The 288358-nt window shown below is 39.5% G+C and overlaps 2 protein-coding genes, 2 non-coding genes and 2 pseudogenes across 7 annotated transcripts; 4 read left to right on the top strand and 2 right to left on the bottom strand.

Annotated features, from left to right (window-relative positions):
- The first annotated feature begins 41422 nt into the window (after nucleotides 1-41422).
- LOC121156965 lies at nucleotides 41423-41529 on the top strand. Its single transcript, XR_005883946.1, has one exon. It is a non-coding gene; the product is annotated as a U6 spliceosomal RNA (small nuclear RNA).
- A 30768-nt stretch (nucleotides 41530-72297) lies between these two features.
- On the bottom strand, nucleotides 72298-125507 carry IMPG2 (interphotoreceptor matrix proteoglycan 2). Its single transcript, XM_040980562.1, has 19 exons — nucleotides 123754-125507; nucleotides 123009-123257; nucleotides 119023-119189; nucleotides 116810-116841; nucleotides 111818-111867; nucleotides 110442-110524; nucleotides 105951-106112; nucleotides 102034-102092; nucleotides 98960-98980; nucleotides 92774-93018; nucleotides 91799-91881; nucleotides 88130-88452; nucleotides 85391-86624; nucleotides 84619-84838; nucleotides 79348-79558; nucleotides 77942-78129; nucleotides 76809-77020; nucleotides 75624-75703; nucleotides 72298-73901 (listed from the first exon to the last, which is right to left on the bottom strand). The coding sequence occupies exons 1-19, from the start codon at nucleotides 123836-123838 to the stop codon at nucleotides 73889-73891; spliced, it is 3717 nt and encodes a 1238-aa protein (XP_040836496.1). The 5' UTR covers nucleotides 123839-125507; the 3' UTR covers nucleotides 72298-73888.
- Nucleotides 106862-106969, top strand: LOC121156980. The gene has a single exon (XR_005883960.1). It is a non-coding gene; the product is annotated as a U6 spliceosomal RNA (small nuclear RNA).
- A 5347-nt stretch (nucleotides 125508-130854) lies between the features above and the next one.
- SENP7 (SUMO specific peptidase 7) lies at nucleotides 130855-283893 on the bottom strand. 4 transcript variants are annotated; one of them, XM_040980558.1, is made up of 23 exons: nucleotides 283775-283893; nucleotides 273510-273562; nucleotides 252581-252678; nucleotides 240984-241181; nucleotides 213234-213428; nucleotides 201464-201582; nucleotides 189277-189461; nucleotides 187803-188142; nucleotides 186555-186706; nucleotides 182962-183096; nucleotides 171637-171670; nucleotides 158963-159142; nucleotides 157339-157601; nucleotides 154906-155039; nucleotides 148642-148758; nucleotides 147714-147836; nucleotides 142119-142211; nucleotides 141136-141260; nucleotides 139830-139882; nucleotides 136361-136404; nucleotides 136189-136257; nucleotides 134427-134577; nucleotides 130855-131768 (listed from the first exon to the last, which is right to left on the bottom strand). In XM_040980558.1, the coding sequence occupies exons 1-23, from the start codon at nucleotides 283812-283814 to the stop codon at nucleotides 131631-131633; spliced, it is 3039 nt and encodes a 1012-aa protein (XP_040836492.1). In that variant the 5' UTR covers nucleotides 283815-283893; the 3' UTR covers nucleotides 130855-131630. The 4 variants fall into 4 exon arrangements, with proteins under 4 accessions (XP_040836492.1, XP_040836491.1, XP_040836494.1 ...); XM_040980557.1 differs by having other exon boundaries at nucleotides 186549-186706; nucleotides 283775-283892; XM_040980560.1 differs by lacking the exon at nucleotides 240984-241181 and having other exon boundaries at nucleotides 186549-186706; nucleotides 283775-283892.
- Nucleotides 146222-146674, top strand: LOC121156721 (annotated as a pseudogene).
- Nucleotides 268411-269929, top strand: LOC121156720 (annotated as a pseudogene).
- Nucleotides 283894-288358: the final 4465 nt, after the last annotated feature.

Here is a 288358-nt window from a genome sequence, read left to right as displayed (position 1 = left end):
TCCACACCACATTTTTCTTCCCCAGCAAAGCTCCAATCCATGTTTTGTTTTGTTTTGTTTTGTTTTGCCAATACCAAACAACTAGCTAATGTTACAGCATTCTATACACTGACACATGTGTTGTCTGTTCTACTTCTCTGATTGTTGAAAGTTCCTCCTGGCAAAGATCATGTTTCTGCTTTTGTATTCTCTCAGTGGGTATTCAACAAATAATTTAACTTTGTATGAGACATCATATCTTGAGAATTTTATATGCGTGAGCTCAACTTCACAATGCCCCACAATCCAAAGTCAATCACTGTAGAGAAATGTAGATACAAAATTTTAAAACATCCTAGAAAAGAGATAATTTTTAAAGATATAACTGATACCTGTATCTATTTCTCCAATATTTTCTCTCATATGTCTTGAAATTAAGTGCCATGAAACTAAAAAAATAAATAAATAAAATGAAAACCAATGATACAGATATAGAAAGCACATCCTTGCAGGTAAGAGACTTAACTATTACAAAAAGTTAGTAGGCTGTGTAGTAAGTGGTGTTACCCTCCTGTAAACTAGACATAGAATACACATTAATGAGTGATTGTCTGATTAACGTTCAGCAGTGTTACTTCTTTCCAAAAGCCACCACAACGAAGCAATAGCAACAAATACTAGAAGATTCTCTTTGACCTTTCTGTGAATCTTACTCTGCTTCCCTTCCATCTACAGAATCCAGCAAAGGTGTGTTCTAGGCAGTCCAAGGAACCAGGTTAACAAGCATCTAAATTTTTGCTTCTCTCCCTGCAGTTTCCAATCTTACTCCACTTTGCTCACATAGTAGAACATGCTGATATTGTCAGAGTGGGAATGGAAGCCATGGCTCCCTGCATAGGTATAACAGCTCATATTAGCCATTCCTCGGTCCCAGAAGGCCTCTGGCCCTAACCTTATTTTCAGTTCGGATATTCTCACTGTGTGTGAGATGGGATGGGGGAAGGGGAAGGAGGAACACTGGGGTCATGTATTTTTTTCTCTCTGTTACAACTAACATGCTTTAAGCTAGTTTTTCCAGTAGTCCATTTTGTGGGACAAGAACAATTTGTTAAATTGGTCACAGCTCCCAAGTTGTCTTGTACCTAGGTAAGTGTTACTGTTGGAAATAAAGCAGTCACTACCCAGCAAGCATTCTGGACCTGGCTTATACCAAAATTATGTTAACTATATTAGTATACCAGTATAGTTGCCTGTTTTATATAAACAATCAGCAAAGTAAAAAAAAAAAAAAAAAAAAGCAACCAAAAGAGTGGGAGAAGATCTTTGCACACTACACAGGAGACAAAGAGCTAATTTCCAGAATATGCAAAGAACTTCAGAACAAAAATAACATCAAAACAAACCAGTCAAGAAATGGGCACAGGAAATGGGTAGACACTTCACAAAGGAACAAAACTCAAATGGCCGGACCCAGCAGCGTGGCCTAGTGGCTAAAGCCTTCGCCTTGAACATGCCTCAGGATCCCACATGGGCGCCGGTTCTAATCCCAGCAGCCCCACTTCCTATCCAGCTCCCTGCTTGTGGCCTGGGAAAGCAGTCGAGGACAGCCCATAGCCTTGGGATCCTGTACCCATGTGGGATACCCGGAAGAAGTTCCTGGCTCCTGGCTTCGGATCGGCATAGCATTGGCCATTGCGCTCACTTGGGCAGTAAATCATCGGACGGAAGATCTTCCTCTCTGTCTCTCCTCATCTCTGTATATCTGATTTTCCAATAAATAGATAAATCTTAAAAAAAAAACTCAAATGGCCAACAGACACAAGAAAAAATGTTCAAGCTTTCTGGCAATAAGGGAAACTCAAATAAAAACAGCACTGAGGTTCAATTTATCACCAGAAAGAATTGCCCATATACAGAAAGCTACCAGCAACACCTGCTGACAAGGTTGCAGAGAAAAAGGAACCATACTTCACTGTTGGTGGGATTGCAGGCTAGTGCAACCATTATGGAAGTCAGTTAGGAGAACACTTAGGCAATTAAAAATCCATCTACCATATGACCCAGCAATATCACTCCTAGGAATATACCCAAAAGATTTGTTATACAAGAAAGCAACATGTACCCCAATGTTCACTGTAGCACAATCAACAATCATAAGTACATGGAAACAACCTAAATGCCCATTAACAGAGGACTGGATAAAAAAACTTTTGCTCATCTATATTATGAAATACTACTCAGCTATTTTTTAAAAAATGAAATAAATACTTTGTGGCCAAATGGGCCAAACTAGAGGCCATTATGCTAAGGGAAATGAGTCAATCCCAAAAGATCAGATATCATAGGTTTGCTCTAATGTAAGATAATATGAGGTCAAACCTAGGGATATTATATGTGAATCTTAATCTATGTCATGTCCTACTTACTTGTACCTTCTGTAACAAAATCTTGAGATGTAATTCATTAATCAACCATCCATACGAGGCTGATAGTTTACAATCACTTGAGATGGTCAATGTCCCTTTCATCACTGTTACTGGTGCTGCCCATAAAATAAGGAAGATCTAATCCTCATTGTACCTTCATAAGGACAGCCCTAGGATACAAGAATGAACTCACAACAAAATTACAGTCTCCTACATTGTTGGGACACTCCAGTGCCGGCATGATGGACTTGGGAAAATTCACAAAAGACACACATTGTGAAACTGGAGGGGAAAACAGAGAAAAAGAAGGAAATTTGGGAGAGGGGGAAGGGAGAGCCCAGCACCAACTACATCGCATCAGAAAACGATTTAAAAAAAAAAAGACATGTGGCAAAGACAGGGAATGCTTGACTGGGACACGTCACCTCAGCACCCAGGTGGGGGGATTTACAGATTGCCCAGGGAAAGGGGTCTAGAGATGTATTAGAAGGGAATGGTTGAAGGTATGAGGGCAAATTTGACAGGAAAGGAATGACTTCTGGGCTGAGTTGGGTTGGCCTAAGCCAGAGCATACACTGGTATGCATAACAGTGAGATGGAATGCAGGACAGAGATAGGTTACAGCACACGCCAACACACACAAAAACTTTGGCAGCAGGTGAGAGACAAGCCTGGTAGAAGTTTTTGAGGGTTTTCCTGCATAGGCCATGGCATTCACTGGTTTGCATGAAGACCTGGCCTATGGCAAGGCTAGATGGCTAGGCCATAGCACTTTTCAATTCACATGAGATATGGGCTTGGGGCAGAACTGATTAGGCAATGGCAGTCACCAGTATGTGTGTTAGCTGGTGAAGGTAATGCACCAAACCTGATCCTGTACTGGCTGATTAACAAGAGTCAAATCTGAGGTCACTCCAGTTGAGATTTCTTGCCCCCATCCCCAACTAGATTGCTGGGCTCAAATCCTGGCCATAGGGAAAATCACAGCATATTTGATCTAACCTTAGAGTGCATGTATCCAACTGGACTTCCTCAGTTGCTGATCTGTGTAGTGAAGAGCATACCCATTTTTACATGAGGGACATGACAGCTAGCTCATCTAGGCCAGCAGAGGAGGTCAATTTTCCATGCTTCATCAGAGCATGGAAAACAGAACAGATTGGACAACTCTCCTGGCCAAGCTTTGCAGCATGTCCCTAGGTCTGTGGATATGCTAGGGTGGACTTGATCAGCCAAGAGGCATGGCTGACAACATCTCAAAACTATCAAAACCACTCTAATAACAACTTCAGAACATTCTTCCTCACTCTTCCCCACACTGGAGTCTCTAAGATGTCATCAAATGACTCTCTCCCATCCCCAGGTGCTGATGTAGTTTGACAGAAAGGACTAGCTCTCTCCCCTCCCCTGCTTATGTACTCAAGAGAAAAACAGATTGAAATATTTGTGCCACCCATCTTCCTCCATACCTTGATTCCTCCCACCCTAATCAGAGGCCCACAAGGATATTTATCCCTCTCAACTATATAAGCAATATTAAAGTAAAAATAATTGTTGCAAGATCTCACACACACACACACACACACACACCAGGACAAAAAAAAATTCCAGAGATTTAATAGGACAAATTACCTTGTGGAAGGTACAGGTATTGAACTTTATTGCACCTGCTTAATCTCCCTGGAATCTTGAAAATGCTCCCTAAGTGTACTGGGTCACTTTTTAAGTGTTATGACAGATATGGACTAAAAGTGCAGGTCTACAAATGAGACTCAAAACAAAGGATGAGATTCCAAACAAAGGATGATCTCATATCTATTCTTGTTATCATTCAGCAAATATTTATCAAACTTCTGCCCTGTTTAGGCATTGAGCTAAGAGCTAGGGACACATCAGAGAACCAACCAGGCATGATAAGTTGTTCATGCAGTAAAAGTTTTATCCAAGAACCCTAAAAATACTCCGCCCCTTCCACTACAGCTCTGAAGACTTTATTTCTATTCCCAAATGTTAAAACAATCAACAGATTTCATAAAATAGTATTACAAGAAGTCATTTGATTTCTAGAAGAAAAAATTCTTGGCTTTCACAGTTGTATTTGTAAGAATGCTTCAGAATAAATTTTATTAGCCTGAAAAAGACAGTAAATGAGCATCCCAGCTGTTTTTCCATGAAACAAAGCAATGTGAAGCATTTTGAGTTTTGTTTCTGCTTCATTATATATAGTATCTATCAAGTAACAACTAATACTTCCCAAGTTTTAACTCTTAAATGACACTAAATTTAAATAGTTGAACTTGCCGGAGTGGTGACAGTGTTCCTAAAAGCACAAGGTGTATTCATGTTTTATTGACTGCCTTTGTACATTTACCTTCCTGAACTATTGTTTTCCATTTCTGGAGTTCATATCAAAAACATATGTATCTTCTTGAGAAAGCTATTTTTGAAAATACAATCAAGACTGGGTCAGCATGGTGACATAGCAAGCTAATCCTTCATCTAAAGCACCAGCATCCCATGGGGGCACTGGTTCATGTCCCAGCTGCTTCACTTGTCATCCAGCTCCCTATTTATGGCCTGGGAAAGCAGAGGAAGATGGGGAAAAGCCTTGGGATCATACACGCATGTAGGAGACCCAGAAGTTTCTGGCTCCTGCTTTGGATTGGCTCAACTCCTGCATTGCAGTCATTTTAGGATTGAACCAGCAGATGAAATATCTCTCTTAGTGTCTCTCCTTCTTTCTGTAAATCTGCCTTTCAAATAAAAAACAAAACAAACATTTAAAAAACTAAAATCAAGACATGACTATTGATTCTCTGGATGTCTTGGACTCGTGTCTTAACTTGAGTGCCTTTACAGTGAAAGGAATCATAAAGTAAACCTGTTGGACACCGAACAATAGTTTACTGTGGTGGTAATTTCCAGGTGGAGGGGCTTAAGATAGGCATTTATCAGAGAAATAAGACTTAACATGTTGACAGCTGTGATGTATTATCAAACTTTTATAAACTATCAGAGATATGAACTATCAAGGAAGTTATGCCCAATAATCTCATGATCACAGTGAGTGCTAAGTGTTAAACAATCCTTATAATTGTAATATGTGATAAACCCTGAGGAATATGTAGGGGGACACAAATTGTTCCTCTTTTGGGAAAGGCAGTCTTTTGACCCCACTGGGCTGCAGAAGATTGGGCATTGGATTAGGCTGCTTCCTAGGCAAAGAGCTTCACGGCCTGGATGGGTTTATTGCCTTGTATGCAACCATCTAACCTTGGTTTGCACTCAGTAATTTCTCCTTTGTTCTGCTTCACTGTTTGCAGCACCTGGTCCACCTCACTGCCATCCCTTTCCCTTGCAGAGGAGAGGTGAGTTCCTTCATTCCACATCACAGGATTGGTGCATTCAAGCTAGTGGGCCTGTGTTGTCTGCCCACCCAGAGGGACCCACACTCACTGCTGAAGCAGATCTTGCTCTGCCTCTGTGAATAAACTGTCATTTCATTCAGTGCTTTCCTACGTCATGCTTTCTTTGGCAACTCCAATACGAGAGTATAGTACACAACAGTGTTGGACTTGTCAAATGTCACCAGCTTGGCATGCTCAATAGTTAGGACTTCCTCACATGCCAATACATGGTTCTCAGTGTCTTAGAAGGAGCCAAGTTCAAGTCTTTGAACACGAAAAACAATAAGTAATTAAAACAGTGAGAACTGAAAGCTCTTTGTTTCCTCAACATCAAATGCCTAAAAATACGAAGTTGAGCAATTTATTTATACTTGCCTGGGCATTTTAATTTTTCCAGACAGAAAATATTAGGAAAGACTGAAAGAGCTAGTGAAAGTGTTATCCTTTACTAAGGGATGTTTATGAATCATCCCTTTATAGACTCACAAATTTTATAGAATTTCTTCTCCCAAAAAAAATGAAAAAAAAAAAAAGAATTTCTTCTCCATTACACAAAACAATGAGGCTGCTTCATCTCTACTTCCAGATCAAAGATGGACTTGCAATGAAACTGTTGACTATATCTTGACAATAGGATGCTGAACTCTCTGCCATTGTCCATGCCCTCAATGATGGACATATGACTGTTTATGAAGAACTATACTATAGAAATAATATGGAAGAACTCAGTGGACAGGGGAGACTTTGGTAGGGGGTAAGGGAAATCCCAGGACCTATGGAACTGTATCATAAAATGATAATGATAATAATAATGATAATAGTAAGGAAGTAAACTAAAATAACATTTTTAAAAAGGAGATAATAAGAAGGCACCATCGATGATAAGAAAACAGATCTTCACCAGACACTGAATATTTTAGTGGCTTAATCTTGGACTTCTCAGCCCTCAGAGCTTTAACAAATAAACTTTGTTGTGAGCTAAATAAAACATAAAGAAATTATGTAGAAACTTAATACCTGTGAGTATTTTTTTTTAACAGACAAGTGGCTCCACACAACTGAAATGGTAGCCAAATAGTTCTGCCCTTTTGGACACTGAATATTTTAGAAAATTCTGGACTCAGAATATTCAACACAAATGACCTCATATCCTCTCTTCTCTTTCTACAAATGGAACATATGTGTGTGAACATGCTAGACCCACAACATAGTGCTAGCAACACATAAACAGTCTGAGATTTCTTAATTCTGCTAACATGTGATGCACAAGAAATCAGTTTTAACATTTTTCTTCTTATGAAATAGCAAAGCCACTCATAATTTTAAAATTTATATTTCATTATTAGTTAATAAACTTCTGAAATGTGGAAATTGTACTCTAGAATCTAGCACAAAATTTTCCAAAGCAAAGTAATAAATGTATTTCACTAACTTATCATCTTTACTCACTTCTGGTAGGGAAAAATCAAACCTCAGTATTTCTGGATTTCACTCTTGGGCTTAAACAGTTGCTCTAATTTACAGTGAAAGCTGTAGAATGAAAATGAAGCATATTTAATGTTACATATGCAATAAATCATGTACATGCAACTACTAGCAACAATTCAAAATTATGAAGTAGAAACCAAATTTGTTTGATAGTCTTAATGTGTAATCATTTAATGCAGCAATTTCCTATAAAACATGGAAATTAACAGTAAGAAATTAATGATAAATAAAATATGTATTTGTATGTATCTATATAGGCTTATTTATTTGAAAGAATTACAGAGGAAGAGACACACAGATATCTTTCATCCAAGCTCACTCTCCAGACGGTTCAATGTCTAGGGCTGGTTCAGGCTAAAACCAGGAGCCAGGAGCTATATCCCAGTCTCCCATGTGGGCAGCAGGTTTCCGAATACTTGGACACTCAACCACTGCTTTTCCCAGATTACGGGCTGGATCACAAATGGAGCAGTCAGGGTATGCACTTTCACCCATATAGAATGCTGGCATCATAAGCTGCAGCTTTGCCTTTTATACCACAATGCCAACCACTAACATATTTTTTTGTAATATTTTTCAGTGGGGGGGGGGGTTGAAAAAGAGAGAGAAAAGCAGAAACAGGAAAAATTCTCCCATCTGCTAGTTTGTTCCACAAATGCCTACTGCAACAAAGGCTGAAACTGGATAAAGCTGGAGCCAGGCACTCAAACTGGGTATCCTGCATTGATAACAAGAATTCAACTACGGTGCTCATTTGCAGGAAGCTGGTATCAGGAATAAACTCAGGATTTGAACCTAAGCATTCTGATATGGGATTTGGGCACAATAAGAAGCCATCTTAACTGTTATCCAAAATACATATTTGGGTATCCTCAGTGAATTCATTAAGGTTTTATGATTTCTTCAAATTGTATTGAACTTTAAAGCCATTAAGAATGGGTATCATACTCTGGCAGAAAACATTTTTTTTTCCTTTTTAAAATGAGTATTTTTTTAACTAATTTTTATTATTTTATGATATAGTTCTACAGGCTCTGGGATTTCCCACCCCCTCTCCAGCTGTTATTGAAGTGTTTTCTGACATTGCAGGCATGGACAATGTCAGAGAGAACATCATTCCACTGTCCGGATATTTTCAATTGTTTCACTGTGAGCCCATCTTTTGTCTGGATGCACAGAGACAAACTGCACTTTGTCTCAACATCTGAACATGTCAATAACGCTTCTATTATACATCCCCTTAAATATAGAGCCAGTGAACACGGTCCACAACAGGGAAAAAAAAGCAGTAAATTTTCATCAATATGAAGTTAAAGAACATGCTACAAAAATACTACTGCGTCCCTACCACTGACCATGCCAACAATGTCATGACCCACAGTAAGAGCAAAATGTTGGATCCATTTTTCTTTCATCTGGCTGAGGGATTGTTTTGCTCTTTCTTGTTTCTATTCACAGGGTTTTGGTATCAAATCTATTTTTCCTGTGGATTTTATCTTTTTGCACTTGCTAGTCATTTGTGTCTTTTTTCAAAAAAAACTCTTGTGATTCATTAATTGATTATTCATAAGACACTTTTTGATTGCTTATAGACACCTGAGATTGCAAATGTCCCTTTCAACACTGGTTTGCCACATCTCATAGGAAATGACGTTCTAGTTTTTATTGTAATTTCTTCAGGGCCACATGGGTCATGTAGTAGGATCAATTTCTACACGAAAATAAGTATTTATGAATAAATAAATGAGTGAATAAAATATTTCTAAAACTTTGAGTATTACACATAAAGTAACAGCAATCTTCTATTTGTGGATATGTGTCTTAACTTTCCTCAGTCTCCTTCCAGAAGCTCGGGGAGAGCTGAAATCAAGAAGCACAGGTACAAATAAGATGTGGGAAAGAGCTGGGTCCAGAAGCCAGAGTGAAAAACTAGGCCATTAACAGATATCTGTGTTCAAATCAATTCTAATTTCATATAGTCTAGAAATGCCACACATTTCAGTAATGAACAGTCCACTCGTATTTCATATGGAGGATTTTGGTCAGCAACATTGCCACCTTTGAAAGGACAAGAGTGACTTAAGAAATGTTTGTAGTAATCTACAAGCATTACTTGAACAATGCAAACCAAAAGAGACCTTAGAAACCTAGCACTTGTCAATTGACATGTAAATACAATAACACCTAGGGAGACAAATAAAAAAAATTAAAAGTAGACCCTGTCTATGGATTCCATTCTCTATTCTTTTCCATAATGAGTGTTACTTGTGCCTATAAATGTAACAAGAAATGAGAAATGGTAACCCAAACTGAGCAATTTTATACTTGTCTCAGTCTATCCACAACTTGTTCGGGTGTTCTGATGCATGTTCTTTCTCAGGTCCATAAAGTGTGTGGAGTCAAAATCTTCATGAGACCAAAGGTATTAGAATCCTTATTTCTTCTCATATCATCTACCCCACACAGCTTCATTTCCCCATAAAGGGAAGCTCAACAACACAGTGAACTGATTAGGGAGTGTTACATATAATAGCAAATATCACCCGATAAACGAAATGAACAACTGATTTTTTTAAAAAATAAAATTATACAACACTTGACCAAGTAACCATAAAAGAGGGAAAATCCAAATTAATGAAGCCAAGAGATGAAAAAGGAGAAGATACCGTAAAAATAAAGAATGAACACTAATTACTACTAACTTTATGCCAACAAATTGGAGAATCTAGAATAAATTAGTAGATTTATGGACACATACAATCTGCTAAAATTGAGTCATGACACATAGAAAATTTAACTAGGCCAATAATGAAGACAGAGTGAATCAATAGCAAAGCCTTCCCCCCTCAAAAAAATGCTCAGGCCCAGGTGACCTCACTGCTGAATTCTGTTAAGTTATAAAGAAGAACAAATTCCAATTCTTCTCCAACTATTCAAATCAATTGAGAGGGAACTCTTCCAAACTGCTTTTATGAGATCAGCATCACTTTAATTCCCAAGCCAGAAAAAGACGCAATGAAGAAAAATAACTATAGATCATTCATACATGAAAAAATCCTCAACAAAATACTAGTTAATTGAATCCAGCAACATATCAGAAAGCCTATTCAATGAACTAAGTGGTATTTCATCTTGGTATGCATGTTCAATACACAAAAATCAGCAAATGTGATGCATTATACTAACAAATTAAAGAATAAAAACCATATGATTATCTCAAGAGAAACAGAGAAAGCATTTGATAAAATACAGCACCCATCACGAATAAAAATAAAGTAGGGGAGAGGGAACCGGTGCTATGGCTCAATTAGCTAATCCACCGTCTGTAAGCACCAGTATCCCATATGGGTACTGATTCATGTCTCGCTGAGCTTCCCACCTAGCTCTCTGCTTATGGCCTGGGAAACTAGTAGAGGACAGCCCAAAGCCTTGGGACCCTATACTTGCTTGGGAATCCTGGAAGAAGCTGCTGGCTCATGGTTCAAACTGGCTCAGCTCCAGTTATTGCAGCCATTTGGAGAGTGAACCAGAGGATGGAAGATCTTTTCCTCTGTCTCTCCTCTCTGAAAATCTGCCTCTCCAATATAAATGAATAGATATTTTCTTTAAAAAGTATACAAAAGGAGCATATCACAGCATAATTGAGGTGATATATGAGAAAAACATAGCTGGCAACATAATGAATGGAGGAACCTAGACTGGCACTCATAAAATAGTATGGCTAAGTTCCAGGATATAAAACTTACATAAGAATCAATAGTAAGGTTGGCGTAGGTAATAATTTTGTGGATGAAATCACAATAGTAAGAGAACACAAGTAAAGTAAATAGATGGGATTAAATCAAGCTTCGAAGTTTCTGTCCAAGAAAGAAGATAATCAAAAGAACATAGAACAGAATGTGTGGAAATATTTGCAATCTGTTTATCTGACAAATGGTTAATAGTCAGCATATATTATGAACGCAAATAAAAAACACAGAAAAGCAAACCAATACACTTAAGGCACAGGCAAGTAATTACGACAGATGTTTCTCAGAGGAAATAAAAATGGCAAACCAGTATATGAAAAAAATTGATATACCATTAATCATCAAGGATACACAAATCAAAACAGTAATGAGTTGTCACCTCATTCCTGTTAGAGTGGCTATCAGAAAACAAACAGAAAGCAGGAAGTTGGAACTGGGACACGAACACAGGTACTGTGATATGGGCTGTGAGTATTTTAACCAACACTTTAGCCACTAGGTTAAACACACACTCCAGACATTATGTATTAAATGGAAAATAGCAACTGTTGGTGAGGAAGCAGGGTAATTAGAATGTTTGTGTATGTATGGAAAATGGTGATTCTTCAAAAGGTTAGGAAGGAAATGGGTAAAGATGATTGATTATTGAGTATGTTACAGTAAGATAGAAGTGATAATTTTTCAAGTTCTATGACAAAGATAATATAGTTACCAATAATGCATCACATGTCTCAAAACACAAGAAAGGATTTAGAAAGCAGTAATCATGAACAAATGATAAAGGTTGAGGTGAAATGCTAGCCAGATCATTTGATTCTAACTCAATGTGTACATGAACGAAAACACCACAGTAAGTGGTGCCGCTAATAAAGCCATTGCCTGAAATGCAAGCATCCCCTGTGGGCTCCAGTTCAAGGCCCAGCACCTGCACTTCCAGCCCAGCTCCCTGCTAATGTACCTAGTAAAGCAGGAAAAGATGGTTCAAGTGCATAGGCCTCTGCTACCTACAGAGGAGACCCAAACGGAGTGCCCAGCTCCTGTCAGCATGTCAGCTTGCCCCATCCCTGGTTGTGGCAGCCACTGGGACTTTATAAGGAATGAACAAAAGACTCTTTCTCTCTCTCCCTCTCTCTTGTATGTATGTGTGTGTGTCCACCTATCTTTCAAGCAAATAATTTTAAAAGCTTACATTTATGCAAATATTGTATCTCAATCAAAAAGTTAAATTACTTAAAAACATAATGAGATATTACTTTACCATAGTTAGAATAGCTATCAAAACTAAAAAAATAACAAATGATGACATGGAAATGGGAAAAAGATACTTTTACATACTGTTGGAAGAAATGTAAAACATTCACTATGGAAATATTATCATTATGGAAGACAGTATGGAGGCTCCTCTGAAACTTGAAAACTAATCTACCATATGATCTTGCCACCTCATTCCTGATAATACAACCGCAGAAATGAAATCAGAATGTGAAAGATACCTGTACCCCCATATTTATATTATCTAATTCATAATAGCTAAGATAGAATTCATTCAGATGTGCATAAACTAGACATGACTGCATAACGAAACTGTAACACACACACACACAATGTAATATCACTCAGCCATGAAAAATGAAATCCTGGTTTCTACAATAAATTGATACAACTGGAGACTATCACGTTTAATGAAGCAAGCCAGTCCCCAAAAGACAAATATTAGAGAGTACAAACAAAAATGAATGTATGTGACTAAAATTGATATCATATGATTTGATTACTGTACAGCCCTATTTTATAGCCAATATTCCTGTGAAACAATGGTCTATCTACTTTTCACTTGCTGCACTTCTTATTTAATGGAACATTAAGCTTCTGATTACAAATTAAATTGAAAGTGTGTTATACAAAGTAGAAGGGAAAAAAAGTATCATATTTTTAGAAATTTATGAAATGTGGGCCTGGCATGATAGTCTGGTGGCTAAAGTCCTCACCTTGAACACACCAGGAGCCCACATGGGAGCCAGTTCTAATCCTGGCAGCACTGCTTCCCATCCAGCTCCCTGCTTGTGGCCTAAGAAAGCGTTCAAGGATGACCCAAAGTTTTGGGACCCGGCACCCTTGTGGGAGACTCAGAAGAAGTTCCTGGCTTCAGATTGGCTCAGCTCCAGCCGTTGCGGCCACTTGTGGAGTGAATCATCAGGCAGAAGATCTTTCTCTCTCTGTATATCTGCCTTTCCAATGAAAACAAATAAATCTTTAAAAAATAAAAAAACCCAAATTTATGAAATACATGAAATCTGTTGTCTTTATGTTTACAAAAAAAGTATTACTAAGTAAATACCATAACTAAATTTTTATTTCAAAATTTTTAATTAAAAGACAATCACTGATTATGTCCCTGCTCATGTCCTGGAAAAGCATCACAGGATGATCCAAGGCCTTGGGTCCTTGCACCCATGTGAGAGATACAGATGGAGCTCCTAGATCCCAGCTTCAGACTAGCCATTGCAGCCATTTAGGGAGTGAATCAGCAAATGGAAGAGTTTCTCTCTCTCTCTCTCAATCTCTCTCTCTCCTTAAGTGATCGACCTCGAGTGTGTGGTATTCTGTTACAGGATCCAAGTTAGGGCAAACTTCATCGACTCAATTCTAATTGTCTAAGTAGACCAGTATGTATGTATTTATCTTTGAAAAGAATCATTTGTTGAATAAAACTCATATGATATTCCAAGAACGTTTTTGACTCAAGACTGATGTCTTGACCTCTGTACCTGGAATACTCTACAGGCAAGTGCATCAAAACCACCTTTGGAGAAGTTGAGGCAAGAACAGAAAAGCTCCTTTTAAACCACTTTCTAATCCCCATGGAGCTCAATGAGGACTCAGATTCAACCATTCACAGGCAAGGAACCATAAACAATGAAACCCTAAAATAAAAACATAATCGCTTTCTCAGCAATCTTATTTCAAACCAAATGGAAATTGAGGGGGTCGATGCACCATTGTCTCAGAAGGGCTCTTCAGGAGCCACCTGCCTTACACAAAACTTTTATGTCCTCCATTGTTAACCTTTTATTCACATCAAAGTTCTCATTATCTAACCCCTCCCACCATGGACTACAGGATCCAGACCTTTCTTTGCACCCCATGTCAGCCTTTCATTTTACTAGATCTCACATTTCTCTTTGCCCTAAATCCTTTGTATGTTTCATCAGCTCCATCTCAGTCCCAGTTAATAAGACCTGAGGGTGGGTTAAGGTGTCAGACTCCTCACAAACCTAGGAGGAAATTCTGGGTCAAATCTCCAAAGTCTTAGGACTAATGGCAGCAGTGAAGCCACCCCACCAACCCCCCATGCAGAGAACTGGGCAATTTCATCCTACTCATCCATGGTAGAGGGACCTTTTGCCTCCCACCACAGTCACTCCTTTGCTAACAGGGGCTAAGGACAACATACATCTAGGCTCTAGGGTCTTCAAAAGCTTCTCAAGGTTTTCTGATGATAGTGGTGAATAGACTCCACCATCACTGTCCAAAATTCTGAAATTAACAGTGGCAGCAGGAAACCATGAGAATGGAATCAAAATCAATGTCTCAGTTATGAGTATAGAGTGTCCCTAATTAATCCACCTTACTTCTTATGATTATCTAAGCAGAAGTACCCTTGGCATTATTTAAATCACACAACTACCTCTGGCTTCTGCTGGTCGCTATAACGTCCTTTCTTCAAAGCATGCAGCGCTGCAAGAACAGAGTATAAGTCTCTAAGAGACATGTGCCCTGGACATGAAAAGTTCCTGAGTGGAATACAATCAGAAACAAAATCAATAAACACTTAAGAAATTACTGTAAATAGTGCCAAATAGAATTTTTGAAAACTTTGGAAACTGTGATAGTTTGATCATGAATGGCATTTCACAGGTTCCCACGCATCTCCAACAACTTTCCTGTTTGACAAGAAAATAGGAAATGTCTCCATTGCTCTGACAAAAGAAAAACAGTTTAAGTCACAAGCCTGGTTGTACAGGCTTTACAGAGATTAGCAATGCTAATTAACTCATTCACAGGCAGCCAATGATTTATTAAAACCATAGGCTATTTTGAAGAGCTTCCACATGATGATAATGCTCATTATAATCTACATGTTTCAGACCCTGAAGAAACCAAACCAGTGTTTTTGCTTCATGTATATGCATCAGAAAAATGTAGAGAATCATTTCCATGAAATTAACAGCATCCAACAATCCACTTCATTACAGCAGCTTATTTGATTTGAATTCTGGACACAAGACAAACTTGAAAAGTTGGAAATGAGAACTGATGTTTTTGCCAAAAGTTGCCACTGACTGGTGACTGTGTCTCACCTAACCCTGAGTGGTTGTCTGTTAGTGATGGTTTCCAATGTGTGTGTGCCCCACCAGAATTCTGGGTGGTCTGGAATTTATGGCTGACTGTTCTCAGAAACATTTATACCAATATTTCAAATGCTGTTACTGGCTCCTTGATTGTAGGGTGATACCTGAATCCAAAATCAAATCAAACACAAAATATGCCATAAGGTTCTAGTTACTATTAGCACAATGCTTTCCTGAGTATAGGAACCAATTGCCAACACATACCACACATCCATCCGAGTCAGGAAAAAAATGAACCTTCCTTTGCTATTTCAAAAAATAGAAAAGGAGAACCACAGATTGTATTCAGAGAGGCCAGAGACACCCTCTCTCTACTGAGAGTCTCTTTTGTTCATAGTTTTCGTACATGTAGAGTCGCTTTGCTCTACATTTTCCTAAATTTTAAGTGGCAAAAAGAATTTCAAAGCAGACAGTCCTGCCAATGAAAAATAAATCTTTCTCTGCTGTGAAAATGATTATTTAAATTTGATGCTGGGCCTAGCACAATGGCTCAGTGACTAAACCCTCATCTTGCAAGTGCCACGATCCCTTTTTGGTACTGGTTCATGTCTCAGCTGTTCCACTTCCCATCCAGCTTCTTGCTTGTGGCCTAAGAAAGCATTAGAGAATGGCCCGAGGCCTTGGAACGCTGCACCCATATAGCAGACCCAGAAGAAGCTTCTGGCTCCTGGCTCCATATCAGATCACCTATGGCCATTGTGGCCACTTGGGAAATGAACCAGCAGATGGAAGATCTTTCTCTCTGCCTCTCTTTCTCTCTGTAAGTCTGCCTTTCCAATAATTAATAAGTAATTTTTTAAAAAAATTCTGATGCTAAAGCATGACTCCTTCAATTTGGGAAACAATGTATTGGAGGAATAATACCACACAGTATTTGACAGATTTTAATTATGAAGAAGAGAGAACTAAAAATACTAACTCTCCAATAAAAAATAGGAGAACAAGTAAGACAAATAATAGGCTTAACACCCAGTTCAACAGCAATTTTATATGCACCTTTGTTAAGTAAACAGTATGTATACTCCCAACCTGTTAGGTTTTATCTGGGTCCAAGCATTCCAAGCATTTTTAATGTTATCTTTGAGGCAGTGATTTTGTTATTCATCCAATATTTGCTGAGGATGTACATTTGTGCCAGGCACTGTTTTAGATGCTGGGGATATAGCAGCAAATGGGCAAAACCCATGTCTTTAAGGAGCTTTTAGTGTACTAGAATTTTAATATAACTAAAATAAAAATGCTAGATTCATTGGTATTAAGAATTTATAATGCAGTCACCTCGTAGATTCCTGAGGCCAATGCTGATCACACTGCACTGGTCTTTATTTTGGTCAGCAACTCTCCTTTCTTAGGTATGGAATCAAGATGACTCTGTTAGTCCCAACATCAAACTTTTGAGCCAACTCCTATATCTACTTGGGCCTCTTTTATCTATCCCCACTCTGTCATCTTGCCAACTCTCATCCCCCTGCCTGAGAGAGTGTGACAGGCACTGGAAGGATCCCACTAGCCATCTCTGACCTGCTCAGTGTCCTCCAAGCCTTCCTCTGCCACCCATACAATCACACAACTTCTTATCAGCCTTAGAAATACAGAACCTGCTTCTGAAGTTCACAATCTATTTTAACTGCTCAGTGAAAAACAACTCTGACCAAGTTTGTGAGTGGCACTATTAATTCTTCAGGCCATCTCTGTTTTTCAGATAAAAATTAGTTTTTGCCTCATTGGAACTTATTATAGAGTTCGAATATCTTTCTATAAACCCATCACCTAAAAAGCTTTCTAAAAGTACAAAGTTCTCCCTCTGGTGACACTGACTCAGCAACTCTCAGGTGATGCCTGGATGCTTTTTTAAAAACCTTGCTTGTTCAGATGTGTGTACATGTTTGAGATGATTGCTATAGGAGCCAAATAATTGGGAAATACACTTAGCACGGTATCTCCTGCAGTTTAACCTTCACATACTCCTAACCACTCACATCTCCAATATTCCTCCAGTTGCCACTTCTACCCATGTATTCAATTGAAACACTATATTGATGACCACACAGTTTTATCAAACAGTAGCTATATACCACCATATCTTTTATAAGTATACTCCTAAGTTAACAGCTTAGCACCACTTCTGTTTGTTCTTTTTATACTTTATTTCTAACTCATCTTATTAGATTCTTGCTGACATTAAGAGTAAAACCCTTGTATAGAAAGACATGACTTTTAAGTCTCTCAAAAAAACAATGAAGCAAATATTGATCTATGAACGAAAATATTACTTTATCTTCCCTAAAACTTCCATTTAAAATAATTTACATGGGTTGGCATGGTAGTATAGTAGGTTAATTCTGTACCAGTAGTGCCAGCGTCCCATATGAACATGTTTCAGCTGCTCCACTTCCAATCCTGCTCCCTGCTTATGTCATGGGAAAGCAGTAGAGGATGTTTCAAGTCCTTGTGAGCCTGCCCTCATAGTAGATACCTAGAGGAAGCTCTTGGCTTTGAGGTCATTTGTAAAATGAATCAGCAGTGGAAGAAACATGGATAGATAGACAGACAGATAGATAGATACACAGACAGACAAAGATCTTTCACTCTCTATAAAATATACCTCTCAAATAAAATGAAATTTTAAAAGACAAAAAAATAATTGCACAGAATGCTGCAGATATAGGACTTGCCTAGACCTATATTTATACTATAGCTGCATGGAGCATAGACATCAATACAGGCCATCTTAGCTTTCAGGAATAATAATATGAGAGGAAAACACCATATGAGAAGCAACTCATTCATGCAGGGTTAGATAGTCCATATCTCCGCCATTGATTCCATACCATACATGTACAAACAAGACAGCAATAGTGGCAGGAGAAGGGAAGAAGGGTGGTAACACAGTTTGGCTTATGTGCTGGATTTTGGCACTGGGAATACAAACCTGGAACATGCTGCAAATACAGAATCATAGTTTATTATTCCACAATGTGTTGCTATTGAGAAACTAACAAAAGTAGATAGTTAAGCTCAAAAGAAGATGCAAAAAAATACTGTTATTTTATTCTTCTTAATTGGGGATGAAATAATAGAAAAACCCAAACCACCACAGTTACTTGATGACTGTTGATCATAAGGTTTATAGAACAAATTATCTTTAAATGCATAAAGTAAAACCTTTTTCTTTAAGAAAATCAACAAAATAGATGCCCCACTAGCCCAACTAATCAAAAAGGGAGGGAGAAGACATGAATCTATAGAATTGCAGTTGGAAAAGGAAATGTAACTTATAACTTGGACGAGCATAAAATACTCAGGAATGATTTCAAGCAGCTATACACCAATGTACCAGAAGATCTAGAATTGGATAGATTTTTGGACACATACAATCTATCAAAATCTCATCTTGAGGTAATTAAAAATTTTAAATATAACCAGGATGAAAGGAGATTTAATCAATAATTAAGTCCCTCCCAACTAAGAAAAGCCTTGGACCAGATGGCTTCACTGCTGAAATCTACCAAATGTTAAGGAACTTACCCAATCCTCCATAAGCAAGTCCAAACAACAGAAAGGAGTACAATCATTCCAATTTTTTCTACAAAGCCAACATCACCTTAACACCAAAGGCAGATAGACACAACAGAGAAAGAGAACTACAGATGAACACAGATGCAAATTCTCAACAAAATCAATTAACTCATAGAGAGCCCCAATCAGACTCAAAGCTGACCACTAAATAGAAACTCTACATGCCAAAAGAAAATGGAGTGATATATTCCAGATTCTGAGAATCAAAACTGGTCAGCCCAGAGTAATATACATACCAAGGTTTTCATTTATCTTTAAAACTGAAAGAATTTTTTTCCACAGTAAAGAAAAGCTCAAAATATTTGCCTTTTCCAGTGACAAGACCAAATTACTACCTATCAACATTAACCCTGAATGTAAATGGCTTAAATTCATCAATCAAACATCATGGATTAGCAAACAGGCTATTTAGCCTTTTAAAAAAATATGTATTTATTTTTATTTGGAAAACAGAGCGAAAGAAAGAGAAGTAGAGAAATACAGGATCTTCTACCACTGGTTTACCTGTTAATGCCTCAGAACAATCAGGGCTAGACCAAATCAAGGCCGGGAACTCCATCTGGGCTTCCCTCCTTGGTGGCAATAAACTAAATACTTAAAGTACTTGAGCCATCCCTTGCTGCCTCTCAGAAGCATTAGCAGGAAACTGAGTCAAAAGTAGGAATGGTATAGCCAGGACTCAAATAAAGCATCCCAGTATGAATGTGGTTGTCGCAACGGCAGCTTACTGAGCTGAACCACAGCTCTTGCCCCTCTCTGCTTCTTAGTGGTAAGAACGGAAGGAAGAAGTGTCATTATGCTCTTAAACCTACTGTATGAAATACTTGAAACTTGTTCTCCTTACAGAAATTTGAAAATTCCTCAAAAGATTAAATACCAAACTATTCTAATTTATTGGCAAATATTTTTAAATAACTCTGAAATAATAATTGGAGTTATTCCATGATGCAATTATATATTTATTTATGAAAAAATATGTACATATATTTTTGTGGGATTTCTATTAAAACATTCATTCTCAACAATTTATTATGTCAGTGAGTGTTCTACCCCTAAGAATAGTGACATGGGTGAGGTCTTCAAGGGAAAATCCCTTGCAAGGAAGGTTTTAGACCTATAGAAGGATCAGTTGTCAGGAGTGTCATAGTACAAGATACACAACAGGTGCTTCTCTCGTTAATGGAAAAAGAATTGCAATTGATGTGACCAAGTATGTGGGATTGTGAGGGCACTAAAGAAGAGAAGTTGTTAAGATTTTGGAAGGCTTCATGTAAGTTTCCATTTCTGAGTCAGTCCTAGACTAGGACATTGCCTATCTTATGAGGTGCGTTACACTTTGTGTAGTCAAGAAAATATTCTCCAAGCTGGGACATCATTGCATCCTCCAAATTATCCCAGGATTCCAAGAATGATGGACACTGAGTCTAGTGAGAGTACCAACCAACAAATTTACCTACTTCCAAGACTAGCAAAGCAAAGGATTTCACACCAAGCCTCTACAGTTCATTAACTCACTCTTGCTGGCCTCCCTGCCACCTGCCATAGCCAAGGACACTAGAGAACTGCCACAGTGATCTCACCTGAGTCTCCAGGCATGGTGATTCTGCAAAAGATGCATTTCCTTCTCTGTTTCACAATTGATCGGTGCCTATGGAACTGTATCATAAAATAAATTAAAATCTAAATCTAAAAGTCCTAAATAAGTAAATAAAATTCTTTAACTGTCGGGATGAGTTCCTAGGGAAATTGGGTCTCAAGAGACTCTCACTTCCCACATATCTCTCTCTTACTCTCCCCCCGTCTTCTCTTGCACACGCGAGCATGTCCTTAGAGAGCCAGGTTTGGCTTATTGTTTATTTTCACAATTCAGTAGGTTATCAAGTATAAAAAAATAAAGTTTTCCTAAAAGTCTGAGAAAAAACCTCAAGCTTTTTTTTTATTGTTGCTTACATTGTATTATTTTTTATTTTTTTTTAAAGATTTATTTTTATTATTTTTTCATTGGAAAGGTGGATATACAGAGAGGAGAGACAGAGAGGAAGATCTTCCGTCCAATGATTCACTCCCCAAGTGAGCGCAACGGGCCGATACTATGCCGATCCTAAGCCAGGAGCCTCTTCCGGGTCTCCCATGCGGGTGCAGGTTCCCAAAGCTTTGGGCCGTCCTCGACTACTTTCCCAGGCCACAGGCAGGGAGCTGGAAGGGAAGCGGGGCTGCCGGGATTAGAACCGGCGCCCATATGGGATCCCGGGCGTGCAAGGCGAGGACTTTAACCACTTGCGCCACCGCGCCGGGCCCTTCTTACATTGTATTATGTAGTACAGTTTTATAGGCGCTGGGGATTCCCCCCACCCCTCCCATACCCCTCCCCCCATGGTGGATTCCTCCACCTTGTTGCATAACCATAGTTCAAGTTCAGTTGAGATTCATTGCTTGCAAACACATGCCTAGCATAAAGTTCAGCGTCTTATGGTGCTCAAGTTCTACTCCAATGAAGACAAAGAAGGAATCCTCCAGCTTTTTTGTGTGCAGATCATGGTGGTATGCTGGGACTGAGAGTAAGGACAGCACATACACATACATAAAAGAAGTCATTGAAAGCTGAGGGACAGCAATGCCTCAATTGCCAACTGATTGGATCTTCCAGCCATTTGGTGACTCATTTCTTTTGGGCCTATAGTCTTTTTTCTGAGATCTGGTTTCTTTTAACAATGTTAAATGTCTGCAAGTTGCCTAGCATATGCCACAACAGTTCTCAACCTTGGGTTGACATTAGACTCATCTGGAGAAGTTTGCATAAAAATCTAATACCTAAAACCTCCACCCACGATACCCTCACAGGTTCTGGTTTCACTAGGAATCAATATCTGGAATCAGTGGAGAGAAAGTTCCCTAGGTGGCTTGAAAGTCTAGCCTAGATCAAGAGTGCCTGAGGTTCAGAAAGCGAGTAACAGCTCAGCTTCTTTTTTCAAATAAAACAGCCTTTTATAAATTAATATTTGCAAACAAATTTTGGAGGAAAGTTAGATGTTAATTTCTATTACCTTAGGAATCTGAATCCCGCTTCTGCTCATCTTACAACTCTTTCCCTTTCAATTACAATCCAAAACAAATGTCAATGCATTTGCTGTAAGCAACAAATCTTACCCTTTCATTTAGTGCCTCTATAAAAAGGTGGAAAGTTGGCACTGATTTCATAGCAAGGATAAATGATACTCCATGCTAAGGAACATCAGAATATGTTCATCACATAACCTCTTTCATGCAATCTAAAACAGGAAGAAGAGTCATAACTTCCCTATGATGTGAAATTGAATATTGTTGCACTCAGAAATATGGGTAATCATCTGAATAGCCTTATTTTGTTAAAGGAATGAAGCAAACCATTCTTCCCAACCATTCTTCCTAATACTAGTAACTATTGCCCTTACTTGACTTTTCATCATAACCTGCTCCAAGTGAGGACAAGTTCAGTTTGTCAGATTTTCCTCTGCTTCATGAAAGTCCCTACTCCTTCAAAGTCTACAATATAATCACGTAGACAAACCATAAACTCCTCTGTAGAGTGCAGGAGGGAGAATTAGCCATCATCTTTATTTGCAAGTACTCTAAACAAACAAGCTGGCAAATGTGAATACACTCAAAGTCTCCCAGGCTACCCCAACCACAGGATGAAGACGGGGTCACCACACATTATATGCAGCATTTGCTGGTTTTGTTTTCCATTTCCTCAGCCAAAAATCTAGCTTCCTCTTAGATAACTCAGAATTCTGGGCGCCTCCAAGGTCAAGGCTTGTGTTTATCCTGAACATCCGCCCTTTTCATATGTGCTGCTCAAGCTCCTGGAGGCCACAGTTCCCATGTGGGAGGAATGTACAGTCAACAGCTACAACATCACTTCATGCAGAAGGTGAATCCAAGTCCTCCACTCTGAGAGTGCCATGGGCACTCCCCAGAAGCATAGCTTTAGCTTTGGAGCAGCTACTACTACAGAACTGGTAACAAATTATGCAGCAAACAGCCATGAAAGTTCTAGCAGAATGACTGGTTCTCATTAGACTCCTTCTTGAGGTCCCGCTGCGTGAGACTTCCACGTGACTTCAGAAAGCCTGGGCCTGAGAACAAAATGGTTGAAAGACATTCACTTTTACTTAAAATCATCTGTCTTCAAGCAAGTATGTCCTTTTCTGAAGTTATTTATTGAAGACTTTCCAGTCTCACATACTAATCAGTCCCACCCCTGTCCTCTGGATGAAGTCATTTCATTCATTCACTCCTCCATAGACTGTGCTCAGTAGGAGAGATACAACAATGACCTGAGGAAACATGGTTCTCTCTTCATAGACCAACAGTAGCTTCCCTGGGGGAAGTGCAGGCTAGTGTAAGTAAGCAGAAGATAGACACATCTTCCCCATATTTGTGTGATCAAATGTGATGAAAGAAAGGTTCTTGGAGGAAAGCAATGGACTTCAAACCAAAACAGGCAACAAACAAGAGTTACATGGGCAAAACAGAGAGACTGTGTGCGTGTAAGAGCAAGGGAGAGAAGATTAGAGTGGTGTGAAACAGGTGGAATTTCAAACAAAAAGAGCATCATGCACAAAGCTCCCAAGGTTAAGGGGAGCCTTTCAAATCCCACAGATGAACCTGCGAGGTTCTCTTCCTACTGATTTCTTTCTTTCTTTCTTCCCTTCTTTCAATTTCCATGGTACAGTTTTGATGTATAGAGATCCCCTCCTTCATCCCCTTCCTCCCTCCCCATTCTCCCCAAACTACTGTTTTCCTCCATATTATTATAAAAGTATAATCCTTCAGCAACAATCACAACTCCAGCATTCTGTTATTTAAGTGGCATTGTTGGTATAGGCAATGATAGAAATCTAGTATTCCATTTTCAAAGTATATTTAACAATTTTATTGGGCATTCACCTTTAATTTGGGAGTAGATATGCTTACTGCAATGCTCTTCACTTCCCAGTATGCCAGTATCCATTATGAAGTTCATCTATGAGAATATATGTGGTGTGCATGTGTGTGTATTTGTATATATAGAGAGAGAGATGTAAACATATACTTATATTTGCATATATACCTGTTTTGTGTTTTACATGAATGTTTCCTTATATCAGAGAAAATATGATACTAGTCCCTTTGGAATTCACTTATTTCACTGAGCTGATGGTCTTCATTTGGGATTACTTTGTTACAAATGGTAGAATTCCATTCTTTTTGATGGCTGAACAGTGTTCCATGGAGTAGATGTTCCACAGTTTCCTTTTTTAATCTTTTATTTATTTTAATTATTATTATTATAATTTAATGACACAGTTCAATAACCCCCTGGGATTTCCCTTACCCCCTCTCCAGTTTCTTCCCCATCTTGAACAAAATGATGCTACTATATGATCTATGATTCATTGAAGAATTTAATCAGAAAGAAGTGTTTTGAAGAGATGAAACTAAGAAAAAAAAATCTATGAGATACAGTTTCTGCTGATTTTTGTTGGTGAAATGTGTCTCTTTTAGACAATAAACAGATGGGTTTTGTTTTTTAATCCAGTCTACTAATCTGTGATATTTAACTGAACTTAAGCCATTTACAGAGTTTAATATGTATGCGTGGTAATTTGGTCCTGTCATTTTAGCATTGGGTTGTTCATTATTTAGTCTTCTGTTGTCATTCTACTGGGATGGTCTTCAGGTTTTCCTTTGGATTTGGTGGGTGTTATTTCTCTCCTCTGTCAAGTATCAATTGTAGGGCAGGTTTGAAAGAGGCATATTCTTTTAAATTTTTATTACCGTGGAAGAATATTATTTCATTTTGAAAGACAAAAGAAATCTTTGCTGGATATGTTATTCTGGGCCAAAAATTTTTTTCTTTTAGAATCTGAAATATGTCGTTCCATTCTCTTCTGGCCTGCAGAGTTTCCGGTGAGTAGTCAGCTGTGAATTTATGTCAATTGATTTTTTTTCATGTGCACATTTAAAGATCTTTTCCTTATGTTTTATTAAAGAGAATTTGATTGTCATATGTCATGGTGATGACTGCTTTTGATCAGCCCTGTTGGGAGTTTTGTGACCCTCCTGGATGTTGTTTCCCAATTCTTTCTCCAGATTAGGGGAATTTTCCCTTATTATTTCATTAAACACATTTGTAAACCCAGCTTCTCTTTCTGCATCTTCTGGAACTACCATGACTCTTATATTTGGTGTTTTAATAGTGCCTTTCAATTTTTGAATATTTTTTAAGCTTGAACAAACTCTGCTTCCAATTTTTTGTTTGTTTCCCCTGGTGACAGGAAATACTTTCCAATTCTGAGATTATTTCTTCTTCTTGCTTCATTTTACTTTGGAGACTCTCCACTGTACTTACAATTTGCTCCACTGTATTCTTCATTTCTGATATATTAGCTTTCGTTTCATTCATTTCCTATGTGTGACATCTTCCTTAAATTCCTTGAATACCTCCTTACCACGCTTCTCATTATTGATAACAAGCTTTTAAACAAGTGTTTTGAATTCTCTATCCCTCATTTTCTCAATGTCTTCCTCAGTGAACTCTGAGGTTGGCATAGGGTTTTGCTCTTTTGCAGGGGAGTCTTCAGGAATATTCATTGTGCCTCTGTCTCTTCTTTTGCTCTTGGTCATTGTGCTTCTGGTTAGCAGATTCTTCTCCTTGGGACAGGTTTCTAAGCTGTGTCATCCACAGGTCCACAGTCTGACTTTACTTAATGTGCTGGCACATGGCTATTTGCAGTTACTTGTGCCACTCTCTTCAGCGAGTTCCCAGTTTGTGTTCTTATGTTCGATTTCCACCACAGTCTCTGTGTCTCCAGCTCCTGGCTCACCAGTCTCCACTTGCTGTGATACCATGCTGAAGCTGTACCATTGTTTATACAACCTTTCATCCATTTCAGTTCGAGCAGATTCCAGGATTAGGGAGACACCAAGTGTCCTATATAGCTAGGTTGTTGTTGGTGGTAATCTTGCAGGAACCTGTTGGCCTTTAGGTATGACGACGCACGGACCTATTTTTGACCCTTAAAATACCATAGTCGGTATTATTTTCCTGTGGGACCAATGGAATGCACTGAGCTCAGTGAATTCTTGCAAGCTCAGCACATGCATAGCCTACCATTGTCCCTGCAGTCCTAAAACTTTTGCCACACTGTACAAAATGACACCTCACGTGTCCCTACTAGAGTTCTTGATCTGCTGTCAGACCTGAGGGCTACCTGCATCTGTCTTGGGTTGAGCCTGTAGAATGCTGCATTGCTGCAGCTCACTGAGTGTGAATTGAGTTCACTCCCAGCCTAGGCTATGCTCAATCCTTTCACTTGCCTTTGCCTACTTCAACAAAATGGGGCCTGATACCATTCCAGGGGGCACACTGTGCTCTGAGATCCACCATGTTCCCACACTGCTTCTCTTGGACCTCCTGCTTTCTCTCTCTGCTCCTGGTCAAATCAAACAAACCGGCAGGAAGGACAGTTCTTCATCTTGCTTTGCCTCCGAATCTTCCAGTAAATGTTTCTACCCACCTGGATGCTGGTGCAGTTCCAGCTGCTGGTGGAGTTCAGATCACCATTTGCTGAATGCCTTTGGGGTATCAGTCACTGCAACATCACACCGTTGTTTTCACTGCTTTCCTGTGTCTGTCAGTTTCCAGGTACCTCTCTGCCTTTGTTCTGTCCTCTCCTATTTCCTGGAATGTGCCCTCTCTGCTTCATCCTGATTAATGATTCCCTGTCTGTTTAAACATGTTCTTACCCTAGTTCACCATCTTAATTCTCAATGTTCCTCAGTTTCTTTATCCATCACTCTTTTTGATGGACAATTGGGTTGTTTCCATGTCTACACTATTGTGGATTGTGCTGCTATAAATATAAGGTTGCAGGTCACTTTATCATATGCAGATTTCACCATCTGAATATATTTCAAGGAGTGGGATAGTTGAGTTATATGGTAGTTAAATTTTTAATTGTCCTAGCACTCTCCATACTGACTTCTATAGTGGCTGCATTAGCCTACACTCCCATCAAAAGTGGAGTAGGGTACCTTTTCAACCACATCCATGCCAGCAGGTGTAGTTATTAGATTTTCCAATATAACACAATTTCACTAGAGTTAGATGGTATCCTAATGTGTTTTTAACTTGCATTTCCCTAATACCTAGGGGAAACACATGTCTGCCTGGACTCATCTCCTCAGTTTTTGTTTAAAAGGGTGTCAATTCATTAGGGAAAAGCCCTGAAGGAAAAGAGTCAAATGATCTAGGGTCACAAAATAAGATACTGAACAACCAGTTAAAGTTGAAGTTCAGATAGTATAAAGATGCCTCAAAGACTGCATAAAACACACTTACCAAAAAAATTTTATTTTCTGTTGTCTGGAATTCTAATTGAACTGAGTGCACTGCACTGTATTTTTATTTGCTGTATTTGGCAACTCCAAATCATGAATATGAACACAAACTTGGGTCCCTCTCACTGGAAAATCAATTGGAAAAAGACGAGATAAGATTACAAAAGCAGACATCAATGGTAAAGTCATAAAAGAGCAACTTACAGAACAAATGACATGACAACAGGCCAAGCTCAGTTTCTTTTCTGAACTCTGAATAACTAAAGCCTGTGGAAAATGCTCTACAATCGCAGAAGAGGGTTCACTGCCAGAAGAAATCATATGAGCAGGGTTGCTGAAGACAGTATGCTAAGACTGCATGCCAAAGCCATAGACCTGGGCAATAACTTAAAACAACAGAAGATAGCCTTGTAGTAGGCCAGCCATTACTGAACTCTTGGACATACAGTCTTGGAGGTGGGGGTGACTGCATCATGGTTCTAGAGAATTCTGTAGACAGCATATCTAAATGCATGCACATTTATCTTGCAGCATCTCAGTGTAATATAGCCCTATTCTCATGTTTTTTCAGGCCAGTCTCAATATATGTAGCCTTACCTCTGTCTAAGAATAAAATGGGTTAGAGTCAACACATGCACTAGTGTTAAAAAGATTACACATAAGGCTGCTGGAAACAACTATGTCAGGAATAGGAAGAGCAGAAATTGATTTCCTTCCTTACTTATGATCTGAAGAGCAGTGGTATTTGATGAAGAAATTGATAAGACAGTCATAAATAAAAATTTCATAGGTCATGTTGTAGACAATCTTAACCTGTAAGGTCTCCATAACAATGGCTTTAGATACATGTATACATACACATGGCCAGAGTAGCTTATAGTTAACATGTTGGACACAAGACTACAAAAGGAATATATTTCATTCTGTTGCAAAATTCATCAAATTTTTTAACCTTAAGTTGAACTGCACTAAATTTGAAGACAGAATAGAATGAAACCAATAAATTTCACGAGACAGTAGTGAACAGCATATGCTAAAAGGAAGTCTTACCAAACCAGATGTCTCCTTTCATCTCTAAGAGACAAAAGATACAAAAAAAAATACACACAATATACACAGAAAATACATGAAACATTAGAGATGACAAAGTGAAAATGAATTGTGCCAAGTTTCAAAAGAGGAGCACTCTCTGAAGCCATCCTTCCTTCATTCCTCACACCCATGTCTTCCATCCCAGATCCCTGCGCTTTCACAAAGATCCACTGACTCAGGTTTAATGTGTAATTCTAATCTGGAATTATGTCTTGATATCCATCTTCTGACCATTCTAAACTGAATTGTCAGGACTGACATTATGATATAAAAGGGTAAGCCACTGCCTCAAATGCCAACATCCCATCTGGGCAACAGTTCATATTCCAGCTGGTCCATTTCCAAAATAGCTCCTCTTGATGGCCTAAAAAAGCAGAAGATGGCTCAAGTACTTGGGCCCATGCATTCACAAGAGTGTCTCTAGATGAAACTATTGGCTTCAGACTGGCCCAGAACTGACCATTGTGGCCATTTCAGGAGTGAACCAAGTGGATGGGAGATCTCTCACTTGCTTTTTCCTCCATCTCTCTCTTTCTCTGAAACTCTGACTTTCAAATAAATAAGCAAATCTTTTTTTAAAATGCTAAAATGCTCAAAAAACACCAACTTCATTCCTTTGATCTACTACACTGGTTACTGATACACAATAAGTTCATTACTTACATTACTAGGGCTTACAATGTCTAAGTGTAAGGCACCACCAGATTTGGTGTCTGGTAAGGGCTTGTTCCTCAGAGACAGTGACTTCTACATGCACAAATGCTGTTTTGCAATATTTTGTAATAATTTATACACCTGTGATTCTATTGACAGAACTTAATAGAGCTATATGCAAAACAGTGCTTGCCTTTAGGTTACAAAAGGAAATAAAAGTAAAAATGTATATCATGGAGCCCGGCTCCACAGGTCAGTTGCTAAAATCATTGTCTTGTGTGCTGTGGGATCCCATGTTATGCCGGTTCATGTCCCTGCTGCTTCATTTCTTAAGCAGCTCTTGCTCGTGGCCTGAGAAAGCAGCAGAGGACAGCCCAAAGCCTTGGGACCTTGTATCCACATGGGAGACCCAGAAGAAGCTCCTGGCTCCTGACTTTTGACTGGCCCAGTTCTGGCCATTGGGGTGACATGGAGAGTGAACCAGTGAACAGAAAATCTTTCTTTCTCCTCTCTGTAAATCTACTTTCCCAATAAAAATAGGTAAATCTGTTTTAAAAATTACACTATTAATAAACATGCTAAAATTTGGCCAACTCTTTGTTCTGTGCTTATACCATCTTATAAAATGAGATTATGTGTGTTTGTTTAGTGATTTTGTCAATAACAATAAATATAAGGCAACATTTTTATATCATCAAATATTTCTTAATATGCATAGCTATTTTTAAAATACTGTAAAGTATTTCAATGTTGACTTTAACAGGAAATGTGCCAAGTCTAAGCATAGATGAAAATAATAACTGGTTTCTCTTTTATGAATGTATCTTAATTTCTTTTGCTTAAACTACCACTATTTTATCCTTAAATTTTTTGTGTATCTAAGTATTTCCTTGAGATTAAGCTCTAGAAGTACAATTTTTATGTCACAGAATTCGCTCTGCCTTTTGAGACAAATGTATCTTTTTTTTCTGATAACATTTTCTGGAATTAAGTGAGAACCCCACACAGTCCTGTACAATGATGTATCTGATTTACATGCATGGCTCTTAGTCTACAATACTCATTTCCTTCTACCAAGTAGCAGGGACCAAGCACATGTGCATTTAGTTACATTTTAAACCCAAGTCATTGCAACCCTCTTATGCTGATAGCTCCAGTCATCTCTAATTCACGGGCGTTATGTCACAAAATTAAATCATTTCATTTAAACAATTTATGTAATAAAACCAAGAGTAAGCTAATTTTTACCCAAAGCAATATGAAGAACTATATTATGCTTAAATTTAAAATCAAAGAACTGAAGTTACACACAAGCTGGATAGCTCTCACAGGCTTTCTGCTAAGGAAAAAAGAAAAAGCTAGATCTTAACGAATATTACTATGATCGCATGCACATAAAAATCAAGAATGAGAAGAACTAACAGAGTGTTAGAAATCAAAACAATGGCTACCTCTTGGAGTCTGAGAATATGTTGATAGGAAACCAGTCCAAGGAGGTCTCCCAGAGTTCCAAAGATACTTATGCATATGTAAAAATAGGACAAAGCTATTGAAGTGTATATATATATATAGAGAGAGAGAGAGATTTGAACAATATATTTGTGCTTCAGAGGATCTCACTTTTCATGTGTTATAACACCACATTTTATTAAAATCAAACAACACTTAATAGCTTGTCTGTGCATTTTCCAAGACTGCTACGATAAAATGCCACAAATTGCATGGCTTAAAACAACAAAACCTAGAAGTGCAAAATCAATGTGTCATAGAGACCAAGTTCCCACTGAATTTGTAGAGGTGTTATTCATTGTGTATTTGGGGTTTGGCTGATTTTCCAACAATATTTCTCATTCCTTGGTTTATAAATGCATCACTTCAATCCTTCATCTTAATATGATCATATTCGTTTTTAAAGATTTATTTATTTTTGTATTGCAAAGTCAGATATACAGAGAGGAGGAGACACAGAGAGGAAGATCTTCCATCCCCAAATGACTACAATGGCCAGTACTGCGTCGATCCGAAGCCAGATCCAGGAACTTCCTCCAGGTCTCCCACACGGGTGCAGGCTCCCAAAGCTTTGGGCCGTCCTCGACTGCTTTCCCAAGCCACAAGCTGGGAGCTGGATGGGAAGTGGAGCTGTCGGGATTAGAACTGGCACCCATATGGGTTCCCAGCATGTTCAAGGCGAGTACTTTTGCTGCTAGTCCATTGTACCAGGCCCTGATCATACTCTTTTAAGAACACCTGCCAATTTGGAATAGGGAACCAGTCCATTCCTATGCAATCTCATCTAATTATATCCACAATACTTCTATTTCCAAATAAATCACATTCTGAAGTACCAGGAACTAAGACTCCAATATAAATATTGAGGGAGCATAAGAGTTTGCAGTCTTGTTTTATAATGTTATCTCAAAATGCTCTGAGGAAAGGACCAAAAACAAGATGTCTTAAAGAGTTGATACATGTCAGGCCCGGCGTGGTGGTGCAGTGGTTAAGATCCTCGCCTTGCACGCCCTGGATCCCATATGGGCGCCGGTTCTAATCCCGGCAGCCCCGCTTCCCTTCTAGCTCCCTACCTGTGGCCTGGGAGAGCAGTTGAGGACGGCCCAAAGCTTTTGGACCCTGCACCCGCATGGGAGACCCGGAAGAGGCTCCTGGTTTTGGATCGGCATAGCATCGACCATTGCGCCTACTTGGGGAGTGAATCATCGGACAGAAGATCTTCCTCTCTGTCTCTCTTCTCTGTATATCTGCCTTTCCAATAAAAAAATAATAATAAAAATAAGTCTTAAAAAAAAAAAAGAGTTGATACATGTCATAGTAGTAAATTGACCATGGGCAAAGAGTTTCATCAGGGCAGCAAATTTGCTCTCAGTTTCCAGTGCATGTACCCGGAAGAAAGAAAGATATTTGTGGGGGAAAAATCACACAAGAGAAAATTTAAGATGTCAACCGATAAAGTGGGAGAATCAACATGGCAGGATAGGGTAAGAACATGTTTAAACAGATGGAGAAACATTAGCCAAGATGAAGCAGAAAGGGCAGTTTCCAGGAAGTACAAGAAGACAGAACAGCAGCAGAGGGAACCTGGAGATTGATGGACATGGACAGCAGCACGGACAATGGTATGGTTGCAGGAATTTGATTCAGGAAAATGGATCATTCTGCTAAGGGTCCAGCTCAGCACCATGTGCCAACGAAGAGCTAGCTGTCATCCAGTGACGATAATGAGAAGAGAATGAGTCCACAGACTGAGGCAAAGCATTTCCTGGGAACTAGTTTTGTCTAACCATGCTCACACTGTCCCTGATCCACTCTCATTAGTTTACTATGTGCCCCTTTCTGTCCTAAATAGCCCCATGGATGTCTGAGGTTTCTTTCCAGCAGACCTAACCATGAGACAACTCTTTCTGCATGTTTCATGACTCTGTTAGTTACATTTTATGCCTTGCATCTTGAATTAATTCATCAGGAGACTAACATTTTGGCCAGAAAAACATAATGAATATTTCCATTTCTAAATAGTGAGAAATCATTACAGAAAATAAATGTTTTTTCCATTCATTGATGACTCTTCACTATGTATGTATGCATTTAATTTTAAAATAAAAAATAAGCTTATTTCTTGGTTGAGAATAAAACCATTAGTCTATTACTTCAGGACTGGGGATAAGTAAAGAAATATATAGTTGAAAATTACCATTTCAGTGTCATACAGGCATTCTGATGCTAGTGTCCTTTATCAGGCTGCCTGAGTTTAAGTACCAACTCCATTTATGATTCCAGCTTCCTGTTAGTGCGCACTCAGTGAGGAAGCATGTGATCCTTCAAATGTTTGAGTCCCTTAGCATCTACTTGGAAGATCCAGATTGAATGCTTGGTCCCTAGATCTGTCCAGCTTTTACAAGTAGTTGGGGAGTGAACCAACAGACAAGAAGAAGGCAAGTGAGATGCAAAAAAACATGTGAGGTTCAAGGAGTCACTGCCCTCACCTTGACTCTCCCTCTGTGCCCTACTTCTCCCTGGCAGGCTGCACCCTCTAGCTTAATGATTATATTTGAATTAAAGGAAAACATCATAAGGTGACATATACTTCAACATACAGCACTAGATTACTAGATCCCGATAACAACCATTTTAAAAGTGTATCATTTCATTTCAAAAACGAGTAAAATAAGGTTATCTGCTAACTTGTCCAAAATCACATGGTCAGGAAGTAAAAGAGCTGCCTGAAAATTTACACTTGCATATGCAGCACCATGCCGCTTCCCTGAGGGTCCTGAAGTGCTAGCTGAGCTTTCCCTACCTGAGACTTCCTGCCACCAAGTACCTTGTCTTCCACTAGGTGGTCAGTGATGCTCATTTGGTACCCATCTTGCACTGAAGGCAGAATACAGAAACTCAAAGGTCACAATTGTCCTCCTGGTCACTCGGGCTATTCTCAGACCTCAGAGCACTCCTCATTTATGCCACGCTGCTTCTCTACTGTTAACTGTTCATCTGCCTTCTGAACACAGTTAACAATGGGTTGTAACAAAATATTTCCAAAATTGCAAAATCATGTGCTCAATACAACAGTTAAGATGTCACTTAGTACTCCCCTTTCCTTATTGAAGTGCCTGGCTTTGAGTGCTGCCAGCTTGGTACCCATCTCCAGTTTTCTGCTAATGTGTACCCTGGGAGGCAGTGCTGACGGTCCAAGGACTTAAAACTCTTCCACCCACCCATATGAAAGACCTAAATGGAGTTCCAGACTACTGCTTTTGGGCCTGGCCCAGCCATGGGTAATGTTAGCATTTGGGCAGTAAATCGTTGAATAAGACCTTCTCAGTCTCTCTCTCTCTTTCTCTCTCTCTCTCTCTCTCTCTCTCTCTCTCTCTCTCTCTCTCTCTCTCTCTCCCTTCCTTTCTTTCTCTCTCTAGCTCTCCTTTCAGATGAAAATAAATAAACAAAAATGTCTTACAAATGCTTCTTTAGTTATGCTCCACTCCATTTTCCCCCAAGGAGCAACATAATTCAAGCTATGCTATAACTTAATTGTATGCTCCTTACCCCCAAAAAATTCGTATGTGAAAGCCAAGACTCCCAACATGACTGTAATTGCGCTGGGTTTTAGGAAGATAATGAAAGCTAAATGAGGAAATGAGGTTTTAAGGAAAGGGTCCAATCTGAAGAGCCTAGATTCATAAAAGAATGCCCTTTAGGTAGCAAGCCTAGACTCATGAATTGGGAGCCATCTCTCGCAATGCCTTATGCAACTCAGCCCGCCTACTTGTCAATCAAATGATCCCTTCCCTAGGTTGTACCCTTCACCTGGGACTGAAGGGTAGTTCCATGTAACCACTCCATTTCCCAGGCTCAGGAGAAGCCAGACAATGGAAAGGTGCACCCTCTCTCTTTCCACAGACACAAGATGAATTTAGAGACATCTCTCTCCCACCTTTTCCCTCTTTGCCCTCTTTATCTCTTAAACTCATCAATCAAACATCATAGATTAGTAGACCGGATTAAAAAACAAAATCCATCTATTTGTTGACAACAGGAGACTTATCTCACCAACAAAGATCAGTGCAAGCTATATTTCATGGATTTTGATGCTGTTTTAGTTTCTCTTCAAAACTCTTTCCCATTAATGACACATTAGTCATTCAGCAACATGTATTTTAATCTCATGGTGTTTTTAATTTATTTTTTCCTTCCTGTTGATTTTGTTGATTTTGTTTTCTGGATTTTCATTTAATAGGATGTATAGTAACTGTGTAATGGAGACTATTGTATCTAGCAGCATGCTATTTAACTTCATGGCATTGCAAATTTCTATTTTTCTTCCTGTTTTTGATTTTGTTTTGTGGCTTTTCATTTAAGGGGATGCATAGTAACTGTGTCATGGACACTATCAAATCCAGATGTGAGGATACAATGCAGTATGTGTCTCTACTTCCAGATCAAAGACCGACTCCCAATGAAAATGCTAACTATATCTTGACACTAGGATGCTGGACTCTGCCATTGTCCATGCCCACAATGATGAAAATAAGACTGCTTATGAAGAACTATACTATAGTATTGAAATAGGAGTACTCAGTGTAGGGTGGGACAAGGGGACTTGGGGAGGGAGGTAGGGAAACCCCAGATCCTATGGAACTGTATCATAAAATGATAATAATAATAAAAAAAAGAAGGAAAAAATATTGTGAGTCATGAATGTCTTCTCAATCAAGCAAGTAAGTCTTCAAAACTACAATTTTGCTTCAGTAAGGTCTTTAATTTTCTTTTTCATTTCTTCAGTGACACATTGACCATTCAGTATCAAGTTAATCAATTTCATGTTGTTAAAAATTTTCTATTTTTTTCTGTGGTTGATTTTGCTTCATGTCTTTTCATTTAAGAGGATGTATAGTAATTCTACAGTAAAGACTATAATGTACAGATGTGAAATACAGTGCAGTGTACATCTCAACTTCCAAATCAAAGTTAGACTACCAATGAAACTGGAATTTATCTTGACAATAGGATGCTGAACTCTCCATCACTACCTATGCCTACGATGTCAGGACACATTTAAATGGCATAATGATGGACTAATAATTAATAACTAATTCTGAAGGACTATACTATTGTAATGACATGGGGGAAATTAGTGAGGGGAGGCTAGGGAAGGGGAAAAATCCTCGAGTCTGTGAAACTGTATCATGGAATAATAAAATAAATACATTTTAAAAATCAACAAGTAGAAATTTAAAAAACAGACTATATCTGCACCAAACTTCATGCATCAGCTAAAGATAATAATATTATCACAAAGTAATGGCTTCATTCCTAGGGTTTTTTTGTTCTGTATTAGCTGCCACATATCAAAGGAAAATATATTTGTGTATTTGAGACTGGCTTATTTTGTTAAACATAATGGTTTCTAGTTAGAACCATTTTTTTGCAAAAGACAAAATTCATTCTTTTTGATTTCTGGGTAGCGTTTCATATTTTCTTCATTCAGTTATCCACTGACGGACATCTGTGTTCATTCCATAGTTTAGCTATTCTGAATTGAGCTGTAATAAGCATGGTGCTACAAAGAACTCATATGGTGATTTAAAATTATTTGGAAGAATTCCCAGGAATAAGATGACTGGATCATTTGGTAGGTCTATTCTCATATTTCTGAGAAATCTCCATACTGTATTCCATAATGTAATAGTAGTTTACATTACCACCAGCAGTCATTATGGCATCTTTTCCCCTTATCTTCACCAACATTTGTTATTTTGTTACTTTCAGGTGATACCCATTGAAACTGGCAAATGTGAAACCTGATTGTGGCTTTAATTCACATTTGCCTTATGGCTGATAATCATGGGCATTTTTTATGCATCCATTCAAAGCCACTTCTGCCACTAACTATCCTTACTAGCAGGCTCCACAATTTCTGGAATTTTTCAAGAGTGACTCGGAAACTTTTCAAGTGATACTCATTTAGTGGTGTCTACCTAGCACACCATATTAAGGGGGATTCTGAATCCTCACATGGGCTGTTGAAAAGTGTTATTAAAAACAAGTATAAGGGCATATTATACATTTTATTCGATAATAAATCATGATTTGGAGATATCAAAATAATACTACTTCCCACTCGATACTCACACAAAAAATCATATACTGAAATTAAATTCAGTGTTTCTCCTGAGATTCAGGTACAGAGGGCACCACCAGGGCATTGAATTATGCTCTGTGTATACATGATGATGAAATCTGCAAATTCAAAGACTTGTTATCCCTACATGTGAGACTGTAAACAATGGGGAGAATATTTAAAAGATAAAGGACTAGAATACCATAACTAAAAAGAAAACTAAATATTTTGATTTGAATAATAAGTACAAAGGTTGACAGTATTTAAAAATCACCCCACTACTTCCAGAGAGAAAAGAGAAGAAATAATTAATTATATGGAAAGCTTTAAGTGTGGTTTTATGTTGTTATGGCTTAAGTGTTTGTTTCCCCCCAAAATTTCACAATCTTAGTCCTCAATCCAATGTCATGTGAGGACAAAATGCCCCTGCCAGAGGATGTGGCAAGAGGATGCCTTTTTAGAAGCAAAGAGCAGCCACACCAGACACTAAACCTGCTGATCTTAAACTGCCCAACAGCATGGGGAAAAAATCAGTTTTCATTATGCATAAGTTACCTAGTCTTAGGGATTTTGCCATAGCAGGACAGAATGACACAAAAGTCATGAACGTAAACATATTTTTTTAAGCTCAAAGTTCCACTTCTTCATCAGTTCAAGATCTCAGATCTTTGTTCACCAGCTTTCCTGACATTAATGACACAAGTTTCACAACTAAGTACCTAGAGGTAAAAGTTCTATCTTATCTCCAATCCCCATGGGTGAAAACTTGTCAGCTTAATAGCAGCAATGCATCATGTAGTGGGTTACATAGCAGCACAAGCATGAAGTAATACATAGCACATGTCAGCAATATATTCTATCCTGAGTCTAAGGTCCAGAAAATCCAAATTTCTTGGGATAGCATTGTAATACATCTGCCACATGATACAACATTGCATATTTCCAGTTATGTGTCATCTTCTGAGGTATTGTGATACAAATTTTAATTTCATGGGTAATTTTCTGAGATGTATATGATGAATTATCAACATGTGTAAGAAATGTGCCAACTATAAACCAAGAAATAAAGTGGAAGGTAGCTAAAAGAGGGAAAAACTGCACTAACTTCAGAAAGATACTGGAAAAACAAAGGAAGGACCATACTCCAAGGGAACTGATTGGGAGACATTTTCAGTAGAAAACTGATTAAACAGCACAGATTCAGGGGCATCAAAGAGAGAGGACAGACATGCTGCTGCTGCAGGCCATGCTGCCAGTCACCCTTTCTACTCCTGGTGGGAAATGTCATCTTGTCAATACAAGGTCAGAAAGAAGTACCTTGTTTCCCCTAAACAGGCAATTTAATCTGTAGGAAATTTCCACAATCCCCTCTTCAACAAAAAAGGAAAAATGTTCTGTTTAAGTTACAGTAAGGAATGTAAGAGCTGATATCATCCTTCTCCATGCTCTCTTAGGTGACATTAAGACAAATTTCAAAATGTGCAAGTCCAACACCAAATTTCCCTGAGGGATCTATAGTACAAGCTCGCCAAGCTGTTAAATACACGGCATTAAGACTGGATTCTCTAGAAGACAGAAAAGAGAAAGTGAGCAAGTAAGATGAGTACTTTTTACCTTCAGGAGATGTGTAGGCAGCCAGAAGACTTATTTCAAGTATTGAGTTGCCAGTTACCTTGGAAGCCAGAAAATAATTTAAAATAAAGGTGCTATGTAAAGATGAGACATTCTAAGTGGAATCAAAACAGAAAAGGAGCCAGGGAAAGCAGGCCAAATTAGGGACTGAGACCAATCTATCAGGAATCCACTGAGAGAGCTGTCCAGGAAAGAACTACTGAAGGCTGAGGGCCACAAAACACAGACCAAAACAGTGTGACCAAAATGTCACAGACTCTTGGATCTGGAGAGAATTGGAGAAACACCATGACTCTCTGCTCCATGTATTTTTTCACACTTTAAATTTAAAATACCAAGGTGGTATACAGCAGCAGCTAGTAAAGTTTTTCTATAAAACACAATTTAATAACAAACAGCTTGACTTTGCAGACTACAGCTTCATACAGTCACAACTGCTTCTGTCATTGTAATGTGAAAGTTGCTACCAACAAGACATGAGCAAAATGAATGCAGCGATGTACCAATAAAACTTTATTTATAAAACCAGGCAGCAGTCCAGGTCTGGCACAATAGCCTAGTGGCTAAATCTTTGCCTTGCATGCACCCAGGATCCTGTATGGGTGGGAGTACATGTCCCAGTGGCTCCACTTCCCTTCTAGCTCCCTGTTTGTGGCCTGGGAAAGCAGCAGAAATTGGTCCAAGGCCTGCACCCACATGGGAGACCCATAAGAAGCTTCTGACTCCTGGCTTCAGATCAGCTTAGCTCTAGCCATTGCAGCCACTTGAGCAGTGTACCCGTGGATGGATGACCTTGCTCCCTGTATATCTGCCTTTCCAATAAAAATAAATAAATAAATAAAAACAAGCAGCATTCTGGATTTGGTCTGTGCTCAGTAGTTTTATAACCCTGGATCTAGAGATATAACACAGTGTTCTCAAACTTCTGACTCATCATCTTCAGGCTATAGTATGGGAAAGTGCAGAAAAACTGAGTTGGTTTTGACCCATATCCCGAGAGCTTCTGGAAAAATCAGAAAACCCTTCACACTTGATTCCATACATCATTGGAACTATGCACTTATACACATAAACCCCAGAGAGAAAAAGTTGAAATGGTAAGATAGGCTAATAGGGCCCAGTGCTATAGCATAGCAGTTTAAAGTCCTCACCTTGAATATGCCAGGCTCCCATATGGGCACCGGTTCTAATCTTGGCAGCACCACTTCCCATCCAGCTCCCTGCCCAAAGCTTTGGGACCCTACACCTGTGTGGGAGACCTGGAGGAAGCTCCTGGTTCCTGGCTCCTAACTTCAGATCAGCACAGCTCCAATCATTGCGGTCACTTGGGAAGTGAACCATCAGATGAAAGATCTTCCTCTCTGTCTCTCCTCCTTTGGAATAAAAATAAATAAATCTTTAAAAAAAAAAAAAGATAGGCTAATGGGTGAACATTGTCATTATGGAACTACAGCCTTTTTTTTTTTTTTTATTAACTACCTGCACATCTTTGCTGTGCTCTGGTAGTTACCTAACACTGTTCAAAAGTACTCCAACTGAGCTGCATCCTGCAGAACTTAGGAACTGAATCCACAAAATGCCTTTGTACACGAGGAGCAAAACAAAAAATGGAATGTAGTATTTTCTCACTTACTAGGCAGAGTTTTGATCACATCTGTCACACACTTATATAAACGGGCTCCTTTCATCTCAGTCTTTTGTTGCTTCTCTATCGGGCCCAAGCAATAGTCCTTATGACACCCGAAGATTCTATGCCTTTCCTTTGTCTAAAACAGGAACATCTCCTATTATATACCATGGCTCAATAGAAGCTTTAATTCTTCTGGAACTTTTGGAGAGGTCGAGAAACAGAGCAGCAGAAAGTCAAAGGAGATGAAGTGTGCACCTAGCTGCTGGCTGACAGCCAAGGAATGTCATGGTTAGCACAAATACCTGAACACCAGCAGGTTTTACTTCTCTCTGATGCTTTTTATTTTAGATTTGTTTATTTACTTATTTGAAAGGCAGATTACTGAATAGGCAAAGACTTCCTATCTGCTGGTTCACTCCTTCAGATTGTAACAACAGCCAGGTTTATGCTAGGAACCAGGAACTCCATGTGAGCCGTCCATGTGTACAGGAGGGGCCCAAGTACCGGACCATACTCATTGTCTTGTCAGTCATAAGTAGGAAGCTGGGTCAGAAAGAGGGCCAAGGACTTACACTGACCTCTAATATGAGATGCCAGTGCCAGAAATCCACTAAGATAATATTATCCTCTTCGTAATGTTAAAAAGAAAAGAACCCAAATGTATAAAGCCTTTAGTACTTCAGAGAAGCTCAGCTTCCATTTTCTCCTCACTGGAAACAGGCCTGTGGGTTTAGATGGAGACTTCATATCACTGGAAACATCTACTAAACAAAGGGAGAAAGATTCCAGAAACCAGGAAAATGAAAGAGTAGGAATAAATGAGATAGTTCAAATACATATGAATCCGGGAGCCAGGTAGATCTTGCGCACTTTGGGTAATCTGTTCTAGTTCATGGAACAAAAACTAATATACTACCATGACTCAATATGCATTTACTGAATGAGATAGTAATTACATAAATTGGTCATTAACATCATTGTAGCGATCACACAGTCTCTGTTCAAATGCTTCAAGAAATAAGAAAATCCAACACACACACAGTTTTTAGTGGGGAAGTTGAAGTAGGTAAGGTTAGAAAAGTGATATTCTAGACATTACTATTTAACCTATGACTGTAGAGCAACTGAAATGTGGCTAGTCCAAACTGAAGTATATTGTTTCTGAATACATAATCTGAAAAAAGCAACATGTAAAAATCTCTCATTATTAATTTTTACAATTATTAAAATGCAAAATTATATCTTCTATCAGGTGAAATGAAAACCATCATTAACATCAATTGTACCTATGAGTTTCCTTGGCTGTAAAATGTAAATATTATTATCTTTTTCTCTGTTTCTCCACTATCAGATTCATTACAAGAGTCTTACAAATCAGTGCTTGCTTCGGTAGCACAGATACTAAAACTGGAACTATACAGAGAAGATGAGCATGGCCCCTGCGCAAGGATGACACGCAAATTCATGAAGCATTCCATATTTTGGGGGGTTATGGGAAGTCACCCCAACTAGGCTACAGCTCCCACTGGTTTGTGTGAGGACCGAGTATGACGTGGGTAGGATTGAGCTGAACTACAACACCCATTGGTTCAAGTGGAATACAGCGCCAGAAACAGAACTGACCCAGCAATTGCAACCACCAGCAAGTGCATAAGCTGATTGGGGCGACGGACGGTGCCAGACCCTGTACTGGCAAACTCACACAAGAACCAGGATTGGGATCATCTCAGATGAAATTTCTTTGGAGATCCATCCAACTGAACTGCTGATCTCAGAACCCCAACCATGAAGAGACTATGTCAGCCAGTGGATTCTGAATAAGTTTCATCGTGATTGGAACAGCGAGACTGGCAGCAATTCAGAACTGCTGAACTATCAAAACCGCTTCAGCAGGACCCTCAGAGCTTTCCTCACATCAGGGACCAGGGATGGATGGGAGGCTGGGTGGGGCTTTTCCCTTTGTTTCTCTTCTGACCCCAGATATAGGGGGAAAAATAGTATTAGTGTGGAAACAATGGTATAACCCACTTTCCTGTAGCCCTTGGCCCTTTGTACCCTAATCAACTAAGTAAGATTATTTAAAATAAATAAATGAATAAATAAATAAATAAATAAATAAATATTTTTTTAAAAAACAAGATTCTTATAAATCAAATTCCTGTTTTATTGGAAACAGTGAAGAAGAAAAGCCACTGCAGCTCAGTGGGAAAAAGAATGAGAATGGTCTGCTTGCCTGGACACTACCTCAGATGCAAGGAAACTCTACATTTTATGACCTTTATGTTGTCACCTCATAGAAATAATTGATCTCGGAATCTCCCTGATAGCAAATTGAAATAAATTTTATCAGACCTAGCCTAGTAAAATGTATTATATTTTTCAGACTATCAGAGCTTGCATATGGCAGTTGCAAGTAATAATTCATAAGGTGAAAGCACCTGCAATATTAAAACAAGTATATTCCTTAACCAATTCAGTGTTACTTGGATTCTTAAAAAAAAATCATTTTGGCATCATTTGACATCATTATGAAGATTTTAAAGGTTGAAGTTGGAGCCCCTATAACTGATTTATGAGCAGTCTTAAGACAGTGACTAAAACACAAAATCATTTCCCTTCACTCATCCCATACCATATCATGAATGAATACATAAAAATAATACATAACAATAAATGTTTCCTTCTAGCTTTAGGAAGAAGATGCTGCTCCCTTATGAAAAGAAAAAGAGACACAGAGGGGAGGGGGGAACAGGAAAAAATAGAAAGAGAGAAGAAGGGAGGGAGGGAGAAAGTGGAAAGCTAAAGGGTCATTCTAGGATCTCCTCTTCCTCAGCATTTAGACTAAGGAGATTTGGGCTGGTAGGGGGAAAAAAGCCAATATTGATTTTGCAGGGCCATACCATATCTTCTCCTTTTTTGGAAGACCTGGAGGGTTGTCTGTACCCAAGTTGTGGATTAGCTGAGAGCATTTAGAGATACTACCCTTTCTAAATTGCCATCATCACTATTCTTGTGCTTTCAGGCCATTGTTCAGTGAAATAATGATTGCTTGAACATAAACATAGCAATATCATAGCCATCAATCTGTGGCTGCTAAGAGTAGGTAATGTATGCCTTGTGCACGTGTTGGACAAAGTGATAACTCATGTCTTGTGCAGAATAGAGCTGTAAAGAACTAGATCTCATCATGAAATGCAGAATGGTACATAGTTTAAGATTGAACTGTTTCAAAAGTTGTTTGGAAGTTTTCAAAGGGAATAATTCCATCTGAATTCTGAAAGAACTTCTGCTCATGTTCATCTCTGCACTTCTTTGTTAGAATGGATAGTATCTATAGTGGTAGATGCTATCACCAAGTATGATTCCTGTGCCAGCAACCTTGGCAACAGCATCACCCACATCCAAGCCAGCAGGCGAGACTCAGATCTCACCCCAACCTGCTGAACTGGAGATCAGGGATCTGGAGCCAAACACTGCTTTCATGTCTCCTCCACATAATATTAATGCTTCCCAAATTTGAGGACCACTGAGCTACACTGTTTTGCATTTTACGGATCTAATCAATATGACATGGCCAAATTCTGAAGGAATGGAATGAGAAGTCTTGACTTCTACAGTGATTCAGAGTGATCAGAGAACTTGGTCACTAAGGGGCACAAGAACAACCTCAATGCTATGCTCCTCCACTTGCAGAGAAGGAACTTTTTCTTCAGGGAATCAAACTAGATTTTTTTAGACTGCCAAGGACTGCTACTAAAAGAACTCGATAGTTCAACAGAAATTTCTACTCTAAAACTGAAATATTCCTTGGACAATGTCCCCAGAAGCTGAGAAAGTTCTCATTATTTAGAGGACTGCTTGAAATAGCAAGCAGTGGGTGGGTGCTCCTCTAGCTTAGTCGCCCTTGTAATATTCCAGATCCAACTCAGTCCAGGAAGATCTAGAATTCTTGTGTATAATTATTCTGTAAATATATCTTAGAGACATTAAGTTTCTTGCTGAACAAAGTATGCTAACTGCATAATGTTAACTACATTGTGAATTTATGAAATTCAGACACATTCATGGTGTCTGTTGCCTGAAGTTGCCCCCTAACCATGGACTGTGGTTCCTTCGGCAACACACACACTCTCCTTAGTCCTGCTCTCTGGCTAACAAAGAGCCCAAGTTCACAACCATGGAGCCTTAGGCTTGTCTCTTCTGCACCAGATGTTTCTAATAGTGGCAAGAGATATAATAGAGCAATGCAGCCATAGTATTCAAAATAAACAAGGTACCTGCTCATCTACTAAAAAAAGTTTGCCTAAATACTGATTTTTCCAGTAAAAAAAAAAAAAGTTCATCTCTGGACAAAACTGAGGCACCGTTAAGATCCCCAGACTTATTAATCATTAATATGTTTGTCCAAGTACTTAGCAAAATATGAGTGTTCCTTTGGCCACCCAATAAATACTTGATGAGTAAATGTTAATGGCATAATGGCAATAAGACAGCCAAATTTATTTATATTATAATTGCAGAGTAGCTTAGACATTTAAAGAAAGTAGTTCAACTATCACCCAATAAAAGGAAAAAAACTAAATGCTCTTTACTATTAATTAATCCAATTCTTGAAAACCCATAACTTTCAAAACCACCTAAAAACTCCTAATAGGGTCTGAGTAAAGTTAGCATAGGAACTTACAGCCCTGGTATTGGCATATGATTCTAAACAAACTGACAGTTGATGTGTTCCAACACCAAGCCTCCCTTTCTGTTCGGGAACACAGTGAAGGGAAAATCTGAAAGGAAAGGCAGTCTTGGCAAAAGTTTTTTGGTTCTTTCACATGTTCCAAAGATGTGAGTCTCAGGGAGTGCTCCAGTTCTCAGTCCTGGGCATGACTCAGTCTGTTACAGACTTCAGAACAACAGTTTCCTTTCTGCTTCAAACAGTGTTTGCAGCTCTGAAAACACAGAACCTACTACTCAAGCTGCAAAAACAGAAAGGTACATGTTTTTCATCAGGGCTAAATTCCTCAGCAATATAATGTGCTATTTCTTTATGATATTCTTATATCCCATTCTGTTAACTGTGTGATAAGTCTCTTTGGTAGAGAGAATTTAAAAAGCTTTTCAAAACACAGTGTTCACACATGAAAATTGCTAAGGCCATCATTTGTTCTAATCTTTTATGTGATCTATGTGCTAAGCAGGACACTATGTAATATTGAGTATCAGTGTGTTAGCTTTGACCAGTGATGATTAAAAGAACTTTTATAAAATCACTTCTGTGAAAATAGTCAAAAGAATGAGTGAGGAAATCTTAGGTTACGGTAATACTTGTTGACTTTCTTTTTTTCTATTTATTACTTACTACTATGATGACTGCAGTAAATTGTTCTAGGTCTAACAATTCTGTGCCCGTAATCATAGGAGAGTTTACTGCTTGGTTGGCTCAGAGCCTTTTTTTTCTGAAAGTAAAGGATTTTCTTGAACAGTATTGTTAAGGGATTATTTTCTATTCAGTGTTCATCAGGCAGGACTATTGATTTGGCATTTGTGGTGACCCAAGAAAAACCAAGAAAACTTCAACCCTCACAGAAAAAACAAAACAAAACAAAAAAAAAACCAGAAAGACCTAACCTAAATGCCAGTCAAAAAAAAAAAAAAGTGCTTCCATCAGCCAGGTAAGCACAACACAGTAACTGTGGCACATCTGGAGATCCATTAAGGAAAATTAACCTACATGCTCTGGTTTTATATGTAAGCAAGTTGGGAAAATTAAGATGCTGGAATAGGGTAAGGACATGTTTAAACAGATGGAGAAACATTGGGCAGTGTGAAGCAGAGAGGGCACATTCCAGGAAATGGGAGAAGACAGAACAATAGCAGAGGGGGCACCTAGAGACTAACTGACAGACACAGGAAAACAGCAAAAACAACGGTGTGTTGTTGCAGTGACTGATACCCCAGAGGCATTCAGCAAGCCGTGATCTGAATACCACCAGCAACCAGGTGGGAAGGAGCATTCACCAGGAGCTTAGGAAGTAAACCCGAAGAACTAACTGTCCATTCTGCTGGTATGTTTGATTTAACCAGCACCAGAAACAGAGTGACAGATCCCAAACAGGCACTATGGGAACAGGGTGGATTTCACAGGCCAGTCCACACCCTTATAGCCGAATCGGGCACCATTTTGTGTAGAGAGACAAACTATGGGACAGGACTACACATCCACTGAGTTGAGAGTGAACTCGTTTGTGGCTCAGTGTACTGAAACAATGTGGCATCCTACAGGTTCCAATCAAGATAGTTCCGGGTAGTCCTCAGCTTGAAGGCCAGCAGATCAAGAACTCTAGTAGTGTGTCACTTCAGGCACCAATTTGTACAGTGTGGAAAACAAAAGCTCTAAGACTGCAGGGACAAGAATGAGCTGTGTGTGCATGCTCTAAGCTGGGAGTGAACTCATTGAGCTCAGTGCATTCCATTGGTCCCACAGGAAAATAATACCGACTATGGCATTTACAGGTCAAAAATAGGTCCGTGTGGTCCTCATACCTAAAGGCCAACAGGTTCCTGCAAGATTACCACCAACAACAACCTAGCTATATAGGACACTTGGTGTCTCCCTAATCCTGGAATCTGCTCGAACTGGGAGTGGATGAAAGGTTGTATAAACAATGGTACAGCTTCAGCATGGTATCACAGCAAGTGGAGACTGGTGAGCCAGGAGCTGGAGACACAGAGACTGTGGTGGAAATCGAACATAAGAACACAAACTGGGAACTCGCTGAAGAGAGTGGCACAAGTAACTGCAAATAGCCATGTACCAGCACATTAAGTAAAATCAAACTGTAGACCTGTGGTGACACAGCTTAGAAACCTGTCCCAAGGAGAAGAATCTGCTAACCAGAAGCACAACGACCAAGAGCAAAAGAAGAGACAGAGGCACAATGAATATTCCTGAGGACTCCCCTGCAAAAGAGCAAAACCCTATGCCAAACTCAGAGTTTACTGAGGAAGACATTGAGAAAATGGGGGATAGAGAATTCAAAACACTTGTTTAAAAGCTTCTTATCAATAATGAGAAGCATGGCAAGGAGGTATTCAAGGAATTTAAGGAAGATGTCACACATAGGAAATGAATGAAACGAAAGCTAATATATCAGAAATGAAGAATACAGTGGAGCAAATTGTAAGTACAGTGGAGAGTCTCCAAAGTAGAATGAAGCAAGAAGAAGAAATAATCTCAGAATTGGAAGGTATTTCCTGTCACCAGGGGAAACAAACAAAAAATTGGAAGCAGAGCTGGAACAAGCTAAAAAAAAAAATATTCAAGAACTAAAAGAAACTATTAAAACACCAAATATAAGAGTCATGGTAGTTCCAGAAGATGCAGAAAGAGAAGCTGGGTTTACAAATGTGTTTAATGAAATAATAAGGGAAAATTCCCCTAATCTGGAGAAAGAATTGGGAAACAACATCCAGGAGGGTCACAAAACTCTCAACAGGGTTGACCATAAGTGTTCTTCACCACAACACACGACAATCAAACTCTCTTAATTCAAATATAACGAAAAAATCCATAAATGTGCATGTGAAAAAAATCAATTGACATATGGAGAAATGCCAGTCAAACTCACAGCTGACCACTCACAGGAAACTCTACAGGCCAGAAGGCAACATATTCCAGATTCCAAAAGCAAAATATGTCAGCACAGGATAACGTACCCAGCAAAACTTCCTTGTCTTTGAAAATAATATTCTTCCACGGTAAAGAAAATTTAAAAGACTGTGCCTCTTCCAAACCTGCCCTACAAATGAAACTTATAGATATTCTCTTGAAAGAGAAGAGGAAAAGCCCCCACCATAACCAAGGTAGATGTGAAGACCATCCCAGTAAAATAACAGAAGACAAAATCAATGAACAACCCATTCCTAAGATGACAGGACCAAATTACCACCTATTCATATTAACTCTGAATGTAAATGCCTTATTCTCATCAATCAAACATCATAGATTAATAGATTGGATTTAAAAAACAAAACCCATCTATTTGTTGCCTACATGAGACTTATCTTACCAACAAAAAACAGCGGAAACTATATCTCATGAATTTTGTTCTTTCTTTTTTTACTTTCATTTTTTCAAAACACTTTTTCCTCATTAAATTCATCAATGACTCATAGTAGCATCATTTTCTTCAAGAACGTTCTTGATTTTCTCTTTTATTTCTTTACCAACACATTAGTCATTCAGCAACATGTTATTTAACTTAATGGTATTGTTATTTTTTTTCTTCCTGTTGATTTTGTTTTCTGACTTTTCATTTAATAGGATGTATAGTAACTGTGTAATGGAGACTATTGTATCTAGCAGCATGCTATTTAACTTCATAGCATTGCAAATTTCTATTTTTCTTCCTGTTTTGATTTTGTTTTGTGGCTTTTCATTTAAGGGGATGCATAGTAACTGTGTCATGGACACTATCATATCCAGATGTGAGGATACAATGCAGTATTCATCTCTACTTGCAGATCAAAGATGGACTCCCAATGAAATTGTTTACTATATCTTGACACTAGGATGCTGGACTCTGCCATTGTCCATGCCCACAATAATGGACATATGACTGTGTATGAAGAACTATGCTTTAGTAATAATATAGGGGAACTCGGTCAGGGGTGGGATTTGGGGAGGGAATAAGGGAAATCCCAGATCCTATGGAACTGTCATAAAATGATAATAATAAGTAAAATTTTTAAAGTATGTATATATGTATATATATGCAAGCAAGTTAAAAACAAGAAGAATCACCTACAGAGAAGCAAGTTATTTACACGTGTCAAAATAATACTGAGAATTCTCCTAACCATTGATTACCCTAGCAGTACATGTGATTAAGGGCAATCCAGTAAATTTGCCTACAATAAGCTAAATTGGTAATAATACTCACAAATGTTATGTCATGCCTGTAGTCACAAAACCACTCTCAAAGATGGCACTCACAAAGACCATGTCTTACAAGATTCTGTAGAAAACAGATAATATAGATTACGAGCAATTCTCTAAGATTACAAAGCTCTTGCCACACACATGGCAAAAATAAAAAACAGAGTGTCCTTAGATGCCTCAGCTTCTCCGGGTGGACCAGGCAGGTTCCTTTAAAAGGGATGCTTACTTCTAAAGTTCCTTAAAGAGAATTTCCTAGAAGTAACCAGAGCTACCATGTAGAAACTGTTAAGGTAGTCCAGCTACATAAATGAAAATTCCCCTGGGTATTCTAAAATCAAATGTAAGAGAGAAATATCGTTGGTGCATTGAAATTAATCTATATACATTCAATTCAATCAATTTTCTTTAAAAATGAAAATTTTCTTAGGTGTGACTTCTGTTGCCATAGTTGGTCTTTAGAAACGATCAAAATGAAAAAGTTACCACTGCTGTCTTGTGTGTTAGTTCATGATATGAATATGGGGTAGGCATTGTGGTCCTGCTTCAAGCTGCTGCTTGAGATAACTACATAGTGGATTGGAGTATCTAGGTTCAAGCTCTGGCTACTCCTCACCCAGTTTCCTGCTGATGCAGCTCCTTGGAAGTGGCAGAAATGGCCAAGGTGTCTGAGTCCCTTCCACACAATGTGGATAACACATACGGTTTGAACACCTGCCTTTGGCTTGATTCATCCTGGACTGTTGCAGTTATTTTGGAAGAGAACCAGCAGATGAAAGTTCTTTATTACTCCCTCAGCCTTTCAAATCAATTCTCAAAAACTTAAAATATCCTTAGAGTTAACATGTCTTAGAGAAGCATAGGGATTGGTCATAATTCCTCAGTTTTGTTTTTGTGCCAGAGAACAGGAGTGTGTCTGGAAGTGGAAGAAGTAGCTTGCAGATTATTAATAAAACATGTGTTCTGACTATGTTACTATTCCTTTTGGATTTCAATGGAAACTTGTACTTATTTACATGTTAGAACTGCCAGATTCAAAGATAAGATCTGCGATACACAAGTGTTCATACTAACTTTCAAAACATTCAGCCTTTGAGTCAGTTAGTAGGATTTTTTTTTTTAAGATTTATTTGTTTACTTGAAAGGCCGACTTAGAGGGGAACTGAGGGTGTAAGAGATTTTGCATCTGCTGGTTCACTCCCTAAATGGCCAAAAATGGCTAGGACTGGGCCATGGCAAGGTTAGGAGCTTCGTTCAGATTTTCCACGTGGGTATAGGGATCCCGGAGCTTGGACCATCTGCTGTTGCTTACTCTGGTATATCAGCAGGAAGCTGGATCAGAAATAGAGCAGCTGGGACTCCAACCATAACACATATGGGATACAAGCATCACAGGTGGTGGTTTCACTGCTCTACCAAACTCAGGTCCCAGTTAGTAAAATTTTGGCCATGTGCTTCACTTTTACTTAGGAAGGAAGGCGCCCAGTTTGTTATTTTCTAGGCAGATATTAGAGTCAGCTGACTTACTGGACTTCTATTGAAACTAAAATTGTAAATAAAATTCAAGCTGCTTCCTTTAAAACAAGGAACCAAAAAAATGTTAAGCCAAGTCTGAACATCAATGATGGATGTCACACAAGTCATACCATGAACAAGAACAAGGGAAGTAAGCAGGGTCAGGGAATGCAATTTGTTCTAAGAATGAGGCCCTTATGTAGCACAGGCTCCCAAGGCACCAGACTTACATGGTTGTTCTTGTGATTTTTGCAAAATCTGACCATTCCCAGTAGCCTGATTATGCCAAGAGTTCAACAGTGAACACATCAATACTTCTCATTCTGTACAAAGCATTCGTTCCCAGCAAGGAATACTTCCTTTAGAAATTCTGACCTCAGCCAGGAACCCTGAGCGGGCCTCAGAAACAGAACAGTAAACTTCCTTCGGGACTAGGGAGAGGAGCTTTCTCTGGTCCTTACTTAGTTCCAACTTTGGATCCTCACCCTCTCTTGCAATGACCATCAGGGTCGCTCCAGAGCACCCCCCCCCAAACACACACACACACACAATTAGAATAGATAGACGGAAAACAACAAGGAAAGCTTAGAACAGACAGGAAATGGTCAGCATGGACTCACACATACCTTACTAGGTAGGACATAGAGATTAATTACTCCTCACTAAGGTATTGAAGATTTCTCTGCACACCCCTCCTAAAACTGTTCTGCACCTCAACTGTTGACAAATGCCTTGTTAAAGTGATAAGCCAGTTTAGACTGTCCTAAAATCTGCCAAGTTCAGCAAAATTATGCTTCAACACTATAAACTGCTAAATACTAAAATGAAAATAGACATGAAACAGCTGAGTAGTACCCTATAGCCATTTTAAGGTGTATAGAAGCCAGTTCTGTGTATAAACTAAAATTGAAATGTCAATGAAGTAGTCACAGGATGTGATTAAGAACTTGCATTTGTTTTTACATATTGGTTACTCAATACCACGTAAATTAATTCCATAATGTTGTAAATTGTTGTTGATGTTATGTTGTGGTTTTAAATTGATCAGGATGATATTCTGCCAGTTCCGCCTTCAGACTAAAGATGGTCTCCCCAAGAAACTGTTGAATTTACTTGGACAATAATATGATGGACTCTATGCTTGGCATATGTTTGCAAAGAAAGAATCTTGACTAAATTTGAAATGTAATACAGCAATAAGGTGGAGGAATCCACCATGCGGGGAGGGTATGGAGATGGGTTGGGGGATTCCCAGAGTCTATGAAACTGTGTCACATAATACAATGTAATTTATATATATACATATATAAATTCTGACTACATATATACATATATATGTATATATGTATATATTCTGACCTGTGGAGCCAACATGGTTGCATCATCATCTGCCTGTCAGGTCCAGCACCCCAGATTGGCTCCAGTTTGTGTCCTGGATCCTCCATTTCTAAACTAGCTCCTTACTTATGGTCTGGGAAAGCAGTGAAGGATGCCTCAAGTTCTTAGTCCCTGCACTTCCATAGGAGACTCAGAAGAAACTTTCCATCTTTAGACTAATTTACCTCTGGTCATGCAGCCATTTGTTGATAGTTTATTTTTCTATAAACAAATATTTCTGTCCTTTTGTTATTATCTGAACTTCACTGGAGAGTTTTACTTGGTGCCCATAACTTTCTGTTTATATATAATCCCAGGAAAAATTACTTGCTGATTCCACTAACGTTGTTGTAGTAAATGAAATCTGTATTGAGAGATTTTATGTAAGAGAAATGATGTAACAGCTTTGCAAGCAGGTCAAATCTTCAATGACTGTCTAATAGCTTAATCATGGGTAGATTTCAGTGGAAACACTGGAGGGAGAAATTTGAATTTTCACAAATAGTAAGCATGAGTCACTTGTACATAAGGATACATCTTATGAAAAACAACATTGTTATTTTTAAATTGTTCACATGTATTACCTTCAAAATAAATGTAGAGTCCTGCCATTGATTTTTAAATGAAATATGTATAAATCACTTTAAAACATGCCAAGCAAGATTCTTAGTATAGTCCATATGCATACATTTTCATGTAAGTTGACCAAGCAAGTATGGTCAAGAATGTAAAAATACTAAATCATGGTGAGGCAGATGATTTTGACTGAGGACTCCTCAAAACAGCTGAAATAATCTTAGCTCCATTTTAGACAACTACAAAATGAACCACAGGGATTTAACATAAAAGACATCACATCATTTATTGATTGTGTCATGTTCGGTACATGGGATGGAAGTAGAATATTCCTGTTTTCTATATGAGTTCCAAATTCTGTTTTGCTTTTTTACTATAACTTTAAATATATTTAAATGTAGGAACATGACATAATAGACCTCTATGTATGAATGTGAGTCATACCAATTGTTTTGTCAATCTTTAGCTTCCATACTGTTCACCCAAGGAATTCAAAATTCTAAGAAACCAATTAACCAAGCTTACTTAGTTATCTTGTGGCTGATCTAGGACTTCATGTCTGAAAGCTGAGTCCTAACAGCTCAGATTTTCCCAGATAGTACTTTTTCTCACTCTACTTCACAGTATTGCCTTTGTAACACAATGTCACATTGTTTACTTTGTAATGGGGTCTCTAGCTTGTCACCACGTACTCCCCATTTTCCATATTGGGATCTGTGGTCAAACAGTTTTCTGGACTGTCATTTTTCACCATTAAGTAAAGAGTTATATGACTGAATGGTGCAGAGGGCTCAAAGTCTACTGGTCATGATTGTGCAAGCACTCTACTGAATAATTCTGACACCTTATAGATCAGCTTGTTAGAAGTTTTTATCCAGCTTCTTCAAGATCTGGATGAGAATGTTTAACACAAACCAGAATATATTGTCCTACTTGGGTTTCAGTTTAACTACATGTACTCTGCTAAGTTTTAACATATGAAATCTGGAATTGTAGGATCAAATCAAGCCATATGACTATAATTACGTTTCTGAATCTTGCACTGTCCACCCTATTCTTAAAGAGAAACCAATTACCTTTGCAATTGCTAGTTAACAGTTCATAAAAGTAAATCATAGGCAAATCTGTAAACCCAGAATCTGTTTGCTTAGTTCTCAATCTTATACTTCTTATTCAGCAGCTCAGTTTGGCCCAATATACAAACCCTCTCTTATATTTGTATTCACTCATTCTGTTTTAAGCAATTTGATGTCTTTGTTGGTGGTAAAAGTGGCAGCTCCTTCTGAGTGTAGTGTCCCTATTTATCTTTTCGGTTGTCATTCATGTGGATCCCAAGCCCTCAAAAAGCAGGATTTAGGAATGTTTCATAAGAAGTCAAAGCTGCAGAGAGGACCCTGTGTGGCAATGCTATGTTTATAAGCTGTGAAGTTATTATTTCCTCCCAAAGAAACTTGGCTGCTATTGCCATTTAATGACACAGCAACAAACAGCTCATTTTTCCACAAAAGTTAAGCTATCATTATTTTCTGTCTTCTACATCTCTTGAATTTAGGAGAGACAATTGAGCTTCCCCTTACACACTCATTTGATAGTTAATGAATAGCCTTAAAAATAGAATCCAAATGCAAAATAGAAGAAATGCACTTGTTAGTTAATTTCACTGCCAAGAAATTCAATATTAGTAGTTTTGCATCTTTTAAGTGTATGTAATAATATGTTACCATTTTATTGAATAAAATTATCCCAAGTTGTGTTTAAGGCAAAAGAAGATTGTATATGTCTGCCCTGTCTTTTAGTAGCTAATTCACCATTTGAAAATTAAGATCCACTAATTTATTCATTCTTAGTTATTTCTTATTTCTTTTTTATAAGATTTTTTTATTATAAAGGCAGATCAACAGAGAGAAAGAGATGCAAAAGGAAAGATCTTCCATCTGCTGGCTCACTCCTCAATGGCCACAATAGTCAGATTTGAGCTGATCCGAACCCAGGAGCCAGGAGTTTTTATCGGGTCTCCCATGCAGGTGCAGGGTCCTAAGGCCCTGGACCATCCTCCATTGTCCTCCAACCCAGCCCCTCGCCCAGGCCAGAAGCAGAGAGCTGGAAAGGAAGTGGGGCAGGCTGGGAAATGAACCAGCACCCATATGGTATACTGGAGCATGCAAGACTAGGATTTTAACCACTGTTTCATTGTTATTGCAGATGATGTCTTTCAATTCTGAGATACTTTTCTTCTGCTTCAGTCATTCTATTATTGAAGTCTTTCATTGAATTTTTAATTTGCTGTATTGTGTCCTTCATTTTTAATAACTTTTGGCTTGATTTTATCTCAATGTTGCTATATCCTATGTAACATATTCCTTAAATTCCTTAAACTTCTGTATGTGCTCCTCGTTGTTTTTAATGAACATTATAACAATTTTTAAACTATATTTTATCCCCCGGTTTCTTGATCTTTTCCTCAGCTAACTCTGATGCTTACAAAGGCTTTTGCTCTTTTGCTGGGGAGGAATCAGTAACCTCATGTTGCCTCTGTCTCTTCTTTTTCTCTTGGTCATTGCAACTCTGATTAGCAGATTCTTCCCTTTGTTGTAGTTTTTTCGATTTATTGTCCACAGATCTACAGGTCAAATTTACTGATACAGTTCAGAACCTTGTTTTCTTTGCTGCCACTCACGCCACTACCTCCAGTTTCAGTCTAGGACTCCTGTGCCATGCTTCTACTATGGTCTCCACAGCCCTGACTCAACACTATCTACCCCCGTGATACCATGCAGTGGCCACACCATTGCCTGCTCAGCCTTTCTCCTGCTCCAGGTTCCAATAGTATCTGGGAGGAGAGAATCACCATTATCACTTTAACCTCAATCACAGGGTTGCCAGTGGTGCCTGTTGAATGAATTTCTTTTTCTTTTCTCTTTTCTCTTCTTTCCAGAAACTGCTAGAAATTGGGTTTGGGAGCAACCTGAACTCATTTTGCATAGAACCCATGGGATGCCAAGTCAGTACTGTTTTTCCAGTGAGACCAATGCAACGTATTGAGCCAGAGGTGAGTTCTCTCCTGGCTTACTGTATGATAGTTCAGCTCATTGTTGGCCATCTCCCAAAAGCCTTTGCCTCTGGCCCTGGCATGGTAGTTTAGTGGCTAACGTCTTCACCTTGCATGCACCAAGATCTCATATGGGTGGATGGTTCTAATCCCAGCCACATCACTTTTCATCCAAATCCATGCTTTTGACCTGGGAAAGCAGTCGAGGACAGCCCAAAGCCTTGGGACCCTACACCCACATGGGAGACCCAGAAGAGGCTCAAGGCTCCTGGCCTCAGATTGGGGCAGCTCCAGCTGTTGCAGTAGCTTGGGGAGTGAATCAATGGAAGGAAGATCTTCCTCTCTGTCTCTCCTCCTCTCTGGATATCTGACTTTCCATTAAAAATAAATAAATCTTAAAAAAAAAAAAACCTTGCCTCAGTGTACAAAATGACAGCAAACGTGGCACTGGTGGAGAGCTGGACCATTAAATCGACCCTGTTCCCACACCTGATGGTTTGGGCTCCACCACTCAGCTTCTGCTTGTGGTTGGATTAAACAAATTATCAGGACCAGCAATTTTAAGGCCACGTTTACCTCCTGAGTTCCCTGGTGAACTCCTTTTGCCACCTGGTTGCCATTGGAGCTCTTCTTGTAAAAATAGCTGGCCTTTAGGTCTGGGGACAACCTAGACCTACTTTGGATGGAACCTATGGGATACCAAGTCAGTATTATTTTCCTTGTTGAACCAATGAGATGCATTGAGCTAAAAGTGAGTTCTATCCTGGGTTAGTGCATACACAGCTCCAGAACTTTTGCCACAGCAGTGTGACACTGGTTGTTGTCTGGGCCATGAAATCCATTCTGTTCGTACACCCAACAACTGCTAGGGCTCTACCACTCTGCTTCTGCTTCTGAATAGATTTTTTAAAAGTCAGCAGGACCTGCAGTTCACCTCCTGAATTCCAATAATCCATTTTTCCAACTTGGCCACTGCTAGAGCTCTGACCACTGCTCGGGTGTCTGTTCACTGCAGATCTGCTCCACTGTCTCTATTGCTGCCCTGTGTGCATGGGTCTCCATGTGTCTCTCTGCTGTCAACCTGTCCTCTTTTCCAGATCAGGCCCTCTCTTCTCCTCAACTGATCCTTCTCCATTCATTTTAACCTGTCCTCACCCTCTTCTGCCATCTTACTCTCCTTACTCAGTCAGTTTCACCTTTGTGGATAAATGATTGCTTAACTCCCCACAGTTTTGAATTACTGTAAAACTGAATGATGTAACATCATTAAAAGATTGTGAATGTTCCTGAAGTCATTTAGGAAAACAATGCAATGACGTGGGCATTTAGTCTGGGGGTTAAGACACCTGTATCCTATCCTGAAGTACTTGGGTTTGATTCCTGGTTCTAATCCATAGCTCCAGCTTCCCACTACTACAGACTCCTTGTGGCAGAGTGAAGTAACTGAATTACTACCATGCTCATAGGAGACTGATTTTTGAGTTCTCTGCTCTCCAGACTGGCTCAGGTCCAGTCATTGTGAGTCACTGTGAGGCTCTTTCTCTCTCCCCCAAGCCCATCTTCCTCAATATTCTCATTCTCTCTCTGTCTCTCTCTCTCCCCATTCCCTATCCTCATAAGTAAAATCTTTTTTAAATACAAAGAAATACTTTATAAAATACCCTTAGTCCATTCAACACTATAAGCTTTAAAATATTCAGGGAGTGTAGTTGGCCTCATTCTCAAATGAGAATTACAAATAAGGAATCAATTACCTTTTTGAGACCAATGATAGGTATGCAAGAGCAGAGCCAGGAATAATCTTGTAAAATGGATAACTGCCAACAGAAATAGAATGCCTATAAACATAAAATAAATCAATTTTGAAGAGAGGAGTAAGAAGAGGAAATGGCATCTTTCTTTTTATGTCATCAATTAGACATTGATTTATATTCACATTTCAATTCTATGCCCAGAGGTTATTACTTTAAGGGAGAATTATGTGCTTTGCAGAAGTTTTCCATTGCATTCCAATTGCTATAGTTGGTTTGGTTTTATTTAAATGAACTTACACAAAGAAGAACCCTTAAATTTAGTCTCTGTGTGTGTGTATATATATATATATAGATATCTATATAGAGATATATAGATATCTAGATATATAGATATATATGATTTTTATATATAATTATATACATAATTATATATATAATTTTTTCCACAATTGAGAAGTTAGCTGTGGCTACCCTTGTAGGGTTACCCTTGGGGACTAGACATCTCTGGGTTGCTTTCATGCTACCATTTCTAGTCCTCACTACCCAGACTCAGTGACGTGCTGCTCCAATGACCTGCTCCTGCAGAGTCTGGGCAGCACAGGGCAGGGTTCTTGTCTCTCTGGAGACACTGAAACCTGAAGCAGGAAAGTGTCTCATGTTGAAGCCCCTCCGGTTCACTATGCTTGTCCCTTTTCCTGGCATGGACTCTTCTTTCCAAGATACTAATTTGGATTTTGGTTTTTCTGTGTTGGAATCTCCACTATAGTAGCTTCTGGCTCTCATTGTCTGAACTTCAGAAAGACAACCTTAGCTTTCATTCTGACATGACAAATGCACTTCTAAACTATTCTATACCCCAGTTACTAGATTTTCTGAGTTCTCAGCTTTTCAATGCATAAACATATACACAAGTGTCTCAGCTTCTAACCAGCATGGTTGACTGGGAAAGCATGTCCATAAACTCTCCAGGTTTTTATTGTCCCTTGCTCTCCTATATAACCATATCCAGGAATTATTGAGATGAAATCCTAAGCAAACAGGTTTATTTCATAAAACAAATAACTTACATTTTTTTTTTCATTTTATTTGAAAGAAAGAAAAGAAAACCCATCCACTGGCTTACTTTCCAAGGGCCCCACTACTTCCAGGGCTGGGCCAGGCAAAAGGAAGAAGCTGGAAATCAACTCAAGCCTTCCACATGGGTAACAGAACCACTTGAACCATCACCTGATGCCTCCAAGGACTCAACCACTGGAGGACCATTTACATGCTGAACAATAACAGGAACCTGCAGCTGGAAGTAACGCTGGGACTCAAACACTGGCAGCCTGATACGTAATGTGGCATCCCAAGCCATAGCTCAACTGCTGTGCCAAATTCCCACCTGCACTTTTATGTTTTGATTAGCCAAATTATGTAAATTATTCTAATTTCCTCAAAATCAGGTAGAATAACAATAAAGTAAATCCACTTACCTATCAACAAGATATGGATAGGAGAGAATTTCCTATTGTCATATTTCCCAATAATTTCATATGCATATAGGATAGCCATATATGCAACAGACCAAATGTAGAAAAAAAATAGTTTCCTTATTAAAAAAAAAAAAGACTTGTGCCTTGGGGCATGTAAATTCAGTGTTAATAATCACATACCTACCAATCAAGTTTATTTAGTATTCATTTTAATGAGAATTTCTAGCATCTGGGCAAGGAGAAAAGATATAGTGTTTTTCATCTGCCACATTTCTACTGGCTGTAACAACAGATTCTATTTTTCAGCTTCTGTTTACACTCACTTGTCCCAGCGTGCTCTCCTGTCCTCTTGGCACCAGGTTGTACAACCTCAGACACAAGTGGAGGTAATGACTTTGAAACTCAGACACTGAGCTCACATAGTAACCATGAGTACACATGGGTCACTATGGACAGAAGAGAAGTGAATGCCAGAGGTAGAAGCCATCAGCAAATCCAAACAGGCAGACAAACAAGAGGTTACACTAAGGAGAAGGACAAAATGGATTAACCTGGGAAACCAGCCATCCCTGGGTTGCCTTCACACTACCCTTGCTAGAGATGTTACACAAAAATACCTCTGTCCCCTGGAAGTAGCTAAAACAGGAGTTAGTTGGTGGGCTTTTGAGTTCTATATTATCCTGGTTTAGGTTCTGGAATGCAGATTAATACTAGAGAACACAGTCTTACATGACCATTGCTGTTAGGTACAATTATTGTGTGTTCTGGTCTTCCAGATAATAAATTGATTGTAGTAGGAACATTCTCAAGATATTTGACTTCTTGTTTCTACTGTTATGGCAGTTTCATCAGCTGGGAGTATATATTATTATCTCTGCCTTAAATCAGTAAACAGATTGAGAGGTTAAAAAAAACTTTATGATCAAGTTTGCCCAAATTAGCAATAAAAGATGAGCTCAACAATTTAACAAAACTGGGAATAAAATTTTCTAAGCCAAATATGCAGAAACACTAGAGCAAGTAACTTGCAAGTAAGCAGTGTGTGTCTCTTCAGAAAGCCACATAACCATTTCATCTTTTCCCAGAGAGAGTTCTGAAACAGAACAAGAGTGTCACTTGCATAGTTAAGACATCCCAGTGAGGGTTAAAATGGGATCCTGATACCAACCTATCCATGCAAACTATTATGGCATAGCACAGGACAGAAGTAAGAATAAGGGATTGTCATCATTCAGGTTTGTTCCCAACTAGATACCAAAAAAGAAAAAATACTGCTCACCTCAAATTCCTACTCCTCCCTAGAGTTGAGCAAAAACTAGGGAGACTCACATGATTTTATAGAGATTTTGAAGCTATCAATTTTGTATTTTTAAACCTAAATTAATTTGACTACTCAAAATAGAAAAATGTCTAAACCTGGTTATTAATGGAAAGTCCATTTAAGCTTGTAGTTTTGCCCATTCTGAGTTAAATTCTGACTTTGAAACATCACTGGCAAATCTGAAAGTAAAATAAGAAAAAGTGAAGCAATGGAAATTCTTCCCTGGCTACAGTATTGTACAGAAGTACTTCCAATCCTCAACATGTGTTTTAAAGCTTTCTTTATGAGAATTAAAGACAATTCCACTACTGTGTCACGGACATCACTTCATATGGAAAATAAATTTCTTCAAAATTAATTTACCTTTACATTTACATTTTAAAAGAAGAAACCAGTATCTTAAAGGGGCAATTCCAACCTGACAATTTTCTTATTCACATAATTGGAAGAACTCATTAAACTCGCTTTGCTGGTAGAAACTTCAGTATGGATTATGGACCTGTTATTTACTTAAAATAAAACTGTCACAGCATGGTAGAATGAAATCTTGATGTCCACTTTATTCATAGTCTTTCAAACTCAAATAACATAAAAAAATAGATAAAAAATAGATTTAAAAATTTGTGCATAAAAAATAGATTAAAAAATTTGTGCATCAAATTCTCTCCTTTGCATTAAATAAGGTACTAAGATATCAGAAAATAAACTTTGGACAGAAAAACATTTCTCATAAGCTTGCTACACAATACCTTAAAAAGTGGAATAGTGAAGTTCATACTAAAATACTTCTCAATCAATTGTCCCTTGAAAGCCAGTAGATATTAAACTAATATCTTCTCTCAAATAACTACAATTTAATTTTTCTCTGAACTATGAAAAACTTCTGATCTATTTTATTTTTCTGGACCTTACACATGGAAACAATTTATTATTATTATTATTATTATTATTATTATTATTATTAGAGAGACAGAGAGCTGCCAGTCATTCACTGGTTTGTTCTCCAAAGGATCTAAATGGTTGGTACCAGGCAAGTCTGAAAACCAGGAGCCAGAAGCATTCCAAGTTTCTAATACAGGTGGCAGGAACCCAATTTTTTGAGCCATCTACTGCTTCCCTGGGTCTGCAATAACAGGAGGTTGGGATGGGAGCCAGAGCTGGCCGACTGCACTCAGACAATTCAGTGTGGGGTGCCAGCATCTTAACTACTAGAATCAACACCAACTCTACCAATACCAGTTTAAAATAGGAATTGAAAACCAACTTTTTTCTTCATTATGGACAACGGTTGTTTTGTCATAAACAGTGTCATCCTCATTGGGCATTTTGCCCACTATCTAACATGTTGTCTAGGAGCAAAAGACCAGCTCACCGACATCACATGAGGGCCAGGAAGCCTTCTTTTCAAGGCCTCTCCACGCAAGCAACAGAATAGCAGTCACTACATGAGGATTTTCACACAAAGCAGAAAGTCAAACAATGTACAGCTAATGGTAAATCTTGGAAAACTGATGTAACTGGAAACCATTATTCTAAATGAAACAAGTACAGTAGAAAACAGCAGCACAATCTACAATAGCAAAGACATGGAAACAACCCAGATGCCTGTCAAAAGAAAAGTAGATAAAGAAACTATGGTACATCTACTCCATAGAATACTAGTCAATCATCAAAAAGTATGAAATTCTACCATTTGCAACCAAATGGTCCCAACTAGAGACCATTATGCTTAGTGAAATAAGTCAATCCCAAAAGGACAAATATCATATGTTCTATCTGATATAAATCAACCTCCATGCAAAATACAAGATCAATAGTGCTTCAATATTGTTTTGCTACAACTTGTGGGTTTTGATATTTTTGTTTTTATTTTCATTTCTTCAAAATAATTGCTTTTCTATATTAAATTCTTCACTGACTCACAGGGTCGTTTAGTAGCATTGTTTTCTCCAAAAATGTTTTTAATTTTTTTTGCATTTCTTCAACGGCACATGGTTCATTCCGTAGCATGTTATTTAACTTCATGCGGTTATAATTTTTTAATGTTGTTTCTGTTGTTGATTTTATTTTGTAGCTTTTCATTTAGGGGAGTGTATGGTGACTGTGTAATAGACTATCATATGCAAATGTAAAGATACAAATGTAGTATGCATCTCTACTTCTAGATCAAATATGGACTCCCAATGAAACTGCTAAATATACCTTGACAATAGAATGCTGGACTATGTGCTATTGTCCATACCCACAATGTCAGGATAAACATAAACAGCAGCATGGACTTATGACTGCTTATGAAGGACTATACAAGTATAATAATATAGAGGAAATCAGTGAGGGGAGAGGGAATTTGGGGAGGGGATAAAGAAAATCTCATAGCCTATGAAATTGTATTATAAAATTTAAAAAATAAAATGAAATAGTAACAAAAAAGAAAAATAGAAAACAGAAAAATATATATATTCTCTGATCTGTGGTAATACAGAGAATAGAAAAAATTGTAATCTAGATGAGCAAGACAATTTGAGAACTAAATATTATTTAAACAGCTTTGTCTATAATCTTGAGGAAAATTGGGGGTTTAGTTCTAATTGTTAGATTCTTTATCTAAAAGAGTGTTAAGCCAGTAATTGGGAAGTGAAATGAAAATTTACCATTGCAAAAACTTTGGAGGAGAAAAAGGAGGGTAGGAGGAAAACAGGCAAGAGCAAGTCTATGGCAGGAAGCAACACTGTGCTCCTAAAACTGTACTGTGAAACATGGAATATGTGAAATTTGCACACTTTAAATGAATAAAATAATTTTAAGGAAAAAATTAATTCTACCATTTGCAGGAAAATGAATGCAACTGTAGGACAATGTGTTGAGTGAAACAAACCAGACCCAGAAAGACAAATACCACATGATGTCCCTTATTTGTGGGAGCAAAATTTAAAACACACACAAAAAAAGAAATGTCAGTGTGTATCAGCATTGCTAGAAACACAGTGTTGTAAAATTTGTCTCATACCTTTGTCAAACAAGTAATTAAGAATCGTGCACTATGATCATTTTAATAACGTGATTACTCTAAAACTTGCTGTAAATACATGAAATGATCATCTTTTCTTCCAATCACTGTTTATGGCTATTGCCCATATACCCACTAACCTAGTTTTCATTCGTGTTGTATTTGCTAAACTTACTCAACAAAGTGTGTTAAGCTGTTTTATTATAACGTAAATTCAAAATATGTTACTTAATATCGAAAATAGGACACCAAAGAAGAAGGAAAGAAGGATGGTGAAAGGGAGGGAGAGAAGAGGAAGATATTAGCATAATATATGTGCTGTTAGGTTTTTATAAAATTGTTCTAGTTGGTGGTCCATGTGGTCCATGAATTATTGAGAGTAAGACAGATGTGAACTTATGGATACGACCTTTTGAAAGTTATATTTGGGGGTCTCAGGACGGGCCGTCTCATGCCTGGATCCCAGACGGCCACCATGGGCACATGGTGAGCCGTGTCCGGGCGGCCAGTGCGCCATTGGTGCCAGGCTCCGCCTGCTGGCCGCCCGGCTGGGGAGCTCTGGGGATTTGGTTCTTTCAGTCGCTGCTTAAGTAGCTCCAGGTTGAACCCATTGTGATTCTCAGACATGAAACAGGCAGTAACTCTTTCTTTGTAAAAGTTGTAATCACTAATAATGCTGGGCACCAAATACCAGTCCATGCAGAAGCCTGGGCTTGGGGCTTGTCCTGCACAAGTAGCTCCAATGGCTGGCTAATGTGTCAACTGGTAGGGAACAGAGTAGATCTGGTACGACTGAGCAAACCTTAGCCCACAAGTAAAACTAGAAACCAGGAGGGAGCAAAGGTCATGCTGAGCTAGGCTCTTGTACCTACTGGTCTGCAGGAGCCAGGGACACGAAGCCACAGTGTCTAAGGCAGAGGTCGGGACAGGTGAGGAGCTGTGCCAAGCTGAGTCAGAGCAACCACTGGCATGCGAGTGATCTATGGCTGGGAACAGACCCGGTTGGGGAGCAAAGGGGACAACCCTAGCTGGGCTGAGGTTCCCACCAAGAGGCGCGTGGCCTGGAAGGGGGGCTGCGTTCTGATCTGGAAACAGTTGTAGTCTCCCTTGGCACAAGTGTGGACTGGGATTGGATGCACCGAACCGGGCTGGACCCCGACTCCCCCTGGTGTTCTGGAGGACCAGGGCAGATGTGTGATAGACTAGGCAAGGTCTCAACCCCTACTGAGCCATGTGTGAGCCATACGTAGGTATGGACAAACCATGGCTGGGCTGGAACATCCAACAGCAACAACCAGATTGGGTGGACGGCCAGTCAGGAAAAGCCACAGTTCCTGCTATGACAGGAGGTGGACTGAGTAGGGTTGGCTCATGGACCCACTGGTAAGCGTGAAACCTGGCATTGGGAGAGGTTCTGATGGAGGAGCCTGGGCAACTCCTCTGGCAGGACACAGACCCGGCAGGTCAACGCAAGAAACATGATAGGAAACAGCCCAGAAAAAGCCATGGAAAGCTACCCACTGGCATACACTTGGCAGACGTGGGGGCAAGACCAGGCTGAATCTGTCCACGTCATCCACTGGCAAATCCAGGCACCAGTGTGGGTCGACCCAGGTTCGGTCGCAACAAAGACTAGTGCACAATATGGAATGCCGAGGTGAGATTGCCTGTACCGGAGGGGACCGCAGCGTCCAACCAGCCTGAGAACAAGATAGGAAGTAGGCAGAGCCAGCAGGGGAATAAGGGAGGGTTCCTTTGCAGGATAGCTACTTCCGCAGGAGAGCATAGGCTGGGATGGGGGCAGACCAGACTAGGCAGAGCTACCACACCTGTGCGCCTCATGTGGACTAGATCAGGGAAAAGCCAGGCTCGGCGGATTATTCCTACTGGTGCAAACAAAATTAAAGTGGGCGAGGTTTGTTTGGGCAGCATCAACTGGAATCTGGGAGTGGGAGAGGCCTGGGAGGGAAATAGTGGGCTCATCCCTCTTGGGTTACCACTTCCACGGGAGGACATAAAACTAAACAGTGGCTGGGGTGGAATGGGGTGTGGGACAGACTGGATTACTGCTACACTTACTGGCAAACAAGGGTAGGGGCGGGCCTGGTGGGGGTTATGGTGGGTCGCTCCAACTAGGCTGCAGCTCCCACTGGTTTAGGTGAGGGCCAAATATGTGCGGGGCAGAACCAGGCTGGACCGCAACACCCATTGGTTCCAGTGGAAGTCGGGAGTGAAAACAGAACCAACCCAGCATTTACAACCACCAGCTGATTGGAGCGATGGACGGTGCCTGGCCCTGTACTTGTTAGCACATACAAGAAGTTTCTTTGGAGATCTTCCCAATCTAAATGCTGGACTCAGAACCCTAACGAAGAAAAGAGAGAAGACAGAAAAGGTCAACCAACCATCTCAGCTATGATCGACTATGTCAATCAGTGGATTTTTCAAAGACCTCATAGTGCTTGGAGTGGCAAGATTGACAGCGATTCATAACTGTGGCAATATCAAAACCACTCGAGCAAGAACCTCAGAGCATGCCCTACACCCGGGACTTGGGGAGGGTGGGAAATTGGGTGGGCCTTCTCCCTTAATACCCCCCTTTTAAACATGAAGGTAACAATATGGAAAACATACTAGTATTATCCACTTTCCTATAGCCCTTGAACCTTTTTACTCTAACTAAGTATGTAAAGAATATCAAAATAAATTTTATTAATAAAAAAAAAAAGAAAGTTATATTTGGGACCGGCATGATAGCCTAGTGGCTAAAGTCCTCACCTTGCACACATTAGTGTCCCATATGGGCACCGGTTCTAATCCCGGCGGTCCTGCTTCCCATCCAGCTCCCCGCTTATGTCCTGGGAAAGCAGTTGAGGACACGCAAGCCCTTGGGACCCTGCACCACATGGGAAACCTGAAAGATGTTTCTGGCTTCAGATCGGTTCAGCTCCAGCCCTTGCAGCTACTTGGGAAGTGAATCATTGGATGGAAGATCTTCCTCTCTATCTCTCCTCCTCTCTGTATTTCTATCTTTCCAATAAATAAATCTATTTAAAAACCAGTTACAATTAAATCACTATAAACCATTTCTCGTAGGGCTGGCATTGTGGCACAGCAGGTTAAGACATCTGGCGTCCTACATAGGCATCCGTTCCAATCTAGGTTCTTGTTAACAAGCCTAGGAAAGCAGTGGAAGATGATTCAAGTGCTTTGACCCCAGATGCATCCAGGGTATTGGCTTCTGTCTGACTCAGGCCACTGATCTGATGAATGAACCAGTAGATGGAAGATCTCTTTCTCTCTCTCTCTTTCCCTCCCTCCCACTCTCATGTCTGTGTGTAATTCTGCCTTTCAAATGAGTAATTTGTACAATTTTAAGTTGAACAGATTTTATCATTCCATCTGTACAGTTTAAGAAGATAATCACATTTCTCTCTCTCTGCTGTTCCCCACAATACTCCTCCCTCCCTGCCCTATCTTCAACAGTATTTGCACAATCATCATTTAAAGCCACTCTATATTCACAAGTTTAAGCTGTCGCTAATTATATTCAACAAGTAAAAAGTAAAAGATCACAATACCACACTTCCACTGGAATTTAAGGATAGGCTAAAAATGACAATTTAATCCCCAGGTGACCATTTAAAACCAGATTTTATATTTTTATTGGAAAAGAAGATTTACAGAGAGAAGGAGAGACAGAAAGAAGGATCTTTCATCCGCTGTTCACCATCCAATGGCTATAACAGCTGAAGCTGAATTGTTCCAAAACCAGGAGGCAGTGGCTTCCTCTGGTCTCCCACATGGGTGCAGAGTTCCAACCAAGGCTTTGAGTCATCCTCTACTGCTTTCCCAGGTCATAACCAGACAACTGGATGGAACCATAAGATATGCTGGTGCTTGCAGACAGATTAGGAAATTGAGCCACTTTACCAGCACCCCAAAGTGACCACTGCAATTCTACACTTTTTTGTTGTTTTAATTCCCCATAAACAGATGACTGGATCAACAAAATATGACATTTACATAGTATGAAACACTATTTGGCCATAAAAGGAATGAAATCCAGTCTTTGCAACATATGGATACAAATGGAGACCATTATGCTCAGTGAAATAAGCCAGGCTCAAAAAAGATACATGTTCTCTGATATATAGTAGATAATGTAAATATCTGAATTTTGAAGTAGTGAGTAAGCCACTCATAGTTTCACCTAACTAGTTCCTAGAATCCTCAGTAGTGATTGTTTCTTGGTCTTTAGCCTAAGATCAAGTGCAAAACTCAATAGTGAGAAGTCAATTATTTGAATAATCGCAATACAGTCTTAATAAAGAATGATAGCAGGTATTTGGCATAGAAAAAGAAATAAGTATTTTTGAGGTTTTGAGGAGTTTCTGAGGTTTAGTGAAAAGTCTATTCACTAAAAGCTTGCATATTTCCCCCCAAAAAACTGTCATAGTACAAAGCAATATGAACAAATTATTTTATTTTGGATAATGAACTATTTCCAAAAAGCCTATGTACAGTTTGGTATTACTGGGAAAAGACTGATGCCTTAACATTATTATATTGACATGGATTAATGCATTCTATTACTCAAGATATATATCTTCAGGTGTGATGAAAATTTGAGGGCTAGTAATGGAGTACAGCCTATCAACTTCAGCTCAAATGGGAACATATATTAAGCAGGATGAGAAAGTAGATGGGCATTGCGAGGGCATGCACTAAGAGTGATTAAAGCTTGCCCCAAATCAGACTTCTTAAGGACAGGGTGACAGACAGAGGCTGAAATGTAACAAGCCAAGCCTCAGCCTGAGCCTGCTGCATTGGACAACAACATCCCTTTTAGGCACTGGTTCCTGCCCATGTGCTCCACGTCTGATCCAGCCACCTGCTTCTGGTCTGGGAAGGCAACAGAGACCAAAACCTTGAGCCCTTGTACCCACGAAGGAGACAAAGAGGAAGCTCCTGGCTACTGGCTTCAGACAGGCTTAACTCCAGCCATTACAATCTTTGGGAGTGAACCATTGGATAGAAGAACTTTCTGTCTTTCCTTCTCTCCGTAAATCTACCTTTCAGACAAAATAAATAATAAAAAAACAGGGTTATTACTAATGGTTTCTCCTAAAATTAGATCACTAATTAGTCAATCAACAGATTTTTATTAGGTATATTTTTCCTACTTTGTGGTTTTATAAATCAAAACAACCCCCCCTCCATTTTTCTAAGATGGGCATATTTCTTCACATCCTCTTGCCAGGAATACATAGAGGAAATGCAGAAAGGAAAAAGCTATTGGGAATTGGCCTGCTTACGTAACTGGCAGCTCTCCTTCCTACTGTCTCCTATGTAAGATTGCCTTGGTTTCTTTACCATGTTTATGTCTTCTCTGTTCTCTTTTCACAGCATTAATTTCTCCTCTCCTTACAAAATAGCTCGTGCTAGGTCTGGTGCAATGGCTCAGTGGATAAATCCTTGCCTTGCAAGAGCTGGAAACCCCATATGGGCACTGGTTCATGTCCCAGCTGCTCCACTTCCCATCCAGCTCCCCGCCTAAGAAAGCAGCAGAGGACTGCCCAAAGCCTTCAGACCCTGCACGCATGTGGGAGACATAGAAGAAGCTCCTTGCTGCTGGCTTTGGATTTGGTTCAGCTTGGCCATTGTAGCCACCTTGGGAGTGAACCAGCAGATGGAAGATTTTTCTATCTCTCCTTCTCTCTGTAAATCTGCCTTTCCAATAAAACTTTCAAAATTAGGGTTGTGGGAGGGGCGGGAGAAATCCCAGTGCCTATCAAACTGTATCACATAATACAATGTTATTAACAATAAAAAAAAATTTTTTTTAAAAAGATGGCTGGTGCTATCTCATCTAATCTTAAATTTCAGTTTTCTTTCCATACCTGTTTTATGCAGTTGAAGAAAACAATCGAATCTTCTAAAAGTAAAAGAAAGGACACATAATGACTCAGCATCATCAAGTAGCAATAAAATTTGAGGCAACAATTGGGCTCAAAAATCCTTCCCCAGTTTTGTTTATCTTCACTACTCAACAATGAAACAAAGAACAATCACTTTCACATCACACTCATACAGCACATTTTTCAAATGGTAATTATAATTTAACTATTACAAATATTCACAGTATTTCTTCAAACTGACAAAAACAATGTAGACAGTTCCTTGAAAGAGATGTTTATTGCTAATGAAAACTTTCACAATTATATACAGAAGAAATGTGGCTCAATATGCATGAAGACTTTAAAAGTTTTATTTCTAATTAGCTAGTATTAGACCAGAAATTTTGCAGAAAATATACAGTAACATGAATTTATTTGATCCATACCTTGGAAATTTTTATTACAAACAACATTACAAACACAAATTTTTCATTATACATGCTCCATATTGAACAAATATTAAAGTGTGTATATTGTTCAAGAATCATCACATAAATCTGATATACAATTATGTCTGCTTTCTTTGTGACAACCATTTACCTTCTACATATTTCTATAAACACTAAAAATAGCAATTCAACACTTGAGAATTTTTTTAAAGATTTATTTTTATTGCAAAGTCAGATATACAGAGAGGAAGAGAGACAGAGAGGAAGACCTTGCAACCAATGATTCACTCCCTAAGTGATCGCAATAGCTGGTGCTGTGCCGATTCAAAGCCAGGAGCCAGGAACTTCCTCCAGGTCTCCCACATGGGTGCAGGGTCCCAAGGCTTTCGGCCATCCTCAACTGCTTTCCTAGGCCACAAGCTGGGAGCTGGATGGGAAGTGGAGCTGCCAGGATTAGTACCGGCGCCCATATGGGTTCCCAGCATGTTCAAGGCAAGGACTTTAGCTGCCAGGCCACCATGCTGGGCCCAAGAATTTTTTTAAAAAAGAATGAGCAATCCTTTAATCTGGAGTGTAGCAATAGCCATGCAATTCAGGGTTTAAGTAATGTAGAGTTCACAAAATAGATGAGTCAAGGAAGTTTCCTAAGCAAATTTTTTACTTCATGAATTACATTATTATATTTTCCCATCTTCTTATCTCTAGTCAGGCCCCTGGTGGAAATTAATGCAAACAAGGACTTCAGTACTATGACCATCCCATCACCTTTCCTGCATTTATTGCCCACATGGGAGAAGAATGAACCAGAATCCTGACTCATTGCAGCTGAACTGTAAATGAGGAAGGACAGCCCCACCCTTGCCTATTGGGAATTGTCAGAAGCATTTGGGGAAATAGAGTGGCCTATATTTTTGTTGGCTAAAACATCTCAATTTTGTAAAGATAAGTTGTTCTCCTAAATCAGCTGTTTCCTTATTAAATAAATATGTTGTTTTATCTTCCCATTGCAAAATGAAGATTCAAATCAAGAACACACAAACGTTAAAGTACCCATTGTTGAAAATATCAGCATGACCCAAAAATACACTGCCAAAAAATCATGAAATGGGAGGCAAACTTACAAAATAAACATGAAAATCTTTAACTAGTTCATGTATTATATTTGAGTCAATATATTTTTAGAGTCTACAAAGAATATCTGTGCATTTTCCATCAATTTGTCAAGAGTAATACTGTATGACAAAGAAAACAGAGGCAGCTTGGATAAAGAGCCAATCAAGATGACCAGTTACTAAAGAATTTAAAATAGAGGTGAGAAAAAAACTATAATCAGATAAAAATCTTCACTTGGTGTATTATTTTAGTAAATGGCCCCCTAGATCACATAAATGTAAAAAGAAAAAAAAATCCTTAAACACTGCAACGATGGGAATGGAATCCTATTTAGCAGCTAACTTTGCCTTTATCCAAAGCCCATTAAAATTAATCATATATGCATCTCAACTACAAAGGTTACATCTACAAAGCTTCACAGTACCTTATTACTATAAAAGGTATCTACCACACACTTTTAGTACTAACTTTATCTTATGGCTTTCAAACGAAGTGATAGTCTTATTGAATATTATATTGCAAGGTTCAGGGGAATGTTCTAACATTCAGAACATTACATTTCTCAATCAGCCTTAATTTAAAACTGTTCAATGAATACACATCACCAAATTACCTTGGTGAGAGTTCTTCTTAAAGGATCTCTAGTGGCTGCTTTCCTGTCAGCCTGACAGCTTTGTTGGTTCTTTATTTGTACACAAGTGGATCTTCACTACTTCAGTTCTTCAATCTTTACCATTATAGTTCAGCTACCCCTGATTTTTTTCTGGGTTTTTTTTTTTTTCAGTTATTTTCCTGATGCTTTAGGAATTTCCTCACTCTTCGTTTTGAGTAGTATGAGGCATGTAAAGGTAAAGGTAAGCAATTTGTTTTTGCAAGAAAAGGTCATGTCAGGCCCGGCAGTGTGGAAAGTCCTTGCCTTGAACATCCAAGATCCCATATGGGCGCCGGTTCTAATCCCGGCAGCTCCACTTCCCATCCAGCTCCCTGCTTGTAGCCTGGGAAAGCAGTTGAGGACGGCTCAAAGCCTAGGGACCCTGTACCCATGTGGGAGACCCGGAGGAGGTTCCTGGTTCCCAGCTTTGGATCGGCATCAGCACCAGCCATTGCACTCACTTGGGGAGTGAATCAATGGAAGGAAGATCTTCCTCTCTGTCTCTCCTCCTCTCTGTATATCTGACTTTGTAATAAAAATAAATAAATCTAAAAAAAAAAAAAAGGTCATGTAAAAAGAAATCAGACATGGTGACATGTGTCAGAATTCCAAAATTGCCCATTTCATCGTTTGGCTCCAGGAAAACAACAATTCTCCTTTGCCACAGCTGTGTTTCTAAGTGTACCATATGATTATCTGCTATAGAAAATGTTTATATCCAACCAGAATTCTTTCAGAAAGCCTCCATTCAGAAGATTGCATTCTAGGGTTAATTTAAGACAAAAGATAGTTTGGCCAACACAAAAAAGTTTAGGAAAGCAGTTTAAAAATCATAAGCAGAAATTTGGGCCTGTCTTGATAGAGTAGTGGTTAGGGTCCTTGCCTTGAACACACCAGGATCCCATATGGGTGCCGGTTCTGGTCCCAATGACTCCACTTCCCATCCAGCTCCCTGCTTGTGGCCCGGGAACGCAGTTGAGGATGGCCCAAAGCCTTGAGACCCTGCACCCATGTGGGAGACCTGAAAGAGTTCCTGGCTCCTGGCTTCAGATTGGCTCAGCTCCGGCCATTGCAGTCACTTGAGGAGTGAACCATCAGATGGAAGATCTTCCTCTCTGTCTCTCCTCCTCTCTGTATATCTGACTTTGTAATAAAAAAAATCATAAGCAGAATCTTTGGAATATCTACAAATAAAGTGTTTAGTAGTGGCAAACATTATTAACATTTGGCGGTCTAAAGAAAATTGTCAATTATTTTTCAAACGGGTCAATATAAAAGGTCTCCAAAAGTGGCTTGACTATGTTGAACCTATAAACGACTCACTATGTGAGTTGCGAATAAAAGGAATACTGAGATAAGGAGTTACCTACCTACACACATGTGCACACATGCACACACACATTTGCTCAGGTGGTTTGCTGAATGATGATTAGATGTCTTCAACACTTTCACTGTCTTTCATGTGGCCTGTACCCAGCAAATGGAAGAGCTTTCTGTCTCTCCTTTCTTTATAAATCTTTCAAATAAAAATTTTAAAAATCTTTAAAAAAAAAACACTAGGTAAAATTTTCACTTTCAGTCAAAATGAATGCAAGGTGTAAATGGTTCCTATTTACGTCATTCTTGAAGATTTTAACTGCAACAAATGTCTTTATTTTGTGTAAGAATTGATTAGATAGGTGGTCTAACAAAAAGAATAAGCCACACAAATGATCTAAATTATTTGAGTTAATTTATACTATTTGATATTTCCCACATTAGTACTCCAGGTGTTAGAAAAATTCAGGATTTGCCAAAAAAAAATAAGTTAGTGCTCACTCAGCACCCTGTCAATCAGCAAAGTAAGAATTCTCAGCACTGTGGCATTGAACCACTCCTCCCAGCCCAGGTGACTACAGTTGTAATCTAAGTAAATCTCCCAAACTACACAAATGAGCGTATTTCCAAAAGTTCACGCAAATGCATGTTATCAAAAAAAAAACTATGCCTAGCCTTCAAAAATTTTTGCACTAAAACATCTTTTAATTCCACTTTATATAACCTTTTAAAAAGTCTTTATATGTATTACTATTGAGAGCTTGAAAAAACAATACCAACCTACTTAACAATAATGTAGTCTTCACCATTGTGCTCAGGAAATTCAAAATCTTAATAGTAAAAAATGTAGCCTAATTCCATAATACAGCAATCAAAAACTTCCTGGGTGTTAGATTTTAAAAACAAAACTTAAACATCTATACAGCTAAAAATCTGGCTACGTAAACTACATTAAGACTGCTTCAAAGGCTTCCCCCATCCCAGCTGACAATAAGTAATAATACAGTGAAATGTTGGCTTACTACTAATTCTCCTTCATCAGCTCACCTTATTTTCCTGCTGGACAAGCGGAGGCACAGTTCTGAGACACCCGTAGAGACTCAGACGCCAACAACGAATGCAACCAGAGTGCCAGGATCTGCTTTCTCTTTGCGAAATAGTTCCCAGAACTCAACATAGTTTTGAATTTCTTTAAGCATAGCTTTTGTCTTCATACAAGTAAAAACTGCCACTCCTCTTACTACATTCTGAAATTTGTACTGGAAAAAAGGTATACTTTCATATTTAACTTCTATTAACTAAGGTAAAAGTCTTCTTTCAACACAGGGTTTAAAATCCATGTTAATTATATGAAATAGGTAACAAGTGATCCCCATCTTCTCCAGGCTTCTAATCGCGGGATATGGTTAAAGCTCTTCTCTGCCATGAAAAAGAGAGCAATTTATTGAAGCCATAAGCACATGGTGAAATTCATTTTTGTTGCAAGACATTTGATAGTGAAGCTATAATCCTAAAATAATTAAGAATTACTAACTTATTTTTTATAGAAGAAAGCTGTCGTTTTTGCTTTGCTAACTTAAAAAAAAATTCTGTAAACACTGCATACAGAATTGCCTTTATAAAATCCTAAGTCAAGTTTTTAGCATTTTCTTTGACTACTACCTGGAAGGTTTGCAAACTCTACAACTAAATGAAGCTGAAAATGCTGTACAAATTATGTACCTAACAGCAGTATCTAAGACTGTCTCTTCTAAGGTCATATTCTATGTTGACTTTCTTTTGGTTTGTGGTATCTTCTTGTCTAAATCTTCTTGGATTCAAGTTTTGGGGTTTTTGGGCATGTTTCAATGCCAGATGTTCCCTGTAAGGAACTGAAGCGTGTAGTTAATCTATGTATTCCTAATCAGGGCCTCCTGAGACCTTTTTTCAAATGTCTTAACCAGGTGAGACACATTTTTAATTCAGGAGAAACAGACAAGTGGTTCTTGGAGGCTTCTGCAGGGTCTTGACAAAGACAGAAACATCACTGGGCCATAGGCCATTCGCTAGCCAGAGATGCTGAGTGAGCAATCCTGGCAGCAAGGTAAGTAGTACCTGCTGAAAGCCAACTCATATGTTCAGAGATTGTTAGAGACATCTCCGCTACACAGAGGAATTAGGATAGCATCCTGCACTGTAGAAACTAACCTTCCTTCTCAGGGGTGCCATGAGTGAAGGGGTTGTTAATCATACAGAAAGGATTTGGATTAAAGGGACAGGCTGTACTCAGATCCAGGAATGTGACATCCTGACCCTTCATCAATTTCTCTTCCAGATTGTATGAAATTTTTAAAATTTTTCTTGCTGAAATGCCAGGTAAAGACAGACACCTGGCTGGCACTTGTACACAGGCAAGTATCTATATAAGGCAGTAACAGGAACAAATACCAACCACTGAATTATAATCTCATTCATTATTGTCAACTAATGCCCACAATAATCTCTTTGCAAGAATGTTTATTTTGTGTCTTATATTTGGTTATAGATCCTGCGGAACAAAGGAGAACGTTACACTTGCCCAAAATACAAGAATAAAAAAGCAAATGCAAATACAGAATGAAATTGTAGCACACTTGGTAGAGACAAGTGATGCACACATCAATGAGATGTGGTTCAAATCATGCTGAAAGTGTCTGCAAGACTAGGAAGTAAAACTCTATGTTCAAATATGTGAGAATTTTTGGTTACCCAAATGTTTTTCACAGAAATCATTGACAAAAAGTATCTTACAGCATTTGGTCACTGGTAAGATCTATGATAAAAAGAAAATATGAAATACCTCAGAACCTCTAGGCCAAAACTAGATATTGCTGTAGTTATAAGTCTCCTCTGATACTTTCTATCAAGATCACCTTACATAAGTCTCTGTGTCTCTCTAAAGCTTACTCTCCTCAGATAACACCCATCTTAAATGGCCATTACGAGGAATAAATGAACAAAGCGATTTGGACATAAGTAAACTTTCAAGATCTCAACAGATGTTGGTTACTGCCAAGATGCATGTCATATAAACAGGAATTACATGCTAACACTGGTGGAACTACCCTGAGGCAAACTGTAAAGACCTATGGCTGGGGAGGGTGGGCTGTTTCTAATACTTACATTTGATGCTCTCTCACAAAAGCTGCAAACTCAGGATCATTGGCATACAGTTCCAACACTCTCATTCTCTCTTGAATTTCCTTTAAAAAGAGGGCGCATAATTTTTTAAAATAAGTTTCGGGTTAGGTGTTTGGCATAGCAGTTGATACCCTTTGGGATGCCTACATATCATATTACAGTGCCTAGTTTATATTGCTGTCTACATTTACTATGATTTATTTACTAATCTGAAAGTCAGTTATGGACAGATAGGGAAAAACAAAGGGAGAGAAAGATAGAGAGTCTTCTATCCAGGTGGCCACAATAACCAGTGCTGGGCCAAACCAAAGTAAAGGACTGGAGCTTGATCCAGGTCTCCCACAGGGTTTCAAGGCTGAAACACTTCGATCATCTTTCACTGTTTTTCCTAGCCCATTAGCAGAAGTTGGATCAGAATGGAGCAGCTAGGATAGGAGCTAAAGCCCATAAAGGACAGAGGTATCGATGCTGCAGTGAGTAGCGTTTCTTGCTATGCCACAATGCTGGCACCCCTGCCTCCATTTATGATCCAACTTCCTGCTAATGTGCACCCTAGGAAGTAGTACAAAATGATTCAAGTACAAGATGAAAAACCTGGATAGAGTTTCTAGCTACTGGTTTCAGTGTGGCCCAGCCTTGGCTGTTACAGGCAAATGAGGAGTGAACTAACTGATAGAAAGTCAGTCTCTTTCTCTCTCTTACTCTGTCTCTCCTTCACACACACATGAACATGTAAAGTAAAAATAAATATTTTTTAAAAATTTACATTTTCAAATATCCTAAAGAATTGTGCCTTTCCTATCCAAGGAAACAGAAGCTTCTCTGTATCCTACTTTGGATATGCTAGTTACTGCTGTAACTAATGCAGTACATTTCTAAAGAAAGGAGGGAGAAAGGAAGGAGTATTTGCTAATAATGGAAAAAGGAGTCACCGGGTTTGAATAAGAAAAAGCTCCAAATTGAATAGCTCCTGCATTTCACACTGACTAGGAGGTAGTATGAGATTAAACCAATCATGAAACTAATTTCATCTCTCTTGAAGCCTAGTACATGCATAATTACACACACACACACACACACACACACACACACACACACACACACACACACATCCCAACAGCAGCAGCAGCAATAGCTGCCGGTTAGACCAGGACCATAGTTTCCTACCTCTTGGGAAAGCCCACTGCTCTCATACATCTGCCTGATTTCCTCTCTGCTCAGGCCACCAAGCACCTCTTCGCTAGCAGAGCTGCAGAAGGCATGCTGTAGACCGGCTGCCTCATAGAGCTCACATCCGGCCACGTGGCCTTCAAACACAGGATTGTGCTTCACAGCATTCTCAACGAATGAGAGGCTGTCGGGCTGCCTGGCAGAACCACAGAAAGAAAGATAATGATTTCATTGATTTTGGTTCTTCTTTGGAAGCTCATTTAGTAGGGAAAGTATTTACTTACCTGGGACAAGATTTCTAATGGGAAAAAAAGAGGTAAACGACGTAAGTGGGGGAGCCAATTGTGAAAAATCTATCTCAAAAGTATATATTAAAAGTTATTTCTGTGTCATCAACTACTTAGGTATCCTATTTAACTGTTTACCTATATATATTCATCTTATTTTCCCACAGTCCCTGATATTAATAAATGCTGGTTGGAAATATCCCAGTTATCAGTATTTCATTAAACAAATGCAGTTTCAGTTATCCAAGAGTTATACTCCTTAGAAATCTGTGTGCAAATACACAAAGAAACTGATAACAATACAAACAGGGAAGTGAGAAAGCTAGCCTCTATCAAATTCAATTCACACCTACAAATATTTATTGATCACTGCCAATGAGTTTAGGGCTGTTCTAGATACCATCAATGCAAGAATCTCCACCTTATATGGATATTCACATTGAAGGATACCTTCCTTCACTGTGCACTCAAGCTCAGGCATAATGGCCTCATTTTTCCCATGTTTGCTCAGCCAGCTGGAAAGCATTCCACCCCCTTCCAGAAACCATCTACTCTCCTCTCCGGCTGAGTATTACAACCACATTCAAATTTCTAAACTCCCTCCCCCACAGAAAACTAGTTTACCTCCCAGCTAGGTTCCTTAGTATCTTATTCATGATGCTGCTTATGTTTCTCTCCCATCTGACACCTCCATGAGAACAGGGATCATGATGTTATCCAAGTTTACAGCTCTCTCCTCTTCACTCAGATTCTTTTCTAGTGTCTGGCACATAATGCTATGTACTAAATGAATGAGTCAACAGAACATTTTATTCCATCAGAGAATGCTTTTTCTTATTTACCTAAAAGGCCTTTCTCTTTCTCCCCTGATCGAGTGAACATGAAGAGTCTTAACAAGGAAGAAGATAGCAGCAGAAGAGACCAGGAGAAGTCCAACCATGGAAGCAATGGTGATGCCTATGACCAAGGGCTCAGAGACAAACTCCTCACAGTGCTCACCACGATACCACCAGTTCTCACCGACCCGGCATCTGCAACAGACAACAGAGCAAAGATCCAAGCCACTCCTATCACAGTACAACTTTATAGAGGAGCCTTCAGTGGGACTGGGAAAGGTAGAGAAATAAGTACTGACCCATGAGAAGCTTTCTCCCAGAGTGGAATACATGAGGTAAATGATCATATAGGACTGTGTATAATGCCTAGCACAGACCTAGTTGGCCCCCAATAATGGTAAACAACTGAAGAAAAGATTGAATGAGGCTTAAGGAATGATTATATCTAATCTCCTTGTTCATGGATAGTGACAAAGAGGCTCAGGAAAAAGAATGACTGGCATTATGTCACCCGATCAGTCAACTAGAACTCAGGGCTCCACACTTCTCAATCCCTGCCACATTAGAGAGCCTTTGAACACGAAGTTAACAGAGCAGCAAGAAAACAATTTTGGCTTAGTATTTTTTCAGATGCTGAGAGACTGCCTTTCTTCATAATTGCCTAGTTAAATCTTACACTTTTTCATTAAAAAAAAAAAAAAACAGAAGCTGGATCATTTCTATTCATCTATGCCAGCTCTTGCCCACTGGAAATTCTTAAACTATCTTTCTGTTTAAGCTTCTGTTTTTTGGGTCTTTTTCATAACCATGAAGTTTCTGTGGATAGAAGCTTGATTTGTTTGGTTTTGTTTTTAAAGGGGAGTGAAGAGGGAAGGGTGGTCAGACTAGCTGAGTATGCTTATCTGCAGCTTTCTCATTGGTTCTGCTTTGAACATTTGTTCAGATGCACAGGCAAGTATATTGACTATCACTTCAGCTACTTGCTTGTCTTTATTTTTGAATATTCAGTGGGATTAAAAAGAGCTTGAATCCATTAAAGATATAATCCAAGTGGAATGACAAAATTCCTTTGTTTTCACTTTCAGATATAGGGAAAAATGTTGATCATATGCCTAATCTTATCATCACAACCAAAAATGATAATGCAGAAATCTCTATCTCCTCAAAGGACCTATAGTAAGATGCACTTAGGCAATTTTATCTTATAGCCCTCCAGCAGCATAAAATAACAACTGAAATGAATGTAGAATCCAATCCTATTAATTTACCTGGTTTACACATGAGAACTAGATGGTACCTATCTGTTACCTATAAATTATTTCTATAATAAATATTATAATGCTAAAATATGCATGTAGATTCCTTTTGATCAGAGGAAGTGTTCTGAAACCAAACTCCCTCACTAGAGCATACCTACAAATGGCCCCGTGCCCAGGCATAATGTCACACTTCCCGTCGTTCAAGCAGAAGTCAGGCTTTAGGTCACAGAGACTCTGACACGGCAGGTCATCCACACTCAGGTATCCAGGGTAGCACCTGCATTGTGCTTCTCCACTCCAGGGACTGACCAAACACTCAGAAAATTCATTGCAGGCCTGAAACTTGCAAGGGTTGGCATCATCACCTAAACATCAAACAAAATCAGAGAATGATGTAAGGAAAAGCAAAATACAGGAACTGGGGCATATGAAGAACCTCATCACAGGTACCCCCCACCAAAGTCCCATAAAGCAACTCACTTATTGTACCATTACAATGCCTCACCACTACTAAACCACAACGTTATTCTGGTTCACCTAAGATTAATGAGCTTTCCTTAAAATTCTCTGGTCAAGCAAGCCTCTTCCTATTTTATGTAGGAAGCATATAGAAGCTTGAAAATCTATATCATATAAAAAATTGCATATCTAATTGAAATACAACTTTCACATGCCATTCAGTTCCACCAACAGTATCCTGCCACAGTCCATCTCTACTCTGTACACACTATGGAGTGCCCTACTGGACACTGAGCCCACAGATGTGAGAGTCCAGACAGCAGGTTGCAGCCTCGAAGATGGGTACAGCCCATTGAAAGAAGTCAAGAATTGAGGTCAGCAGAAAAAAAAATCATCTCTGTATATCCTCAGGCCATTCCCAAATATTTTGGCTTCAGTAACCTTACTTTTTATTGATGGTGCAAAAAAAAAGATAATTAAATAAGACAATAAATACATATATATGACATTGACCACAACAGGTCTTCCATCTTCCATGATCCCACCATATGTTCTTCTCTGACGAATGGCAAATGGGCAAATCAATGGTGCCATACATACCGCAAACAAGAAATAGGTAGAAAGATCCATAGATTCATCTATGTGAAAAAGTGTAAAATTTAGCTACAAAATTTTAAGGTGGGTAAGAAAATTAATTTGTCTTGATTTACAGGGAAATTGACACTGTCTTATAAAGTAATGATTTTCTTCCTGCCCAAGAAATTAAAGATAGTTTTGCTAATGGAGTTTATTGAGTGAACCAGTAGATGAAATATATTCTTTCTTCTTCTCTTACACACACACACACACACACACACACACACACACTACCTTTCAAATAAGTAAGTTTTTAAAACATTATTAAGCAGTCATCATACTAGATGAGGACAGGCCCAAATCCAATGACTGGTAGCAACAATAGGGGGGGTGGAATTTGGTATAATGAATTTAGATAACACTTATGATGCCCACATCCCATATCAGAGCTCCTGGGTATGAGTCGTGATCCTGCTTCCAATTCCAACTTCTTGCTAATGCACTTCCTGAGTGGGAGTAGTGGCCGCTTAAGTGATTGGGCCTCTGTCATGCTCCTGGGAAACCTACATTAAATTTCTGGCTGTCTTCAGCTTATTGTAGCTCCCTCCAACTGCTGTAGGCATTTGAGAAGGAAACCAAGGGACTGATTTCCATTTATATCTATCTCTCTATCTTTGTCTTTCAAGTAAATGAAATATTTTTAAACCGAAGGAAGTTTGGACTCAGAGGGAAGAGGACAATACAAATCTATAGGCAGAGATTGGAGAGCAAGCCAAGGAATAAAAAGGATTGCCAGGCACCCTTAGAAGCTAGGAAAAAGCCAGGAAGGGTTCTAGGCCAGCACACAGATTTTGGACTTCCAGCTTCAAGAACTGTGATGGACCTGTCAGCTGTTCTAAGCCACCTGGTTCCTGGCATTTGTCACAGCAGTTCTATGAAACTAACAGAGGAGCCGCTGGCAAGACATTCACATGCTGACAGACCCAAATGACTTTCAGCAGAACCTACTTATATTTCTCAAGTCCTTACACCTTTATCCTAGTACTCATCTATGACTCTAATCCAAAACTAACTGAATTTGACGTAGCATTGAGACATAGGAATGTGTACAGCAGATGGCAGGAATGATACTGCACAGTTTCCATTAGCTGATAAAAGACTCAAAATGTCTGAGGCAATGCGCATCAAAACAAGGCAGGCAAGATATTTTCTCAAGCCAATCTTGAAATACTATAATTTAATCTGAGTGTCTTTAGCTAAAAGAACACATGTCGTAAGAAAATTCCTTTACAAAGTTTTCTAGTTCCTTTTACTTTCAAACCAAGGGCAGAGAGCAGTACAGATGAGCAGACTGTGAATTTAAAGTTTCTTTCCAGTCCTTTCTGCTGCCTCATGTGGCTGTCCAGAATAGCTAACCTTTTATTAAGAAAAGCACCTTAAGTTTATAGACAAACAAAAGTGGATTTGGAGGTTAGTTTGCTACTGGAGACAGAGATCCAAGGTATAGAATGAGTTACATTCTGGCTTTCCAAAATCAGCCCAAGGGAAGTACTGATGAGTTCAGAGAAAAATGAAAACACAAAAAATGTGAAATCTGGAAAGACAGCTTCATGGCTGGAGCTCCCTGCAGCTGTGTCTCAGGAGAAAAAAGAACCAGTAAGAGAAGTCCCAGAGAGTGGCTGAGGAATTCTTGTATGGTTACACCTCTCCGTGATGATTGTAAGCCATCTGCCATACATCACTAAACATGTATTATTCTCCTACTCTCAGCAAATATATGATAGAATCAACTGTCTTGTGTCAGAGATGCTTTAAAAAAAAATCAAAAGCACAACTGAAGTCTGACAGATTAGCATAAAGACAACTACAAAATTTAGGATGTGAGATTGAAAATTCAGCTGAAGAAACTCAGAGTTGGAGGTAACTAAAAGATATTTTAATCTCTAACAAAGCCTTGAGACAGAAATATTGGAGAGAGGGTATAAAACCTAGATACAAGTTTTATACTGTAAATAGACATGATATTGTCAAATCACTTTAAGAGTTACACCCAGGGAAATATCACTACACTCCTAAATCCATTTTGTGAAATACATAAGACATGCCCATTTCATATAAATAAAATGAGAAACAGTTATACACAATATTGAAGTAAATCATTTAGTATAATTTTCAATAAGAAGTCATTAATTTTTGCAAAAATAATATAAATCATAATTGTAAAGCTAGTCAAATGTTCATATATTTAGTGTTGCTTCATTCTTAGATTATCCTGGTTAAAATACACAGGCCATGGAATGTTACCCCCATTTAATATATGAGACACTAAAGCTAAGAATGAAACAGCTCATCTATGGTCAAACAAATGATAAATGGTAGAGCAGAGAAAAGAGAGCAGGCCAAATTATAATTAATTGTTTCTTCCACTACCACATATGACAAAGTGCATTTGCCTTAAATAACTCGAGTGGCAAGAGGTCTGGATATGCGCAGATTAACTAAATCATTTTCCTCACATTCAGTGAATGATAGTCCTTCAAGGATTTTAAGGGAAAGAATGTTCGCTCCTTCCTAGTTGAAAAATAAGGCTGTCCTTCAAACAAATATGAAAGTAAAAGGCACTGGATAAATAGGAACCCAGACATCCCACCTGACTCCTACTCAAACCTCTGTTCCCTGGTGTGAGGAAAGAATCAAATTCCATACTCAGAATTCTCTGTGTTTAAGTCTCCCAAATGAAAGCAATTTCATTTCATCAGTTCTGAGTGTCTTTCAGAATCTACCATGTCAAGGCTCTGTGCTGATTTCTGGCTAGGAGGAGTTTAACAATAAGACAAAACTAACAACTAAGAAACTACAACTACAAAAATTAACGTTATTACAATGGTAAAAAGAAAAAAAAAAAAAACCTCCACATAAAAAAGGAACATGGTTTGCTTTTGAAAAAGACTAATAGCAAAGACCAATCTGGATTATAAGTCAGTAACAGTACTAAGGAAGTGACTTAAATGAGTCAGAACAGGTAAGCAGGAGTCAGCCAAGAGGGAAGTCTCAGACCTAGGGGACAGTACATGCAAAGGCTTTAAGGAGAGAACAAGTTTCCATTGAAGTCTATCCCTAATGTAATAAATCATCCTTTTGTCCTTATCTTACAGTCTACGTCATAAATTCCACTTTATGTTATATACTTACTCTGCTTTTAAAAAAGCAGTGTGTGTATATATATATATTTATATTTGTTTAAATGTGTATATAATTTTTACATCTGAAGCAAAGATGCAAAAATGTTAGAAGCTGTCAAATCTATTTGTGATTACTAAATTCTACTTTTCTGAATACATAGTTTGAAATAAAAACTTAAAATGGGTTATTTTTATTTGAAAAACTAAAACAAACTTATTTTCTTTGGCAAATGTGAGAAGATAATGGAGACCAGGCCTTATGGTTATTAAGCTGGGTAGTCAATTAATTGTTTCAAGCTACAAAGAGAAATAGTCTGGTTGATGATTTAAAAAGAACATAGTGGCTACTAACTCAAAAAAGACTAGAAGGAATAAAAAGAATGTGGGAAAACTCAAATGATGATTTGGACAGAGTGGTAGCAGTAGAGATACAGAGAACAGAGTTTTGGCGCCAAGGCCTAGCAGGTAAAGTCCTCACCTGGAACGCACCGGGATCCCATATGGGCACCGGTTCTAATCCCGGCAGCTCCACTTCCCATCCAGCTCCCTGCTTGTGGCCTGGGAAAGCAGTCGAGGATGGCCCAATGCTTTGGCACCCTGCACCCACATGGGAGACCTGGAAGAGGCTCCTGGCTCCTGGCTTTGGATCGGCACAGCACCAGCCATTGCGCTCACTTGGGGAGTGAATCATCGGATGGAAGATCTTCCTCTCTGTCTCTCCTCCTCTCTGTATATCTGACTTTGAAATGAAAATAAAATAAATTTTAAAAAATAGTTGAAGCAACTTTTAGAGTTCATAAGGTGGTATGTTTGGTAGCAAGCTAAAAAAAGGAATAGATTCAGTACTTAGGAAAATAATACAGAAGAGAGTCTACATCTGCTGGACTTGGTAGTACAAAGACATAGTAATAAGACATTCAGTAGGTGAGTGAAAGAATCAGAGTGAATAGAAAAGGGAACAGGAAGTAAGCCAGGAAAGCATGACAGACCATCCTTTAGAAAAGATGCTATAATAACAATGCATCTAGAATAAATATTGTATTAATTATCAAGATATGAAAAATGTATCTGGAATAGCACTTCTTCCACCACCACCACCCCAAGGCCCTACCCCTGCCACACACACGTACTAGATTGCCCTTGCATCAATGAGGGAAAAAATTCACAAGAATAATCACTGCACTCCACCAAGCAGGCAACATTATTACCTGATTCCACATCAAGGGAGTATTTATCAATAGCCAAGTTCATGGTTTGGTAAGCAGTAGTACAAAAGTCTTCTAGAATCAAGTACACAGCATTGTTGACATTAGGAGGGACTGACTCGGCGAACTTCATTCGGCTGTTCACCACAATGCTGCCATTTCTGAAGTTGAGGATTTCCAAGTTCTGGAACCCTGTGAGGTTTGACTGGAGATAGGGAACCAGCTACAATAAACAGAAAGCAGAAAATTTATTGATAGGATTCTGCATTTTGTTCAATACATGCCAAAAAAAGAATGAGTTTCTCTTCAACTTTTCCCATACTGTAGACTGTACACATTTAGATTGCTAATTAACCAAATTTTATATCAGGAATGATCTAAAAGTACAAATACCATGAGATATTCATAGTGGTATCCAAAAAGCCGCGTGAAACTCACAGTTTAACACACCTACCTCACATGCATAAAGACATCATAGGTACTCAAAAACGCCCTAGGTCTCACCATAAAATATGAAAAGTAGCCTCAATTTGCTAAGAATTCATGGAATACTCCTTTCCAATCATAATCTGTCACATTATTTTCTTGCCTCTGTTGTATTTTTCCCTTCCTGTGTCATTGTTTTCCTGCCATTCTTAGGTTATTATACCTTTGGTAGGTGATAGGCAATAAATGTTTATAGCAGCTCACACCTTCCTTGACTCACATCATCTGTGTTGGAGGAGGGATGGCTCATACCTGATTACTCACCAGTACCAACTCTTTTTGTACTTACCAACTCTAAGAATCTTTGCTCCAAGGCTTTATACTCCAAAGAGTTTTTATTAAACAGGTCTTCTGAAAACATCATGTTAGTCACTCGGAGGCTAAAGAAAACCACCAAAGCTCCTCCTGTCTGGGTATAGCTTGAATCACCCCCATTAGTGGATGGAGCTACAACAGCCATCTCTGTAGCGTCTACATTTGTAGAAATTTCCATGTAACTACCAACCTTGCCACTTTTCTCTTGAATTAGCTCAGGCTGATAGTAATCTGTGCCTACCCGGTCCAACTCTAATGATATGTCCTGTACACCCACGATTACTTCATCCTCCAGTGGGATGGAGGTCATGGTTGGAGGCAATTTGGGAGACTGTGTCATGGAAGCTTTAGACCAGAGTCTGTCGATACTCTGTGGTGTCCTTGCCAATGTGACTCTGGACAATTTCCGTGGCGAAGATGTTGCTTCCCAAACTGCCTCTGATTCTGGCAAGGCAGTCCACAACACTGAATCTTTGCTGTCAAGTCCTTCATGTTCAGATGACTTTGTACTTTGTTCTATTTCCTCCTTTAGGAAATCATCTCGATCTGGCTGGTCAACAGATGATATTGCTACAGACGCCAGTAGAAGGGGAGCTTTCGTAGCTGAGTAATAATCAGTGTCAGGTGCCTCTGATGAGTATTCAGAGATGATCAGAGATGCAGGCTGCGTTGCAGTCTCTGCATTGAATGGCACTGTAGGTCCACCATAAAGCTTTTCTCCAAAGTCTGTGGATCTACCATCCTGTTCATAATCTGGATGCTCAATAATTTGATATGCAGAAGTCACTTCACTACCTATGACTAATTCCTCACCTACACCCTCACTTGGCAAAAGTGAATCCTTCTCTTCAAGCCATGATTTGGACAATGGTTCTGTGCTCTTCTCTAATAAAATCTTACTCCATGGCCAAGTAATCAGATCCACCATTTGCCCAGATCCAGAACTAAAGCCACTTTCAATTAAGGACTCTTCTACCATGACTGTTTCTGGCAGCAAAGTGTTCACTTTTAGTTGGTCTTTGACTTGGGAGTCCAGGGAATCCAAGACAAAAGGTACAGTTATTTCTTCAGTAATAATATCTAATGTGGCAGGAGAAAGCAAATGCGGTGAGGTTGTTAAGATTATACCAGAGTCTTCCACAGACAGCACTGCTTCTCTTGGCACAGGCTCAGTCAATGAGCTTGAAGGCAATGGATCCACAGAATAGCCAACAGCTAATCCTGAAAATAAAGTTTTCCATTAAATATGACACAAAACATATCCCTAGTTTTTCCAATAAAACTAGTAATCTGATTTTTCCATCAAATTAGCAGCAACTATTGTTGGCTATTACTTTACAATATATAACAAAAAACAAAATGACTTACTAATGTGTTCATGATGTGGGATGATCATTTGTGACTATAGTCCCCTTCACGAGAATAATATCACCATGTTGAATAATTCATCTTCAAACCTTTAATTTTTTTATACCATGGATTGATTAAATAAATAAATAAAGCAATCCAGCAGGAATTAGGAAAGAAACTTCTTTAGATACTGTAGTTGGTTTTGAATTCCCATTCCCCTATTATTTTTATTGCTCACCATCCTTCATATTCAGTCTATGCTCAAAATCCCAGGCTTTTTCTATCTTTGTTCATCTTTCCCTTTAATATGTAAACTCCATCCTTGGTCACATCAATTTTTCCTTTTCTCTACAACGTTTAGAAGATCACCAGTCGGGCTCAGCATAGTAGCCTAGTGGCTAAAGTCCTTGCTTTACATGCCCAGGATCCCATATAGGCACCGGTTCACATTCTAGCTGTTCCACTTCCCTTCCAGCTCCCTGCTTGTGACCTGGGAAAGGGGCTGGCCCAAATACTTGGGACCCTGCACCTGCATGGGAGACCCAGAAGAAGCTCCTGGTTCCTGGCTTTGGATTGGCAGAGCTCCAGCCATTGCAACTACTTGGTGAGTGAAACAGCAGATGGAAGATCTTTCTATCTCTCCTTCTGACTATAAATCTGGCTCTCCAATAAAAATCAACAAATCTTTAAAAATAAGATCATCAATCATTAGATTTGGACTCCTCCACAATTAATCAGACTAAAAGCTGCTATATATCTAGAGGAATTGCACAATGGAAAATAGCATACCAAGAAGTGAAGATACATTACAATATGCACCTCTACTCCAAAATAAAAGATGGACTCCTAATCAAACTTAAATATATCTTGACAATAGAATGCTGGACTTTCTACCATCATCTATACTTGCAATGTCAGGATACACTTAAATAGCAGAATGATGGACTATGACTGTTGTTGAAGAACTATACTATTATAACAATACAGGGAAGTCAGTGGGGATTGAAGAGGAAGAATAAGGAAAATGGAAGGGAAATTCCTGAACCTATGAAACTGTATCATAAAAAAAATTTTTTTAATTCAAAAGCTGCTGTGATAATCTTTTTTGATACTCTTTGCTTACCACTCCAGTACTAAAGTAGTTGCTAAATAATAGTAGTAATAACTTAATTGTATATTCTTCATTTCTAATTATTTTCCTGTTTGGGGTCTCCATCCCAGGTGACTAAATCTGAGTGTTTTGCTTTCTCACCCAAGTTTCTCAAGGTATTTTCCCCTAATGAAAGTTATCATGCTTTCTGTCTGAGCCGTAACCTCTTCCTCGCTTCAAAACCCTTGGCATCTGATTTAATAAAGTATAGAAAATGATTCAAGTTCCTCACCATCTCCTATTAAGTGAGATCCAGAAGTCCCCTCCTCAGGAGCCACAGGCACATCAGTGGGAAGCACTGCTGGGGTGACAGAATGGAGAGTCAAGCCACTAACCTCTAAAGCCTCTTGGGAAGGACCCAGGCCCACCTTGGAGGGAAAGGCTAAATCGAGTGTAAACACTAAATCACCCAAAGGACTTTCTGGCGAGAGTTCCCTGTCAGTGCTTGAGGGAGGACCAGAGCTGAAATCAAGTGGTGAAATACTGCTGGCTGTGGATCCATCTGCTGAGGGCCATTCAGCTTGAAAGGTATTATCCTATGGGGAAAAAAAGGCTAAATCATATCATACATAAAATGAACACACAATAATTACTTTAAATATCACCTTTCTATCTATACACCTATCTGTCTATACTGGAACAAGAGGTAATGTACCACTGAGAGAAGAGGGCAGAGCGGGTGTTAGAGCCAGTCAACATGGGCTCTAGAATCAGCTTTACCTCAAATTGTAACTCCCAATTAGAAAACCCAAAGGAAAACTATAGCAAGCTCTCAAAACTCACCTGCAAAAGTGGGGTGGGGAGAAGCACACAAACTAAAAGTTAGTAATTAGAGTTCAAACTTTGGCCATGAAATAAAATCTGTGAAGGAGTCAACCTAACGTGTGGTCTAATAAATCTTTTACCCTTTGTCTACACAATGTCCCTTGCCTTTGATAACTTGTGTGAGGAAGCTCTGAACTGCACACGCCAAATCATCAGGAAGGAACTGAGAAGCAAGAAATCACCAGAAATGCACTAATTTGTCTCTTCCTATAGGTACAAATACAGAAGAGAGATAGTAACAGATCATTGGCTATAATGAAAGATATTTTCAGCTTAACTTACTTCCTTTAAATTGACAACTAAACCTTTCATTTGTGGAGCTGAGTGACATTATAATTTTTTGTCTTGTCCATGCGCTTTAATTAATTTCTGCTTCAAATGAGCTTCCAGGTTGGTTATTCTATATTTGCCACCACGAACCAGATCCTTCTCTCTGTTATCTGCCCTGGAATGTGGGTTCCTCTGAATCATATCACTCCGTTTTGAGTTTGGACAATCGGTGGCACAAGCAGATCAAGTCAGGAGGAGTGAGAGGCTGGGGTTTTCTTGCTGCTTCCTCCTACTCTCAACTCTGTGTCTCAAGCAGTAGCTGTGTCCTTCCACAGTGCAGCTCTGGCTTCCACTGGACTCTGATAATAGCATTTCCTCCCTTTGTCCTTGAATCCAGTAGTTGATAACGGTCCCTTTATGCTGTCTGCCTAGCTCAACACCACTTTTTGTTCCCTTAACTCTACCCATACCTCCATTAGTAGGTTCATATGGGTAAGTGTTAACTATTTAGACAAAGGAGGAGCCATGGTATAAAAATGTACTATCATGTATAGTACCAATGATGCTTACTAAAGATAAGGAAATGAGGCTCATAGAAGTAAAATTTCTGAGGTCACAAAAAAAATAGAGAAAAAAATCAGGATGAAAGTTTATTCTCCAGATTTCTTGGTGCCAGTGCTTTTCCCACAATAACATGGTTATTTATTCAAAGATCTCTACCAGTGTATTGTCACCAATGCAGAAAAGATTCCCAGTGAAAAAGCCACAGCCAACTGACTTGTCAGTCCTTTTTCTGTTGGGTTAACACATTTCACAAGGCCCAAATGAACACAGATGGGAGGGAGAGATAGAGCCCATTGTCCAATATTCAAATGCCTGTTTGTATAGGAAGAAAATTCCTTTTTTTTTTATTTTTCTAGTATCTAAAACACATTTATACTTAGGGGAAGGCAAGAAGACAATTTGTTCAAAATATACCTCTGTTTTTAAAGATGTAGTTATGATATTAATGATGATATCAAATCAGAAAATTTATTTTTTTCCTAATGAACCAAAATCATAATTAAAGTTAACTAAGCTTTCAGCTGAGTCAGGCATGTTTATATTCTAGCAAATTCCAAAGATGCTTTTCATTTTTTAAACTCTAAGCAGATGACAATTCATTTAGGTTGTGCTTAGTGAATTTAGCTTTGAGGTCTTTTGCTTTTTGCTTGCTAAAACTTTTCATTCAATGAAGTATTAAGCCTTTCACTGTATTATAAATTTACAATATGTTAAAACTAAAAAAAAGAAAGAATGGGAGAGAAAGGTAAAAAGGGAAAAAATATTCTGTTCTTAGAACTCTACCTGCAAATCACACTGATTCTGTTATAAATTAACTTAAAATTAAAATTTTTAAAATTTTAGAGCTAAAAAAACAAATTTAGCTTCATCAGAGATGACATATATATCAAACTGACATACATTTTAAAAGATGCTAAGTTTCTGATGAAATTACAATTTGCAAAAAGCAATATTTATTATTTCATTATATTTATGTAACTAAATGCTGTTTTCATTTTGTAAAAGAACAATAAATATTTTTATAAAATCAACTCAAAATGAATATAAAATGTGAAAGTAAGCAATTTCACTTTTCAAGTAAAGAATGAAGACCATCTGCTAAAAAAAATTGGCATTCCCCCCAAAAATTCATGGAGATGAAGCTTTCTTATACCTATTGAAAGGTGAAGAATGCATTAATGCTAAGAATAGCACTTCATTTATTTTTATATCAATAAATGTTACCATAGTAGCAAATGCAACTCATGAATTCTTCTTTTAGTTCAACATAGTGTATTGACAAGTTTAAAATTATTCTGGCAAGCTTTACTTTTGCTAATGCCAGTTGAAAAACTTGCTAATGCTATAGAAACAACTGATTTTCCAAGCTGGAATTCCAGAAAGGCATCAAATTCAATATCCCAACACTCCCACCTCTAATACAATTTTTAAAAATCAAAGCTTATTTAACAAAAAGTCATTTCTATAAGAGAGCAAATTTTGTTAATAGTTGAAAGAAAGAGAGAACAGAACAAAAAACAAGTAAGAATTAGACACTCCTAATTAATCACTCATTTTTATGTCTCATCATCACCCATTGCCATCCCAACGTCTCCTTAAATTGTTAGCTGGTATATTTGAATTATCATTAGTGACAAGGTAAGGAGTTAACTTAAATGCAAATGGAATCACTGCAGCATAAATGAACAAGAAACCTGGTTTGTCAGTGCTATGTCTCATCAAAGGGTCAGCCAGGGCCAAGCTCTGGTCACTTTCTGACACAATGAAACAGAACTTCACATTAGAAGATCTTACTGATATTCAGAAGATGAAAAGTTCTGTATGCTGTAGTGCCCACATGTCTCTTCAGTTTAACCCTTGAAATAAATTTCTGTACCACAATTTGCCATTTGGTTTGTAAAAATATACCTGAGTAACTTTTGGAGAACGATTCATACTTAGTAGCTACCAAACAAGTATGTACTAGAAACAAGTTTTCTTGCATGTGTGGAGTTTGGAAATACAGCCCTGATTTAACCATTGCAGAAGGCTTAAATGGTTTGAGCCAACACATGGTACTCATGAGCTGACAGCCATGAGTAATGTTCCAGGGATGATGCAAGAGAATACCTGAAATGGAAATAGTTTGGGAAATTCATGATGCCAAAATAAGCAGATGAAGGTGTAAAAGAGAGAAACTTGACGGCCTGGTTCTAGGCATTGCCATAAAACATAGAAACATACCAAAGTCGGAGATGGTGCCTGCAGACTTGGACTTTGTGTATTCAAAATAGGGTCTTCAGGTTGGGGAAGCAAAACTTCTCTCACTGAAGAAATAACATTAAGAACATTTTTAGCCAAGATATTGTTGGATTTTATGTACCAGGACAGCTAAAAACCAAGCTCTTTGCGTGTCATTTGCCAATTTCTGCCTATAAATATTACTCAGCCCCATGGTAGTTCTGGATTCAAAACAGAAATTGATTGGCTTCTAGGGGCTTCCCAACTCATTAACTGTCCTTTGTTCTATTAAACTCTGCATAATTTAATTTATAGAAAGTTTTCTTTTAATAACAGATTAAGTTTCCTTTTGCTCACAGAGATATTGCTAAAATCTCTCACCTTTCCCATGTGTATTTTCTTTTTTAGCAGCTGGCACCAGTCCCACTCTGCCATTTTAGTAAAATAGAACAAACTGAATACTTTGAAAGCTTAACCACCAATGACCTAACAATTCAGACATAAAAACATGTAATAGCAAGTAACTGGACAGGACACTGTGTCCCTGATGAGTTAAACTCTTGCACACCAAACTATTAGTAAATTTTAGTCCCAGATTGGCTGTAACACACAACAGCCTCCAGATCCAGAGCAGTTTTCCTCTCCCTGATGATCCCAGATCCACATATTCATGTTGGTTCATAACTATAACTCCCTAACTAACTATATTCTGCCATCATTTCTTTGATGAAAACATACCATTACTTTCCTAAACTGTTCCCACTCTTATGCTCTCTGATTTTCAAGTTATTACCAGTAGACCAACCTCTGGACAATTTATGTCATCATTACCTAAGCAGGATTATGGCCTGCTTCTGCTTAAACTTCCTGATAAAACAGTACTTTCCTTTTTCTTCTACTGCATATATTTAGGGAAATTGGTTTTTAGCCAGAGAACATTGGAAAGGAAACTGAAACTATGAAGGATATCAAACTCACCACTAATAAGCTGAAGGGAATCAGGATCTGGATCCAAGGAGGAATTTCCCAGCAAAAAATTCTGGTGCAGTGTTTCAGCAATATAATCTCTGAAGTTGCTAATTGTATAAACAGCAGTGGGCTTATCATCCAACTCCACAAGGCCATGGTTTTCTACCTTATTGGAGTGAAGGCTAATGAGCTCCCAGGTGGTATTGCTGATGGCCTCACCATTGAAGGTAACTGCATAGTGAACATCCATGCCACTACAAAAAAAAAGAACAGATTAAGTCCAGCTGAGGAAGCATAAACAAAGGAGCACTAGAATTACAGAGAACAAACATTAGACCTAGAGGAAGAGTCTCACCGTCACTCTCACAGGCTCTGGGCTGTGTTTTTGCCATCCTGTCTTACTTTCCAGAGAATTGGACATCCAGGAGCAGAGACTATACTGCGGACGTACCTGAGTCTCTTCTTCCCCCAGATCTCAATCATTATTCTTCCTTCAAAGTCAACCATCAGCATGCTTCTTTTTTTCCCTATTAGTTTTTTTTTTCATTTAATTATTAAAAACCTTTCCTAACTCCTCCAACAACAGGAAATCTCATAACCACTAAGCATTGTTGTTGGATGAATTATGTACTAAAACACGGCTATCTAATTGTGGAAAGAAACCCATGAAAAACATGGAAATGCAACAGATCACAGTTTGTGAATTTTTTTTTAAAGATTTATTTTTATTATTTTTTCATTGGAAAGGCGGATATACAGAGAGGAGAGACAGAGAGGAAGATCTTCCATCCGATGATTCACTCCCCAAGTGAGCGCAACGGGCCGATACTATGCCGATCCAAAGCCAGGAGCCTCTTCCGGGTCTCCCACGCGGGTGCAGGTTCCCAAAGCTTTGGGCTGTCCTCGACTGCCTTCCCAGGCCACAGGCAGGGAGCTGGAAGGGAAGCGGGGCTGCCGGGATTAGAACCGGCGCCCATATGGGATCCAGGGCGTGCAAGGCGAGGACCTTTAACCACTTGCGCCACCGTGCCGGGCCCCAGTTTGTGAATTTTTTTTAATCAAGTCCTAACATCTTTTCTTTTGAGTTACACACACAAACAGAAAGAGAGAGATCTTCCATTTGCTGATTCACTTCCCAGAAAGCTGCAATGGCTAGGGCTGTTCCAGGCCAAAGCCCAGAGCCAGGAGCTATTGGGGGTCCTCCCGTCCCACGGAAGAAATCACCCGACACTTGAGAGAGTCTCCAAGGCGCTTTATTCCGATCTTCTGTTGTGAACCGTTATGACCGTTATGACCGTTACGCTCCAGCCCCTCCCCCGCGAAGCCCCCGCTTAACTGTCAAACCTGTCCAATCAGCTTAAAGATACCCAAGGCACACCAATCAGGGCAAAGGGCCAATCACAGGGCAGGAAATTGTCAGTGCCCCCAACAAGCAGCTTCATCTGGGTCTTCATCGGTGCCACGGATCAAGTACTTGCACCATCATCCATTGCTTTCCCAGGCTGTTAACAGGGAGATGGAGTAGAAGTGAACCAATCAATGCCCAAATGGGATATTGGCATTGCAGGCTGGGGCTATACTCACTCTGTCACAAGGTTCACCCCTCTAGTTCTCTGTAGAGATTAACTCACTAAATTTCAAAATGACACAATGGAAAACTTGGAAATGAAACCCAGAGTGAAGATTTGAATTGCCCCAATAGTTAACACATCAATGCTGGCCTCTACTTCAGGAGCTCTACAGAAACTCACAGGCCCATACCAAACAAAATAATGCCCAACATACCACTTAACTCAATGGGCTACAGCCCACCTTTGCCATTCCAAAAGAAACATCCTATCTCCTAACACTGAGTAAATGAACACATGAGCTTATCACACCCTGTTCACCCCCAGCTTTGATTTATAAGACGCATGCCTTGAATCCTTGTGGAATACAGGATTTAATCATTAGTTGTCTGGTTCTTTGCTCTGACCCTTGCAAAAAAAAAGAAACTGTTTTTCTCTATCACTCCAAAATCAGTGACTGGCCTGCTGGCCTTCAAATGAATGGACAGTTTGGAGTTCTACGGCAACTCCTCCAACTGGTTTTGAGCGTTCTATGACACAATGTGACACTCTTAGTGGCATTAACTAAGCTATTATCATGAAGACAGCTTTACCCTAGTCAACACTTTGGCTTCCAATCAGACCCTGTACAATCACAAATAGTCAGCAAGACTCCTCTGGAGGAAAGAACACTACCTTAACAGAGGTAAATCACTCAAGACTGTCTGGAACAATGAGATTGCTCTATAATCCATGTTACTGCTTCAGGAATGGCTTCTGCTCAGTACACTGGGGTTTTCTTGTATGAGAAATCTCTGCAAAGAGAATGCAGATGGCTACAAGCATGGCTTGCTTTACTGGCCTAATATTAGGATTGCCCAACTTTCCTACTTCTAATTTCAAGCCCTGAAAAATAAAATTTTAATTGTAATTCCATACAGATTTTCCTAGAGCAACAGAATGCATAAATCAGTCAAGGCAATCGTTGATCAGCTGACGGCTATATTTCTCATTTTAAATAGATTAATGGGCATCATGGAGAATCGGTTGTCTTTTTTGTTTTGGTGAGCACGAATGCTATTAAGAGATTTTTCCCTCCTGGAAGAACTGGCTGTTCTGGACCTGTCCTGGTTTGCATGGTACAGATCACACCCTGGATGTCAAAGGCCACGAAGGTCAAACTTTCATGTGACACAAAAGTAGCCGGGCCTTTTTGATGTTTTTGTATCACCCTGAATGTTGGGTTTTTTTTTTTAAGATTTATTTTTATTATTTTTTTTATTGGAAAGGTGGATATACAGAAAGGAGAGACAGAGAGGAAGATCTTCCATTCGATGATTCACTCCCCAAGTGAGCGCAACGCCGATGCTATGCCGATCCAAAGCCAGGAGCCTCCTCTGGGTCTCCCACGCGGGTGCAGGGTCCCAAAGCTTTGGGCCATCCTTGACTGCCTTCCCGGGCCACAGGCAGGGAGCTGGAAGGGAAGCGGGGCTGCCAGGATAGAACCGGCGCCCATATGGGATCCCAGGCATGCAAGGCGAGGACCTTAACCACTGTGCCACCACGCCGGGCCGCCTGAATATTGTTTCTAAGATTTGTTAAGTTAACCCTTATGCTACACTGGTATGGGACTCTTAAAAGCAATGGTTAATCACTTAGACATCCTGATATTCTAATCTAAGTGTTAAAAACATCTGCTTTTCATCTAGAATTTCCCTCAATCCCTTAAGCAATTCAAAAATTTTAGTTTGTACTTCCAAATATGTTGATTCATAGGTAAATACTTGATTTTTAACTAAAGAAGCAATTCAGTAAAATATACTAAAATATCAAAATAACCAAGTGATGGCTCTAGAGTGGAACCAAACAGTAAGAGCGACACCTACTGGTCAAAACTCAGCACAGGCTGCTCCCCTTGCTCTTGGGAGTTTTCAGGCATTCTGACCAACCAGCAGACTATAGGCAGGCACATTTACACTATTGTCTATGAAATTGTGCGCATGCATTTCCTTCTCTCTGCATGCCTGCTGTTTCCCCCCACCCTATGCACACATCCTCTTCACCTGGCTACTTCTGCTTTGCCTAAGTTAAGACATCACCTCTAGTTGAGCCTCTTGCTAGCATAAGATATATAGACACAACTGGTGCTGTTACTCCGTCTCCCTCACCACTAACTACTCTTCAGCTCTGTATCCCAGTCATCTACCACAACACCTGGTTCCAAGTAATTCAATAAATACTTTCAAAAATAATGAGAGAAATGACCAGTTTGGTTCACACGTGTAACGAGATAAGACAATTGAAATTGTGCCACTTAGATGACACTATGTAACACTTCTGATTTATCTGAATCATCTTAAATCTCTAAATATAAAGAGATAATTTCCAACCCTAAAGACCAAGGAAACTATCCTCTCATATCTGTAATGATCTGTGTAATCATTTTTTTAACATTTATTTTATTTTTATATGACAGGTAGAGCCACAGAGAGAAGTAGAAACCAAGAGAAAGCTCCTTTATGTGCTTGTTCACTCTCCAAATGGCAACAACAGCCAGACCTGAGCCAATCCAAAGACAGGAGCCAGGAGCTTCTCCATAGGTGCAGGAGCTGCTCTCGTCGCCCAACCCAGGCCACCAGCAGGTAGCTGGATTACAAGTGAAGCCTCTGGGATTCAAACCAGTGCCCATATGGGATGCCAGTACCACAGACAGTGAGCCAATCTGCTACACCATGGCGTTGGCCTCATCTGCATAATCATTTTACAAACATGGTTTCCTAGGCACAGCCTAATTCTGTGAGGATCCTGTTGTTCCCACGTTTACTGGGACAGATCATACTCTCATCTTCAGAAAGGTGGATTTCTTACTGGAATCTTGGCACATCCTGTTAGAACTTCTAGTGTTTGTCTCTAAGACACAAAACAGTGATAAGGAAAAAAAATAAGGAAGAGCTGTGCTAATTGGCACTGGAGTTGATTCCTGGATTATATAGAAAATCAGACACGGAGAATAAAGCATTTATTGGGAGTCTACTGTGACCCTTGTGCGACTTTTAATTAAAATGGGGAAAGGCTCAGAAAAAAATGTTCCTGGATGATGACATCTATGCAAATAAAGTGGTCTGGATTAGATCTCTGACCCTATTCTTTACTAACAAAGCATGAAGCCTTCCAGTATTTCCATTGAATACCTAAAAATAAAATTGCTGCAATAATCTATCATGCCTTGTAACAATTTAAATTCATTAAAGAAGATAAATTGCCTAAGAGATGCTGCAATTTACTACCATATTTTTTTGTACAGAAACAAAACTCAGAATAGGGGTAGGAGCATATTAAAAGAAAACCAAGAAGCTAAGGAAGTACATAAGCAGAATACACACTGGGACAGGAAACATTATCTAATTGAAGAAAGAGTTCTACTGGCTTTGTGTACTTGGCAACTTGTCAACCATCCACCACAGTATCATCTTTCACATAGTCAACTGGACTGAAACAGCTGTTGTGCAGAGGAGAGCTTCTTGGGTTGACAGCTCTTCCCAGAGACATAAGTTATACAGAGGTCAAGTTCACCCTTTTTTACTTTCACTTTAAGGGCACTAACATTCAGCTGGTTTTGGCATGTTGTAGATTTTACAAAAATAAATAAATAAATAAGAGCAGCACCACATGCCATTAAGACCTGCAAGAATATTTCAGACATAAGAAACTCAAGACGCTGCTTCTGTCATAACACTTCTTCCATGAAGAAACTACACATCCAAAGCCTTAGTTGAATTTCTGAAGTATGTATACCAGATGTATATATTGTTGATTCACTTCAAATGGGTCCTACTAAATGTAATGAATAAATCTTGAAAGAACAAATAGAAAAGGTCATGTACATATAAATGCTTATGGAGAAAGGGAGATAGTATGGATCCTACAAGTAGACTATTTCTGTGCTACATAGTCATTCATACATATTTCACAATATAAGCACATCAAAAGTAACTAATAAATTCTATCAACTACCTGACAAGGCCAAAAATGTCAAAACTGTACCTGGGTTAACAATTCTACCATAAAATGTAATGAATTGTTGGCTATTTCCCTACAGGACTGTAATAGTTAGAAAACGGATACTACTCTTTGGATCATAGAATTGACACTAATGCTTGAGCTGTCTGAACACTCTAATAACCTAAAGAACATCTCAAACAATCAGGTGTTTGGGGCTGGCATTGAGACACAGCATGCTAAGCCATTGCTTGCCACACTAACATGAGCGCATTAAGTTCTAGTCCTGGCTGCTCCACTCCTTAATAATGATTATAATTATTAAGGAGCTGGATCCTTAATAATGCACCTAGGAAAGCTTGGAAGACAGTTCGAGTACTTATACCTAAACAGGAGACCTGGGTGGAGTTCCATGTTCACTCCTAGTTTTGAGCTAACTCCACTGTAGGTGTTTAGGGAGTAAGCCAGTAAGAAAGTGAATAGAAGATCTCTCTCTCTCTTTCTCTCTGTCTCTCTCTCTGTCTCTTTCTCTCTCCCCCTCCTCTTTCTCTGTCACTCTGCCTTTCAAATAAAACATAAATCTTACATCAAGCTCCCACATTTTCTAAGCTAATTCCAAATTCAGCGGGTAACACAGAAAATATTGTACCTGTCATTTTCCTTTGGGGACCTGAAAACAAAAATACAAAGAATCAAGAAGAATTCCAGACAACTGTAATTGTCACATTATTTGCCAAAGTACAAGTTTATATGTTTTTCCTGATCTTATTTGAAGTGCATCCTTTAAATGAAAACATCTGCATAGTGCCAGATACTGAAAAATATCCTTAGCTATTCCACTCCTAAGTATTCTGTTTAAGAGCATGTTGTTTGTTGTCTTTCAAACTTTGTGTAAAAATAGTTTTTAAATAATTTATATATTTATCTCATAAACCAACATTTTTCATTTTATCTGCAGATGATTCTACTTGTTGATATTAAAACTTAAAGATCTGCTTTGAGAAACATTATTCTATGTAGTAGTAAAATAAACAAAATAAAAATCAGGTGTAATGACTTACATTAAAATACAAGACTGAGAAATTGCAGAACTGTACTGAAGACTCAAATGAGGGAGGAAAAATCTTATAAATCAAAATGAGCTTTTTCAAATAAAACAACAATGAAAGTGGAACAATAACTTCAAGGCTCTAAATGAAAACTATTAACCATCAAGAATTCCATGCCTAACCCCATCGTCCATCTGCTCGGATGGTCAAATAAGATTATTTTCAAACATAAACAAAGACAAATCACCTCCCATATACTTTTGCATACTACACAAATGAGGAAGATCAAAAACGTTTTTGTAGGTCACGGTAGAGAACAAGGGAATGCCATGTTGTTTCTTCAGCCCACCACATGAAGGAGCATTAATTAAGATACATGATAAGAGATTAATAAATACAGTGGATTAAACAAGGCAAAATAATTTATGGAACTCTCATGTAACACATTCAAATCAGACACTCCAAATTGTTGGGACATTTATGTTTCCCCAACCCATTCAAAGACCCAAGTTCTATTGTTGATTCAGATCACTGTACTTTTCTTCAAATACAAAGTGTCAAGACATATTTCTGTTCCAGTTTCTGGGGAAATCATGAGCAAAAACTCAAACTAAGTGATTAAGGTAGAAATTTATACACACCAACCCCATTTTTATACAAAAGAAAAGTTATAAAAAATACAAGTCCTATCTGTGCTGGGCTCTGTGCTTGCTAGTACATACAGAATCTGGTCTGGGAACACCTCAAAGTTTCTTTGGGGATCCCCCAAATCGAGCTTCCAGACTCAGAACCCTAACCATCAAAAGTCAGAGGACAGAACAAGTCAATCAACCACCTCAGTTATATGTTGGCAATGAAAATACCGGGCAAATGGAGACGCTATGATGGACTATGTCGATCAATGGAATCTCCAACAAACACATCGTGCTTGCAGTGGTGAGAGTGGCAGTGATTCAGAACTGTTGAACTATCAAAACCACTTGGGCAGGACCCTCAGAGCATGCCCCACATCTGGGACCTGGGGTGAGTGGGAGACTGGGTGGGGCTTCTCCCTTAAAATCTCTTTTACATCAGATATATTAAGGAAACAATACGGAACTGATTGTCTTGCCCATCTTCCTGTAGTGCTTGAACCTGTTCACCTTAATTATGTCAAGATTGTAAAAAATAAATAAATAAATAAATAAATATTAGAAAAAAATACAAGTCCTGGTGTCATGTGTCTTAAATTCTTTTATTATAAAAAAAGGAAAAGTAAACTTTGTAATATAGTTTCTACTACATAGAACAATCAGTCCAGATAAAGCAAATTCAGGAATCTGATGTTCCCATTATTAAGAATGTACATAATAAATGTTTATATGTATTATGTTGCAAGTATTAAGGGAGGAAATGTCTTTTTTGAAAGTTTTATTTTCTAATTCAGGTCCCTTCTAATATTCCTTTTAAGTCTAAGATTCCTGTTCCTACACCTTGGTCCTTACTCCAGGATAGAAAGCCTTGGGGAATAGACTACTTTTCAAGACCACAGGATTACTATTAAAGTATGTGAACTTTGTGGGTTCAGAAAAAATATACCTTAAAGTTTGGCAACTGGGCATGTTGAGGACTTTGAACCAAGGGTCATCAGAAGGCCTGATAGGCTTCCAGCCTCAGACACAGAGCTCCCTGAAGGCAGAATGCCTTTCTGTCTCTCACTATTTTTTCCTCCCCTAATGCAAGTCATACAAATGGGTAATCTCCCAAGACTGATGATAAAACTAGAGCCTCTTTTACCATACATTTTAAAAAGTTATTCTAAACTTCCTCTACCTTTACCTAAGAAAGCTGTGCTTAGAGAAATTCTCTGACCTTCCTTGTCTTACTAGAGATTATAAAACCCTCACTCCAGAAAATGTCTTGGCCCATACCAAGAAAGAAGGAGCACTCCACAGAGAGGCCAGAAAAAGTCTGACCAGACAGGCCAAACTGGATGCCCCACTACTGAATATCACCTTTAGATCACACCCAGTTGTCCAACTTCTTTTCAACACAGCTTATCCTTGCTTCAAAGAACTAAACATAACTTAAACATAAAGGAAACAGTTGTTCCTGAATATTGGGTCTCCAAGAAGTTTCCCATGTTATACGAAGCCCTAATTAAATAAATTTATTATTGTTAAAAAAAAAGTTCTCTTTGACTTACTCTGAACTATGACACTTGAAACTAAGATTAAAGTATCCCTTACAGGCTAGCCTTACACCAAAATATGGAAACACCTCAACTGGCAAGCTCATATCACATCAAATGAGAGCTATATAACTTGTCGGCAGCAAGCTTAAGCTATTAATTCCTACTCCAGCCTAACTTTTGACCTATGTCTCCAGAATATGTTATTTTGCCATTTCTAACTCAATTTCCTCATATGAAAAACTAGAATTGGTAGCACTAATTCATCAGAAAGGGTACTTAATTATATAATTGAAATTATTTGTTACTAGTGCATACACTTCAATAAGTGCATGAGACCTGAGTATTATGAAAAATTATGAGCAAAACTTAAAAATTTTATGAACCCAACTAAAATTACCTTTTAATAATTTTTTCATTTGCTTTCCAAGTAACCACCTATACAATAAACATCGAGGAACAAAGCATACCACTAACCACATGTGTTTTATAAAGTCTATTTACCTAAACTGAAGTACACGGATATCCTTATAGCCTGGTAAGCCAAAAAATGCATTTTCAACCTGTAAAAATAAAAGTAGAAATCATAAATATGCAATACTGTAAAAAATATTATTTTAAAATAATATGCAATATTATTAAGAATACAATATGCAATACTGTAAAAAATATTTATTCAATTAATAAAATGGAGTTCACTATTTTCAACAAACAAGAGGCTGTCCACACACATATTTAGAAAGTTAAAATTACAACAGAATTTAAAATATTTTTACAATAATACTGACACATTTTTCTTTTTTAATTTTGTCCTTTAAGGTTTCAATGTGCTTTGAAATCAATTTCTCCAAACTGTAAAAACACCCTTAATGGCAAAATACTGTTTTTTTCCTTATGTGAAGAAATATAAAAAGTAGTATTCATTTCAGCATTTTTAAATATTATTGTTTGGAACAGAAATCTGGTTGCAGCACACGCTGACAGTCAAGTTCATGTTTTCTGTGTCAAAGTGTCTGGTGGCATCTGTTTCCTGCTTCTAGCATAGGACAATTACATGGTTACTACCACATGGAATCAGAATTTGAGAGAGGTCTACAATTCTGACTTAGCCACAGAATAGAGGCCTTTGTAGACTGGCTGTCTTGAGGGAGGGGATGAAGCTGTATCCATATCAACCAACTGGTCAAAGGGTCAGGCTACAGGAGCCAAATTTTTTATTGATTACTAAAACTTTAAATTCAAACATGGAACTTTCTATGAGCTTAACGATAGGAGGAGGCAAAACAATGGTATATCAAGCTACACACACACACACACACACACACACACACACACAAAAACATATTTTAATGAAATTGAACATTTACACCATCACACTTCAGTTGACTCACTGAATAGGTCACCACAACACCAGAACAAGAGAAATAAATTAATGGACTTTGAGGCCATTTCTGGGCATCTGCTTTTAACCAAGTTCTCAAAATCCCAGGAGACTGGGATTTTAAAGGAATCTTGGTTCACCAAAGATCTTCATGCCTTACAAATAAAAAATTCAAATCCATCAAACATCTTGGCAATACAAGTACTTTGCCTTGTTCTACTTTGAGAGAAATCATAGAGGTACGATAATTCCTGTGGGATGGAGGTAGGGGTGGAAGTTTCAGAACTAGGAATCAGAAGACTGAAGGTTAGTCCCAGAGCCCTGTTTTTGTTGGCAGAGCAACCATGCACAAATCTTCCTTTATAGAACAAATACTGCTGTATCCATCTGCCATTCGTTTTCATAAAATTAAAATAAATGTGCCTAAAAGTACATGTGTTATCCACATGTATGTTTTTATTACTAAGCCCATTTAGACCTGGACTTTGTCATCTAGTGCTTGAGTCTAAACATATTTAAGTATTCTAAATCTTTGTGTCCAGCTAGCTATTGAAAAGGGGCCCAGTTGCAAGTCATTCCATTTTATTAACACCAATACTAATAATAGGCACAATTTATCTTATGTCTGACACCTTATAATACTGCTTCCAATCCTTGAAACACTATATATATGGAGAGAGAGAGAAAATTATCCCAATTTTATCAATGACAAAAAGTGAGACACTAAGATGTCAACTAACTTGGACAGAATCAAACACTTGGTGAGTGAGGGGATCAGAATTTGATATCAACTCTCCCCAATTCTGAAACCTACATTGTTCTTCCTCCTTCTAACTCATAACAAATGCATTTTAGAATCAGGACCAGGCCCACGAAAATTGTGACGCTACCCTGAACTTTTCACCTTAAATAAAATGAAGGCGAATCTGCACAGCACCAAGACAAGAGCACTTAAAAAGTAGCAAGAGAACCAACTTGCCTCTTCATTTCCTAGAGAAACTGGAAGATCCATGAACAACTTATTTGATGACTTGAATGTCTCTGTAAATTGGAGGTGTTTATTCACATGGCTGCCGTGAGCACATAGCAATTAGTGTATAGAGCACGAAGCACGAGGCAAGGACATCACATTCTTAGTGTGACTGACTGCAGGGCTGACATTATCCAGGTCTCCCACTCGATTCCCTCCCAAGTTTTCATATCCTCTCCTCCTCTCACCTAACTTCTCATTGAAAAACAAACAAAAAAGGGGGCCTGGTGCGATGGCGCAGTGGTTAAGGTCCTCGCCTTGCACACCCGGGATCCCATATGGGCGCTGGTCCTAATCCCGGCAGCCCCACTTCCCTTCCAGCTCCCTGACTGTGGCCCGGGTAGGCAGTCGAGGACGGTCCAAAGCTTTGGGACCCTGCACCCACGTGGGAGACCCAGAAGAGGCTCCTGGCTTTGGATTGGCTCAGCTTCAGCCATTGCAGCCCCCTGGGGAATGAATCATCAGAGGCAAGATCTTCCTCTCTGTATATCCACCTTTCCAATAAAAATAAAATAAATTTTTTAAAAAAGGTGTTATAGTACCTGAACTTAATCCTCTCCCAGCAACTTGCTTTGTGTTGCCCCAAGTTTACCTGGGAGGAAATACTGATGGCACAACTTAAGTGACTGACAAGAGGGGAGAGCACTAGAGGGCCGGATTCAGTTTGCAGTAAATATGACAACAGGATCCTTCAGAGACAACACCTCCACCTCTGTGCCTCACTGACAGAAGTGGCTGTTGGCACTTCCCCCCAGTAAGAAGGAGAACAAGGGTTCAAACAGGCCAGAAAAGGAGGTGTGGACCCTGACACTTCATCACTTTCAAATCACCTAAGCCAATAGCTAGCTACCTACCTACCTCAAAAAGTCCTCATTGGAGATGTTTTACAGAGTTCTTATTACATTTCCCCTAAATATGCAGTCATTCCTTGCAATTGTTTACCCAAACATGAAGGCTTACTAAAGGTCCCTTAATCCAATGGCAGAGAGAACCAGACGGCCAATTCAAAACACTGTCTGATGCCAGACGGCCACTGGCCTGGCTAACATTTCTTCCACATACCATACAGACTTGCAACTTGGCCACACAGCTAGGAAAATGAATTGTCTGGCCTGTGCTCCCCATGTCTGATGGCTGCAATGATGTTGTTTGGCTGAGAAATGCACATTTTTATTTCCCATCTGGACACAGTGTCTGGGGAAGGAAATTAATCCAAGGTAATGGAATTGACAAACTTGGCAAAGGAGAACCCTACCAAGAGGGAATGGAAAAGAAATAAACAGGAAGAAATGATGCATCCTGTCATCAGAGAGGGGTAAATGGGCATTCAGTGCCTTTCTGCCCATGAGCAATGATACACCAGAAGGTGGCCAACTATCAAGAATTTTTGACTGAAAGAATCTTGTGTTCAAGTCTCATAAAGAATTCTTCCAGTAAGTAAAATGATGGGATGTACTAATTCATCTTTGTTTTAAAAAATTCCTTTTTGAAAATATTTCCAACTAAGAAATAGAAATAGAAAGAAACTATATTTTTTACTACAAACTCATTTATACCTCTAAATTTTGTCTGCTGTATTACCTATGTACCAACTACTCAGAATTGTTTAGTTTAAAAAAAAATACTAAAGATTAAATTTTTTAAAAGTAAATTTGTTTCCTAAAGAAAAACAATACACTAATCCATATATAATTCCTTAAACACACTGATTTCTTCAAGCATTATCCAGTCAGAATCATACCACAGAACACATTCTCCCTGGCAGTGCTGCTAGTCAGAAACAGCATTTATTTGTTAGAAGATGAAAGAATTTTGTTTCTGGAAAGAACTTATCTGTCCTGTGAACTTTTCACAGAGCCCTCTGGAAAAATGGCTATGTCACCACCCCAGGAACCAAGTAGATAAACAATTAAAGTTTTAAACCTCCATTTAAACACTATTGTAAATACAGAAAATTCTGCATCTATCTGTAGAAAACATTCTTCTACACAACACAGATAAGTCACATACCTCCGAAATAAACTCTTCTGCAAGGTGCTGATAATGAAAGCTGGAGGGATCCTGGAGCTCTTCCTGGTACTCTTTCCCCAAAAGGTGGATACTGAATTCTGCAATCTGTTCAGCTGCTGGTTTCGGGGGTTCATCTGTCACATCCTCAATTTCATTGCTGATCTGGATTTTCAGAGAAAAAAAAAAAAACAAGAAAAGTCATTTTTTTTTCATTCATTCAGCAAGAATTTCTTGATTCTTGATTGTACTGGACACAGCTAGAGCAACCTATAATGATGACATTTTCTATAGCATTTAACTTCAGAACAAATCAAGTAGACTTCAGTGCACAAGGCTAATGTTAAAATTGCCATACATTTGAATATTCTTTTAAATACACACTGGCCAGGAAAAGGTAGAATAGTTCCCAAAGGAAATCATCAAATGAATTGATTGTACTATAATTAGTCTTTAAAAATAGTCTAGAAGGGGCTGGTGCGATGGTCCAATTGGCTAATTCTCCATCTGCAAGTGCCAGCATCCCACATGGGTGCTGGTCCTTGTCCCAGCTGCTCCACTTCCCATCTGACTCCCTGTTTATGACCTGAAAAGGCAGTGGAGGAAGGCACAAGTCTTTGGAAAACCTGAAAGAACCTTCTGGCTTTTGACTTTCAATAAACTTAGCACTGGCCACTGCAGGCATTCGGGAAGTAAACCAGCAGACAAGAGACAATTCTCTCTCTCTGTGAAATATGCTTTTCCAATAAAAATAAAGAAATCTCTTAAAAAGCTAGTTGCTCTATGGAAACAGAAACCACATTCAAGAAACTTTTTGTAACATTAAAATCCCGGTCTTCCGGTGTCTAAAGCTGAAATGATTTGAGGAACAAAACTAACATTGGCCTGGTTAACATTCAGAGAAAGAGCAATTTGTGCTTGCTTCAGTAGCACATATGCTAAAATTGGAATAATACAAGAAGATTAGCATGGCCTCTGCACAAGAATGACAGACATTGGTAGCAGTGAGAATGTAAATTAGTGCACTCATTAAAGAGAATAGTGTAGAAGTTCTCAAAAATCTAAAACCAGTAGCCAGTACTGTTGCACTAGCATCCCATATGGGCACCAATTCTGGTCCCAAGTTCAGTTAAAATCCAGCCCCCTGCTAATGTACCCGGGAAAGCAACTGAAAATGGTCCAAGTTCTTGTACCCCTGTCACCATACAGGAGACCCAAAGAAGCTTCTCACTCCTGGCTGTAGCCTGGCTTAGTTCCAGCCACTACAGCCATTCAGGAAGTGAACCTGCAGATAAAAAACCTCTCTCTGAAATAAATAAATGCTCTTCTTGAATAAATAAATCATCTTTTTTCAAAAATCTGGAAAGGGTAATCTAACAATTCCGCTACTATGTCTATAGTCAAAGTAAATTCAATCAAGGTATTAATGTGCTGCATGTATATCTATTATTATTGTTATATTATTGAAGATATATAATAAACCATAGTGTCCTTAGATTATTGAAGAACTTTTTTAATGTGGTATATATATAATGTAATATTATTCAGCCACAAAAAGAAAGAAATTCTGGCTTGGTTGGGGCCAGAGTATATTATATTAAGTGAAATAAGCCAGGCACAGAAAAAGAACAAAAAGCATATATTCTCATTCATTTATGAAATCTAAATGTTTATTTCATAAAGAGTAGAAAGGTAAGCACTGGAAGCAGAGTAAGAGCATGGACAACACATAACAAAATGTAGTTACACAGAAAATATTGGCTCAATTCTGTTATAATCAAAGCAGCGATAGGCTATTTCTTTCCAAAGAAATAGCCAAATTCACAACACAAAGAAATTACAAATATTTAAGATGAAAACATTAATTAACTTGATTTGCTCTTACATATTGCAAATACATATCAAAATATAATACTGTGCTCCATATTGAGGATGTACAAATATTATGTTATTAAAATTTTAAAAACAAGAAAATGTAAAAGAGCAAAGCAAAGCCTAATGATGTGTAAGCTGCAATAAGTTGATCAGCAGATCCAGCTATGGTAACTGATGAAAATAACTACACTAACCAATAAATTTTCCATGTAGATGCATCTGCCTTATTTTGGAAGATGTCGTCTAATTCCTCCAAAGCTGAAAAAGTCAAGTCAATGCCTGTTTTCACAGCTTCCCATGACAGGCTTGTTGTCTTGCTCACAGCTAAGGCAGCTGATAACATTAAGGTGTCATCTATTCCAAAACACATAGTCTTCAAGAGCTGCAGTAAATATACTCGGCCTGGGCTCTATAAATGAAGCAACAAAGCCTGAATATCACACATGTGTTTACAATTTGGTTTTCATAAAAAAAATTGAAGCCAACTATTGAGAACTCGTGTTCAATATTAATGTTCTGGGACCTGCGTGATGGCTTAATTGGCTTGTCCTCCACCTGCAAGCACCAGCATTCCCTATGGGCGCCAGTTCATGTCCTGGCTGCTCCGCTTTCCATCCAGCGTTCTATTTATGACCTGAGAAAGTAGTTGAGGATGGTCCAAGGTCTTGGGATCCTGCATGCATGTGGGCGACCTGGAAGAGGATCCTGGCTCCTGGATTCAGAATGGCTCAGCTCTGGCTATAGCAGCCGTTTGGGGAGTGAACCAGCTGAAGGATGATCTTTGCCTCTCCTATTCTCTAAGAATCTGCCTTTCAAGTAAATAAGTAAATATGTAATTATTAATGTTGGAAATAATTACATAAAATCCCTTCAGTTCCATTATAGTAGCTGCCATCTCATTTTATGTTTCCAGACCTAAATCATAGTTTTTCTGCTTCTAGTTCAGAACCACTATCTTTTTTATTCATTCATTGGTGCCAGTATTTCTAGCCATATCAACTTTACTACAACTGCATTTCGGTTAAAAGTATTGATTCAGGCCTATACTGCAGGATTCCAAGTTACCACCACGTGCGTTCAGTGACAGGAAGGAGGAGAGGCATACTGGAATGACTTCACCTAATTGTGAATAAATTATAATGTCCAAGTTGGAAAGAGAAAGTGCAAAGTAAGTAAACTACTGTCCTAGTACATATAACATTAGAATTAGATTTATAGCCTAGGATTCTTTAACACCTCACATTTTTTTTAAAAGATTTATTATAATCTTATCTGAAAGATGGAGTTGCACAGACAAGGAGAGACAGTGAGAGGTCTTCCATCTGCTGGTTCACTCCCCAGATAGCCACAATAGCCAAAGATGAGCTGATCCGAAGCCAGCAGCCAGGAAATTCTTTCACGTCTCCAATGTGAGTGTAGGGGCCCACAGACTTGAGCCATCCTGTGCTGCCTTGCAAGGCCCTAAGCAAGGAGCTGGATCAGAAATGGAACAGCACCACAGGGAGAGGCTTAGCATGCTACGCCATTGTGCCAGCCACAAACACCCCAAATTTTAAAACAGAAAATCTAACAGAATGTTTCTATCTTCTCAGTGTTTATTTTTTTCTTCTTGTCAATCTGTATTATTTATGGTAGAGACTCAGTTATAAAATTTGCTGTTGCGTGGTGGCCAGGTTCCTGTTAGTAATGGTACATTTAAAAAGCAGGACAAGGGTTTGTATTTTGGCATGACAGTTATGATGCTAATTTTACTTTTTCTTTTTTATATTTTTTGTTACTATTATTGTTTCTTGATACAGTTTAGCTGGTGCTGGGCTCTCCCTTCCCCTCCCTTCTGCTCTCCCCTCCAGTTTCACAAGGTATGTCTTTCGTGAATTTTCCCAAGTCCATCATGCTGCTGCTGTTGTGTCTCCCAACCTTGTAGGGGACTGTAATTTCTTGTGAGTTCATTCTTGTGTCCTAGGGCCCTAATGCACGTACAATGAGGATTAAAAGATGCTAGTTATAAGGTCTGTACTACACATTGGAGTGCATAAGTGGTTCCATTTCTGATTCCAGTTTCCTGCTGAGGCACATCCTGGCAGGCAGCAGGTGAGGCTCTGGCACTTCAGTCTCGGCCACCCACCTGGGAGACCTAGAGTGAGTTTCCAGCTTCCAGCTTCAGCTGGGCCCACCTTCCAGTTCTAGGCATTTGGAGAAAGAACTAGCAAATGGGAGATCTCTGATTATCTCTGTCTCTCAGGCTCTTTGCCTTTCAAATGAATGAACAAAATTTTTAAAACAATCTTTAAAGATCAAGAAAGTTTTTTTTTTTAATTTTTTAAATTGCATACCTATACCCGTCTCCAGCAGAGAAGGATAAGGCCTGATACAGCAAAGACTAGACATGAAAAGTCCCCAGGGTAAATGATACCATGAGGCACACAAGAGGCAATGGGCTTACGCCAGTGACAGTTCCCCTGCCTTCAAGTAGTTGAGGAATCTTAGATTCATTTTAATGTGGTAGTTCCAGAATCCATGAAATTTCAGGAAGCCCTGTGTAGTTCAACAATGGGATGTAAACTCTGCCACCCTCTGTTTTCCATGCTAGAAACTAAGGAACATAAAAGTGTCACTCACACTCTCCTTTTCTCTTTCCACGCTGCTCTCTGAGGCAACTTCATGAGAAGCCACTGCTGGATCTGGAACCCTGAGAGCAGCACCTGAGTGGAACAAAAAAACCACATCCTTGACCACGTCTGATTTCAGAATCCACTGGGGGAGTGGGGAGAGTGGCAGAGAAGCATGGTTAGCTTCCTAAAATTGCATTTACTGTCACCACCGTGTGGCGACACTAAAATGACGACGAATCTCGAGGGCCTGAACCGCCACCACAACCACCACACACACACACTGAACGAACAACGAACACACACACAAACGTGCAGGCAAACAAGAAAGGAGAGAGGAATGAAAAGGGGCAGGTGCACGAAAAGGTTTATTGCCAAAAGTGGGCTGCTTATATACAGTTCTCCCCCAATCACTTCTCCCCATGGGTCCACTGGGTGCTACCTGATAGGCCAGGAGCAAAGACATAATCGCTAGCCTATCCCTGTGACTTCCTGTTTACTTGCTGGCGGGACAAATCCCGCCTCCTGGCCCTGGGCCAGCCGCCATCTTGTGACCGCCTGTCATACACGTGCGGTCGGCCGCTCCCCACAATTTATGAAAAACAAAAATCTGTTCTCTTCATATTAATAAAAAATGTTAAGCCCATTTCTAAAGTCACTTGTTCTTTCCTTCTGAAAATACAATGCACTCTAATCTGAAGATACATTCACATAGTTTTCTAAAACACAAAATAATTATGAGTCATTCCACAAATGATTATTGAACATTTACTATGTGCCACACTCTGTGCAAGACACTAAAATACAAAGGCAAAAGTATTATTTTTATGGACCTACCTAGTGAAGGGGACTGATTTAGTTAAACCAGATGGGAGACACAGAGAAAGATTGGAAATGGGCTATGAATCAGTATCTTTGGAAAATAAACCTCATCGTGCCGCACCAATTATTTTTGTATATCTTTGAAATTTCTTACAAAGAAGTGCTTTTGTTTTCTTAATTTTTTAAAAAAAAATAGCTATCAATTTATAAGAAATATAGAATCCAGAGGATGTATAAAACTATACATTCAGAAATATCCTAAGTCTGCAAATCACAGAAGAAAAAAAGACAATGATAAATAGTAGTCACAGTATATTAGCCTTAAAAGCATTCATATAGTTTTAAAGTAGTGTCCTAATTTATATTGTACCTAGCAATGAAAATTTTTAAGTACCCACAACAGGATATTATAATAAATGAAAATTCTTTTTCCTGAAATTTTGAGCAACATATGAAGAAACATCTAATGTTCTTTAAGCATAGGTTGAAAAAAATGTACCTGCTTACAATATTGTCTTAAGCCATAATTAACTTGAGAAAAATGAAAAAAGATACAAAGCATACCTCCCACTGTTGAAGTATGGTCTGAAGGAACTGGAGATGAAAATTCAGAGCTAGAAAAGAATGTTTGCAGTTAATAAAATAATAACATAAGCATTTATTTTGAGATTTGGAGTTTATTTTCCAAAAAGGAAAATACTAGATCACCAAATAAGTATTCCCAAGCCACAGAACTAAATACCAAAGCTAAAACTTTACAACTTTATAATTCATTTGTTTTACACTTAATGTTGTCTACTCAATAAGAATCACCTAACTGAAAGTACAAGAGTAATTAAAAATGTTTCTGCAAAAATCTAACTTAAAATGAAGTATATTTTGATACAAAAACGTGAAATTCATGCATATTTATCTCATAAAAAGTTTATGGGAAGTGTGTGCTACAAAAATTTACATATAGAAAAATAAAAAAAGCAAAAACTGAAATAAATATATAAAAATTACACATAGATTCTAGTTCTTTTGCATCAAAATAAACTTACATTTTACTTCAATTTTCTATAAGCTCTTTGAAGTGCGTGGTGCTTTACTAACTACGATTTCATCATCCTTTCTTTCTATTCAATTAACACTGTGAATTTTTTTTTAGTTTTTTTTGTTGTTTTATTTTTTTATTATAGTTTTGATCATTGTTACATAATTAAAAAGGTTCAAGGGCTACAGAAAAGTGGGTAAGACTATTATTTCTACATTGTTTCCTTCATGTATCTGATGTAAAAGGGGATTTTAAGGGAGAAGCCCCACCCAGTCTCCCACCCACCCCAGGTCCCGGATGTGGGGCATGCTCTGAGGTTCCTGCTCAAGTGACCTTGATAGTTCAACAGTCATGGATTGCTGCCAATCTCGCCACTCCAAGCATGATAAGGTCACTGAAGAATTCACTGATTGACATAGTCCATCTTAGAGTCTCTTTGCCCATTTTTTCACTGCCAACACATGGCTGAGGTGGTTGATTGACCTTTTCTATCCTCTGGCTTTTCATGGTTAGGGTTCTGAGTCCAGAAGTTCAATTGGGGAGATCCCAAAAGAAACTTTGTCTGAGGTGTTCCTAGACCAGATTCTTGTATGTACTAGCAAGTACAGGGCCCGGCAGAGTCCATCACCCCAATCAGCTGGTGGTTGCAATTGCTGGGTTGGTTCTGTTTCCAGCCCTGACTTCCTCTGGAACCAATAGGTGTTGCAGTCCAGCCTGGTTCTGCCCAGCACACACTCCACCCTCACATAAACCAGTGGGAGTTGCAGCCTATTCAGAGCAACCCACAATAACCCCAACCAGGCCCGCCCCCTACCCTGGTTTGCCAGTTTGTGCAACAGACTAGTCCAGTCTGTCCCATATCCCATCTGGCTCTTACACATGTCAATGGGTATCAAAGCTAAGTTCCATCTGACCACCTCCAAAATGCAGCCCACACAGATGCTGTTGGGTGTCTGTCTAGCCACTCCAGCCCCTGTCCTAGTTTTTGTGTCCTCCCATGGGAGTGGTAACCCAAGAGGGAGGAGCCCACTGTTTCCAGTCCAGGCCACTCCCACTCCTGGATTATGCACTCTCCAGGTGGTTCTGTGGTTTAACTTGACAGAATTAGCCCCCAGTGCCAGCTTCTGCCAGCTGATGCTGTGGCTAAGCCCAAACAACCCTCACCCACTCTAATGTTTTTTGTTTGGGTTTTTTTTGGCACCAGTAGGAACAATCAGCCCAGCCTGGCTTTTCCCTGATCTAGTCCACATGAGGCCAACAGGCACTGTAGCCCTGCTTAGTCTGGTCTGTCTCCTTTCCAGCTCACACTCTCCAGTGGGAGTAGCTGTCTAGCAGGGGAGCACCACTGTATTCCCCCTGCCGGCTCCACCCCCTTCCTTCCTTGTTCTCATGTGTGCTGGTTGGGCGCTGTGGTCACATCCATTACAGGTAACCTCACCTTGGCATTCCGTAATGTGCACTGGTTTTTGTCACGACCAAACCTGGCACAACCCACACTCTGTTCTGGTGCTCTGACTCGAATTAACACTCTGTGAAATTATGTTGCTTATTTACCTACTTTATCTCTGTCTTAAACCCCTTAATCATCTAGAACAATTTTGAGTAATATGACAGCACCTGGACATATGAAATCAATTTACATTGTTTAAAATTTTTTAGGTAGAAACTTCAGTTTCTCATCCACAACCATCACACCTCAGGTGCTCAGCAGTCACTTGTGGCTAACAGCTACCACACTGGACAAGACAATGACACATGTTTGTATTATCGCAGAAAGTTCCACTGAACAAGACTGCATTAAACTTCTAGACTCCCTGAGATTAAGAACCTTTTCTGTCATAGTTCACTTGATCCCAGAAACTTCACTCTAACCCACCTTAATTCATTGTTTCATGACCTCCCTCTTAAGTGACCCACACCATTTAGAAGAATTTTACATGTTTTCAATGACAATGACCTATACAAACTAAATGACTAAAAACTCAGAGTGTGTAGCACCCTGGCAAGAGCAAGGAAAAACTAGTCAAACCTGGAACCTATGGAAAGCAACCCGGGATGAGCACAGGAGACCAAAGATGAACACACAATACAGAAACTAAAACAGGATGTTGAGACAGGATGGCAGGGAAAGAAGATCCCACTGCAAGTGGGCCAAACTGTTCCCCACAGCAAACTCAAATGTAAACTAACCCAGTGTCAAAACAGAGACATTAGCCTACTTCAATGGAACTCAGTTTTACCTAAGTTCAAAATAACACTATCATTCCAACACTTAATCCTCACCCTCACATTCCTAATTCAAAAGACACTTAAAAACACTTAACAAGAATCCTTTCACATGTTCTCATTAGCTACACCTTCTGCAAGAATCTCAAAATGTCACAACAGCTCTAGAACACACAGTGTATTGAACTGAGAAACATTTCTGTAAAAGCCACAAATGGGAAGTTTCCAACTAAGACCTTTAACTTAATAAAAACAACAAAGAACACCATTCTGTCTTGTTTTCTCAGCTCACCCAGCACATTATTCATTTCTTACCAATAACATCTAATTAAGTTAGTGGAATTCAGGTGACATTGTGAAAAAAGAAGGTACTACATAGCTACATGGAAGTTAAATTTGAAAACATTATGAAAGAAATCAAGAATAATTTCAAATTTAGATGACTTCTCCTAATGATTTTTGAGTGTTCTTTATAAAACATTGATTGATTTCAAAAGCAGACTTACACAGAGATAGAAATCGAGAGAAAGAAACTGAAACATTCCACCTGCTGGTTTACAACCCAAATAGCCACAGTGGCCAGGCTGAAACCAGGAACCAGAAGCTTCATCTGGGTCTCCCATGTAAGTGTAGGGGGGGGTCCAAGTACTTGAGCCATCTTTCATTGCTATCCCAGGCAAATTAACAGAGATGATCAGATATCCACATGCAAAAGAATAAAGGCACATAAAACTTTTTAAAATATACCATTTTAATGGAATATATTTAAATGATGGTAATTTGGTATGTGTATTCAATTATGATGACAAATGGGAACTGATTTAGCTTTGCCAGCCATGACAGGTATCAGCTACTAATTTCGGTTAAGCAATGCACAAAACCCAAACCAAAAAAGGACGTAGTTGAGAGGGTCTCCAATTAAGGTGGGGAAGGTCAAGCTATGGAGGAAGATGGGTGGGACAAATGTTTCAATTTTTTTTTCCTGTCTACAGTGGTGGATGGTGAAGGGGTCACTCCTTTCTGTCAAACAATATCAGCATCCAGAGATGGGGGAATGGTCCTTTTATGACTCATGAGAGACTCCAATGTGGTGAAGAGTGTTCTGAGGGTGGTACTTAAGTGGTTTTGCTAGTTTTGAGATGTCATCAGCTTCATTGCACCAGGTTCAGGAAATCTTTCCAAGGTCTATAGGCTGCCTTATTGCATCAACAGACACAGAATTATATTGCAAAGTTTGGCCAGGAGAGTTGTCTAACCTGTTCTGCATTTCATCCTCTGACAATCTAGATAAACTGATTGTCATGTCTGCCATGTGCATCTGAGTATGCTGTCAGACCTCATATCTTGTGATTTTTCTTGTGATCAGGGTTTGAGTCCAACCACACAGCTGCGAAGTCCCCCAAGAAACCTTGTCTGAGATGACCTCAGACTTGGCTCTTATGTAAGCCAGACAGTACAAGGTCAGATTTGGTACATCACCAACACACATATCAGTGAATGCAACTGCTTGGTCAGTTCCACCCTCAACCCCAAATCTCAGGTGAACTGATGGGTGCTGTGGCCTAGTCCAGCCCAGCCCATAATAGGCCCAGTCTTCATTCACACCAGTGCTTCCACAGCCCAGTTGGGGAAATCCACAGTAACTGCCCCCATGCCTAACTGCACCCATACTCTTTGAGTGTGCTGTGCCCTAGCCCAACTCTTGCACATCTCATCTGGATCTCATACACACCATGGGTGCTGTAACTTAGCTTCAACCTGACCCATGTCCAGACCCAGCTCACACTTATGTTAATGGGTGCTGCTGCTTGTCTAGCCTAATTTGCTACCAACCCTCACTAATAAAATCAAAATTATAACATTAAAGAATTTAATATTATGTACTCCCTATGCTTTATGACTAAAATCATAAATAATTAAGAAAGTAACCTATCTTACTACCCATCAATCAATATCCTGACTATGGTGTGTCATTTTATAACAGTTTCATCATTAGACTTAAAACTTCAACAAGGGACTCTTCCATATAAAGCATAAGTCTGTTTTCTCACTCAATGAAGAACAAGGTGGCCCCCTGGTAGGGTTAGATGGTAAGCAAGTATAGTAACTGTGGCATGGTTGGAAAGGAAGTAGACTCAAGATGAGGAAGAGCATTGTGACTGACTTACAGCCCTGGTGGTTGCAGGAACTGGCAAGCAAACAAAAAAGGTGTCATGAAATTTGGGGTGAGTCTTGGAGTAGGCATAACACATCTAACTTGCCAAACATGAGTTTAGGAAAAAGGAAAGACTCACCTGCTTACAGTTTCCTTTGCGGAAATCAGTTTCTAAGGAAAACAAAGTCATAAAAAGGAGTGAGTTAATAACACTTATTAAGTACCAAAGCAAAATTATTCCTTAGAGAATACTGATGCTCTAACATCGTAGGATGTAAATCACTCTTCTCTAATTCTTCATGGTTAGAAAAATGAGGAGCACAAGAAGGTACCAAGGAGGTAAATATCCTTTTAAATGTTAGACTGTCCTGACACTCTCTCTTAGTGAGAACAGACGGACTTCACTTGTTAATCATTCCAAACAGGTCTACAAGTTAAAGATTAATAGAATATTACACTAGTCTGTTGTGGATTTAGAATCAAAGAATTTTGTGATCTAAAGTGTCTAGAGTAACTCTCATGCTAGAATAATATTAAACTTTGTACTAAATACTGGTAAGTTTGTTTCTCCAAACTCAAGATAAAACTAAAAAATCATGTTAAATTAAGAATGTGAATTATTCTTTATGCAAATTATACTCATGTGCTCTAATTTAGTGGAAGATCCAATGTTAAGTTTCAATTCTCCTTCCCTAGCTATATATACAAATTCCAGAATCTTTCTGGCAACAAGTCTTAATTAACTCACCTATAAAATAGAAATCTTATTTCCCTACTAATGATACATAGAATTTCCCTCTAATGACACATAGAAATGACAAACTGCTCTTCTTCTCTACGAAGAAAAGCCACTGTCATGATTTCTATTTCAGTCTCATGGCTGTTATTCCTACAGCTCTATCTATAATTGGATCATCCCCCTTGATTTCCATTTAAATATCAAACTCACCTCATACAATCAGCTCAAATGAACACATTCAAACTGAATTCACTCTCTCTGTCATATTTACAAAGCTGCTTCTCTACCTGAATTATTGGCCTTGATCATCCAAACTAGAAACTAGCAGGTTTTCCCAGGCCATTCCTCCACTTAATCCCATTCCCATCTAGTTCCATCAGAGCCCTACTATTAGTGTGACTTTCCTACATTTTCCACCATTCCTTTTTTTGTCTCACGGTGTAATTAGGACCTGTATTCTCCATCAATCCATTTGGCCAAATGCTAAAAGAACATAATGGCAAGGCTCTACTAGAAATAAAAATTTAAAATTAGAATGGGATATTATGTTTTATTACTGTAAGGTATATTGATCTGATTATACCTAAATAAAACCATCTGAAGTTAATTACAAAAAAATAATTTCCTTAGCTCCCCTTTAAGTATCCAATACTTATAGCTAGCATTCAAACCTTCTAATAAAGTTTATGCATTTCAGCAATAGGAAACACATTGTCGTTATTGCTTCTATATTTTTATTTCAACAAATACCTGATGCATATATACTACATCAAGGGATATAAAATGAACAGAGACTAACATAGTCCTCTATCTTTTGACTCACAGTCTAGCAGAATAATTATGCACTTATACAATTAATAATTATAAAACACAAGAAGCATATGCTAAAGAATAAATAAAGAATTATGGAAATATATGGCATAAGAGCTATATCTAGAACTAGATTGGTTCTTTACAAAGGAGTGAACCTGTTAGCTGAAGATATACATATATGTGGGAAAAACTCAACCCATTAAGAACCGATCACTCTTCTTTGTAAGAGAAAACACACAAGCCTTTCCTGACACACAGGCCTTCCGTAGGCTGCAATCACAATACAGGAAACAGAAGCAAGCACAGATAAGTTGCTCCATACATCTGAAGAGTTTCATTTTATTATCATAAATATATGCATGCTATATGAAAAGGTAATGTGTCTACAAAAATTCTTATTTACAGTTTTGCTAAGAGTAAACTATGTCAGAAACAAGGAAAATGAGCAAAGAAATCATTAATTAGAATCTTATGTTTCTCTAAAAATACTTAATGAACTATGCCCTCCATCTTAGAGGTACTAGCATCCACTTTGAATTGATATACAAAACTTTGCCCAAAATACTTCTTATCAGAATATTCTTACTTATATTCTTAGCCTCAACCTTTATGAAAAATTATGTTTTAAAAGTTACATTTTATAATGAGTTTAAGCTGTTATCTGAATTGAACATATTTATTATGAAGTTCAGAACTAGGGATAAAAGCCTACACCACATACTAAGGTAGCTGACTTTAAAAAGAATTTTCCTGCGTTCCTACAGTAGTCCAACAATACCTTCCCTCATTTCAACACTTACCTTCATGATTAAGCTTCTATGTTCCAAGGACTGACTAAAATGTGTGCCCATTTCAAAAATACTTGTGATTCCATTCTCACACAAATCCATCCAGTGACGATATTCCTCATGCCCAGGAAGTCGATCCCAAAAAGTCCTGAAGGCTTCCCAGACAGCTTCCTGACACACTGGAAAATGAATAGAGATGGGTTGAGTGAATAGCTAACACACTCAAGTGCTCACATGATCATGAACCAATTCCCCTGACACTCTCTTGCCTATGGAGTCCTACCTGTAGGTCCTTCTGTATGCCCATATTCTACGTTTTAGTTATAGAGAAAATGTGTACTTGCCAATGGTGATGGCATTTGAGTTGGAAGATTGATGTGACTTGCAAGTATACTGGACCTTTGTTAAGCACCCCTCTTTTTTATTTCCTCCTATGAGCACCAAGGTCCTGATATTTCCCTCCTTTTCTATGTGGCAGCTTTGTGGGGAATGGGCATGCATTGGAATGCCCCCCTTTTCCTTATTAAGAGAGGTAATTATTCCTATGGAAATTATTAGTTCAATCACTCCTCTGGATTTGAGGACTCACTTACATGGGTGAACCTTAGCTCCTTGAATTTTAAACCCATGTCCGCCTGTGTTATCCCCCCATTTTTCTCTCACATACAGGAAATGCCTCTGAAGTGAATTACACCGAGGTCAATTGCACCCTAACAGCATGTTGGAATGACAATGGTGATACTGCTGCTGTAATGCGGCTACCCAGAATCCTGCCTGTGCCTGTCAGGGCTAATGGAGAAGCCTCTGTTGGCCTGATAAGGCATAAGAGACTTTGGCATAACATCGACCACCTTAGCATTGCTGTGGCATCGGCAGCCACTGCCGCAGCAGTGGTGACCCTAGGATACCTTAGAGCTATTGCAGAGACGGTGAACAAGCTCGCAGAACAGACAGCCTGAGTTACAGAACAACAAAACTTTATTGATGAACCGTGCAGGTGGACATATTCACGTTGTAACAGCAGGTGGATTTGTTGACAGAGGAACAGCAAATGCTGTGGGATATGGTCAGGGCCTCTTGTTCCCCATCATATGTCTTTATGTGTGTAACACCTGTGCAAGTGCAAAATGTTTCCCAAGCCCGGGAACTGCTGACTGCTTATTGCTACTGCGTTAAAGATACATCTAGCCATGGAACAGGGCCACCAGCCTCCCCAAGTATGGTTTACACAGCCACAGCAGGCAACGTGTTGAATGGCAGCCAGTGACAGGTAAGATGGACCAGGCACTAACCAACCTAAGACAGGGATTCCGTCATGCTACGGAGTTTCCCAGTGACAGGTAAGGTTAATGATCTGAGAGTCCACAACCTAAGAAGGGCGCATTCAAGTCTCCTTTAAAACAAAAAAGGGGGGCCTGTTGTGGGATAAGGAGTTAATTAGCATTCCATTAAACTGAGCAGGAACAGGAACGGGGTTTGTGGCTAAAAACACCTAGACTAATTGGACTCAGCTGTATCCAATTGCTTGGCTAAAGGACTTGGGGAAGAGTATATAAGGAGAGGTGAAAGAGTAGTAAAAGAGACTTCTACCATCACTGGTCTGCTGTCGGTGTTTCCTCCCCAGACCCTCTCCCTGTCCACATTACTGGCTCCACTGGCCGGAGCAATAGTGAAGGAAAGTAAATGAGTCCAGTCCCAGCCATTATGGCCATCTGGGGAGCAAATCAGCAGATGAAAGATCTATCTCCCTCTCTTTTTAGCACTGTCTCTCCCTCTTTCTCCATAACTCTATGCTTCAAATAGATGAATAAAATTATTTCAAAATGAAAATAAAGCAAATAAGCAGCTCCCCATCAGTACTAGCCAAAGGCCAAAGAAGAGATGGTAAATGGGAAAATAATACCAAGGGTCACAAAGAGTGGTTACAGAGTCATAGAAAAAAATCTTCATTTTAATCATAATAGGGGTTTCAAGCGTAAATACATTTCAAAAAGTAATAAATTGTATACTTTAAATATGTGCAACCTATGAAGGAATTTTCAGGGCATACATAAATAAAATTGTATTTTAAAAGATCCAATTTAAAAAGGTCCAACTAAAATATGATCTCTAACCAAAGAAAGACACTTTAATTATATTCTGCTCCAAATGCTCTGCTTAATTTTGCAAGTCAGTAAGTTACACACAGTTGTTTCTTGCTTAAATGGAGACACTTTTCACATTTTATATCAACTAGAAATTAATGTCAAATACTCTATAAAGGCAAAATTGGGCAGACTACTAAAAATGAGTTAACTTGGTAGAGTTAGGATCCTTGGCTGGAGACAGAACAGACTTCTCCATCCAAATACAAAATTGCATATTTTAAAGTCATAATCAATGATTAGGTGTTTGGCCTACTGATTAAGATACTGATGAGGACGCTGGGCTTGGTTCTCTGCTCTCACTCTTGATCTTGATTTCACTTTCCTATTAACATAACCCCTGGAAAGTAGTGATAATGCCCAAGTAGTCGGGGTCCTGCTGCCCATGTGGAGGATCTAGACTACACATCCAGCTCAGGGCTCCAACTCTCAAGCTGTTGCAGGTATCTGGGAACATATATGCTTGCTGACTCTCTCTCTCTCTCTCCTCAAAAAAAAAAAAAAAAAAAAAAACTCTCAAAAGTGAAAAAACAAGATTATCACTTAGAGATGTTCTAACAGCCACCAAACTATATAAAAACATTTAAAAAGTAGCAAATACATAGCACCATTTTTTAAAAGACTGATTTAAAGGGAGAATGAGAGAGAGAGATTTATGGAGGGAAGGAAACAGAGAAAGAGAGACAGAGAGAAATGTTTAATTGGTTCATTCCCCAAATGGCCACAACAGCCAGATCTGAGCCAGGCTAAAGCCAAGATTCAAGAAATTCATTCAACTCTCCCACATGGGTGGCAGGGACAAGTACTTCAGGCAACATCTGTTGCTTCCCAGGCACATTAGCACAGAGCTAACTTTGAGGTAGAGTAGCAAGAACTCAAACAAGATACTACCATATGGGATGTGAGCATTCCAAGCCATAGTTTATCACACTGCACCACAAAGCCTGACCCCACTATATCATTATAACACAGAAATATATGTTTATATACACACATCATCTGATACTAAATTTCTTTATTTTAAAACTAGTAAGGCAGAAGAAAAAGAAAAAAAACAGTACAAACGGAAGATTTTTATATCCTACTGCCTAGAAAGTAGTATGTACTCAGTAGATATTTGTTGGATAAACAAATGCCTGATTTCACAATGACCCTGTCATCTATTTCCACTTTAGCTTACTAATGTCACATCCATATGCTTTTTATTGACTGTTGAGCAGCAAAAAGTGAAAATTTTAAATCTTCCAAATGTCTATGAAATTCTTTAATGGTGAATTAAGCAATGTTAATAAATATGATAAACAGAATAAATTCATATCATAGTGTTTTAGCAAAATAAAATCCAAGTTGTTATTTAGTGCTGTTAAAAATGCACCATCATGTTATACATGCAATATTTACTAACTAGAGAAATCCTGCATGAATCTGTGGAATGTTTAGACTACAAAATAAATTGATTCATCTTAATGTAAATAACATAATTAAACATGCAGGTAAGCATATATTGGTAAATACATTTGATGGATCTAGTTATGCAAATTAATGTCAGTATGAACATTAATTTATCCAGAAAGAAAAAGCATTATTTTTAAATGCTTAAAAAGATGTGTATTATTTCTTCCACAATAATGCAAACTTTTCCTGAAATTATCTAACACTATATTTTTAGTGTTAGATATACCTACACTATATCTTTTAGTGTTATGCTTTTCTCATAGCTAAAAAAAAAAAAGGATAGTTGGCTCAGTTCTGTCTAAATTATCACAAAGTTTTATTTCTAATAAGAAACAATAAAGGGAAGAGAGTTATGTTAGAATGTCATTGTAGAGCCGAAAGAGTTGGACGTTTAGTTACCTCGGACTTTAAAATACTTCACATGGTTTGCCACTGCCTCTGCAACACTTTCATCTGGGCACATTTTCACTCCATTGGGAAAAAGAATGGCTCGCTGCCTTCTGAGTAATGATCGTCTCTCAGCTTGTCTGTGGTCCAGAGGCTGTTTCTTTTCCATTGGTAGAGAAGGTTCTGTAGAATCTTCAGACAAGAGAAAAGAAATTGCAGTCTTGGGGTCCTGGATCTCAGCTGAAGTTACAAAGGTTGATGCTACACAGTGACAACATACCAGTGCAAAATGCAACAAAGAAAATTAGAAACTTGCGCCACATCAGATTTTGAAGGCAATGCTGAGATTATAAACTGGCACACATAATAAAGAAAAGGGAAGCACATAATGTTCTTCCCATGTAATTCCTATTTCTGTAAGTCAAGATTTTTATCATCTTGATAATATATCCAATTTCGTCGGCCATGGCGCCGGAGTCTCCTCAGTTGCCGCTTCACAAAAGAGGTACCAGGTCTGCACCGAAGGCGCACACAAGCAGCACCAGGAGAGGCCAAAAATATATCCAATTTCATAGAGAAATACTAGGCACTAACACTCAAACCAGAAATTAGTATTGACAAGAGAAAGCTAAAACTATTAGACATATAAAAGATTAATTATTTATTCACCTTATAGAGCAGTCAAATAAAATAATGCTATTTTGAAGGGAACATACTACAGATAGACAGAATAATTTAAAAAGAGATTTTTAAATACCTGTAAATGATGGAAGGTCTCCTTCTATCAGAGTAAATATCAAAATACCCAGAGAAATCTTTCCAAAAAGAGGAAACATAATCATTTGGGCTAAAAACTGAAGGCAACTTGAGAGGGCAGAATCTTCAATTCAGAGTCCAAAGCCTTAAAGTTTCCAATAACAAATTGTTACACCAAAGTGCTAACATTTAAATTTTTATGTTTGACAATGAACAAGCACTCCAAAATCATTTTAAGTCACTGTCAATTAAAAAAAAAAATTCCTTTCAAAGTAGCTGTCACCTCTTTTCTGAAATAACCAGCAGGAAGACATATGAACAGGAGACATAAGCTAATTAGAACAGATGGGGCAAGACAATTTCTCTAATCTAGCTAGCTAAGCTCTTTACGAACACTCTCCTTGTCTTCGACGAGTTCATTTAAGAATAATATGTCCCATATCCATTCCCTGCCTGTTTCCAACTTTTCTGAATCTGTCTGTTGAACTTGATTCAGTCCCTTGTGCTTTGGATTCACTTAGGATCTAAACATAAATTAAGTAATCAGAAAATATCCAGATTGATTATACCTACTGCAATAATACAGAGCTCCATACAAAACAAAATTAGGTTTCCTGTAGTAAACCTACTGTTTTATAAGTATTCATCTTTTGTAAAAAATTTTAAAACTTTCCAGTCTTAAACTTCCTTTCCTATGTATAAGATGGGAATAGTAAAAACAAATTCATAGCAGAGATGTTATGAGGATTAAATTAACTAATTTAATCCCTTCCACAGTATTAAAATAGCACATGGCACATGCTAAGCGCCTAATGCAAAAGATAGCTATATTATCGATGCTGCTTAATTTTCTAGCAAATTGTAGGCCTTCATGTATTTATCTGCATGAGGAAGGCTTAACAAAAAGAGATTTACTTCAAAAAATGACATCAGATAAAAATCTGATCAGTACAATTGATTTTATCAACTAATAGAAAGCAATTAAATTAGTCAAAATCATAGTGGAAGCTAGGATATTCTATGAAGTAACAATGATTTTACATTTTGCTTTATGCATCTCTGGAGATATTTAGGTGGAAAAGTTTTTTAGATCAAAAATACATTTCTCCTGAGAGCCTAACCAATTATGTGGATATATAATACTTTAGGTAAGTTCAAGTCATATTTGAATGAATTTGAATAGATCCTTAAATAAACCACAAAAAGCTGACACATCTAAATTACCATGAGACACATGTGTGTAGTTGCATTTGCAATACATTAGTAAGTCTATAAGAAATTTATCTGTCAAATTTCACTGCATGAATGGGGAAAAACTCAAAAGTTGTTATTGGCCAAGCTGAGTTAGTCTTCTTTTCCATTTTTCTTGATATTTTTTACTAGTATTAAGAGAACAGATTTTATGCATTCCACAGATACAGTTCCTAGACAACTACCAAAATTCTGTCACTCCCTCTTCTTCCTCTGATTCCCCACCATCACTGCCCTCTCTTCATCTGCTTTTGCAGATATAATTTTAACAAGTCTATATTCACAGTCTTAATTCACTACTAATCATAATCCCCAAAAAGAAAAAGGAGTGAAATCACACAGTTTCACAGCAGTATAAACAAGGACTAAAAGTGAGTCATAACCCACCATGATTATCTCATTAATATATAATTTTTTATTCTATATTAACTGCCACACATCAGAAGACATCTCTGGGTTTTTTTTTAATATTTACTTATTTATTAATGGAAAGTCAGATACATAGAGAGGAGGAGAGACAGAGAGGAAGATCTTCCGTCCGATGAGTCACTCCCCAAGTGTCCACAATGGCCAGAGCTGAGCTGATCTGAAGCCAGGAGCCAGGAGCTTTTCTGAGTCTCCTACACAGGTGCAGGGTCCCAAGACTTTGGGCCGTCCTTGGCTGCTTTCCAAGGCCACAAGCAGGGAATTGAATGGGATGAACCAGCGCCCATATGGGATCCTTGTGTGAATCGTTAGGACTTTAGCTGCTAGGCTACCGCACTGGGCCCAGAGAAAGTCTTTTTGATACCAGCTTATTTATGCATAATAATTTCCAGTTGCATCCATTTTGTTGCAAAACACATGATTGAATTATTCTCTATGATTGAGTAGTATTCCATAGTGTATACATAACGTATTTTTTTCCAGGTATCAGTTGACAGACATATGGGCTGATTCCATATCTCAGGTATACTGAATTGAGCTGCAACCAACATGGGAGTACACATAACTCTTCTACATGTTTATTTCATTTCACTTCAATTCCCAGGGTTGGCCTATCTAGGTCATATGGTAAATCTATCCTCAGATCTCTGAGAAATCTGCATATTACCTTCCATTGTAGTTACACTAGTTTATATTGCAAAAAAAGCGTCATGATCACAAATCAAAACAGGGAAAGATTTTAATTAATGAGCATTGATTGGAAATTATTCCTTTCAAACTATGAAAAGGTGAAAAACCTTCCAAAGATAACAGCAATCTGGAAACACTTTTGTGCTTGAGAAAAATGAAGATTTGATTCTTGATTTTACCCCTGAGTTTTTTATTTCCAAAACCACCTAAGCTATTTGAGCTGGTGTATTCACTCAATACATTAACTGTAATCACTCTATCTACATAATGATATTATCAATAAAGATTAAGAACAATAAACATTCTTCGTAAAGTAATGTATCATGTGCTCGTCATTGGAGTTACAAAGCTTACGTTTTCTGTAGCTTTGGGATTCTCATTTGTCCAAACTCCAGAATTCAAAAAACAAATAAGTCCCTATAACATAGAGAATGTATCTGATATAAAATATGGTTCATAAGATTTCAGAAACATGAACTTGAAAGAACATGAATAACTTGGCCTGGGGGCAGAGATCAAGATCTGAGTGTGCAAGATCTGGCCTGTGCTCAGCATCCAGGTCACGTGTGACTCCAACTTACTGCCACACATGGTCGCAGAAACAGCAGACAACGGCTCAAGAATCAGGTCCCTGGAAGCCCAGCACAGTAGCTCAACTAGTAAGTCCTCCACCTCCAAGCACCAGGGTCCCATTTGGGCACCAGTTCATATCCAAGCTGCTCCACTTCTCATCCAGCTCCCTGTTTGTGGCCTGGGAATTCAGTAGAGAATGTCCCAAAGCCTGGGGACCCTGCACTCACATGGGACACCTGAAAGAGGCCCCTGGTTCCTGGCTTCTGGCTTTGGATCATCTTAGCCCCAGTCATTGCAGCCATTTGCAGAGTAAACCAGTGGATGGAAGATCTTTCTTTCTCTCCTTATCTCTGTAAGTCTGCCTTTCTGATAACTATAAATTTTATTTTTAATAATTAAATTATTATATAATTTTTTAAAAAGTATTTTAGGTCTCTGCCATCCACATGAAAACCCAGATTGAGTTTAGGCTAGATCTGACCAAGGCTAGTTGTTGCAGGCATTTGGGGAGTGAACCAACAGATGGAATTATCTTTATCTCTGCCCCCATCCTCACTCTGTCAACTAAATAAGAAGTAAGTGCAAATTAAGGTATACAACTCTATTGTTTAAGAAATCCCTGAGCCTTAGTAACTGTGTCATTAAAAATAAAGAATTTATTTAAAAAGAAAAAAAACCAGTTCATCTGGGTTTTTTTAGATAAGCTCATGATTTTATAAATATTTTAACTTGGTAGTTTCTATATTTGTAACTTTAACTATAGCATTTTTAAAACATCAAACCAATGACACAACGCAGTAGGCAATGATGGCAATGTTTGTGTCAAATACAAACCAAAAAACAAAATTAACTCCACCTAGAAAAAAATATATAGTAGGACTTGCTGGAAAAGAAAACATTACAGATGGTCAAGAATGGCCCAAATGCCACTTCAGTAGACAAAGATAGGAGGTGGTTAGTGGGAAGAATTAAGAGTTAGACAAGAAATTCCTGCTATAAATAATATGGACAAGCATATTGTTTTTTACAAATACTTCCTAAACCAGGAATGGTATAAAGATTAAACAGATTAGAAATGAAGGCTAAAGATGCAATTGGACTAGATTATAGAGTATTTTGAAAATCCTGGATTTTGAGCTATAAATCAAACTGTTTAATGACTCAGAAAAAAATATCCCTTGAAATTTATATAAGGAGATTTCTTCTGGGAAATATTTTATGAACTTTGTTATAATTCAAGAGATGTCCCCAGATCATAAGGCTATAAGAAAACAAACAAAACTGTGTCCTTTACAGGTAACAAGTACCAGATTGATTCCTTAACCCATTTCTAAATCCAAATAGCTAAGGTTCATTTTATTCAGAAAATCTGAGAGTTTTCTATGTGTAACTAACACACTAAATATAGTTTTTGAAGATCTTACAATCTAAATAAAACAGTATAAAACAATGTCATAACAATTAGATAGCTACATATAAATTGTTTTATGGGACTAGGAAAGAGAAAAAATTACTCTGAGCAGGTGTGAAAGAGTCTACATTTGAGTAGGAGTTCACAGGAAGTAGTGAATGAGCATTGTTGGAAGAGAGAATGGTATGATAAGCTTTGCGGGAGTGGCAATGCAACATTCACACTCACAGGACAATCTGAAACATGGCTTCAGGATTATTTTATAGAACATAGCAGGAAAAAAAAAAACAGTGTTGGCACAATAGTTTCAGGTATATCTTTATTTGAAAGCATGTAAAGGAGTCCTGAAGGATTTCTTTCGCACTCAGAAGAGACACACGCAATTCAAACAGAAGTCAGTGGAGCAGAAGAAAGTCCTATACACAGAACTTCGTCTTTCAACACTCTGTGAGCAAAACTTCTACAGGACCAAGCTCAGTTACAGGACACACAAGTAGCAATCTTCACAGCATAAATGCATAATGTTACATGACTAAAGAGTAGAAGACAATGGAAAGATGAGGCTCAAACCACAAGCCTAGATCTCTTTCCTCCTCACATAAAAAAGGATAAACTGATCTAAAGAGGTAATAATCTTCTTCTGAAACCTAGTAAAGAGACTGGATATGAACTTTAGTTTTAAAAAAGTTTCTTTTTTCTATCCCAAGAGTTGTGTTAAAAGGAGTAAAAGGAGTATCTTCTTTACAAATGTTTTCACTGTTCTCGAACAACCCTTTCCTCACCTCCCAACTTGGTCATTTCACACACACACACACACACACACACACACACACACACACACACACACAGCTCCCCTTGTGTTCCCAAGGAAGCCCTGAGTGTTGTAATCAAAGATTTAAAAGAACTCATATGCTCATAAAGAAAATTCAGGAATAAAGGAGAAATGGTTCTATTTGCTGGCCCTAGCAAAATGGTTACTGGTGGTAAATGCTAACAAGATTTCCCTGAGGGCAGCCATTGCGGTGCAGTCGGTCAGGCCTCCTCTTAGGATATCCATCTCTCATACTGAAGTGCCTGAGAACAAGTCTTGCTTCTACTTCTAATTTCTTCCTGCTAATATACCAAGGAGAGAACAGACAACAGCTCAAGTGTTTGGGTTTCTGCAGCATGTGTGGAAGACTCGGAGTTGTTGGCTGCTGGCTTTGCCCTGTCCCAGTGCAGACATTATGAGCACCTGGGAAGTAAAAAAGCAGTTGAAAGATTCTCTTGCTGTTCTGTCACTCTGCCTTATAGATAGATAGATAGATAGATAGATAGATAGATAGATAGATAGATAGATAGATAGATAGATAGATCTTTTCAATCCCTGTATTGAATTAATAATCAAATAAATCACATGCTGTTTAAAACAAAAAATAATTAAAACATCACTTTTGTGATATCAAAGGGCATCATACAATGAGGGATTCATTCCTAACAATGACTAATAGTTCTTAAGAAAAAAATTGCACTTCAATTTTAATGAATTGGAAGTACATTTAATATAAATGCTGATATCCCCAAAGCATTCTTTCCATATGAATTTAGGAAAAATTATTTTAAACAATCTTCAAAACATAATACAGGACAAAGGGATCTTTGAAAAACATACAAACAAAAAGGTTAAGAAATTACAAGATGTCATACACACTTGCTTTCCAAAACAGATATACAAAATAATAGTCACCTAAAAAAGCCTTCCCCGAAACCATACATATTGGGAATAAAATATATAATTATAACCACCTGATATGAAATTTCTGAGATTTAAATATATTTGCAACAATAGAAAGATGGTGACAAGATTAACAAAAGCTAAGGACTGTGCCTTAATTAACAACCTTAATTCACATAATTTTGAAATAAGATGTTCAAACTTTAGCTTTATCTTAAATTGTTGCTGCTTACTGCCTTATTAGCCTCCACAAAGTAAATTTAAGAATGTTTAAAACAGAAGATTAAAATAATATCCCTATAAATTTTCTCCTACTTCAAAAAATACAATATAATATCTCCTTCAAAATATTTCTTATAACATTAGAGGGTTCTGAAGTGCTTAATCAAATGCCACTATCACATGAATTCAGTAGAACTGTTACTTAAATATTTAATAAAAAAAATCAAGCTCCATAGATTTATGATACTTATGTGACCACAGATCTCTAAAACCTACAATGTAAAAATATAAAATAAGAGCAATCTGTCTTTGCAAATTAAAACTGGGTAAACTGAGCTATAAAACTAAACATTTTATTCTAACAAGTAATAAATAGGACCTTGAAAGCATATATTTTTTAATTATGGGAACTCCAATTTCAACCTATAGTTTTAAGCCATATACATATATTCTGTGATAATGTAGAAATGAATATTTAGATAACTATATTTCAAACTACAGTGAACTACATATATAATTTTTTAAAATCTTTTTGACAGGGCCCGGCATGATAGCCTAGTGGCTAAACTCCTCGCCTTGTATCCGTTGGGATTCCATGTGGGTGCCAGATCATATTCAAGCTGCTCCACTTTCCATCCAGCTACCTGCTTGTGGCATGAGAAAGCAGTAGAGAATGACCCAAAGCATTGGGACCCTACACTTGAGTGGTTGAAACAGAAGAAGCCCCCGGCTTCTGGCTTCAAATTGGGCTGAGTTCCAGCCATTGTGGCCACTTGGGGAGTGAACCAGGAGACAGAAGATCTTGTTCTCTGTCTCTCCTTCTCTGTGGATATGCTTTTCCAATAAAAATAAATAAGTCTTAAAAAAATCTGACAGTTTAATTTTTTGTTCTAATTTTCACTCTGAAAAACTGAACTAAACTCAGATTCCTACACATAACATCAAGAGAAATGGATAGGAAAAATTAGAATAGAGTAATTGCATCTAACAATTGAGACTAATAAGCTGCGCTTTGAAAGAGTGACTTTTTATCATCTTCTTAACATTATGAATGTACTTTTTACACTATACAAAAGGGATGCCGTAAATGGCATTTTCTGAAATCTTGATACTAAAATTTCTTTAAAAAAAAAAATACACAGTATTCATACTGCATGCTTGAGCTGCAAAGAATAGAATTACAGTATGATGTGACTTGTCAACAAATCTGACAAGCACTGGGGCTGGCACCAGGAAAGAGCTATCTCCCTTCAATATCCAGTCATGTGGAAGTACAGATCACATAGTTTCATTAGCTACAAAAAATTCCCACATTACATATGCCATATACTATTGCATAATCCAAGCATGTATACTCAAAAAATATCAAACATCTATGAAATTTTAATTTCTATCTAATGCGCTTATCTATATCAACCCCCATTCACACTCTGAATTCCCAACAATTCTAATAACATATATTTTAAATAATGTGCAATGACTTATAAAACTACTGCAAGTTATTTACTTCTCTGTGAGCTGGCTAACACAAATGCTGGTAAGCAGCTTTCCGGTAATCTTAGAGAACATGTGTCATGTTTTCACAGATTAACTAGCTACTGCTGCCCTTCTGTTGCTGTAAATGAAGTTTCAAAATGAGTTCTCGAATATCTTCTCGTTTGGTCTTTATAACATGACGAGGAAACCATTTCTCCAAATGAATTGGAATTTCAAAGTTAACAATAGGATCCTAATGAGAAAAAAGAAAGAATACAATCACTTAATTCAGTATAAGTTTGTCTTCATTACATTTTTACAGAAAATAAGAAACTTTCACCTTTTCCAAAATGCTTTATTAACATATATTTGACATGCCATAGCATTCACCTAAAGCATACAACTCTGTAACTCTTAGTAGAACCACAGTTATGTAACGATCACAAAAATCACTGTTAGGGCATTTTCATTAAATTGTACACTACAGTTCTGATCAAATTATTTAGTCTCTGTCACAGAACACATAAGTTCATTAACTCAAATAGAATTGGCAGTTAGAGAAGAACTCAGAAATTAGTTAGTTGAACACTATTTTTTCCATATGTTACTTCTCTTAAGTTACTAAAGCAAAAAGAAAGCCCTAACAGTAAATAAGGCATCTTAAATATTCAAAATGGGAAATCACGCAAAAGTATAAGAAAAATCTGTTAATGGTTTCGAGAACTGCCACATTTTCCATTATGCTAAGTTTAACCAGGAAATAAAAAATTCCAACTGTATAAACATTCCTCCTCCCCATATTAAAAAAATGCTGAAGAATGACATCTGTACATCATGCTTATAAATGCCATGAAGTATTTATACCTTGAAGAAGGAATTAAGAGCTCCTGAGTGTAAGCCTAAAAGAATGACCGGACTATGATTCTAGGAGCAAATCCCAATAGGATTTACCATCTTCTATCTTTATTAGAATTAATATTTGTTTCTATTAGGGTTTAGTTATAAAGCACCATAGATTTCTGTGTGGTCTGTACCATGACTATTTTTTTTTTTTACAAATTATTTTATTTATTTGAAAGAGCTAGCAGTCAGAGATGAGGGACAGAAAGAAAAAGGTCTTCCATTCCCCAAATGGTCCCAAAAGTCAGGGCTGGGCCAGGCTGAAACCAGAAGGTAAGAACTCCATCAAGGACTCACATGGACGGCAGGGGCCCAGGGACTTGAGCCAGCTCTGCTATCGTCCTAGATACATTAGCAAAGAGCTGTGCAGCAGCCAGAATTCAATCAGTACTCCAAAATGGAAGGACAGTGCTGCAAGCTGTGGCTTAACTCACTGCATCACAGCACCAACACCCACAAGATAATTATTTTCTGGGTCCAGCATGGTGCAAAGTGGCTAAAGTCCTCGCCTTGAACAGACCGGCATCCCATATGGGCACTGGTTCTAATCCCGGCAGCCTTGCGTCTCATCCTGCTCCCTGCTTGTGGCCTAGGAAAGCAGTTGAGGATGGCCAAAACCTTGGGACCTTGCACCCATGTGGGAGACCTGGAGGAAGTTCCTGGCTCCTGGCTTCGGATTGGCACAGCACTGGCAATCGCAAACACTTGGGGAGTGAATGATAGGCAGGAAGATCTTCCTCTCTGTCTCTCTTCCTCTCTGTATATCTGACTTCGCAATAAAAACAGAATAAATGTTTAAAAAAAAAAAAGATAATTCTTTTCCTCTAAACTGTATTAGTATGCAAATTTTCAAAACTCAAGGTTTAGGCTTTTAAAGTTTTGTTCTTCCAGGAATCTTCCAGGAGTGTTTAATTCTATATTAGAATTATACCTACTGTCAAAGACTGTATCAAGTAGAATTATGTAACAGATTCAAAACATATAATATATTCTGTCAAATATTCTAAGCACAAAATTAAATATATTTGGAAAGCAATATTACATTAAAGTATATTTAGAAAAGAGTATTAGAGAACCAGGATTGTCACATTAAGTTTTGTCATGCATAGTCCCAGTGTGGAACAAAAAAAAATGTGGGGACTGGGGGGACAGGGGAATTAACATAACAATTATCTAATGGCTTCTTCTATGTTTATAAAGTTTTACTATACAGACACATCCTTCACTTAAAAAAAAACACACACCAAAAACACTGTAACCTCATATTATAACTCGCAGCCTAGACAATACTTTCAAGCATTCTCCAAACAGATAACTGCTCAAAACCATCTTCCTCCAATAGATCATTAACAATACTGGTAATGATTGAATTAGTGGGTTGTTTGTGTAAAAATAAACAGTGATTCTTGCCATTTTAAAGTTTCTTCTTTAACACTGCTACAGTTTCCATAGGATCTTGTGAGCTAGACAACAACTGCAAAGCTTGTCACTGTCCATTAAACAGGTCTTTAAGTTTTTGAAAACCGTCTAGAATCACTGTGCCTCTCCTATTCTTTTTCTCTCCAGCGCTACTGGAATTCTCATGACATATGAATTAGACCTTTTCACTGGTTTTCCACTTATTGCTTCACTCTGCTCCCTTTACACTCTTTTTTTCTCTTTAAGTTATAGTTGGATATTCACTATTGTGATTTCTTTAAATCTACTAATTTTGTCTTCTGTTTAATCCAGTCTGTTATGAAACCAATCCAGTACATTCTTTTCTTCAGATATATCATTATATATTTTCAGTTCTAAAATGCCCAATGAATCTTTGTATTCCCTCAGTTAACCCATTTCAATCACCTTTGGTTCTATTAATGATTCTGCTTTGCTTTTGTTCTGTTTTGTTCTGTTTTGTTTTGCTTTTCCTGCTTGGAATATTCATAACAATTTTCTGCTTCTTGGTCCAGTAACCTCTGCTTGTATGATAGCAATTATGATCACAAAACTTATTTATATTGTCACATACCTTAAAAAAGCTTTCCACATATTGCAGCAAATACACTCCACAGTCACTACTATTATCCTGTTTAGGAACTTTAGGGCATAGGTCCATCATACTTGTTTTACTGAATTCACGATGAGTTTTTCGCTTAACTTCCCACTCTACTTCTAAATACCTGAAATTACCAATAAATACGCATACAATTCCTTATCAGAATGCAGCACTTTCACAAAAGCAGAAAAATGTTTGCTGTCAGATATGTTATTCTCAAGCCAACTTTCCAAAGACTGACCTGTAATAGGTCAAACTATATTTTGACAGACTTCATCAGTGTCACTTGAAAGAAAACAATATGATCTCCAAACTAAACATCAGATTTTAACATCTCAAATACATAAAATAATTTATACTACAAAGTAAATTAACTGTGAGGAGTGACTCGAACATCAGCCCTGAAGACCTGCACAATTTTGGGCTCGGTACCCCTAGCTCTCAGCTTCCTTAAGATTGAGGTACCCTTTAGATTCAAATGTATCCACTAATATACTATAACTTCATGGCACCATACCTGACAGCCCTCTCTACCAACCCCCTACCCAGCTGATAGCCTCCCAGTCATCACCCAACACGACACCTACCAAACCCCTGTGGCCCCAACAGTCCGATCCATCAATCCTTCCTGGCCCTGTGACACCCACCCTGGTCACAAAAATTCATACTCCCGTGCATGCTGCCCTTCCTCTCCTCCTCCTTTGTCTTGCTCCACCCTCTCCCCTTCCCTTGGAGTCCTGTCAATAATGCAGGCACACTCCCTTTCTTTCCTAAATAAATGATACTTTGCAAGCAGTTTGTCCGCTTGAAAATCCTTCTTTTATGTGAGACAAGAAACTAGGTTGTTGCCATGATTCACACTGTTTAGCACCTAAATATCCTACAGTATGAGGTTTCTGCTTGTGGCGTCAAAATGAAAAGAGCTTATACCAAAAAAAGCTAAGTTGAAAACACCTAACCCTAACAAATTATTTTAAGACTTTCATTGCTGGTTTTGTTGATGCTCTATAGTAAAACACTAATGTTAGCCCAGAGGGCTCAGGGGCAGGCAGGAAGCCCAGAGGTGGCACCAAAAGTTCCCACCAAGAACATCCATCCAGGACTCCTTTAAGTGGAGCCAACCAATCGGACAACACATACCTTCATCACCACTATCTAAGGAATTTGTGGCTCAGCACAGGTGCGACTTCAGCAGTCCATTACTTTCACTACATTGCAGACCAATAAATCTTGCCTGGCAGCAGTTCTTAATAAACCTACTTTTACCATAATTCTGGTATCAGTAGTCCTGTTGTTTCAGTGCTGTTTTTATCTAACAACTAACAAATTATTTAAAAGTTTTACTGTTGGCTTTGTTGATGCATTAAATTACAAAATTGCATGCACACATGTATTTGTACATGCATGCACATTTAATAACATGAATACAAAAAACGGTCTTTTTCTGAAGTTATACTTCTGATAGTGACAAAATCTACAAAAAAATCCTTTGTGACGTTCTGCTTTTCACTCAATTATAAACATAAACTCTGAATCTAGCCTTGATGTAAGTCACTGGAAACATTAATCCTTACACAGTAACACATAATTAATTATTTTATAACTACACTGATAGGCTTCATTTAAATAAAAAGTAAATTACAACTCATATAGCTTTTAAAGTTATCCTTAAAGTAACTTAAATATTAGTGAAATTTTATGTAACAGACCAAAGGGTAAAAGTATTATTACTTACTCCCGTAAATTCTGAACTGTGTTTTGTATAGAAGCAGCTTTCAAGGAGTCTAGTATGAGAATACATGGCCTATGTAAATGAAAAACAAAAATCAAGATGTAGATACTTGTATACAATGTATACCTAAATATATCAACAACACTATCTTGTTATTATGATAGCATGTACCTACCTTTTACACCTTTTCTTAGGTACTAACATATTCATCTTGGTGGTCTGGAAAAACAAATATTTATAACTGCAATTAAAATTAGTTTGGGTAAATTCACATTCAGTTATTTCTTAAGATGCTTCAACTTTGAAATTAAATTTCAATTTCAAATAAAAGTTCTTTCCATCCTCTGAAGTGACTTACAGTTTTTCACAAACACATTGATTTATTTTCGTTTTCAAGCAAAAAAAGTAGTTAATAAGTTTATATATAGGTTACCTCCAATAATTATGGAACTTCAAATTGACCTAAAAAACAATCTAAACTTCCATTCACAGTTGTCATCTTAAACAGATAAACACATTAACTAAACCAGTTTTTGCATACATCGTCTGACTTTATGATAAGAGCAGATAATAATCTATATGAAGAGGAAAGAGTTTGGAGATTTGATTATTTCTATTAATATTTGTTTATGTTTACAAATTTGAGAAACCACAAATCAAACTTAACCAGATTTCATTAATGCAACCTTTCTCATCATTTCTTCTATTCCATTATACACAGTAAGCACTATGACTAGTACACAGAGTCTGCCCAAATGAACTGACCATTCTAGAATCCTTTTAACATAAATTGCATGCAGTATTCAAAGGAACCCAATTTAGGAGAATCAAGATGGCAGAATAGGGTAAGGACATGTTTAAACAGACAGAGAAACATTTAATCAGGCTGAAGCAGAGAGGACATATTCCAGGAAATAGGAGAGGACAGAATAAAAGCAGAGGGGTACCTAGAGACCGACAGACACAGGGGAGCAGCAGACACAAAGTTGTGGTGTTGCAGTGACTCATACCGCAGCAAGATTCAACTATCAGCGATCTCCACCAGCAGCCGGAACTCTACCAGCAACCAGGTGGGAAAGGACTTTCACTGGGTGCTTGGGAAGTGAACCCAGTCAAAGAACTGTCTGTCCTGCTGGCACATTTCATTTGACCAGCACCAGAGACAGAGCAGCAGATCCCCTGCAAAGGAGCAAAACCCTATGCCAACCTCAGAGTTAACTGAGGAAGACATCAAGAATATGGGAGACACAGAATTCAGAAAACTAATTTTAAAGCTTCTGATCAACAATGAGAAGCTCATGCAGAAGTTCAAAGAATTTAAGGAATATTTTACACAGGTAATAGGAGCAATAAAGCAAATCAAGGCTGATATATCAGAAATTAAGAACACGGCAGTAGAGCAAATTAAAAGCACAGTGGAGAGTCTCCAAAAGAGAATGCAGCAAGCAGAAGAAAGAATCTCAGAATTGGCAGGTATCTCCTGTCACCAGGGGGAGCAAACAAAAAGCTGGAAGCAGAGCTGGATCAGGCCAAAATTGAAAGACACTATTAAGAGGCCCAATATAAGAGTTATGGGAGTCCTGGAAGGTGCAGAAAGAGAAACTGGTTTTACAGATATATTTAATGAAATAATAAGGGAAAATTTCCCTAATCTGGAGAAAGAATTGGGAAACAAGATCCAGGAGGGGCAAAAAACTCCCAACAGGCTTGATCAAAAGCGATCTTACCAAGACACATGATCATCAGACTCTCTTCAATAGAACATAAGGAAAAGATCCTGAAATGTGCACGTGAAAAAAATCAATTGACATATAAAGGAATGCCAATTAAGCTCACAGGAGATCTCTCACAGGAAACTCTACAGGCAAGAAGAATGAAGCTACATATTCCAGATCCTAATAGAAAAAAATTGTCAGCCTAGATAACATATCCAGCAAAGCTTTCTTTTGTCTTTGAAAATGAAATAAAATTCTTCCAGAGTAAAGAAAAGCTAAAAGAATTTGCCTCTTCCAAACCTGCTCTACAAATGATACTTCAGGATGTTCTCTTGACAGAGAAGAGCAATAGCACCTACCAAAGCCAAAGGCAAACGAGAAGAACATCCCAGTACAATGACAACAGAAGACTAAACCAATTAACAACCCTTTCCCAAAATGACAGGACAAAATTACCACCCATTCATATTAACCCTGAATGTAAATGGCTTAAACTCAATCAAACGTCATAGATTAGTAGACTGGATTGAAAAACAAAACCCATCTGTTTATTGTCTGGAGGAGACACACTTCAACAAAGATCAACAGAAATTATATCACTATGGGGTTTTTTTTGTTTGTTTTCTGTTAGTTTCATCTTTCCAAAACACTTTCTTCTGATTAAATCATTCAGTGACTCATAGATCATGCAGTAGCTTCATTTTCTGCAAGTAGGTTCTTGATTTTCGTTTCTTCAGCTACACGTCAGTCATTTAGTAGTATGTTATTTAACGTCATGGTGTTGTTAATTTCTTTTTTCTCCCTGATGTTGATTTTGTTTTGTGGCTCTTCATTTAAGGGAATGTATAGTAGCTGTGTAATGGAAACTGTCATATCTAGTAACACATCATTTAACATCATGGCATTGTAAATTTCTATTTTTCTTTCTATTGTTGATTTTGTATTATGACTTTTCATTTGAGGGGATGTACAGTAGCTGTGAAATGGAGACTAACATCCAGATGTGAGGATGCAGTGTAGTATACATTTCTACTTCCTGACAAAGATGGATTTACAATGAAACTGTTTACTATATCTTAACAATAGGATGCTGGACTCTCAGCCATTGTCCATGCCCGCAATGATGGACATATGACTGTGTATGAAAAACTATACTTTAGTAATGATATAGAGGAACTAGGTGCAGGGGCGGGGGGGTTAGGGCAAGAATAAAGGAAATCCCAGGGTTTATGGAACTGTATTATCATAAAATGATAATAATAATAATTAAAATATGTAAATAAGAAAAAAAGGAACCCAATTTGACAAATGGCCTTTGTAGTAAGGAGGCAACTCCTATTCTACCACAGTGACAGAAAAAGAAACCTCCTCCCCGCCCACTCTAGAGATGGAATAATAAAGACTAGTGCCAGGGTATCTGCTGCTTTCTCCACACCCCAGAAGTCACTAGCTACTTCCCTTGATCAGCATCAGTATCTGGACTACACATACCAGTGGTGCTTCACATAAAGAAAAGTTAACAGTAGTTATTTTAGTCTCAAGAGTCACATGGATTGACCCTGAGTCTATTTGAATGATCTTTACTGATAATTTAAAACAAAATGAGGTGAAATATGTTTGTTATTATTATTAATTGTACTAGGTTCAAGTTCAAAAGTTTCTGAAATAAGAACAAAAGCAAACCTTACAGGAGACATAGAAAAGTATCTAATCAATATGACAATCAATAAACTACAAAATAACAAATTTTGGAAGTTAAAACCAGTTAAAAAGACACAAGAATAACTTATTTTCCTTCCCAGCCTCAGAAAATTGTCAAAGAATCATGAGTCAGTACAGTTGCTAGGCCACGGACTGCCATCACTTTCCACCTACCTATGCTATCTAGGGCAGTTATAACACTGTTCATAGCTGCAAAAAAACACTTACATGAGAATCCTCTGTGCTCGGCGGTAGTGCCAATGTTGAATGCTGATCATTATCTAATAAGAAATGAAGATGGGATTGTGAGTTTCTAACATATATTTACTAGAGCTAATTAGATAAATATAAATTAAAAATTGTATGCATAGTGGTAAGTTAAGAAATTTAAAAATACTTGGAATATATTTAATTTTTAAGAGTAATATTATGAATAAAATTTAATCCATGGATGAAAATGATACTGTTTAGTTATTATCCTATAACAAATAAACACCCATAGCCAAGACCTGTAATAGCAGCTAGCTGTGCCAGTTTTCTATAAAAAGATCCAACTAAAACTTGTTAGTCAAAACACATGACTAGTTATAGTTCTTCTAACTATGACCAGAGAGTTTTACATAAGTTCTTCTGTGAATCTGTGAGAGAATTTTAAAAAACTGAAAATTATTAGTTGCTTTCTCAATTTTTCTTTCTTCCTCCCAAGGTTCTTTGCCAATAATAGCTGTAATGGCTACTCTTAATTCTGTTTGCTGCTTAGGCTTACAGAGCTGTAACACACTTAATGTTGCTACATTTTTCTTAAAGTAGGCTTCTTTGTCTACTTAATTAAGATTTTGGATTGTAATAAAAAATTATGGGAAAATTATGAACTACTAGAGTCTATAAGAACTATGTTCAATTACATTTAAATATAAGGGAACAGATGCTTGGTACAGTATCTAGTGTCTCATGAGCCCCCCCTCCACGTTCGCATCAGAATGCCTGGAACCTAGTTTCAGCCCCACTTCCAATTCCAGATTCCTACTAAGGTACACCCTGTGAGGCGGGAGGTGCTGGCTCCAGGTTTTGGGTCCCTCCCACCCACCTGGAGATCTTAATTAGATTCTATCTCCTGGTTTTAGCCTGACCTAAACTCATCTTTCGTGGGCATTTAGAGATGAAGCAGCAAATGGGAGATCATCATTGGTTTTTCTGCATTTCTGTCTTACAAAGATAGTCAATAAAAATTTTTTTAAAAAGGGTATTTCAAGCCATGCCAAAAAATCTATCACATAAATTCTTAGTCATATTAGCAAAACTGTATCATAAAGAACTACAATAAACCCTAAATAGCAGTATAACATAAGAATATTATTTTGTCCATACATGAGACTCGTTGTCTGCTCTTAAAGTTTTAGATTTATACTCCGTTCTAGGAAGTTGAATGATAATAACTATACGACCTTGAACTTCATACTAATCTCTGTCATGATTTTACTATTGCCTTCATTATTTAAAAAGATGATAATAACATCAACACTAAAAGCATTACCTACTGCTTTGTTGTCACATTGGGATTGCTGAGCCTGGGCCTGCTGGGAATCAGTTTGTGGATAATCTTCATACACAGCTTCTTCTAACCATGGAAAACAAATGACTGCAAGATACCAGTGAGACCTGTTGGGAAAGAAGTGCAATTTTAATAATACGCAAAATTTGCACAATATAGGAAAATGTCCTATAGCTACACCAGGAAAAGTGGTTATAATGCCTTTTACATTGATTTTAACATCTACTGTAATATTTAATATATAGCATACATTCCAAAACTGACTAATTATCCATAGTCACCAAGGAATAAGAAACACGACTAAAGGTACAAAGTGATTAACTGTTATTTTCAAATGAGAATCTGTTTTAATAAAAGACAGACTCATCACATTACCTTTTTTGTGTAGAGTTTAAAGGGTTTGTTCTCTTAAATACATGAACAATACCCTTAAATTGTGTCTGTGTATATGTGAGTAAATGCATGCATGCGCCTGTTATTTAGGCAATATTTTCTAGAATAAAAAAAAAAAAACATTTAACTCAATGCAGTCTTGTATTATTTGGCATTTAATTTTTGCACTCAATTTACAACATAATGGTTGTTAAATCCAAACCCAGATTTTTTAACTAAGCACTCTGACAGCGGCTTTTACAGGAAAAACTGTGATATCTTGGACATAGGTAGGTTTTTACTGATTATTAATCTAAAAAACCGCAAAATATTTTTGTGGGCCCACTATAATTTATTTTTAATGTCACACTAAATTGTATATATTCAACGTAGTAGAAATGTAGTAATGTATATAATACGTAACAACCAGATTAGAGTAGCCTGCATATCCATCCCTTCAAGCATTTATTTCTTTAGTGTTAGTAATGTCCAAACTCCTAATTTTCAATGTTCTTTAGCATAGAAGGGTAATTACAGTTAACTACAATTAACTGCATATTCCAATCCATTTTTAAGTAATATAGATTACTCACGATTCATTTACAGGTACAAAGATATAATCTTTATTAAAAATATTTATATGACGGGTCCATGTTCTTACTCTTTTGTGTCTTCTCTGTGCCATTCTGGAAATATGAAAGATATCCAGATAATGTCTTTAATAATTAGTTCCATACACTGAAAAATGCTGCTTTAATTTATTTAAACATCTATTTCAATATATAACATTTAAAACAGAAATATGGTCACTTTCAGAAAATTCCTTTTTCTTTAAAATTTCATTATCTACAAACTATAAAGAAATAGAATAAGCATTGTAACTTATTAAATATTTTGTAGATTCTAAAAATAGCTCAGCAACTGAGTATAAACACATCTTAAATATTTTACTTAGTTCTATCTGGGCATGATATAAAAGATTATTAAACACACAGATGTTTAATGTTACATTTATAAAGAGAGAAAGGTTAAAACTCATTAGAAGAGGAGACATAAAACATTCATTGTTAAAATTCATCTCCTTAATCTCCTTTTTTTATAAGTAGGAAACTAAAAATAATCAAGTTAAAGCATATCCACTCTTCATCATCTTTTACTTCTTCAACAAATATATATATTATGTTCCTACAGATAGATAATGAACACCAACTATCTTACATTGTCCTAAAAGAATTTATATTTTTACGAAGGCATAAAAACTACAGCATATACACATAGGTATCATAGGGGATACAAAGCAGCCATGGTAAAATATTTAGGATAGTCACATAGAAGATGATTGGCATACAAATATACACACAAAAACAGAGAGAAACACAAGTCCCCTGTCTCCCTGCTTTACGTAGATAAGGGAGTTAAGGAAGGAAGATGGCAAACTAAGTTTGATTGCCAAAGGCTTTAGAAAGAAAACAGAATTCAACAAGAACATAAGGGAAGTGGTATGTGACTTCTGGCTACCACTATGGGGGTTCGGGGGCAACAATGAAAACCAATTACATACTGAGTAATGTGGGAAATGGACATTTATGCCTGATTCCAGTTCATCTAAATAATATCTAATTAAAACTCTAGCAGAAAAATATTAGGTAGGTTAGGATTCAATAAGATCTATAAGTATAGAGCTTAAAAATGTAGTAAGAATTAGGTACTGTGTGAAAGATTAACTACACAAAATAATAATTTTTGGCATATCTATTGAATTTTCCCATTTCAGAACAACCTGACAAATAATTATTTTCAACTAGTTTGCACTCTGTTAATTTGCTTTGTCATTGGAAACTTTTAAGGAGAGAATCTAGATTTCTCTGAAGTCTTAATGTTATTTCTTAGCATACAGCCCCCAATCATTCTAACCTTATTTGATTCAGAATATATTAGATGAAGTTGGAGTGAAAAGGAAATCCTGAATCCTCAACAAAGTGTCTGACAGTTCTCTTGGTATATGTTAATATGCATTATTATCACCATCTTTTGTTTGAGTTCCTACCATATCTCAAACACTGGAAAAAGTAACAGGGATAGGGTGGAAAATAACACATATGTGAATTCATTAATCTTAAGATAAAAAATAGAAAATACGCATATAAATAAAATGATTAGAGATCCTCTCAAAAATGAAAAAGTACTATTGAAGAAATCTCTGACACGATAAAGGGAAGAACTAAGAAATGGAAGAAAATTAAAAGAGGTAAATTGAAACACAATGAATGAAGGGAAAAAATACTGCCAGGTGAATTCAGCGCCACAGAGATCAGATTCTGCAGGGTCCCACAGACCATGATTGTAAGGTTTAATCACTCAACCCATTCTCAACACTACTAGTTTATTAAAAAATATTATATGTAGTCACTTATCTCTTGCTCCTTTGCATCTGAATTATCTTTTACTGATTTCTAAGAATTCTTTGTGATAATACTAATGCTTGGATTGATATGTCAGCCTGTGTGAATACCAATGCTTGATCTGATGTGTGTAGGAAAATGTGTATAACACTGTGCCTATTTTCCATAGCATAGACACGCAAGTATTTTTACCACATATATATTTTTATTTTTATTATTTATATATATTTGGCTATTTAATTTAAAAACTAGTCGTATGAAAAAACCTTAGTTTATGGATAGGTTTGTATCTTAAGTTCACAGTACTTACACTGAATAATCTTAGAACAAAATGTGAAATTATGTTAATGATATCAACTGCCAACCTGCATACATACAAAATAGAATAGCAGGGCATTATAACTGCTAGTTATCAAGTTAACTGATAATCAGCTTTCATATACCCTTCTATAATAACTGATTATCAGGGATATTTTTAAATTGTAATTTTATTTATTTTTTTAAAAATTTATTTATTTTGATTGCAAAGTCAGACACATAGACAGAAGAAGAAACAGAGAGGAAGATCTTCCTTCTAACAGTTCACTCCTCAAGTGATGCAACAGGCCGGAGCTGAGCCAATCCAAAGCCAGGAGCCAGGAGCCTCCTCCAGGTCTCCCACGCGGGAGCAAGGTCCCAAGGCTTTGCCCCATCCTCAACTGCTTTCCCAGGTCATAAGCAGAGAGCTGAATGGGAAGCAGGGCTCCCAGGATCAGAACTGGTGCCCACATGGATGCCGGTGCATTTATGGCAAGGACTTAAGCCACTAGGCCACCTTGTCGGGCCTGTAATTTTCTTTTTAATTTATTGTGGTAAGCCTTAGCCATCAGCACAAATTCCAAATCAATAAAAGAAAAAAATTGGAATATTTACATAAATCCAACCTACAAATTGTAAATTAGTAAATAAATGTTTATACTTTTTCATGAGTCTACTCAGAGTATGGTACAAATGGTTAGACATAAGGACAGGGTGTAAAATTCCAAGCTGCAACAATTATGTAAGTTGCTTTGGTCTAACAGTAATTCTATTTTCCTTTATCCTTTCCCTATTTACTATGAACCAAAAAGTACTTGGCCAGAAATTCACCCAATCCTTCTGTCTCTCCTTCCCTCTATAAATCTTTTTTTCCAGTAAAAAATAAATAAAGGCTTAAAACGGATCAGTGTGATGGCTCAATTAGCTAATGCTCCACCTGTAAACACCAGCATCCCATTTGAACACCAGTTCATGCTCCACTTCCCACCTAGTTCCCTGATTTAGGCCTGGGAAAGCAGTGAAGAACAGCTCAAAACCTTAGGACTCTGTACCCATGTGGGAGACCCAGAGGAAGCTCCTGGTTCCTGGCTTTGGATTGGCTCACCTTCAACCACTGCAGTCATTTGTAGAGTCAACAAGTGCATGGAAGATCTTTCTCCCTCTGTCTTTCCTCTTTGTAAATCTGCCTTTCCAACAAAAATAAATATTTTAAAAGAAATTCAGCCAAATTATACAAATATTCCATTTTGTATAATTTATTATATTAATTAAATATTTTTATTTAATTAATACTAAATATTAGTATGCTGATGAGGTTACAGACAGAAAAAAACTTCCATATATCTATAAAACATGGAAAGTAATGCAAGGAGGGCCTGGCAGGATGGCCTACTGGCTAAAGTCCTCTCCTTGAATGCGCCAAGATCCCATATGGGCACCGGTTCTAATCCCGGCAGCTCCACTTCCCATCCAGCTCCCTGCTTGTAGCCTGGGAAAGCAGTCGAGGACGGCCCAAAGCCTTGGGACTTTGCACCCGTGTGGGAGACCTGGAAGAAGTTGCTGGATCCTGGCTCCGGATACTTGTAGCACCGGCTGTTGCGCTCACTTAGGGAGTGAATCATCGGAGGGAGGATCTTCCTCCCTGCCTCTCCTCTTCTCTATATATCTGACTTTCCAGTAAAGATAAAAGAAATCCTGAAAGAAAGAAATCCTGAAAGAAAGATATCCAGAAAGAAAGGAAGGAAGGAAGGAAGGAAGGAAGGAAGGAAGGAAGGAAGGAAGGAAGGAAGGAAGGAAGGAAGGAAGGAAGGAAGGAAGGAAGGAAGGAAGGAAGGAAGGAAGGAAGGAAGGAAGAAAGAAAGAAAGAAAGAAAGAAAGAAAGAAAGAAAGAAAGAAAGAAAGAAAGAAAGAAAGAAAGACTTGCAAAGAAATGCAAGGAAATGGCCACTGAGGTGACAGGAAAGATTAACAAAAAATCAGTCCAAGTGGGGCGAGCGAGTTAAGTGGTTGCGTGGACGCGGCTCTGGGACTGGTAGCGCTTGCATGAATGTCCAACTGACTGAAAAGCAGATTGCAGAATTCAAAGCAGCTTTTTCACTATTTGACAAGGATGATGATGCAACCATAAAAACAAAGGAGTTGGGAGCTGTGATGAGGTCTCTTGGGCAGAATCCCACAAAAGCAGAGCTGCAGGACATGATTAATGCAGTAGATCCCGATGATAATGGAACAACTGACTTCCCTGAATTTCTGACAATGATGGCAAGAAAAATAAAAGACAGACAGTGAAGAAGAAATTAGAGAAGCATTCCATGTGTTTGATAAGGATGGCAAACTTGGGAGAGAAGCTGACAGATGAAGAGGCTAATAAAATGATCAGGGAAGCAGATATCGATGGTGATGGTTAAGTAAATTATGAAGAGTTCGTACAAATGATGACAGCAAAGTGAAGAGGTTGCACAGAATGTGTTAAATTCCTTGTGCAAAATTATTTGCCTTTTCTTTGTTTGTAACTTATATGTAAAAGGTTTCCCCTACTGTCAAAAAAAAAAAAAGGTATGCATGTATAGTAATTAGGACTTCATTCCTCTATGTTTTCTTCTCTTATCTTATTGTCATTGTCCTGAAACCTTATTTCAGAAACTGATCAAGTAACATGTTGCATGTGGCTTATGCCCTTCTGCACATCTAAACTTAGATGGAGTTGGTCAAATGAGGAAACATCTGGGTTATGCCTCTTTTTTAAGTAGTTTTCTTTAGGAACTGTCAGCATGCTGCTGTTGAAGTATGGAGTTGTAACTCTGCATGGATTATGGACAGTCAACAATATGTACTTAAAAGTTGTACTATTGCAAAACGGGTGTATTATCCAGGTATTTGTACACTATTTTTCTGTACTGCTGATCCTATACCAGAAATATTTTCTTTTAATGCTACTTACTTTTTAACCTTTGTTTAGCCACTTAAAGAAAATCTGCTTATGGCACAATTTGCGTCAAACCATTCCAAGTTGTATATTTGAATGCCAATTAAAAAATTACAATCTTCCCTCCACCCAAAAAACAGAAAAGGAGACAGTGAGGCAACCAGAGATTAGCCCATCAGAAACTGCTATCCCTCTAAATGGAAGGAAGAAGTATCTCCAGACAGATGAAAGCTGGAGCTCTAGCATATCAGACAAGGACCAACAGGGCTACTGCCAGAATCACTGCCCAATACCAAGACAGAAGAGAGAAATAACCTGACTTCCTTCTTCCTTGCCCTCTAATTCCCAGTGTTCTCCTCAGTTCACATAACTGAAAACGCAGGTGACAGGCTCCCTGTCACAGGAAGCAGAACCATGAGACAGGGAAACGGTTCTCATGGTAAACAGGCCCGTGACCCACACAACTGATAAAACCGTCCAGAGCAGAAAACACTGTTTTAAAAAAGCCATCAAAAATAGTACGTTTTCTCTTAAAACTTCAGTATGTTAGAGAATTGACTTACGAAAGATTTGGATTATCTTCTGTTAAACTATTTTCCTTTCTTGTCAAGCATTTATAGAAAAAGCTACTAAAGATATGACTTCGTTCAACAAGTTCATCTGATGCTTTCTCCATTATAAGATACCTGTAAAGAAGCAATCCCACAGTTAATTAATTTTAGATTTTACCTGGTCTTTCCTCAATTATCTTACACATTCTGGAAATTTTCATTTTCATAACCAATTACATTCAACAAAATCTTACAGCTTCTTCTGATTCAAACCTTTCCATTTGCTCTTTAGCTACCTCACTTTCTATCAATACTATTTTAAACAGAAAATGCTCTCTTGCTCATTTGGTAGGTTAATAAATATTTACCAAATACCTAACACAAACCAAACATTGATCTTGACAAAGCTTATAAACCAGAGGAGTGAGAATGGAAGGAAATATTTATCAAATAACCTCATGATTAAATGCAAAAGCAGGGGCCAGTATTGTGTGGTGCAGCAGGCTTGAGCTGCTGCCTGTGATGCTGAAATCCCACAAGGGTGCATGTTTCAGATTCAACTGCTAATTTGCTTAGGAAAAGAGTGGAGACAGTCCAACGTCTTGAGCTCCTTTATTCAAACAGCAAATCTGAAAGAAGCTCTGGGCTCCTGACTTTAGCCTGGCACCACCATTTGGAAAGAAAACAAATACTTGAAAGATTGGGCGGGGGGGGAGGAGCACGTGTGTGTGTGTGAGTGTGTGTGCACGCACAACTCTCATATCAAATAAATAAGCTTCTTTAAAAAGCAAATGTAGTGCCCGCACAGTAGCCTAGTGGCTAAAGTTCTTCCCTTGCATGTGCCTGGATCCTATATGGTTGCCAGTCAGTATTCCAACTTCTCCACTTTTAGGAAGTAAAACTACCAACTAATGTCAGGATCAATTAGCATTATACTTACTTAAGGTAAAAGTCAATGATTACATCATTAAGAAACTCTCCTTCTTCCAAACACTCCAGATCTTCACTAGTTACTCCTAATCCCCCCTTGGTAGGTGGTGGAGGATACACAATCAACCTTAAAAAGAAAAAGTAAACTTATAAGACTGGTTCTGACAATTCAATATCTAAGAGATAGCTCTTTTTTTTTACCTTTTATTATTATTGCTATCATTTTATGCTACATTTCCATATTCCCTTATCCCCTCCCCAATTTCTCCCCTCCCCCCACCTAGTTCCTTTATATCATTACTAACATATAGTTCTTCGTACTCAGTCATATGTCCATCATTGCATTCATGGACAATGGCAGAGAGTCCAGAATCCTATTGTCAAAATATACTAAATAGTTTCATTGTAAGTCCATCTTTGTGTGGAAACAGAAATGAATAACACAATGCATCCTCACATCTGGATATTAGACTCTATTTCTGCTACTGTATATCCCCTCAAATGAAAAGTCATGATACAAAATTAGCAATAGAAAGAAAAATAGAAATTTACAATGCCATGAAGTTAAATAACATGTTTCTAGATATGACAGTTTCCATTTCACAACTGCTATACATTCCCTTAAATGAAAAGGCACGCTACAAAATCAACAATAGAAAGAAAAAAAGAAATTTACAATGTCATGAAGTAAAATACCATGTTACTAGAATGACAGTCTCCATTTCACAGCTACTATACATTCCCTTAAATGAAGAGCCACAAAACAAAATCAACATCAGGGAGAAAAAAGAAATTAACAACACCATGACGTTAAATAACATACTACTAAATGACTGACGTGTAGCTGAAGAAACGAAAATCAAGAACCTACTTGCAGAAAATGAAGCTACTGCATGATCTATGAGTCACTGAATGATTTAATCAGAAGAAAGTGTTTTGGAGAGATGAAACTAACAGAAAACAAAAAGAAAAACATGTGATATAGTTTCTGTTGATCTTTGTTGAAGTATGTCTCCTCCAGACAACAGATGGGTTTTGTTTTTCAATCCAGTCTACTAATCTATGACGTTTGATTGAGTTTAAGCCATTTACATTCAGGGTTAATATGAATGGGTGGTAATTTTGTCCTGTCATTTTGGGTTGTTAATTGGTTTAGTCTTCTGTTGTCATTGTACTGGGATGTTCTTCTCGTTTGCCTTTGGCTTTGGTAGGTGCTATTGCTCTTCTCTGTCAAGAGAACATCCTGAAGTATCATTTGTAGAGCAGGTTTGGAAGAGGCAAATTCTTTTAGCTTTTCTTTACTCTGGAAGAATTTTATTTCATTTTCAAAGACAAAAGAAAGCTTTGCTGGATATGTTATCTAGGCTGACAATTTTTTTCTATTAGGATCTGGAATATGTAGCTTCATTCTTCTTGCCTGTAGAGTTTCCTGTGAGAGATCTCCTGTGAGCTTAATTGGCATTCCTTTATATGTCAATTGATTTTTTTCACGTGCACATTTCAGGATCTTTTCCTTATTTTCTATTGAAGAGAGTCTGATGATCATGTGTCTTGGTAAGATCGCTTTTGATCAAGCCTGTTGGGAGTTTTTTGCCCCTCCTAGATCTTGTTTCCCAATTCTTTCTCCAGATTAGGGAAATTTTCCCTTATTATTTCATTAAATATATCTGTAAAACCAGTTTCTCTTTCTGCACCTTCCAGGACTCCCATAACTCTTATATTGGGCCTCTTAATAGTGTCTTTCAATTTTGGCCTGATCCAGCTCTGCTTCCAGCTTTTTGTTTGCTCCCCCTGGTGACAGGAAATATCTTCCAATTCTGAGATTCTTTCTTCTGCTTGCTTCATTCTCTTTTGGAGACTCTCCACTGTGCTTTTAATTTGCTCTACTGCTGTGTTCTTAATTTCTGATGTATCCGCCTTGAGCTGATTTACTGCTTCCTTAAATTCTTTGAACTTCTGCATGAGCTTCTCATTGTTGATAGGAATCTTTTTTTTGTAAAGATTTATTTTTTTTTTATTTGGAAAGGTGGATATATAGAGAGAGGAGAGACAGAGAGGAAGATCTTTCATCTGATAATTCACTCCCCAAGTGAGCGCAATGGCCGATGCTATGCCGGTCAGAAGCCAGGAGCCTCTTTCGGGTCTTCTGCGCAGATGTAGGGTCCCAAAGGTTTGGGCCATCCTTGACTGCTTTCCCAGGCCACAGGCAGGGAGCTGGTAGGGAAGCAGGGCCACCGGAATTAGAACCGGCGTAATATGGGATCCCGGGCATGCAAGGCAAGGCTGCGCCACCGCGCCGGGCCCCGATCAGAATCTTTAAAATGAGTCTTAAGGATTCTCTATCTCCCATTTTCTTGATGTCTTCCTCAGTTAACTCTGAGGTTGGCATAGGGTTTTGCTCCTTTGCAGGGGAGTTTTTAGTAATATTCTTTGTGTTTGTCTCTTCTTTTGCTCTTGATCATTGTGCTTGTTGTTAGCAGAGTCTTCTCCTTGGGGTAGGTTTCTAAGCTCTGTCACCCACAGCTCTACAATGCGATTTTACTAGGGCAGTTGGTACACAACTCTTTGCTTGCAGCCACTTGCGCCACTACCTCCAGCGAGTTCCAGGCCTGGGTTCTAATGTCAGATTTCCACTGTGCTCTCCACAACCCCTGCTCCTGGATCTCCACTCTCCACCTCCAGTGATACCATGCTGAGGCTGCACTGTTGTATCTGCAACCTTTCCTCCCACTTCCAGTTGGAGCAGGTCCCAGGATTAGAGAGACACTGGGTGTCCTATCTAGTTAGGTTGTTGGTGGTACTGGTCATATCGGAACCTGATGGACATTAGGTCTGGGTGCCAAATGGACCTATTTTGACCTATACGATGCCATAGTCAGTATTATTTTCCTGCAAGACCAGTGCAATCCACATAACTCAGTGAGTTCTTACGAGCTCAGCAAGGGGAAGTTCACTGATGTCCTCTGCAGACCTAAAGCTTTTGCCACAGTGTACAAAATGACACCTGATTACCACTACTAGAGTTCTCGATCTGCTGGCCATCAGGTCTGAGGACTACCCAGACCTGTTTTGGGTGGAACCTTTAGAATGCCACATTGATGCAATTCACTGAGTGAGAAATGAGTTCACTCCCAGCTCAGCGTATGCTCAGTTCTTTCCCTTGCCTTTGCCTCCTTACGCAAAATGGTGCCCAATTCAGCTCTAGGGGGCTGACTGGGCTATGAAATTCACCCTGTTCTTGCTCTGCTCATCTGGGATCTGCTGCTCTGTCTCTGCTGCTGGTCAAATCAAATGGGCCAGCAGGACAGACAGTTATTTGTCTGGGTTCACTTCCCAAGCACCCAGTGAAAGTCCTTTCCCACTTGGTTGCTGGTAGAGTTCCGGCTGCTGGTGGAGTTCAGATCGCTGATAGTTGAATCTTGCTGTGGTATGAGTCACTGCAACACCACAACTTTGTGTCTGCTGCCTCCTGTGTTTGTCAGTCTCCAGGTACCCTCTGCTGTTATTCTGTCCTTTCCTATTTCCTGAAATATATCCTCTCTGTCTCATACTGATTAAATGTTTCTCTGTCTGTTTATTTTATTTTTTTTAAGGATTTATTTTTATTATTTTTTCATTGGAAAGGCGGATATACAGAGAGGAGAGACAGAGAGGAAGATCTTCCGTCCGATGATTCACTCCCCAAGTGAGCGCAATGGCTGGTGCTATGCCGATCTGAAGCCAGGAGCCTCTTCTGGGTCTCCCACAGGGTGCAGGTTCCCAAAGCTTTGGGCCGTCCTCGACTGCTTTCCCAGGCCACAGGCAGGGAGCTGGAAGGGAAGCAGGGCTGCCGGGATTAGAACCGGCGCCCATATGGGATCCCGGGCGTGCTAGGCGAGGACCTTTAACAACTTGCGCCACCACGCCGGACCCTCTCTGTCTGTTTAAACGTGTTCTTACCCTATTCTGTCACCTTGATTCCCTCTTAAGAGATATCTTAAATGAAGCAGTAACTACACTGTAGTATTGTATAACTAATATCTGCAGAATAAAAACCACCTGACACAACACAAACAATTATGCTTTCTAATAATTTTCACAAGCTAGTACTGACACTCTCGTTGAATGTTATCTTTTCCTTTCTAATCCTTCCCTTGTGGACTAACCTCAACAGAATAACATCTCAATACCTATCTGTATTATTTATCTACTCAGTAGATTTAATCACACAATCAGTTTACCTAAGGATATCTCACTTCTGCATAATTTTTACCTTTTAACAGTTTGTTTAAACAAACTGATGCAAAATCCAGGTTTTTCTATGTTGTACTTTCCAAATCTATTTTGAACCCTCAAGAGAAAATGCTTTACATTCAAAAAGGCTAGCACAAGGTGAGTATTTGGCATATCTATTAAGACATTGGTTGGGGCTCTGCACCACGGCCTAGTGGCTAAAGTCCTCACCTTGAATGCCCCGGGATCCCATATAGGCGCCAGTTCTGGTCCTGGCAGCCCTGCTTCCCATCCAGCTCCCTGCTTGTGGCCTGGGAAGGCAGTCGAGGACGGCCCAAGACCCTGGGACTCTGCTCCTGCATGGGAGACCTGGAAGGACTTCCTGGTTCCCGGCTTCGGATTGGCACAGCTCTGGCCGTTGCAGCTCACTTAGGGAGTGAATCATCAGATGAGAGATCTTCCTCTCTGTCTCTCCTCCTCTCTGTATGTCTGATTTTGTAATAACAATAAATAAATTTTAGAAAAAAAAAAAAACATTGGTTGATATTCCAACATGATGCTTAATTGGCTAAATCCTCCCCTTGCAAGCGCCAGGATTCCATTTGTACACCGGTTCGTGTATCAGCTGCTCCAATTTCTATCCAGCTCCCTGCTTGTGATCTTGGAAAGCAGTGGAATACCTTGCACTCATGGGTCAGACCGGGAAGAGGCTCCTGGTTTCAGATTGGCTCAGCTTTGGCCATTATAGCCACTTGGAGAGTGAACCAGAGTACAGAAGATACTCCTCTCTCTCTCCTCTTCTCTGTATATTGACTTTCTAATAAAAATAAATAAAATTTTTTTAAGATTTCTAAAATTAAAAAATCAACAGACAAAAAAAGATGCTTTCTTCTTGGTGACTAGTTATACTATACCTGTTATATACTAGTTATATATGGTCACTGGGGAGGCAAATTTCCCATAAGAAAGTATTTACAGTGTTAAACTTATAAGAACAAAATGGAATTCGAAAATTAAATCACAACCAGAAAATAGTACAGTATAGATGACAGTTAATTTTTTATGTAACTTTCTTCTTTCATTTTCTCTGAGAATTTAGAAATAAGACCAGCTATGAATTCCTGGCTATATACTTGAAATAGACAAAGTGGTGCTTGATAACAAATGTAGTCAATAACAATGTTATAACAGATACTACTCCTAGCAGAAAGTTTGGGGACCTCAAGAGTCTTCCAGAAAAAGAGAATGCTCTCTCATCTGTTGGTTCAATCCACAAATGTCTACCACAGCTGGGAGCAGGAGGTAGAGGAGAAGAAAACTGAAGGCAAGCTTAAGGAATTAATTCCCCCTCCCAAAGTGGATGGCAGGAACCCCATTACTTGAGCCATCATTCCTGTCTCTCACAATCCACATCAGCAGATCAGCAGGAAACTGACTGAAGATCCAAGCTAGGAGTCGAACCCTGGCCTTTTGATTGGGGATGTGGGTGCTCCAACAACCTTGAAAATCAAGAAACTTAAAGGCAAAAATATAGTACATTCTATCACATTGGCTTTTATTTTCTTGTACTAAATTTCTACTACTTTTTAGAGACAATCACAGGTAGGTACAGAAATAAGCTCCAATATATAGACTCTGCTTTGCTTTCATGAAAAACATAGAATATGAAAAGAAGCAACTTCTAAAAAGGACCTTGTGAAAAACTGAAAACACCTTAAATTAGGTATACTTTAGTAAATAGTTTCATTTTTCCTATCAGATATCAGATATGGAATATGATCCTAAAACCAGACATTGCCAAATACTTTCACAAATGTTTTGTTCACACTAAACATGGTATTTTAGCTTCCATCTCTGACTTTGTGACATAAAATTACATGAAATGGCACCTACTGCTTTGTAAGTAAACTCCTTTGCTTATCAATTAAAAACATGATTTCTGTTACAAACCATTACCATGAAGCTAAATCCACAACCAAGAAGGTAACCACAAAGCAGCAATTGAAGTTAAAAAAAAAAACTATGTCCACCTAATGAAAATAGGATATGACACGGTACCCACTTCTGAACGGGTCCAGTTGGTCTGACTTCTCGCCATTCTTCATCTGGATTAGATGTGATAGAAAGTGAGTAGCAACCACTACTTTGCTTGTGCAGGACGGTATAGGTAGGTTTGGCAGCATCCATATTTGTGGACTAAGAAACAGCAAAGGAAAAGATCTCCTTGTAAATATATGAATACAAACATATCAAACTTCAAAAGGACAAAATTAAAACACAGACGTGTGGGAGAGGTTTGTATTAGCAATATGTAAATGGATACATGTATGTACACAAACACATTTTCAGAATTCCTATAAAGAGATTACCAAATAAAACACAGTACTTTTCCCTGTTCTGCAGCGGACACATTACAAGATCCCAATGGATGCCTGAAACCACAGAGAGCATCAAATCATATAACTGAATACCCTTCCCATACTAATTTAGCATTTCATATGGACTGTGGAAGAGGCTCTTTAATTTGACATGTGACAGCAAAAATTGGTGCAAATTTCTTCTTCCTTATTCATATTTTCAGATACAAGATTCTTCCTGTAGGTCTCAGAAACACTAAAACATTATTTACATTTCCTTAATAACTCAAAAACTTCCACCTTGTCACCCAAGGAAGCATGTTATAGCTTTCTTCCAGCATATCCAAATTAACAAGGCTACTTGAAAACAAGCACTGCAATATAGCAAGAGACCACTGGACAACCAAAACTATTAAGTGGCTAACGCATGGGCAATACATATAGGGTGGACACACTGGACAAAAGATAATTCACATTCCAGGTAGGACAGGGCTGGACAACACATGATTTCATCAAGCTATTCAGAAAAACACAAAATTTAAAACACAAATTATTTATTTTTAGAATTTTCAGTTTACTATTTTTAGATCATGGTTGACCATGATTAACTGGAACTGCAAAAGGATGGGTAAGGAGGGAATACTATAGTATCATGATTAAAGGATACTGTGTATAAATGGTCAAAATTTAACTTGTAATGCTATTTACAAATATGAGCTCTAGAGTGAAGAATTCTACAGCTTAAAATAATCAAAACAGGTGAAAATAGTTGAAAAAATGAAATTTAAAATTGAGACAGTTTATAATATAAATTTACTCACTAGAATGAAAAATATCAATTTGTTTATACAATGTGTCTACTGTATAAATTTTTATCACATGCTCAGCCATAGTGAAATTTTAAGCTTCATTTTATGCTAACACAGTTTCTAATGGCTTCAGAACAACTTCGTGTATATATCTGTACATTTGTGCATGTATGTACAAGCCATAACTATTCAATAAACAGTTTTCTTTCTAACAGTATCTGGCAGAAACATACAAGCTACACATAAATAACTCAAAGGAAAGCATAATATATATATAACTATTGTTTCAAAATACTCTTAGACTTGTAGAAGAGCTACTGGAAAACTTAGGTTCTTTTAATCTTAATATTATACACAACTACATTACAATGATGGAAACTAAGAAATTAATATATAATACCACTAACAGAGAAAAGTCTCATTTAATTTGCTTTTTCATCAATACCCTCTTCTGATTCAGCACCTTCCAATTCCTATTTAGTCTTTCATGACCTGAATAAGCTGAATATCAGTCAATTATTTTGTAACTGAGTTTGTTTCACTTTTCTCACAACCAGTTGAAGTCATACATTATTGGTAAGAATACCAGAGAAATTATGTGCCCTAATCAATGCACAATACAAAGGGACACACTATGTTGATAAGTCTTACTAGCAAACGTCGTAATGTTGATAATTCACTTAAGATAATGTTTGCCAGGTTTCTCCACTGAAGGGTTGCTACTTTCCTCTTTGTAAATAATAAATATTTTGAGCAAGAGACTTTGAGAGTATACAGATATCCTTGTTTCTCCTTAAATTTTGATGTTAAACTAAGTGTCCATCAGTGGACCTTGCTTGAAACAACCATAAATACAGAGTAAGTGTCCTTTATTCAAAATGTGTGGAACAAGAAGTATTTCAGCATTTGGAGAGCTATGGATTTTTAAGTATTTTAATAGGCTTTAACCCCCTAGCATCCCTCATCCAAATATCCAAACTTTGAAATGCTAGTTACTTGCACTATATTTGTGTTTATTGTGTTCTAGTACTGGTTTTATATTTTCTTTCTGTTTTCCATATTAGCCAAATTCTTTTCAAAAGAATAATTGTCCTTTAACCATGATTTATTCATTCTCACTATAACTCAATAATCTATAATAGCTTAGAATCTTGAATATTTTATTTATGAGTCATGATAACGTGCTTTTAGTTTTGATTTTGTTCAGCTTTGTCAATGGACTTCTTGGGTTTCTGTGCCCTTTTGACAAAACACAACATTATGAAATCAGCCTAGTATCAATGAGATTTACTTTCCCACCTCTTACTAACATATTAACCATATACTCACCTGGGGTACTGACTTCATCTTCATTGCTTCAGCAGCAGCAACTGATACAGAACAGGTTGAAGTACAATAATAATGAATAAAAGAACTTTCTTTTGAAGAGAGATTCTGAAACAAAGGAAGTGCCTGAACCCAAGACAATGGATAAGAAAGCTCTACTAATCCATTCGTTGTACTAATTTCTGTCATAATCTCTTTCAATTTTGATTCTTCTTTTTGTGAAATAGGATTGTGTATCTCAAGGAAAATGAATTCACTGGATTTTGCTATGAAACAAAAAGAAACACATTTTCTCAATAAAAATGTTAAGGGGTTTTAATTAAATTAATTTAATGATCAATAACAATTAGGCCAGTAGATAACCTATCAAAGTGTTTTGTATGTTAGGCAATATTTCAGACAAATTAATAGCCCCAAATATTCTACTCACAACCTTAAGCCTACACTCACAATGTTTAAACGCCTGTTATACTACACTGCAGAGACTTCACAGTGGTATTCTTTGTGGTTTCTCCAGTGTACAGCAGTTAGTAAGAGCTAGGAAATGCTGTCAATGAATATGTGGCTAAATGATAATTTAGCAACTATTTCTCTAGACTTCTCCATAGACCAAATGCATCAAAGCTATTTCAATTAAAATGCCTCCTTTATTTCCTTTCATCAATCATCATGGCCATAGTCTCAAAAAACACTCTACACTTATAATATATATATATCCTCAAATATAAATGACTTTATGTTTTCCCCTATGTAATATGCATCAATTCATCTTTGCCACGTAATCATGAATTTTCCCACTGGATGAAATTACAACAAAACAAATCATTTTGAAAGTCTAAAATTTAGTTTGCCATGTAACATTTCTAATATGCAAGAGAATGGAAGAAGAAGGTTAAAAAAAACTAATGAGGTAAAAAGCAATCTTACTAAACTGATTTACCTAATTCAAAAACAGACTTATTTAACAAGCTGGAAACTTAACAAAATTGGAAAATAATCAAAACACAAATATGTAGATATATGTTATAGGTACATGCAGAAAAGTATTGAAAATATTCCTGGTTTCACAAGGGATGACACACAAGGAAGTTGAATTTTCTTTTGCAAAAACTAAAGCAAAATTTCTAGATTTTACTTAATTTGGCCACCAATTAACTCTGTCACAGATAATTAAAAAATAAGGGCAAGTAACTCATAAGAAAGATTGCTTAGAATGAGGACAACTGACAAGGCATTTCTTTTTTATTTTGCTTTAGCAATACAGGAACTTTTTCAAGATGAACAACATTTAACATTTTTAAGGTTTTTTATTATAGAAGATAATTTTACTCTGTTGAATAAAATAATTAGGAGAAAATGTTCTGCACTACTAATTTACTTATAAATGAGTGTTTCAAAAAGTTCATCAAAATGGAATTAAAAGGTAAGTATCCTGGAAGACACAAGCATAGTTTTCTCACCTGCACTTCCATAAACTTTCTGAAGATCCACCATACAATATTAAGAGATAAAGTTATTTTTAATTTAATGAACTAATTGCATACTGTGAGATTATTTTAGACAAAATCTACTTTACTTGATGGCCTTTTCCAGTACCTCTGAAATTTAGAAATCATTTTATACTTACATTGCTGGCTTAATACAGAATTTTCTAATTGGATCTGAATCTCTTGAAGGTAATCTGAAGAAACCCAAAGGAAAAGGATAGCATAGCTCCTTTTACTGTGATCATCCTCTTTACTTTTCCACAACCCAAACCTCTTTAAATGTGCAGTATCCAGTAGCAATGAAACCTCATTGAGGGACACTGAAACAAAAGATAACAATTTAAAAATCAATTTATTACATGTATTTAAAAATACATCTCATATACGTTATATGATACATCTTGATATTCTATACTGTTCTAAAATAATTACATGCAAAATTTTAAAAGCTATAGTTTCAGTGCACTTCACTAACTTAGCGGAAATACCCCCAGTATTATTAAAAATTAAAAAAAAAAAATTAGGGCTCAGCATGATAGCATAGTGGTCAAAGTCCTTGCCTTGCACATGCCAGGATCCCATATGGGCACTGGTTCTAATCCCGGTGGCCCTACTTCACATCCAGCTCCCTGCTTGTGACCTAGGAAAGCAGTTGAGGATAGGGCAAAGCCGTGGGACAATGCACCCGCATGGGAGACCCGGAAGAGCTCCTGGCTCCTTGCTTCAAATTGGCGCAGTGCCGGCCTTTGCAGTCACTTGCGGAGTGAACCCTCAGACATAAGATCTTCCTCTCTGTCTCTCCTCCTCTCTGTATATCTGCCTTTCCAATAAAAATAAATAAATCCTTAAAAATCACATCAAAAATTAGAAAGACTTAAACAATTATTTTGCAAATTTTGTCTTTCATACTATATGATTCCAGTACTACACAGAAAAGGAATACTTAGAATTAAATTTTCATAACATAAAAACCTTGTCCATAGAGATTTCTCAGGTAGAATTCTGACTGCAAAAGGGGTTGAGGGTTAGTGTGAAGAAAATGACTATCAATGCAAAAAAAAACTAAGCAGAAAATCATATTCTTATATATCTGTATTTCAATGTTGCTCAATAATATAAATAATATACACCAAGACTCAAATACTGGCAAAGGCAATTTCTTCCCATAGTTCTGTCAAAACATCTGTTCCAGTATAGAGATAATCCACTATCAAAAAATTCTCAAAAATAATATAAGGTTCTGAACAAAGATATTTCTTCTAAATTTTTTCATTTCCAAGTCTCAAAACTTGTAGGCAATCACTTTAAACTACCAGTCTTCCCAGGAGCCTATGGAACTCTACCATAACATGATAATAATAATAAATAAATAAAAGATTTTTAAAAGACCAAATAAAAGAAAATCTGGGAGACTCAAAAAAATGAATATATATTTTAAAAAATAATAAAATAAACTACCAGTCTTTATCTCTTAGTGAGCTAAACGAATCTCCTCAGAGAAGTTTTTGTTGGTTTTGTTTTTTGTTTTTCTGTTTTTAATTCAAAGAAACACAGAAAACACATTTAATCCCAAGTGTTCAGCTTATAGTTAAGACTCAGGTTGAGATACTACACCCCAAACCAGATTATGGCCTGCTCTGGCTTCCTGATTCTAACTCCTTGTTAAGGAAGACCCTGAGAGGCAGTGTTGATGGCTTAAGTGATTGGGTTACTGTCACACAAGTACAAGACCTGGGCTGAATTTCTGGATCTTGTCTTCAGGCTTACCTAGCCCTAACCAAATCTGAGGAATATATCAACAAATGAGAGCTATATATGTGTGCCTCTAAAATAAATTTCTAGAAAATTTTAGAAGATTAAAAGAAAAGAAAGAAATGTAATTCAGTAATATTCCTCCCTGTATTAATTCCTGGAATCTTGACACTCAAAGTATAGACCTCAGGCTATGCCATTAGTATTAACTCAAATGCTGTCACTGATGCTAAGTATCAGATGTCACTCTCTGTCTACTAAATACTAGCTCCCATATGTGAGTAATTTATATAAATATTAAAGTTTGAGAACATTTAACATGCACCAAATACCATATTAATCATTAACCTAAATGTTTCCACAACAGCTATTCTATTTTCCATTTTAAAAGCTATCAATAAAACAAGCATCAAAACAGACTAAATTAGTTAGAGGTGAACACCCTAGAAAAACTGCTCAATATTTCTTCCGCAAGAATCCACTTCTCAACTCTACAGGTATACTTGAAACTCTGTGACAACCTGATTCGGATTGCACTGAGTCTGTGAACTGCTTTTGGTAAAATGGACAATCCAAGAACATGAAAAATTTTTCCAATTTTTGATGTCTTCTTCATTTCTTTCCTTAATATTTTACACTTTCATCAAAGAAATTTCTCACCTCTTTGGTTAAAAATATCCAAAAGTATTTAGACTTTAGCAGTTATTGCTATTGGTACTGACACTATAAGTTCTTTTTTTTTTACCAAAAAAAATCTTATTTCATGAGGAAATATTCATGCTACAAAGTGAAAGTAGAAGATAATACATTATAATGCAGATTTTCCAAAAAATCAGAGCTAAAAATATTCCCCAATATTTTTCTTGAAGATACATTACCAATATTTACTTAATATTTTTCTATATTTTCTATAGTGCATTCATGTAATTTGTATGCATATATACACAAAGAAAAATAAAGATTTTTTATTATTATTTCGTTTTATGACAGTTTCATGGGCTCTGGTATTCCACCAACCCCTCCCCAAACTCTGGCCCCATGTTGAATTCCTCCATGATGTTACAGTAGTAGAGTTAATAACCAGTCATGATTCCTTCATTGCAGGCATGGACCATGTGGAGCATTTTACTGTCCAGGTAAATTCAACAGTTTCATTGGGAGATCATCCTTAGCCTGAAAGTAGAGCTGGCAGAATATCATCCCCTCCAATGAAAAGCCACTACACAACTTCAACAACAGGAAGAAACATGGAAATTTACGATATCATGAAGCTAACTGACATGGTATTGAGTGACCAATATGTTAGAAAATGCAAGTTCTTAACCAAATCCTATAACTACTTCACTGACATCTCAATTTTAGTTTATACACAACCGGCTGCTATAAACCTTAAAATGGTTATATGGTACTATTGTGTCCATTTTCACTTTTATATTTAACAGCTTATAGTACTCAAACATGATTTTTACTGAACTTGGCAAATCTTAGCATAGTCCAAATAGGTTTATAACTCCAAAAAGCCATATGTTAATGATTGAGGAGCAGAACAGTTTTAGGAGGGGTGAGCAGAGAAATCTTCAATACCTTAGTGAGAAGTAACTGATCTTTGTGTCCTACCTTGTAAAGGTTATGTGAGTCCACGTTGACCATTTCCTGTCTGGTTCTAAACTTTCCTTATTGGTCTCTGTCTGTCTATCTTATCTAATTTTGGGGGCTCCGAAGTGACCCTGATGGTCATTGCAAGAGAGGGTAGGGATCCAAAGTTGGACCTGTAAGGACCAGAGAAAGCTCCTCTCGCACATCCCAAAAGAAGCTTACTGTTCTTTTTCTGAGGACTGCTCAGGGCTCCTGGCTGTTGTTCCAATGACATTAGATCCTGTGAGGAAGGATCTGGGCTTCTTCCATCCCATGTGGAAGATCTAATAGGGAATGGTTGACCTCAGTGTTCTCGGCCTACAGGGGCACTAAAATTTCCCCGATCCCCTTGGCAGTTGGGATATAGTCCTTGGTGCCCATATTGACAGTCCTTGCTGCCCATACTGATAGTCCTTGGTGAGGTACCAGAAGTCTCTGGAGTTAGGATACAAGCCTCCTCCTGTCCTCCTGTTCCATTCTGAGGTCCCCTCCTGCTCTGTGCTTATGACCTTCCTTTTAAAAGGCTGTCAGAATCACTCTCGGATACCACTGTATGTCTTAATAGTTTTTGCTAATGTCTAATGCTGATTGGAGTCGGCTGTCTAAAAGTTACCTGTCATAATCCTGACAGATTATACTTAACATCCTCCTCATACACTCTAAGAAGGTGGAAGATTTTTCTCATCTCCCAACCCATTATGGAATAACATAGGGTCTCAATTGTATTTCAGGCTTTTCAGTTATTTGATGCAGATCATAAGCACTCTCTCTCTCACTGATTATTGGTTCATTGGTTACATCACATAATCTTATTGCATGAGATACAGGCTGTTTGAGGGTGTAATAATATTACAATTGACATCATTTCATCTTACATTAAGGCCAACATGGTATCTAACCTTTTGGGATTGGCTCATTTCCCTTAGTATAATGGTTTCCAAGTGGGCCCACTTGGCCACAAAGAAATGCATTTCAGGGTTTTTTCTTTAATAGTTGAGTAGTATTGCATGGAATAGATGAACCATGGCTTGTTTGTTTGTTTATTTATTATACTGAATTATGTGACACAGTTTCATAGGCTTTGGGATTCCCCCAACCCCTTCCTGTGCCCTCCCCCCATGGTGGATTCCTCCACCTTGTTGCAGTAGTACAGTTCAAATTCAGTCAAGATTCTTTCATTGCAAGCATATACCAAGCATAGAGTCCAGCATCTTATTGTCCAGATCAATTCAACGGTTTCTTGGGGAGACAATCACTGGTCTGAAGGTAGAGCTGGCAGAATATCATCCTGATCAACTGGAAGCCCCAGCACAACATCAACAACAATTTACAACATTATGGAATTAATTGACATGGTATTGAGTAACTAATACATTATAAAGTGCAAGTTCTGAACCACATCCTGTGACTACTTCATTGACATTTCAATTATTAGTTTATATACAGCTGGCTTCTATACACCTTAAAATGGCTAAAGGGTACTATTCAGCTGTCTCGTGTCTATTTTCATTTTAGTATTTAGCAGCTTATAGTGTTGAAGCATAATTTTGCTGAACTTGGCAGATTTTAGGACAGTCTAAATTGGCTTATAACTCTAACAAGGCATATGTCAACAGTTGAGGTGAAGAACAGTTTTAGGAAGGGTGTGCGGAGAAATCTTCAATACCTTAGTGAGGAGTAACTAATCTTTGTGTCCTATCTAGCAAGGTATAAGTGAGTCCACGCTGACCATCCTGTCTGGTTCTAAGCTTTCCTTGTTGTTCTCTGTCTATCTATTCTAATTTTTTTGTTGTTTTTAGGGGGGAGGAGTCTCTGGAGCGACCCTGATGGTCACTGCAAGAGAGGGTGGGGATCCAAAGTTGGAATTAAGTAAGGACCAGAGAAAGTTCCTTTCCCAAGTCCCAAAGGAAGTTTACTGTTCTGCTGTTTCTGCAGACTGCTCAGGGCTCCTGGCTGTTGTTCCGATCACCTTGGATCACCATAGTGCTTTTATTCAGTCTTTTGTTGATGGGCATTTAGGTGGTTTCCAAGTTTTTGCAATTATTGATTGTGCTGCAATGAACATAGGGGTGCATGTTGGTTTTTCGTGTAACAAGTGTTTTGGATATATTCCTAGGAGTGCTATTGCTGGATCATATGGTATGCTGATTTTCAGTTGAGTGTTCTCCCTACCAATTTCCATAAAGGCTGTTCCAATCTGCATTCCCTCCAACAGTGGAGTTGGGTTCCCTTTTGCCTGCATCGTCACCAGCAAGTGTTGTTGGTGGTTTTTCATATGTGATCCATTCTTATTGTCGTTATGTGGTACCTCATTGATGTCTTAATTTGGATTTCCCTTATTGCCAGAGAGCTTGAGCATTTTTTCATATGTTTGTCTGCCCTTTGGATTTGTTCCTTTGTAAAGTGTCTGCCCATTTCCCATCCCCTTTTCTTGAGTGGTTTGTATGTTTTGGTGTTTTGGTTGTTCTGGAGATCTTTCTATATTCTGGAGATTAGCCACTTATCTCCTATGTAAAAAAATAAAGATATGCTCCCATTCTGTGGGTTGCTTTTATACTTTGTTGATTGTTTCCTTCGCTGTACAGAAGCAGCAGTTTGATGCAGTCCCTTTTTTTTTTTTTATCTTGATTGCTATTGCTTTTGGAGATTTTTTTTTTAGGAAGTCAGGGCCTACACCTAAATCTTGAAGGGTATTTCCAACATTTTCTTCCATAAGTTTGAAGGTTTCTGATTGTAGGTTTAGGTCTTTTATCCATTTAGATTTTATCTTAGTGTATGGTGAAAGATGTGGGTCTAACCTCTTGTTTCTGCAGGCTATCAACCAGTTGTCCCAATAGCATTTATTGAAGAAACATTCCCATTTCCCTGGATTGTTACCTGTTTTGTTTTTTTTTTCAAAGATGATTTGGCTGTATCTGCATGGGTTCCCTTCTGTTTTTTCTGTTCTACTTTATTAATCCTCCTCTCTTTGTGCCAATACTAGGGTGTTTTAATAACCACCACCCTATACTGTGTTCAGAGGTCTGGAATTGTGATTCCCCCTGTTAACTTCCTATTATTCAGGATGATTCCAGCTATTCGTGGTTGTTTATGCTTCCAGATGAACCCTTGCATCATTTTTTCCAGTTCCATGAAGAATGTTTGAGGTAATTTGCTTGGGATTGCGCTGAATGTATATATTGCTTTTGGTAGTATAAACATTTTGATGATAATGATTTTACCTATCCAGGAACATGGTATGTTTCTCCATTTTTTGAAGTCTTCTTCAATTTCTTTTTAAAGTTTTTTATAGTTTTCTTCAAAGATGTCTTCTACGTTTTTAGTTAGGTTTATTCCTAGATACTTCATTTTCTTCTCTGTTATTTTGAATGGTACCATGCTGGTTAGATCTTTTTCTATCTTGAGGCTGTTTTCATACACTATGGCTGTTGATTTTTGTTCACTTATTTTATACCCATCCACTCTACCAAACTCTTGTATAAGTTCTAGCAGTCTCTGTATTGAATCTCTTGGTTCTTCTATGTATAGGATCATGTAATCTACAAATAGTGATAGCTTGACTTCTTCGTTTCCCATTTGAATACCTTTGAGTTCTTTTTCTTGTCTTATGGCCTCTGCAAGTACTTCTAGTACTATGTTGAATAGCAGTGGTGATAGTGGACATCCTTGTCTAGTTCCAGATCTCAGTGGGAAGGATTCCAGTTTTTCTCTGTTCAGCATGATGCTGGCACTGGGTTTTTCATATATTGCTTTGATTATGTTGTGGATTGTTCCTTCTATGCCTACCTTGGTTAGGGTTTTTAGGATTTTGTCGAGAGCTTTTTCTGTGTTTATTGAGATTATTATATGTTTTTGTTCTTCAGTTTTTAGATGTGCTATATTACATTCATGGATTTGCAAATGTTGAATCATCCCTGTATGCCCAGAATGAATCCTACTTGATCCGGATGAATGATCTGTCTGATGCTTTTTTTTTTTAATTCTATTGGCTAGGATTTTGTTGAGCATCTTAGCATCAATGTTCATCAGGGAGATCGGTCTGTAGTTTTCCTTGTTAATTCTCTATCCGGTTTTGGGATTGAGGTGATGTTGGCTTCATAGAATGAGTTTGGAAGGGCTGCTTCCTTTTCTATTGTTTTGAAGAGTTTGTAGAGGGTTAGGGTTAGCTCTGCTTGGAATGTTTTGTAGAATTCTATAGTGAAACTGTCTGGGCCTGGGCTTTTCTTTGTTGAGACATCTTTAATCACTGAATTGATCTCTGCCTCAGTTATAGATTTGTTCAGGTATTCTGTTGCCTCTTGGCTAAGTTTTGGTAGGTGATTGGAGTTGAAGAATCTTTCCATTTCCTGGTGGTCTTCTGTTTTGTTGGAGTACAGTTCTTTGTAGTAATTTCTAATTACTTTCTTAATGGTTGCAGTGTCTGTCGTTATGTTGCCTTTTTCATCTTTAATGCTATTAATTCTTGTTTTCTCTTTTTTTTCTCTTTGCCAGTCAGGCCAGTGGGGTATCTATTTTGTTTATCTTTTCAAAAAGCCAACTTTTTGATTCATTGATTTTGTGTATCTTTCTTTATTTCTATTTGGTTTATCTCTTCACTTTTTTGATGATTTCTTGTTTCTTATTGCTTGTAGGGTCATCTTACTGCTGTTTTTCTCCAATTTCTGGAGGTGTATGTTTAATTCCTTTACTTGGTGTCTTTCCTGGGCCTTGACATAAGTACAAATTGCAATGAACTTACCACATAGCACTGCTTTGGCGATGTCCCACAAGTTTAGGAATGTTGTATTTGAGTTTTCATTGGTTTCCATAAATTTTTTTATCTCATCCTTAATTTCTTAATTTCTTCTCTGAGTACCTGTAGCAAACCTGTCTCTCTTTCCACTCCTTCGGGAAGGCCTATAATTCTGATATTTGACTTTTTGATGTTGTCATTCATTTCCTGTATGGTCTTCTTGGTTTTGTTTACGTTTTTCTCCACCTGTTTGATGAACTACATGTTTTCATTCTAGTTGTCTTCCATTTCTGAGATTCTGTCTTCTGCTGTATTCATTCTGTTAATCAAGCTCTCAACTTTGAGACATTGTAAGTTCTTTAACAACCATGGACTTGTTTGCATATACAAAGGTTATTTGATTTTTACGTGCTGATTTTATATCCTGCAATTTTACCAAACTCTCTTATGATTTCTAATACTGTCTTTATTTTTTTGCTTGTTTTGTAACCTTTTATTTTTTATACTGATTTTATAATGGAACAATTTTCAAATATTTCACAGCATATTAGGGTATCCTTTTCCTCACATCCTTGCCAGCGTCATATAACCTTTTAAATAAATGTATTTAATTACATTATACAAAATTGAGACTGATGTATCATTAATGTTTTCCATGTTATGTTTCCAAATTAAGTTGAAGAAGTGCAACAACTTTATCTGCCCATTTACTCAAGAAAAGAGATTTTATATTTTTGTAGTTTGCCAGTAAAGACAGAGTTGCCATCAAATTTTATTCCACAATTCATGTTAACCTAAATTTGTGTGGATAAAATTCCACAAATACCTATATGTGGAGTTGCTCATCATACAGAACATATATGCTAAAAGTTATTCAAAACTCTCAATGCATATCCAACTGAAAATACTATGATTGTAAGACTGTTTTAGTTATTTTCCAATCTTGGCAGTTACTTGTATTGCAGTTCTAATATTTGAATTTCATTTTCCACTCTCATTGGTAAGCAGTAGCATCCTTCTTGTAATGAAACTGCATTTTTCCAAAGGATGATAAAGATCAATGTGTTTTTTAGTGCTTATTTCCTATTCTTAGACATCTTGGGTAAAATATTTGTTTAAATATTTCAATATTTTTTATTGAGTGGCTTTTTAAATTTTTTAGATTTTTTTACTTCTAGTAGAGACTTTTAGTTCCTTTCTATAAAAATTCATGTCACCTGATAACAGGTATAGTTTGACTTTCTCCTTTGCACTTTGTATCCCTTTAATTGCTTTTTCTTGCCTAATAGCTCTGACTAAAATCTAAAGGAGCTTATTGATAGCAGTGGTGAGAATGGGCCTTCTTGTCTGTTTCCAGATCTTAGTAGAAATGTCTCCAACTTTTCTCCATTAAATATGTGCTAGCTAAGAGTTTTCACATATTGCCCAGGTACTTTTTATTATTTTTGATTTTCGATTTTTTAATATAGTTGAGAAGGATGCGTGCCCATGGAGACCTCCAGTTAGAGTGGGGAAGATCCAAGTATCAAGGAAGGAGAGTAGGAAAAATGTTACAATTTTTTTTTCCTTTGTCCCCAGAGAGGGGAGTGAGACGGCTGCTGCTTGCTGTCAGACTACATCAGCACCTGGGGTTGGAGGTTGGCCATTTGATGACACCTTAGAAACCCCAATGTAGGGAAGAGTACTCTAAGGATGTTACTTGAATGGTTTTGATGGCTCTGATACACTGTCAGCTTCATTGAACCAGGCACCCGGGTTGAGAAAATTTTCCTAGGTCTACTGGATGACCAAGCCTACCTCAGTGCTTCAACAGAATCTGCAGTAAACCTTGGCCAGGGGAGTTGTCCGAACTTTTCTACTTCCATTCTCTATACACAGATTTTACTTGCCTATTAGAATAATATTCTTTATATGAGGAAGAAACAAACAAAAATTCCTTGACAGTACAATGAGAAAACCAAAATCTCCATTAAAATAGACATGAAAATATTCTGTAAGTTAATTTGAAATTCTTTTTCACACAAAACATATTACTGAAGTTGTTACCAATTTCAGATACACATACATATATAATAATGTCATTTATTTGGCTTCCCATAATATGCATATATGTATGATGTAGGTGATACACAAATACTGACATAGTGTAAATATATTAAGCTACCCTGGCAATTGTTTCATGAATTTCTCATTTTGACAGAAGTTAGCATGTATCATGACATTAAAAAATTTGCCTACTACACAACAGATAGAGGGGCTAATATCCAGGAAATACAAAGAACTTCAGATATATAGTAACAACAAAACAAACAAACCAGTTAAGTAATGGGTAAGGGAAATGAGCAGAAATTTCTCAAAGGAACAAATCCAAATGGCTAACAGACTTATGAAAAAATGCTCATACTCCCTAGCAATAAGGGAAGTTCAAATAAAACAACACTGAAGTTTGACTTAATCCCAGTGAGAATGGCTTACATACAGAAAACTACCAACACCTGCTGGCGAGGATGTAGGGAAAAAGGTACATTACTCCACCACCGATGGGACTATATACTGGTGCAGCCAATATGGAAGTCAGTATAGAGAATACTCAAGCAACTGAAAATTCATCTACCATAAAACCCAGCAATCCCGCTCCTGGGGAATGAACTGATACATACACATGAGAAAGCAGCAAAATCAACTATTGCAAAAACATAGAAACAACCTAGATACCCGTTGAAGAAGGACTGAACAAAGAAATTGTGGAACATCTATTTTATGCAGTACTGTTCAGCTAGTAAAAAGAATGAAATTTTTCTGTTTGGAACCAAATGGTCCCAACTGGGGACCATTATGCTCAGTAAAATGACAATCCCAGAAAGACAAATATCATATGTTTGCACTAATGTAAGACAACCACCACTGAAAATACAACAAAAAGCAATATTTGGAACAAAGTACAAATATCCAGGAAAATATTATTTTTGATGTTTGAACCAAAAGAATTTGAGGAGGTTGCTTTCTCCCTGTCATCCAGACATCTAAAGACAGACTATAACACTATCTTTTCTGAAATTATTGTTTCTTTTTAAAGTCACATGTCTTTATTTTCTTATTCTAAAAAACTAAGTTTATACTATTCCCTTATAATTCAAGGGGATGGTGTAGATGGAAGATCTCTCTCTCTCTCTATCCCTCTCTGTAACTCTGACTTTGAATAAAACAATCAAAAAATGAAGAATTTGTTGAAATATTCTAAAAAAGAATAGCAACAAGTTTATCCCATGGCATATACACTATGCCGTGTATATTAGATGGTAATATATATGGTATTACTAGTGGTAATCTAATTATTAGATTCATTATCACAACATAGTTTTTGATTCTGCACATGAGGATCTGTGGGATGCAATCAAAGTTACTTTGATCACATCTTCAATCTTGCAACAGAAGCTTCCTCTTCTCTAGCCCATATATAAATTGCTATTTTATGCTTAATTGGTCCTTATTATATAATTCTCTACAGTGATTACTCAAAATTGCTTAGGATTTGTTTTCTCAGAGTCATTATTTATTCTGAAAAGTTTTAGTTGAAGAAAGAATTTAAAAATTCCCGAGTATCAACAAGTAACAGGTGTGTTTTCTTGTCCATTTTACCTTACTCAATAAAAAGCGGCATAATTGGAAAATACAATGGAGACTAGCATACTGGGAAGTGAAAATATACTGCAGTATGTATCTCTACTCCTAAATAAAAGGAGAACTCCCAATAAAACTGTTAAGATTATTTATCATTGTCTATACATACAATGCCATGATACACTTAAATGACAGAAAGTTGGACTTGTTGAGGGACTATAATATTGTAATAACATGGAGAAAGCAGTGTGGGGTTGGGGGAATGAGGACAGTAAAGGGGAATACCCCTGAGCCTATGGGACCATATCATAAAAAGTAGTAATTTTTTTAAAAAATGAAAATATTGTATACAAGAAAGTTTTATGTTTCTGGGCAATGTTCTGCCCTTATATGTTTTTCTTTATACTTGCTGTTTCAATCCACTTTAATAAATGAAAAAAATGTTCTTCTTACATCAAAACTCTACTTTCATTAAATCCAAGAAATCACCATGAGTCCTTCAATATTATTTAACTTATAGCCACTAAACCCGAATATATTTCAGTATTACAAACTATTTTAACTCCCTAAGGAGTTACTAAAATGTTAAGTGAAAGAAAAACACATACTAAACTGTTTATTTCAAAGCTATAGTGAAAAAGATCATGCAAATGTGGATACAAAGCAATTGCAGAGGCTTGGCATGATGGCTCAATTAGCCAAATCTCCTCTTGTAAGCATCAGCATCATATATGGGCACCAACTCATGTCCAGGCTACTCCACCTCCCATTCAGCTCCCTGCTTATGGCTTAAAAAGTAATGGAGGATGGCCCAAGATTTTGGGACCCTGCACTCATGTGGGTGATCCAAAAGTTCATTGGCTCCTTGCTTCAGATAAGCTCAGCTCTGGCCACTGGGGCCAACTGGAGAGTGAACCAGCAGATAGAAGATCTTTCTGTCCCTCCTTCCCTCTGTAAATCTGCCTTTCCAACAAAAACTAAATAAAACTTTAAAAATTTTTTCAAAATCTTTACATTCATTTGATAGTCAAAATTACAACGAGGAATGAAGATTATAAAAGAATAAAAGCTTACCTTGAAATGGGATCTTAACATACTTTCTTGTAAACTAAAAAACAAAAGATAAAGGTAAAAATAAATTGGTTGTATAAATTTTTAAATTTTATTTTCTTTTTCAAATGACAAGTAAATATTCAGTCAACACTAAAAGTACACAAGTTTTATTTCAAAAAAGAAAATTATGAAAATTGAAGTGCCCTGTGCAGGGTCCGTGTCTGATCTGAGGGTTAAGAGATGAGTTACGATGCCTGTGTCCCACCTCAGAGCATGAGGTTCCATTCCTGGCTCCAGCTTCTCAAAACCAATTCCTGATAATGCAAACCCTAGAAGGCTGTAGTGATGGCCCAAGTTTTTGGTTCGTGTTACTCATGTGTGATACTTGGGTTCTATTCCTGGCCCTTGGCTGAAGCAATAGCCCACTGCAGCAATGGCCACTGCGGGCATTTGGGGAGTAGACAAATGGTGGGAGCCCTCTCTTGCTCTAACTCTATCTGCCTGGTTTTTTCTCATTCAAAAATCACTAAAAAACAAAACCTGGTACAACTAATCTAACTTTGAATATGCTTATTTATTTTAAAAAGCTAAAATAATATTGTTTTTTTAAAACCCTTGTTAAAAATTAAAGACAAAACAAAAGTCCAAGAGAGACTTCCAAGAGGCATAACAAAGTAGCACTGATTTTGGTAAGCATACCATAAAACAGAATTTGGTTCTTCAGTTTGCAGATGTAGAAGCCAGTGATCATTGTCTTGGGGATGAATGCACACCAGGCAAAACACTATTGAATACACCAAAACGTCAAGGCACTAAATTATTACAACATATAAACACTGTAAAAAGTCTTGATTTGCGTTTCAGCCAGTGTCAATACACTCTTTCTGTAGAACTTCAACTGCAGTCCAAAAGTTGCTTTTACCTCATCAAAACATAACTTGGAAAAATCCACTGTGTATTGTGAAAGGGCTGCAAAGGTCTAATTAACCCAACTTCACAACAGTAATGAAGGCAAAACAACATAAAAAAGACTCTATGCCAAACATTTTTCACCAGGATGACTTTTAGAAGGAAACCATCAACTGTTTCAGCCCTAATACTCACCTTTATTAAATATTAGACATTTCCTAGCGTCCAAATTTCCAGCTCATTATGCTCATGCTGTCCAAGGTATTTTATTTTCTCTAAACAACTCTTGGATGTTACTGATCACCCTAAGAATTGCTTCTAAATAAATACTCAAGAGTTGTTGAATACCTGGCTAAAGTTTACAACTATTATCTCATACATGCTTACTCCGTGAAGTCTGCTTTTTCACTAATGGGAAGTGAATTTATCCCAACATACTTATTCTTTGGTTAGGTTTATTTTTCAAATAACACAATTATTAAACTGTTGACTACAGTAGGGTACAGTCTGCTAGCACAAGAATATCAAAATGGTCTCAGTATTTGAATTTCACATAATAGCAAAAAAAAATTCAGTGAAACCACAAACTTTTTGCTTCTCTTTAGTTTTTCAATTTAAGAATTGATTTCAGACACAGAGCATGGGATTTGGGCCTCCCTAGAGTTCATTAAAAGCCTCAGTCCAATACCTGGCCTCAAACCAATTAGAAACTGCAGTTGAATGAAAGCAAATGTAAGAGGAAATTCAAAAGACAGGTTTTAAATTCTTCACATGTCAAATCCATCACTTCTTTCCCTTAGTTTCTTAGTAAATCAAGATGGTGGATTACGATAAGGACGGAGAAACATTAGCCAGTGCGAAGCAGAGAGGGCACATTCCAGGAAGTAGGAGAGGGCAGTACAGCAGAGAGGCACCTGGAGGCTAATGGACACAGGAAAGCAGCAGACACAACGGTGTGGTGTTGCAGTGACCAATACCCCAGCAAGATTCAGCGAGGGGCAATCTGAACTCCACTTGCAGGCCGAACTCCACCAGCAACAATGTGTGAAGGAACATTCACGGGGAACTCAGGAGGTGAACCCAAACAAAAAACTGCTCGTCCTGCTGGTCTGTTTGATTTGACCAGGAGCACAGTCGAAGCAGCAGGTCCCAGATGGGTGGTGTGGGAAGAGGATGGATTTCACAACCCAGTGTGCCTCCTAGAGCTGAATCAGGTGCCATTTTGTGCAGGGAGCCAAAGGCTATGGAACAGGACTGCACATGCAATGAGCTAGAAGTGAATTCATTTCTGGTGTAGTGAATTGCAACAATGTGGCATCCTTCAGGTTCCAACCAAGACAGGTCCAGGTAGCCCTCAGACTTGACCTCCAGCAGATCAAGAACTCTAGTAGTGGCACACCAGGCACCAATTTGGTTTTGGTTTTGGTTTGTTTTTTTTTTGTTTTGTTTTTTGGTTTTTTGTTTTTTTTTAAAGATTTAATTTACTAGAAAGATATACAGAGAGAGGAGAGTCAGAGAGGAAGATCTTCCGTCTGATGATTCACTCCCCAAGTGAGCGCAACGGCCGATGCTATGCCGATCCGAAGCCAGGATCCAGGAACTTCTTCTGGATATCCCACGCAGGTGCAGGATCCCAAAGCTTTGGGCCATCCTCAACTGCTTTCACAGGCCACAAGCAGGGAGTTGGATGGGAAGCGGAGCTGCCGGGATTAAAACCGGCGCTGATATGGGATCCTGGCGCATTCAAGGCGAGGACTTTAGCCACTAGGCCACACCGCCAGGCTCCAGGCACCAATTTGTACAGTGTGGAAAACAAAAGTTTTAGGACTACAGAGACAACAGTGAGCTGTGCATGTGCTAAGCTCACAAGAACTCACTGAGCTCAGTGCACTGCACTGGTCCCACAGGGAATATAATACCAACTATGGTAGCAAACAGGTCAAAACAGATCCATGTGGCCCTCAGACCTAACAGCCAACAGGTTCCAGCAAGATCAGCAACACCAACAACCTACCTTAATGGGACTCCTGGTATTTCCCTATTCCTGGGACCTGCTCCAACCAGAAGTGGGAGAAAGCTTGTACAGACAATGGTGAAGCCTCAGCACTATTTCACAGGAGGTAGAGAAAGATGAGTAAGGAGCTGGTACTATAGAGACCATGGTGGAAATCTAACATAAGAACCCAGACCTGGAACTCACTACAGGGAGTGGCAAAGGTGACTGCCGACAAAGGGAGCGTACCAAGCCTAATAAGTAAAATCGAACTGTAGACCTGTGGTGACACAGCTTAGAAACTTGCCCCAAGGAGAAGAATCTGCTAACCAGAAGCACAATGACCAAGAGCAAAAGAAGAGACAAAGGCACAATGTATATTACTGAATACTCCCCTGCAAAGGAACAACAGCCTTTGCCAATCTCAGAGTTAATTCAGGAACACATCGAGAAAATGGGGGATAAAGAATTCAAAACACTTGTTGTAAAGCTTCTTATCAACAATGAGAAGCATGTAAAGAGGAGTTCAAGGAATTTAAGGAAGATGTCACACATAGGAAATGAATCAAGTGAAACCTGATGTATCAGAAATTAAGAATACAGAGGAGCTATTGTGTCTTTTCATTTGAGGGGATATATGATTACTGTGTGGTGGAGACTATCATGTCCAGTGGCATGTTGTGTGAGTTCATGGCATTGTAAATTTCTGTTTTTCTTCCTCTTTTTGGTTTTATACTGTGGCTTCTCATTTGCAGAGATGTATGGTGACTGTGCAGTGGAGTCTATCATGCCCAGATGTGGAGATGCAGTACAGTACACATCTCTGCTTTCAGATCAAAGATGGACTTCAAATAAAAATGTTAACTATTTCTTGTCAGTGGGATGCTGCACTCTCTGCCATTGTCCATGCCCACAATGATGGACATATGACTATTTATGAAGAGCTATATTGTAGTAGTGATACAGGGGAACTCTGTTGGGGGAGGGGAGAAAGAAGGGACTTAGAAAGGGGATGAGAGAGGTCCCAGGGCCTGTGGAACTGTATCATAAAATGATAATAATAAAATAATAAGTTAAAAACAAAAAACAAAAAAGAATGGATATAGGCAAAAGACTACTTAATGGATATCATCAAAACTGTGAATTATGACCTTTCTCTTCTGCACAGTTCATTTTGCCACACATTTCTAGGCTGATTTCTGACAAAATTTCCTTTCACCATAAATATTGTCAGATTCAATAAGTATGACATTTCAAAACTACAAAATTCTATTCTTTTACTAGAAAATAACTGTCAATGAATAATTTCACTATGGGTATTTCTGTTTGTCATATTGACAAAATTTTCATAGATGCATATCTAACTGATCAACTATGTATTAGGAAATAGTTCACTTTTAATTTCCTTGCAAAAAAAAGCAAACTTATGAGAAAGCCCTGGTGACAGGAATAGGTATGTGGAGTAAACACTGCTGGGTCTAGTGGTTAGTACAATCATTTAGCAGATTTCCATTCTTGATAAACATCATGGAGTCTGCCTAAAACCATTTTTCAACCAGGAAAATGTAGTAATAATACGGTTTTAGGATTAATACATAAAAAATAACATAAGAAAACACTGGAGCAAATTAGCAGGACAGTCAGTGGAGATTCACCAAAATAGAATCAAGTGAGCAGAAGAAAGAATCTCAGAATTTGAAAAATATTTCCTATCACCAGGGGCAAACAAACAAAAATTTGGAAGTAGAGCTTGGTGAAGCTTAAAAAATATTCAAGAATTGAAAGACACTATTAAGAGGCCAAATATAAGAGTTATAGGAGTCCCAGAAGGTGCAGAAAGAAGCTGGGCTTAAAAATGTATTTAATGAAATAATAAAAAAATTTCCCTAATCTAGAGAAAGAATTGGGAAACAACATCCAGGAGGGGCACAGAACTCCCAACAGGATTGACCAAAAGCAATCTTCACCACAACACATGACAATTAAGTTCTCTACAATCCAACATGAGGAAACGATACTTAAATGAGCACAAGAAAAAAAAACTGATATATAAAATAATGGCAATCAGACGCAAAGCAGATCTCTCACAGGAAACTCTACAGCTGAGGAGAATGGAACATATTCCAGATTCTAAAAGAAAAAAATTCAGCCCAGGATAATGCAACCACTAAAGATTTCCTTTGTCTTTGAAAATGAAATAAAATTCTTCCACAGTAAGGAAAAGTTAAAAGAATATGCCTCTTCCAAACCCACCCTAAAAGGATACTTAAAGATATTCTCTTGACACAAAAGAGGAATAAAACCCATAAAACCAAAGACAAATGTGAAGAACATCCTAGTAAAATAACAACAAAAGGCCAAGTCAATGAACAACCCAATGCTAAAATGACAGGACCAAATGACCATTCCTGTTAACCCTGAAGGTAAATGGCTTAAACTCATCAATCAAATGTCACAGATCGATAGACTGGATTTTAAAAATCTATTTGTTTCCTGCAGGAGGCATATCTCACTAACAATGATCAGTGGTAACTATATCTCATGAATTTTGATTTTTTTTTGTTCGTTTCATCTCTTCAAAACACTTTCTTCTGATCAAATTCTTCACTAAGACATAAATCATACAGTAGCGTTATTTTCTTCAAGAAGGTTTTTTATTTTCTTTTTCATTTCTTCAGTGACACATTAGTCATTCAGTAGCATGTTTAACTTTATGGCATTTTTTAATTTCGTTCTGCGTGTTGTTGGTTTTGTTTTGTGGCTTTTCATTCAAAGGGATGTATACTAAGTATGTAGTGGAGACTACCATCTCCAAATGTGAGGATACATTGCAGCATGCATCTTTACTTTAAGATCAAAAATGAACTCCCAATGAAACTGTTAGCTGTATCTTGATAACAGGATGCTATACTCTGCCATTGTCCTTGCTCACAATGACCGACATATGAATGTTTATGAAGAAATAAACTATTATAATAATATATGAGAACTTAGTGGGGTTTGGGGGGGTAGAGGACTTGGGCAGGGGGTAAGGGAGATTCCAACGCCTATAGAACCATATCATGATAATGATAATAATAATAATAATAAAAGAAGTAAAATTTAAAAAATTTTTAAAGAAGAATTAATTTGAGTTACACCTTCACAGAAACAAAATTATTATTACAAAGAGAAAGTCAGCCACTAAAGCAAAGAATGAGGACCCAGTAGATAAAATCTGCTTCTGGAGTTCAAATTTTGCCTTTATTATTGCTATCATTAATATAAATAACAAATTTATAAACTCACAGCTTTAGTAAGATCCTAAAAAAAGGACAGATATTATCATCAGATGATCAGAAACGTTATCTGGTTTAAGTACATACTTTTATTTTCACATCACTGTCATATATATCTTCTACATATTGTCTTCTTCCAAATTTTGGCAATTTCACTATTCAACCTCATCAAATATATCTTAGTAAATAGAGATAAGCAGTTCTATAAAATGAACATGAGGAATATTTGCTTTCCATAATTCATACAGTCACTATTACTAAATTATAATTACTATTAGAAGTATTTTATCTATGTTCCCAGCCTCTTCTTTCCATACTAACATTTCTCTTTTCCTCTGTCAAGTACATTTATCCCATCAAATTTTTCTAACTGGCAAGGATGTGATACTCATTTACACCTTTGAATGATGAGTAGGGTATTCTTTTCTTCATGAAAACCCTATTCTCAAGAAAAAATAAGCCATAAGCTAAGAAAGTAAGAAAACTGTTTTCATGGCATTAAGGTAAACAAAGTTCCGAAAACACATATTATCCTAATAACCTTAAGAATAAACCTGGGGGGTGGAGGCACGATAGTCTAACTGCTAAAGTCTTTGCCTTGAACACATGGGGATCCTATACAGACGCCAGTTCTAATCCCAGCTCCTCTGTGTTCCATCTAGCTCCTTATCTAGCTCCCATCTAGCCAGCATGCTAACCTAGGCTCTTCCCTCTTTCTTCCAAAACTGCCTGATGTCAGGCACATGGTAAATCCCCATTCTTGCTCCCTGGACATGAGTCCCCTGTTCCTTGTATGTTCCCAAAGGTGCCATCACCCAGACCCTGTGCAAGTCTGGTAAGCACAAAGGCACCCAGGGAGTATGCTGCTGCGAAATGCAAAGGCCATTTCATAGTCCCTATATACATACTCACACACAAAACCAAGAAGATCTAACTATTTCGTAAATTGGTTGAGTTATATTAAATTACTTATTCTTTGTTGGTCGTCCAACAATTACCAGTTGTTGGTCATTTCAGCTTTACCACTGCTTTGCCATTGGGGATATTTGCTATATTGGGGATTATAGATATTTGATAAATATCATAAAATAGATCTTTAAAAATTTGCCAAATCTTTGTTGCAACATTTCTTCTAATTAAATTTTTAAAAACCCTTAAATGTGTAATTATGAGAAAATTCTTTAGATAATTAAAGTAGATTCCAGCACAATGGTGTAGTGGCTAAATCCTTCCTGTATAACCACTGGGATGCCATATGGATGCTGGTTCATTTCCATCCAGCTCCACTTCCCATCCAGCTCCCTGCTCATGGCATGGGAAAGCAGTAGGGAATGGCCCAAAGCTTGGGACCGTGCACCCTCACGGGAGACTCAGGACAAGCTCCTGGCTCCTGGCTTCGGATCAGCCCAGCTCCAGCCATTGTGGCCACCTGGAGAATGAACCACCAGCAAAAACTGATGTGTGGTGGTCCATGCCAGACTGGGCTACAGCACCCATGAACACAGATGATACCCAGGCATTGGGGAAGTGGTGAGAGCCTGCTAAGTAGTCTGCAAGGGGGGCTCTCTTGCTTGTCCCTGTTCCCACTGGTCAGACAGGACTGGAACCAGGTCAGACCATGCAGGGCAAGACTACAAATCCTGTTGGCCTGTACGTGCACTGAGTTGGGAGAGAGCCAAGCTAGGCTAATTGACTAGATTCACGGATGCATTATGACCCAGGGTAAGTATAGGTTGGTTAGGATTAACCAGAGCATCAGCTGTAATGTGCTAGGAATGCTGGCAAATCCTGTCAAGCCCAACTGTATAAACACCTGAAGAGTGCAAAATCCAGGAATCAAGAGTGGGCTGATGGGCTGCAACTCCCACTGCAGAGCATGAGAACCAGTGCTAGAAGAGGGCCCAGCTAGATAAGCTGTGTGCCGGCATGAGTCTGCGCTGGATAGTGGGGTCAGTTGAGTTGAACTAGGCTCCAACATCCACTGATGTGCATGAGAGCTTAATGGGATATGGACAGACTGGATCAGTCTGCTGTACAGACTGGCAAGCACAGGAGCCAGGGCTGGGGCAAGTCCTGGTGGAACTTATCAGAGTTGCTCTGACTAGGCTGCAGTTCCCACTGGTGTATGTGAGAGCTGAGTGTGTGTTTGGCTGGGTTGGGCTGAGCCACAGCATCCATTGGCTGATGTAAGAGACGGGGCTGGAGACAGAACTGACCCAGCAAATGAAACTTCCAGTGTATGCGTAGGCTGATGTGGGTGATGGACAGAGCCAGACCTCGTCCTGCCAAACACACACAAGACTCAACCTCAGATGAAGTTTCTTTGGGGATTCCCCCAACTGAACCACTGGACTCAGAGCTCCAACCATGGGGAGAATTGCAGGATCTGTGGTCTGACCGTGGAGTGCATGTGTCAGAACCTGGCCTCTCCCAATGGCTAAGATGGTGCAGTGGTTGGCATGCCCAGATGCACATGGAGGATACAGCAATCCATTGGAGCCTACACAGGACATGTTGTACCACAGCAGAGGAAAGAGAGCAGAACAAATGGAGAACTCTCCCAGACAAGCAGTGACAGCAAATATCTAGGGGAATGGAGACTTTAAGGTGGACTACATCAGCCAATAAAACTTGGATTTCCTCATCCTTCATCAGTGACATCAACAGCATTTCAGAGCTATCAAAACCACTTGAACAGAACCCCTGAAGCATGCTCCACATCAGCATACCTGGGATGATACTGGGTGGCCGTCCCCAATCCCTAGGTGCTGAGGTGGCTGGGAGACTGGGTGCAGCTTCTCTCCTGTGTTCCCCCAACCCTCTGTTTCCCCCAAATACAGAAAGAAGAAAAAAAAATGGAAACAATGATCTCACTTACTTTCCCCTAATTCTTGACCCTTCCCACTCTAATCAATTGTGTAAAATTAGCAAAAACAAAATTTAAAAGACTATGAAATGATACACACTACAGAATTCATACAGCAGCCTCTGAGTAAGCAAGATAGTACAAGTTCTTTACTTTGTTATTTAGTCATTTGTAGTATTGCTCTGCTTTGCTATGTACCTGTAACAGTACACTTGATGTGTATATATAAACATACTACATAACAAAAATCTTATTTGTACAATACTTGTGTTAGATTCTTCTGCTCTGGTTAACAAATGACTGTCATCCATGGGTATTTTGCAACATAAAGAGTGCAACAAAAATAACTATTTAAGCATAAATTAATATTTTTGATATGGGAAAAAACTTGGAGAAAAATGAACATAAGTCCTTAAATAAAACAAACTATATAACCACTTTAAAGGTTGCCAAAATCAATAATATTTGTAAAAGTGTGGCCACAGAATATTAATTTTAAGCCAATTCATTCTTTTTTATATATATTTATTATTTTTATTGGAAAGGCGGATATACAGAGAGGAGAGACAGAGAGGAAGACCTTCCGTCCGATGATTCACTCCCCAAGTGAGCGCAACGGCCGATACTATGCCAATCCGAAGCCAGGAGCCTCTTCTGGGTCTCCCACGCGGGTGCAGGGTCCCAAAGCTTTGGGCCGTCCTCAACTGCTTTCCTAGGCCACAGGCAGGGAGCTGGAAGGGAAGCAGGGCTGCCGGGATTAGAACCGACACCCATATGGGATCCCGGGCATGCAAGGTGAGGACCTTAACCACTTGCGCCACCACGCCAGGCCCGAGCCAATTCATTCTTCAGCTTTAAAAGGAAAGTAACTTTTCTAGATCACAAATACAGTAATTTTTATTTCCCAGAATTTTAAATTTGCACACAATGTCTACTCTGTTGGGTAGGTATCCCCTTTGCAAGGTCGCCAAGCAAATATCTGCCTAGCATGTTCTGTGTTCCCCATGAAACGTTCCCTGATGACTCCACCTGTTGGTACAGGCTCCTACATGTACTGTTCTTACAGGTATTTCCACAGTACGTTATTCCATAATGTAAAATAAATATCTATTTACATTCCTGTCTGTTCCATTAGACTGCAAGTTTCTTAAAAGTGCCTTAACCATTTTTATATTCCTTGTCTATTCCTAACAGTGAGATATTAAGAAAACTGCTTCAAAAATACCTTATAATTCTCTTGCAATTGATTCAATTCACATTTTTAAAAGTGCAAAGTTAAGTTTGAGTGACTTATGGAAGGGGAAAAAAGAACAACAAAAACATGGCTCTTTACCAATAACCTTTTTTTTTTTTTTACAATCTTGACATAGTTAGGGTGAAAAGGTTCAAGCACTACAGAAAGATGGGTAAGACAATTAGTTCCATATTGTTTCTTTCATGTATCTGATGTAAAAGGGGATTTTAAGGGAGAAGCCCCACCCAGTCTCCCACCCACCCCAGGTCCCAGATGTGGAGCATGCTCCGAGGGTCCTGCCCAAGTGATCTCGATAGTTCAACAGTTCTGAATTGCTGCCACTCTCACTGCTCCAAGCACGATGTGTTTGTTGGAGATTCCACTGATCGACATAGTCCATCATAGTGTTTCCATTTGCCCAGTATTTTCATTGCCAACATATAGCTGAGGTGGTTGATTGAATTTTTCTGTCCTCTGTAGTTTGATGGTTAGTGTTCTGAGTCCGAAAGCTCGATTGGGGGGAATCCCCAAAGAAACTTTGTCTGAGGTATTCCCAGACCAGATTCTTATATGTACTAGCAAGTACAGGGCCAGGCAGAGTCCATCACCCCAATCAGCTGGTGGTTGCAATTGCTGGGTTGGTTCTGTTTCCAGCCCTGCCAGTTCATGTCCAGCAGCTCCATTTCCCATCCAACTCCCTGCTTGTGGCCTGGGAAAGCAGTGGAGGACAGCCCTAAGTCTTAGGACCCTTCACCCACTTGGGAGACCCAGAAGTTGTTCCTGGCTCCTGGCTTCAGATCAGCTCAGCTCTAGCTGCTGAGGCCATGTGGGGAATGAACTAGTAAATGGAAAATTTTTCTCTCTATTTCTTTCCTTCTCTCTATAAATCTGACTTTCCAATAAAAATAAACAAATTTTTTTAAAAAGCACTTTCAACATCCACAATGTTCTATATAACATTATTTTTAATTCCATTTCAATTTGCACCAAAACCAGATTTTAAAAATCTGAAAATGCCATCTCCAAGATCCAAAATTATTCTAAAAATTAAAGAAAATATACTTACAGTAACACAACCTTTAGCAGCTCCTTTTATTTTACCAATATATATGGAAGTAAATATAAAATCCAGTTGTAAAGTCATCTCATTACAGGAAGTAGTTTCCATGACCAGATTGTATGGACATAATTCAGATGATGTCTAAAAAGAAATAAATTATAAAGTGCAGATAATACTATGGATTTTACAAGTGTGGGAAATATTACCTCTACTGTTCAAAGCTCCAGAAATCTTTCTTTATATCTAAGCTGTGGTCTCATATTCAATGCCCCTAAATAGTTATTATTCATTTTTAAAGCAAAAATAAATCTAGATTCACATAGAACTTTAGCTTAAAGTGAGTTTTATGTCTTTCAATCTCCACTACCAACTTATGGCAGATTTTTTTCCCGTTCTTTTTTTTAAAAATTGAAGCAACGTAATGCTTGCATTGGTTAATTGAGTTGCTCATGGTAAAGCAGTCACTGAGACTCAAATCCAGGTATCTATTTTGACGTCCAGGGTTATTCAAACTACAGAAAATTGTTACCACTAACCAAGATGATGATGTGGGTTTTTCATCTTTAGTAAGAGTGAAGGGATGAATGCCTAATAACTGTCTGTTACATTGGATCTAAATGCTTTATTACAGACTTTTCAAGCCAGGTAGAAAAAGCTAAAAAATCATACCAGTTTCATAGAAACATCTACATAACTCCTCTTTCAAACTGTAATAAACCAACAATATCAGTGGTAGCTGGCTGCCAACACTCTTCTGACCTTTATACTGCTTTCAGGTAACTTTTTCAACTTCTTAGTCTCTCCGTATTTTTCTTTACTATCTATCATAAATGGCAATTAAAACAATAATATGCACATTAATATACTCACTCCCCTGCTATCTGTAGCAATTTCTAAAATTCTTATCTAAAACACATGCAATACTCATTCTTTCTAATCTAACCTACAATACTATTTATCTGCTTAACATTAATTTCTTTATCATTCTCTTTTATTACCTACTATACTTTTTAATTCTCTAAATTAAAAAAATAGTTAATTTAACCACAGGTGGTTTCAATCAGCCAAGCAAATAAACATAATTTTTAGTGAAAAAAAGGTGGTATAGAAGAAGATTCTTATAGGGCATTATAATTTGTAGACTGCCTCCTAAAAATAACCAGTTCTTGCTTATCATAACTGCCTCTGAACCTGGACACAGCAGAGTACATGGAAACCTTATTTACCTTATATACCTTAGAAGGGCTCTGTAGTATTTACTTATTTATAATTACAAATTATGTAAATACTGTAAGAAATTATTTTCTTACCAGGAAAAAACTATATTTAGGGGTCAGTATGATGGTTCAACTGGCTAATCCTCCACCTTGCAAACACCAGCATCCCATATGGGAGCCAATTCATGTCCTGACTGTTCCATTTCCCATCCAGCTCCGTGTTTGTGGCCTGGGAGGGCAGTGGAGGATGTCCCGAAGCCTGCACCCACATAGGAGCCCTGAGGGAGGCTCCTGGCTTCTGGTTTCAGATCAGCTTGGCTCTAGCCATTGTGACCATTTGGGAAGTGAAACAGTGGACAGATCTTTCTGTCTTTTCTTCTCTATGTAAATCTGCCTTTCCAATAAAAATAAATAAATCTCTTAAAAAATAAACAACAACAAAAACTATTTAAAAAGTTAAGGAAGGGCCCAGCACTGTAGCCTAGTGGCTAAAGTCCTTGCTTTGCTCGTGCCAAGATCCCAAAGAGGTGCCAGTTCCTATCCTAGCTGCTCCACTTCCCATCCAGCTCCCTGCTTGTGGTCTGGGAAAACAGTGGAGGGTGGCCCAAAGCCTTGGGACCATGAATCCATGTGGGAGACCCTGAGGAAGGTCTTGGCTCTTGGGTTTAGATTGGCTCAGCTCCAGCCACTGCGACCAATTGGGGAGAAAACCAGCAGATGGAAGATCTTCCTGTCTCTCCTTCTTTCTGTAAATCTATCTTTCCAATAAAAATAATAAATGAATCTTTTAAAAAAGAAAAGTTAAGGAGGAGGTGAAGGTGGGGGAATGGAGAGACAGAGATAGAGAGATCTTCTATTTAATGGTAAACTTCCTAAATGTCATAATGGACAGGGCTGGGTTAACCCAAGACCCAAGGCCAAGAACCTAGAACTCCACCCAGGTCTCCCATATGGGTAGTAGGGACCCAATCAAGTTTAGGCTATCCTCTGCTGCTCTCCCAGGCACACCTGCAGGAAGCTATGTCAGAGATGGAACAAGTTCTCAAAACAACACTCTAATCTACGATGCTGGTAATACCAGTGGTGGCTTAACTCACTGCACTACAACACAGTCCTGAGACATTCTTTCCTGTAATCACTTCATACTATTACGTCAGTTTATGTGATATCAAGGCAACTAAACCTATCCAAAAAGTTTGAAATCATTATCAATAACACTTTTAATTATAAATACACTTAAGTGATCAAGTGAGCTAATAACCCAAACCAACAAGAATGGTTACATTTAGTGAAAATTCAGAAAGCACCATTTAGGGTGGTCTCTGTGTGAAATATCAACCACAAAAGACATATCCATGAAACTACAAACAGGCCATCAAACTGTTTTCTTAAATATGACCAAACTCTTCATACACTTTGCAAAATAACAGTCTATCATGGATCAAAAACAAACTAACAGAAATTTCTCATAATGCTGGTCATTTATAATCATTTGCAAAAAATAGGATATTATATGCTAATAATACAACAGTAGTGACAATAAGTAAATCAAACCTTACTCTTTAAAGAAGTGTATTAAAAATGTGATTGGCTAATATTAAACTTAACACTCTTTCATTTATTGCTTGCAGGAAAAGAGGAGGAGATAAAGGACTTACCTGCTTAATAAGTTTCCAACAACATTATAAATGCATTCATACAAAGCTAAATTTTAAAAGTTCATGGATTATAGAATTGAAAAGATATTTATTTTGAGGCAAAACAATTTTGAAATCCATATAATTCTTTCATAATACAATTTTTTTGTTAATGGCCTTTATGGATTATTTCATTTAACATTCAAAATAATCTTGTAAGGGATGTGTTTTTATTATGAGAAAACTCAGGTCTAAGGAAGTCAAATGACTTACCCAAATTATATTCAGAATTTGAACACAGTTTTAAGTGTGTATATCTCCAAAAACCATGCTTTTTCTCCCATGTACTACTATCTTGATATACAAAAGAAAAAGGAATAATTCTATGTATGGTATTCACCAAGGGAAGAAAAATTAAGTACTAAAATCGTGTTTGATTATATAAAACATTTTGGCAGAACACTTACTTGTCCATTGAGAATCGTTAGGGGAGCAAAGAGGTGTAAGTCATAAAATATTTAAACTGCCAAAATATAAATGACTAGGAAAAATGGCATAAGATTTTGACTTCAAAATAAAGACAACTACATGTTTCACTGCAAGTATCAAGAAATCTGCCTCAAAATTCAATCTAAGAACATATGTAATTTGTATTATAATATTCTACTTAATTAAACAAGTAACAACACATTTAAAAATAACGTTTTTACTGTAAATATAGAAGGTAGAAATTAATTACCTGTACCGTTTCACATGTGGCCAATGGTAGTTCTGATAATGTTGATTCAGAAGCCCTTTTACTTTCATTAGTGATTCCATGCTCTTGACTAGGTTGCAATTTAAGAATTGCAGAATTGCTGTGTTCAGTGGGTCCTTCTTCATCACTGGAAACAACAACTGAAAAGGAAAAATGTACTTTAAATATGTCACAACCATCACATACCAAAAGTGAGTAGTCTCTAATTAATTAAAGTATCTTAATACTCCAGGTAAAAGTAATAGTTTAAATGTATTCAGCTTAAAAACCAACTTATGATTCCATACCCGATTCATATTGACTCTAGAATGTTTCCATATCAGTGCTATTTTTTCAGAAGTTAACTAAAACCTTACATTCATAAGGATATGGACTCATAAAATGGTTAAAGTTAATGAGATCCTAGGAACAAGTTCTTACAGTATCTTGCATCATCACCTTGAAGTCTTTTAACACTGACTTCTTAATTAGAAAATCAGAGTTACACAGAAAAAGGGAGAGAGATCTTCCCTTATTGCTTCACTCCCCAGCTGGAAACACCAGCTGGGTTAGGGGCTGGCGGAAGCCAAGAACCAGAGCTTCTCTTCATGTGGGTAATAGAGGCCGCCAACAGTCATCTTCTGCTGCTTTTCCAAAGCCATTAACAGGGAGCTGAAAGGAAGGGGAGCTGCCAACAACTCAGGTAATGACTTCACCATAAATATTTTCTTAAAAGCCTATTATACTAGTTGCTCCTGAAGGGAGCAAATGGATGGCAAAGGAGGAAAATGTGGGAGGGTATTCACTATATTTCCTTTAGTATCTTTAAATTTCTTGCATCATATGACTACAACAGCTATCCCATTAAAACTAAAAATTATTAAGGACTAATTGGTACTGAAAATCTCATATATTTCACCTACATCAACTCAATAACAGTAGTCATGCTATTTGGTTAATCCTTTCAAAACTGCTGGATTGAGCTAAAAATAACTTTTTAGATTAATAATAATAATCTACTTCCAAATAATTATATGTTAATATATTAAGTAATATATTAATAATCTGTTTCCAAATATTTATTCCTTTACCTTCAATGATATTGCAACAGTCAAAAAAGAAATTTCAAAAAATCCAAAATTTTTTCCAAAATTTAACATTTTACACAGTAATGTCATAACCACTTTTTGCACTGGCAAAATTTGTTAAAGGGAAAAAAAAGCTAAAAACATCAATTTCTATAATCTTGTTACTTACTTGGTTCAGCTGAATTCAATGACTGGTTTCCATCACTGTGATCACTTGGAGTAGACTTTTCTGTTGTATTTAACTCATTCTCAGCCTTCTCAATGAGGGAAGAAATCCCCACGGAATCATTGGAAATAGAGTTCTCAGAAGATTCAGAGATTGAACTGGCAGAAGCAGGTAGGGGAACATCACTCAAAGATAATTCCTGACCATTCAGTGCAGAAAGTTTAGTAAAATCATTTTCTGTAGGTTCAGGTGCAATATCTTCAAACAGTTTTTGGTCCTGATGATAGCTTTCATTTGACGTGCCCAACTCTGTGGATACTGTTGAGTCATTTTCTTGTTCTTTCTGAACATAGATAAACGCATACAAAATTTAGAATTTCCAAATTTGGCTTGCTTAAAAGACTTTTTTGAGGTCTAAGTTCTTAACAAATAATATAAAAGAAAAACATGTCATCTCTGTAACTAAATGGATAAAGGAAAAATACATGTTTATCATACATTATGTTTTTCAGCATATGAGCCAGTCTCTCTCCTTTGATGCCTAAACAACTTTTTAAAATGTGATATGCTCCCCATTACAAGTGATTCAGATGTCTCCCATGACCTGTTAAATATTTTCAACATTTTTGTCTTGCAAAAGTAACAAAGCTATGTAACCAATTACTCTAGTTAATACTAGGAAAACGTTTCAAACTTTACATCATAACAATATTAACAAGCCAACATTGGAGCATAATAGGTTAAGCCACTGTCTGGAACACCAGCATACCATATGGGTGGTAGTCTGAGTCCTGAATGATCTGTTTATGATCCAGCTCCCTTCTAATGCACCTGGGAAAGCAGTGGAAGATGGTACAAATCCTTAGGCCTCTGAAAACATACTGCAGACCTTTGCCTTGTGTGATGGCATCCCTTGTGGGCACTAGTTCAAGTCCTGTCTGCTCTACTTACAATCTAGCTCCCTAATAATGTGCCTGAAAAACACAGCAGAAGATGAATGAGTCCTTGGGTCCCCACATTCATATGGGAGACCCAGAAGAAGCTCCAGGCTCCTGGCTTTAGACCAACCCAGCTGTAGCCACTGTGTCCATTAGGGAGTGAACCAATAGATGGAAGATCAATCTCACTGTCTCTCTCTATGTGTCTGTCCAAAAAGAAAAAAAACAAACAAAAACCAGAAGCTGAACTGCATAAATAGTATTTGGTCAATGGGGAAAAAGAAAATTCTAAAATAAGTACATCAAACTATTCAGGAAAGATTACTATCAAAGAAGGGACAACTTTTACTCATGACATTTGAAATTTGTTATCTAGAGAGAAACTAGATTCAGGCAGGTTTTAAGTGCAAAGCTAAGAGAAAAACAATAAAGATATCTAATAAAAACTAAAAGATAAGAGAATACTATCTGTCCAGAGTCAACACATTCTTATCATAGCACAATATTATTTCCTATGGCAACTAAATACTTGTACTTACTGAGTGCTCTGCTGACTTAGCTGAAGAAGTAGAAGAATTTTGAGAATCAGAAAGATGACTTCTAAGTCTTTTCTTTCTCTTCCTGGAAATCACAGTGGGTTCCATTTTTGAATCAGAATATATAACATCCTTGTTTTTGCTTCCCTCTTCAAGACAATCACAGCCTCTACAGGCACTGTTAAAGTCTTAAAAAACAAGAGGTATAAATATGGCCAAAAGTACAGGAAGACTCCCTTTTAGATATACACAAAGAAACATTGTCAAAATTGCTATTATACATCCAAAGATCATTAAAATAGAAGTCTGCTATTAAATTTTCATGCTGACACTGGATAAACATACAGAAATATCCTGCATTAGTGCATATATAACACAAGCAAATGTTCATGATACAATATATATGATGGAAATTCATAGAGAGAATTATTTTCAAGCCAAGTTGCCATGAATGGATTTGACTCTAAGCCAAAACAAACAGAAAGATTCATAAAATCCGAAAAATTCACATCTCAAAAGTCTTGATGATCTGTTTTGATTTTATAAGCCAGTTATTTCTTAAAATGCTTCTTTCTCTCTCTCTCTCATGTATACACACACTAAAGATGGAAAGACACTATAATTATGAAGAGAAGAGAGTTGAGTGCTCCTTCTTTAACAGTAGTCAAAAGCAGTCTCTGGTAGTTTGCCATGACACAAAATAAAATCATTTATACCACTGTCAATTTGAGTTCAGCCATCACCTGATACAACAGCATCCCACATGTGAGCACTAATTCAATTTCTGCCCAGTTGTCTTCCAATTCAGCTCCCTGAAAATGTGCCCAAGAAAGCAGTAGATAATAGCCAAAGTACTTGGGCCTCTTGTCAACCACGTGGGAATTCCAGGGGCCAAGCCCCAGAAAGGCCCAGCCAGGCAATTATGGTCATTTGGGGCATGAACCAGTAGTTACAAATGATTCATTCCTTCTGTCTTTTTCTCTCACTCTCATTCTGTCTTTCAAACAAATAAGAATAACCTGCCAAAAAATAGCCAAATACAGTCTCTAAACACAAATAGTACAGTAGAAATAATGATTAAAAATGAGTTTAAGGGTTAAGATGCTACTTAGGGGATGGCATGGTAGCCTAGTGACTAAAGCCTTTACCCTGCATGCACTGGGATCCCGTATGGGCACAGGTATGTGTCCCAGCTGCTCACTTCCCATACAGTTCCCTGCTAGTGGCCTGGAGAAGCAGTCAAGCACAGCAAAAAGCCTTGAGACTCTGCATGCATGTGGGAGATGCAGAGAAGCTCCCTGCATATTATACAGGTAAACTTAATATGGTACAAAAAGAAAGGAAGAATCTGAGTCCTGGAGGGGATGGGAAGCAGCTTTGGCTGCCCAGCCTAGGTCATTTGGCTTGCATGCATGGTAGAAGACAGGCCCCTGAGCCACAGAGGGCACAGGGAGCAGCCCAAGTTCGGCTTCCCAACAGCATGCTCAAGGGAACTTTGATATGTTTGCTTGCAGAGGGCCCAGAGGATGGTACAAGCATGGTGTGCGGGACCGGAGGACTCACATCCAGGTGAAGAATGATTTCTGAGGGACTTCCATCAACAAGGCCACTGTACTTGCAGCTAGGCAGGAGGACTGAGACCAGAGGCTTGAAGGGAAGAAGCTAAAGAACCTTTATGGGTCAGACCAATGCACCGGCCCATGTGGAACACCTGAGCACGGCTAGTTAACATCAACTACCACTGACACCCACTCACTATTGTACAATAAAGCTAGGATTGTGGGCCTACCTGGCAGGACTAGATCTCAGTACCTACCAGTGACAGTCGAAACAGAGCATGGATAATGTTAGGCTGGCCATGATACTAAAAATCATGCGAGAGAACCAGCACTGGGGGCAGATTATGTGGGGGCTACATGAGCCCACCCATGTAGAACTGCAATTTCCACTGGTTTGCTTAAGAGCTGGTGTGGGTGACAGACTAAGCCAGGCATGACCATGGAACCTGTTGGGGGCACTGACCATTTCCTGCCCTGTGATTGGCCCTTTGCCCTGATTGGTGTGCCTTGGTTCTCTTTAAGTTGATTGGTCAAGTTTGACAGTTAAGCGGGGGGCTTGGCGGGGGAGGGGCTGGAGCGTAACGGATATAACGGTGATAAGGGACAACGAACAACGGTCACGACGGGACGGAGGAGCAGAATAAAAGCGCCTTGGAGACTCTCTCAAGTGTCGGGTGATTTCTTCCGCGGGACGGGAGGACCCCCGATATTTGGTACCGTGACTCAGATAGAATATACCTGGTGCTGTGACTCGGATAGAAGATAACTGGCGCTGTGAATCGATAGAAGTCAGCTGGTGAACACCAGGAAGGTAAGCTGAGCAGATCGCTCAGGGAGCCGCTTAGAGCGGGGAATTAGTTACAACTGAGCTTTTTGCTCAGGAAGCCGCAGCAGCGGGGGGCCCATTTAAGCTGAGGTTTCAGGTTACCTCAGGGAGCCGCTGATAGCAGCGGGGACGTGCACGTCAAGTTCGCGGATTAGCGACGAGCCAAGTTCGCAGGGTAGCGACGAGTGGAGTTAGTCAAGTTCGCGGGTAGCGACGAGTCAAGTTAGTCAAGTTCGCGGGTCGCGACCATTAAAGCTGGGTTTGCCACCATTCAGGATCGCGGTTTGCCGCCATTCAGGATCGCGGTTTACCGCCATTCAGGACCGCGGTTTGCCGCCATTCACTATCGTGGTTTACCGCCACTCACGATCGCGGTTTACTGCCACTCACGATCGTATTTAACACCCATTTACGATTGCGTTTACTGCCCATTCACGATCAATCGCGGTTTGCCGCCATTCAGGGTCGCAGTTTACCGCCATTCAGGATTGCGATCTAGCGCCCATTCAAGTTCGCAGTTAACGATCAATTTCGCCATTTGACAATCATCCAAGTTTGCAGGTTAGCGACGATCAGCGGTGTTAGAAATATGGGCAATTTAACTTCTTCAGCGCGCATGCAGCCTTTATTGTACAAACTGCTGATGGTGCTGTTGTTTTTGCAAACGGTGCAGAGGATCGCACCGTGGTTTCTGGAGGAGGATCTTTTGATCCTGCCACAATGGGAACACTTAGGCAGAGACTTAGCTAGGGCAGAACAGCAGGAGCCCCTCCCTCCAGGAACGGTCAGGTTCTGGACATTGATTAAGTTTTGCCTGACAGATGGCACTGATAAATTCAGAGGAGTATACAGGAAGGTGAGAAAGTCTTATGGAAACGCAAAAAAAAAAAAAAAAAAAAAAAATCAGAATGGATGGTTTAAAGACGCTTAATGATTTCCAACAGGTACTGGAGTATACTAATTGGATCCAACCATATTTATGTATTATTTGACAATGCCAAAATTGTGTCCCATTTTTATCCCAGCCTTGCTTTGGGGTTAATCCCCGTGGTCTTATGCCTAATCATATATGGCAGATGGATATTACCCATGTTCCCAGTTTCTTTTGTTCATGTCTCTATTGATACCTGCTCTGGGGTTCTTTATGCCTCAGCTCATACAGGGGAAAAGGTTCAAGATGTTATATCTCACTGCCTTCAGGCTTTTGCAGCCTGGGGAGTCCCCCAGTGTTATAAGACTGATAATGGACCTGCCTATGCAGCCAAAGCATTTGATAAATTTTGTTCTGAATTTGCAATTAAACACTCTACTGGCATCCCATATAATCCCACAGGCCAGGCTGTGGTAGAGCGTGCCCATGCAACTCTCAAAGCATTATTAATAAAACAAAAAGGGGGAGTAGGAGCCACCCTATATCCCAAAAGTCCTAAACATCAATTGGCTTTAGTTACTTATATTTTTAACTTTTTGATTCTGGATTTGGATGGCCATTCTGCTGCCGAACGCCACACTGTTGGCGCAGGCCCCTGCAAAGATTGGGTGATGTGGAAGGATGTTTTAACAAAACAATGGATGGGCCCGCATCCTGTCTTACGACGGACGCGAGGAGCGGTTTGTGTTTTTCCGCAGGATTCTGATGGACCGGTGTGGGTGCCAGAACGTTTGACGCGAGTGATAAGAAAGCCGGAGCAAGATGAACCTGTGGACGTGGTGGATGCTGACCAGCCTGATGTTCATTCAGATACCGAGAGGAGACAACCAGAATCTCCAGCTAAAACTGCACCATAAAAGGTGTGCAGCAAATATTGACTCGCTGTCTAGGGCCTTGGAAATGGCCCCCAGAATGGACTGCTGTCAAAGTACTGTGACTCCTAGAAGAGTAGCACCTGATCTTGCTGTGACCAATTTATTTCCTACCTGTTCAAATTGTGCCTTTGTGGGGTATAACTATATATATGGTAACCCTGTTCAATCTGTTTCTGCTCAGTCTTGGAATGTCTGGGTACTTTGCACTAATAGGGGTGGGTGTTCAGATATATCAGCTTTTGCATTTATTGATAAGGTAGTGATAAGAAATTGTAATTATAGTAGTAGTAGTTCTAGAATATGGGAAGAAAATGTTAAAGTTAATTGCAGTTGTTATGTTATCTATAATGCTATTTATGTATGTATACAAACTCCATTTATGTTTATTGTTAATTGCTCTGTAGTTAAGTGAGCCCTTAACCAGTGTTGGAATGGCTCTGGCACTGTGGTGCTGGTACGCATTCCACAACTTATTTCCATCATATGGGGACCTCCTGTGTGCTTAGTCTACCTGGAATGTGTGTCACTCCCTCTATTGTCACCAATGGTTCCCGAGCACTGAATTTGTCCAGAGAATTATCCGCTACGCTATCCCCTAGTGGAAGCTGGTCCATACGACAAAAGTAGAGATTGCCATAGTAAAGCAATGGACAAATTGCATACTAAAGGATCTTTCCTTTGCACACCAATGGGCTGGTATAGTAGCCATGGGCCTTATATCATTCTTTGGGGTCTGTGGATGCTTCATCCTTGAGCACAGCGTCAGCAGCAGTAACAGCAGCTGCTAATGCAAGCTGTGCTTGCCCTTCACAACAGAGAATCCCCAGAAGTCTGGCTAGGCATGCTGGACCGGTAGCCAGAGACGGGTAAGTATCCGATACGGCTTCACCAACCTAAGACAGGCGCCACATTCCTAGCCATGTGGTTAGCCCATGACAGGTAAAGGGAGCCCAAACTCGGAACACCTAAGACAGGCACGGTCCCTTGCTTAATAAAACAAGAAGGGGGAGCTGTTGGGGGCACTGACCATTTCCTGCCCTGTGATTGGCCCTTTGCCCTGATTGGTGTGCCTTGGTTCTCTTTAAGTTGATTGGTCAAGTTTGACAGTTAAGCGGGGGGCTTGGCGGGGGAGGGGCTGGAGCGTAACGGATATAACGGTGATAAGGGACAACGAACAACGGTCACGACGGGACGGAGGAGCAGAATAAAAGCGCCTTGGAGACTCTCTCAAGTGTCGGGTGATTTCTTCCGCGGGACGGGAGGACCCCCGATAGAACCCTCATGGGTACTGGAATTGGGTACAGGCCAATGTCAGAATACACCCAATGGTGTAGCTGAGGCAGCAGAGTTCTATGGGACGTATTGAAAAAGGGCTCCAGAGGAGTCAGAGGGCCTCTCACCCAGGGTGCACTCTTGCCCCCAGTGAGTCCTTTGATGTGTTTTCATGCTTCCCTGATATATGGCGAACACCTGTGCTTAGTTAGCCAATTATCCTAGATGAAAGTAGTGTTCCTTATCAATATCTCATACCAATGGTGCTTTGATCCTGGTGCCTTGGTAGCTCTCCTGGAACTCCCTGCTTACACACATGTGACACGAGTTGTAAATCAAACGTGATAATTGTAACTGATGTCTGAGCTGAACTATGATGAAGTGTTGCTTTGATGAATGTATATAAACTGCAACCCTGGAAATAAACTTTATCAGTTGTCTAAGAAAGCACTATCGCCCACCTCCCCATTTTTCAGTTGCATCTCCTTCCAAGAAACCTGCAAGGTAAACTTGCAAGCTAAGCTGATCCAGCTACAACACCCACAGACACACCCAAGAACAATGTGTGGAGGGCAGGGCCACAACATCCACCATCTCAAACAGGTTGGGATGCAAGGGCAAGACTATGCCCCATAAGGGCCTAGTACCCACTGTGAGATCTGGGTCTGAGAGTGGGCATGGTGGGGAAACTTAGGAACTCCCCTGCTGGGACACAGCTCCTGTTGGGGAACACATAATTCAGGTCTAGGTGCTGATCAGGCTGGTCAAGGTAGCTCCACCTGGCAGCAAGTTTGTGGGTTGATTCTGGAGGGAGGTAGACCAGACAGGTCCAGGCCAAACCTTAGTACACTCACATGTGCAGGAGCCGCACAGGAGTGCGGGTCATGCTGGGTTAGGCTATCACACAATACAGTTTATATAAGCCAGGGATGGGAGCATAATGGGCAGGGCTAGGCTACAAAACCACCAGTGAGAGCTGAGACTGGGGACGGCATAACAGGCAAGGCTGCAGCATCCAATGGCAAAGATCAAGTTAGGCAATAAGTTATGCCTAGCTGTGTCAGAGCAGCCACTACACATGCAAGACATGTGTTTGAGAACATGCCTGGTTGTGGAGCTAAGGGGATGCCAACTGCACTGTGCTTCCTACTGGTGAACATGAGAATCTGACTGGGCGTGGCACAATGGGCTGGACATGGCTGCAGTATCCCTTGGCATAGGTGTGGACTGGGCCTGGAGTATGCCAGGCTAATCTCTAGTGCCCACTGGTGCTCGAGAAAGCCAAGATGGGTATCGGATGGGCTGGACTAGGTCTCAGCATCCGCTGAACTATATGAGAGCTGTATGTGGACATAAACCAGGTGTGGCTGGGCTGTAGCACACAACAGCAAGAACCAGAATGGCTGTGAGCCAGATGGGTAATACCACTGTTCATACCAGACAGAAGGTGGACTAAGTCAGTCTAAGCCAAAAAAACTATCAGTTTGGGAAGAACTGCCACTGTGAGGAGATCTGCTAGAGTAGAATGGGAAACTTGTTTGTCAGGATCGAGTCCCTGCAAGCGAACACCAAGAACCAAGGCAAAGAGCAGCCTGGCCAACATCAGGTTAAAGTACTAGTTGGCATAAGTGTGGGCCAGGTCTAGGGGCTGGTCAGGCCAAGCTAGTTCATAACACACACTGGCAGATCTGAGAACCAAGATGGGATGCAGTACAGTCCGCGTCAGGCCAAAACACCAGCCAGTTCACATTAGGGCCAGGACTAGTTGCTGGCTGGGCTGGGTTATACTCTGTAGCATCCACCAGCATGAATTGGAACTGAGGACAGTGAGTTAGGCTATGTCAGACTAGACCACAGCACCCATCAGTATACGTGAGATCCAAGGGGAGAGGTGAAAGCATGGTAGGAGAGCAATGCATGCTCCCCTCTGGCCACTGTTCCCACTTGGCTAACCAGGCCTGGCAGTGCTATAGCAATTGTTGAACTATGAACTGTGTTAGGGGAAGGGCAAGGCATAACTAACCATCTATATCCACTGGTGCATGCTGGGCAGAGTTAAGTGCAATCTGGTTTGGCTTTACCACAGCTGGGAATGCAGGCAAATTCTGTCAAGCCCAACTGTATAAACACCTGAAGAGTGCAAAATCCAGGAATCAGAGTGGGCTGATGGGCTGCAACTCCCACTGCAGAGCATGAGAACCAGTGCTAGAAGAGGGTCCAGCTAGATAAGCTGTGTGCCGGCATGAGTCTGCGCTGGATAGTGGGGTCAGTTGAGTTGAACTAGGCTCCAACATCCACTGATGTGCATGAGAGCTTAATGGGATATGGATAGACCGGATCAGTCTGCTGTACAGACTGGCAAGCACAGGAGCCAGGGCTGGGGAAGTCCTGGTGGAACTTATCTGAGTTGCTCTGACTAGGCTGCAGTTCCCACTGGTGTATGTGAGAGCTGAGTGTGTTTGGCTGGGTTGGGCTGAGCCACAGCATCCATTGGCTGATGTAAGAGACGGGGCCGGAGACAGAACTGACCCAGCAAATGAAACTTCCAGTGTATGCGTAGGCTGATGTGGGTGATGGACAGAGCCAGACCTCGTCCTGCCAAGCACACACAAGACTCAACCTCAGATGAAGTTTCTTTGGGGATTCCCCCAACTGAACCACTGGACTCAGAGCTCCAACCATGGGGAGAATTGCAGGATCTGTGGTCTGACCGTGGAGTGCATGTGTCAGAACCTGGCCTCTCCTAATGGCTAAGATGGTGCAGTGGTTGGCATGCCCAGATGCACATGGAGGATACAGCAATCCATTGGAGCCTACACAGGACATGTTGTACCACAGCAGAGGAAAGAGAGCAGAACAAATGGAGAACTCTCCCAGACAAGCAGTGACAGCAAATATCTAGGGGAATGGAGACTTTAAGGTGGACTACATCAGCCAACGGAATTTGGAAGGATTTTATCATCCTTCAGTCGGTGACATCGACATAATTTCAGAACTATGGAAACCACCTGAGCAAAACCCTCGGGGATGCTCCATATTGGCAACCCTTATATGATATTAGGTGGTCATTCCCCATCCCATGTACTGAGGCAGTTGCCAAGATAGGTACAGCTTCTCCCCTTCTCTTTCTCCCCTCCCCAGACACAGGAAAAAGTAAAAGAAAATTTGACAAAAATGGTCTCACCAACTTTCATCTAATCCTCTATCCTTCCCACACTGATCAACTATGTAAACATCATCAAAAAAAGTTTTTTAAAAAGGAACAAAAAAAGAGAGAGAAAGAAAGAAAGGTACAGTTAGGGTGGCCTTGTGGAATAGGTAATAAACAAACGCTTGTGACATTGGCATCCCACAGAGGTACAGGTCCAAGTTCAGTTGTTCCACTTTCAATTCAGCTACCTATTAATGGCCCAGGTAAAGCAATGAACACAGCCCAAGTGTTTGGCCGCTGCCACCCACATGATACACCAGATGAAGCTCCTCATTCTGGACTTCAATCTGGCTGAGAGCTGAATCATGTGGCCACCTGAAAAGTGAACTAGCAGATGCAAGATCTCTCTAACTCTGACTTTCAAATAAATTGATATTTCTTGAAAAAAAAAAAAAACAAATGGTACACCTGAGATTTAATTCAGAATTCTCATTTACGTATGAATTTATGTTAAGCAATCAGTATTAGACAATTATCTATATATCAGAGAACCAACATTAAGTTCAAAAATAAAGGTTCAATAAATGTTTCTTAAATATGCTTTTTCTACCAGGAGTACCTTCCAGGATACTAAAAAACTTTTATCAGGGCCTGGCGCGATGGTGCAGTGGTTAAGGTCCTCGCCTTGAACGCCCGGGATCCCATATGGGCACCGGTTCTATCCCAGCAGCCCCGTTTCCCTTTCAGCTCCCTGCCTGTGGCCCGGAAAAGCAGTCGAGGACGGCCCAAAGCTTTGTGACCCTGCACCTGCGTGGGAGACCCAGAAGAGGCTCCTGGCTTCGGACCGGCATAGTATCGGCCGTTGCACTCACTTGGGGAGTGAATCATCAGAGGGAAGATCTTCCTCTCTGTCTCTCCTCCTCTCTGTATATCCGCCTTTCCAATAAAAAAATAATAAAAATAAATCTTGGGCCCGGCGTGGTGGCGCAAGTGGTTAAGTCCTCGCCTTGCACGCCCGGGATCCCATATGGGCGCTGGTTCTAATCCAGGCAGCCCCGCTTCCCTTCCAGCTCCCTGCCTGTGGCCCGGGAAAGCAGCAGAGGACGGCCCAAAGCTTTGGGACCCTGCACCCGCGTGGGAGACCCGGAAGAGGCTCCTGACTTCGGATCGGCATAGCATCGGCCGTTGCGCTCACTTGGGGAGTGAATCATCGGATGGAAGATCTTCCTCTCTGTCTCTCCTCCTCTCTGTATATCTGCCTTTCCAATAAAAAAAATAATAAAAATAAATCTTTAAAATAAATAAATAAATAAAATAAAATAAAAATAAATCTTAAAAAAAAAAACTTTTATCATACAGTTTTCCCTGACAAATGTCTAACATTCCACTGTGACATCTAGACAAAACAATTACTCCCTTCATATGTGTGAGTGCCACATCCATAGATTAAACCAACCACAGGTTGAAAATGTAACTAAGAGCTATGATGGTTGAAAGAGTAGTGAACAAAGACTTTTTCCTTGTCATTATTCTCTAAACAGTATAATGTAACAACTATTTTCATAAATAATACAATAGCTATTTATATAGCGTTCACATTGTATAAGGTATTATAAATAATCTAAGGATTATTTAAAGCATTTCAGGAAATGTACATAATAGATGTTAAAATACTATATTAATTTATTAAGAGTATCATTGGATTTGGAATTTACTGGTATTCTGGAACTAAGCTTCCATAAATATTAAGGGAAAACTATACATAAGAGCATAAATGTGAAGTCTTTTTTTATTAACAACCTACTCAACCTAGAAAACATGAGAGCGCTCAAGATTTTCTTGATAGTATCTGAACTCAGCCTGGTGATACAAATAATTGAATTTTTATTTGAAAGTTTATGATTTCAGGAAAAGTACCACTATTAAAATAAATTCTTGGAGCCAGCACAGTGGAGCAGCGTACTAATCCTCTACCTTGTGACACCAGATCCAAAAGGGGACCAGCACTTGTTGGGCTACTCCACTTCCCATTCAGCTTCCTGCTTTTAGCCTGGGAAAGCAACCCCTTACCCACGTTGGAGACCTGAAAGAGACTCCTGGCTCTTTGTCTTCAGATCAGATCACCTCAGCTCTAGCTATTGCAGTCACTTGGGGAGTGAACCAGCACATGGAAGATCCTCTCTATTTCTGTAACTCTGCCTTTCAAATAAAAATCAATCCTAAAAGAAAAATTCTTTCATTCTGTGATGACAGTGACTAACTGAGAGCTTATCTGTACAAACTCTAGGTGCTTTTCCAAAGACCTCCCTTGTAAGTTTTAGCTGGTTTCATGCAAATGAAAGTTAGTATTTTTCCTTTTTTTAATCCTTATTTTTTATTTTTTATGCTATACTTCCCTAGATTTAGGGATTTCCCCCTTCTACCTCCTGTTTTAAATTTTTCTTTTCTAATAAAAAGACTACCAAGCCATTTAAATAATTGTGTTATTAATGATGTAGAAACATTTTTACATTGTGCTATTAATGGATCTTTGTTGCTTGTGAATAACTTAGAAGATCACTCAGAAATGAAATATATCAATTCAATTAAAGCTGTCAATAATTCAAGGAACTACAGTCACCATATTCTTATTGCATCAACCTAACTCAAATTTGATACCTTTTACCTGTTATTTTTACCCCTCCCGGCCTCTAGTATCACTATTCCCAATAATCCAGTACATATTTTATAATAAAATAGAAGGAACTCCAAGTTCCTTCAAGCATAAAATTATGTCAAAGAAGGAAAAATGATCCCGATGGTTTGATCAAGACACATTGTACACATGTATTAAAATGTCACACTATAGCTCGAAGACATGTATAACTATTGTTAAAAGAATTTTTAAATAATGCAAGACTCCTAAAGATGTTAGTTTCACAAATTACTAATGTAGCAAAAAAAATTCTAATACAGATTTTAGTAAAATATTTTCAAATCTTGGAAAACAAAAAGAAGAGAAGTTATCAGACCATCAACCCTTCATGTAAAGAGGCCTGACATGAATTTTCAAAAGTCTGGAATGTATTTACCTTCATATTTGCTAATAGTGGCTTGTTATGGTATCCTCCTAGAGTTGAGAGAAATCCTAATGAATACAGAATGTAGTTTATGGTAGGAGAGTAAATAATAGGAAGCTTACATTAAAATTTAATCAGCAATATTATCAATATTCATAAAACACTCTAAATAGTGAAATTGAACTTTTTGCCTTATAACTTTATCTCCAGCCTCCCTCCCCAAATCCAAAAAGTGACACTCAAAACTAACTTTTGCTATTAGCAAAAAAAAAAAATTCAAGAGATGTATATACAGAAGGGAAAACTATACATAAGGGTACATTCAGAATATTTAGAATATAAACAACCTTCCACAAGTTTAGCAATTTTCTTTGTGTTCAATAATTTTCTTAGTGTTGATAATCTCATCACTTAGTAGTGTCCTAACAAGGAAAGGTGGAAGAATTATCCCTTAAAAACTACTACAAGCTCCAAAAGCAAAAATTCAAATTCCAACAACTTTCTAAGGTTCACAAACCTTTAAGCTGAGTATCAGACATTACTAGAGAAATGCCATCTTCATCTCTCCACTCTTCTTTAGTGTGCACAGACTGTTTTACAGAAATTTTATCTACTGTCTTACATGGTTCCAAACCCCTGCAAAACAGAATTGAATTATACTCAATTCTAATAAAGCATAAGTGAATTTTGAAGCCAAGGCATACATTCAAAATAAAAATCCAAGGAAACAAATACAATCCAACATTACAAACCACACAATATGCACAGAAAAAAAAATACTGAACTCAAGAGATCAATAACTTCTTGTCTAAGCTTTTTTTTATTTTTATTTTGAATTTTTATTGGAAAGTCAGGGAGCTGGATGGGATGTGGGGCCACCAGGATTAGAACAAGCATTCATATTGGATCCACCTATGCTGCTTTTTTTTTAAGATTCATTTAATTTTATTGTAAAGTCATATTTATAGAGAAAGGAGAGAGGCAAAGAGGTAGATCTTCCATTCATTGATTCACTCCCCAAGTGGTCACAATAACCAGAGCTGCGCTGATCTGAAGCTAGGAACCAGGAACTTCTTCCAGGTCTCCCACACAGGTGCAGAGTCCCAAGGCTTTGGGCTGTCCTCAACTGCTTTCCCAGGCCACAAGCAGGGAGTAGATAGGAAGTGGTGCCGCCGGAATTAGAACTGGTGCCCATATGGGATCCCAGAGCATTCAAGGTGAGGATTTTAGCAGCTAATCTATCATACCAGGCCCCCATCTATGCTCTTTTAATTTCCCATTTACCTTTCAGGTGAACAAACCAAATGAGCAAGTGCCTAATTTTACACAAGTATTAAATTAGTCAAAGAAATTTAAAATGACAAGTATACAAGCATACTGATACTCAAACCTATGTGCAAACAATTATAAGCAAAAGTTGATTGTTACTATATTTAAAGCTTAACCCAAGTAACAAAAGATAAGCACAAATTGAAGCTTGGATTGTGATTACAAATTTTACCTATAACAGTGATAATATCTAAAGTGCTAATTAAAGATTTAAAATAAAAGATTGAGAGAAAAAACTTTGGAACAATAAGCACAACATCATTGTTCATTTTAAAAATTCAGAAATATGGGGCCAACATGCCAGCCTATCAAGCTAATCCTCCACGTGCTATGCCACCTTTCCATATGAGATACTTCCCTTGAAACAAACAAACAACAAAAAAACTATGTAATAGTGCTTGATTTTCTAACACAATACACAGTGAAAAGAAAAATTTTTTTCACCTCTAATCTACTCTATGACTTCTATGGTTACAGAATAAAGGTAATACAATACAGAATGTTTATAAATCAATACTTAGCCAAAGATTTATTTTTATTTGAAAGGCAAATATAAACACAGAAAGAGAAACAGAAAGATCTTCCATTCACTGGTTCACTCTCCAGATGGCCACAGTTGCCAGAGCTGAGCCAATCCAAAGCCAGGGACGAGGAGTTTTTTCTGTTCTCCTAAGTGGGTACAGAATCCCAAGGTTTTGGGCCATCCTCTGATGCACCCATATGGGATCCCAGGCAGAGGATTAGCCAGTTGAGCCATCACCCAGTTCCTGAGAATGATGTTATTTTACAATGTGCTAAGCCACAGCCTATGACACTGGCATCCCATGTGAATGTCACAAAGGAGTCCAGGATGGAGTTCTAGGCTCCTGGCTCTACTTTGGCCCACATTTGACTGTTGCAATCATTTGAGGAATGAACCAGTTGATGAAGGATCTCCTTTCTCTCCCTACCTTCCTGTTTCTCTCTTTCTGCAACTCACCTTTTAAATAAACAAAATTTTTAAAAAGAAATCAAAGTTCAATATAATTAATCATTCACTTTTAAAAGGCAATAGAACTGAAAGTACATGGACAATTAAGCCAAACACAATATAATCTCACTCAAAACATTACATTTTTTTTTAAATAGAAACTGACACGCTCTAGGGCCAGCACAGTGGGTTATCAGGCCAATCCTGCACCTGCAATACTAGCATCAAATATGAGCACTGGTTTGACTCCTGGCTGCTCTAATTCCCCTAAATCAAAATGGAACACCTAGAAGAAGCTCCTGGCTCGTATATTCAGATAACCTTAGCTCTATTCATTATGGGAATTTGTGGAGTGAACCATTAGATGGAAGATCTCTAATATTAATAAAAGATCCTGTTACCAGACCCTCAACTAACTTCACCACCTGGCTATCTAAGTAGTGAATTTCATTAAGTCATGTCCTTAGAAGTACAATTTCCCTTTTGCACTCGTTAAAAATCCAAGACCACCTTCACTAAGCAAGACAGTAGTTCTTGAAACCCCAGTGTGTTACCCTCCTCATCTGGTGGTATATTAAATTGTCTCTTTGCTTCATCCTCAAATCTGTCCTCATTATTTTAATTCAGAACCATTGACAAGAGACAAACTTTTACTGGCACTACAATACTACAAAATCAGTGCATAAAGAAGTCAACTGGGCCAAGCGCTATGACCCAGTGGCTAAATGCTCACCATGCACGCGCCATACGAGTGCCAGTTCATGTCCTGCCTGCTCCATTTCCCATCCAGCTACCTGCTTGTGGCCTGGAAACATAGAGGAGGACAGACCAAAGCCTTAGTACCATGCACCCACATGGGAGGCCCAGAAGAAGCTCCAGCCATTTTGGCCACTTGGGGAGTAAACTAGTAGACAGAAGATCTGTCTGCTTCTCTCTGTAAATCTACCTTTCCAAGAAAAAAAAATATGAATTTTTTTAAAAGTTGACCAATAAAATAATAAAATTGATACATGCTAGATGGTGGAAATCCTTAAAACTTGGAGAAACTAAAAGATCTTTAATTAGATTACATCAGGATAACAACAGTGGCAATGGAAAGAATTTAGAACTACATTCAACACTGTTAGTTAAAATAAACTTCTTCTGGATAAAAACTAAGTTGTAACATCTTTCTTTAACCAAACCAGCAACATTTTAAATAAACTATTTATTAACTTCAGAAGAATGATTTCCTAAAAATAAAGCAAATTACTTACTAAGAAAAATATTATGAGGATAAGCCAAAAATATAGTAAACTTTTATAAATGACAAACTTTTAAAAATCATTTTTAAAATGTTTTTAAATGTTTTTAATTTTTAAATGTTTTTTAAAACAGATAGGGTTTCTAGAAATTTAAAGAAATATTTTTAGAAATATGGTTTCTGGAAATTTAAAGGACCCTCAATTTCTTGCTGAGTAGTAGGGCCACAACACATATTTTATCAACAAGGCAAACTGTCTTTAAAGCTGTTTTATAAGGGAAGCATATATAAGATGCATACTTAAAAATAACAGACATGAATTCAAAGTTTTATCAGCAGTTATGGCCATTTGAAAGGGAACTTCAAGAGCTTCTCTCTGTCTTTCCTTCTCTCATAAATCTCCACGTTAAATAAATTGACCTTTTAAGAATTTACTTGAAAGGCGCATTTAAAGGGAAAGACAGGCAAAAAGTTATCTCCCATCCATTGGTTCATTCCACAAATAACTGCAACAGATGGAGCTGTGCCAGTCAAAAGACAGCAGCCAAGAGCCAGGACCTTCTTCCAGATCTGTCACATGATGCAGGGAACCAAGATACATTACTTTCTCAGACAAACCAGCAGAAAACTGGATCAAAAGGGAAACAGTGAGAACTTGAACTAGTGCCCCTAGGGGATGCCAGTGCCACAGGCACATAAAACTTAAAGATTGAAGAAGAAATATAGAAAAAAAGAACTATAGGAATAATACAATGAAATAAGTATTTCATCAAAGAAAATTCCTGAGCCTAATGGTACTAAATTCCACAAAATACTAAAAGAGGAATTACAGTCTCTTTCAAATGATTCTAAAATATTGAAAAGGATGCAATTGGACAAAGTTCTTTTATCAGGACAGCATTTCTCTGTGATCAAAATTAAGGCACAACATACCAAAAAATTACAGAACAATATGCCTGATAATCATAGATACAAAAATTCTCAATAAAATATTAGCAAACAGAATCTAACATGGTACCCTAATGGCTAAATCCTCATCTTGCATGTGCCAGGATCCCATCGGGCCCCTGTCCATATTCAGGCTGTTCAGCTTCCCTTCCAGCTCCCTTCTTGTAGCCTGGGAAAGCAGTCGAAGATGGCCCAAAAACTTGAAACCCTGCACCCATGTGGGATACCAGGAAAAAGCTCCTGTCTCCTTGCTTCGGATGGACTCAGCTCTGAGCATCGACAACACATGGGGAGTGCATCACCAGATGAAGATCTTTGTCTCTGTCTTTCCTTCTCTTTGTAAATCTGCCTTTACAACATAAATAAATAAATCTTTTTTAAAAAAGAAATAAAATAAAAAAGCATTTTATCAAAAACTACAAAAACCATGATCAAGTAAGATTTGCCCCGGGGAGCAATTGGAGTTCAATATTCACAAATCAATGATTATAACAAATTACATGAGCAGAATGAAGAAAAACACCATTAAATTCCAACAGACACAGGAAAACACTGGTTAAGTTTGAAGATGACGTCATTATTTAAAAAGCACTCTCAACAAACTAGAGATAAATGAAAACAGTCCAAAATTTTAAGGACTGTCTATGAGAAAACTACAACCAACATTATACTGAATTTTCACCACACTTACTCAGTACATTACTGGAATTACTAACAAAAGCAAGCAAAGAAGGGGAATGACAAGCACAGAAATTTGAAAGGTCAAAATATCCCTGTTTACCAATGAGATGTTGTCGTGCATGAAAACCTAAACTCTTGGATCCAGGGGGGTAACCTAGTGGCTAAAGACCTCACCTTGCATGTGCCAGGATCCCATATGAGCATTGGTTCTAATCCCAACAGCCCTACATCCCATCCAGCTTCCTGTTTGTGACCTGGAAAAGCAGTAGAGGACAGCCCAAAGCCTAGGAATGCTGCACCCACGTGGGTGACCTGGAAGAGGCTTCTTGCTGCTAGCTTTGGATTGGTTCAGCTCCAGCCATTGTGGCCACTTGGGGAGTAAATCATCAGACAGAAAATCTTCCTCTTTGCCTCTCATCCTCTCTTTATATCTGACTTTCCAATAAAAATAAAATAAATCTTAAAAAAAAACTTAAACTTTTTACCAAAATGTTGTTAGGACTGAAAAATTCAATAAAACTGCAGGATACAAAACGAGCATAAAGAAAAGAGTGGTATTTTTTCTTTGCCAATAATGATCTTACTGAAAGGATAATCAAAGAAGAAATCCTATTTACAACAGTTAAAATGAAGTAAATATGTAGAAATAAATGAATCTAGAGAAGTGAAAGATCTCTAAATGAAAATTATAAAATGCTAATGAAAGATATCATCAAGGACACAAAAAGGAAAGAAATTCCTTGCTTATCAACTGAAACATTGAGAAAATACCCATGCTACCTAAAGCAAACTGTAGATTCATATAAACTATTGTAACACTAATAACATTCTTCATAGAATTAGGAAAAAAAATCAAAACTTCACCTGGAACCACAAATTGACCCAGAAGAGCCCACAGAATCATGATGCAGAGGGGGATCAAGCTAGAGACATCAGAACACCTAATTTCAAAGCAAGCTACAAAGCTGTAATGATTAAAACAGCAGAATACTGGCATAAAACAACAACACGTACATTAGTGGAACAGAATAGAGAACACAAATTAAACCACATACACATCCTGCCAATCAATTTTTGACAAAAGTTCAAAAGGATACACTAAAGCAAGAATAGTCTTTTTGGTTTTAAAGATTTAAAGAGGTCAAAGAAAGGGAGAGAACTCTTTTATCTACTAGTTCACTCCTCAGATGGCAGGAATCTGTAACTCCACTGAGGTACCCAACATGAGTGGGAGATGCAAAGTTAGGATGCACACACTGCATATGGAAGTGCTTAGCTCTGGTCCCAGGTACATCACTTCTGGTGCAACTTCATGCTAGTGTACATTCAGAGAAGCAGCAGGTGATGGCTCAAGCACCTCAGTTCCTGCCACCCATGAAGAGAAAGCAGATGGAGTTTCAGACTTCTGGCTTCAGCCTGAGCCAGCCATAGCTATTGTGAGCACTGGGTGTCTTTCTCTCCCCCTTTCCTCTTTGCCCCACTCCCTTGTCTTTCAAAAGTACTTACACTTTAAAATGTATGTATTAAATTAAAATGTATGTATTAAATAAATGTATGTATGTATTATTTAAAATGTATAACTACTAAAAAGTAGTTATATGTAGATTGTTGCCATTTTTCAAGAGAAATGAAAATCAATTGACATGAAAACAGAAAACTACAGAGCTAAATATATACAGAATTAAATATGAAACCTTCTCTACTATTACTTGAAAGCTTTGAGCTCCCTCTATCGATCAGAAGCATATGTTGTATTTTTGCAAATGAAGATGGTAATCTGATCCTCTCCAGAAAAAAAAAAAACTAACAATCTATACCTAGTAGCAGGTTGCAATAATACACATGTCACTTTTGGAAAAGAAAAAAAACTGTCAAGCATTTTCTAGTTAAAGGCCATTGCATGTTATTACTAAATGAATCTGACATTTTTAGAGTAACCATTTAAAAACCATTTATAAATGTCTCAATAGGAAATAAAACTGAAAATTTCCAAAACACTCTGATTAGTCTACCTATGCAGGACTTTCCAATAAAATTTTTACTAGACTGCTACAGAAGACACACAACAATCAGAATTTGAAACAGAAAAGTAATCTTAGAAAACTGTGTAAACAGCAAACTTGTAATACTATTTTGCATTATAATATTGACAAGATTTTATAATGTACATTAATAAGTTTTATGTATTATAATATATCAAGTGCTTTAAATACACATTAATAAAAGTTTTTATAAATCGGTAAGAAATAAATGACCAATGCAAGTTAAGCAAAGACAAATTAAAAAAAAAAAACTCTCATAGGGTCTGATGAAATCAGATCTACAGCTAGGAGCCCCAGGTGGCACTCAGAGATAAAAGGACTATAAATTTCCTTCTGGACTCAGGAGAGGAGCTTTCTCTGGTCCTTATCTAGTTTCAGCCTTGGCTCCCAGCCCTCTCTTAACGCCGACCATCAGTGTTGCTTGTGAGCCCCAAAATTAGTTCAGACAGAGACTAATAAAGGTCAGCTAGTTGATAATCACGCAGCTTGTACCTTACTGATCAAGATTCCCATCAGGCTTTTCACATAGATAGAGACACTGATACAGAAAGTCTGGAACAGCCGGAGAAAAGGTCAACTAGCCTATAATCGCTCAGCCTGTACTTACTGGTCAGGCTCCCTATTTGCTTCTCCTAGTCTTTACTAGGTAGGATTTAGAGTTAAATTCTTCCTCACTCACTGGGTTGTTGGGAATTTCCCTGCTCACCTGCCTAAAACTTTTCTATTCTTCAATTGTTAAAATGCAAAGTTCTGTAAAACCATGCTTAATCACTATATACTGCAAAGTTTAAACTGTGGCTTAATATTCTCCTCTAAAAAAACTTTTATCAATTTATGACTGTTACTGCTAAACAAGATGTAACTGCATAGAAAAAGAAAGAAAAAACTCATATAAGAAACTTAAGAGAGGTGTGACTGCCCCCTTTGTTCTGAGTTTGGATAGGGCAGTTAGCTAGGCTCTGCTATCTAGTAAGATCGTAGGTTAAGGTCTCTAATCAGATTGAGCTGCTGAAAGAACACTGAAACCTTTCCAGATCAGGCCTGGCCACAGTGTATGATTTCTGTTCCACTGGTACCTCTGTGCAACTTTACAGTTACACAGGTCTGCAAGGTGTTCTATGAGGGTAGTCGGAACTGATTCAGATAAATGAGATCAGCTGCTTTGCTGAGTAGAAGTACCAGGTTGAAGTCTGCCTAAGAGTTTTAAAATGATTACATAGTGGAGAATATATTTTGTGTTAATTTCATTTCTCAATAATACTGTTAATGATTTTTAGGTGGTATATGTATATATTTATGAACATATTTACATAATAAATGCTTACTTTATAATGACATAACAGTGTAGTAATTATCCAAAATGAGCTTCACTCTTTTAATTTCATAATTTCCATATCAATATGAATTAATCTTCCTAGTATTGCACTTTTCAGAATTTTTATTAATATAGAGATCATAGTTTATGTTTCATACATATTTTACCTAAAAATACTAACAGTATCCCTGAGAAATTAAATAGGAAAAATATTTTCTGTTATTTACAAATTTTAAAACAATTAGATTATTTTTAAAAGTGAGTTAAGGAAAATTTGGCAAATAAAAATCTAGCAACAGGACCTGGCACGATAGCGTAGCAGCTAAAGTCCTCCCCTTGAATGCTCTGGGATCCCATATGGGAACTGATTCTAATCTTGGTGGCCCCGCTTCCCATCCAGTTCCCTGCCTGTGGTCTGGGAAAGCAGTCGAAGACAGCCCAAAATCTTGGGAACTTGCACCTGTGTGGGAGACCCCGAGCAAGCTCTTGGCTTTGGATCGGCGCAGCTCCAGCCGTTGCGGTTACTTGAGGAGTGAACCGCAGACGGAAGATCTTCCTCTCTGTCTCTCCTCCTCTCTGTATAACTGCCTTTCCAATAAATAAATAACTTAAAAATAAATAAATACATAAATAAACAATCTAGCAACAGTGCCAGTACCAAGGCATAGTAGGCTAAGCCTCGACCTGTGGTGCTAGCATCCAGCTCATGTCCTGGCTGCTGCACTTCTGATTCCGCTCCTTGATTATGGCCTGAGAAATTAGCAGAGCATAGCTCAAGTCCTTGGGCCACTGCACCCATGTGAGAGACCCAGAAGTAAAACCTGGATCCTGACTTCAGATTAGTTCAGTTTCAGCTGCTGCAGCCATGAGAAAGTGAACCAAAGTATGGAAAATTCCTCTCTCTCTTTCTTTAATCTGTCTTTCAAATAAAAATAAAATCTTAAAATATCTAGCGACAATTCCAAAGAGGAAGTAGTAAACACTGAAATTCTTTTTAAGTTTCTTAAAGATATTTCCTTATTTATTTATCCATAATATTATTATCCCAGCTTACAAGTAAACTAAGATGTTGAGAAGATAATCAAACTCCCTAGGTGCAATTCAAGCTGTAGAAAACAGTTGATACAAGCACAACATATTTCACAGTGTGGCCCTAAAGAGTCAATAAGCGTTAGTTAAAAAGAGCTACAGCAGTAATCTAAAGTTGAATAATTAAGTATCTCCATGTTAAGATAACAAAACTTCTCATGTAGAACAAACAAATACGGGAGAGCATCCTAATTTAAAGTTTTTGTTCACCATTGATGGGTTTTTTCCTGCATTAATTCTACTCAAGTTGTTTATTATACTGATTAAAAATCATTCCAAATAGCCAATGGCTGAAGTAAGGCTTTTAGTCCTTCATCTGACATATTTCCAAACACATCAAGCGCAGAAGCATCAAGTTTCAGAAGAAACCTGTTTCCACAGTCTTAATCTTCATTCTTTAATTCACAATCTTTCTTCCAAGAATTAGCATGCTAAATGCATCCTTCACAGTAACAGAACAAAAACAGTAATATCAAGACTTACAGTGACACCAGCACCCTATATAGTTCTATCAGTTAAAGACTGAGTTGCTCCACTTTGATTGCAACTTCCTACTAATGTACCCAGGAAGTTGGACACTATAGTTCATGAGCAAGAGCATCTGCCACCCAAGTGGGAGGCCGAGCCAGAATTCCTGATCCTTGGTTCTGGCCCAAGCTAGCCTGGACGTGCAGGCCATTTGGGGAGTAAACAAACAAATGGAAGACTGTTCTGTGGGTGTGTGCTCTACAAAAAAGAAGAAAGACATTGTAGAATAGGGGGCAGACAGTTCAATCATATAGCAGTAGGCCTACCAACTATTCCTGCAGCTGGTGATTGAAGGGCATGCCAACTTTTTGGAACAAAGTACCCAGAAATCAGCAGGGAAAAAACACCAACTCAGTAAGATGAGTAAAGGCTTCTACAGCCTGTGCACAACTGGGGGATTTTATCAGCACGATAAATCTACGGTCTCCACTGACTTTGAGTGTGACCTGTAGAGTTGAAAGGTGGCAGGATACCTACTTAGGTCCATGAAGTATTTTCCCTACTCACTCTATTAAGATGGCCACACTCAACCTGTCCCAGTACCAACCAACCTTTATTGGTTAGGCACCTGGCACAGGAATGCCATAACACTTACAGATGGGAAAGGCTTGAAGGGACGAGAGTGGATCTTCCGCCCCCTATATCTGTGGAAGATCTGCACCCACTGACTGAGAGAACTCTGACTGTGTGACAGACATGTGATAAGGTGTGACCAAGTCTTTCAGCAATCACTCTGAGTGGTTTCAGAGGCTAAGGGTTTGAAGCTCACATTGAGGCAGACAGAGCTGCCGCTTCAACATGGGCACCCATACAGAAACTGGTTTCTGTCCAGGCCTCTCCACTTCCCATTCAGCTCCCTGCTTGTGGCCTGAGAAAGGAGCAGGATGCCTGCAGCCATGGGCCTGGGCAAGTCAAAGCCAGGAGCTCCACCTGGGTCTCGCATGTGCACAGGGGCCCCTGGACCTGAGCCTGCACTGGCTGTCCCAGACATCCAGGATGAGGCTGGCTGGAGAGCAGTACAGCCGGGCCTCATGCTCAGGGCAGTAAGATGTCAGGCACAGCTGCCAGGCCAGGGTTCCCAGATCCCTGCACGGGCAATTGCAGCCAATTTAGGAGTGAACCAGTAGATGGAAGATTTTTCTTTCTCTTCTTCTCTCAGTAAATCTGACTTTCCAATAAAAATAATACATAGATCTTTCCTTTCAAATAAAGATAAATCATAAAGAAAAGAAACATTCCACAATACAATCAAAACAATACATGACAAATCCACAGTGCTCATTACAGCCAGTGGGGAAAAGTAAAAAGTATATCCAGTAAGATCCAGAGCAGGCAAGGACACTTTCACCATCACTTTTCATTACAGTTCTGGAAGTTTTAGCCAGAGTCATTAAGAAAGAAAACAAAACTAATACAAACTGAAAAGTAGAAAATCAAATTAGCCCTGTTTGTAGATTCCATGGTCTTATATACAGGAAAAATAAAAGATTCCACTTAGAAGATTATTAAATCTCACAAAACAGCTTGATAAAATTGCAGAATTTAAAATCAACACACAAAAATAGATAGCCTTTGTATACACAAACAATTCTATGACTCAGAAAGAACTTATAAGTCCAAGTTAACCTACAATAGCTACAAAAAACTTTTAGTAAAAAGGGACATTAAGGGAAGGAGATAGGATGGGAGGAATATATGATTATCTTATTAGAATTTTACCTATGAAATACCTAAAATTTGTTCTTTATAGTAATAAAAAGTTTTTAAATTAAAGGAACTTTAAATGTTAAACAAGATTGGAAAAATAAATATGTCGATAAATGGATGCACAGACAACAAATGGATGGACAGGATGAAGAATCAGGAAGAAATAGACTTATCAGGAGAATGGAGTTCAACTATATCATACTAATAATTGAAATTTCCACTAAGTATCTGTATCAGCTTTTTTAAAAATTCAAGTGTGGTGACCAATACTTCTGAAACTGATGATCAGCCATAGACTTTTCTCTGGTCATTGCAATCAACAGAGGGAAAATGTCACACCATCCATCAGAACACATTTACCTCATGCTTAGCAATAACATACCTGCAGAGAAAGAATGAGAAAGGTTTCATGAGTGAAGTAATCACTAAACATACCTTTCAGATAAATAAGAGTTCTTGGAAGGATTTAGATTTTGAAAACAGCGTATGTTGTCATCAGATGATGAAGAAAGCTGCTGCGTTTGAAAGTTGTCTGCATCACACCAACTGGCCTCAGTTACAGGTGGGATCTTTATGTATTTTCTTCCTAACTCCGTTGTCAGCACATTTGTCAACATAATTCTGGGTATCCTGTCACACAGAACAACAAATAGTGTATTACACAGAAGCTTTCAGCAAGAGCTTTATTCTAAGAGAAGTTGAATTTTCAATCACAGTTACACTAGCACAAGTAAATTCTTAGAACTACACCACCATAGAAATCAACACACTAACATTTAAATATTGGATAAACACAATTTTCTTTCTTTCTAGAAGTACTTTTATAAGTTACAGGATAGATCATCCTACAATAATAATGTCTTTAATTATGTCAATGGATGCTTGGGGTGCTTAGAATTCCAACCAAATTTTCTTTTGGAAATAATTTCTTTTACTAGAAGTTATTTTAAAACAGATCAACACAAACCAATTAAAGAAGTCTGGTTCTCTTTAACATAAATGTCCTTAAGTAATTACCTCTTTGTAACTGGCAAAACACTAGTACTAAAACCAAGCAAAGGAACATCACTCAGATTCCATGTATAGTGATGACAGATCTTATAGGTGAAACAGAATACACACAAATGATGGCCCTGAATTAATTGACCTGATCCAAGTAATAATTTTCTTTTAGTTCTTGTTACTATAAAGTTTTACTAACATTCTGTTAGGTGTTCCCTTGAACATTTAATGTGCCACAATCAGGACAGACACTTTGTGAGAAGCAATAGAGACAGAAAGGGCCCAAACACTTTGAAGTAAAAACATAAACCTTACTATATTTTGTTATATTTGTAGTAGTACTTTATTTTCACTATTAAACAGGGCTATATTCTTTCCACTATGGCACAGACAGTATAACTTTTCAGACCTTAATAAAATTTTGATGCCTTGCTTCCACTGCAGCAGCTACACCTACACAGCCTCAGGGGACATGTGGACTCAAGCTGGGGGCTAGTGGAGCAGAGTGAGCCTCAGAACTCAAGTACATTTTGGGTCCAAAGCAAACAGAAGAGGGAGGTAGTGCTAGGACCCCAGGCTGGCATGCTGCCTTGCTGGCATGGTGTGCTGCTGGACTGGGCTTGGGAATGCATTAACCTAGCTAGGCAGAGGGTTAGCATCCCAGGCCAGCAAACATGCCAGAGGACTGGCAATGTGATCCCAGATGGGAAGACAGAGCTCCAGCTAGCATGCCATGCTGCCAGTAGACTGGTCAAGGGAATCTGTGTGCTCATGGGCATGGGGACTGTGGATTGATCAGGGAGTGGGGCATGGGATGTGTGGGAGAGGGGATTCTGCGGTGTCTGCTGTGCCTTCTCCAGGAGCCGCCCACTGCTGCTGCAGGCGCCCTGGAGGCCGTCGGCAGAGGGATCAAGAGTTATCCAGAATATTTAAAAATATTTAAATTGTGAACCTATCGATAAGGAGTATTTATACAAACTGACCCGTAGGCCTGTACTAATCTCCCCATGTTAGCAATATTGACTGTAACGCACATTAAGGACGCCACTGCGGCGACGGCAGCGAGTGTCCCATGGGTTGCACATTTTAAAGCTCCATTCATAGAGCCACTTCCATGTTTGTGTCCGTCATGGCGAACCAGATGAATTGGCCTGGCTGCCACTGTGGTCACACGCTACAGGTTCAACAAAAAAATATCATGTTTCAATTTTGTTTGTGTGTGGACAGCAATGTGGAAGCTAAAATTGACATATTTTTATGTAAAGTTTTTCTATTCTTTGATTTTTAATAAACTTTGGAAACAAAAAAAAAAATGGATTCCTGAGGGAGTATGTTGCAGGTGAGGAATGACTTCTGAGGGACTTATACTGACAAGGCCACTGTATTTACAAGTAGGTGAGGGAGCTTGAGCTAAGCAGTTTAGAGAAGGGAAGCTGGAGGACCTTTCTGGGTCATACTGATGCACCAGCCCAAGTGGGAGAAGTGAGCTGGGGGTAGCTAGCATCAACCACCACTGCCACCACCCACTGGCACACACTAAAGTTAGAGTTGGTAGCCTACCTGGCAGGGCTAGGTCAGAGTACCCACCAGTTAAGTGTCAAAACAGGAGAGAGATAACACTAAGCTGGGCCATGACAATAACCAACATGTGACTACTGGCAGATTCTGTGGCAGATATGTGGGATCACCCCTATGAAACTGCAATATCCATTGGTTTGTTTTAGAGTTGGGGTGGAAAAAATATAGAGCTGGGTGGGTGCCAGGTTGAGTTAGGCATAACCAATGAACCCCACAACACTGATGGCACTAAGGCTGGGAACAGGCCAGGCTGGTCCAGGCTGCAGAACCTGCAGACACACAGGAACAGAGTGTGGGACAGAGCAGAACTGCAACATCCACTAGCACATACAAAGGCCAAAACAGATGGGGTAGACTATGTCAGTAAGGACTTAGCACTCACTGGCACATGTGAGATCTGGGTCTGGGAGTGAGCCTGGTGGGGAAATGTGGGGAATTCACCTGGTAGGTTGTAGCTTCTGCAGGTAAACACATGAATCAGTGCTGGAGGTTGGTCAAACTGGGCAGGGCAAGACTACTTCACTTGTCGGCAAATGTGTGGTTTGGTTCTGGAGGATAGAGAGATAGACTGGGCAGGAACAGGCCAAACCTTAGTACACTGGCATGTGCAGAAGCCAGGCCAGAGTGCGAGCTATGTTGAGCAAGGCTATCACAAGTACTGCTTTGCATGAAACTCAGCAATGGCCCCAGGCCAGGCTGCAGCATCTGGTGGTACAGGCTGAAAAGGGGATAGGCTATGCCAGGCTAGGTAAGAGCAACCACCGGCACATGTATGACCTGTAGCTGAGAACAGAACTGATTGGGGAGCTAAGGGGATGCCCCAGCTGGGTTGTGGTTCCTACTGCTGAGCACGAGAGCTGGAATAGTAGTGGGGTGGAAAACTGGGCTGGATATGGCTACAGCATCCCTTGGCATGGGTGTGGACTGGGCTTGGTGTATACCAAACTGGAAAGGGCTCCAGCACCCACTGGTACTCATGAGTGCCAGGGTGGGTGTAGGAGGGGCTGAGTTAGGTCCCGGCACCCAATGAATCACACAAGAGCTGGGTGTGGGAGTTGACCAGGTATGACTGTGCTGTAGCACCCAATAGTAAGAGCCAGAATGCTACCAGGACAAGAGGCAGGCCTAATCAAGCTGGGCTAAGGACCCACAGATGCACAAGATCTGCCACTGGACGGTTACCTGATAGAGGAGCTTGGTAACTCCTCTATCAGGACACAATCACTGCAGATGAACACAAAAATCAAGACTGGGAGTAGCCTAGACTAGACCAGGTTTCCATACCCACCAGTATGCAAACACGTGGATCAGGTTTACACGCAGACCAGCCTAGGCCAGGTTACAACACACACTACAATACCAGCCGGTTCACATTAGGGCTGGGACTGGGGCCTGGCTAGGCTGGGCTATATGCTGCAGCATCCACCAGCATGGCCTGGATATGGCAGCAGACCGGGCCAAGAGGGGCTACAGCACCTGCCAGCAAATGTCAACATGGGGTGGGCCATGCCAGACTGGTCCACAGTACCCACCAGCACATGTGAGAGAGGGGGTTTGGGAGGGTGAACCTGGTAAGGGGACAGCAGGGGTCACTGCTGCAACTGGTGAATGTGAGAACTAGGAATGGGAGAAGAACAGGTTAGGCAAGACCACAACACCTGTTGGCCTGCACATGAGCTGGATCAGAGGGAGAGTCAGGCTGGGCTAAGTGACTATATTAGCTGGTAAATGCATGAGTCAGAGTTAAATGCAGGCTGTTCAGGCTTTACCACAGCATCAGCTCTCAAGTGCTAGGACAGGAGGCAGGACCTGTTGAGCTAAACCTCAGAATCACCTAAAAAGTGCAAGATCTAGGCTGAGAGTGGGCTTAGTAAGGAAACTGTGGCACCCCTCTGATGCATTGCAACTTCCACTGGTGAGCATGAGAACTAGGACTGGGGGTAGACCTAGCTGGACAGGCATTAGTACTCACCAGAATAAATGTGGGCTAAATGTGGGGTCAGTTGGGTTGCGTTAGGCTGCAGCACCCACTGGGGTGGAAAAAAGCCCACCCACATACCGACATGCACAAGAATCAAGGCTGGGGGTGGACCTGGTGCAGTTACAGAGGGTTGCCCTGACTGGGCTGCAGTTCCCGCTGGTGTACTGAATGCCAAGTATGTGGTAGGCAAGGTTCAGCTACGCCATAGCCCCAATGGCTTGTATAAGAGATGGGGTTGAAGACAGAACTCACTGGGCAATGGAAACTACCAGTATGTGTGCTGGCTGATGTGACTTGACAGACACCCTGTACTGTCAAGCACACGAGACAGGTCTGGGGTCACCTCAGAGGAGGTTTCTTTGGAAATTCCCTCTCCCCACACCTCTCCCTCCACCGCCACGACTACCACAACTGAACCACTGGACTCAGAACTACAGTCACAGGGAGAATCACAGAATCTGTGGTCTGACCATGCAGCACATGAGTCAAAATTAGACCTTCCCAGTTTCTAAAGACAGTGCAGGGGACAGCAAGCCCTGAGGCACATAGGGGATATGGCAATCCACTGGAAACTGCAGAGGACATGTAGTACCACAGTAGAGGATGAAGGAGGGGTTAGGGCAGGACAAATTGGACAACTCTCCCAGCCAAGCATTGATAGCAAGTGTCTGGGTAAGTGTGTGAACTATGTTAGCCAATGGACCTTGGAAGGATTTCCTCATCTTTGGAGCATTAAAATCAACAGCATTTCAGAATTATCAAAACCACTTAAGCAACAGCCTCAGAATATACTCCACATCGGAGACACTGGTATGACATCATGTGGCCATTCCTCATCCCGAAACAAATCACCTCATCCACTTAGCCCTACTCCTCAACCTTCCCCACCCTATTCAGTGGTCCACATGGGCATGTATCACTCTCAACTATGTAAACATTACCAAAAATAAAAAATTTTACAATAAATTAGTCTTTTCTTCCTCTCAAACGTGAAGAACTCAAAGTTCAGAAAAATTCAATGAAGTGACCAAGCAGCTCTTTCTGGTAGAACTTAAACCTAGTAGCCTTTTTAAAACAAAACTACACACACACACACACACACACACACATATATATATTTCTTCATTTTTCTTTATAAATTTCTTCATTTTTTTATTCAATTATAGTGTATTTTGAGTACTAACTGGCCACAGAATTCCAGGTAACTGAGTTTATATATATATATTTATTTAGTTGGGTCATTGCCACTCAAATAAGAAGATCTGGACTGAGTTCTCAGCTCCCAGCTTTAACCCAACCCAAACCTAGTAGTCTTATTTAGGGAGTGGGTAGCAGGTAGGAATTATTTTTTAAATTTATTTATTTTTATTGCAAAGTCAGATATATACAGAGAGGAGGAGAGACAAAGAAGATATTCTGTCCGATGATTCACTCCCCAAGTGACCACAACGGCTGCATCTGCTCCGATCTGAAGCCAGGAGCCAGGAACTCTTCCCGGTCTCCCACGCGGGTGTAGGGTCCCAAGGCTTTGGGCCATCCTCCACTGCTTTCCCAGGTCATAAGCAGGGAACTAGATGGGAAGTGGAGCAGCAAGGACCAGAACCGGAGCCCACATGGGATCCCAGCACACCTAAGGTGACAACTCTAGCTGTCAGGCCACGGCGCTGGGCCCAGGAATTCTCTTTGGTCTGTTTCTCAGTTTTTCAAAAAATAAAAATTTTTCAAATACAAGAAATTCTCTTATCCAACCTTACATTATATACTGCTATCAAATATCAAAATAGGGAAGTCAATTGTGATTGCAAATACTTGGAGAAAAAATTCAGGACTGCTAACAGAACTTCATTCAACTTAGAACTATTTTTTATAAATATTTTGCTTTTGGCTAAAATTTTACTTATAATTTAATGATTTACTTTTTGAAAAGCAAAGTGACAAAAAGAAAAGGAAAGGCGGTGACAGGGAGGGAGAGGGACAGGGAAAAAGGCAAGGAGGCAAAAAGGGAAGGAAACAGATACAGAGAGACAAAGAATCTTCCATCTGCTGTTTAGCACCACAGCCAGGTCTGTGCCATGTTGACACCAACAGCTAGGAATACTATCCTGCTCTCCTTGACGTGCAGTAGGGGCTTAAGTACTTAGGTCATTTTTCACTACACATTAACTATATCAAAAGAGCATCCAGGACTCAAACCAGTGCTCCAACAAGGTTACCAGCATCACAAGTTACAGCCATCACAATTGTACCTAAAACTTACTCTTAACAGATAAAAGAATCTGACATGTTAAATTGATGACTCATTTTTAAAAAGAATGATAGGGTCTTGCATAATGGCCCAGTGGCTGAGTCCTCGTCTTACAAATGCAGGGATAACATATGGGTGCCCGAATGTGCCCTCGCTGCTCCACTTCCCATCCAAATCCCTGCTCGTGGCATGGAAAGTATTAGAAGACAGCCCAGAACCTTGAGACACTGCATCGCTGTGGGAGACCCAAAAGAAGCTCCTGACTCCTGGGCTTGGTTTTGGCCATCACAGCCACTTGGGGAGTGAACTAAGAGACAGAAGATCTTTCTCTCTGTGTGTCCTTCTCTCTGTAAACTTGCCTTTCCAATAAAGATAAATAAATCTTTAAAAATCAATGATAGGGCCCAGCATAGTGGCCTATCATTGATAGGGTGGCCTAGCAGCTAAAGACCTCATCTTGAATGCACCAGGATCCCATTTGGGCAGCGGTTCTAATCCCAGCTTCCCATCCCAGCCCAGCTTCCCATCTAGTTCCCTGCTTGTGGCCTAGGAAAGCAGCTGAGGATGACCCAAAGCCTTGGGACCCTGCACCCATGTGGGAGACCTGGAAGAAGTTCCAGGCTCCTGGCTTCAGATCAGCAGAGCTCTGGCTGTGGTCATCTGCGGGGGAAGGGGAAGGTGAATCATTGGATGGAAGATCTTTCTTTTTTTTTTTTTCTTTTAAAAAAGATTTATTTATTTATTGGAAAGTCAGATATACAGAGAGGAAGAGAGACAGAGAGGAAGATCTTTCATCCGATGATTCACTCCCCAAGTGAGCACAACGGCCGGTGCTGTGCCAATCCGAAGCCAGGAGCCAGGAGCCAGGAACTTCTTCCAGGTCTCCCACACAGGTGCAGGGTCCCAAGGCTTTGGGTCGTCCTCGACTGCTTTCCCAGGCCACAAACAGGGAGCTAGATGAGAAGTGCAGCTGCTGGGATTAGAACTGGTGCCCATATGGGATCCTGGTGCGTTCAAGGCAAGGACTTTAGCCGCTAGGCCACGCCACCGGGCCCAGAAGATCTTTCTGTCTGTCTCTCCTCCTCTCAGTATATCCGACTACAATAAATATAAATGAATCTTTTTTAAAAATCAGGGATAAATGAAGGTGTTTCCAAAGTTTACCAAAATGAGAGAGCCAGAATTGTAGTACATTGGATTAAGCCATCAACTATGATGCCAGCATCCCCCTATGGAGTATTGGCTTGATTGCTGGCTGCTCCACTTCTAATCCAGCTTCAAGTTAATATACATGGGAAGGTAGCAAAAGATGATCCAAGTGGGCCCATTATTTACCATTTTCTTTTTTTTTTTTTATTGTTGCTTACATTGTATTATGTAGTACAGTTTTATAGGCGCTGGGGATTCCCTCCACCCCTCCCATACCCCTCCCCCCATGGTGGATTCCTCCACCTTGTTGCATAACCATAGTTCAAGTTCAGTTGAGATTCATTGCTTGCAAACACATGCCTAGCATAAAGTTCAGCGTCTTATTGTCCAGATAAGTTCAGTGGCCTCTTGGGGAGACCTTCTATGGTCTGAAGATAGGTCTAACAGAGTAAAGATCCGGTCAGTTAAAAGCCCCAACAAGGCCTCAGTATCAATATACAACATTATAGAATTAATTGACATAGTATTGGGTAAACAATATGTTAAAAATAATGCAAGTTCCCTTCTTCGAAACATCTGGGTTGAGACAGTATCAATGACAGGTTCAAAAAATAACAAACAACCAAACAAAGAATTACAGGTTAAATCAAGGCAAACATGTGGTATCTAATCTTTTGGGATTCGCTCATTTCCCTTAGCATTATAGTTTCCAGTTGTGCCCATTTAGCCACAAAGAACTGCATTTTGTTTTTTTTAATAGCTGAGTAGTATTCCATGGAGTAGATGAACCAAAGCTTTCTTATCCAATCTTCTGCTGATGGGCAATTCGGTTGCTTCCATGTTTTTGCAATTACTGATTGTGCTGCAATGAACATAGGGATGCATGTCGGTTTGTCGTAAAACAGGTGTTTTGGATATATTCCTAGGAGTGCTATTGCTGGGTCATATGGTATGCAGATTTTGAGTTGTTTGAGTATTTACCATTTTCTGTGCCTCTTCCTCTCCTTCTCTCTCTCTCATTCTGTTGTTCAAATAAATAAACCTTTCACAAAGTTAACAGAAACAGAATGACAATACAATTTTATTTGGGCTCAAAAAATTTCTTGGAATTCACACAGTTTTTTCGTAATATGTATTTCGGCAGTCTTTTTAAAGCCATCTTGCATGCATGTCTTAAGATTTATTTATTTATTTGATAAGTATATATGTAATAATATATACATACATACATATTTATAGAAAGACAGGAAGAGAGAGAGAATGCTCTTCCATTTGCTGGTTTCACTCCCTAAAAGGCCACAACAGCCAGAGTTGGGCTAAGTCAAATTCAGAAGCCTAGAGCTCCATCTATGGCTCCCATATGGGTGTAAGGGCCTAAAGATTTGGGCCATCTTCCCCAGCTTTCCCAGGAATGAGCAAGGAGCTGGACGGGAAGCAGAGCAGCCAGGTTTCTAACTTGTGATGCTATGGAATGCCAGAACAGCAGGCAGTGGTTTACCCATGGTATTACGATGCTGGCCCCAACACACATGTCTTTAAAAAGTTTTGTGCCGGCACAAGTGTGGGCTGGGACTTGGTGCACCAAGCTGGGTCAGATCGCAACACCTTCTGGTGTTCTGGAGGACCAGGGAAGATATAGGATGGACTAGGCTGGGTCTCAACCCCAACTGAGCCATGTATAAGCTACACGTGGGTATGGGCGAGCCGTGGCTGGGCTAAAACATCCAACAACAAGAACCAGAATGGGTTGAAGGCCAGTTAAGAAAAGCCACTGCTCCTGCTAGGACAGGAGGTGAACTGAGTAGTGCTGGCCCCTGGACCCACTGGCAAGCGCAGAACCTGGCATCAGGAGAGGTTCTGATGGAGGAGCCTGGGCAACTCCTTTGACAGGGCACGGATCCTGCAAATAAGCACAAGAAGCATGGAAGGAAACAGCTCAGAAGAGGTCATGGAAAGTGTACTGCTGGCATACATTTGGCATGGGTTGGGGGCGGACCAGGCTGAATCAGTTCGCGTCATCCACAGGCAAATCCAAACACCAGAACAGAGTGTGGGTGGGGCCGGGTTCGGTAGCGACAGGTGCAGTGCACAACACAGGGTGCCAGGGTGAGGCTGCCTGTGCCAGAGGAGACCGCAGCACCCAATCAGCACACGAGATAATCAGGCGGGGGCATGGGGGACCGATCCAACAGGGGAACAATGGGTGGTTCCCTTGCTGGATGGCTGGTCCCACAGGAGAGCATGGGCTGGGATGGGAATGGACTGGACTGGGCAGGGCTGCAACACCTGTGCAACTCATGTGGACCAGATCAGGGAAGTGCCAGGATGTGCGGAATATTCCTACTAGTACTAGCAAAACTAGAGGGGACAAGCGCTGTCGGGGCTTAGTCATAGCAGAAGCTGGCACTGGAGGCTAATATTGTTGAGTCCAACCACAGGGTCACCTGGAAGGAGCATAATGCGTGAGTGTGAGTGACCTGGGAGGGAGGCAGGGGGCTGCTCCCTCTTGGGTTACCATTCCCATGGGAGGACACAGAACAACTAAGACAGGGGCTGGGGTGGCTAGAAAGAAAGGTACTCGACAACATCCGTGAGGGTTGGACAGTTGCACTGGTTGGATGGAGCCAAGCTCCAACGCCCTTCAACATTTACCAGAGCCGAAGGGAATGTGGGGCAGAATGAACTAGTCTGCTTCACATACTGGCAGCTCAGGGCAGGGGCGGGCCTGGTGGGGGTTTTTGGGGGTCGCTGTGACTAGGCTGCAACTCCCACTGGTTGGTGTGATGAGCAGGGCCAGGATGGACTTCGGCACCCACTGGTTCCAGTGGAAGTCGGGGCTGAGGTCGGAGCCAACCCAGCTATTGCAACCACCAGTGGGTCTGGGAGATGGACTGTGCCAGGTCCTTTGTTTGTTAGTGCATATAGGAATGTGGTATGGGAACATCTCAGAGTCTCTTTGGGGATCCCCTCAACCGAAATGGCAGACTCAGAACCTTGACCAAGACAAGACGGAAGATGGAACGGGTCAATCAACCACCACAGCTGTATGTTGGCCGCAAAATACTGGACAGAAGGAGACTCCATGATGGACTATGTCAATCAGTGGACTATGCAACAGCCTCATTGTGTCTGGAGTGGCGAGACTGGCAGCAACACATAACTGGTGAACTACTGGAACCACTTGAACAGGAATCTTAGGGCGTGCCCTGTGTCCAGACCGGGGTGGGTGGGAAACTGGGTGGGGCTTCTCCTCAATGTTCCCTTTAGCCCTTGTAACTTTTTACCCTTATCAGCAATGTAAAGATTGCCAAAATAAAAAAGTTTTAAAAAAAAGTTTTGTGGGCCCGGCGCGGTGGCGCAAGTGGTTAAAGGTCCTCGCCTTGCACACCCGGGATCCCATATGGGCGCCGGTTCTAATCCCGGCAGCCCCGCTTCCCTTCCAGCTCCCTGCCCGTGGCCCGGGAAAGCAGTCGAGGACGGCCCAAAGCTTTGGGAACCTGCACCCGCGTGGGAGACCCAGAAGAGGCTCCTGGCTTCGGGTCGGCATAGTATCGGCCCGTTGTGCTCACTTGGGGAGTGAATCATCGGACGGAAGATCTTCCTCTCTCTCTCTCTCCTCTGTGTATATCCGCCTTTCCAATAAAAAAATAATAAAAATAAATCTTAAAAAAAAAAAAAATTAAAAAAAAGTTTTGTGCCAAAATAAATATATTGTTAAATTTGATACTGCAGAAGTTTTCTGAGATATCTTCATACTTATTTATGACTATCACTACTGAAGTCTAAGATGTTGCTAATTATGTAATGATAATATATAACATATTAATATTGAAGAGGAAATTTGAGCTTTATAAGTAAACACATAACAGAAAAGTTATTACTGGTATCTCTGTTTATACCACCTGACTATAGCATTATTCAAATATGCTTTTAGCCCAATTTAAAAAAAAAAATTCTAAGTAGTACAACTGGAGTCAACAGATGATTAATTCTATAAAAAAGTATTGGAAAGAATATTTTAACCAATGAAGTAGTTAAAATACCAATTATAATTCTCTCTGATTAATGAATAACCCTCCCCATTTCTGTCTTTATTTATTTTTATTTGAAAGACAGATTTACAGAGAGGAGAAACAAACATCTTCTGTGTACTGGTTCATTTCCTAGGTTGGTCACAGCTAAGCCAATCCAAAGTCAGCAGCCAGGAGATTTTCTGGGTCTCCTGCCAGGGTACACAGTACCAAGGACGTGGACCATCCTCCACTCCTTTCCCAGGATGTGAACAGAATGCTGGATTTGAAGTAGAGCAACCAGGACACTAACCAACATGCACACAGAATCCCAGTATTTGAGGGGGAAGATTAGCTAATTCAGCCATTGTGTCTGACCCAATCAATTCCCACTTTTTATGTTAATGGTTTCGCTGCTAGATTTTGCAATATTCAGGAAAGAGAAAGTAAGAAAGACACACAGAGAGAGGAATTTATAAGAGACGTAGGGGATAAATCTCAACATGTTTACTATGCCACACCTTTCTTTTTTAGTTTATTATTATTATTATTTTCATTTTATGATACAGTTCCATAGGCCCTGGAATTTTCATTGCTACCTTCCCAATCCCCCTCAGACCTCCCACCCCCACTGAATTCCCCTATATTATGAAGTATAGTTCTTCATACACAGTCATATATTCATCATTATGGGCATGGACAATAGCAGAGAGTCCAGCATCCTATTGTCAAGATATAGTCGACAGTTTCATTGTGAGTCCATTTTTGACCTGAAAGTAGAGATACATACTACATTGTATCCTCATATCTGGATATGGTAAGTTCCCATTAACACTTACTATATATTCCCTTAAATGAAAGCCACAATACAAAATCAACAACAGGAAGAAAAATAGAATTTTACAATGCCATGAAATTAAATAACGTGCTACTAGATATGATAGTTTCAATTGCAAAGACACTGTATTTCCCTTTAAATGAAAAACCATAAGATAAAATCAACAGGAAGAAAAGAAAAGAAAAGAAAAACGCCACAAACTTAAATAACATGCTACTGAATGACTGATGTGTCGTTGAAGAAAGGAAAAAAATCAAGAAACTTCTCGGGCCCGGCAGTGTGGCCTAGTGGCCAAAGTCCTCGCCTTGAACATCCGGGATCCCATATGGGCGCCGGTTCTAATCCCAGCAGCTCCACTTCCCATCCAGCTCCCTGCTTGTGGTCTGGGACCCTGCCCCGAAGTGGGATACCCAGAGGAAGTTCGTGGATCCTGGCTTCGGATCAGCATAGCATAAGCCATTGCGCTCACTTGGGGAGTGAATCATCGGACGGAAGATCTTCCTCTCTGTCTCTCCTCTTCTCTGTATATCTGACTTTCCAATAAACAAATAAATCCTTTTTTAAAAAGTGATAAAATAAAAATAAAATAAAGAAACTTCTCATAGAAAATCATGCTCTTGTATGATCTATGAGTCAGTGAATAATTTAATGAGAAAGAAAGTGTTTTAAAGAGATGAAACTAACAAAAAATCAAAATCCATGAGATATAGTTTCCACATCTTTATTGGTGAAATAAGTCTCCTGTAGGCAACAAATAAATGGGTTGTTGTTGTTGTTCATTTCGTTAATAGCTGAAACAGTATTTTCTTTTTTTTCTTTAATATATTTTTAGTTGGAATTTTGAATTTTGTGGTAGAATTTCGTATAGGCTGAGATTCCCGCCCCCAATCTCCCACTCCTGAAAGATTTTCCCGTTATACTACAACGGTGTTGTCCTTCATATGGAATCATAATTCTATCAGTCTCTTTTTAAGTCATGCTAACATTGTTGGTACAGACAATGTCAAACAGTCCAGCATCCCATTTCAAATAATTTCTTTTCTCCTGTCAAATTCATCACTGGCTCATGGATTACACTGTGGCATCATTTTTCCAAAGAGACTTCCGTGTTTCCTTTTGTCACTCAAGTGCTGGTTACTCAGTGGCGTGTTTTTTCATAGTGCTCTAATTTGTTGTTGTTGTTGTTGTTCTAACTCATACCGGTTGTTGACCTTGTTTCATGGCTTCTCAGTTATGGGAATGTATAGTGATGGAGTTCTGGGATCTATCATATACAGATGTGGGGAAACCATGCAACATGCATCCCTGCTTTCAGATGAAAGATGGGTTCCCAATGAAACTGTTGGACATGTGTAGACAATGGGATGCTGGGTTTTGTTTTTTAATCCAATCTACTAATCTGTGCCCCTCCTGGATGTTGTTTCCCAAATTGTTCTCTACATCAGGGAAATCTTCCCTCATTTTTTCATTAAATACATTTTTAAACCAAGCTTTTCTTTGTCTACCTTCTGGAACTGCCACAACTCTTATATTTGGCCTTTCAATATTATCTTTTTTTAGCATGACCTAGCTCTGCTTTCAGCTTTTTGACTGTTTCCACCTGGTAACAGAAAATATCTCTCAACTTTGAGATTCATTCTTCTGCCTTTCATATTCTTTTGGAGACTCCCCATTGTACTTTTAATTTGCTCCACTGTATTCTTAATTTCTGATATATCAGCTTTCAGTTGATTCATTTCCTATGTGTGATATCTTCCTTAAATTCCTTGAACTCCTCTTTACATGCTTCTCATTGTTGATAAGCTTTACAACAAGTGTTCTGAATTCTCTATCCCCCATTTTCTCTATGTGTTCCTGAGTTAACTCTGAGGTTGGCATAGGTGTTTGTTCTTTTGCAGGGGAGTATTCAGTAATATTCTTTGTGCTTTTGTCTCTTCTTTTGCTCTTGGTCATTATATTTCTGGTTAGCAGAGTCTTCTCCTTGGGGCAAGTTTCTAAGCTGTGTCACCCACAGGTCTACAATTCGATTTTACTTATTGGGCTTGGTACATGGCTCTTCGTTGGCAGTCACTTTTGCCACTCCCTGTAGTGAGTTCCAGGTCTGGGTTCTTATGTTAGATTTCCCACAAAGTCTCCGTAGCCCAAGATCCTGGCTCACCACTCTCCACCTCCTGTGAAACAGTGCTGAGGCTGCACTGTTGTCTGTACAAGCTTTCTCCCACTTCTGGTTGGAGCATCTCCCAGGATTAGGGAGACACCAGGAGTCCCATTAAGGTAGGTTGTTGGTGTTGCTGATCTTGCCAGACCTGTTGGCCATTAGGTCTGGGGCCAAACAGACTTATTTTGACCCATTCAACACCAAAGTTAGTATTATTCCCCCTATGGGACCAGTGCAATACTCTGAGCTCAATAATTCTCTCTCAGCTTAGTGCATGTACAGCTCAATATTGTTCCTGCTGTCCTAAAGCTATTGCCACAGTGTACAAATTGGCACCTGATGTGCCACTACTAGAGTTCTTGATGTGCTGGCTGTCAGGTCTAAGGGCTACCTGGACCTATCTTGGGTGGAACTTGTAGGATGCCACATTGTTGCATTTCACTGCACCAGAAATGAGTTCATTCTCAGCTCAGTGCATTTGCAGTCCTGTTCCATACCCTTTGGCTCCCTGCACAAAATGGCACCTGATTCAGCTCTAGGAGGTGGACTGGCCTGTGAAATCCATCCTCTTCTCACACCACCCATCTGGGACTAGCCTCTCCGCTTCTGCTCCTGGTCAAACAGACTAGCAGGACAGGCAGTTCTTTGTCTGGATCACCTCCTGAGCTCCCAATAAATGTTCCTTCCCACCTTGTTGCTGGTGGAGTTCCAGCTGCCAGTGCATTTCATATCCCCGCTTGCTGAATGTCACTGGGATATTGGTCACTGCAACACCACACTGTTGTGTCTGCTGCTTTCCCATGTCTGTCAGTTTCCAGGTGCCTCTCTGCTGTCGTTCTATCCTCTCCTACTTCCTGGAATGTGCCCTCTCTGCTTCACACTTTCTAAAGTTTCTCCGTTTTGTTTAAATGTGTCCTTACCCTATTCAGACATCTTGATTCCCATCTATGGCACACCCTTCTATTAGAAAGCATGCTATTACTATGTGTGCAAATGCTCTGGGAAAATATTAAAGAATCAGAAGATTAAAGGTTAATGAGTTAGGTATCAAAGTCCCATTCCTAAAATTTAACAGAAATACAATGGCACAAAGTTTCAGAGTAAGAACTTTGGTGTCAAACAAGTGTCAAATCAGAGTTTTGTTTTGCTACCTCATAACCTTAGAAGAAGACTTGCAAAATTAATAAGGAAGTGAATTTAAAAGGTAAGTTTACTTTAGGGCCAAAAAAAACCCAAAACCTATGCATATGATTTTTAATGCATATTTCCCGTAAACTTTTTTAATACCCTTTTATACCAATAGGCAATTTACTTACCATAATTTCTACCTCTGATAACTGATCTCCTCATCTATAAAATAGAAATAAAAATGTATACCTTCCAGTTTCTATAATAAAGTAAGGTGTAAAAAAATTAGCAGGATTCCTGACACATAGTAGAAACACAAAAGATGGAAACTCATTTTAATTTTCATATTATTACAGTGTTGTTTAAAATTATAAACTATGCCTCCAAACAATCCTTAGTGGTAATAATTTATTATGCATTATAATCTTGATAACATTACTATCTTTTTAGAAATACATAATACATAGATATCAATGGCTAAAGTACACAGCTCTTCTGACATGGCCCAAACATCTTGCAGCAACTCTTGGCAACTGAACTAATTCAAGTACTTTGAGAAACAAAGAGCTTTGTGTGACAACCTTACAAATTACAAAACCTATGAAGTGGTTAAATCCTTAATCTTTAAACTGTCTCTTGTGGTACAGCTATGTAAACTGGCATTTAAATGGACATTCCAGGGGTGGTCTGGCAGGGCTAGGGATTGCCTGCCCAGGTCCACACAGCCCACGAGCCACCTGGCAGCACCTTCTGGATGCTTGAAATTCTGGGCTTTCAGTTGCTCTGGATGATGGCACAAGTTGGGGCGTGCAGGGAATTGAGGGCTCACTTCCAGATGAAGAATGACTTCTGGGACTTGCATGGATGGGTAAGGCCCCTGTGCCCGCAGATCAGAGTCTCCTTGGTGGTTTAGACAGGGGAGAGGATGGCATACCCAGATGCAAAAAGAAAATATGACAGTCCATTGGGGCCTGCAGGAAACATCTGCTACCATAGCAGAGGAAGGAGAGCAAATTGCCCAGGGAAGGAGATGGGTAGATGGAGGGAGGACCAGTGAGGGATTGTATTACAGGTGAAGAATGAATACTGAGGCACTTCAATCAACAAGGCATCTGTACTTATACGTAAGTGAAGGGGCAGAGACTGAGTGGTTTACAGTGCGAAACTGGAGAACATTTTAGGGTCAGACAGAAGCACCAGCCCAAGTGGGGAACCAGAGCTGGGGTAGTTAGCACTGACCACCTCTGAATACCACTCCCTGGCATACACTAACGCTGGAGCTGAGGGACTGCCTGATAGGGCTAGATCACAGTACCTGCCAGCAAGAGTTGGAACTGGAGCCTGGCAATGTTGGGCTGGGCCATGACACTAATTAGCACACAGGGGAATTGGGTCAGGGGCAGAATCTGTGAGGTACCTGGGCCCACCGCTGTGGAACTGCAATATCCACTGATTTACTTAAAAGCTGTGGAGGGTGATAGGCTGAGATAGGCATGGCATGGAACCCTCTGACACTCAAGGGTACTGGGGTTAAGTAAGGCCAGGCTATAACAAGCTACAGCACCAACAGGCACACCCAAGAATAGGGTGTGGGGCAGGCCAGGCCACAACATCCACCACTTCATACATAGGTCAGAACTAAGGGCACAGACTTTGTTGGTTAAGGGTCTAACATTCCCTGCCACGTGTGGGACCTGAGTCTGAGTGTGGGACCTGTTGGGGGAACTTGGGAAACTCCCTTAGTGGGTCGTAACTCCCACTGGTGAACATGTGATTCAGGTTTGGGTGTTGGTCAGACTAAGCAGGGTAGCTCTACCTGTCAGTAGGTGTGTGGGTTGGTTCTGTAGGGGGGCAAACTGGGCAGGGTCAAGCCAACCTTAAACCACTGGCAAATGCAGCAGCCAGGTTGACATACAGGTCATGCCAGGCTGGGCTATCACACCTACCAGTTTGCATGAGTCAGGGATGGGGAACAGATTGAGTAGGACTCAGCTGCTGCACCTGCCAAAAAGAGTTGAGACTGTAGGTGAATCCAGGTTGCAGCAGCCAATAGCAAAGACCAAGATGGAGGATGGGCTATTCCAAAGTGGGTTGGAGCAACCACTGGCACACATAAAGCTGTATCTGGGAACAGGTTCAGTTGGGGAAGTAAGGGGATGTCCCAATTGGGTTGTGGTTCCCACTGGTGAGCATGAGAGCTGGAATGGTTGTGGCGATCTGGGATGGACATGGCTACAGTATCCCTTAGCATGGGTGTGAACTGAATCTGGGGTGCACCAGACTGGACTAGACTCCAGTACATACTTGTGCTCACAAGAGCTAGGATGGGTGTAGGATGGGCTAGGCTAGGTCCCAACTTCCACTGAGCCACATAGCAGCTGTGTCCAGGTATGGACCATGTATGGCCAGGCTGTAGCTCCCAAAAGCAAGAATAGGAATGGCTGTGAGCCTGTTGGGCACAGTCACTGTTCCTGCCACAACAGGAGACAGACTATGTCAACCTAGGCCAAATACCCACCAGTGTGCGTGAGATCTGCCACTGGGAGATCTGATAGAAGAGCTTGAGGAACTCCTTTGTCAGGGCACAATCCCTACAGACAAGTTCAAGAACCAAGGCAAAGAGAAGCTCAGACCAGGCCAGGTTACAGTACCCACCAGCATACATGTGGCTCAGGTCTGAAGATGGGTCAGGCTGGGCCAGTTCTTAACACCCACTGGCAAATCTGAGAACCAAAACAGAGGGCAAAACAGGCCAGGTTGGGCCACAAGGCCAGCCAGCAAACATTAGGGCCAGGACTAATGGCTGGCTGGGCCATATTGGGTGGCAGCACCCACCAGGGAGATTTAGAATTGGGGGCAGACTAGGCCAGGCCAGGATACAACAAGTGCTGGCAAATGCCCAGGTGAGATGAGCCATGCCAGACTAGGCCTCAGCTCCCACCAGCACACATTAACACCTGGTAAGGGGCATGGGTGAAAACCAAATATGGGGGCTGTGGGAACTCTCCTGCTGGGCCACTACTCCTGCTGGTAACTGTGCGAGTTGGGACTGTGGGAAGACCAGGCTGGGCAGGGTTACAACACCTGTTAGCCTGCATGTGAACTGAGTTGGGGGAGAGCCAGGCTGGGATAACTGACTATATCCACTGGTGCATGCATGAGCCAGAATAAGGGCAGGGTAATCAAGCTTTGCCACAACAGCAGCACACAAGTGCTAAACTACAGAACCACTTGGAGAGTGCAAGATCCAGGGCTGGGAGTGGTTCCAGGAGGGAAACTGTGGGCACCCCTCTGATAGGCTGCAATTTCCACTAGCAAGCATGAGAACCAGGACTGGGGACGGGTCTAGCTAAACCCATTGCTTATGGCATCCACTTGCCTAAGTGTGGGCTGGACAACACAGTCAGTTGGGATGAGTTTGGCTTCAACACCCAATTATGTATACCAGAGCTGAACGGGAGGTGGGACAGACAGGACCAGTCCACTGAGCATACTGACAGACACAGAAACGAGGGCTTGGAGCCAGCCCAGTGGGGGTTACTAGCGGTTGCTCTGACTGAGCTGCACCTTCCAGTGGTTTTTGTGAGGACCAACTATGTGGTGTACAGGATTGAGCTGGACCGCAGCACCCATTGGTTTGTGTAAGAAATGGGGCTGAAGATGTATCTGACCTATCAATTGCAATTACCAGTGTGGAGGTATGCTGATGTGGCTGACAGAACAAAGTGGAACCCGTACAGGTGGGCACGTACCCAAAAGTCTGAAATCACCTCAGACGAGATTTCTTTGAGGGTCCCCTCAAACAAACTGCTGGACCCATAACTCCAATTATGAGGACAGTGGCAGGACCTGTGGTCCGACAATGGAGTGCATCTGTCAAAACAACCTCCTCTGTGGCTTTGATGGAGCAGTGGATGGCATACCCAGAGGCACATGGAAAGTAAGTCAGACCATTGGAGCCTGCAGAGGACACCCAGTACCACAGCAGAGGAAAGAGGACAGAACAAATTGATCAACCACCCCAATGAAGCATGGCAGCAAATATCTGAGCAGAGACTCAGAAGTGGACTGTATCAACCCACGGGCCTTGGAAGGATATCCTCATCCTTGCACCTATAAGACTGACAGCATTTCAGAACTACTGAAACCACTTGAATAGAACTCTGAGGCATGCTCCACATCAGGAACTTTGGGATGACACTGGGTGGCCATTCCCCATCCCCAGGTGCTGAGGCAGTTGGGATGGTGGATGTGGCTTCCCACATGCCCCCCATCTTTCCCGTTCTCCCAGAAACAGGAAGAAGGAAAAGAAAATGGGGAAATAAAGTCTCACCCATTGCCCCTTGATCCAGGACCCTTCTACTCTAGTCAATCTTGTAAACATCATCAAAAATAATTTTTTAATTTAAATAAATAAATAGATATTTCAGAGGTTATCAGCAACTCAAAAAACTATGAATGACCTCAAGAGATGTAAAGTATGCAAATGTGTATACACCTTATTTCTCACATTACCTCAATCTGGAAGGAGGACTGAGAGTTGTTATTTCACAGCATCTATCAATTTATCTTCCTAAATACATAAACAGCATCAAAAAGTAACAAAACAGAACTTTTTATATTTTTTATTTATTATTATAAAAATACACCTCAAAGTATCATAGGGCCCAATGCAATGGCTCAACTGGCTATTAATACCCCTTCAAGTGTCAGGATCCCATATAGGCACCAGTTCATGTCCCAGCTGTTCCACTTCCCATTCAGCTCCCTGTCTGTGGCCTGGGGAAAAAAAGAGGAGAATGGCCGAAAGCCTTGGAACTCTGCACATGCATGGGAGACCTAGAAGCAGCTCCTGGGTCCTAGCTTCAGATTGACCCAGCTCCTGCCACTGGGGCCAACTGGGGAGTGAACTAGCAGATACAAGATCTTTCTCTCTGCATCTCCTCTTGAAAAATCTAACTTTTCAATAAAAATAAATATTTTAGCATATCATAAATACACTAAAAATTGCAGCAAAAAGATTTTGAAATGCAATCAGATAAGGGAGAAAATACTGTATCCTAAAAATGGTGTCATTCTCTCTTTTCTGCATGATTATTCTCTCAGACTCTAATTTTTTCAATTACGAATTATGGTTTCCTCACTGAATACATGAGAAAGTATCTGAGAATCATGGAATTTAATAAAGTTTAAAAACTGACAGGAGCTATTAACATAATTTCATGTCAAGAATAAATTTTCAAAAAAGCAAAGTTTTTATTGAAAGATAATATAGCTGTTAATAAATCAGTAACATAAAAAAGCAAAAAAAAAAAAATGCAAGGCTGAAGCTGTGGATTAAGTAGACTAAGTCCTTGTTTGCAGCACCAGTATCCCCCAGGGAGCCAGCTTGTGTCCCAGATGAAGGAGCTGAGTACATTGGTGGACAAGGAAGCTATTCATAAGCCAGGAACTCCTGGCTTTGTGACTAACCTTGGAACACCAAGTGGCAGACTGCATCCCCCGATGCTATCTCTCCTTTGAGTCTCACTCTGGTTAAAAATAACAGAAGAAAGTATCCCTGGTCTCAATACTATCTGTTCTTAGCTTTCCTTGAGTTGTAAATAACAAACCAAAGCATACCAAGATGCTGTATTAATGTCTTCCCCCTCTCTTTTTTTAGTTTTCCTAACATAAAAATAATTATTCTAAGAACTACTAGCTTCACATAAGATAAGGATTAATGAAAGCTTTTATGTGACACCTGTGTTCTTTTGGGGTATAAAAGTCTGTGTATTCTTAAATAAAGTGCATCATCCTGAAAGTGTGGATGATGGTCATAGCGTAGATTAATAAAATAATTTCTCCATTAAGCAACTTTTTGTTATCCATTCAATCAATCCCAACACCCAGCTGTTCCATTTTCAACCTAGCTCCCTGCTTTCAGCCTGAGAACACAGTGGAGGATGGTTCAAGTCCCTGGGACCCTACACTTACACAGGAGATCCAGAAGAAGCTCCTGGCTCCTTGCTTCAGATCAGCTCAGCTCCAGCCACAGTGGTCACTTGGGGAGTAAACTAAAACATGGAAAACTTTTCTCTCTGTCTCTGCTTCTCTGAAAAGTGTCTTTCAAATAAATTTAAAGATTTTTTAAAATTTTTAAAAGCAAAAAATATGATAATAGTTTAGCTTTCATTTTGCTAATATTATGCAATATGACATTTTAAGAGGATTGCCAAAAATCTACTTTTGACCCAGATGAAAAAATTCAAAATATACCTCCTAAATTAGTACCTAGAGGTATAAAACATTTTTGAGTAATATTCTTAAAGAGATCCACAGATTTTTTAAGTTGGCTCTTTTCTTTTACCACATTAAATAAAAAATAAATTATCTCTTAACTAGAATATTGTTCACTTAAATGTAGAAATACTATAGTGTCCCAAAAGTGTTGCCATCACAATATCTGAAACATGTAATATTTGAAAATTACACACACATAAATAAATTGAAGAAAATAAATTGAAAAAACTGAATAAATACATTTGGCTCACATAGGGAGACTGTTAAGCAGTGGGAGATAACTTCTTTTAAAATGATATTTACTTTATTATTTGAAAAGCAAAGTTACAAAGAGAGAAGCAGAGGGAAAGAGATCTTCCATCCCCTCATTCACAATGGCCGGGGCTGCACCAGGCAAAAGCCAGAAGCCTAGAGGCTCATTCACATTTCCCACATGGGTAGCAGGGTTCACGTACTTGGGCCATTTTTCCTTGCTTTCCTAGGCTATCAGATGGGAGGTAGATCAAAATGGAGTAGCACCTGCAGCATGAACAAGTGCCCATACAGAATATCACCACTGCAGCAGCATCTTTATCCACTGTGTTACAATACCAGCCACTAGAGCTAACTTTTCTTAATGGAATATGTGCATATGTCTGTATTTCCCTGATACTAAATTTCATATATATGTGTATATATATATATATATATGGATATGACTGCAATAAAGCAAAACTTATTTTTTAACAATTCATTCTACAAAGCCCAAGTTTGATATCCTAAAATTCATTGACCATTTTCTTCATTCAACTAGAGTTACTTGAACTGTGTGTTTTCTATTTATCCTCTCAATCTTATCCAGAAATCAAAAGGCCAACATGTCCTCTCTTTATTGTCTTGTTTTTATTAGAAAGGCAGATTTACAAAGAGAAGGAAACAGAGAGGGAAAGATCCTGCATACACTGGATCATTCTCGAAATGGCTGCAACAGCTAAAGCTGAGCCAATCCAAAGCTAAGAGCTTCTTCTGAGTCTTCCACATGCAAAAAGGATGCTGAACACTTGGTCATCCTCCACTGCCTTTCTAGGCCATAAGCAATGAGATGGATCAGTAAGGGAGCCCCTGGAACACAGCCAGTACCCATATGGGATGTCAATGCTTGAAGACAGACATTAATATCTGTTGAGCCAAGGTGCCAGGCCCCAAAATGTCCTCTCTTAAAAGTCTGTATCATTACCTTTAGGTTCTAGAACACAAATAAAATGTCTAACAAAAATCCACATCAGAGGCCAGTGCTGTGGTTCAGAAGTCTAATCCACCTTCAAGCATTAGGATTTCACCTGAGTGCCGGATAATATTCTGGTTGCTGCACTTCTGATGGAGGTCCCTGCTTGTGGCTTGGGAAAGCAAGGAGTTGGATGGCCCAAGTCCTTGAGACACTTATCATGTGTGAGACCTGGAAGAAGCTCCTGGCTCCTGGCTCCTGGCTTCAGATCAGCTCAGCTCTGACCATGGGGACAATGTGGGGAGTGAGCCAATGGATGGAAGATCTTTCTTGCTGAATCTCTACTTTATAAATTTGCCTTTCAATTTAAAATAAATATTTTTTAAATGTCACTTCTGGGGTTCAAGGTGGTAGTTTTGGTACTTAACAAACTTTGTAATAAATTTTAAAAATATATATTTTTCTCCCTTTTATCTTTCTGAAAAAAAGTCCCAGCCTAGGTAAAACTGAAAATAAGATAAAGTCAAGCAAAGACTAGAATGGGCATAAGCTCCCTATTGCAGATAGCAAATTCTAGCTAGGAAACATTTTTTTTTTAAGATTTAGTTATTTTATAGTAAGATATAGAGAGAGGGGAGGAGAGACAGGAAGATCTTTCCTCCAATCGTTCACTCTCCAAGTGATCACAATGGCCGGAACTGAGCTGATTCGAACCCAGGAGCCAGGAGCTCTTCTGGGTCTCTACACAGGTGCAGCGTCCGAAAGCTTTGGGCCATCCTAGACTGCTTTCCCAGGCCACAAGCAGGGAGCTGGAAGGGAAGCGGGGCCACTGGGATTAGAACCAGGCCCATCTGGGATCCCAGTGAGTTCAAGGCAAAGACTTTAGCCACTAGGCCATGGTGCTGGGCCCAGAAACATCTTTTCAAAGCCATACTCAGCAGAGTTCTTTAACCTTTTAATTTGAAGCTTGCGATATCTCTACCTAGTGGTAACCAAAATTGTAGTATTTATAAATAAGATTCATTCTGATAGAAAAAATGTAGTTTAATTAAAGATTCCAGAGGTGTAAATCTATAGAGAAGTAATCTTGGCTTCAAAAAATACTGAGCATTTTACATGCACCAATTGTTACACTTTAAAGAAGTAAAGCTGACAAATCATATGAGAAGTGTTCTTCATGGAAAATGAGTATTGTGGAAACAAAACTACACAGAGATCTGAAATTTCTTTGCACAAATGAATTTCTTTTAGTTCCATTTTCCATGAACTTCTTACTATATTCTCTGTCATCCATGTGTCACATCCACAGAGGCCCTGGCTTTTGGCTTTGGCCTAGTCTCCCATCTATGGTTGTAGGTTTTTTTGGAAACTGAACTAGCAAACAAACAAAAAAAAAAAAAAACAGTTCTCTTTCTCTGTCACTCTGCCTTTAATATAAAATTAGTAACTCTATTAAGAAAAACAAAGATATGCCTTTTAAAGTGGACAATCAAATAACAACCTAAGAAGAAACAGACTACGCACCAAAGTCTACTACCATAATGATAAAGGCATTAATTCACTGAACTGTCAATTAAGATGATGAAGTGTTTGCTTCAAAACAAAATTGGAAGTGAAAAAGAGCTATACACAACAAATCCATGGATGTACTGAGGAAGGAGAAAAGAGGAGTACAGACAATTCCAACTGCCAATTTGTAAAAATGAGTCATGTGGGAGGGCCTTTAGACAGAGAGGGAATATAAAATAGCAATCAATCCAAAAACAGACTATTCACTCTAACTGGACAGGAAAGAAAAAAACAAATGAGAATACTTTGGGAATTTTCATCTCATACTTAAATTTCATTTGCTTGGTGGCAAAAATCATTCTGAGAAAATTAAATATTATACTGTCCCAATTAGAAAAGGAATAAAACATGACATAAGCAAGATGATTCTGCTGTTAGAGAGAATTACAGCTTACTTTCACAAGAGTCAAAAGAATTAACAGTCATTATTTTAGTCCTATTAGATTTGCCAACACCATAGAAGATTAGTTCACCTGCATTGAGGAAGCAGACTGCTAGAATCCAAGAGAATCACAGCAAGTTACTTCATAAATTATTGATGTTAAGTTGCCTGACCCCATGATTTGCAGTATTTTCCAAAGTTAAAATTTATAAGCACAGCACAATGGCTCAATTAGCTAATCCTACCTTTGCAGGCATCATGATCCATATGGGCACTGATTCAAGTCCCATATACTCCATTTTCTAACCTCTGCCTATGGCCTGGGAAAGCCACAGAGGATGATCCAAAGCCATGGGACCCTACAACTGTGTAAGAGAGCTGGAAGAAGTTCCTGGCTCCTGGCTTTGGTTGAGCTCAGCTAGGCCATTACAGATATTTAGTGAGTGAGCCAGCGAATGGAAGATCTTTCTAGCTCTCTTTCTCTCTGCACAAATGCCTTTATAACAAAAAGAAAAAACATCTTTTAAACAAAATGAAAGTTCAAATTGTATTTGATAAGACAGTCTCATTAAACTTGTTTTACCTTCTTAAATATGTTTCTTTTTCAAACGAACATATGGTATTACATTCAGACACCTTAAAAGAGCCAGTGAAGTATCATAGCCAGTTTGTGTGCCTGTAATGCCAGCATCCTATGAGTCACCAAATAGTACCAGCTGCTCCACTTCCCATCCAGCTCTCTGCTTGGACCCTGGGAAAACAGTGGAGGATCTTCAGGGTCTTGAGACTCTGCACGCATGTAAGAGATCCAGAAGAAGCTCCTGGCGATCAATTTCAGATCAGCCCAGCTCTAGCTGTTGCAGCTATTTGGGAAGTGAACCAGCAAATGGAAGACCTCTGTCTGCCTCTTTATAACTCTTTCAAGTACAATAAATAATCTTTCAAAAAAAAAGTGAGCCCGGCAGCGTGGCCTAGCGGCTAAAGTCCTTGCCTTGAACGCACCAGGATCCCATATGGGCACCAGTTCTAATCTCAGCAGCTCCACTTCCCATCCAGCTCCTTGCTGTGGCCTGAGAAAGCAGTTGAGGACGGCCCAATGCTTTGGGACCCTGCACCCATGTGGAAGACCCAGGAAAGGTTACTGGATCCTGGCTTCGGATCGGCATAGCATCCGCTGTTGCACTCACTTGGGGAGTATGAATCATCGGACGGAAGATCTTCCTTTCTGTCTCTCCTCCTCTCTGTATATCTGACTTTGCAATAAAAATAAATCTTTAAAAAAAAAAAAGTTACTAGAAAGTCAGCAATTTTTTTTATTTTTTATTGGAAAGTCAGATATACAGAGAGGAAGAGAGACAGAGGGGAAGATCTTCCGTCTGATGATTCACTCCCCAAGTGAGCACAACGGCCCAAGCTATGGCGACCCGAAGCCAGGAGCCTCTTCCGGGTCTCCCACGCGGGTGCAGGGTCCCAAAGCTTTGGGCCCTCCTCGACTGCTTTCCCAGGCCACAAGCAGGGAGCTGGAAGGGAAGCGGGGCTGCTGGGATTAGAACCGGCGCCCATATGGGATCCCAGGCATGCAAGGCGAGGACTTTAACCACTTGTGCCACTGTGCTGGGCCCAAGTCAGCAATTTTTAATCAAGGCTTTTACTTCTCAAGAATTTATACATTGACATTCAGGTGATAGATTGTAATCAAAGCTAATGGAAAGTTATTCTAATTGAAAATAAAATTGCATGCTTTAAAATTTTCATTTTAGGCCTAAAACTATAAATTAAATTATGTAAAATATATTATTATAAATTGTCACAAGTTCCTAGAACTAACACCTAGGTTTTAGCCGCAGATTGTACATGTAATTAAAAAAAATATATAGGGTATAGCTTTGTGGCTACCTGTGCCAATTCCTATTCCAGCTGCTCCATTTCTATTCAGCTTCCTACTCATGGTCTGGGAAAAACAGCAGAAAATGGTTCAAGACATTGGACCCCTGCCATCCATGTGGGAGATGCTGATGAAACTCCTGGATCTTTGCTTCTGCTTGGCTCACCCCATCTACTGTGGCCTTTTGGGGAGTAAAGAAGCAAATGAAGGATCTCTGCCTCTCCCTCTCTCTGTTTAACTCTGATTTTCACATAAATAAATAAATCCTTCACACATACACATAGACAGACACAAAATAGGTCCCTTTCTTTTTTCAATAGCAAACATTATATTTAGCATGAAGAACTGAAGGCAACATATTAGTATAATCCCTTTTTTCAAAACTGATACAAAAGCAAGGAGATTCACAAAAACAATGATGAGGTTCTAAACTATATAACATTTTGAAGACATACTAAATATGAATAAATTAAATATATAATCATTTATACACTCTTGCATATATACACATCTTCATTTTACATAATTCCTAAAAAACATACACGTGAATCAAATTATTATAAGTGTTATATATGTTAAAAACACTTGTTTTTAAATGTTATTCCATGTCAGTCCACTTAATGAAGTGTAGAATCATCTGACTTTGTAATCAAGCTTGCCAGCTTTGGGATTTGCCTTACAGTGAGGCAAATTATTTCCAACAACTTTTAAGAGTATTGGATTTATATTATCTCAAATGTGGTAACTTGAACAAAATAACACTGAACAACATACCTTTCAGATAAATTAAGGCTTTGGTGGAGAGGTTCTAACTTTTGACATGTCTCTATGCTGTCAACAGATGTCGAAGGCAATGAGTCTGATTGCACCTCGTAGACATCGCACAAATTAGCACCATTTCTAGGTAGGGTCTTTCTGAATTTTCGTCCTAAATCCGTCAATAGGACATTCGTCAACATAACTTTGAGTTGCCTGTTACATATATAAATGATTAATACATATGATACTAAACATTGTATAAAACATTAATTTATCATAAACTATGTCAAACAGTTTCAGAAGTTCTGAATTTTAATTCTTCAAGCAATTACTTAGAATAGTAAATATTGTAAGACAAATACACAGATACACAGTAATTCTCAAACATTATGTTTAAATGAAAAAGACACTTCACTTAAGCTGAAATTGTTTTCACCATTCTGTCAGGTATGCAACAACTATGGTCATTCATTTGTATTTAGACCTGTTAGATTCCTAACCCATTCACAATTATTCACACTGTTAGTGGGAGGGCAATACACATTTGCAAATCTTATCACAAATACAACTTGTTCTACACTCAAGATGTATTTTTCTTGGGGCTGGCACAGTGGCACAGCCAGTTAATTATCCAATTCCAGTGTTAGTGTCCCATATGGGTGCCAGTTCTTGTCCTGGATGCTCCATTTCCAATCCAGCTCCGTACTCATGGCCTGGGAAAGCAGTGAAAGATGGTTCAGGTCCGGTACCCACATAAGAGACGGGAAGAAGCTCCTGGCTCCTGGCATTGGATCACCTCAACTCTGGCCATTGAGGCCACTTGGGGAGTGAACCAGAGGAAGGAAGATCTCCCTCTCTCTCTTTCTGTGTGCATGTGTGCATATGTCCTTCTCTCTGTAAATCTGCCTTTCAAACAAAAATAAATAATTTTTAAATGTGATTTAGTTTAAGCACATGCTTATCTTAAAAATCATTCAAACTAAGGACGCCGGGTGGCCTTTGGCACTGTAGTTGAGATGCTATTTGAGATGCCCACGTTCCGTATCAGAATACCTGGCCTGCAGCCCTGGGTCTAGCTGCTGAAGGTATCTGGGGAGTGAACCACGGGACAAAAGATCTCTCTGTCTCTGTCTACCTTTAGAATAACCTAAAAATGTGAACAAACAAAAATCTAAAAAACAAAATAGAGGTCGCTTGACTGATTGAGCCGATCATCTTCAAGCATTAAAAAAAAGGAAGGAAGGAAGGGAGGGAGGGAGGGAGGGAGGGAGATGACTTCTACTCGGCACTGCCCACCTGTGTGGCCACTTGAAGAGAAATCAGCAGATGGGAGATACGTGTCTTTCGCTCTCTGTCACTCTATCCTTCAAGTAAAAAGAAAGAATAATACCTGCCCTTAAACTTAGTATTGAAGGATACCTATATAAGTAGCAATAATATCCATACAAAAAGAGTTAACTTTAAATTTAGGAGACAAGAACCTATGCTTTTTGTGGTTTTTGATAGACGTAATATTTTATCAGAATTTATTTCCAGGAACCTAGCATGGTAACCTAGTGGCTGAAGTCCTCGACATGCACATGCCAGGATCCCTTATGGGTACCAATAGGGCAGCTCTGCCTCCCATCAAGCTCCCTGCCTGTGGCTGGGAAAGCAGTCACGGATGCTTCAAAGCTTTCGGACCCTGCACCCACGTGGGAGACCCGAAAGAAGCTCCTGGCTCCTGCCTTCAGATTGGTGAGTTCCGGCCACTGCAGCCACATGGGGAGTGAACCAGCAGAAAAAGAACGTCCTCTTTATCTCTTCTTCTCTGTGTATACCTGACTTTCCAATAAAAATAAACAAATCTTTTTTTAAAAATCAATGATAGGATCCTGCACAATGGTCCAGTGGCTAAATCCTCACCTCACAAATGCAAGGATCCCACATGGATGCCAGGCTAAAAGATTTCCCCTTCCCACCACCATTTTCCCTGTATTATTGAAACACTATACTCATTCAAAAACAGTCACAAGCCCATCACTCTTATTTAAGTGTACCATGACATGCAGGTATAGACAACGGTAGAAACTCCAGCATCCTGTTGTAAGATATGTTTAACAGTTTCCTCGGAAGTCCATCTTTAATTCGTAGTTTCAAAATTTCATACACACAGTCCATGAGCAAATGGCCTCACAAGTGAAGTCTACTGAAATCTAAAGAAAAATGAATATCAAAACCTCAAAACTGGGCCCGGCGCGGTGGCGCAAGTGGTTAAGGTCCTCGCCTTGCACGCCCAGGATCCCATATGGGCACCAGTTCTAATCCCAGCAGCCCCGCTTCCTTTCCAGCTCCCTGCCTGTGGCCTGGGACAGTAGTCGAGGACGGCCCAAAGCTTTGGGAACCTGCACCCGCGTGGGAGACCCGGAAGAGGCTCCTGGCTTCGGGTCGCCATAGCATCGGCCGTTGTGCTCACTTGGGGAGTGAATCATCAGAGGGAAGATCTTCCTCTCTGTCTCTCCTCTCTGTATATCTGCCTTTCCAATAAGAAAATAACAAAAATAAATCTTTAATACAAAACCTCAAAACTTATTTCAGCAAATGTGTTTTCCAAAACAGTTACTAGGCCAGTATTAGCTTGACACAAAAGCCAGAAAAAAGAATATACACAAAATGATAATACAAACGAATTTCCCTCTTGAACACAAATACAAAATATCCACATCAAAATTCAAGTAATCACAAAGCGAGAAGTAATCAAAAGAATGCAAGGAAAAATCTTTGCATACTATATTCTATACAGGGGACTAATATTCAGGATTTTAAAAAAGCTTCAGAAACTCAGTGACAACAAAACAAACAACTTGTGAAAAAAAACGGGTAAAGGAAATGAACAGATACTTTTCAAAAGAACAAATTCAATAATGGGCACCTCCCGCTTAGGTTATCACTCCCACTAGAGAGCATGAGAACCAGTACTGGAGCAGTGGTGGCTACACAGAGAGTAGCACCCACCAGAATGTGTACAGGCTGGATAGTAGAGCTGGTTGGGTTAAACTACACTTCAATGCCCATTGACATGTATGAGAGTTGAATGGGATATAGAACAGACTGGATCAATCTGCTGTACATACTGGCAAGCATGGGAACCACGGCAAGGGATGAACATGGTTAGGCCCGGCAGCGTGGCCTAGCGGCTAAAGTCCTCACTTTGAACGCACCAGGATCCCATATGGGCGCCGGTTCTAATCCCAGCAGCTCCACTTCCCATCCAGCTCCCTGCTTGTGGCCTGGGAAAGCAGTTGAGGACGGCCCGATGCTTTGGGATGCTGCACCCATATGGGATATCCAGAAGAAGTTCCTGGATCCTGGCTTCAGATCAACGTAGCATCGGCCGTTGTGCTCACTTGGGGAGTGAATCATTGGACAGAAGATCTTCCTCTCTGTCTCTCCTCCTCTCTGTATATCTGACTTTCCAATAAGCCAATCCCAAAAGCACAAATATCATATGTTCTCTCTGATATAACAAATCTTCATGCAAAATATAAAATCAATAAAAATATAGGTAAACATGTATATACATATATTCATCTAGAGGAACTTATAATAGAGACTAGCACACTGATAAGTGAAGATACATTGCAGCATCATCTCTACTCCTGAATAAAAGAAGGATTCCCAATGAAACTGTTAAACAAATCTTAAAAATAGGATGTTGGACTTTCTACTATTGTCTATACCTACAACCTCATGATACACTTAAGCAGTAGAATAACGACTTGTGATTTTTGTTGAAAGACTATACTGTTATATAGGGGGAAACAGTTGGAAGGAAAGGGAGTGAGGAAGAGGAAATCCATGAGCCGACAAAACTATATCATGAAAAATAAAAATTAAAAAAGGAAAGAAATTAGAGGAGCTGACATTGTGAATTAAGTTATCATGACATTGGACAAGGAACAGTTTCTTAGCTATGACATCAAAATCACAGAGACAAAAATAAAGAGACTTCATCAAAGAAATTGAAAAGAAGAACAGGGCCCGGTGCGATAGTGTAGCGGCTAAAGTCCTCGCCTTGAACGTGCTGGGATCCCATATGGGCACCAGTTCTAATCCCAGCAGCTCCACTTCCCATCCAGCTCCCTGCTTGTGTCCTGGGAAAGCTGTTGAGGACGGCCCAAAGCTTTGGGACGCTGCACCCACATGGGAGATCTGGGAGAGCTCCTGGCTTCAGATTGGCTCAGCTGCAGCCATTGTGGCTGCTAAGGGAGTGAACCATCAGACACAAGATCTTCCTCTCTGTCTCTCCTCTCTGTATATCTATATATACGCCCTTCCATTAAAATAAATAAATAAATAAATCTTTAAAAAAAGAAAAGGACAAAAGAAGGAAAGAAAATATGTGGAAATCATGTTGTACTAAACACTTGTAACCAGGATATATCAAAATCTCTCATAACCCAAAAAGAAAAATATAACTAGAAAGAGCAAAATATGCAAATGTACATTTCTCATAAAGAAAGACAAATAACCAGTAAGGACACTGTGCATCATTTAGTTATTAGGATCTGCATATCAGAACCACAACCAGAGGCCAGCATTGTGGCACAGCACGTAAAATGACAACTTGCAATTCTGGCATCCCATATAGGAGCCAGTTCATTTCCTGACTGCAGAACTTCTGTTCCAGCTCACTGCTAATAGTATAATGATATACTACTTGGCAGTAGTAAGAAACAAAATACTGACACTTGCTACAATATGCATAACCTCAAAACAGTTATTCTTAGGCAAAGTCAGACACAAAAGAACATATAATTCTGTTTAGATGAAATGTCAAAACAACAACAACAAAAAAGTCTTACAGAGACAGGAAGTAAATTCATCATGAGCCCTGGGACCCTGCATCATGTGGGAAACCTGGAAGAAGCGCCTGGCTTTAGATCAGCTCAGCTCTGGCCACTGTGGCCACTTGGGGAATGACCAGCAGATGGAAGGTCTTTCTCTGTATCTCGTCTCTGTATATCTGTCTTTCCAATAAAAATTAATCATCTTTTTAAAAGATGAAAATGTATAAATTTTGTATGAAAATTTTTATGAAAATGTATAAATTTTATATGAAAATTTTTTATGAAAATGTATAAATGATGTCACAATAAAGCTGACAAAATTTTTAAAAGAATTAGAAGACACTACAATCTCTAAAGTGAGATCAAGTTCAATAGACAGAATTATACATCTCATAGTAAAAAATGGGGAGAGGGATTTTTTTTTCCCATTTCCCATTTTGTTGCTTTTACTACCCTACACACAGCAGTAATTTATAAAATTCCTCACATGGTCCAGCAGAATTCAAAAATGCATTTGACTAAACCAAAAATCTAACTTACAGTATTAGATTTAGGGGCTGGCACTGTTGTGCAGAGTGCAGTCATCACTATGTTGCCCATATCCCCTATCGGGGACCTTGGATCAAATCCCACTTCTTCCATCTCCCATCCAGCATCCTGATCCAGTGCACCCTGGGAGGCAGCACGTGATGGCTCAGACTTTTAGGTTTCTGCCCCCTGCATGAGAAGCCCAGATGGATTTCTTGGATCCCAGGTTCAGCCTGGCTGCTGCAGGCATCTAGGACATGAACTTGCAAATAGAAGATCCCTAGCTCTTTCCTTCTGTTGCTGTTCCAGCCATCCAACCTTTCAAACAAACAAGCTTAAAAATATAAATTAGGATTTCCAGAGACATAGTAAAAATATTCTTCCTTTTATAATGATTCAGACCTAAGATTTCTCAACTATGAAAGCCTAAACTATTGATACCTCATAAGTTAACAAAAATTAAGTCACACCACTCTGGCTTATCCTAACGCCTGCTATACAATAAACACTCAGCAGTGGCTTGTACATAAGTACATAAGTACAAATAGAAGTTACTCAGCTCTAACCGCACATTGCTCACATGCTCTGTGACTGGCAGACAAAATGTCTCAAATGAGTAATTAGTGGAACAGAAACAATAGCATGATTTGCTTAGCTCATAAACAGACAAACAGGTAAACAGTCACATGCTCTGCAAGATCACTGTCAGTGACATCAACTGAAAAAAAGAGAATCCCCTTTAAATGAGTAAACAAAACTGGTTCTGTAGGGCCCAGTGCGGTAGCGTAGCGGCTAAAGTCCTCACCTTGCATGCACCCTGATCCCATATAAGTGTCAGTTCTAATTCCAGCAGGCCCATTTCCCATCCAGCTCCCTGATTGTGGCCTGGGAAAGCAGTAGAAGACAGACTAAAGGCCTTGAGACCCTGAACCTGAATGGAGACCCAGAAGAGGCTCCTGGCTCCTGGCTTCAAATCACCTCAGCTCCAGTCACTCAGACTGCTTAGGGAGTGAATCAATGGACAAAAGATCTGTTTCCCCTCCTCTCTGTATCTCTAATTTTCCAGTAGTATATAAATAAATAAATCTTAAAAAAAAAAAAACTGGTTTTCTGGTTGAAAAAAAAGTCAATCTGCCCAAGAAATGCATGCTTCTGAAAAGAGAAAACATGCCATTATCAATCCCTATTCATTGCTTCAAGCCAAATCACTTCATCTGAGATTAGGTAAAGTTTACCTCTAACTTTACCTCGGTAAGTTTACCTACCTGTAAGTTTACCTCTACTAACACAATTATATCCAAAAAACTTGTATGTTAAATTCTATCTCCATTTCTAGACATACTATTCATCCCAAATGTCTGTCTGAATATAGCAGATGTTTTCAAAAGAATCAAAACTCCAGAACATCCACAAAGATACACTAGCATGAAAGATGCACACTCTTCACTAGGGTTTTAATTCAATTTTTCTAAATCATATATCAGAGAATTTGCCAAAAAAAAAAACCTCAAATTTTAAATATTTAAGAGCATGTCTAAAAAATACAATACAAGGGCATAAGAGCTGTGCTGCGCCCAGCATGGTGTGCCCTAGTGGTTTAAGTCCTCGCCTTGAATGCTCCGGGATCCCATATGGGCGGCAGTTCTAATCCCAGCAGCTCCACTTCCCATCCAGCTCCCTGCTTGTGGCCTGGGAAAGCAGTAGAAGATGGCCCTGCACCCAAGTGTGGGATACCGGGAAGAAGTTCCTGGCTCCTGGCTTCAGATTGGCTAGCTCCAACTGTCACAGTCATTCAGGAAATACACCAGTAGATGGACGATGTTTCTGTTTCTCCTTCTTTCTGTAAATTTACCTTCCCAATCAAAATAAATAAATTTTTAAAAAAGAAAAGAAGGGCCCGGCACAATAGATTCATGGCTGGGGTCCTCACCTTGCTCACACTAGGATCCCATGTGGGAACCGTTTATGTCCTGGCAGCCCTGTTTCCACTGCCTGTGACCTGGGAGGGCAGCGGAGGATGGTCCGAGCCCTTGAGACCCTGAACTCACATGGAGGACCTGGTCGGAGGGGTGTGGTTCCTGGCTCCTGGCTTCGGATCAGCTCAGCTCCAGCTGTCATGGCCATCTGGGGAGTGAATCATCAGACGGAGGATCTTCCTCTCTGTATGTCTGCCTTTCCAATATAAATAAATAAATCTTAAAAAAAATTATTTTTGTCCACAATTGTAGGCACCTTCCTAACTTGCACTGTACCTAGGCAGGTGTTGCACTACTGGGAGAAAAGCAGCTAACAGCTGGTGGGCATTGCAGACCTGATTCACACCAAATTTGAGTTAACTATACCAGTGTGCCAGCATAGTCATCTATTCTTTTTCTTTATTTCTTCTTTTTTTTTTGAAAGTCAGATATACAGAGAGAAGGAGACACAAAGAGGAAGATCCTCTGTCCGTTGATTTACTCCCCAAGCGGCTGCAATGGCTGGAGCTGCGCCGATTCGAAGCCAGCAGCCAGGAGCCTCCTCCGGGTATTCCACATGGTGCAAAGTCCCAAGGCTTTGAGCTGTTCTTGACTGCCTTCCCAGGCCACAATCAGGGAGCTGGATGGTAAGTGGGGCAGCCAGGATTAGAACTGGCACCTATATGGGATCCAGGCGTATGCAAGGCGATGTCTTTAGCCGCTACGCTACCACGCCAGGCCCAATTATTATTTTTTTAAGCTTTTTATTTTTTGCAGATACCAGCATGCTGACAGACAGGGTCTGAGGACTAGCATGCAAATGTGCATGGGTTCTAGGTAGGCAGGCAAGGTCCCAGGCTGACATGGCATACCACAAGAGTAGCAGGCATCAGGGACTATGGATTGCTTTGGGAAGTGGGCTTGGAGATGTGTGGGAAGAAGGACCGCTGAGACAGAACATGACAGGTGAGGAGCTACTTCTGGAGGACTTCTATCCACCTGGATACTGCACTTTCAGGAATACAAGGGGGCTGAGTCTGGGTGGTCTGAAGGAGGGAAACCAGATGATCTTTTGGAGTCACACCAATATACCCATCCATGTGGGAGACCTGAGCTGGGCTAGTTAGCACCAAAACTGCCATCCAGTGCCCACAAAAGGCATGGCTGCAGGGCCTGCCTACCAGAGCTTAACCACAGTGCCCGTCAGTGAATCTTGGAGCAGTGGTTCACGATGTTAGCCTGGGCCATGACACTAATCATCCCATGAGAGAACCGGGTCAGGGAGCAGATTCTGTGGAGAATCACAAGCTCATTCCTGTGGGACTGTCATACCAATCTGTTTGTTTGAGAGTTAGCATGGGAACAGGCTGAGTTAGACATGACTGTGGAACTCAGCAACACTCATGGGCACTGGGATTGGAAACAGGCCAGGCTAGTCCAGGGGTAGTAACCACAGGTACACCCAAGAACTGGTGTGAGGCAGGCCAGGTCGCAATATCCACCAGCGCACTCAAAGGCCAACACTGGGGAGGAAAGCAGACTGCCAGGTAAGGGCCTAGCGCCCACTGGCACACATGAAATCTGGGTCTGGAGCTAATTAAGAAACTTGGGGAACTCCCCTGGTGGGCCACTGCTTCTGTTGGTAAGCATGTGAGTCGGGGCTGGAGTTGGTCATGCTGGGCAGGGCTGCTTCACTTGTCGGCAGGTGTATGGGTTGGCTCTGAGGGGGCAGCCAGGCCAAACCTTAGCATAGTGGCATGTGCAGGAGCAAAGATAGGATGCAGGCCATGCTGGGCAAGGTTAGGTTATCACACCTACTGGTATGCAGGAAAGTCAGTGAGGGAGGCAAGCTAGAAGAACTGGGCTGCAGTACCCCTCAACAAGAGTTGGGACTGGGGACAGGCCAGGCTGGGTCAGGCCAGGCCACAGCATCTGATGGCAAAAGCCAAGCTGGGAAATGGGCTATGCCATGCTGGGAAGGGGCAAGGCAACTGCTGGCACATGTAAGATCTGTGGCTGAGAGCAGGCCTGGTTGGAGAGCTAAGCACACATCCATGTTGGGCTGCAGTTCCCACTAGTGAGTGTAACGGTTAGAATGGGGGCAGTAATGCAGCATTAGCTAGCAAGTGCTGGGAATGGGCAAGTCCTATCAGACTAGAGTGTAGAACCACCTGGCAAATGCAAGATCCGGGAATAGGAGTGGGCTCAGTAGGGAAACAGTGGGCACTTCTCTGATGGGTTGCAATTCCCACTATGAGAACCAGATCTGAGGACAGGTCTCTGGCTAGACAGTGGTGGCACCTGCCAGTATGAGTCTTGAGCTGGAGAATGCGGTTGGTTGGGCTATGCTTGGATCCAACGTCCATTGATATGCACAAGAATTGAATGGGTGTTGGACAGACTGGGTCAGTCTGTTACACAGAGGCTTGTGCAGGAACCCAGGCTGGAGATGGGCCTAGCAGGGGCTATAGGGTGTCATTTTGACTAGGTTGCAGTGTCCTCTGGTGTACAGGAGAGCCAAGCATATGGTGGGCAGGGCTGGGCTGAGCTGCAGCATCCATTAGTGTACATATGAGATGAGGCTGGTGACAGAACTGACCAAGTCATTGCACCACCAATGTGTGTGTTGGCTGACATAAATGATGGACTGAGCCTGACCGTCCCCAGCTGTCCCCAGGAGCCAAGTGAGAGTTATCTCTGGCAAAGTTTCTTTGGAGAGTCCCCTATGGAACCCTGGGCTCAGAACTCCAACCAGTCAAAAATCACAGGATCTGTGGTCTGACCAAGCAATGCATATGTGAGAACTGGGTCTGCACAATTGCTGAGGCCTGTGCAATGAAAGGCATGCCCAGATGTTCATGGAGGACATGACAACCAATTCATTGCGGTCTGCAGAGGACATCTAGTACCATGGAGGACAGAACAAATTGGACAGCTCTCCTGGACAATTATCTTTGTGAATCAAGACACTGACGTAGACTATGTCAGCTAACAGACATTGGAAGGATTTCCTCAACTTTGGAGCACTGAAATCAATAGCATCTCAGAATTATCAAAACCACCTAAGCAGAGTGCTCGGAACATACTCCACCCCAGGGACCCTGTGAAGACATCAGATGACCTTCCCTCATTCCTGGATACTAATGCAGTTGGGCTGCTGGGAGCAGTCCTTTCTCTTTCTTTTCGCACTTTCCCCAGATACAAGAACAAAAGAGATCAGAAGCAGTTGTCTCATCCACTTTCCCCCATTCCTCAACCATGCCCAGCCCATGTGGTCCACATGGGCATGTATCCCTCTCAAATATGTAAATCATCTTCAAAATAAAAATGAATTAATTATTTAAAATTAAATAAATAAAAGACAGAAATTATATTTAAATGTTATATTTCTGAATCATACATTGCATTCAAAATCTCTCCCACAAAATGAAACACTCCTGTAAATGCAAAACTTATAGAAAATGTAATTGGACTTTGAACATTAAAAAATGATTCCTTTATTTTCACAGCAATGACTCTCAAAATTCAATTTTATACTAATTATTTTTAGAGAAACAAGAACTGTAAAATAAGTCTATTATTGTGTTGTGTATCGAATCATCATCATTGCATCTATAATACTGCATTATTAGATGACAGGTCAGAGGGTTTCTAACACACTATGTAGTCACCAATATATCTTTATATTTCCTAAAAGTTTACTTAAAAGGAAATATAAAGACCAGCTTATCTAATTGCTGTTTTTATATAATTACTAAGTTTGAAGCATCTTTGATTTTTGTCATTTTTACTTTGTTATTGTTCTTTTTTTATTCACTGATCTAAGAAATAAATCCCATACCATTTTATAAAATAAATATTTTATAATTATTTTCTGATATTCAATACTACAATGGTCTATATTGCTTTTGATTGTAACTATAATTCAAATTCTCTAGATATTGAATTCCCCTATATTAATAAGTACTTGAATCTATAAGTCCTATGAATATAGGACCACAGTTACTAAATGGAGCATTTTTTCCACTGCTGACTAACGATGATGAATCAAGCAGTATTAACATTCTACATGTAACTCTTGCATTGTCAGCTAAAGCTTACCAAGATGTTCCAAATACATGAAAGGAAGGCATAACATGCTACACAATCATAAAAAGTTAGAGCTTAAAGAAACCTTAAAGCTCACTACTTCTATTTTAAGCATTTTTGTATCTGAGGAGACTCAAAGAGCACACATGAACCTGTAGTCACACTGTTTATATAAGGTATAAGGCAATACAATGTCACCTGCGTATCTTACCTTTCTGGTGATGCCTTCAAAGTGACAGGACACTCGTGGACAGCTTTTTTACTCTTATGATCTAGAGAGAGGACTTTATTTCTTGGGCTTCTTTTCCACTAGAAATAAAATATTCAATGTTAATGATAAAATAACATTATCACAAAGCAATTAAGGTATTAACTTTCCTTATAAACTACACAGCCAAATTCATAGTTCACAAAGGAAAAAAAAATTCTGTAGAATACTTGCCTCTTTGTCTAGTACAGAAATATAAGTTCACTAAAAAAAAAAATAGCAGAAAGACATTTTAGAATACCTGAGCTGCTTTAGTCAGCAAATCAGCACTTTGAGATTCCATATAACTGCAAAGTTATTCCAAATAACTACAAAAATAACTGCTTAACAGAAGTAGTAAGAATCATTTTATGCCAGGTTAAACACGGCAAGTATCATTATCAGTCTGATTAGCCCTGGCATCTTCCCTGAGCAATGAACACTACTCGGTAACGGTGAAATCCAGGTGCAATATAAGCTCAGGATCAGACAGGTAGCTAAAGCACTGCCTCTGCAACCCTCCTCCAAACTGCGTCATGCAGCAGAACCTTCTCCAGCCAGTGAGGAGGAAAAAGGAAATTAAGCTTAGAACTTTGCCTCAGATAGGGGCCTGAGACACATGACATGGTGAGACACAGAACCAAAAAGGCCTTCATCCCCAAGGTAGTGCTCTCAGACAGAGCCTGTAAACGTGGCCAGCACCAAGCTTACTAGAGTTATGTCCTAGGCAGTTAAGCTTACACACAGACACATATCCAGTGCTAAGTCAAGCTCAGTAGCAGGCAGACCATCACAACTAAGGCGTTGGCCAGGCCCCATCCTGAATTGTCCAACCAACATCCTGAACTCTCCTTGGTGGGCTCCAGACTCCAGCTATGATCTATGTTTTATGCATATTAGGCCACAAATCAAGCCTCAACAAATTCAAAAAGAAATCATACCATGTCTTTACAGTCTTCTTAGACTGTAAAGGAATAAAAGTAGAAATCAACAAGAAAAAATACTTAAAAGTGCGTGGAAATTAAAATTTTATACTGATCGATAGATCACAAAAATATAAAAACAAAAACTTTCTTCAAGAAGGTGTCAAGGCAGTTTGGGGAAGCTCTTTGGAAGAACCAGGACTTGAACTTCCCTTGGAGGCCAGCTGGAGTCACAGGCATTGGAAAAGCTGGGGAGTGGGAATCCAGAAGCAGGGTTTCAGGGTGGACGGGTAGGGGTTAGAATGTACCAATCCATTTTGGGCAGTTGTGACAGCCGTCACTTGGGCACCAGATGTTGGGTGGAATATGACTCCAATGGAGTCTTAGTCTGGATGGTTAGGAATGCTAACTATATTTTTTTATGAAGCACACTTGAAACAAAGTTTGAAGTCCTTTTTGCGGGAATAATGTATGCACCCTAAATTGGGAAGAAAAAAACAACTTTCTTTAAATAGCATTAAAATGAAAACACAATATTAAAACCTGTAAGAATACAATAAAAACAGTATTTATTAAGGGAGAATGATTATATCAGAAAGAAAAACATCTCAAACATCTAATGATTATTTTAAAGACTTAGATAAACAAGACAAGCCAAACCCAAAAGCAGGAGGCAAGAAATAATAAAGAGCGTAAAAAAGATGAAACTGAAACAAAAAACAAAAGATCAACAAAACAAAAAAACGAAGGTAAAATACATGGTGGCTGGCACAATGGCTCAATTGGCTCTGCCTGCAAGAGCTGGCATCCCACATGGGTGCTGGTTCATGTCCCACCTGCTCCACTTCCCATCTAACTCCCTACTTATGGCTTGGAAAAGCATTGGAGGACGACCCACAGCCTTGGGACCTGCACCTGCATGGGAGATCTGGAAGAAGCTCCTGAACCCTGGCTTTGGATCAGCTCAGCTCCAGCCATTGCAGCCATTTGGAGAGTGAACCAGTTATCAGAAGATCTCTCTGTCTGTCTCTCCTTTTCTCTGTACATTTCCTTTCCAAAAAAAAAAAAGAAAAAGAAAAGAAAAGATAAACCGATGAAGAAACAAAGAAGCAGGAGGAGGAGCAGGAAGGAGGAGAAGGAGAAGCAGAAGCACAGGAAGGATAAGCAGAAGGGGAGGGACCAGTGCAAGGGCTCAGTGGCTAAATCCTTGCCTTACACACTCCAAGACCTCATATGGGTGCCAGTTTGTGTCCTGGATGTTCTACTTCCCATCCAGCTCCCTGCTTACAGTCTAGGAAGCAGAAACAGATGGCCAAAAGCCCTGGGACTTGGTGCCCACATGGGAGACCTGAGAAGCTCTTGGCTTCTGGCTTCTGGCTTCAGGTTGGCTCAACTCCAGCCATTGCAACCACCTGGGAAGTGAACCAGCAGATGGAAGATCTTTCTCTCTGTCTCTCCTTCTCTGTACATCTGCCTTTCCAATAAAAGTAAATACATCTTTTTTAAAAATTAAAATACATAAACCACTAACCAGGCTAAAAAAGAAAAAGAAAAAATTCAAATAAATAGAATTAGAATGAAAAAGGAGGCATTGCAATGGACACCACTGAAATACAAAGGATCATATGAAACTATAATTAAGAATTACATGCTAACAGACTAGAAAACCTCAAAGAAATGGACAAATTCCAGAATATACATTACCTACCAAGATTAAATCAGGAAGATATAGACAAAATAGATAGGCAATAAAAACAGACCCATAGCAAGCAAACAGATTAAAGCAATAATCAAAAATCTTCCATCACCCACATGTGTCTGTAATCTCATTACTTTTTTTAAAAACCTCATAAAAAGATCTCCCGTCAAAGAAAAGTTCAAGACTGATGACTTCACTACTAAATTATACAAAACATTCAGAGAAAATAACTCTAATATTTTTTCTAACTATTCCAAAATACTGAGTAAGATGGAACACTATCAAACTCTTCTGAAGAAACTCACATCAGTTTGACACTAAAATCAAAAAGAATCCTTCCAGTCCCAGCACGGTGGCCTAGCAGCTTAAGTCCTCGCCTTGAACGCACCAGGATCCCATTTGGGTGCTGGTTCTAATCCCAGCAGCTCCACTTCCCACCCAGCTCCCTGCTTGTGGCCTGGGAAAGCAGTCGAGGACAGCCCAGAGCCCTGGAACCCTGCACCCACGTGGGAGATCTGAGGAAGTTCCAAGCTCCTGGCTTCAGATCAGAGCAGCTGCAGCCATTGTGTTCACTTGGAGAGTGAATCATCGAATGGAAGATCTTCCTCTCTGTCTCTTCTCCTCTATGTATATCTGACTTTGCAACAAAAATAAACAAATCTTTAAAGCAAAAAAAAAAAAAAAAAAAGAATCCTTCTAGGGACCCAGCGAGATAGCCTAATGGTCAAATCCTCGACGTGCACCAGGATCCCTTATGGGCAAAAGTTCATGTCGAGGCTACTCCACTTTCCATCCAGCTCCCTGCTTATAGCCTGGGAAAGCAGTCAAGGACAGCCCAAGACCTTGGGACCCTAAACCAGCGTTAGAGACCTGGGGGGAAGCTCCTAGCTTCTGGCTTCTGATAGGCTGAGCTTCAGCCATCGTGGCCACCTGAGATGGATCTTTTTGTCTCTCCTTCTCTCTGTAAATCTTTCCAATAAAAAAATAAATAAATCCTTCTTAAAAAAGAATCCTTCAGGATATGAATGGAAAAATTTATGAATGAAGAAATAAACTGTGAGACATCCAGATAATGCACTGCTTTTCAACATTTTTTTTAAATGAGCTACCAAGTCATGACAATGAGAAGATTAGTGACTGTCAGAGAGACTTAGGATATGATTAATCACTGAAGCTCAGAGAACTTTTATGGTAATGAAATACTCCACATTATATTATGTGGGGATATTTATCAATTAAAGAAGGTTTAGATGTATTAAAATGGATTTTAAAAACTGAAGATATTATATGAAATGAAAATACAAGATAGGTCATGATGTCCTTTAAGTAAATGCAAAAAATATATAATAATAATTCATTTATGTGGTTTAAGTATTTTTCTCAATATGAAATTTTCAAAAAATCTATTACTTCACAATCTATGGCTGGGTAAGGACGGGGATGGCAAGCTAAGACGACACCCTGGCTGCATGGTGGTTCCCACTGGTGAGTGCTGGTTCCATAATCTGGGGCTGTGTTCTGGTCTGGATATGGGTGCAGTATCCCTCAGCACAAGTGTGGACTGGGGCTGGGCACACGGAGCTGGGCTAGACTCCAGCACCATCTGGTGCTCTGGAGGACCAGGGTCGGTGTAGGATGAGCTAGAGTAGGTCTCTGCCCATACTGAGCTAGGTGTGAGCCGTGTCTGGGTATGGACGAGCCTTGGCTGCACTGAAACATCCAACAGTAAGAACCAGAATGGACTGAAGACTACTCAGGAAAGACCATTGCTCCTGCTAGGACAGGAAGTGGATTGAGTAGGGTTGGTCCATGGAATCACCAGTATGCGCAAGATCAGACACAGGGAGAGATTCTGATGAAGGAGCTTGGGAAACTTTTCTGTCAGGACACAGTCCCTGCAGGTGAGCACAAGGACCATGATAAGCAGCAGCCCTGACCAGGCCAGGGAAAGGTACCCACCGGGATACATTTGGCACAGGTCAGGGCAAACCAGGCAAGACCAGTTCACATCACTCACTGGTGAATCCAAGTACCAGGACAGAGTGTTGGTCAGGCCAGGCTTAGTTGTAATACATACCGGTACACATTACGACTGGGACTGGGTAACTGATGGACTGGGTTAGGTTGTAGCCTCCACCAACCTGAGCTGCAATGGGGGGTCAGCCAGGCCAGGCCAGGCTACAGCACCCACTGGCAAAATGCCGAGTGAGGTAGACCATAACAGACTGGGCCACAGCACCCAACATGTGAGACCCAGGTGGGGAGGAAAAAAGCCGGTGGAGGCCTGCATGGGGTTCCCCTGCTGGACCACCATTCCCACTTGAGAGCATGAATTAGGATGGGGCAGACCAGGCCAGCCAGGGCTAAACACCTGTGGGACTCATGTGAGCTGGGTCAGGGAAAAGCCAGACTGGGTTGACTGCTCCTACTGGTACAAACGTAAGCAAAGTGGGTGAGGTCTGGTTGGGCTCTGCTGCAACAGCAGCTAGCAGAAGCTGGCACTGGGGGCTAATTCTGTCAAGCTAAACTGCAGAACCACCTGGAGAGTACAAGATTTGGGAGTGGAACTGTGCCCAGTAGGGAAATAGCGGGCACCTCCCTCTTGGGTTATCACTCCCTCTTGCAATCATAAGAACCAGGACTGGGGTAGGGAATGGCCAGACCCAGAGAGTGGCACCCACCAGCATGTGTGTGGGCTGGATAGTGGGCCTTGTTGGGTAGAATAGGCTTCAATGCCCATTGACATGTATGAGAGCTGAATGGGATTTGGAACAGACTGAACTAGTCTGCTGTACATACTGGCATGCATGGGAACCAGAGGAGGGGGGGACCTGGTTGGGGTTATTGCACGTCACTCTGACTAGGCTGCAGCTCCCCACTGGCTTGCATGAGGGTCAAGAGTGTGCTGGGCAGGATTGGGATGGACTGCAACATCCATTGGTTTGTATAGAAAACAGGGCTGGAAACAGAATTGACCCAGCAATTGCAACCACCACCATATGCATAAGCTGACTGAGGCAACGGACTGTGTCAGACCCTGTACTGGCAAGCACACACAAGAATCAGGTCTGGGATCACTTCACATGAAGTTTATTTGGGGATCCCTCCAACTGATCTGCTGAACTCAGAACCCCAACCATGAAGAGAATTGCAGGTTCCATGGTCTGACCATGGAGTGCATGTGTCAAAGCTTAGCCTCCTCAGTGGCTAGGATGAAGCAGTGGGCAGCAAATCTAGGTGCACATGGAGGATATGGCAGGCCTTAAGAACCTGCAGAGGATACCTGGTATCACAACAGAGGACGAAGGACACAGCAAATCATTCACCTAACCCAGCCATTTGTTGACAGTGAAAATCAGGGCAAATGGATACTCTAAGGTATACTATGTTAGACAGTGGATTCTGGAGAGATTTCATTGTGCTTGGAATGGCGAGATTGGCAGCAATTCAGAACTGTTGAATTATCAAAACCACTTGAGCAGGACCCTTACAGCATGCCCCACATTGGGGACCCTGGGTTGTTGGGAGGCTAGGTGGGGCTTCTGCCTTTTTCTTTCCCCTTACTCCAGAGTCTGAAAAAAATAACAATAATAATGTGGAAACAATGGTCTTACTCACTTTCCTATAGCCCTTGACCCTTTGTGCCCTAATTAACTATGTAAAGACTGTCAATATAAAATAATTACCAAAAACCCATTAGCAGTGTTTACATTTAGAAAAAAATTTATAAAAGCATTCTTTATTTGCTTTACTCATATCTTTCTATACAACTTAAATCTGCTTAACGGTATGCAAATACATTACATTCTTTATACCAAGACAAGCCAGTTGCTCTACTGTCACATTTAATACTTCATTGTAAAAATACATGTATTATCTAATTTAAAATTTCCATGTTCTCTTATACTCTAAAGCAACTAAGATTGATGAAAGAGCCATGCCTCTGATTTGGTGTAGAAACTGGTTAATTTTCCGTTACTTTATAAATATGTATAAGATGACTTTAAAATTTGCCATCATAAAATGCTATAATCTGTTAAAGTTATAAAATGAATGTGTCCTCCCCAAAGTTTCTATGCTAAAGCCCTTACTCCCAGCGTGACTGTATGCAAAGTCAAGGCCTTTAAAGAGGTGATTAAGGTTAAATTAGGTCATAGGGTGGAGCTAATAGGACTACTATCCTGCATAAAAATAGATACCAGACATGCAGGCCATGAGAGGACACAGGAATGGGCATTCAAAAGACAGGAAGAGAGGCTTCAGGAGAAGTGAACCCTAACTACACCTTCATGTTGGATTTTCATATTCCAGAGTGGTGAAATAAAAATAATTTCTGACACTTATTTAAGCCACCCATTGCATAATATTTTAAGATGGCAGCCCAGCCTCAGCTGACCAAACACTGGAAACTCTGTGAAAATTTCTACTTAAGAAAAAAAAAAATTTATCATGAGATGTTTCAGGTATCACAAAGTAAGTGCTATTTTGTGCCAAAAAAAAAAAGGGGGAACACACACAAAGAAACTATACTAAGCCTTACCCATCAAAGCCCTATAAGATTTCTTAGCAATAAAATTAATTCAGATTTATAACCAGAATATCTATTAAAATACAACTATATTGCCTGTCAGGAGATATTCTTTCAAATTTAAAAACAAGTAAAAGCAAACAAATGCTTCTAGTATACTTAAAATGTTAGTGACATGAAAATAGAACTTATTGGACCCAGTCTGATAGTTCAATGGCTAATTCTTCAACTTTGAAGTGCCAAGGTCCCATATGGGCATCAGTTCATGTCCCAGCTACCCCACTTCTCATCTAGCTCCCAGCTTATGGCTTGGGAAAGCAGTAGAGGATAACCCAAAATCCTGGGACTCTGCCCTCATGTGGGAGACCCAGTAGAGACTCCTAGCTCCTGACTTCCAGTCAGCTAAGCTCTGGCCATTGCAACCATTTGCAGAGTGAACCAGCAGATCTTTCTCTCTGGTTCTTCTTCTCTCTCTAAATCTGATCTGCCTTTCTAACAAAAAATACATAAATATTTTTTAACAAAATATAGGACCTAGTATGGTAGCCTAGAGACTCTCACCTTGTATGCACCAGGATCCCATAGGGGTTCTAATCCTGGCAGCCCTGTTTCCCATCCAGCTGTTTGCTTCTGGCCTGGGAAGACAGTCAAGGACAGCCCAAAGCCTTGGGACCCTGAACCAGCATGGGAGACAGAGGAAGCTCCCAGCTCCTGACTTTTGAGAGCTGAGTCTCAGCCATCATGGCCATTTGGGGAGTAAATCAATAGATGGAAGATCTTTCTGTCTCTCCTCCTCTCTATAAATCTGACTTTCCAACAAAAATGAAAAATCTTTTTAAAAAATAAAATACAATTTATTTTATAATAAGATGTCAATTTTGAAGACATCAATAATGTACACTTAAACTGAAACTGACAGAGCCCTAGCCTCAGGGCATCACTCCAACATATTTCAAAGATAAGCTCATTTAAAATCTGCAAATGACATAAAAATTTAAAAGTATATATAAAACAGAAATTTCATTTTACTAAAATATTTTAAAACACAAATAAAATTATCTAATTTTAAAAAGTCAATTCTGTTTATCCCTTGCAAAGATAGATTACCTACAAAGCATTCTGTGCTTTGAATTGGGACAGTGGTAATTCAGTATGAACAAATTCAGTTTTACATCTAAAGTCTTTCTTATCTGACACTAGGATGAAATAATAATCAGCTTAATTAAAAACATATAATAACTGAATCAGCTAGCAGAACCCTTACATTATCTTGCATTAATATTTTGCTAACAGGGTCCAGCACAGTAGCCTAGCAGCTGAAGTCCTCGCCTTGCACACACAGGGATCCCATATGAGCGCCAGTTCTAATCCCAGCGGTCCTGCTTCCCATCCACCTCCCTGCTTGTGGCTTTGGAAGGCCCAAAGCCTTGGGACCCTGGACCTGCATGGGAGACCTGGAAAAACCTGCTGAATTCACTCAGCTCCAGCCATTGTGGCCCTTTGGGGAGTGAATCAAAGGACCGAAGATCTTCCTATCTATATATCTGATTTTCCAAGAAAAATCAATAAATCTTAAAAAAAATTTTGATAACAGTTTCCAACTTTTAAATTCAGTGCTTCATTTGTAGGCTATTAAATCTAGCCATATTTTTTACACTTATCATTGAATATAAAGGTAAACAAATAAATCACAATTTTCTAATTACAGATGGCAAGAAATTAGGATGGTTCAAAATCCTTTAGGACTATGATGGTGTGACAGCAAGACACAGCTAGTGGGATTCGGAATTTTTATCTTTTATTGGGACAATAATGTGCTACAATACTTCTGTGCAACGTTGGTCAGTAGTGAGCTGCACCTCCCAGCCAGCCACCAATACTGAACGCTATATACAGTGTTCAATAACTATAAGCAATATTCAACGCTGTATTTACAAAATAGGCTTTATGTTGGATGATTTTTGTTCAGCCTGAGGTAACATAAAGAGTTGTGAGCACATTTAACATAGGCTTCACCAAGCTATGCTTTTCAAGCAGGTTAAGTGTATTAAATGCAGTATCTTCAATTTACAATGAGTTTATTAGGATTTAACACCATTAAAAGGCAAAACACATCTGCATTCTTTTGCCTGCAGTCTCTTCCCTTCTAATACTTCATATGCAAAGCTCCACAGTTTTCTAAAACATAAATCATACTACGGTAGTAATTTTTGTATTTTTTTATTATTATTGTCATTTTATGATACAGTTTAATATGCCCTGGGATTTCCCTGCCCTTCTCCCCAAGTCTCCTCACCCCCCCCCCGTTGAATTCCCCTATATTATTACTATAGCATAGTTTTTCATAAACAGTCATATGTCCATCATTGTCTGCATGGACAATGGCAGAGAGTCCAGCATCCTATTGTCAAGATATAGTCAACAGTTTCATTGGTAGTCCATCTTTGATCTGGAAGTAAAGATATATACTGTATTGTATCCTCACATCTGGATATGATAGTCTCCATTGCACAGTTACTATGCAGCCCCTTAAATGAAAAGCCACAAAACAAAAAGAAAAAAGAAATTGAAAACCCCATGAATTTAATAAATAAATAAATAAAACAAAACAGATGCTACGGAATGACAAATGTGTCGCTGAAGAAAAGATAAAGAAAATCAAAAATGTTCTCAAAGAAAATCATGCTACTGTATGATCTACAAGTAACTGAAGAATTTATTGAGAAAGTGTTTCAAAGAGATGAAACTAACAAAAAAAATTAAAATCCATGAGATACAGTTTCTGCATCTTTGTTGGTGACGTATGTCTCCTACAGGCCACAACTAGATGGGTTATGTTTTTTAATCCACTACTAGTAATCTATGATGTTTGATTGATGAGTTTAAGACATTTACATTCAGGGTTAATATGAATGGGTGGTAATTTGGTCTTGTCATTTTAGAAATGGAATTTGGCTCTAGGGGGCAGACTGGGCTGTGAAATCCACCCTCTTCCCACAGCGTCAATCAGGGACTAGCCTCTCCGTCTGCTCCTGGTCAAATAAAACAGACCAACAGGATGGGCAGTTCTTTCTCTGGATCACCTCCTGAGCTCCCGGTAAACGTCCCTTCCCACCTGGTTACTGGTGGAGTTTCAGCTGTTGAAACAGTTCCGATTGCCCTTTGTTGAATGCCCTGGGGTACTGTGTCTGTCAGTCTCCAGGTGCCCCCTTGCTGTCATTCTGTCCTCTCCTATTTCCTGGAATGTGCTCTCTCTGCTTCACACTGGCTCATGTTTCTCCATCTGTTTAAACGTGTCCTTATCCTATTCTACTATCTTGATTAATGGTAGAATCTATGGTTGTAACAATCAAAATGTAACAATACCACCCATTATTTATAGATAAAGTTTCTCATAATTGGGGCTCTTTCACATCACCCCACATCAAAAACTCAAAACCCAACCACATTAAGTTATCTAATCTTCCTTAAGCATATCATAATAATTTGTATCCCTAAATTCTGGATTCTTGCTTCCCAATTCTGAAACGTCCTTTTTCCCAGTGTGAAATATTCAATTTTCTGCTCAAAATTGTTCTCTTATCCTTACAGCAAAGCACTTATTTCTCTAGGTATTAGAACTTCATATATTTATATTATATCCTTCATATTACACATTTACCATATCATTCTAGGTATTTTCTATACCTATCTTCTTCTCCACAAAAAACTCCTTTAAGAAAGGCTTCTGATCTGACACTGAAACACACCTGGCAGGGTAACTGTGGGCATTCCCCTGCTAAATTATACCCAGCACCACTGTGCATCAACCAGAGCTGAGGGCCCGGCAGCGTGGCCTAGTGGTTAAAGTCCTAGACTTGCACATGCCCTTTTCCCATATGGGTGCCAGTTATAATCCCAGTGGCTCCACTTCCCATCCAGCTCCTTGCTTGTGGCCTGGAAAAGCAGCTGAGGACAGCCCAAAGCTTTGGGACCCTGCACCCACAGGGGAGACCCGGAAGAGGCTCCTGGCTCCTGGCTTCTGATCAGCTCAGCTCTAGCTATTGTGGCCACGTGGGGAGTAAATCATCAGATGGAAGATCTTCCTCTCTGTCTCTCCTCCTCTCTGTATATCTGACTTTCCAATAAGACTCTCTAAAACGAAAACAGCTGAGCAGGGCAGAGTGGACTAGCTAATGATATTTGTAGGTGTATGTGAGAGCTGGGACTAGGGGACAGCTTAAGCAGAGCTAAGCCATAGCATCTATGGGTGTTCACAAGAACCAGATGGTATGTGGGCTGGTCGGGCTAAGCTGCAGCAGAGCCTGATATACTCAAACCCTGGAGCTGGGAGCAGACCTGGTAGGGGTTAATTGGAGTGCCCCGGGGCTAGTCCATTCCACCAGCTGGAATGCAGAAGAACCAGGTCTGTTCCAGGCTTGCTGGGCTGGGACACAGCACCCCTTGACTCATGTGAGATATGTGGCTAAGGCAGAACTAACGAAACTGTATCCACTGATATGTGCACTGGCTACCTCAGGAAACAGACCAAACCTGACCCTGCACTGGTTGGCATACACAAGAGTAAAGTCTGAGGTCACCCAGTATAAGGTTTCTTGGCAGAGTCCCAACTGGACCACTGAACTCAGACCATGGCCATAGGGAAAAATCACAGGATGTGTGGTCCAACCTTGGAATTCATGTATCAGGAATGGGCCTCCTCAGTTTGTAATGCCTGTGCAGTGGACAGCATGTGCAGATGCACATGGTGGAGAGAGGGGTATGACAGCCAGCTCAACTAGACCAGCAGCGGAAAAACTACCTCATCAGAGGATGGAAAGCAGAGCAGGCTGTACAACTCTCCTGGCCAAGAACTGTAGCATGTTCTTGGGTCTACAGATGCACTAAGGCAGACTTGGTCAGCCATGAGACCTTGGAAAGATTTTCTCAACCCTAGGTTAATGAAACCAATAATATCTCAGAGCCACTCAAGTAACACCCTCAAGACACTCTTCCCCATATCAGGATCTCTAAAGTGTCATCAAAGGATAGTTCTCCATCCCCAAGTGTTGATGTAGTTTGACAGCAAGGTGAAATCCTCTGCCCCTACTCCCCTGTGGACACAGAAGACTGAATCATGTGTCCCACCCACCTTTCTCCATACCTGACCCTCCCCCACACTAACCACAGATCCAAATGGGAATGCACCCCTCTCACCATTATATAAACAATATTAAAACTAAGATTTTAAGAATAAAAGTTAAATAGATATATAGGTAAGCATGTATATACACATAATCTCATACATGAACTAGTATAAATAGACTAGTATACTTGGAAGTAAAGATATGTTACAGTATACAACTCTACTCCCAAATAAAAGAGGACTCCCAGTGAAAACTGTTAAATATATATTGACATTAGATACCAGACTTTCTACCATTGTCTATAGCTACAAGGCCAAGATGCATTTAGACAGCAGAATGTTGAACTTGTGACTACCGCTGAAGGACTATACTATTGTAACAACATGGGGAAAACAGTAGGAAGTGGGAATGGGGAGGGAAAAGAGGAGTACCCTGTGCCTATACAACTATACCTGAAATATACATGTATTTATATGTATATATATACACACACACACACACAAATAGGAAAACATCAGCTTTGCCTTACAGAAAAAAATCCCATTAACTAATGTAGAAGAAATGGGGCCAATAGGAAATCACCAAAAGAATACTGCATTTATAACTGCCACAGGCATGTTACTAGCTGAATTTCCCCTTCCAGACTCAGATTTCATGTTAGCCTTTAATTGCCTGGGACTATTTTAACGAAATTCTCATCCAAGGTTCATACTCATAGAAATATCTACTAGCCATAAGAAACTCTGCACATGTCAGGGGAACTCTGTTCAACTGTCCTACTCTCAATGACACCCAAATTCAATTTCGAAAAGATTTACTTTACAGGTAATACATGTAAGTGTGCTTCCAATGGTACATATTTGTTGTATAACAGTGATTGCTACAAACTCTCAAACTCTCATGTTTTAATATCCACCAGGTGTCTACATGAATATATCACTTATGAGGAATGTTCTGTAGTATCTTTCAATCCAGGAATAATCATAATTTCTAATGCTTCTCATCTCCATCCTCAGCACTGTTTTCACAGGATCAGGAAAAATTCATGGGCTCTAAACAAGCTCTTGTATTGAGCTCTAAAAATGCCTGCACTCTTGTTTTCCTTGGATGAGTTATGCAAAACAGAAACTGATCCTGGAAAAATATAACTTGGGTTATTGAAAAGCTAGCTAATGACACAGTCAAGCATCTTGGATCTAAGGGAATCTGATAAGAGAATGGCCTTTGGCTATCTTTTGGCACATATGTGATTCTTCATGACCACCTCAATGTTTAGGCAGATATTTCAGGCAAGTTGAAACTCAGGGTAGTAGCATTTTGGAAATTATGCTATGGAAGAAAGGACTATGGAGACAAATACCGCCAGACAGACTTGGGGAATGGGGACTCTCGCTGTGACTGTTTCTACCTCCTTAATTATATATCATCCTCATCATATTTCTAATTTTACTCTGCAACTCATACATTTCAAATGCCTAATTTTTATTTCTTCTCTACAGCCAATAAAACTCCAAAGATCTTACAAATGGAGCTGCAAATATAAGCCTTGTATCAAGGACCCCTGAACAGACAAGCAAGGTACCAGAGCAAAGAATCTGTAGCATCTACCATGGCTCCTCCCAATCTTCTCTCAACTCAAAAATTCTCCCAGTGTGTAACCCTAAAACAGACCTCTTGAAGAATGACTCCATCCATTCTCAACAAGAAGCCAGAATATCCTTTGAAATCATTCACCCCAGCAGCAGCTGGATTCACCGGGACAGGTGGGCGGCAAGGGAAATGCAAAAATGATATGAATGAATATTTTTTTTAAGATTTATTTTTATTGGAAAGGCAGATATACAGAGAGGAGAGACAGAGAGGAAGATCTTCCCTCCGATGATTCACTCCCCAGGCAGCCGCAATGGCTGGAGCTGAGCCAATCCGAAGCCAGGAGCCTCTTCCAGGTCTCCCACATGGGTACAGGGTCCCAAAGCTTTGGGCTGTCCTCAACTGCTTTCCCGGGCCACAGGCAGGGAGCTGGATGGGAAGCAGGGCCACCAGGATTAGAAGCGGCACCCATATGGCATCCTGGGCCTGCAGGCGAGGACCTTTAACCATTGCGCAAATGCACCGGGCCCGATATGAATGAATATTTAAAAAAAAAAATGGCAGGTTAGGTTAAATTTAGGTAGAAAGTGAAGGCAGTTACTGCAAAGGTCTCTAACATCAGAGCCTGCAACTGAGGTTAACTGAGGTTAAGTGCTAAACATACAAAGGCTGGCATTTAAAAGACAAGCAATTGGGACTTAAGTTAATGAGATAAGAGTTTGGGATTAAATTAACAAAACAAAAACACCTGGGGTTGTAAATGAGCACAAATAAACTGTGAGATTTGGCATTACAATCTAACAAATCCAAGGATAAGACTGACCCAAAATTCAAAAATTAGCAAAGGTATTTAGGGAGGGAAGACACCTCGGCCAAATTCTAGGTAAATAAAACAAGCAAGATGGTTCACAACAATATGCCCACTAAACACAGTTTCCTAAAAATCATTAGGGACCAACGGGAGGGGGCGGGGGAAGCCAATAGGGACAGAGCCCAGTGTGGTACCTTAGTGGCTAAATCCTCACTTTGCATACACCAGGGTCCCAAATGGGCACTGGTTTGAGTCCTGGCTGTTCCACTTCCCATCCAGCTCCCTGCTTGTAAACTAGCAAAGCAGTAGAGGAAGGCCAAATCTCTGGCACACCTGTGGGAGACCTAGAAAGAGCTCCTGGCTCCTGGCTTTGGATCAGCTTAAGCTCAGCCCATTGCAGTCACTTGGGGAGTAAACCAGCAGACAGAAGATCTTTCTTTCTTTTTCTTTCTCTCTTTCTCTCTCCCTCCTCCCCTCTTCTTTCGGTAAATCTAACTTTCCAATATAAATCTTCACAATAAATAAATATTCAGGGACCAGTGTTGTGGCCTAACACGTAAAGTCACTGCCTGCAATCCCATATTAACACTGGTTCAAGTCCTGCTTGCTCCACTTCCAATCCAGCACACTGATAATGGCCTGAGAAAGCAGTGGAAGATGGCCTACTTTGTACTCATGTGAGAGACCCATAAAGGTTTCTGGTTCCTGGCTATACCCTGGCCCAGCTCCAGCTGTTGTGTCCATTTACAGAGTATGAATTAGGCAGCCTGCAGCCGTGCTCCCCGCCGCTGGCCGCCGGGCCTCGCGGACCCGTTAGTGCCCGTTAGTGCCCGTTAGTGCCCGTTAGTGCCCTAGCCCACGCGCAAGGCTTCCCGGCCCCGTCGCAAGCCCAGCTTCCGCCCCTCCCGACACTTGACCCCAAACCCAGTCCCAACGCCCAGTGCGGCCACCTCAGGAGTCGCGACCAGAGGAGGGCCGAGCCGGCGGCCAGTGAGGCCCGCTTCGGAAGCCGCTTCTCTGACGGAGTCCGGTCTCGCCGGGCCCTGGTTCCTTCTCTCTGTACTTCGCGAAAATAATTATTTTTGACAGAAGCATTTTAAAAAGAAGAATCTTGACAATGGCCTCGGCAGTACTTAGTTCTGTTCCCACTACTGCTTCTCGCTCCGCTTTGTTGCAAGTAGATAGTGGCAGTGTTCTGATTCAGAGCCTGAAAAAGGCAAAGGCGGGAATTCTGGGAAGTCTCAAGCTTTAAGAAACAAATCAACTACAAATGAGAAAAAGAGGGAGAAGAGAAGGAAGAAAAGGGAACAGCAACAGAGTGAAGCAAATGAGCTCAGGAATCCTGCTTTTAAGAAAATTCCTCAGAAATCCTCCCATACCACATGTAACACTCAGCATGAGCTTCCACTGTCAAATCGAGCGCAGAAGGAGTCACGGGAAGAAAACAGGCAGGAGTGGAGACAGACAGATGAGCAGATCAAACGATGTGTTCAACAACAGTTACTGTCCGTGAATAAATCTCACATAACACTTGAAATGTTTGGAGCAGATCTTGAGAAGGCACTGTTGCTAAGTAAACTGGAATATGAGGAGCAAAGGAGTATGAAAACGCTGAAAATGTTTCAACGCAATCAAAAGTTATGAATAAAAAAGACAGAAAAAGGAATCAGCAGGGAAAAGATAAACTTCTCGCAGTATCACTGGAAAATTTTCAATCTGAAGATCACATTAACAAAAAGACTGAGGAATTGAGTACTTCTCAGACTATCACATGATGGAGGATTTTTCAATAGACTGGAAGATGATGTTCATAAAACTATTTTTTTTAAAGATTTATTTATTTATTGGAAAGTCAGATATACAAAGAGGAGGAGAGACAGAGAGGAAGATCTTCCGTCCGATGATTCACTCCCCAAGTGAGTGCAATGGCTGGTGCTGTGCCGATCAGAAGCCAGGAGCCAGGAACCTCCTCCAGGTCTCCCACATGGGTGCAGGGTCCCAAAGCATTGGGCCGTCCTCGACTGCTTCCCCAGCCACAAGCAGGGAGCTGGATGGGAAGTGGAGCTGCTGGGATTAGAACCGGCACCCACATGGGATCCTGGTGCGTTCAAGGCGAAGACTTTAGCCACTAGGCCACGCTGCCGGGCCCCATAAAATTCTTATTAGAGAAAAAAGAAAAGAGCAATTTTCAGAATATAATGGAATAGATAATGGTACAACTCCCCGAACATAACCAGGAAGTGGTTTTAAAAGATGGAAGAATTAAAAGACTGAAGTTGGAACTTGAGAGAAAAGATGTTGAAATCCAGAAGCTAAAAACTGTGATCACTCAGTGGGAGGCAAAATATAAAGAAGTAAAAGCAAGAAACGCACAATTATTGAAAGTACTTCAGGAAGGTGAAATGAAAGATAAAGCAGAGATACTTCTGCAAGTTGATGAACCACAGAGTATCAAGAATGAGCTAACTATACAGGTTACATCACCTCATGCTGCATTAGAACAAAGATCTAAAGTGAAAGTATTACAAGCAGAATTAGCCAAATACCAGGGTGGCAGAAAAGGGAAAAGAAACTCTGAGTCCGACCAGTGTAGGTGATTTCATTAGCTTTTCAAGTCAACGCAAAAGCTAACACTTTCAGGGCTTTACAAAATGTATATATTTAATGCTGTGTAACTGCTAAACTATGCAGTTTTTGTTGAAGGAATTAAAAGCAACTAGCTCATTATAGTCTATAATTTTATGTTCTTTTGACTTAAAGAAAAAAGAATAGAGGATTCCAGAAACTCAGCAATTATTGTTTACTATCCATCCTTATCACCTTAGTTTTTCATCAGTCAATAAAATTTACTCTTCCAAAAAAAAAATAGAGTATGAATCAATGAATGGAGAATATCCTTCCTTCCGCCCTTCCTCTATCTCTGTCTCTGTCTCTCTCTCTCCACTCCCTCTGTAACTCTGACCTCAAAATAAGTAAACAGATAATTTTAACTTAAAAATTTAAAACATAAATAAATGTTTTAGACAAGATTATGTGATAGATGATAAAACTGAGAAAACAAGAAGAAACAGCATAGTTGCACATATTCAAAGAGTCTAAGATATGTATTAACAATAAAGGGAGAAACAGCTTTATAACGGAGTAAGATAGTAGGTGTCATTTAACAAAATAAAGCTGATAGCACCAATTATAAGACCTACAGCTGTTATGATGTATTAAGAATAGCACATCACTTCTGTGCAGTTCATCCCTAAAACACAAATCGTTTAACATAATAATGAGGAAACTGGGAGAACTCAAATTGAGGAATATTCTGCAACATAAGGCCCAGTATTCTTTTTTTTTATTATTGTTATTAACATTGTATTATGTGATACAGTTATATAGGCACTGGGAATTCCCCCCGCCCCTCCCACACCCCTCCCCCAATAGTGGATTCCTCCACCTTGCTGCATAACCACAGTTCAAGTTCAGTTGAGATTCCTTCATTGCAAGCATATACCTAGCATAAAGTCCAGCATCTTATTGTCCAGATAAGTTCAGTGGCCTCTTGGGGAGACCTTCTCTGGTCTGAAGGTAGAGCTAACAGAGTAAAGTTCCGGTCAGTTAAAAGCCCCAACAAAACATCAGCATCAATATACAACGTTATGGAATTAATTGACATAGTATTGAGTAAACAATATGTTGAAAATAATGCAAGTTCAATTCTTCAAAACATCTCGGCCCAGTATTCTTAAAAAATATCACAGTTGGGACAGATGCTGTAGCACAGGGTGTTAAGTGGCTGCTTGCAATGTCCACATCCCGTATCAGAATGCCTGGGATCCCAGTCCCACCTCCATTTCTGATCCAGCTTCTTGCTAATGCACACCCTAGAAGTCAGCTGATGACAGTTCAAGTATTTGAGTCCCTGTCATTCACACTGGAGACCCTGATGGAATTCAAAGCTCCTGGTTTTGGCCTGGTCCAGTCCTAGCTGTTGTAGCCATTTGGAGAGTGAACCAACAGATGGAAGATGTTTCTGGCTCTCTCGCTCTTCAAATAACTATTTCTAAAAAGTGTCATATGACAAAAAAAGAAGAAAATGTCATAGACTATGGAAATTAAAATTAAAACGGCAGGACAACAAAATCCACAGACCTGGTCAGGCTGGTCTCAGAGCTCCAACCATGCAGTATCTGTGCATGGAGTGCATGTGTCAAAACTGGCTTGTTTCTCAGTTGATAAAACAAAGCAATGGACAGCATGCCCATGGGGGATATGGGAGTCCATTGGGGCCTGCTGGTACCATAGCAAAAGAAAAGGAACAGAACAAATTGGAAAACTACTGCAGCCAACCAAATATCTAGGCAAATGGAGACTCTAAGGTGGACTATGTGGGCCAATAGAACTTGGAAAGATTTCCTCATGCTTGCACCGGCGAAATCCAAGTAATTTCAGAACTACTGAAAGCGCTTGAGCACAACCCTCAGAGCATGCTCCACACTGGGAACCCTGGTGTAACATCAGGTGGCCATTCCCTATCCCCGGTGCTGAGGTACTGGGAGGCTGGATGCAGCTTCTCCCCTCTCTTCCTCCTTCCCTCAGAGGAAGAAGAAAAAGAAAATTTGGAAACAACAATCTAACCTACTTTTTACTAACCCTCAGCCTTTCAACTATGTAAAAATTATCAAAAAATAAAATTTTTTAAAAACCTACAGAATGCAATGTAGTGTCTGAACCGAATGCTAGAACGGTAAAAAAAAAAAAAAAAAAAAAAAAAAACAGCATTGGAAAATCAAATCACATTTTTTGTTTAAAGTATTATACTCATTTCAATGTCTTATTTTAAATAATCACAGCACAGTTGTGCAGATACTAACATTAGTGAAAACTATTTCTTCTCATGTTGAATTTTTATGTCCTAGTTATTGGAAGAACTATCTCTAGCTTACATGTGGTGACTGCCATAGATCACTCTTGCATCTTAATCAGAAAAGAAATATAAAATGTATTATTTTTTATTTGCTTTTTTAAAGTTTAAAATGCTGTAATATATTTAAAATCATAAAGAGAAATGCATAAATTCCATAGCATGAATTTGTAATGGTGGAATTTCAGATCATTTGCATAAAGGATGTAGCCTAAGGCAGAGGATTTTACTTCACTGGATAAACTATGTAGCAAATCAATATCAGTCTATACAGAGGTATTAAAATCTGGATGATGTGGATGGATGACTAGTTCCTTAAAAAAAAACATGTTGAAATCTGACTGCCATTGTAAAGGTGTTGAGATAGGAGTTTGAAAAGGTACTTGGATCATGAATGGATTAACGTTCTTTTCCCAAATCTGAGTGAGCATCCTCTTGAGACTGGGTTAGTTCTGAACAGCAGGTTGTTAGAAGACAGCCTGGTGCTTCGGGCCAGTGGCGCAATGGATAACGCGTCTGACTACGGATCAGAAGAGAGCCTGTTCGTCCTTTTATTTTCTCTCTTACATTTTCCACTCTTGTACACCTATCAGTATGGTTTTCCACTTTCTGTTATGAGGTAAGCCATACAAGGCCCTTATCATATACCAACACCTTTCCAGCCTCCAAACTGTAGGCCAAAATAATCCTCTTTTTTTTTCACAAACTACCTGGTCTCTAGTATACTTTTTAACCATAGAAAACTAAGACATACACTAGACATGATAGAATTAATCTGGCAATGTAAGACTTTTGTTTTGCCTCCATTATTCATTCCACTAAAGCTAACAATGGACCACAAATGGTTTATTTTTTTTGTAAAAAAGTACTTCCTTCATAGGTAGAAACAAATTTAACCTTATTTGTTTTGCTATACATGACAGCAAATATGCAAGAAAGGAGAACAAGGCTTAATATGATGCATTCCAAACAATGATTTTCAGCACAGAATTTGAATATAACTCGTCCACAACCATAATACGACTAATAAATGAACATGAGTAACTCTATTATGTTATCACAGAAATACTGTTCTATTTAATGTATAATCTAAAACAAGTCCCAGAAAGTATACTTATTGTTTTTTAATTATTTGAAAAATTGATCCAAGAAAGAGTTTGCTGATTAAACTTCAGTTAATTAGAGTACAACATTACTCCCCTCCCAAAAAATGATTAAACTTTGGAGCATTTTCTTTAAATTTTATTTTAAAACCATTGTAAAATACCAGCAACTTCAAAATAATAAGGCAAATTAACACATACCTCTTGTAAGTCAGAGGAAGAGGACTTCTTCCTTTTTCCTTCTGTGACAATTTCTACCAAAAAAATGGTAAAAAAAAAAAAAATTATCATTTAACATCAAATTTAGAAACATTTTAACAGAACAAATCCTTTCAATACATTCCTGTTTTAAATTGCTGGATTTAGAACTTACAGTGATATATTTTCTAGAATCCAAAAGGCTAAAGATATAGGTTAAAAAAAAATGACCTGTCAGAAAGAAGATTCTCACAAAATGCCTCTAGTAAATAATACATGCAAAGTGGCAGAAGAAATTTGGATCTAAGAACTGAACAAAATTTCCTAGCCAAATTCCTTACATACTTTAGCAGAAGCATCTAATTACTAAATTCTTATGATGGGGATCTATGGGTAAGTGAAATCTACAAAAACATTTTCAGTTGTACTTTATATCCAAGCCTAATGTGCCACTAGGAACAGCTGAACTCTTAAGTCATCAACATTTTGCAGACCTCCGGAGGATTTTTCTTTCATGAACTAATTCACTCAGCAAAGAAATGTCTATCATGTGCCTAGTATTGTGCTAGGCAGCAAAAACGGTGTAGTGAGAAAATCAGAAATAAGTCAAGGTTTCCTGAAATTTAGAGTCTACTGGAAAATATCACAAATTTCATAATAAACAAAAAAGACAGAGATACACAAACTATATGTGCAAACTCACTTATGACACAGAACACAGCAATTCAGTGGAAAGGGGTGATTTTTTTCAATATATGTATCAAAAGTGGCACCAAAATATACAATAAAGATTCAGTTTAAAAATGGGCAAATGAACTAAATATACATGTCTCAAAAGAAATATGATGTTTTCCTGTGCACAGAGGGTTAAGCTGATATCTGCAACAGTGACATTCCATACAAGCACCAATTTGAGTTCCTGCTAAGTTCACCTGGGAAGACAACAAAAAAACGGTCCAAATACATGAACCCCTGCCACTCACTCGGGAGACTTGGATGGAATTTCTTTTTATTCTTTTTTTAAAGATTTACATTTCTATTGGAAAGACAAATTTACAGAAAAAAGGGAGACAAAGGGAAAAAGATAATCTGTCCGCCTATTCATTTCCCAAATTCCTGCAGCAGGTGGAGTTGAGCCAACAAGAAGTCAGCAACCGGAAACTTCCTAGGGATCTTCCATGCATATGCAGGGTGCCGAGGCTCTGAGCTGTACTCTACTGATTTCCCAGGACACAAGCAGGAAGCTGGATGGAGAGTGAGCAGCCAGGACACAAACCACTGCCCATATGGGATTCCAGCGGATGCAAGGTGAGAATTTAGCCACTAGGCTATTGAGCTAGGCCCTGGATAGAATTTCTGACTCCTAACTTCATCCTAACTTCATCAAATCTATTGTGCAAAGTGAACCAGCAGATGGAAGATTTGCCACTCTTCTTTCAAATAAATAAAATAAATCCTTAGGGAGAGGAACAGAAAAACGTTGAGGACGGTAAATACTGATGGTTGTCAATGTGGCAATCAATGCAATGCCAGTGTGCCATGTCAGAATGCTGGTTTTGGCCTGATCTGGCTCTGGCTGTGATGGCCATCTGGGGAGTGAACTAACATACAAGATCTACCTATTTCTGTTTTTCCCTCTCTCCATGTGACCTTACCGGCTTTCAAATTAACAAAATCCCTTTTTTATTTTAAATATTTATTTATCAAATTTAAAGACAGAGCACGAGATTTTTCTATCAACCGGTCCACTGGCCGAATGGAAGGAACAACCAGGCCTGGGCGAGGCAGAACTCAGGAGTCTGGAACTCTGTTTCTTACACAATTGCCAGAGGTCCAAACAGACCATCTTCTGTGTTTTCTAGGTGCAATGGCAGGGAGCTAGGCCAGAGGTGGGGCAGCTTGAGACCAGCACGATGGCTGGGAAAGCCTGGGAAAGGAGTAGAGGATGGCCCAAAGCCTGGAGAACCTGCACCTACATGGGAGACCCAGAAGAAACTCCTTGGCTCCTGGATTTAGATCACCTCAGCTCCATCCACTGTGACCACTTGGAAGACTAAATCAGTGGATGGAAGATCTTTCTCTCTGAAACTTCCCTCTGTAATTTTCCTTCCAATAAAATAAATCCTTACAAAAAGAAAAAGTGGCACAAACAGGCCTGGCATGATGCCCTGGCTAAGTCCTCACCTTGCAAGTACTGGGATCACTTAAGGGATCACTCGGATCACACCACTTTCCATCCTATGCACCCTGCACCTGTGTGGAAAAATCAGAAGAAGCTCCTGGCTCCTGGAATCAGATTAGCTCAGCTGCAGTTGTTGTGGCCATTTGGGGAGTGAACCAGGAAGATCTCTGTTTGTCCTTTATTTTGTGGATATGCTTTTTTTTATTAATTTTTTTTATTAATTACATTTCATTTTGTGACAGTTTCATAGACCCCTCTCTGTGCCCTCCCCCCATGGTGGATTCCTCCATGTTGTTACAGTAGCAGAGTTAATAACCAGTCATGCTTCCTTCATTGCAAGCATATACCAAGCATAGAGTCCCACATCTTACTGTTCAGATAAATTCAACAGCTCACTGGGGAGACCATCTCTGGTTTGAAGTCAGAGCTGGCAGAACATCCCAACCAATTAAAAGCCCCGACATAACACCAACAACAATTTACAATATTATGGAATTAATTGGCATGGTATGAGTAACCAATATGTTAAAAGAATGCAAGTTCTTAACCACATCCCATAACTACTTCACTAACATTTCAATTATTAGTTTATATACAACTGGCTTCTATACACCTTAAAATGGCTATAGATTATTATTCAGCTGTTTCATGTCTATTTTCATTTTAGTATTTAGCAGTTTATAGCGTTGAAGCATGATTTTTACTGAACTTGGCAGATTTTAGGATAGTCTAAACTGGCTTAGAACTCTAACAAGGCATATGTCAACAATTGAGGTGCAGAACAGTTTTAGGAGGGGTGTGCCGAGAAATCTTCAATACCTTAGTAAGGAGTAATTAATCTCTATGTCCTACCTAGTAAAGTATATGTGAGTTCACGCTGACCGTTTCCTGTCTGTTCTAAGCTTTCCTTGTTGTTCTCTGTCTATCTATTCTAATTTTTTTGTTGTTTTTAGGGAGGAGGGGTCTCCGGAGCGACCCTGATGGTCATTGCAAGAGAGAGTGGGGATCCAAAGTTGGAACTAAGTAAGGACCAGAGAAAGCTCCCTAGTGTGGATCTGCTTTTACAGTGAATGGCAACAATGGAGGGTAGAGGGCAGTGCAGGGCACCTAGGGTGGGCACACATCCTCATTTCAGCAATACACATTCACAAATGAAATTAAGAAACTGGTTCAATTATCAAATATAAACCTCTCATTCCAAAAAAAAACACTGACCTTGAACCCTTAGGCTTCTTCACTGAATTCACTCTTTGTCCACACATCTTGTCATCTCCTTTAACATATGCACTGTCTTCTAACACCAAGTAAACCAAAACATATTTTTGTACCTATATATTTATTTTTTAAACTGCTGACTTATTTTTATTTCAGTGGAAGATTTACAGAGACAAAGGGAAGACAGAGATCTTCCATCCACTGATATATTTCCAAAAAGATGGCAACAGTTAGAGCTGAGCCAACCAAAGCCAGGAGCCAGGAGCTTCTTCCAGATCTCCCATACAAGTGGCAGGCACCCACGAACTTGGCTCACCTTTTGCTGCTTTCCCAGGCAGCAGAAGTGCTGCAGCCAGGATTTGAACCAGCTCTCATATGGGATGTTGTCACCAAAGATGGAGGCTTAACTTAGAATGCCACAGCACTGGTCCCTCCATATTCTTGTTATTTTGCTTACTACTACCTAGGAAAGCCACACAGTTGTGGCAGGTATCACTTCCAAAAATGTATACTTGTTTTAACACTTCAAAATTACTTAATGGCTCTTACATTCATCACTAAATGACTTTCTATTCTACTTTGAGCTCCTATAACATTTAAAAGCCCCTCTTTTTTTAAGATTTATCTATTTTTATTGCAAAGTCAGATATACAGAGAGGAGGAGAGACAGACAGAAAAATCTTTCATCTGATGATTCACTCCCCAAGTGACTGCAACAGCTGGAGCTGGGCCAATCCAAAGCCAGAAGCCAGGAACTTCTTATTAGTTTCCCATGCGGGTGCAGGATCCCAAGACTTTGGGCCATCCCTGACTGCCCTCCCAGACCACAAGCAGGGAGCTTGATGGGAAGTGGGGACGCCAGGATAGAACCAATGCCCATACGGGATCCCGGCGTGTTCAAGGCAAGGACTTCAGCTGCTAGGCTACCACACTAGGCCCGCCCCTCTTTCTTTCTTTTTCTTTTTTTAAATATTTATTTATTTATTGGAAAGTCAGATATACAGAGAGGAGGAGAGACAGAAAAGAAGATCTTCCATCCAATGATTCATTCCCCAAGTGAGTGCAACGGCCAATGAATGCTATGCCACTAATCCGAAGCCAGGAGCGAGGAACTTGCTCCAGGTTTCCCACAGAGTGCAGGGTCCTCGACTGCTTTCCCCAGGCACATGCAGGAATCTGGATGGGAAGTGGAGCTGCTGGGATTAGAACCGGCGCCCATATGGGATCCCGGTGCATTCAAGGCAAGGACTTTAGCTGCTAGGACACGCCGCCGGGCCCCCGCCCCTCTTTCTTAAGGACCAGTGCAATGGCTCAACTGGCTAATCCTCCTTCTACAAACACTAGCATCCCAAAGGCTTCAGTCCATGCCCCAGTCGCTTCACATCCCATCTAGTACGTGCTAGTGGCCTAGGAAAGCAGCAGAGAATGGTCCAAACACTGTATCTCTATGGCAGACCTGGAGGATGTTCCTTGCTCCAAATCAGATCAGCTCAACTCTGGCCGTTGTAGCCACTTGGGAGCGAACCGGCAGATACAAGATCTTTCTGTCTCTCCTCTCTATAAGTCTGCCTTTCCAACAAAATTAAGTAAATCTTTAAAAATTTATCTTTGAGGGCGCGGCAAAGTAGCCTAGTGGCTAATGTCCTTGCATTGCAAGCAACATGATCCCATATGGGCGCCGGTTCTAATCCCAGCAGCCCTGCTTCCCGACCAGCTACCTGCTTGTAGCCGAAAGCAGTCGGGGACGGCCCAAAGCCTTGGGACCCTGAACTCACGTGGGAGACCCGGAAGAGCTCCTGGCTCCTCGCTTCGGATTGGCTCAGCTCCAGCAGTTGCAGCCGCTTGGGGAGTAAACCATCAGACAGAAGATCTTCTTCTCTGTTTCTCCTCTTCTGTATATCTGCCTTTCCAATAAAAATAAATAAATTTTTTAAAAAAAAAAATAATCCAGTGGGTGACTTTTTAAAAAAATTATCTTTGGGACCTAGCATGTGACACAGCAGGTTAAGGCTGCTACCTGCAATTCAGACATCTCATATAGACGACAGTTTGAGACCTAACTGTTCCACTCCACACAGTTCCCGGCTAATGTGCCTAGGAAAACAGCACAGGGTGGTCCTATCGCCTGGCCTCATGCACTGTCAAACCAATTGAACCCTCTGAAACAATGTTTCTCAACCTTCTTCATTTCTTCCTAAACCTAGCTGCTTTCTAGCTGTATAGCACTGTCACATTGCCTCACTCTGAAAATAATTATTTGACTCAAGATTTCTCTCATTCTCTATTTCTGTGTATAATACCATTTATCCCAATGGGTTCAGACAAAGGGAAAGGTCTTCCATCTGCTGATTCACTCCCAGAAGGCTGCAATGGCCCGAACTGAGCCGATTCAGAGAGGAGGAGGCTTGTATCCCAACCCTGAAGACTCCTAGATCCTCACCAAGGACTATCAGTACGAGCTCCGAGGACTACATCCCAACCGCCAAGGAGACCACAGGGAATTGGAGTGCCTTCGGAGGCCGAGAACTCTGAGGTCACCCACCTCCATTTGGATCTCCCACATGGGATGGAAGAAGTCCAAATCCTGCCTTGCAGGATCCAAGGTCATTGAAACGAAAACCAGGAGCACTGAGCAGTCCACAGAAACAGAACAGTAAACTTCCTTCGGGACTAGGGAGAGGAGCTTTCTCTGGTCCTTGCCCGGTTCCGACTTTGGGTCCCCACCCTCTCTCGTAATGACCATAAGGATCGCTCCAGAAATCCCTCAAAACAAACTAACAAACAAACAAATAAGCAAAAAACAACAAAAAAAATAGGATAGGCAGAGAACAACAAGGAAAGCTTAGAAACAGATAGAAAACGGTCAGCGGGGATGCACTTATAACTCACTGGGTGGGACACAAAGATTAGTTACTCCTCACTAAGGTATTGAAGATTTCTTTGCACACCCCTCCTAAAATTGTTCACCTAAACTGCTGGCATATGTCTTGTTAGAGTTATAGAGTTAGACTACCTGAAAAACAGCCAGGTTGTGCAAAATCATGCTTCAATGCTATAAACTGCTAAATACTAAAATGAAAATAGACACAAGACAGCTGAATAGTAATCTATAGCCATTTTAAGGTGTATAGAACCCAGTTGTATATAAACTAATAATTGAAATGTCAATGTAGAAGTCATAGGTTCAGAACTTGCACTCTTTTTTATCTCTCTAACATGCTGGTTACTCAATACCATGTCAACTAATTCCATTACATTATAAATTGTTGTTGATGTAATGTCGGGGCTTTTAATTGGTTGGGATGATACTCTGTTGGCTCTACCTTCAGAACAGAGATGGTCTCCCCAGTAAACTGTTGAACTTATCTGGATAATAAGATACTGGACTTTATGCCTGGTAGATGCTTGCAATGAAAGAATCTCAACTGAATTTGAACTATGGTAATACAACAAGGTGAAGGAATCCACCATGGGGAAAGCGGGGTTGGGGAGGGGAGGGGGGAATCTCAGTGCCTATAAAACTGTGTCACATAATGCAATGTAATCAATTTTAAAAAAAAGAACTGAGCCGATTCAAAGCCAGGAGCTGGGAACTTCTTCCAGGTCTTCCATGCAGGTGCAGGGTCCCAAAGCTTCAGATTTAGCCACTAAGCCATCATGTCAGACCTGGGACCCAAGGTTTTGGGCCATCCTCCACTGCTTTCCCAGGCTATCAGCAGAGAGCTAGATGGGAAGTGGTTCAGCCAGGACACAAATTGGTGTCCATATGGGATCCCAGCACTTACAGTGTGAGGATTTAGCCTTTAAGCCATCACGCCAAGCCCTCAGCAACATTTCTACCAGTAATATAACTGTATGGTGACTAACTGTAGGTTCTCATTTTGGATCTCAATTAAAATTCATTTTATTTCCAATGCAAAGCAAGCATCCAGCCTCTGGACCTATTAAAACTTTTTAAAAGTAAACAAAGTATATCAACATAGAACACTATTCCTTTGAGAGAATAAACAGGAGAAAGAAGATTTAAAATCAAGCAAAGTTGAAAAACACTGAGGAGTTGCTGCTGTGACATTAAATGCAGCAGGTTAAGCTGCAATGCCAGCATCCCATTATCAGAGCATTAGTTCAAATCCTGGCTGCCTTGATCCCAGTACACCTGCGTGCTAATGTGCCTGGGATGACAGCAGACCACAGTCAAAGTGCTTGAGCTCCAGGAATGCCCACAGGACAGCTTAGTGTTCCTGGATCCTGGCCTTCCCGGGCTGCAAAACTTAGGAAGTCAACCAGCAGACAGAATCTTTCTCGCACTCTCTCTTAGCCTCTCCTCTCTCTATTGTGCTTTCAAATAAAATTAAGCTCTACATTATTTTATCTCCTTTTATTTATTTTATTTTATTGGAAAGGCAGATTTAAAGAAAGAAGGAGAGACACAGACAAAGACCTTCCATTCACCTGTTCACTCCCCAAGTAGTTGCAATGGCCAGAGCTGAGCCGATCCGAAGCCAAGAGCTTCTTCCAGGTCTCCCACGTGGGTGCAGGGTCCCAAGGCTTTGGGCCATCCTCTACTGCTTTCCCAGGACACAAGCAGGGAGTTGGATGGGAAGTGGAGCAGCCGGGATATGAACCAGTGCCCACACGGGATCCCAGCTGACACAAGATGAGGATTTAGCCCCTAGGCTATTGCACCAGGCAAAAATAAAGCTTTTTCTCTGTATGGTCCATGCCCACAATGAAGAAATCATGACTGGTTATGAACTTTACTACTGTAACACAATATGGAGGAATTCAATATGGGTGGAAGGCTTGGGGAGGGTTTGGGGGAACCCCAGAACCTACGACACTGTGTCATAAAATGAAATAATAAAGTTTTTTTTAAAATAAAGCTTTTTATAAAACAAGAAAACAAATGTTGTATGCTCAGTAATTCTCTGCAAGAAGTATAATATACAAAGTATGTAACAGGCTCTGAAAAACCCAACAATAAAACAAAGTATCTACCTACAATTATCACACTCATGTCCATTATCCTTCCCTTCACCTCCCACTTCATGGCAGAAAATGAGGTTTAAATGATCTAATTATGTAATTAGATCAGATTCTTGAGCCCTGTTTATTAATAGTTATGCTTACCAGTTATCCTCCCTAAATTCATTTCCTCATCTGTAAAGCAAAAATAAACACCTTATAAAGCTTTTAATTTTAAAAATATATATAAACCTTTTAATTTGTAAAGTTCTTAGCACTGTACCCACTATCTCTTCAAAGATACACACATTCAAAACCACAGTGACACAGATCTCCAAGGATACTGTCAGAAACTATCAGCTGAAAATTCACAATTCAGGAATGGCATTTTGGTGTAGTTAGTTAAGCTGCCAACTGCAATGCCAGCATCCCATAGGAACCCCAGTTCTGCTCATGTCCCAGTTGCTCTACTTATGACCCACCTCCTAGCTAATGGGCAGCCTGGAAGAGCAGCAGAGATGACACAAGCGCCAAACAGGTATACCCATATAAGATGCCAGCATCACAGGGGGTGGGTTAAACCTGCCACACAATATAGCCCCAAACCCTTTAATTTTAATTCAAAACGTCACCTGAAATTTTAGTTTGTAACTCTAATACTTGCATATCTGTTGAACTTTTTTTTTTATTTATTTACTTTTATTTGAAATGCAGATTTTTAAAGAGAGGAGAGACATCTGCTGGTTCACTCCCCAAAGAGCCACAACAGCCAGAGCTGAGCTGATCCAAAGCTGGGAGCCAGCAGCTTCTTCCAGGTTTCCTACATGAGTATAAAGTCCCAAAGCTTCTGACCAGCCTCAGCTGTTTTCCCAGGCCATAAGCAGGGCGCAGGATTGGAAGTGGAGCAACTAGGACTTGAACCTTTGGTCTATCAGGGATATACACAATGCAAATAGCAACTTAACCAGTTTTAATGTTTGTTGTCCCTTGTTCCCATGTACTTCATTTTTTCATTCAACTGTCAGTAAATACGTATCTGGTGCCTTTTAAGAGATTTTTTTTTTAAGGGTGAGATTAACTTCCATAGGTCACTTTTTAATAGTTTTGAAATTGTTTCTACAAAAATAGGCGGTACCATAAAAATGTTAGTTTGTGTAGTAGATTGCAAGCCTGTGAGTTCTGGTGCTCTCCTCTTGCCACGCTTGAGAGACCCTGGGTGGATGAAACGTTCAACAAAAACTTGTTGCCTGGGAGGAGCTCTACCTCGCACTTTGTGTCCTCAAGAGCTACCACACAAAACTTAACACGGGCATTTAAACTTTAATGCAACTTCAACGCCAAAGCTCTGCTCAGAATAACAAGACAACAAAAGCAGGGCTTCAAGTCCTTTGTTCAACTCTGGAATCCGTTTTGGAAGACGCAGGACAAAGCTGGTAAAGAAAAAAAGGAGGGGGAGGCTGCGCTGCAGGCTCCCAGGAGACCTAGGACCGTTTCTCTGCAAAGTGAGGTATCAACCAGCACCGCCCTCCGTGGGGCCGCAGCTACCTGCCGGAGGCAGGGGTGATGGCCCCCAAAAGCAGCCAGCCTCAGCCGGGGAGCGAGCGGGTGCGGCGCCGAGGACGAGGCTGGGGCGCTGGAGGAATAAAGAGGAAGGCGTGGCAGGCAGGACAGCAGCCAGCCAGTCGGGCCCGGCGAGGGCACCGCGTCCGGCCGAGGAGGGGACACGAACGGGGTGTCGCGAGCAGCGCAGCCCGCGATGACAGCTCGGGCCGGGGGCGACCCGCGAGCCTTTCCCGGAGCGCGCCCCGCTTGCCGTCCCTCCGCCCCGCCCCGCCGCGGGCCGCAGCGCCCCATTCGCCCCGCCTCGCAGGGCACACGACGCCCGGGCCCTCCTAGCCTTGCTCACCGAAGGAGGATCGCCGTCGCCCGGCCTTCCTCCTGTCCATCTTCTCCAGGTGCTGGACTCGCAGTTGTTGGCGCTGTCACCTCAAGACCCCTCGGGCTTGGGGGAAGGGAGAAGGGTGAGAGGAAAAAAAAAACACACACACAGGAAAGTGTGAACTGCGCTTGCGCAAGAGCCTCCGCAGGCCTTCTGGACGGAAGTCGGCTACCCCTCCCACCTCCACCCGGAAGTCAATTCTTGGGACCAGCTTTCTCTCGGAAGCCGCCTGTCCTGCGCTGGTCTGTGGTACCTTATACAAAAATGAAGCAGGGAACATGATTTTCCCTGTGTTCCTAAAAGGCATTCTTCACTTTGAAGACTTTGATGACAAAAAAATTGTAGAGAGAACGTTAAGAATCAATCCTCCAGGTCCTTGGATGTCTCTAGAGACCCTAGAATAAAATAAAGCACTACCTTTTGCACTATTACTTCTCTCACAGTTTGTCATATACGTTTGTCCTCAAGACACTACCTCAACTCCAGAAACAGTGTTTTAAGAAAAGACTCACCCGATAGGCATAGCCCAGCAATTTAGCATTGCAATACAAATAAATTTAGGTTAGCTAAATTTGTATTAGTGAAGTAACACACACAAAAAACATCTTTTTAAAATTAAAACTGGCTTTTTAAACACCTCCAAGTGGGAGAAGAACACTAGATCTCAATCGAAACATTAGATGCTGAGAAGATAACAAAGTAGGTAGGTAAAAGTTGATACTCATTTAGCTGACATTTGTTACGGTATAAGGGACTACACATGTATTCAATGAATCCAAGAGCTGGTACATTTACTCTAACATGCTTTAACAAGGCTCTTCAAATTAAAGATCTGGGCTATTTTGTTACCCATAATTTATATATTTGAATACTTTTTTTTTTAAGATTTATTTTTATTATTTTTTTTATTGGAAAGGCGGATATACAGAGAGGAGAGACAGAGAGGAAGATCTTCCGTCCGATGATTCACTCCCCAAGTGAGCGCAACGGGTCGATACTATGCCGACCCGAAGCCAGGAGCCTCTTCCGGGTCTCCCACGCGGGTGCAGGGTCCCAAAGCTTTGGGCTGTCCTCGACTGCTTTCCCGGGCCACAGGCAGGGAGCTGGAAGGGAAGCGGGGCTGCTGGGATTAGAACCGGCGCCCATATGGGATCCCCGGGCGTGCAAGGTGAGGACCTTTAACCACTTGCGCCACCGCGCCGGGCCCTATATTTGAATACTTTAAAAAAAATGGATGTGTGGACCAGCACAGCAGTCCGACAGGCTAATTAATGTTCCCAGTTGAAGCTCTGACATCACTTAGAAATGCCTGTTCTTGCTGGTTCTCATCCTGGCTGCTCCACTTCCCATCCAACTCCCTGTTTGTGGCCTGGGAAAGTGCTCCGGCCAGCAGAGCCAGTAACGTGGACAGGGAGAGGGTCTGGGGATGAAGCACCGACAGGGGACCAGTATAGTAGAAGCCTCTGCAAAGTCTCTCTTATTGCTGCTTCACCTATCTTTATATGCTCTCCCCCCCCCCGCCCCATCCTAATTTAGCCAGACTATTGACTACAGATGAGTCCAATTAGTCTAGATGTTTTTAGCCACAAGCCCAGTTCCTGTTCCTGCTCATTCCAATGAGCACTAACCAACTCCTTAGCCCACAACAGAAAAGCAGTAGAGGATGGTCCAAAGCCTTGCCACTCTGCACCCATGTGAGATACCCAGAAGATGCTCCTGGCTCCTGGTGTCAGGTCAGTTCAGCTCCAGCTGTTGCAGCCATTTGGGGAGTGAACTAGCAGTCAAAAGATTTCCCTCTCTCCTCTCTCTATCTCTTCTTCTCCCTGTAAATCTACCTTTCCAATAAAAATAAATAATTTTAAAAGCGTAAGAGGCATAATCTACTTCCATCCAAGCTATCAGCTTACATGAAAATAAAGTAAAACTTATGAAATCATAAAATTATGTTAAGCAAATTATTCAGGTTACAAATACTTCATTTAACATATGATTTTATCAATATAACATTTCTGCCAATACAAACCAAGCCAGCTAGTTATCCCAAGCTGAGCTTGCTTTGTGTAAGATTTCTGAAAATAAATGATCTTTCAGCTAAACTTTCAAATTTGTTCTTCTGAACCACAATTGTTTGTTGTTTTACTTTAACTTTGTTTTTAGCTCTTCAGAATATATTGTCATGATGAAAAACAACAGGACTAAAAAGGTTAACTTTCTACTTCAGAGCAAGTCATTTGATAACTACATTGCATCTTATTAAAAATTAAATTACCTGGGCACAGTATGGTACCCTAGTGGTTAAAGGCCTCACCTTGCATGTACCAGGATACAATACAGGTGCCAGTTCATATCCCAGCTACTCTATTTCCCATCCAGCTCCCTGCCTATGATCTGGGAAAGCAGTAGAGCATGACCCAAGGCCTTGGCACCCTGCATCCACATGGAAAACCCAGAAGAAACTTCTGACTCTCAGCTTCGAATCAACTCAGACACTTGGAGAATGAGCCAGCAGATGGAGGACCTTTCTATCCCTCCTCTCTGTAAATGTGACTTTCCAGTAAAAATAAATAAATAAATATTTTAATGATATTTCATATACCTTTTCAGCCATTCTGGCTAAAGGTTCTTTATTTTAAAAGTAAGACATGGGCCCAACACAGTAGCCTAGAAGCTAAATCTTTACCTGGGCTGTGCCAGGATCCCATATAGGTGCCATTCACGTCCCAGCTGCTCCACTTCCCATCCAGCTCCCTGCTTGTGGCCTGGGAAAGCAGTAGAGCACGGCTCACCACCTTGAGACCATGCACACATGTGGAAGACCCAGAAGAAGCTCTTGGCTTTGGATCAGTTTAGTTCTAGTTGTTATTGCTACTTGGGGAGTGAACCAGCAGATGGAAAATCTGTCTCTCCTTCTCTCTGTAAATATATCTTTCCAAGAAAAAGTAAATTCTTAATATACTTGGATATAATATAATTTTATGTACATTTACTTTCTACTGTATAAAAAAAAATCTTTTGAATTGAAATCAGGGCCTGGCACAGTGGCTTAGTGGCTAACTCCTTGCCTTGCAAATGCCAGGATCATATATGATTACCACTTCATGTCCCAATTAGGTCTACTTCTTATCCAGTTCCCTCCTTGTGACCCTGGGAAAGCAGTCAAGGATGCCCCAAACCCTTGAAACCCTGCATCTGCATAGGAGACCTGCAAAAAACTCCTGGCTTCTGATTGGCTCAGCTCTGGCCATTGTGGCCACTTGGGAAGCAAACTAGCAGACAAAAGATCTTGTTCTCCTTCTCTCTGTAAAATCTGATCTGCCTGACCAATAAAAATAAAATGAATCTTTAAAGGAAATCTATTATCAAATCATCGGCTCAGTTGTTTCAGGGAAGAGAAGATGAACTGGTGTGATCCTTACAGATATGATTTTTTACCTTTGGCTAGACAACCTTATTATTTCCTTTAATTTTATTTTTAATATTGTTTACATAGTTAAGAGGGATGCATACTCCTGTAGGCCTACAGTCAAGGTGAGGAGGTTCAGGTATGAAGAAAAGTGAATAGGAAAATGTTTCAGTTGTTTTTCTCTCTTTCGTGTCCACAGGAGAAGAGATGAGAGGGCTGTGGTTTGCTGCTGTCAAACTACATCAGCACCAAGGGATGATGGACATTCATTTGATGACATCTTAGAGACCCCAGTGCAAGGAAGACTGTTCCAAGGGTACTATGGAATGGTTTTGAGAAATTGCTAATTTTGTTGCTCCAGGACTGAGAAAAATCTTTCCAAGGTCTACTGATTGACAAAGTCAACCTTACTGCAACCAAAGACTCAAGAACATGTTGCAAAGATTGGCCAGGAGAGTTGGCCAACCTATTCTGTTTCCTTCCTCTGATGAGGCAGTCAACATTCCTAGCTGGTCTAGTGGAGCTGTCTGTCATGTCCCCCATGTATATCTGGACATCCTGTCCACTTCATAGGCATCAGTAACTGAAGCAGCCCAGTCCTGATACATGCACTCCAAATTTTTCGCTATAGCCGAAGTCTGAGTCCAGCAGTCTAGTTGGGGAATCCCACAAGAAACCTCATCTACTAGTAACCTTGGAGTCTGTAGGGCAGAACTTCCAGCAGCCTGTTCACTGTTGGCAGGTCCCAGGCTGGGTCGGACTCCATGCTCAGAGCCCTGATTCCAGCAATCACCAACACACAGTGAGCTGGGCCCAAGTAGCCAGTGTGCCCATTTGGTACCAGGCTCTGCCTGCTGGCCATGGTGGCAAGCACTGGGGTTTGGGGAGTATGAATTGCTGCCTAGGTACCTCCATATTGAGCCCACTGTGCTTCTGAGTTGCAAATTAATCCTGAAGACTTACAACCACAGAGTAAATAACTTTCTTAAAGGTAAGCAAGGGTACTAAGACCTGGTTGTTTAGAGGAGAGGGACCAGATGATCTTTACGTGTCAGGCTGATATACCAGCCTCCTGTCAGTCCTGTCCAGAAGTTGTTATCACTAAACAATGCTGACCACTGTATACGAGTCCATACAAAAGCTAGGAC

This window comes from Ochotona curzoniae, unplaced genomic scaffold (assembly GCF_017591425.1).
Source record: "Ochotona curzoniae isolate NIBS_2020 unplaced genomic scaffold, NIBS_Ocur_1.0 contig_3498, whole genome shotgun sequence".
NCBI lineage: Eukaryota > Metazoa > Chordata > Mammalia > Lagomorpha > Ochotonidae > Ochotona > Ochotona curzoniae.
This window is presented reverse-complemented; position numbering and strand designations above follow the sequence as displayed.

What these genes read in the sequence shown, in the direction of transcription:
- IMPG2 (XM_040980562.1), bottom strand. Translation starts at nt 123,838, where the DNA reads ATGATTATGTTTCCTCTTTTTGGAAAGATTTCTCTGGGTATTTTGATA. An exon ending in CAGAAGAGTTTATTTCGGAG is followed by an intron (nt 102,093 to 105,950) that starts GTATGTGACTTA and finishes TTATTTTTACAG; the next exon opens with GTTGAAAATGCATTTTTTGG. An exon ending in AGAAAGAGAAAGGCCTTTTA is followed by an intron (nt 77,021 to 77,941) that starts GGTAAATAAGAA and finishes ATCTTTCTTTCT; the next exon opens with GTGGTTCTGCCAGGCAGCCC.
- SENP7 (XM_040980557.1), bottom strand. Translation starts at nt 283,814, where the DNA reads ATGGACAGGAGGAAGGCCGGGCGACGGCGATCCTCCTTCG. An exon ending in ATTGAATTCAGCTGAACCAA is followed by an intron (nt 186,707 to 187,802) that starts GTAAGTAACAAG and finishes TTTCCTTTTCAG; the next exon opens with TTGTTGTTTCCAGTGATGAA. An exon ending in ATGTGGAAAGCTTTTTTAAG is followed by an intron (nt 131,769 to 134,426) that starts GTATGTGACAAT and finishes TTTTCTCATTAG; the next exon opens with GATCCTATTGTTAACTTTGA.